We start from the raw sequence: 288,358 nt of genomic DNA on the forward strand, positions 1-288,358 counted from the left end.
TGCCCCCAGCGCCCCCGCCGCGCACCCCGTTACGTCACGGGGGGCGGTGCTCCGGGGAGACACTTCCGCCTCGGTAGGGCCCGGCCGGCGCGAGCCCCTTGCGGGCACTTCCGCCTCGGTAGGTGTCATGGCGGCGGGGGCGGGCGCCCCACGTGACGCCGCCGGGCCCGGCGCGGTCTCGCGGCAGCTCTCGCGGTGCCTCGCGCCCCCCCCCCCCCCCCCCCCCGCGCGCTCCCCCGCTCGCCGGCCGTTCGCGCAGCGCTCGGCTCGCGCTATATAAAGGGGCGAGGCGGCAGCGCGGCGGCTGCAGCCCCGGGGCCGCGAGCGAGCCCGGCACAGGCCGCGGGGCCGCCCCTCAGCCGGGGCGGGACGCGCGGGCGTTGGGGGGACGCAGCCGGGCAGGTTTATTGTTTTAGGGGCGACTCCCCCCCCGCGGTTGGGGGCGTCCCGGGGGGCTCGGGACATGGCGAGCTCGACTAACACAAACCCCGTGGTAAGGACCGGGTCGGGGGGCGAGGGGGGCCCCGGGGGCAGCGCGGGCGGAGGGGGCCTGCGGGGCCCGCCACCCCCCTCCCCTGCGCTCCCTTCCCCTCCCGCCGCCCGCCTCGGGCGGTCCCGGCCCCCGGCGGGCAGGGGTGGCGGGGGGCGCGGGGCAGCCTCGCCCCCGCGGCGGAGCCAACTTGTGGCGCCCGGCGGCGGGCAGAGAGCGGCGGCGGGAGCGGGGCGGTGGGAGCGGGGGCGCGGGGCGGAGGCCCGGGGACGGCCCCGCGGGGAGGCCGGGGGTCTGGCGGGCAGGGGAAGGGAAGGAAGGGAAGGGCCGGCGGGCGGGGGGCGCCGCCGGCGGGAGCCGCCCGGCGAAGGGACGAGAGCCGGAGGAGCGCGGGCGCTGCCGCCCGCCCCAAGGCGAGGGGAAGGGGCGCCCGAGCCAGGTTTCGGTTTTGTGGTGTCGGTGGCGGGGAAGCCCGCCCGGGCTCCGCTGGAGCCATTTTATGTTGCTTTGTACGAAGGAGACGATGGTTGAAAAGCACTTATCCCAGCCCGGCCGGATCGGCTAAGCCGGGCGAAAAGCCCTCAACTCCCCTTTGGCGAGCAAGGCAGTATTTATTTTAAAAAGAGAAAAAAAAAAAAAGCCCCAGACCTGTCCCCCCCCGTTCCCTTCTCGTGCTTTCTGCACCTTGGCGGGTGGCTCGCTGCTGCACTTGTACTCACAGAGGTTTTGCAACAAGCAGTCCCACAGCCCTGCGCTGCCACCGACCCCCCCGGCCGCCGCTCCGCTCCCCGGCGCGCCCCCGGCCGCGACCCCCGCCCCGAAGCGCTGGAGGAGACAAACCCGGCGTCCCGGCGGCGGGCTCGGCCCCCTTGTTTGTGGCTCTCAGATCCATCATGGCTTCCCCCTGCCTTTCTGCCTCCCTGCTCCTTGTGTTCCTCCTCCCTGTGGCTGCCCTGTTTATATAGAGCTATTGCCGCTCTCTAATATAGACTCTGCTAGGATGGGAAGGTGCTTTCCAGCCCCACGTCACCGCCTCTCCATTTAAACACCACATCAGCCTTTAAATAGGGAGCGAGCCGCGGAGCGCGGGCTGGGAGGTGCATGCGTCCGCGGCGGAGGCTGTGAGACGGGCGGCTTGTCCCTCGCATCCCAGACGGCCTTTTCCACCGCTTTCTTTTCCCTCCGCGCCGCTCCAGCCCGTCGTTACCGGCCTGCGGGGCGGTGGTGCTTTCTGCCGGCTCCGGCGCGGGCGGGGGTGTATCCCAGCCGGTGTAAATGGGCTTTCCTTTGCTTTTACGCATTGTACAAAGACAGTTTTCATCCCCTCCTGCATTTGAATATGTTTACTTTTTTTTTTTTCATTTTCTTCTTTGTTCGTTTTTGAGTTTTAGTGGGTTTTTTGATTTTTTTTTTGTGATTATTTTTTTTGTCAGTAGCTTGCACACGTTCCTGTGCTCCTGTAAGGTCTTCGAAGTAGCTTTTCTGCTGCGTGGGGAAAGTAGTGTTTAAACGGTTCTTACCCAGTATATCAAGGAGAGATGTAGTATTTACTTTATGGCACTTTGCCAAGGTCTGACTACAGCTGTCATCCTAAAAGTGATGTTAATATTAGTTTTGTGTTTGGATCATGGGCTCCTGTTACTCAATGATTTATGTGCGTTTCTGGTGACTAAGATGTACGAATATTTTATTGCAGTCCAGGCAGAGTAGAGGTTTTAGAATTTTCACTAACACTTTGTTTCATTACAATATTTGGTATACTGCAGAATATTATACAAAAGAAAATGCAAAGCATCCTAATTTTCTTTTCCAAATCTGAAATTTTACAGACTTGCCTGTGAGTTAGGGTCATGCAACTGCAAAGAAACATCTTTGCTTTGATATTTTGTCAGCTTTTGTATTAGAAAATTTTAGGAAAGTAGTCAGCTGTTACACAGATGATGTGTAAGATGCATACTGAATGTGTGTGATCTGAATCTGTTATTTGTCCTTCTGTTTATAAGCTTCTGGCTTCATTTTTTTATTGCAAGAAAGGGATCTATTTCTGTGTAGTCAATGAGAGGGTTTGCTTCTCTTTCTTGCTCAAGTTAGTACTCAATAGCAAAAAATATATATGTTGCATCATCTCCAGAGTACTTGTAAATATCTTGTAAAGACTTACTTTCTCTCGGCTGTGTTTCTGTACCGTCCTAAGTTCTGTAAAGTTCTCTTGAAAGGTGTCAGTGTTTGAACATTGTGTTTGGATTAGCAAAAGCCAAGCTTAAAATGAGCCTGCTTCAATTAGGTATGCTTTAGGCTAATTTTCAGTTAAGTACTAAAACCTTGCAATGGTGCTTGGTCAACTTTGTCAAATTCAGGTCTCGTTCAATAGCAAAGATCACACTGCTTACCCAAGGGTTGCCAAAGATGAATGGGAACATTTTGAAATGCTGCAGCCAGGTGGCTTTAGGAAGCTGGACTTGGAGCCTAATATGTCAGTAGCATTGCGTAAGCATCCAGTCAAATTTGAATTGCTAGAAATCTGTTCTCCCTAACAAAGGACAAGTATAAATGTAAACAGTTATATGCAGTATCAGATTTTGCAGGTGACAAAAGAAATTTTTTTGTCAAAGTCCACGACAACGTAAAAAAAGCTCAGATTGTAGTGCTTGCATTGTAGATATATACGTTACTTCTTTCTGTGCACATCTTTGATGTAATTGTGACAAGTTACCTTTACAGTGTGCTCTTCTAGCTGCATATGGCCAGCTTACAGCAGTAACTACACGGCTGGTAGGAGGATTAGCAGTGTTTCAGAGAGAGCTGCAGAAGCAACCAGGAGCAAACTGCTGTCAAATGCACAAAGCATGCTGTGGCATATCTCTCCATAACATGTTGGTGATTGGAAACCAAACTGCTGAAATCCCAAGTGTTGTGATAATAATTACAAAGAATTGCAGTTTTTGTACCCTTGAAATGGAAGGAATGTAGGAAGTGTAAGCCCCCGAAGGCATGTGGTGTTTCTTAAAATAGCTTGCTCCTCAGTTTGGAGTGTGTGTGCATGTGTAGCAGTCTCACCATACTCAGAGTTCTCTTTACAAGATGCATAAGGAAAGTGAAATATAATAATTTCCTTATGTTCCCAGAGGGGGAAATACTAGATTTCAAATCTCTTCTATGTGTTTGTGGTTGTATCTAATAAATCAGGAATTTTAATTGTTGTCTTTTATCTGTAGTAAGTGTTTGGAATAGTGTTTATTGAAGAGTGATTTGAGTATTTTGCTCTTAAAAGAGCTTGAAGTTTACAGCGATGTACTCTTTACGAGGGAGGCACTTTAATATAAACCAGATGAAAACATGATTAATTTAATAGCAATCTTTAAAGTCTCCATTTGTTCTCATTGCTTTCTCTGACTGAATGCAGAAATTTATTGGAAAACTCACCTGCTATCCCATCTTTAGACTTATTCAGGAATTGTATTACCATGTTTATTTTTTGAGTAAGCAGTGTATGAAAATAATTTTGTCATCCAACTCCAGAGTCTTAGATGGCTTATATAAACAGCTTGAGCATGATATAAATAATGCTTAAAGCCAACACTTAGTGTATATCTAAAACAGTACAGTGTGCTTCCGTTTAAAGACTGGAGCTTAAGGCTGTTTTGTAATTTTACTGGGTATGCCTATTGAGGTAGGAAAAGAGCGTTCTGTGATACTCTTCAAAATTCCACTGTGGATGTCTCTTTAAGGCATTACTGCTCCCACTGTGGAAGGTGTTGCATCCACCTGGACTGGATGCTCAGTTGGAGTGTACAAAAGAGAATGTTTTCAACCAGACAGGATTTTTCTGGGTATTATGTGAATGTGTAAAGATGAAATCAGACACTGTTTCATTATAAGTGTGCAGATACTTTCTTCTCCCTTCCTTTCCTTCTGATCATGTAGCCATGAGTGTATCATGTGATCAGAGCAGCATCTGAAAATTCTGAACCACGTTTAGATCAGTGCACTGTGTGGCTAATGCAGAGAAGTACATGCCTGTACAAACTGCTTGCGGGCTTGTTAACATGCATGGCTCTTGACTCACTGCACCCCTGCAGGACTGTCCTGTTTTGTTTATCTGCTTGCTTTGGCTGCTGGAAGTAGTGGAGAAGGATGCTGTGTCAACAATGGCAGAGTGAACACTTGTACTCTTAACCTGCCTCTCTGCTGTCTTGCTAAGCTGACACCGAACACTAGAAACCCCTGTCTGCTTGAATTTGTTTTTTCTCTTATTACACAGGGAATAAAAGAAATTCCCAAGCAGATTGTTGGGCTGTAGAGTCAATTTGTTGTATCTGAATGTTGATATCTTTCTTATGAGGCTTTACAGACTCAGGAGGCTTTGTGACTAAACCTTACAAAAATGCCTGACTGTGGAGAATAGGAGGAGGTATCTACTGGTGGTAATTATTAGGGCCTGTTTGCGTAAAATCTGTTTTGTTAGAAAAGTGGACCTAATAGGTGATTTAAGGAGAGAAGGATTAAAGGAGAAAATGTGGTCTGCATCCTGCAGGAATTTTTATTGTGATTTCAGGCATACAGGTATTTCTCTTGACTTAAGTAAAGTAACTCATGTGCCCGAGGTTAAGCATGTTTATTTGCAGAGTGTGGTTTTGGCATTAAGAAACAGATGCTTTTAATATAATAAGGAGCAATATATGGAATAGGTTAAGTAGTATTTCTGTGCTAGTTGAATCGCATAAGCTTTATGCAATTTGTTTAATTATAGAAATAATAGGACTTAATGTTATTAAGTAGAACATCTTTTTGCATCTGTTATGAATTAAATCTAAGTGGAAAAATAATCCTGTTAATGGTGCTTGGTATTTCTAAGTTACTCACTACACAGATTTAAAACATTAGCACTCAAGAGTAGTCTGGCTTTGGAAGTCTGTTTCAATGTCTATAAGCACATTTAATGCAGTATTTGAAGCCTGGATAAGAAAGCATACAGGATGGCATGTTTTGTCTCTTTTGGAGCAATTAAGTTTTGGACATAGGTGCTATAAATGTACAAAAGTAATTGTAAAGGATGGCAAACTTACACTGTTATTTGAAACCTGAATTTATTTTTTTTTTGAGTGACAAGTAACAGAAGGATGAATTCTAGCATTTCAGTTACTTGATTTGCAGCAGCATGTTTTAAAGCTTCAAAGTGATCAGTAGCATAGAGTGGTATGTTGAGTTTTGTTGCGTTTTTTTCTTTTTCTGTGGTGTTTTTTGGGGGGGAGGGGGTGATGGTTTGTAAGAAAAATCACTTGAGCGTGCCCCTATGAAGAGTTTGTTTTAAACAGTAAGGACATAATGCACTAAGCAGCCATCACACTGCTTAGTTCCAGATTTCAAATATGTTTTTTTATCCCCTTGTAATCTCAGTGCATTTCTTTAAAGTTTTTTCATTTTGTTTTTGATTTCTTTCACACATTTTAAAGCAAAGATATTCAACTTCTTTTTTGTGCTTATTGACCATTCAGCTTTTTTGTGGACTAGTAAATCATGTGCTGCTATTCTCCTTGCATTATTGTGTAATTTAGGCAGTATAATCTTGGGCGTGTCTGCAACAAATTCAACACTTCTGGGATGCATTAAGCAGCTATACATGCATCAAATAAATGTTTCAAGTGCACGCAGTAAATTTGTGTAGTTCCAGCACCTCTGCACTAACTGCTTGATGCAGATTTCCCATGTGTGCATTGGAGGCACAGCTTTCTTGGGGTACCAAACCCACTGCACCAGTACAGGATGATTGTTTTGCATGTATACAACGTATCTGATGTGTGCGGCATCATTAGGGATTTAAGGAAGCATCATTAAGGAAGTAAGTTAGGGAATGGGGTTGAGGGGGTGAGGGATGAGGAGAAAGTTGTAGCTACTTTCAGATCATTTTAAAATTGGTGTATGCCCAGCCCAAGAAGCAGCCTTTATCAGTGACATATATATGGTTCAGAGGCTACAGATTGATCAACCCTAATTTAGAGCTCATAGTGCTACCTTGCAATTATGTAGCACAGATATTTAAACCCAGCCAAAATCCCGTTGAGGTTCTTACATAGGAAGAGACATCTAGCTGTACTGTTTAAAAGGTACAGCACATGCACAATACAATTTTTGTATGGTCCTATGAATTAAATTTTGAGCTTTAAATGGTACCTTCATTTTAAAATTCACAAAATGGCTGAAGTTGGAAGGGACCTTTGGAGGCCTTCTTGCAACCTTCCTGCACAAGCAGGGCCTCCTAGAGCCAGTTGCCCAGAACAATGTCCAGGTGGCTTTTGAGTATATCCAGGAATGGAGGCACCAGAACTTCTTTTGGCAACTTACAGTGAACTGATAATTCACTTTATCTTTGATAGTTTAGGCATGAAATCAGTGTAATAGAATAATAACGTATTTGTAGTGCTTTCCCATGAAAACCTTGTAATATAAAAGCATAACTACTGATTGAAAACAGAAATCTGTCTAGCCTAATATCCTGTCTGCAAGAGTTTTTGTAAACAGATGTGTAAGGAAGAACAGAATATGCACGTGAATGCTTCCAGTTTTTTGGGCCTTCAGTGGTTTTCAGCTCAAAATCATTCTGAGCCATATTTGATACCTGTTAAACTAGCAAGCACTAACAAGTTTTTTGTCTGTATTTGTCTTAATATGTTTTTGAACTCTTAATGTTCTTTGATGTATTTTGCACACATGCAAGTATTTTTGCATATTCAGTATCTACATTTTCAAGCAGAAAACAAATTGACTGAATGTAAAACAATCTTCTCTGTTTTGAATTATATTCCTCATGGCTTGATAACACTTGTGCTGTAGTTATATCACAAGAGGTCATGAGTAGTCCCTTCCATTTTCACCTTGTTTGAGCTGTTCTTGTTTATTTATACCTCTTTGGATATTTTAGTCACTTGAAAAGATGCAGTATATTCTGTAATGCAGTTTTCAGAATTTTTTTATGTGAGGAAATCTTATTTCAAAGTCATAAATTTCTTTCAAAACAGTGCTGACTAGTTATTGTTTTTTTTAAAGCCTAAATTGTACAGGTCTGTTATTGAAGATGTCATCAATGATGTCAGAGAAGTTTTTCTGGATGAAGGAGTGGATGAACAGGTTCTTATGGAACTCAAAACTGTAAGTTGCAACTTTAAAGTTCTTTTAAATAGACTAATACAGCAGTTAGTTTCCAAATCTGGTTACTGTTGTACACAGTAGAAATACTAGTTTTTAGTTAGTTAAGCATTGTATTAATCTGCATATCTGTAGTCCCTTATCATTTGAATTACACTGCCATATAGAGAGGTATGATCACCTTGTTTACTTTCCCTAATCTGACAACAGCAGGCATCTGAATTCAGTATTATTTTGGTCCCCAAAACATTGTATCTTTAAAAAAGGGGAAGATGTTTATTTTAGAGACAGACAGCTCTTAATGTTTCTCTGCAGTAAAAAAAAAAAAGGTCTGCTCTGCTTGATGTTTTTGTCTTTCTGAAGAAGAAGAGTTGCATTGTTGGATGCGTTGTCAGATTTTTGCATGTATGGTTTGTGGTTTGCAGAAATCTTGTCTTTTGGCAGGTGGTACATAATAAATCACATTGTATTCATCACACTTTTGTCAAGCTCTTGGATTCAGAATTTTTACACAGAGTGAGGTTGAGCTGTTTTTAAGAGTCCAAAATAAAGGCAGGATATTAAACCTGAGCTAATGGGTCTTCTGTGACTTTCTCCAAATTCCTTCTGAGTTAAAGAAGCCATTCGAAGGGGAAGAGAAAAGACAGGGGGAAAGCCAAAACAAAACCAACCAACCAAAAGAAATAAAGCAAAAGGAAACTGGGAAAGTAGGTCCTGTTTATCTCAGCTTCTTCAGAGAGTGTAGTGTCCCACACTCACAATATTTTTGAAATATTAAAAAATGGATGGAAAAGGAAACAAATTTTGAATTTGACTAGACAGAAACAGGTAAAGACTTCTTTCCCATGAGACCATGACCTGTCTTGGTGGAAGTGCAGTGAGCACTATAAAGAAAGCACTTTGGTTTTTGTGACACAGCTGTGTTCAGCAAATGATGTCAGAAAAGACTGAGGAAAGAGACAAGAAGGCAAATGAAGTATTGAAGGGGAAGGGAGCCCTCAGCAGACTTAAGTCATGAGTCCTAGGTACCTGTAGTCTTTTTGACTCTGATGTATTAGAAATACTTGCATTGCTGTCTTTTTGCAAGAACTGCTTTTTTGCATCTGTGACTGTCCTTTGGAGACACATCAGCTGACATAAAGAACTGTAGGGCTGGAGAAGCCGAATTTGATACTGTGGTAGAAACTGTGTAAATGCTTGTAGAGAGGCAGTATCTTAGGTATGCTGGTAGTTTCTGTTGAAATGTGTTACAAGGCAGTAGTTTTTAAACAGCTTTTATTGAGGAGTTCCAAGAAGAAATGTCTTGAGGAAAGCTGTAATAAAGGAATTATTTTTGTGATTATAGAGGTAAGAAAGAATGTAGGGAAGTGGAAAACTTGAAGGCTTATTTAAAGTTACCAGTTTATCTCTATTCGTGCTTCTATTAGAGTTGTTATGAATCTTCCACACATGGAAAAAATAAAGAATATAAAAGCTTGAGGTTGGACTGACAGGAGATATTTAACTCCTTTTCTTAAAACATTACCTCTGTGGAGTTACCTCTCCAGTCTATATTTGCCTAAAGGCTTTTTGAACTAAGTAGACTGCACAAAATAAACAGTGAAAACAAAATCAATTTTGGATTACTGTCATTATGTTGTTACAAATCCCATTGAGTAAAAATTGTACACAGATAGTTCTCTTTCCTTTTCCAAACTAGCTGTGGGAGAACAAGCTGATGCAGTCCAAGGCTGTAGATGGCTTCCATTCAGAAGAGCAGCAGCTTTTATTGCAGGTGCAACAGCAGCAACAGCAGCAGCAGCAACAGCAGCATCATCACCACCACCATCACACACAACCTCAGCCACAGCAAACTGTGCAGCAGCAATCTCAGCCACAACAGGTCCTTATTCCAGCATCTCAGCAAGGTCAGACTTAATCTCTAAACTCTCTGGCAAAAGACTCTGAAGTTAGTCCAACTCCTTAACATATTCTAAATCTAGGACAGGATGGAAACCTTTTAGTCTTTCTATTTGCCTCTATTTAATGGGTCAAGAGAACTGTCTTGGTAAAAAGTATTTTGGTATTTGTTTTAAGTAATATTCTTTAAAAGATTTTGGAAAAGCTGAATTTTCTTGGTCTCCTACAACATAACATATTTTGAGAACACATGACTTTGAAAATTCCATTATCAGCTCTAAGTTCAAGCCAATATACTTGTGCAGTTGGCAGTTTAGTCATGAGGTAAAAAAGTCATTAGGAGCAAATTATTTCAAAAAAACCATTGTCAAGCATAACTCAATACTAGGACATGAAAAATGCTTGTATAATAGTCTTGAGTGTATATATATATATATATATATATATAGGTATTTTTGTGGTCTTAGAAGATTGCATGTTGTGTAGATGTGGGTGTTCAAGGTGTATTTTAGGTAGCCATAACAATAAATATTGTTTCTTGTAATTACTGGCCTGTGTATTCCTCATTAATAATTTAAGGAAATTTTTTTCAGCAATCATAATTTTATTTGAAATATAAGAAATATTACTGGATTTAACTGTATATATGCTGAGTAAACAAATCTGCCACCTATGAAAGGCTCGATTGAGTTTTTCAGTGCATTAAGTTTATGGCATAAAATATTTATCTGTGGTAGTCAGACTTCAGTCTTTTTGTCAGATTTCATGGATCGGAGAACCTATGTTGTCATAGCACAAAAGATAGATATGGGTTTATTTTCCACCCTGCCCCTCCAAAATCCAGCCAAAACCCAACCACCATATATTCAGCACAGAATACAACTAATGTGACTAGAACTGGTTTTTGTGGCATTTTTTTACCGTGGTGTGGGGTTTTTTTGTGGTTGGTTTTGGGCACTTCTTTGGTTTTTTGGGGGAAAAGGGGTTGATATCTTGTTTTCTTCTTATAGTACTTTGTGTTTTGGCTACACATGAATCAGTTTTTAATGTTGGGATAAAATTAATTTTGAGATTAAGGCCCCTAAATAAATACCTGCGGTTCCAAGGGCTCCGGGAGTCTCTGCCGAGGGAGGACAGTGGCAGAGCCTGAGGCAGCTCCTCACCGCTCCCTCTGGTGGCCCCTTCGCGGAGGAGCTGCGACTTTGCCAACCTAGGTTCCCTCCACTGACCAGGAGTCCCCCGTGCTCTTGGGGTTTTTCTAAGGCTACAGTAAGATCCTACCTATAGTAACACACTTAAAGCCAATTTATTGTTGCCAAACGTTGTGGCTTACAAAGAAGTGACAGTGTGGAGGCTAAATGAAATTAAATTAGGATATCAGAGCACTTTAATCACAGACATGCAGTTTTATGAATTACTTGACTTCCCTGTTCCATGGTGGAAATGGTAGTTCCTCTCATGACCTGGTGCAGTCACAGGGAGAGATCAGAATGATCAATATGGTGATTCCTGCTGTCCTTTGTGTGGTCCTGGCACAGATTCATGAGATTTCATTAAGCTCTTTTGCCCTCCTTGGGTTCCCTGAAACTTGGAGAGATGCCCTCAGATCTTGGTGTAGGGTTGCAGGGCTTTCCACCCCAGAATCTTTTCCAGAAACTCTGTTACCCCTAGTATTCTTAAGTGTCCTTTGTTAGGGGTTTGGATGGAGAAGAGCTTGTCAAATTACGGTGCTGTTTTTTACTTTACTGTCACAGCTAATAGCAGCAGCTGCCTGCTTGTTCCATAGGCTTAGGCACTTGTTTTTCTGGATGATCAACAGATTGTTTATATAGTTTAGCTGTCTGTTTCCCTTAGCACACTAAAACTGCTTTGTTGTGTGGGACAGGTAGTTGATTGCATTTCATCTGCTTCTGCTACACGAAGACAGTGAAAATCATGAGCTAACAGCTATGCTAACTGCTTGTAACTCAAGCTAGCTGCAGCATCCTGATACTCTTCATCTTACAACAGTCCTCGCTTAAGTCTGTTTTAAGAGTTAACTATTTTGAGTTGATGTTTTTGAAGAACTGTGCTATTGGACATCATCAAGTTTATCAACATTTCACTAATACCTTTAATTTCAGGAATACATTTTAAATCTTACTTTACTTAGATTCAGAGTAGGTAACTGAAGCCCTTGAAATAAGATCTGTAAAGGCAAACTAGTCATATCACTTCTCAGACCTGCTGTTGTATATTGTCTCGAGAGTAAAAATAAGATCAGAGGTTGCTTAGTAGTTGTTTTTGTGATGGATGTTTGGGTGATGTTCTTTATAAGTTACTCTGGCTTGGATGTTATTTTGGGCATACACTGTATTTTTCATTAAACACTGTTTTTTGTTTCCAGCACCTCAGCAGCAGGTTATTGTGCCAGATTCCAAGCTGATACCACACATGAATGCATCAGGCATGGTAAGAAAAGCAGAAGTTTATACAGGCATACACTGTCATTTTGTAAGTTTTTTTGAGTAAATAATAAACATGAATCTGGTATTGGTCATCAGATGCTTAAAAGTAATTTAAGACACACTGCCAAAGCTATCTGCCATCTTTGAGTTTTGTGGCTGCACTTACAGTCTGGGATCAGTAGTAGTCCATGATGTCAGTTCTGATAACAAATCTAGGACTTACCTTGATCCTGTGCTTTAACCAAAACTTTTTTTTTTAAATCAGAAATTGGAGTATGTTGGTATACGTGATGATATGCTCTTATAACAACACACCATCACTAACTGATGCAAGCATACTGTATGTGCTAGATGCAGGGAAAACCATTGACTACTCTGAAACTTAAATTTATCTCAAGTGAGATATGATTTAGCATTTCACATAGATCTTTGCTGGTCATATTAATTTGATTCACTAATTTTGTGACAGTATATAAAGCTGAGTCTGGTCATTTACCCTTTTCTTGCAGTTTATGTCTCTAGAGGTTAATTTTAATTATCTTCTCTTGCTTTAAATTCCCTGGCTTAATTAAAAGAAAAATAAATTGTTTGCAAAACCATAAGAAGAACAGCTAATATAAGTTAAATATGTGTGTTAAGATTAGAATTCATTCCATTCTTACCAGTTCTGTACTGGAAGCCCATGAAACAAAATTTCATGATGCAATAAATTTTCAAGTGCAACGGCTTGCTTAGCATTCACTTCTTCGTTATCTGCTGATCTTGCTACAGAAAAGAACCTGAACTTTGTTACTTGAATAGCCTGATGTACCTAGAGGCTGAGAGCACATAAACATTCATGTTTTTCTTTTCTGTTTTACAGCCATTACAATGGGATTTGTAACTTTTTAAGTCCAACAGTAAAATACTTTTTTTTGGATCTTGTTGAGGGGTATTGCAAAAATAAGTATGCCAAACTTTTTAAACTCTGCTGCTGTCAAAATGTGGATGAATTGTAGACCACAGGGGACTCCTGTTCAGCAAATGGTCACAATAAATTTGGAAATATTATTTGTGTTTATTAGAAACACTTAAGTTGATATAAAAGAGTGGATCTGACAGACTGTGAGTATCTTGGAAGGCAGAGAATAATGAGAGTTTATTTATCCATCTTTGTCTGGGATGGAGGATGCATAGAAGCACACTTCAGTTTTGCTTGGTAATCTCTAATTTTGGCAGTTGTAACTACTATATTGACCAGCCAGTATGGGAAGATCCTGTTTCTCATAAACAGGAAGTATGCACTCTGCCTAGTAATACAGTTTAAATCCTTTCAGTAGCAAAGAGTAATCAGCCATGGTTCTCTTATAGAAGGAGGCTTTTCCACAGGCAGCTGAAGTTAGACCCTTGAAATGGAGAGGCCTCTGGAGAAGTCCATTGCCCTCTGCGAGTTAAGGACTTAAAGCAGATTGTTGTATTTGGAGCTCCCATAATTGTGTTGGAATTCAGTATCCTTGCAGGTTCAAATCATGACCCATTGAAAGTCTTTCACTTTCTCTTCGAATCAGCTGTCTTGAGAGAAAAATTAGTCATTCTGTGAACAGTCAATACACAGCATGCGTGTATTCACTCAAAGGAGCTGTGTTATGTGGACTTGAAGTGCAAATCACTTACAGAATGAAGAAAAGTAACCTGATTACTACTCCCTGTGAAAATGTGACAGGCGAACGTAATCATTGCTTCAGTATCTTACGTTTCTCCAGATTTTTAGGCCCATACCCTTGGCTGCGCTGAAAAAGTGTAACTAAAATTGCCACATGAGCCATGCAGTGTTGTAGTGTATTAGTAGATTAGCAGAGAAGGCAGAGGAGAAGAAAAAAATCTGCTGGGCTCGCAGATAAAACAAGAAACCACATGGAGTTAGGGTTAGTGATTTTTTTTTTTTAACCTTCCTCCTATTAACAAAGAAGGAAAATAATTTTTATAATTAGTATAATGTATGCCAGAAACTGGCAGGCAAAGATTGTAAACAGCAATAAAAAGGTACAGGCAGTAGGTTGTGAGATGAAACATTGGCAATAATGTTTGTGGTTAAAAAGCTTTTCTGGTATTTCAGAGTGCTGCAGCTACTGCAGCTACGTTGGCTCTCCCTGCTGGTGTTACTCCAGTTCAGCAGATACTTACAAATTCAGGTAAGATTGAGAACAGACAATAGTTTAGAGAGTGCTTGGGAGGGAGAAAATCTGGGATTTACTTTCTGTTATTTACTGTTTAAAAAGCAGAATCGAGGAATCCGCCCTTATAGTAGTGGTAGTCCCATCTTTCAGATATACTTAACTATTTCAGTAAATGGGGTTTGACATTTTGCTCTGGAGGGAGAACAGGAAATCTGTCTCTGAGGAAAATGTATAATGTTCAAGATTATGTAATTTAATTTCCTTTCTTATTCCACCTTTCTCATTAGAAATGTGAAAAACTAATGTTGGAATGTATCTTAGCTTTTGCTTTTCAGAATTGCAGGCTATTCTCAAAGGTGTGTATGTCTTGGACGTATTTTGTGAAGTGATGAAGGGTAATAAAGCTAAAGGATAATGAAAGGAAATCAAGTACAGGTATTATGGGAACAGAAAGGAGAAGTGGACAAGAAATGTAAGGATAGATTATTTTTTTTTTTCCAAAAAACAACTGCACATTAATACTGCAAAGAAAGTTATACACAGAGTAATTTTTTGAAATGTAATTGGAAGGAAAAAATTCTGAGGAAAGGACATCATCTTACAGGACCCTGGAAATATCTTGGTGTTAGCAGTGGATAGAATTTTTACATTGTGAATACCTGTGTATTCCTATTTTTGTTTGATTTGTCTTTCTAGCTGTAAAATCTGTCTTTTGAAACATGAGGTATGTATACAGGTGGGAGCTTTAAAAATGCTATGTTAAAGGATTAGGCTGTGCCTTGCAAAAGTAAATGCATTTTTGGATTGCATACCTCATGATCATATTTAGATGGTAAACAACCCTATTCTTTGTTTCCGGCAGTTACTATAGCATAGTATCTTTTCACTGATGAAAACAAAGCATTTTAATGTTTCTCTCTTTTAATTGTCATTGGTATTCTTCCAGGAAACAAGCTTCTAGACAAAGATCATTTAAAAAGTGAACTTGTACATTTGATTAATTTGATATTTTTCTACAGGTCAGATCCTCCAAGTAGTTAGAACTGCAAATGGAGCTCAGTATATAATTCAACCACAGCAGCCAGTTGTTCTACAGCAGCAGGTCATACCACAAATGCAACCTGGGGGAGTACAAGCACCTGTTATTCAGCAGGTAAAGGAAAATTTTTGAATAGGTACAGTTGAAAGAAAAAAACCATAGTAGTAATTACTAAAAAGGCTTGCATTTTTATGACCAAATTGAAATAGAACACAGTCAGAAATGGTATATCTAAAAAAAATAAAAGTGTGGTGTGGAGTTGTGTTTGGTTGTTTTTAACTAACTCATTTTGAAATGTTGTTTTCAATGTCACTTTTATTCTTGCCTGACTGGCTGCAGTTTAAAATTTCTCTTGGGCATCTTCTGATGACAATAATATATTGTGTGCATAATCCTAGTCTACGTACTATATGTTAAAATGTGATTATTGGTTAAAATTATTTCAAGTCCCATAGCACACAGAAGAAAATACCTAAATTCACACCTTCATGCCCCTTGGTTATTTTAGTAGTGAATACAGTGTGTTTTACAAGGGCTTTTGTTCAATTACAAGGACAACTGTGTGTCCAGACTGTAAAAGTATTGAATTTAGCATAGTGTCACAGTTCTGCAGTTTCAGCATGAATAACAATTTGTAGGGAATTTAAAGTTAAATTTTTTTTTTATAAAGAATGTTTTTTAAAATGATATTTCACCTGAATAAAGATGTTTCTCTGCTGTGCTTGGAAATCTGTGGTAGTAGTGCTAGTGTTTTACAATGGATAGACAGTAGGTTTTCTCAAATTTATCAGTGCAAAATTTAGGAAATGAACACCTACTAGTGAAGAAGGGTATGTGATTATAATTTAAACTATGTATCTGATATAGGTGGAATATTTGTAACTTTTTTCTAATTAGTGCAAGTCAAATTGATATGCCTTGATTGTTTGAGTAAGTGATGTGGTTGTCTGTCATGTTAGCAGCCACAGTACTTGCTATGATATTCCATCAGGTTTTGGCTCCTCTCCCTGGAGGGATTTCCCAGCAGACAGGAGTGATTATTCAGCCTCAGCAGATCCTGTTTACAGGAAATAAAACACAAGTCATACCTACAACAGTGGCTGCTCCTACACCAGCTCAAGCACAGATACCTGCAGCTGGTCAGCAGCAACCACAGCAACAACAGGCACAACCACAAGCACCACTTGTTCTCCAAGTTGATGGAGCAGGGGACACATCATCTGAAGAAGAAGAAGATGAGGAAGAAGACTATGATGATGATGAAGAGGAAGACAAAGAAAAAGATGGAGGTGAAGATGGCCAAGTTGAAGAGGTAAACTGTTATTTCAGAAGACTGGAACACAGTTGTTTCATTTAAATTTTTTTGTCAACATTTTAAAGAAAAATGTTTCAAATAATACTATATTTCAATACTTTTGAGAATATAACTTTTATCCTTGTACTTAAGGTTCATTATTTCCTATGTTGAAGTTGGGGCAGTGGTGTGTATTAGTAAAGCACCTTGAAATGCAGCTGAGGAAGGCAGAGGGGACTGTGAACCGTCATGGATGGCATTTTAAAAACTTTATCAGTAATATTTTTTCATTTCATGGAGAGGTCAGTCATGGAAGTATGAAACCTGCATGAGCAAACAGAAATAGTCAACTCCACTTGAGACTGAGTGCATAAAAAAGCAAGGTGTTAAGAAGATTAACAAAAAAGAGAGCATGTATTTAGTTCACTGAGGGGACCAACAAATATGGTCTGACCTGCATCTCACTGGCTATTCCATTGCATTCTGTTACACTAGAACAAGCTTGACAACTCAAATTTGATTATAAAGCACCTACTAGAAACACATCTGACCTTGATTTAATAAAATCAGTAGATAGGAAAAGGAATGAATTGTTGCATTCTTAATATATGCTTAATTTGCTTCGAATTTGCTTGGTTATGGACTTCAGCCAGTTGTTGTTCTTAAAAAGTGTGTTGCACCAAAAAGCTCCACAAGAATAAGAAATCTTAAAAAAAGGGGTAGGGGGCAGGTAGGTACTAGTAAGTTAAAAGTACTGATATTTAATCTCTGATGGGAAGCTTGGCACTCCCTACATCTGTCTCTAAAATGCATTTTGAACTGTCAGATTTCTTCCAGAGTTTTCTACAACTTTTCCAATGATTTTTAGATTCCATTTAAAATGCCAATATGAGCAGTATTTCACAATAACCCATGCAGGATACTCAGGTCAAACTTGTAAATTTATCGAGGAGTTAAATCAGGTTTTCTGTAGTATATTTACAGTGGTGTCTTAACACTGTTGGGTTCACATCGCTTTTCCATTATATTGATCAGCATTGATGTCAGTTTGAATGTTTTAAAAGTTGCCTTAGAGGTCATCATGCTTAAATAATAGGTGTTCTTTAACACTTAATGCTAGCATTCTTGAGGAAGTTTTTTTTATATGCCAAGACTTCATTATCAGCGTACCAGAGATCTGTTATTTTTGCTTCCTTTGCTCATCAGCAGCTACTTTGTGTGGACTGGTTACTTAAAGCTTTTGAAGTCAGTTAAGCATAGCATTACTTTGAAAGGAATTAGGACCTCTGGTACACTTTCTCTCACTAGCATCTGCTCTGTTTAGCTTATGTACTTGGGAGTAGGTGGGGAAGATGAGGATTGTACAGCAGACTTATTGCTCTGCATTTAGTAGAGGTTGTTTTAGCTTTTGAAGCATTTGTTATTGACATGGGATGAAAAAATCTTTTTAAATTTCTGCTGGAACAGTGTGTTAGCAGAAAGAAAAAAATAAAATTAATTTTTAAGGACATGAAAATACATTCTAGAAGGTATGGAGAAGTTATTTTTCTGTGTGTCTATGCAAGATCATATTAAAGCATTCCCCCCCTTGTAAAAATTTCCTGTGTATGTTGAAGTCTGTTTTCATTTGTGGTACATCAATTTCATTTGTGGTACACAAATGTGAATAAGCCATGGAGTTTTTATTTTTAAGGGCATGTAGGGAGTGATGTGACTAACATCACCTTTCCACTGCTTAGATGCTTTAGGAAAATAAAAATCTGCATACTTTTGTGAAGAAATTTTGCAAACATCAGGAGCAAGAATTATTGTGACAGAAGGCTGCAGTGCTCAGACTAAAACTGGTAATCTTCTTAGGAATAAGGGTAGGAAGGAAATGTATGTACCTCAGCACTCTACTAGAAAGCCTAATATTCCCAACCTCAGATGCATATTGGGTCCTGTAGTTCATAGACATGACTGTAGCCTCATGTAAGTAATCATCTAATAGCTCTGTAATCAAAGTAGGAGCTCTAATCTTGCTGAACATCCTAACTTTTTGCATGTGTTTGTTTCAGGAGCCTCTGAACAGTGAAGATGATGTGAGTGATGAGGACGGACAAGAACTGTTTGATACAGAAAATGTTGTTGTGTGCCAGTATGATAAGGTAATCTTTACAAAACAGAATCCAAGAGTTCTACTTTCTCTGTTCTTCCTATCAAGTAATAATTTTTTAAGTAGTATCTTTGTGACTGTTAAGTACAGGTAGATCTGTAAAGATTATAATATGATTGGAAAGAATTACTGTTTTTAAAACAAGTTTATGTGGCATGTTTGTACTAAACTTGGTAATGAGTAAAGCTTGGAAAAATTTGGCTGCATTTTATTTTTCTTCATCATGTCTTTTTGTGCCCTTTAATGAAAAGGAAAGGCCTCTGGGCTCAGGAGAGAGATGAACTGTTATAACTTTGTCCATTTATTGTGGCTACGAATAGAAAAAGTAGCATTAGGATTTAGACTTCTGGAAAACTGTTCCTTGATTACCAAAAATGCCTCTTCTGGATGATAGAGTAGTTACCAGAGGAGAATGTTCTTTCTGTGTTATGCATTGTGCTATACAAAATGGCAATACAGAATGTTTGTGCTTGTTTTGCTTTGAATTCTGCCGAACTGTCTTGCCTCCTCTGGAATTAGTAAATTCTTGCATGTTTTCCCTGGAATATACAAGGATTCATCTCTGCCTGGAATTTTTTAAAGTGTGTCTAGAGGATATCAGACACCTTTTGACTGAGGTAATATGCAGAAAGATTATTCAGTGTGGATTTTCTTTCTTTTCCTATGCTAGATTAATGGGACTATGATAAATAAGGATCCTTTTTAAAGCAGAAAAAAACCCGTAAGCTTGTTGAATAAAAACTCCTATGTTTTAAAGAATGACTGTGTTAGAAAATCTTCAGTTATGCCCAAATTCTGCTTAGATTTACCATCAGATTCAACTGAGAATTGAAGACACAGAAAAGTGGTATCAGTATCTACATCCCAGCCATCTGTCTCCTCCAGACCGTAATCCAAAACTGTTTGGTTTGAGGCAGTTCGTAAGGATAGTGAGGGATCTCAGAATAGCAGTCAGGAAAGCTTGTTGGGAGCTGCTGAAGCTGAGTGACAGGAACTACTCTGAAATCCTCACCCTCTTAAAAGAATGGGAAACTCAGTAGGGGATAGTGTCCATCATTAACCTCCAGTGCTACATGCTCTGAAAGGACTTCATCTCTTATCAAGCAATCATTGATTTGTTTGTCTCTAAACTACACAGGATCAACTCAGATCTGAGCAGAGATCCCTCCTGCCCAGCATCCTGAATCAGCTGATAGTGGATGCCTCTGGAGCTATGAGATAAGGGCAGAGAGGTAGCAATGCTCATGTAGAGAGCATTTTACCATCCTTCTGTAAACTGTCTCTTGAGAAAGAGATAGTGGCTTCTTATCAATGACCAGCGGAGAATTTTTTCCTTTATTTGTCAGAAATTATTTTGATTATGTTTGAATCCTTGAAAACTTTCTTATGACAAGAAGTTTCATACATGCATTGTGTGATGTGTGGAGAATCACGTAGTTTTTAAACCCGTTAGTTTCATATAATACCTCTTAGTTCTAAACAGTGTTGCCTTTTTGTTTTCTTGGTGTTGTTTATGGTATTGCAGACCATCATAACCCTCCTCAGTCATCTCTTTGAAATCAGAGCTACACTTTGCTTTGTTATTTGTACAGGTGTTCAAACATTTAATTGTTCTTACTTTCATTCTCCAGATGTGTTTTATTTTTCTGTATCTTATTTGGTAAGGGTAGATAAGGTTGAGGGACGATCAGAGCTGTTAATAACACAGGTGAACCTTCCATTTATCAAGTGGTGTCTCAATGTTCTGCAATAATTCATGTATGCTTTTGGCCCTGCTGAACACAGAGCTGATATTCTCGTGGAAAAGTCTTAGAACATTGGGATCTCATATCTGACTTAATTGTTAACTCAAACCCATCATTTTTATTGTCCATGTAAATTGAAATAGTTTTTTCCCTTGTTACTGCCTTCATGTACATTGAATACCACCACTGTTTTATTACACCAGTAAGGACAGTAACATTGTTCTGCAGCTCTTCAGTAACTGTTCTTTTGTATCATCAATGACGTTTTGTCATTTTCCAGATGCTTAGTGAATTCTTAAACTGCAGACTCCAGCCAGCACAAACTTTTGCTGAAATGATCTCATTTCACTGTAAAAACAGTGTTCTTACCCTCGTTTTCTCATTTTTATTCAGTTATTTATCCATCTGAGGATCTTCCTTCTTACCTCATGGCATCTAAAATGCTTCTGATGAGGGTTTTTTGTTGAATGCCATTCGGTAGAGCAAATAGCATATATAAGCCAGACCTTTCCTTGTTCATTTATTTGCTGACTTTTGCCACTGACTTCTTTTTTTACTTTTTTTAGCTTAAAGTGAGAACAGACCAAGCAGTATTACTAATAATTAATTGAGTGATATGGTCATATCTGTGCTGGTACTACTTTACTGTTCCTACAATGCTAAGAGTAGATGGGGAGACTTCTTATGCTTAATGAAAATTGCAGAAGGATTTTCTGGTTTTATACCTTTTGTAAAATTTTCTTAACTTTTTCTAGACAGGCTTTATTACGTTTTTGTTTTGTCTGTGAAAGTTTATTGTAATCTTTCCTCTTTTGGACAGCATTTCAGCTTTGTTAAAGTTCTTTGAGTATCTTGTACTGCTACTTAATTGTACTGGTGATCTTTTGCTCTTTCTGATGACATTTTTGGTAGATGACAAGTATTTGTCTGTTCTACTCTTACAGTATGTGATGGTTTTTTTGTTTTGTTGGGGTTTTTTAATTTTTTTTTTCCCAAAAGTTTACTCCTTGAACTTTAGACTGAATTTTGTTCAACTTCCTTTAGTTTTAAATTAAACCTATAGGTTGGACATCAGGAGGAATTTCTTCACAGGAGGGGTTGGTAAACATTGGAATGAGGTTTTTTAATTTTTTTTTCTGTCCTAGTATTTCTTGGGCTGTTGCAATTAGTTGAAGTAATCTCCCAGCTTAATCTTACAAACTTGTTTTAAACAAAGCCTTAAAGGGGCCAATATTTTAACTGGAAAGACTATAGCTTAAAGCTGAAGCTTCAGGCCTCATTCCCAATACTGGAGATACTACTTTTCTCATTGATTCTTTACAATGAGAATTGGAATGTAAATCATGGAACAGACTCGCTGTTAAAGAGTGATTTTACAATATAACACTACTATGTATAGAATCATAGAATTGCTTAGGTTGGAAAAGACCTCTAAGGTCATAAAGTCCAACTGTTAACCCAGCACTGCCGAGTCCACCACTGAAGCATGTAAGTGCCATATTTACATGTCTTTTAAATCCCTCCAGGAATGGTGACTTAACCATTTCCTGGGGCAATGTTCCATGTTCCAATGTTTGACAATGGTTTTTGTGGAGTTTTTCCTAATATCCAATCTAGACCTTCCCTGAAGCAACTTGAGGCCATTTTCTCTTGGCCTATCATTTGTTACGTGGGGGAAGGGACCCTCACCTTGTTTTGTACCATAGAGATTTTCAGACTAAAAGCCTTGTAAATGATCCACTTACCTTTTAACCAAAACTTAACTTTCAGAAATCCAGAGTCAAACGCTTCAGATTAGAAGTGGAATGTTTAAGTAGGCCTGCTATCTATATATACATAACCTAAACTAGTTTTCATGCAGAACAGAAGTTAGATAAGAGGTACAAATAATGAAACTTAGTGTTTTAGCCTTTCAGGGCTGTTTTAAAACATTGGTCTTTTTGTTACAGTGGTTGAAATAAGGATTTCTAGCTTTCAAGTAGAGTTTCATGGCTGTTGTAATCAAAGATAATCAAATTAAAGCATCAGAGGTGGATATATCTTCATTCTTCTTTTCCAGCAACCTGTAAAAATGTGCTTTATGCTTTGGATTTTGAAGTGTCTCTGTGCTTGCATGGTTTTGTGACAGTTACTGCCACTGATTAAAAAAACAAAACCAGAAAACACTGATGTATGCATAATTAGGTTTTGTTTTTCATGCCTAATTGCACAATTGATTTTCAACATATTTACAGTAACTAGTAATGTATGTATAATAGTTATTCCATCTTTTCTCGCCCTTATAATTATACATTATTACCCATTTCTGATGCAGAGTAATAGTTCAACTTTTTCCATCTGTTTTTAGATTCACAGAAGTAAAAACAAATGGAAATTTCATCTCAAAGATGGCATCATGAATCTTAATGGAAGAGATTATGTATTTTCCAAAGCCATTGGGGATGCAGAATGGTGAAGTTTTAAAAGACAAAACAAAACAAACGAACTCCCTTGTAAAAGGAAAAAAATCAAAAGCAGGAAAGGCTGAGACTTGGATGTGTACTCCAATCAAAATGTGTATCTGCACATCAGAAATAAACAAAAGTATTGGAACAAAGGTAAAATGTGGCAACAAAGACACTACTTCAGATGAGCAAGCCATGGACTGTAGCAGCTATAGCATTGTCTGGGAGCTGGTTTTGTGTGTTAGGAATACCTTAATTATCAATTCTACATACAGGTACCTACAGCTGGTATTTAGCATGTAAGGCTTTGTCCCCCTCCCCCTTGATTTCAGATTTTAAAATACTTCTTCCACTGATTGAAGGAACTATTCCCTTTAATAGATTATTAATCTGAAAATGCTTATTGTGTGTACAAATCTTTGCTTTGAACACTTCCTTTTGGTAGTGAGGATGGTCAGAATGTTACTTAAACTGCGTGCAAGCTTTGTACAGAAGGGTAAGACTTAAGGTGTTAAATTTTAAATAACTTGTATAAGGAAAATATTTTTAATTCTGATATGCTCATTAATTATTATATCTATTTGTTGTTTTCAATGCAGTTCCCCATAAACAGGCTGTTGTTCCTAGCAGTTACAAAATGGTAAAATGATCACTTATATTTCAAAATTATTTTAATTTCATGCGATAGATTTTTAGGGCTTCATTTTTCAATTTCTAGGCACCTGTAGGTCCTCCCTGATGAAAGATTGCTTAACTTGTTAATGATGTTCTTGCTGTTTGGTGGTGGTTCAGCATCACTGAACTGAAACAAATAACACAATTTCCATTGATTCTTTTTTTTAATTATTTTTTTCTTAGAAAGGGTTTGGAGACCTTTTGAATCAAGTGTAGGTAATGCCATAATAGATCCATTCCTTTATCTTCTTACTATGTGTGTAGTCCACACATCCACAAATAATTCAACAGATCACAGGAATGACTAAATTTTTGATATAGAAAATTGTATAAAAATTCTAACTTCCTGGCTGCAACTCTTAATCAAGGATCTGCTTTACTAAAAAGTATAGCCAAAAGTTACCTGCCGCAGTTAATCTCTCTAAAGTTTCCAGATGGCATGTAATTTCATGAAGAGAGCTGCACAGCTTTGAGAACACAAATTTTGTTAGAGTATCTCTAGACTGTCTTGGTAACAGAAAATCAAGCACTAAACCTTGTGTAGTCACTTTTTCACTTGCCTTTTTTATTATTGTTTGTTTGGTTGTTTTGGTTTCGTTGGTTTTTTGGTTGTTTGGTTTTTTTTTAATTTGTGAAAAGCAATGAAGTTGTTCCTCCCCTCCTTCCCTTCCTCTCCTCAGAAGGTGAACAACTTGTCTTTGTGCATAGGTCATTCTTGCAAACCCTGCTTTTGCAAATGCAGTTACTTTTGAAAAAGGAGAGGGAATGGGCATTATACTTCAGAAACTCACCATTTCAAAAACAGTTTTGTGTTTCATTGGGTGCTTGGAAAGATTATGAAAAAAGAACATAGCAAAGATAATTTTCAGTAAATTAGGGAAGACTTTGAGAAGCAGACATGAATTCTGATTTTTGCTTGAGAATGAAACTTCTGAATCATTTAATGAAGTCACAAGCATATTTTAGCAGTATGTAACTTTTATTCACTCTTATTTATTTGCCTCCAAGTGCATTTGTAGTCTCAATAGTACATAGAAAAATCACAACAAATTGTAAAGAGGTTCTTTTGCTGTGATTTTGTACACCTGTGTTCTCATTGATACAGACTGAAACTGCCTGTAGGCTATGTCTAGAGCCATGTGGTTGTTAGAAAGTCATCTACGTTCATAAGCTTTATGACAAGTTAATTGATGATTCTTCTAATTAATTCTTTATTAGTGGAATCATCATTTAGAGTGCATTTTTAGCTTGAGGCTTCAAGGTATCTCAAACTGATCAGTGTTTGCTTCCTTCTGAACAAAGCAGATATTTTATTTTTTTTACCACTGTTGACACTTCTATGTACAACTGCAAGGAAATCAATAATATACCAACTAATTCCTTCTCTCACCTTTTCCATGTCTGTTACCAGTAAGTCTTAAGTAGCGGACTTCAGAAAAATTCCCATAATGCTGCACAGCCAAATCAATCAAAGGAAAAAATATCCTTTTAGTTATAGATTCCTTTTTGTACTACTGGAACCCAGATCAATTGTACAACACTTTGTTTTCATAAGTTTTAATTATATTTTTTACCCACATACATATGCTAGAAACTGCATCGCCTTTCTATTTATTTTTAAGGGGTAGCTGAACTTTAAAGGTAATTAAGCTTAGTCTGTTCTGAAGGATGTTAGAAGCTTTCTGAACTTGCACAGTCTCTTGCAAGCTAATTGTATGGTATGCTTTTCAGATAAGTTTTGTCTTCAAATACAAATATCTGTGAAGTTTTGGGAAAGCCAGTCAGACCATGCACATACCAATCTGTGCTCTTATCGCTACATCAAGTGTTCCTTTTTTAAATCAAAAAGCATGTTTAATTTCATTTTATTGTAGCAGCTTGCTGTAAGAATGTAGTTTGCTTAATTTTATTATTGTACTTGAACTTTTAATCATGGTTTTAACAATATAACTGAACAGACCATTTCATTAGGTTCAAAAGAGACCATTCCTTTCAGAGGGCAAGGGATTCTCATGTTCATAGTTATTAAATGAATTTTTCCCCCTTTTAGAAATAGCTTTTTTTGTTGTTGTTGTTGGGTTTTTTTCAATTTAAATAGTTCAGTATTAATGGAAACAATTAATGGTTTCAAGAGGGCTTATGTTAAAATTTGCACAGATAATGGAGCACCTTTTTATGATAGAAAAAAATGGGGAAAGATAATTTCATAATTATAACCATGATGGCTGGTGGAAACTTGTAGAGCAACTGGGCAAAATTGAGTCTTGTGCCTTTTCAGTTTGCAGAATACCTGTTTTGCCAGTATGACAATACTTTTTTTGATTCCTGAGAGTAAATTTCCTGCAGTGCTTCAATCAAAAAAGCAACTCTTTTGCTCTAGTTCTGTTGGGTTTTAGTGTGTGCAATTATTTAAAAACATCTAAGTGGAAGACAAATTGAAATATGTTTTCTTTTAAGAAGATAATAGAGAATTTAGTCACATAAGGAACTTTATATTGGACTATTTAAATAAAATATGTTTTTATTCCCCCTCAGTTGCTGGATAGCGACAAGATTTCTTTGAGGCTTCATACTCCTTGTTTCCTGCATTGTACTCACAAGTTGCATTTGAACATTATTAAGTTTCCAAAACACTGTTTAAAGTGATAATTGTGGTCCGAATTTATTTCCAAGAATGATATGTGATTCTGAAGCACATTTTCTAGAAGAGAGCAAAAAACATGTTGTGTCACGTAACAGATTTTTTTATAAATGTTTTCTTATCTCTCTGCTGCACAATTAGGAGTGTTAAAGTAAACTTCATTGAGTCTGTGAAAATAATTCCACCACTTGACAGTTAGCAGTAATTATGTCACCACATAACACTACCAGAGTAAAGTTTCTTAATTTCAGTGAAGGAGTCAGAGACCTTGTTAACTAAAGTTCATATTGATTCAGTCTCTTCAATTTGTAAAAGCTCCTTTAAAAACAATAAAGCCCCTCAAAATTTCCCCCAATGCAAAAGCTTCCTACTAGAATGCAATAAGATGTCCAGGAAGTGAACAATGGTTTTACGGTAACACACACTGGATTGATACTGGGCTGCCTTACACAGCATTGTGGAGTTTACTGTGTGCCATCCCACCCCACCCACACCCCCCCGACTGAGATTAGAGTTCTTCTCAGACTTTGAGATCAGTGACTATACAAGATGAAGAAACTTGCATATTGTTCTGTATTGGTGTCTGGCATTTAAAGTCTCGTTTTTCCCATTGCTGTGATTGGTTGGGAAATATGTAAAAACCAGTACATTGGTTTCCATGTTGTCTACTTTTTTCAGGCAGTTCATGCAGTGTGTTTTTTAATTATTATTTGGTGGATTAGACGTTGTGAAACAAAAGGAGCTTTTTTAAACAGGAAGAACTACCTTGGGTTAGCTGTATGTACAGTCATCCAATGAGACATGTTCCAGAGTGCATAGGGTACCGGTAGATTATGGAGAGGGGGACTATCCTTTTTTGCTGTTCTGAGCTACTATTGTCAACTGCTGTTGTACATATACTGTTATGTGTAAGGGGGTAAATATATTTATTATGTTTGTAAAATTCATTCTGTACAATTGCAGATCAAGGTTGCTCCTCTGTGATATACAGGATATTATGTTTCAAAGGCCATGCTTGGAATACGATTAGAGAACTTAGTATTTTGATGTACTAAGACCTATTTTAAGTTTAATATTTTGCCTTTGCAAAAACTTTAATTAAAGATGTTATTTAAAAATGTTTGCCACTTCATTTACTATCTTCCATATGCATTTGTTTCGTATGTAAGGCTTATGACTACTGCATAATAACACTGAAGGTTCTGAATTGATTTTCATCTCATGCAGGTAATTTCACTGTCACCTACTTCTTGAATTTACCTTGCAGGCTTTCCATTTAACGTCATCACAATGTTTTAGAAAAAAATCACAGTTTAATCTTGAGGCCAGACTTGTGTATTTGTTTCAGTATTTTCTCCCTGTGGTAACTTGAGTGTTAGGTGTTGAGGTGAGACTGATTGAACAACATGGTGTTAGGGCCAATGGTATCCTGGGGTGCATCAGGAAGAGTGTGGTCAGCAGGTCCAGGGATGTGATCCTCCCTTTCTGCGTGGCCCTAGTGAGGCCACATCTGCAGTATTGTGTTCAATTCTGGTCTCCACAGTTCAAGAAAGACAAAGAGCTACTGGAGGGGATCCAGTGGAGGCCACAAAGATGATTCGGAGTCTGGATCATCTCTCTCTTGAGAAGAGACTGAGGGAGTGGGACCTGTTCAGTCCAGAGAGGAGAAAATGGAGAAAGGTGTCACATTAATGCATACAAATATCTGAAAAGCTGGTGCCAGGAGGATGGTGCCAGACTCTTCTAGGTGGTGCCCAGTGACAGGAACAAGGAGTAATGACCATAAACTAAACCACAAGAAGTTCCACCTCAACATGAGGAGGAGCTTCTTTACCCTGAGTGTCAGAGGACTGGAAGAGGCTGCCCAGGGAGGTTATGGAATCTCTCTCTCTGGGGACATTCAAAGCCCACCTGTGACATTCTGTGTGACTTCTCAGTGCCAGTCCTGTAAGTGGAAGTGCAAGACAATATCAAGAAGTAAAATGCAGAGTTCTTGAATGATAGCTGGCTGATCAAAAAGGTTTCATCTTCATCAGTTAATCTAATCTGACAGAATTGCTTTCTAGCATAAGCAGCTGACATATTTTTAGTTCTTGTCTAAAAGCAGTACCTTGAGACATGACTTGTGATTTATTTTTAAACCTAAGTTTTGAACTTGAAATTCTAATATAATTAGAAAGAAAGTAAGCTATAAGCTAAACTGCCTCTATGGTGATTGTATTTTGTAATGTGGGATTTTGACATAATCTTTTAGCTGTAGTGGTGTCAAGGTATAGCAAACGATTCGTAAGGAGTGATGTGTCTTGGTTTGGGTTTTTTCCCTGGTACTCAAGGGTTCTTTCCTTCCCTCCCCCATTTTAATACTCCTCTTTGCTTTCCAACACTTGGACAAGTCTGAAGAAACACAGTACTGCTTTTTCCATAATGTTTGCCTTACTTGAAAAGGATTTGGAGTTGATTCTGGATAAATGTCAGAAATTATGATGTTTTATCAGAAGAGATCATCAGTCTCTGAGCTTGCATACTACGTAAGAAAAACAGGTCAGAAGAATGGCTTGTTATATTGGCCAAAATGTTTTCAAAAGGACCCTAAAAAGAGGAGGCAAAACAGAATGATGACAAATTAGTAGCATACTCAAGTTAAAACACAAAAAAGCTGGATTTAATTCCTGTGAGGAAAGATGAGAATGTTATAACTAAATGTTAATTGCACTCTCCCAACTGTATTGGAGCAAAGTATTTCAAGGATTTTTTTTTTCAAAATCAAGTATATTTAAAAATACATGATTTTTTTTTTCTGTCTAATTTTTTTTTTTTTTTTATAGCTTGTTTTTGCCATTGCAGAGGTATGAAAGGATAAGAATCTTGGGATATTAGCGTAGCTTTCAGTATATCCCCATTTAGTTTCAACTACACATCATTCCTTATTATTCGTCTTCAACTGTATCAGCTTTTGAGTTTGTGGTTTGTTTTTTTTTCTCAGACTTTTGTTTGTGAAATACTCTGCTAAAGACTTGCCCCTTGTTTTCAGAGCAGATCCCAGCAGTCTTTTTTCAAACTGTTTTTACCACTAATGGGATTATGCTAAACTCTAATCCTTTTAGATGTAATGACATCTGTAGTACAGTCAGATGAACTGCAGTTGAACCACATTTGACCTTCAGTATGGATATATAACATTCAGAAAATTGTTTTTTATACATGTTTTGCTTTGGAGTGAAATCTTTCCTAATTATTTTTGTGTGAAGTGCCTGTGCACTTGCATCCTTTGAGATAGTATAAATATGGATGCCCTTATGTGACCTGAAAGAAGGTTATCTGAAATAAAGAATATGGAGAGAAAATAAATTAAATAGTGCTTTACATTACAAATGATACTGAGTTGCCCATTTACCCCATCGGTCAAAAACTGCTCTCTGAAGATGGATGTTGGTGAACTGCTATTTTAAAATGCTTTTTAATGGTAACTATGTATCTAGCTTTGTTTCCATTTTTAATTCAGTTTTGGAAATAAAAAGTTACTGAACTGAAAACATGGTGTTTAATTTGGATAAGTATATTTCAGTAGCAAATCCAAAACAAAGACTACCATTGAACTGTAAAAATAATTTTACAAAAATCTTGTAACAGCAAAAAATGTTATGTGTGGACATGTGATTCTGTCAAGGTAGAAATGCTTTTCCTTCGCTAGAGGAATCAAATGAAGGAGATCTGCGCTGCGGAAAAATTCCTCTAAGTGTCTGAACAGAGGACAACATTTGAATCCCAAGAGAGCTGGGATGCTGCTTTACAGGTGCCGGAGCTGTCAGGATTTAGTGCCAAGGTTAAGAAAAACCCTTTCTTGCTGGTGATGGAGAAAACCATTTTGACTAGCAAAATAAGGAAGGTAGTCTTGCCTGCCAAGGCTCCTAGCTGCCTGATTTTTCCAATTTCTCCTAGGAATCCTGCTGTACCTTTTCCCTCAGGAAGAACTGGCTGACTGGAGGTGGGCTGTCTGGTTCCAACAGGTAATGGATTCTGGAAAACGTAGCATTCTGGGAAGTGCAGCATTTTTAAAAAGGGTTTATTGCAGAATTCACCTTGTGGAAATACTGCTTGTAGGTTTTGTTTTGGCACAGGGTTGCCTTTTGTTTCAGAAAATTCAAATTGCTGCAGAATGGAAGCTCTTTCCTCCTGAGCTCACCTTGTTCAAGCTTTTAACAAAGAAAAGGCATTGGTGCTGGGAATAATATTTTTGACATACTGGTTTTTGTAGGCTGGATTTGTCTGTTTGATTTTCATAAGTAGCTTCAGTCTTAAAACAATAAAGCAGCATCTAATGAAATTTCATGTATGTTTAGAGAGTTGACAAATGGCTTGATAAGTGTGATGATGGTACTGGTGTTAAAAATGAGTTAGGTAAAGGAGAAGTACATTCACATCACAGACACTTTTGCATGTATCACTTAAGCTGTTTTTGGGAAGGGACAGAGGAAAAGGGGAGCAGTTCTTAATTTTAGCAGATCAAATTGCTGTTAACCTTTATTTAGAGTGTCTTTTAGCGCTCATTTTCTGTCCTGAATGATTTTCATATCCTGAAACAACTTTCTCCCTGAGGTTGCTGTGTTGCCATTTCGCCTAAATCACTTTAGTTAGTAGGTGGAAAATGTAATTCTTCAATCAGAGTATAGGGTTTCTTCCATGGTAGCAAAAGGAGCTGTAAAGAGAAACTGGAAAGAGGAAATGAAGAGTACAGCGGAAAAAGTAAAATAATGCAGCCAACCTTTGAAAAAAAAAATCAAGGAGAGACTGCAAATGTTCTTTCTTGTCAAAAAAGAAGTGTATGTATGAAATACAAAAAAAAACCCACAAACTTTTTTTTTCCCCCCCGAACCTTCATGAGAAAGTGCATGTGCCAGGGTATCAGCAATCCTCCTAATTAGTTTTAAATGAAAATATATTTCTTGCTGCTTTATACTGACATGTCATTGCAGGGTTTAATTGGAAATTTGTAGCTGGCTAAAAAAGAATTGATCTGTTGTTTCCACAGCTGCCTCTAGGCAGCAGCAGTAATCCACACATGATTTAGGGAATTCTTACTACAGTCAAACTGAAAGCAGCATTGTACATGCAGCACAAATACAGCCTTGGTGCTTCTTTGTATTTCAGTGCTGTTGAGTGTGTGTCAGCAGCAAGCCAGGGAGAAAAGAAACATCCAGATAACACCTTAGAATTTGCAGTGAGAAGTTTTTTGTCAAAACTCATATTACTTCTTAGGTTTGATTTGTTGCGGCTTTGATTTCACAGAAGACATGGAGTACTGTAACTTTTCTTCACTTTTCAAAGAAAAGCCACTGTAATTTCATCTGAAACCAGCATGGGTTTGGCAGTCCAGCCAGTTATCAGTCCGAATGTTTGAAGCAGGGAGTCTCTTCTTGGCAGCAAAGCAGGTCTTATAAAAATATCACAGTATATATGCAAGTAACAATCCAACAATTTCAGTCACTTTGTAATGACTGTTTAGAGAGCTCTTAGATATGGGTTGTTAATGAAGTTGGTGTTCACAACAGATTTCATTCCTTAAAAGAGAGAAGAAAAATAGAGAACCCAAAGGAGACTCCTCATCACAGCTGCATTTTGAATAGCTGAGAACCAAAAATGAATGTGCTCCTTCTCCTCGAATTCATTAACAAAGCTTCACAAGCTTCAGTGGAACTGTGGAAGGTGTGCAGCAGTAAGGATATGATGTCAGATGGCCACGCAGACAAGCCCTGTCATTGCATATAATCTGGATGGCACAGAGAAGTCCTCCTCAAAAAGGTAGGATAAGATTCAAGTTGATTATATTAATCCTACGAAAGTTAAGCTCTTGAAAGGAGTAAGTTCAGAATGGCCTCAATGAGGTCCAAGTGCTGTGCTACAGTTGATAAGACTTTTCCATGTTTTGGAATAGTTATCCAATATTTTCAGGGTGGAAAATAAGGATAGGCAGTTAGAAAACTCCACAGGATTGGTGTCCTTTCTAAACTGAGAACCTGGTGTTTTGAGGTATTGTGGAAATCCATACCAATGTGTGTATGTGGGGGGAGAGGGGAGGCAGGTGTGGGATGGGATAGGAAGTTAAAACTGATGGTTCTGCTGATGAAATACTGTGTATTGACCTCATAGAGCCTTCATTTGTTCACTTTCATGTGGTGATTTCCAGTCACACAAAAATAAGTCAGGTCAGATGGAAGGGCCTAAACAGATGAACAGTGTTTCAGCTTTATGCAGATGTGTTATTGAATCAGTGTGAATTCTAGGTTGACGCTGCTCTCAGAATCTCTTAGTGTGCATCACTAAGACCTCTTAACTATCTTCTGTTCCGGGGCATGATGATGGGCCCTTCAACATTTTGTGCCTTAGCCCACAAAGCCTACATCTAAATGCACTATAATATCATATATTTTCAGAATCCCTGCCAAGGAGGAGGCGAGGGCATAATGGAAAGGCATGATATCCAACTAATTTTGTGCCTCACTTTGTCCAATTTTAACAGCAACCCAGAAACCGTTTGGTTACTGAGTGGTTTTAGACTGCAGCACCTGGCATCTGTTAGAAAAACAATACAGATTATATTGCTATCACTCATTGGCCTGCCCAAAAACCTGGAAGGGAGGTTTTGATTTATTTTAATACACAAGCATAGGGCTTCTACTCAAATCAAGCTTCACTTTTGAAGGATATTTTTTTGGTACAGGTTTTCCAAAGACTATGCTATGAGCATTAATACTTTAATTATTCCACAAGAAAAGAAACAAAAGTGCATCTCATTTATGTTAATAAACCAAAATGTTATGGTAGTCATGTGAAACTTGTCTTTAATTACCTGTGCTGTTTTCAAAATCCAAATACCATAGCAGGGTGTGCTGTACTTTGATTACAGCTGACCTGTTGCAGATGATGTCATCTAGGACCGATACCTACTCAATAAAAAACCCCACATCTGGCTAGCAAAGGTCAGAGAATGTTCCAAGTCTTTATAACTAGGGCTCCAACTCAACTTTGCAGCTTTTTTCTATAGTGTCTGTGAACGAAGAAATCTTCAGTAGCATATTACCACCACGTAAAGTAAATAGAATCATAGAACTTTATGTAGAGAAAATAATGGCATTCTCTGCCACCCTGAAAGAGGATTTTCTGTCCTCCAGTCTGAAATCTCAGAGCTATCTGAAGGCCCAAAGAATGGTGTTATTGTCTCTTCCTATTTCTATGCAGAGTTCTGAAAGAAGCCTCTGCCCTCATGTGAAAGCACTTAAGCTATGAGGTCAAATCCATTGAGGCAGCACTGTGAATAGGGAGTATGCTGTTTTTCACTCAGCTGGATTTTTTTATTTACGTGGACTCTGAAGTTGGGCCTGCTGAAGGAAGATGAAATTGAAGCTACTTTTTCAGTCTGAATAGGGGAACTGGTTGAACATAAGAAAAGTGGCTGCTGCGGAGCAGACCAAAGGTCCTTCTGTGCCAGAATCCTGACTCTGATAGCTGCTAATGGTGTGTGGTTGGCCAAAAATAAAAGAATAAGCAAGCACACATGATGCGGTCCCCAAGTACTGCCTCCCATTTGCCAAATATTTGCAGTTCAGGAGCATCCCCAGTCTTACAGTTTTTGGAGGTTTAGTATGTTTCCTCAGCTTTCTCTTCCATGCATTTTCAGTTTCTTTGTAAACCCATGTAAACGTTATGACCCACAGCAACCTTTGAGAGGAAGTTCAGCAACTCAGCTGCTACTCCTGACTTCACTGAGCTTTGTCATTTCCCATCTAGTCTGAGGGCTCCTACTTTACTTAGTGATTCCTTAGCTGTAATTCCAAGCCTTTCATTTTTCTTGCTACCCTAATCTAAAGCTTTTCTAATTCCATTATATTAGTTTTCTATTGTTCTACTCTTTTCCCAATAGTATAATGTGATTTTCTTTTTTAATCTTCAGGAAGCATAAGATGGTATTTTCATGAACTTGTCTACTGATCCTGTCCCTGAATTGGGGTTGTCAACTCAGAGCATGTAATTTAAGATATCAATTTGTGGTTTTTTAATCAAGTGTGTCACTTTATCTACATTGAATTCCTCTTCGTTCAGTCTTAAGAAGTCTTCCTGCAGTTCTTCATAGCCATCTGTTTTTCTTATTCCTCTGAATATCTTGATATTATAGCAATCTTTGTTATCTTACTGTTCAGTCCTTTTTCCAGGTCCCTTATGCACATACTGAACGGAGGGAGACGGGGGTCTGTGTGCAGGCATCTGGGGAGAGGGACTGGGGATCTGGTTTTTGGCTTCTCATCCTGGTCAGCTCGGACTGCTGGCTTCGACTTGCCTGGCTGTTTCTTTGGAGAGTTACGTGCCCACGGGAGAGAAGGAGTTTTGAGACGCCATCACCTGGGACAGGGGTGACTCCCATGGGAGTGGACTGCTTCCCTTCCCTTTTTCCTCCCACTGAGGGAAGGGTCCCCCATTTCCTTCTCCGCTTCTCCCACGATCCGAGACCCCCCCGGACCCCCCTCCCCGTGTGGTGACTGCCAGAGCCCAACAGCGCCCCCTGCTGGCCACGGTTAGGGCTGCGCTAAAGGACAGAGAAGTGTTCAGTCAGACCTTTTGTTTTCTTCTAGGACTACTGTCTAGTTTTTTTGTGTTCTGTTACTGTTTTTTGCCAACATACATGTATCTTTTAATAAAGGGTTGTTATTTCTTCTGTTTTTTCCACACTTCCTCGATTAAAAACCCTTAATTTTGAATTTACAATTGCTGAGAGAGAGGAGTTCGGTCTGCCTTGTAACTCATCCTCTTTAGCAAACATTCCAGTCTCCTCAGACTGAGACACAGGTGTAATTGGTGCACAGATAGTGAAAGTCAGGTGTTTTTTTTGGGACAGAGAGGGTACGTGAAGATAGCCAATATTTGATCACATTGACAGTTTTCAGCAGTGGAAGTTGTCCCTCACATGTTTGGGAGTTTTGGTGGTTTGTTTTTTTTTTTTTTCAAGTAATGCAAGGATCCATATAGCAAAGATAGTAATCTTTTTTTTTTTCTCTCTACTGATAAGAATTATGGAACATAAAATTTGGCAGCATAAATTTTGACAAATATGAGGCTAGGGATATTTGCTCTGAGGGAAGACCTAGTGGGAGGGAGAGATCTTATTTCATGTTGCATATGGCCAGATTCGGTTAGTTATTCTGAGGGTTCCTGCAGTAGAGTCCACCACACAATCTTTATTGTATTTTCTCAATCTTTATAGTGTTTTCTCATGAAGTATTCAATCCTTAGTCCCTGTGGCAGACCATAGACATTAAGTTTAAAGGAAAATGAAAAGATTAGATTCCAGATTTAGTTTTTTGAAGAGGACCTCATGGCAGTTAGGTGATTATTCCGACTGTCCTGGATGTAATTAATTATGGTTTTGGAGCTCAGCAGTACTACTACCCTTCCTTTCTATCCCTGCTGAACTGTCTGAGATGACCATTTAGGACATCCCTCTCACAGCTAAAGATGGAGGGGAAAAAACCCAAACCTATGTCAGACGGTGTGTTGTGCAGTCAATCTTTTTAGCTGTAGGTCAACCAAGGAGAACAACAAAGTTGAGTGCAAAAGAAATAGTATTAACTTCTTCCATAGAAAAAATACTATAAAACCTTCAGAAAAAACTTGCTGAGCCACTTTTGAACAAAACATTTTATTCCAATGCTCTGCATTATTTCTAAAGTATTCTAGAGAAAATACTTACCAAATGCCAGAAATAATACATCTTACTCAGACAGATTTAAAATAGCAAGTATTACATAAAGGTGTGCGCAAAACCAAAATTGGCTGAAAGGATTGATGAGGGCAGAAATGGAAGAGAATACCTGTAGGATACAAACATTTACAAGAAAAAGTCTGACAAATGAATTATTTAAAGTCTATTGCCTGGACCTTTCCAGTAGCTTTTAAAATATTAAAGTTAAACACAAGGAAGAATAAGCAAGACAAACTGGAAATATCAAACTTCATTGATAAAAGCAACATTGCGTAATTCTTTTAATAGGCAATAATATATATGCAATCATGAGAGATAGAAAAGCTCAATAATGTGTAAATATATCTGTCCTCCATTAGTAACAGCAAAAAGCTGTATTAATTCAAAAGCAACCTGCATCAGTCCAACATACCACATCATTCCACTGTCCTACTTATTTCCATGGAACAAATATTCTGGTTTAATGTAAAGAGATGTTTGAAATAAATGATCCATGTTACTTTTAAAAGCATTTTTAATGTAAATGTTGATTAGTCTTTCCTCTCTTTCTGAAAAAGAATATGATTCAAGCTTGGATGTTCTTTTCTGCTGGTACACTGGTATCTGTGAAGTCTGTAGCATAAATGTCCATTAGAACTTGATTGTCTGAGCTGCTGCTGAGACACTAAAGGTGCTCAGGAAACTTTTTCTCCCTTTAATGGTTGTTCCAGTATCGGAGGGTGGCAGAACCTGGGGGTGGGGTTGTACTTCAACATAGTACTGCTGTGGGACTCTCCAACACAGCCAGAGCATCACAGATGCAGCTATTTCAAAAATAGGGAACTTTGCTGATCTGCACCTTTAAGAAGCTATGTTTCTGTTTCAATACTGGGTGAGTCCAGATTACAGAAAGGGAGGTCATAAATCATTATCGATTTCAAAGTTTGCTGAAAACAAAAAAATGGAAGTGTGCTCCTCCCCCAGAACCAGCAGCTAAATTCATCTAAAATGCAATACTGTAGATTTTTTTTTTTTTATGGCATTAACAGTGATGGATTAATTATTTTCTATAAGACCATCTCATGTAATTCGTGAATCTAGGCCCTTGTTTCTGCTCACTGAGGCAGCTTTCGTTTATAACCAGAAGTAAGGAATCAAACTGAGTTTGAATTAGAGCATGTGCATGGCATTTGCAATCATTCCGTTTCCAGCTGTAGGAGCTAGCAGTTTGAAGGGCTAGACCATTGTGTTTTTTTGGATACTACTAGCTCACATTATAAAAGATATGACAATTGTCTATTCACTTTAATTATAGTTCCTCAAAGACTATAATTCCATTAAAACCAGTATAGATGTTAAAAAATGAATTTTACAATACCTACCTGAAGGCAAATATTCATGCAGTGTTCTCCGTTCTTATGGCAAGGCTTTCAGATAGCTGAGTGAAATGACCAATGGTAATCTTGGTAGCAATCTACAGAGCTAGTCTGTGCAGTTGGCTGTGAACAGATCTGATCCTGCTGGCACTCAAGACACACAAGTGTTAACAAGCCAGCTGGGCAGAGCAGCTCCTACCCTGAGTCCTGATGTCTGCAGGAAGTGTAGAGAGGCAGGCCCCAGTTCATTTGTTTGTGGTGTATGAATGAACTGAGCACAGCAAGCTTTATCTTGGTCTGGCCCCATTTAGCAGCAGGTATGGCAGAAGGATGCTTTAGTGCTTCACTGGACCAAAAGACCAGAGCAAATGAGTTGTTCCTTGTATCTGAGCTTGGATTTCCTTAAGCACAGTGTGGAAAGTATGTGCCCAAGCTACAGACAGGCTGTGGCCAACCAGAAGCAAACCATGTGATTTGTAGTTGTACTTCAGACATTACACAAGTCAGATAAGAGATCTCACTACAAGATAGATGTTCTTAAAACATGTTGGAGGAGCTGGAGGTCAGCCTTCAATTCAGCAACTGTATGGAGTGAAGTAACCCAAAGGGGTGATCCACTCCTGTGGTCTAAGTGCAGATTTGAGGCAGTTCAATATAGTAAGTGCTAAAGGGAAAGTCATTCTAGCCCTGTAAGAGAGAGGTAAGCAGGGATAGCAGTAGTGGTGAGAAAGCTGGAGTTACAGGGTTTTCAGAGCAATAAACATGCTGAGATTAAACAGCACTGGAGTATGGTAAAAACTGGATCAGTCATCAAAAAATAAAAATACAAACATTATGAACTTGACTGGGTAGCGTGATCTTCAAAACAAATATACCACTATATAGCCATATGAAGAAGCTTCTTTTTCCACCTCACCCAGCTAAACCAAGAATGGCAAACAAAAGGCTAGATTTGTTTTAGGTCAGGATGACAGAAGCAGAAGAAATCTGTTCCATTTTAGGCCTAGTGAAAGTTTTAGAAATTTGCTATTAGAAAACAAATTGAACCTTTTGATACATAGGCGTTTGAGAACTTCAACTTTTTTTTTTTTTAATCTCATTTTAATTATAAAACTTTGTTCTTTTTTTAGTCATGTAAGTACCCCCAAGTCGTATTGTTAGTTTCCTGCTACCTTAATTTTTTTTAGATTAGGGTATACTTTATATTTGTGTAGTTTTTATATATAAATTTTCCTAGTTAGAAAAAGTATTCACATCTACTTCGAGAATTATCATCAGAACAGCAGCTTTTGACCTGCACTGATAGAAGTGTGAGACAAGAGGTTCAAATGAGTGGCTTGTCCAGAAGAAGGCCACTCTGAAGGTACTTTCAGACATAGCAAGGGATATCCTATGGAAAAAGGATATGGAGCATGTTATCTTCTCACTTGATTCACTGTATGCACAATCACCTCTTGACCAGATTTTGGCTGTGATACTTTAAGATGTTAGAGCTCAGTTTGTTTGCATTCTTCCATGAGAATTTGGTTCTGCACTGTTACAGCAGGAGGGTAATCATTGACTGGGTCTTGAATGCTTGTGAGAATCTGACCTATCCCTCGGCTGATCCTCTGCCCGTATGACCCACTGCTGTTTTTGGCTGAGATAGTCTGACCTCTGTAGATTTGAGCCTGATGCTCACATATACCAAACTTGCTTAGCAGGATAAACACATCTCTACGAAAAGCTTTGGTGAAAATTGCATAAAGAAAGGGGTTGGCACAAGAATTGAGGGGGTAGAAAAGTACGAGCAAAATCTTGGAATTGGTGACAGTTATCAACGGTTTGTTCATAATGGCAGATAAAGCATGGAAAGAGATGGGAGCCATGCACAGAAAGTCTGTGAAAATCAACACAGCCATTCGCTTGGCAATTTTGGTGTCTTTGTCCCCTGACTTGTACTGAGGGTTTCGCACAGTTACATAGATTTTTATGTAGCAGGCACAAATGATGACAAAAGCAATAATGTTACATATTAAAACAAAGACAACATAGGCTTCAGCCACTGGTGTTTCAGTGTCCATAGGCAAGCAGATGCTGACTTTGCTGTAACTGCTGACCCCAAGCAGTGGTAATAAGGCAAGCAGAATGCATGAGAGCCACCCTCCTAGCATGATCACCAAGGCGTGCCGGAGGCGAATCTTCCGATCTGGGCGCATGGCAAATGTGATGGCGTACCAGCGCTCCAGGGTGATCACAGTCAGTGTGTACACAGAAAGTTCACTAGCAAAGACTGTGAAAAAGCCAGCTGTGTTGCAACCGGGCCCAGTCTGCCACTCTATGGCATGGTTATAGTACTCTGACCTGGTGTAGAGATCAACTGAGGCGATCAGGAGGAGATATAACCCCATGCAAAAGTCAGCAAAAGCCAAGTTACACATCAAAAAGCGTGGTACAGTCAGTTTATAATGGCTGGTGAGAAGGATAAAAAGGACAAAAATGTTACCTAGGATGGCAAACAGGTTCACAAACCACACCACAATCCTCAGAAATGGATATCCCATTATATCCTCACAGGGATTAAACTCATCAGGCTCTGGTGTGCATATTACATCTTCATTGCCTCCACAGACAGGATAGTCATAATGACTGTCAAAGGTCTGGACATCTTCCGTTTGAGGGTTTTTGAGCTCTTTGCCAAAGCCAAGATTTCCTTCTCCATGTTCTTCCGAGAAAATGTAATAATGGGGATTTTCGTGAAAATTCGTGAACTTGGTGTTTGTGTCATACACAGGATCGACGTGATCTGTGTATTCTTCTGCGTAATCTCTGTAAAATGGACCTCTGAGAGCTTTGACTGATCTCTTATGAAAGCTGTGGCTGCCGCTCTGGTTACAAGTCAGGTACTCCAGGATCCTGAAAGAGTAGCAGGAAAAATAATTTCTCATGTTTATAGTCAGACTGGAGCACAGTAATCAAAGGGAACACTTCAAACCATCACAAATGAAAACATAGCTATAAACATGTGATTGGATATATTTCTGTTAACAGAACATATAGTGTACAATAAGCTTGAGCACTTCTGGGCTTTTTTCTTTTTAACTATATTTTTACTTTCTGTGTTGCTATCAGCTGTCTCTGGTAGTAATTTGACTTGTTTAGTATCCATAATTCCTCTTCCTTTTTGGGATCTACGTTCTCAGTATGTAACAAGACATTAATCTACTGTTTATAACTTCTTAGATAATACAGCATTTCTGTTTTCACTGTTGCTCACAAATCAATTTCTCTCAAAACTTCCATCAGTTTAATCTCTGTTCTGTAGGTTGTTTACAGCTAACTAGCAGTGTGGTGATTTGGATCACTGTACTTTACCGTGTGATGCAGCTGTATTTCTAGTGAAAACTTTTTCAGTAGTCAAAAGCTTTTCAGTTTAAAAAAGTATGAGACTTGAGGCTGTAATCCCTCCCACACTTTTCTCTAGGTCTTGCTACAGCACTGTATCCTTTTCTTTTTTCTTTCTCTTTAATTCTGAACTCAACAAGAGGAGGAACTTCTGGAAAAGGTCCTACAAAACATTCCTTTTCCCGCCAGTTTGCAATTGTAATCTCTGTTTCAAAGAGCATCATCTATACCTCAAAAAAATTGTAACAAAAGTGGCAATAGATGTAATTTTATATTAATAATAAAACATTGTCTTTACTTTCAAACTTAAAAAAAGAATGACAGTGAAACTCACCCACTTTTTTTTTTCCAGCTCTTGAAAGCACAACAGTGACTTGGGTATGATAGGTCAGCTCGCATTATCTGAAGAAATATCTTTACAGCTGGTAATTTCTTTAAAGTCCATGTATTTTTGGCCATTAGTTCTTTTAGGCTTTCCATTCCTTTGGCTGGAAGGTTAGAGATAGCTGTTCTGGAGACATCCCTAGGTAAAGGAAGAAAAAGACAAATGTCAGAATATTCACTGAATTTTTTCAGATTCTTACAGTACTTCAGGAGTTTCACAGAATTCTACAGCAGAAATCAAATCCAGAGTAGGTGGAGGTTGCATATTGCCTTGCTAAGTTCAGATACCATTCAAATTCAAGTAAGTTATGATTTCTCTGTGATTTTTTTATCTTTTAAAGCTCTTGTCTTTAATGTTTCATAGAGCAGAATATGAATTATAAAGAAATATCATGACTTTTAAAATTATACATTTAAAGCCAGCCAGAGACAGGTGCATATGCAAACACAAAGCTTTAAAAATTCTTTAAAGAAGTCACATCTTCCACTGGAAGAGCTATATGCCCTTAGACTTCTTTAGACTCATTTTAATCTCTTAGCACACTTCAATAGAAAGTACTGCAATTACTAAAAGAATATTCTTTATATACGGAAATTAAAATCTTCTTAGTCCATCCTGAATATCTCAGAAAATTGAGTATTATGTTTGTTGCTTTCTACTTGACTGCTGAGGTGGACTCAGTACCACATCAGCAGACAATTGATGGGGAAGGTGGCTTTCCTTTAGAACAGCCAGGTGAATGTTATCTAGTCCTGATAGTGTTTTCTACTCAGTTTTTTTTTGTCCCAAAACCTCTTCTACTGACTCTTGAAGTCAAGATGTTCTCAAGAGTTACACTCTGTGAAGAAATAAACCCTGTGAAAAGGGTTCTAGTGTAGAAACTTTAGCACTTTTATCATGAACACCCTAATAATAAATAATAAATTCAGCTTTTTTCTGTGCATTGGTTTTTAAGAGTGCTGTTCTTATCCCTCTAGAAGTCTTACCCACTGGCTAGTTTCTTGCACCTAAGAGAAAACTAGTACTAATTTTATGCTTTAAACAACTTCTAAATACCTAAAACACTTGGGTTTGTTTTGGTTTTTTTCCTCCTTTTGATTTGCTTGTATTTGTTTTTAAATTGAGTTAGTAATTGCTTCTCCTTTTTGTAGGAGGGCTTTTTTACTTCTAAAAGCTTCTTTGCTATCATATGTATTTGACTATGTCACAACTAGTTGATTTCAACTGCATAAAATTCTTTTTTTCTTTTTCTGGAGTCCTTTTTGATATGTTTCTAACAAGTTCCTGAAGTGGCTCTTATAAGACTCTGAATGCTGCCTGCTATCATTTTAGCTTCTAAAGAATCACTGAGTAGTTGAGTTTCCAGATCATCCAGTTTGACCTCCTTGCTCAAAACAGGGTCAAGTTGAGCTCAGAGGACTGTCTCCAGGACTGGAGACTCCACGGCCTCTCTAGCAGTGTATTACATCATTTGACCACTCTCACAGTAAAGAAATTATTTTTTTATGTTGAAATGGACTTTTTTCTATTTCAGTTTGCACTTATTGCGTCTTGTCCCATCACTGAACACCACTGAGACCCTGACTCTGTCTTCCCAGTACCTCATCCACCCTCCAAGTATTTATACACATTGATAAGGTTTCCTTGACTCCTCTCCAGACTAAGCATTTCCAACTCTCTCAGCCTATCCTGCTATGACAGATGCTCCAGTCCCTTACTCAACTTAGTGGTCTTTTCATTTTTCAGTAATGTCCTCATTTCCACAGAATTACCGAATGGGCAAGGTTAGAAGAGACCACAGTGGGTCATCTGGTCCAACCTCCCCACTCAAGCAGCATCATCCTGAAGCACATTGCACAAGATTGCATCTTCAGTGGGAGACTCCACAACCTCTCTGGGCAATTTGGTCCAGTCGCTTGCACAGTGAAGAAGTTCTTCCTTGTTTTCAGGTGGAATTTTCTGTCCACTAGTTTCTGCCCATTGCCTGTTGTCCTATTGCTTGGCACCACCAAGAAAAGCCTGGCTCCATCCTCTTGATGCCTTCCCTTCAGATGCTTAAAGACATTGATGAGCTCCCCTCTTAGTTGCCTCTTCTTGAGGCTGAACAGGCCCAGCTCCCTCAGCCTTTCTGTGTATGAGAGATGTTCCAGTCCCTTAATCGTCTTTGTAGCCCTTCATCAGACCTGTTCCAGGAGCACCATATCTCCTTTGTAGTAAGGAGCACAGAACTGGACACTGCACTCCAGATGCAGTCTCGCTAAGGCTGAGTAGAGGGGCAAGATCACCTCCCATGACCTGCTGCCAATGCTATTCCTAGTGCACCCTAGGATACTATTGGCCTTCTTGGCCACAAAGGCACACTGCTGGCTCACAGACAGCTTGTTGTCCACCAGGACCCCCAGGTCCTTCTCTGCAGAGTTGTTTTCCAGCAGGTTGGCCCCCAGCCTGTGTTGGTGCCTGGGGTTATTCTTCCCCAGGTGAGGACCCTGCATTTGCCTTTGAATTTCAGGCAGTTCTTCTCTGCCCATCTCTCCAACCTGTCAAGGTCCTTCTGAAGGGCTGCACAGCCCTCTGGGACACGGCCACTCCTCCCAGCTTGGTGTTGTCAGCAAACTTGCTGAGGAGGTGTCTTCCCCTCCATCCAAGTTAGTGATGAATAGGTTAAACAATACTGTGCCCAGTATTGAACCTTGGGGGACATCACTAGTGACAGGCCTCCAACTGGACCCTCTGCCACTGACTACAACCCTCCAAACTTTGCTGTTCAGCCAGATCTCAATCCACCTCACTGTCCACTCATCCAGTCCACACTTCCTCAGTTTGTGTATGAGAGTATTGTGACAGTGTCAAAAGCCTTGCTGAAATTGAGGTAGACAGTATCCACTGCTTTCCCCTCATTCAGCCAGGTTAGTTGTTTCATTGTAGAAGGCAATCAGGTTGGTAAAGCATGAATTACCTTTAGTGAATCTCTGCTAACTAGTCTGATCATCTTGTCATCCATGTGGATAGAGATGGCCTGCAGAATGAGGCACTCCAGCACCTTTCTAGGTACTGAGGTGAGGCTGACTGGCTGGTAGTTCCCTGGGCCCTCATTCTTTCCCTTTCTGAAGACAGGGGTGATGTTTGCTTTCTTCCAGTCCTCAGGCACCTCTCCTGATCTCCATGACCTTTCAAAGATGATCATGAGCTGCCTTGCTATGCTGTCTTCCAACTCTCTCCCAACTCATGGATGCACCCTGTAAAGGCCCATGGAGTTGTGGATGTCAAGTCTGCCTAAGTGTTTTCTGATCCAACATTGCTTTATCCTGGTCTCCTGGGTCAAAGATTCCTGAGGGCTGTTCTTGTCAGTGAAGACTGATGCAAAGAAGGCATTCATTAACTCTGCCTTCTCTACGTCCTCTGTTACCAGGGCCCCCCTCCCTATTTAGTAACAGGCCCACGCTACCCTTAGTTTTCCTTTTGTTATTGATGTATTTGAAGAAGCCCTTCTTGTCCTTGACATCCCAGGCCAGATTTAATTCCAGATGGGCCTTGGCCTTCCTTATCTCATTTCTACTTACTCTGATAACCTCTCTATGTTCATCCAAGTGGTCTGATCCAGCTTATGCTTGAGTAATGGCAGGAGTTCATCCACAGAGGTCTCTTGCCCACTTTGCCCAGTTTCTTGCTGATTGTGATACATCATTCTTGAGCCTAGAGAAGGTTATCCTTGAATATTAACCAACTCTCTTGGACCCCTATTCCCCACAGAACCTGCTCCCATGGGATTCTTCTTCCCAGGGCTCTCCTGAAGTCCATGGTTGTAATCTTACTTGCTGCCATGTTCCCTCCTCACCTGATACTGAATTCCACGATCACATGGTCACTGCAGCCAAGCCAGCACCCAACCTTCACATCTCCAACAAGGCCTTCCCTGTTTTTTAGTATAAGATTGAGCAGCACACCATTCCTTGTGAGATCCTCCACTACCTGACAGGAAGTTCACATCAACACTTTCCAGGAACCTCCTGGACTATTTGTGCTTTGCTGTATTACTTCTCCAGCAGATGTCAGGGTAGTTAAAGTTCCCCACAAGAACCAGCGCCTGTGACCCTGAGGCTGCTTCTTCTGCTGCCTGTAGAAGGCCTCATCCACTTCCACCTCCTGATCAGGTGGCCTGTAGCAAACACCCACAACAGTGTTAGCCTTATTATGTCACCCTTTTATCCTAACCTATAAGCTCTCAACTTCCCCATCATCTGTCCAAGACAGAGCTTGATATGTTCCAAGTGTTGCCTCACATAGAGGGCAACTCCACCACCATGCCTTCCCGATCTGTCTCTCCTAAATAGCATGTAGCCCTTCATGACAGCATTCCAGTCATGCGAGCTGTCCCACCATGTCTCTAATCAGGAGATCAAAGCCCTGTGACAACACACAGACCTCTGGTTCCTCCTGTTTGTTCCACTGCGTGTGTTGATATACAGGCACTTTAAAGAAGTATTTGATTGTGTCAATATCCCGGGAGGGGTGCAAAGGGATGCCCCGTAGTCCTGTCTTGAGATTATATCTTTGGATGCTTATATTCCCTCTTAAGTCTCCCTTTGCTCCTTGGGTGGTTGCTATAGCTGTCCCCATATCTTATCTCTGTTGAGCTTGGCTATGCCCCTGTTCCCTTTCAAATGTAATTTAAAGCTCCCACGATGACCCCTGCTAACTTGTGAGCTAAGATCCTTTTTCTCTTTTGAAACATTTTATAGAACTCTCCTTCTAGAGCAAAATATCTTGGTAAACTAGATCTTGGAATAGATCTTACCAAGACAAGACTGGCCTTTCAGCAACTCTCACAGGTGTCCATCAAGTCCTCATGGTGGTGGCAGCTATCTGCAAGTAGGTAACGTGGTTAAATGCTGTGTGATGGGAGATGTTGAGACTCTTTGGAAGCAAAGTGATACCTCACAAACTCTTGGGAGTTCTTTGAAGATGTACTGGCACAAGCTATGGAGAAAGGTGATTCCGTTTGTGCATTGAATTGAGATTTCTGAAAAGCCTTTACAAAATCAGATATCAAGGGCTGTTGAGGTAACTAATCTGTTATGTGTCAAAGGGAATGGCTCTCCTGAATTAATTAAAAGATAAAAGAGTAGGGGAAAAGCCTGAGAACAGGTGACAATTTTTCATACTAGAGGAAGAATGGAAAATTAATTGGTATCTGAATGTACAGGTCATTGCAGCAGGGTCTACAGAGTCTAGGCTAGCACCGGTACTACTGAAATACTCATGAACTGTCTGGAAAGAAAATGAGAATAGCTGCAACAAAGCTTGTTTCTGACACAAAGTCATACAAGGTAGTGAAAACTAAAGGTGATTGTCTAAAGAAGTAGAAGGCTCCTGCAATACTGTGTGACTGAGCAGTAAAATAATTGATATGATTCAATATTGATGAATGTAAAGTGCATTTAGGATCAAGAAATTTTAACTGTACAAGGATGACAGTGGGGTTAAATTTGGCTAGCACTCTGGAAAGATCTTTGAGTCCTCTACAAATGTCAGGTCAGTGCTTTCAGTAATGTTAAAGAGAATGAATGCTAAGAAGTTTCAGGAAAGAACTAGAAAATAGAACAGAAAAATTTCACTTTGAAAATCTAATATGACTAACAAATATTATATGCAGTTCTAAAAATACTATATGCACTTACAATTAGAGTATGAAAAGCTACAGCTAGGATGATAGAAATAGCAAGTTGTTTATATATGAAGTAATAAGGAGCAAATAAGGACTTTTCTCTTGGAAAGAGCTATGACTGGGAGCAGTAGTAGACTACAGTGCCATGCATATTGGTAATGATTATTCAGTCTTGTGAGATGAGTTTTGGGAGACCTAAGAATATAAGACTTAAAAAAAGGTGTAATCTTTTCACAAAACTGCATCATTCCATTGTGAAAGTCATTGCCATGGTTCATTGTGCAGGTCAAAAAACCAAAGTAATGAGAAGAACAATATATATACATTTTTGTTTTGTTGTGTAATGTTCCCATCAGAAATGGCTGGGTCAGGAGGAACACCCTAGGGGACAAGGGCTCTTGCCTTGGAAATAGCTGCTGAGAGGAGCTTCTCCGGGGCCCTGAATGCGCAGGGAAGGGAACTGCAGCTTCTAGAGAGCTGCGAGCAGAAGGGAGCAGCCAGCCCAGGGCTGAGAGGGAGGCAATTTCCCAGGGAGCAGAGGTGAACATACAAAGCCTGTGGCAACTCAGAGTGTTATCAAGAAAGATCTGTTCAGTGAGAAGAAAGGGTTTGGAAGAATTAGTAATAAGATTATGTAATTTCTGTTCTATCTTACTGAATCCTTTGAAGTCTTTTGTGTATGTGCATAGGGTTTGTATTTAAGCAGTTAGGTATTGCAGGTGGTGTTTTCAAGCACTCTGCTTGTTTTACACTGGGGAGCTTGGGTAAAAGGTACAGGCATAGCTGCGCTGAAGTTCTTGTTGATTTAGGATTAATCCTATTGCAGAGCTAACAACAGATAGTTGGTCCCATCCATGGACCTTATTAAGCACAATGGCTCAGAAGTTTGGAAGTTTCCAAAATTCCTAGTTTAGGAAGTCTCTAAACTGCTGGTATGGTGGCTGCCACCAAAAAGTCTTGTGACCTCTCTGTACCACTCTATTGCAAATCGAAAAGCCTCCTGGGAGTCTGGTGATAATTTGTCTCCCAGTGGAAGATAACTTCTTATAATGTTACTCTACCTAAGCCCACACTCAGTTAGTGATGAAGTGTATGTCAGCTGGCCAAGAGGAAAATGTGGGATTGTCAGGAATTTTTTTACCTTACAAATCTAGTCTTGATGATTTTCTATTGAGATTCACAATCTACTTCAAGCAGCACAGCAGATGTCTTCAAACTGGAAAGCATGGGATTGATAAGGTTTATAAATTAACCATCTTCAGAGCTATGTGAATCCGAGTAGCTGGAGTTTGCCAGTACTATAGTATCTGTGTCTGCATTGTTATAGAAAACACATTTTCCTAGAAGATTTCTTTGTAGTGTGCCATTGTATAGAGTCATAGAATCATTAAGGTTCCAGAAGACCTTTAAGATGATCAAGTCCAACCATCAATCTAGCACCACCACCATGTTCACCATTAAACCATGCCATCAACTGCCATATGCACATGTTTTTTGAACACTTCCAACTCTTTCTGTGATTTTTTTTTTCCTAATATCCAATCTAAACCTCCCCTGGAGCAACTTGAGGCCATTTCCTCTCATCCTTTCACTGGTTACCAAGTCCTGATCAGTCAAGTATGGTCAGTCCCAGTCAGTCAAAGATGATCAATACAGATTTTGGTCTGCTCAGGAAAATGGGAACTGACTGCAGTTAGGTCAGTCTCATTAATATCTAATAATATTGATAACTAAGATGTTGTTTAAACACAGCAAAGCTTACATTGCACAGAAGAGTTATATTGTGAAGAGGTTGGACTTGATGATCTCCAGACATCCCTTCCAACCCTAACAATTCTGTGATCCTGTAATTCAACTACTTCCTCCTTCAGCTGCTTCAGAACTTTTCTGGTGAAAACCATCCAGTCCTTGTGACTCATTATCATTCATTATCACAATTTCCTGCCTAGCCTCTTTTATAGTCACTTCAGTTTGAGACAAATCCTCTTGACAAGTCCATCAGACCTCTTGCCCATTCTCTTGTGCAACCTCCGACTTAGCTCCCCTGCAGAAAGGCAGCAAATGAGCCACCAGCTAATATCACATACCTGGGAAAAGTCAGCATGTAAAGGGCTTTTGTAAAAATAAGTCCTGCCTTGCAAACTGCTTTGCCTGTTGTGCCTAAGATCTGCTCAGAGTCTCCTGGGACTTCTACAGGGCCTTTGACAAATGCCCACAAGGCTGATTACTGAAACTGGGCAACCACACTCCTTGTGGAAGGTGTCAAATGTTCAGGATTATGGTGGAGGCAAGCAACATTCACTTCTAGCCTAGATCCAGACCAGACTTTAGCTTTTAAATAGCCATGGTCTAGAGCTCACTCAGGTGCTGGAAGTGGTCTGTCTGCAGCAGCTGGAGCTCTACACTGTGGGGAGTAACAGTAACCAAAGTGCTCTCAACCACTTTTGACATTGGCTTGATAGCTGGTTTGTTTTGTCCTCACATGTTTTCTTATAAATCTCATGTGACACTTCTAGGCTGTTCCTTATCTTGTATGAAATTTACACATTAGATTAAATGTTAAAGAGACTGTAGAGAGCTTCAGATAAACATGGGAATAAAATACAGCTTCTGATTTCAGAGATGTTGTTTTCTGAACCAACTGTATATTATAGAAGTGTTAAACAGATATTTAGATATTCAAATTTTATTTCTTTTTTCCTGAGTTATTATTTTTTGGTCTAATTCTTTGTTGACTTTATGAAGTCAGAGGAGATATAAGAGATAATAGCTTTTGCCAACAATCCTTTTCATTGCTGTAAGCTGCAGTTGTAGTATGAAATCAAGTAGTACTGATTATTTAAAAGACAGATAATTAAGAAAAAGAGACTGATTGCATCACAGTACAATTGAGAATTTTTGCCTAATCATATACCAATTTCTGAGTATTACAATAGTTAAAAAAGCATAAAATATATAATAAATATATAATAGATGGGCTTAGACTATAGATATTATTTTATTCTCTACTGAAAGATTTTTTTAAATCTACAAATTTGCATTGTTTAATTAGCAGAATGCAGAGTGCTCCTGTTGCTTGAAGACTTGCTTGTGCCCAGTGGCAGGAACAACAGAATCTCCTGAGGTAGGACCCATTCTTAGATTGGGAGAATTGCAGAGAATTAACTAATCATATATATCTTGTGTGACTGTAATGTTTTGAGTTTGGACTGTGTGTTTTGTAAAAGCTATTTGACTAATGAGCCTGATTGTATTTTTGTTGTACTCTGTTGAACTTTTGCTCTGGGCAAAAGCTCTCATGCAGCTCTCATTGCATTTAGTAAATCAGGTCTGCTGAATTGCTGCATCCTTGCCAAGATTTCATTTTCAGATGAAGAACAATGTACTGTTATTATCCTGTTAAAATAGTTTTCTAAAGGGAGCAATCTGTGTATACATCTATGAAGATGCTGTATACATCTGGGTATACATCAGTGACAAAGGAACCAGAATTACTGACTCTCTGCTTCCTTTGCAGGGAAAAACTGAAAATTTGAAAAAAAAAATTACCTAACTTTTCAATATCTACTTAAATAAAACATCTAATTAGGGGGTCTGAAAGCATGGCCAAACTAACACAACAAAGATATAGACAGGCATAATTCTTTGTAGTTAAATCTTTCTCATTGGTTTTCTTTAAGGTCAAATGGAATATTACTCCATTAGGGTGGATCCATGGTCTGTATTTCAGCCTTTAAGTTTGCTGTTGCTGCTGAAATTCTAATCAGAAAAAAGCACCATCTGTGGGGCAGATGTTCCATCAACCATAAATTCTTATCTCAGTTCAAGAGTGCATAAAGGGAACTCCAGACAATTAGTTCTTCCAGCTTGCTAGGGGAGGCAAGACAGAGTTTCTCTTTTGAGATCTGTAAATGTTCCTTTTTTTCTTTTTTTTTTTAGTTTTTTTCTGCAGGCTGCTCCCATTATAAGCAGTGCCATTCATTGCTCCAATAAAAAAGCAATATTCTCACAATAATTTTCCATAGAGTTAAATTTCAAGGCAAAACAGTTTTGAAAGTAGAACTTTCTTTTTGAGGAGTATCCGATGGCCAGCTAACAACAGCTAAGTGCCTGAAGCAAAAATGACTTAACAAATTATTTCTTATAATAAGCCAAGCTGTTTATGCTGCCCAAGGAGTATGGACAGGCTGTATTGGTCAGACTTCTCAGACTGTTATGCAAGTTAACAAATCTCTGGTCTCTCTGTAAATGACTCGTTAATATTGATCATGATGGTATAGTGCAGGGTGTACACTAAGGCACTAATTCCAAGAACATTTCTGTTTCCTGTGGGAGATATTAGTGGCCATTGATGTGACACAACAATAAATATTAGATTTCCACTCTGTTTTGGGTTTGGCTGGCATAGAGTTAAATTTCTTCACAGCAGCTAGTATGAGGCTATGTTTTTGATTTGTGAGTGCAAATTGTGTTGATAATACAGGGATGTTTCAGGTACCACTGGGCAGTGCTTGCACTGAACCAAGGCATTTTCTACTCCTCACACCATCTGACCAGCGAAGAGGCTGAGGGTGCACAAGAATTTGGGAGGGGACACAGCCAGGACAGCTGACCCCAACTGATGAAGGGATATTCCAGACCTTATCACATCATGCTCAGCAATAAAAACTGGGTGGAAGTTTGCCAGGACTGCTATTGCTTGGGGGCTGGCTGGGCATCAATAGGCTGGTGGTGAGCAATTGGTTTTGTTGCATCACTTGTTGTTCTTGGGTTTGGTTTGCTTTCTTCCCCCTCTGGTTTGTGTTTTGGTTTTTTTGTGTGTGTATGTGGGTTCAATGTGGTTTTTTTTTAATTATTAAACTGTAATTATCTCAACTCATGAGTTTTCTCACTTTTACCCTTCCAGTTCTCTCCCCAGTCCAGCTGGGTGCAGGGGTGAGTCAGCAGCTGTGTGGATGTGAGATTCAGACCAGGGTTAAACTGTGACACCGTATTAAAATCTTTAGCTTAGGACTAGTATATCAAAATACCATGATGTGAAATACTCTGGCTTTTTAAATCACTTTTGATTTCCTATGCTTATGTGCCGTTTTTTGCTTTCTGCCTTTGAAAAGCAATACTTCTCTCTGTAATGACACTATTTCTCTTTAGTTGTAAGTGCTACTAGAACTCTTATTAGCCATGGAGATATATCATTCAAATAGGAGATGGATAGCTGGCTGTTATAAAACATCCTGAGATTGAGGATCAGTGGTAGTTAGGATAGCACAATAATTGTAGAAGATTAGAAAAAATTCAAGTCATTTGAGAGATCTAACTTGAAAACACAGAATAAGAGGGAAGTTCTTTACAGTTAAATATGTATATCCTAGGAAGTCATCTCTAGCCCCTAAACCAAGAGGTATCATGTAGCTCACACATCTCACAGTTAGCCCTTGCAGAGGGAGCTTACCTGGCAGTGTTATTATTGCATATGATTAACCCACAACTCTTAGCAGCATCTTAACTTGTTCATGTGTCTAGCATAACAATAACAACACTGGTGCTTTAAATACCCACAGTAACCAAAGTTGGAGTCAAAAGAGTCAAAGATCTGTGCTGCTGCAAGCTCTCAGCTCCCTTTGACTTAAGATCCTCAATATTTTGTATTCTCCCATCCCTAGGAAGCAGCTTTTCAACCCATTGTGCACCTGTAGCCTCAGAGGGAAGATGTGCAGTGCTATGTTTGGGAGCTGTACGACACCCCAAATATAACAGAAGAGTGCACCTTGCTTGGAGACTGTATTTATTGTGACCATGTAATATCATAATGGAAATATGTAATGGAAATCCAGGTAAAGTTCTATCAACTGAAAAATGTCTTTCTGGTCAGGAACAAAATGAGAAAGGTGCCATCTGCAATATTCAGAAAAATGCCTTATTATCCAAATACTAATAAAGAGAAGGCTGCCATGTCACCAACCCAGCCTCTATCACAGTTCTCTGACCATGGCCATTCTAGTTCAGGGGTAGGTAGCCTGACCCCTTCTGAAAGCAGAAGCAGTGGAAATGAAGGTGATGCAACCAACAGGGAGGAAGAGGAGCAACAGCCACCACAGACAGGCAGTTGAACAGCCCCTTTGTGAGCTTTCTCAGCTTTCTCTCTTGATTTGTTGCCTTCTGCTTCCTGAACACACTACTTTGCTCTGCCTAGATGGCCAGTTCTTCTCCTGATGTTGAACTAGGGCTTTGACTGTGCTTTTCATATACAAAATGTCTAACTTTTAAGACATGGCCAGAAAATACTACCATCTCTCTGCTGTCTCAGGATCTGACCACTCATGACACAACTGAGGTTTATCTCTCAGGTGAGTCAGTGATAGGAAAAAACAAAAAGGCATGTTTATGTTGGACAGTATCCTGAGGGACACAGTGCTGTGTGTTACTGCCTTTACCTATTCTTCTCATACACATCTGCATCCCAAGGATTTTGCAGCTCCAAATGAAGAGGTCTGGACTAGTTCCCTCCCTCCCTCTGGACCCCCTTCCCTAGTGGTTTGGGGGTTACAGTGGTAGTGCTGGGTTGATGGTTGGACTAGATGATCTTAAAGGTCTCATTTAACCTTGAAGATTCTATGATTCTATGATTATTATGGACTGCCCTTCTAATGTCCAATTATTTAAGGTATCTGCTTCAGACATATGACTCTCTCTCCCCTCACACCAGTGAAAGGAAAACCTGGTATTTCCCAGAACTGGTCTCATGTTTCCGAGGACTCTGCTAATAACTTTGGTGGACCTTGTGGTAAAGGTATTGAGGAAGGATGTGGTCCTGAAAGGTGGGCTTGCAGCCAGATCTTCCTCTTCACCCCAGAAGACAATGTAATTTAGGTGACTGAAGCAGAAGACAGGCTACCATTCGCACACAGACCTTGGAATCCATCTAACTTGAGATATGGGGAGCAGAGAGAACCAGAGGTGTGATGATGACCTTGCCATCAAAGATCTGTTGCAATTTTGCACAGCATAGACACAATTCTTCTTAGCATAAATTGATTATGATCAGTAAAACTTCTGCTTTAGTTTCCTATGTTGTTGGTAGCCAGCCTGATTTTCTAGAGTTGGAAAGATTCTGGAAGAAAAATAATATCTTCTGCACCTTTTGTTATTGTAACTAGCTACTAGGATCCTTCTGTGAACAATGCACTGTTATTCTGCCATGAATATGCTATTTTCCTGAAGAGCAGAAAGTAAAAGTTATTCTTATATGGACTGAGCACTGCCAGCACCATCTGGTTTTGCAGTGGAGGAGGATGTCCCTCTTTCAGTATTTCAGTTCTCCTTGTGATCAGTCGTGTGCTCTACATTACATACTACATGATTTGAGCCAGGGAACATGATTCTTCAAGAAGTTCTTCTTTAAAGCTTTTATTTTCATTCTGAATTATGATTACTAATTTTAGTGAAAAGTTCTTTAGAGAACTATAAAATCAGACTGGAAGCAAATTACATGAGAAAGAAGAAAAGACAGCAGCAGAAGTAAGTATTTTTCTGTCTAAAATTATTTTTTCATCTCTTTCAGTTTCCTTTACATGTGTGCTACTAGGGTCCTTATTTTATATTACAGTTGTACAGTTGTAAAACAGATTGTAGTACAGAATCTTTCAAAAGAAAAATTGGTAGGAACGGTGTATGTACTGTAAGATACAAGCATTTTATAAATCAGTTCCCTAAAGCACAGCTTCTATTGCTGGTATTATTTTTGTAAACATGCTATTCCCATCCCTGCTGCTCTGCTCCTAATGGTTGGAAAGAAAGTGCAACCTAAAATAGTATTATTTTTAAAGATTTCTCTACTTCATTTTCTTCTACTTACAATAGAGTTGGTCCACTGTGCACTCCCAGAAATGCATCATCATTGATAACTTCCAGGTATTTGTTCTTGTGCAGATAGCTGCAGAAACAAACAAAACACAGTGATGTGGAAATAGTTATCCATAGGTTACAGGAGATCTCCAGTTTACTTGCCTGAACAGATTTACAAAAACAGTATGTATAAGGGTCATCCTACCCCAATAGCATATTTAAGCATAATCAGTTAGTTCATTTTCTATGTACCCAAGAAACAAAAACAGGTTTTCCATTTTTAAAAGAAATTAAATTCCTCAATTAATAAAGTTCCTAATTTATTTAATATATTTTTTATCATTGTCATACACATAATAAGGACACATGCATGCACACTGTATCTTCAGGTACATATGTGTGATGCTGAGGTGAAATAGTTTTGATTTCTTTTATCAGAATGAGGTATGGGGAATTACATTGTTACAGAACAGCAGAATATTCTGAGTTGGAAGAGACCCACAAGCATCATCGAGTCCAGCTCTTAAGTGAAAGGCCCATACGGGGATTGAACCCACAACCTTGGCATTATTAGTATCATGCTTTAACCAACCAAGCTAGCAAATCATGAACAAACAGGAAAATAATTTCCTCTGTGTTTTGAGTTTGATAAAAGTTTTAAATGCTTTAAAATCCCCATAGTGAAGTGTAGGTTTCCTTATACAGGTCAAAAGTTAAGACTGAAGTTGTGTTATAAGAAGAGCAACAGTGGAGGAACAAGGAGAGGAACTTCAAAGTAAAAAAAATAATTCTAAAGTCTTGGGAAAACCATGAACAATTTCCTGAGTATCCAGTCCACACTTTCCTGACATATGTAAAACTGCAAATTTCTCTATCATTACATGATTGAGGTAAGCAAAGACCAACATTAATTCCCATCACTCTGTAAACTGATGTATAGAAAAGTATGGATTCAGGAGTAGGGAATTCAGACTTGAATTAAAGGTGCATGATTAAAGATAGGTAATGCAAGGCTACTGAACACTCAAAAAATTAACAAAACCCAAATGGCACAGTCAATGTTAAATTAATTTATGGGGTTTTAGATTTAAAAGTGACTGATCTAGAATGAATCTTGATTTTATTTTTTTTTAAGCTGGATTCTTGTTTACCATGGTCTGAAAATGTCATTTGAAAAACTTATAGATACATGGATTATTATTGCAGATAATTCAGTAAAGTTCCAAATTGCTTCCGAGAGGCTATGCATTTCTGTCTGAGACTTTTGTTCTCAGCAGCCTAGTAGAATTTATAGCTTTTGTGAAAAGACTTGGGAGAAATAATTGACTTCACTAGCTCCACAGTTGTAGGTGTACGAAAACCCCTGCTGCAGGAGCAGCAGAAGCACAGTGTTGTGTTTTAACCCCAGCTGGCAACTAAGAACCACTCAGCTGCTCGCACACCCCCCACCTCCCACTGAATGGGGAGTAGAGTTGGAAAGAAGGAAAAACCCCTGTGTTGAGATAAGATCAATTTAATAATTGGGAAAAAAATTGTACTGGAAAGGGAGACAGCAAAAAGAGAGACAGAAATAAAACCCTAAAAGCCTCAAGTGTTTCACAATACCATTGCTCGCCACCCACTGACTGATGCCCAGTCAGGCCCCCAGCAGTGCTTGGGCCCTCCCAGCCAAGTGCTCCCAGTTGATATGCTGGGCATGATGTTCTGCTGTGTGGAATATCCCTTTGCCCAGTTCAGATCAGCCGTCCTGGATGTGCACCTGCTCACTGGCAGAGACCAGGAAACTGAAAAGTCCTTGACTTAGGGTGAGCACTGCACAGCAACAACTGAAACCACCAGTGTGTTATCAACATGAGAACAATCCCCTACTATGTCCAAAACACAGCACTGTACCAGCTACTAGGAAGAAAATTAATTCTATTCCAGCTGAAATGAGGATAAATATACAAATATGTATTAGTTGGGTATATTTGACACATTAAAAATGTGGGTTTGGAACAACTGTCCAGCTGAAATGTACTTTGCAAAACACAACAGGAATGTTAATTTCCTTGATGAGGTGATTCCTCCTGGTTATCTAGGAGTGAGAAGGATTGCAGTTACGTGCAGCTAGATCTCCTAAACACATAGACAGGAATATGCTGAATTAGCGGAGCAAAGAAAAGAGACCGAAGCTTAGGTTGCAATGTATACATAATACATACATATCTGTCTGTTTATACATGTACACATGGATACTACTGTGATAATTCTTTCCCTAAGACAGCAATTAAACTCTGGGTGATGTTTTTACTTAATTCAATCAACTTCTGTCACAATGTTTACAAGAGAAACAACTTGCAGACATCAAACCTAGTCATGCCTTTTAACTTAATTTAGATGGAACTGGAAATCTTATGATGAGATTAAGAATGATTTGCCATATATAGTAGTCCCTGGAGGAGGATGGAGGAGCATCTAGCTCCTTTGGCTGACGGGAATGAAGACAAGAAGCAAGAAGACAAAACAGTCCAAGTGTTTTGTTTCTGTACTATGATGAGAAAGGACCTCTGAGAGAAGGTTGAAAAAAGGCAGCAAAAGGGGTGGTACAGTTGCAGGACCACACTTTGGGGCAGAAATGCACTCAACCCATTAAGGAGGAGAACACAGAAAGTTGTCAAGGAAGGCTTTAGAGGAACATGTCTGTTTCCCTTGATGAAGTAACAGCAAAATGATCAATCCTGTAAAGGCTCTAAAGGACCAAGGTGCATAGGCAGGAGAAACTTGTAGCACTTTTGACTATTCCATTTATAAATTTTATCAATTTTCTGCATAGGGGAAAGGGTGAAGTGTAATTGCCCCAGTAGCAAACCACAGATGAAAGCATGAGGCTGAAGTTTGAGAGAGCAGCAAGGCCCACAGACTGCAATATTACAGGTAGCTCAGGTCCAAGAGAAGCAGGAGGAGAAACTCATAGAGACAAAAGTATGGCAAAAATGGACGACCTAGACCCAATAACCACAAGCTTCAGGATTACTTGACATTTTACCAGCAAGGGCACAGGACTGGTGGAGGCTTTGTAAGGCAAGAATGAATAAAAAGATGACTGCAGATGATGACCATAAAATATTGCTCAAGAGAAAACAATGGGGTCATCAGTCTGACTGAAGGACAGAAACTTTACAAGAATTGCAGACAGGCTGCATTATGGAGGTAATGTTTCACAGGATAGAGTAATTTCATAAAATTTCAGAGTGCAGTTGGTGCAGAAATGATAAGATGACCAAACCTATTAAAGAAATTAAGTAAAATAAAAGGAGAAAGAATTAGATTCTATCTGTGCAGGTAGTAATGCCTCAAGCAGGGAGGGATGTTTGGTATTCTATTATAAGCATTTACAAATGAGCTTGCGATGTAACTAAGAAGGCAAAAAGTGCAATAGAAACATGGTCGCAACAAATTTCAGAGGGTGTCCATAAAGTTCACAGAGTTACAGAATATTCTGAGTTGGAAGGGACCCACAAGGATCATCAAAGTCCAACTCGTGGCCATGCACAGGACAGCCCCAGGAGTCACACCATGTGCCTGAGAGTATTCTCCAAACACTTCTTGAACTATGTCAGGTTTGGTGCCATGACTGCTTCCCTGGGGAGCCTGTTCCAGTGTCCAACCACTTTCTGGATGAAGAATCTCTTTCTAATATCCAACCTAAACCTCCCCTGACACAACTTCAGGCCATTCCCTTGGGTCCTGTCACTGGTCACCACAGAGAAGAGATCAGTGCCTGCCCCTCCTCCCCTCACAAGGAAGCTGTAACTGCAATGAGGTCTCCCCTCAGTCTTCTCCAGGCTAAACAGACCAAGTGACCTCAGGTGCTCCTCTAGAGGCTTCCCCTCTAGACCCTTCACCATCTTTATAGCCCTCTGTGGCTCTCTAATAGCTTTATATCTTTCTTCTGTTTTGTTGCCCAAAATTGCACACGGTACTCAGGATGAGGCCACAGCAGAGCAGAGCAGGACAGTCTCCTGCCTTGACCAGCTGGCAAGCCAAGGTGTGGAAAAAATCAAGTAAAGATTCTAATCTGTCCTGGTTGAAGTCATTGGCAAATTTTTCATAACATTCACTGAATATAAGCTTATATTGATCACCATAGTGAGAAATGAGAAGTAAATGCACTTCATCTGCGTTACACAATAGAAAGTCTGAGGGAGCCAAACCAGAATAATGCTTCTGGCATGTTATTCACTGGACTTTGCCCATGACTTAAGCCTTGTTTCTTACAGAGGAAAATAGCTTATGTCACCTTCTGCTATTGTTTGAAAGAAGCTTCTATTCTTTAGAAATGTATGGCACTCTAGTATCACTTGGTGTTTGTGTTTTCTGAAACTGACTTTTGTATTCTGTAAATGGCACACTATTGTTGTGAACATTTCCTTCAGTGTACAAATTTCCTAATGATTTTAGCTGCAAAACAAATACAAAAATTAAAACCAGAGCAAGAGTTAAGAATTAATCCAAGATTTCAACATCTAGGTTGTAGTTTTGAAGGACACAAAAACCTGCTTGACCTAACAAAACCTATCTGCTTTAGTAACTAGACACTATTATACAACCAGATAATTGGTTGTCCAATTTTGAAATATTTTTCCCTGATATTTGAGCACCACAGTAAGTAATAAACCTTCAAACTTACAAATAGAAACAGCTAGAGACGTTGGGAAGTTCATAACCATGTGTTACTAAGGAGGGGCTGCAATGTTAGCTGCCAGTTTTCACATCAATGAGTCAGGCCCATCAGAATGTACAATTTCCTGATGCTAATTGATTTCAGTTGTTTAAGCTCTTTTATTTTGATAGGTACCGCTTTTAAATGGAAAGAATAGGACTTTGGTAGATATTAGTTTGAGAAAGAAAGCTTACGTAGAGCCAGTATAGTTCCTTCTGAGACTGCCTTTAATCCTGCCATTAGTGATAGCTAAATGATATAGAATGTCACTTAAATACACTGCAGAAGAGAAAACCACAACAGTGGTATCCACATGTCTAAACAAATGTTTGAAGTCTTAGAAATCACATAGTTGATGTGTAATATCTAGCCTCAGTGGGGACACTAGAATAATAGTCGTTTTGGAGCGTTCGTAGATGGCAGTCAGATAGACATGAATACCACAGAGCAAAGTATGTCAGAAATCTGTAGTAGTGCCTACTGAATCTGGAGTAGGAAATGCTGATGGTTTCATGGTGCTGTAAGTAAATGAAGACTTTTTCCCCCTTTTTTAAATCCAGTCAGATCAGTAAGGTTACCATACCAGTGATTAATACAGAGTTGTTTTCTCCCACCAGAAAACAACATGACTGCAGTGTGCTGAGCAGGACATTCTGAGGGCATGAAACACTAACAGGACATTTCAAGTGCTTTGTAAAAGCAGACAATGTCATGTCAGGGCATGACAGAGATACTGAGTATTCAGACATTACCAGTGCATGCTTCATAAAGCAACAGGTTAGAGTCCACATGAGGAAAAGCAGCCTTTGATTTCATCTTGAGTGGCATGCACACTGTTTCAAAATGTTAGTGCCTCAAGTCTCTTTTAGAAGAGCAACCACCAGGTATTGATAGTCAGCAACTCCCTACGACCAAAAAAGCTGAAGAGGCAAACACAGCTATAGTCTCCAAAAGGTAGAAATAAATATATATGAGAAAACTTCCTTTAAAAAAAGCAAAAGTACGAAAATTACATCATTGAGAGCATTCTGGGAGATCTTTAAGGATACTATTTTGGATATGCAGAGCAAACGTGAAAAGCAAGAGGTGCCAAAAGAAAAACAAGATCCTGAATATTCAAAATATTCAAAAGCTTCAACTGAGATGAAAAAGTGAAAAATAATGAAAAATCTGAAGATAATTTTACAAAGTATTTTATTTTTACCAAAAGTGTACTTTATTCTGGGGTTAAAAGATATGAATGAAAAATTCTGACCAGCTACCTTCAACTAAAGAGCATATAGTGAGTGCCACGTACCTTTCTTTAAGTGTGCAAGATTTCTTTTTCTCTTGTTTTATAGTCCAAGGTCATTCATGCCCTGTGTTGCAGCTGGACTCACCTTCTTTAGTGGTTTTTTTTTAAAGCTGGATTATTTCACCAATAAGATTTTACTGCAGTCCCACAACCAATTTTATCTTCACAGGGTATGATGGAATAAGAATGAACAGACAGATTAGGGAAAAGGGGAGATTTTGCAAAAAAAGAAGTAAATTTACCAAAGTTCCTACTTGGAACACCTCACTGGCTGATGGAATTATTATTGTCTGCTTGCCTGCTTTCAGCTTCTAGTTTTAAAATAAGGCAGCAGAGCTTAAGAAACAAGGAGAAGATAAATATGTTGGCCACATATTTAAGTATCACCACTACAGCATTAAATGGGCTCTGAACATGTAACATGTTAATGTATTTATGCATCCAGTTGGATTATGAAATTAAGGTTAAAGAAAGGGAGAACAGGCAAAAGAAATGCACTGGTAAGTAAGGAGTGCTAAAGATTCATCGTATAATTTTTCCACACAATTGTTTATCTTGACTCTGAGCTGAGCCAAGCATTATAAGTGAACCCTGAAAGTGTATACTGAAGTAAATATATTCTTTTAGAGTTTATTTTTATAATTAGATTTTGAGATTGCACACTTTCCATTTCAGTAATTTAGACAGCTCTGTAAAAGCTCATCACAAATATATTTTGCCATTCACTGGAAATATGTTTTAAAATCTCTTTTTTCCCCACCAATTTCCTTACAGAAATAAACACTGGTGGAACAGCACCACTTGCAGAAGTCTGCAGGAGTGATGCAGTTTATGGACCTTAATGATGGGTTAGAATGATGGATTCAAGTTTCAGATTAATGCTTTTCAGTAAAAGTGTCTCTCTGCCCTTCATTCCTGGTTTCTTACTTCTCCACCTCTACAAATCTTGTCCACTAGTACTGTGGTTTGTTATCAAACACACATCCTTGTTGGATGAGATAATCAATTAGGTAGTGCCATTACTCAGGATGATAATGGAAACCATTTATGCATGCTTTCATGCCTATATCTGCATTGATTTTTTTGACCTTGAATTTCATAGGCATCTTAATATTGCAAGAGTGGTAGAAAGGCATAGTGCATAGGAGAAGATAGCCTCAGAGATTCCCAAAATCTTCTGATTTATGGATGGAACATGGAGTCTTTGAATAATTTGTTAAAAATTTATTATTATTTTTGATTGTTTTCCTTTTTTACTTATTTTTCTCCTTGAGATCATCATTCCAAACCCATTCAAATTTCTGTCACCCTTTTTCTGTTAGTTTCTTTTTGTTCCTATTTCTGTTGAATTCAAAGGCCCTTGAATCAGACACAGAGAAAAACAGGTACTTCCTTAACTGTACAGTGGTAGGTAAAGAGAAGTTCAAATTAGAAATATCAGAATAGAGAAAATGAAATATTTGCCTTTTGCATTAGCTTTATGCTGCTGCTAGAAACAACAAATCTCCAAGCTTGCACTTAGCAAAATTATACCTTACCTTGTTGTATGGTAACCAAACTACTTCAGAAAATTAATTTAGAAATTTCAGTGTAGTTTATCAAACAGATAAAATCTTTACCACTGATGTTCAGCTCCCTAGCTTGCCTTGCAAATCTGGAGTAGTGCTTTGCTCCAAGTAAATGTCAAATGATTTAATTAGAAAAGTGTTTATCGTAATAAACCATTTTTACTGCTGGTAGATAAAGCCATGAACATAAGTCTAGTTCTAGTTATTTTGTTGTTTTGTTGGTAGTTTTCCTTTTTTTTTTTCTTTTTTTAAATTTGATTAACTAGGGCATCATAGCCAGTCTCTGGAAAGATTCACTTAGGATCATAGAATCATAGAGCATATCCATATAACCAGTTAGAAGGCCCCCACAAGTATCATGGAGTCCAACTCCCTGTTCCTTGCAGAATGACCAAAAACAAAATCATATGACTATGACCATCATCCAGATGCTCTTTGAACTTTGACAGTCTTGGTGCTGTGACCACTCTCCATGAGAGTGATCTGACCACCCTCTCAGTGAAGAACCTTCTCCTTATGTCAAATCTGAACTTCTCCTGATGCAGGTTCATTCTATTTTCCTGGGTCCTATTGCTGGTCACTAGAGAAAGATCAGCACCTCCCCCTCCACTGCCTCTCTCGAGGAAGTTGTTGGCTTCTCTCTACCAGGCTGAACAAGCAAAGACCTCAAGTTCTTGCCCTTAAGGCCTTTCACCATCCTGATTGTTCTCCTGTGAACACACACTAATGTTGTCCCACTCATATTGTGGTGCCCAAAACTGCAGACAACACTAGAGGTGAGGCTGCACCAGTGCAGAGCAGAGCAGGACAATCCCCTCCCTCAACCAGCTGGTGATGCTTTGCCTGATGCCCCCAGGACACGGTTGGCCCTCCTGGCTGCCAGGGCACTGCAACTCCCAGATCTCCCTCTGCAAGGCTGCTCTCCAGCCTCTTGTTCCACACTTTGTATGTATAACCAGGATTACACTGTGCCAGATGGAGAATCTGCAGAGCAACTGCTCTTGTTAAACTAATTGTAGTTGGTGGTTGCCCAGCTCTCAAGTCTGTCCAGATCTCTCTGCCTCCTACTCTCAAAGCCTTAAAGAATACTTAAATTACAATACTAATTACAAACTTTTTTTCCACAAGAAAGCAAGCAAGCAGTATCTACAGAAGATAGTATGTGTTGTCTGCTTCTCTAGTTCTCAGTCCAATAACAGATGTTTAGGACCCCAGATCTTCTAAAACTACATTTTCACTTGATTCTTTAATAATAATGAGAATTCCAAAGAGGCCAGAAACAGTGGCACTTGCACACTATCAGAGAAGCATAAAGAAAAATTGCTACAAAATAGTTTCCAACCTGTGTTTCATCAAAATGTAAGAAATGGAAGAGCCAACGCAGTTCATATATTGGCTTAGAAAGGTTTTAAGTATTGCTATGTACAGCTTAGAGGGATTCAGTCAAGACACTGGATTCATTTTGCCATATTTTATATCTTGTGATTTCTGCAGGCACTAGTACAAACACTATGTCGTCATGAGAAACTTCCTTTCTCATGTGAAAGTTCAAAGTAACTGAACTAATGTGAGTAAAATAAGGTCTGTTTCAGATCTTTAGTTTAACTCAAACCTTTCAAACTTTAAGTCTAGCTAGCTGTTAAGGTAAAAAAGGAAGTTTGGAAAAATTAAGACCACATGAAGGATACTCTGTTGATATTCTTACAGAATTTAAGCCCAATTTGAAAAAAAGTACTGAAAATAAGCATATCTATCACCATGTCTCTCTGGTTAATTTAAGAGCTCACGATGAAGAAATCTCTTTACTCATGAGATTGACAGCCAGACTCTTCAGGAAAGCCCCTGTAGGACCAGAGTAAGCTCTGCCAAAATGAATGGAGCCTCTGGAATTGAGATTTATTCTGTGTTAATGATTGAGGCAGATGATTTGGGGTATGGTGTAAAAAGGATATTCACTCACTAAGAATTAATTTTCCAGAAAATACAATAAGAAGGTGAAGGGAAATATGAAATGGTTGATTCACGCTTTTGAGATGTGCATCTCTCATTTCTGATACAAGTGACTGGTTCCTCTGAATTGCTCCCAGCAGCTTACACCATTCTCTTTTATGCAGGTAAGAGATTTCTGTGAAAGAGCTGCTACAATTATCACTGCTACAATTACTAAAATAAACAGTCATGTAAGAACAACAGTATAATTATCTTCCAAATTGTCTTAGAAAAGTTACTGATCAAATGAAATTTTATTGTAGCTTCAAGCCAGCACAAAACTCACACTGAATTACCTACCATGATTTTATTTCTGAGCTATAAATATACATACCAAATGAAAACACACTGGAAAAGACATTAAGCGACAATATTTTTGTTGCTGGCTGAAATTAACATCCTCTTTTTACTCCTTAAAAGTAATTAGAGTAAGATATGTGTTTCAGAACCTTGAATAAGCATCAAAGGGGGTTTTTTTGTCTTCTGAAAGAAGAGAATGGTCTGCTACTTACATAGCATCCAGATTTGTCCCATTAAAAGCATGGCCTTGAATGCTGGTAAAACCGTTATTGTAGAGTTTGCTGCAAGGAAAAAAAATAATAAATTAGTCTATTTTGGGTTGCTTCAATACCTGAATACCTAACATCTTACGTATCATTTTTTTTGACAACAGCTCATTTATGGATGGGTTAATTTTAATCTCTTGAAGAAGAAGTAGTTATAGTGCAAGGTCAAACCAAATGCCCAGAAGCATTCTTGAATATACCTGATTCAAGGATACCATGTGGCAGGTGTGCCATGTTTTACCTCTTTTTACAGCAATGACAGAATGAGACTAAACCACTGTGCTATAACTTTTCCACCATCAAACTAAAAGCAAGGAAACAAAATCCTTGGACGATTGATTAAGGAAGGCTAAAGGAACTAACAACTAGCAAAACAGGTCTGATTTTGCTATCGGGCGTGCCTGAATTCTTAGAGTTCATTCTTTTTCTCCCTTAGAGCAAAATGGGTTTTTTTTAGAATTTCTTTAGAAGTCATTAATTTGCATTCTAGTGCTCTTCCCCCCCAGTTCAGGTCATAACTCATTACAGTAATTTTCACTCCCTTTCACATTGACTATGACTTGCATAATTGAACTTTATTTAACAATTTTCTTTCAAATATGACTCTTCTAATGTTTGCCATCCATTAGTTTTCATGGTATGAGTTATTTAGGTTGCAAAAAGAGTTAGACACAGTTCTAACCATGCTGTAGCTTTACAGGGGGAAAACTTTGCAAACTTTTTCATTTGATTTTCTCCAATATAATCATTCACTGGCATTAGGGTCATACAAAACCCAAAGCACTTTAATCAAGACAGTTTAAAGAAAAGCAGCAGGACTGGTTCAAATAGCTGTCAAAGTACAGGATTTATGCAAACTAAATTATGGATACTGCCTGTCTATGGTGTTTCTCTGTTACAAACTACTGAAGAGTAGGACAGGGATAATTTCTTTTAAACATTTTACCATATGCATTACCAGAGAGGTCATTGCTTTGTGACTTAAACTGGAAGAACTTACAGGGTTAGAGATTCGTTACAAAGCCCATGGAAAGCATTTGCAGGCACTGAAGTCATATAAGGATTATCTGCAATTTCACTGAAAAAGGAGACAAAATATCACAATGAAACATCTGCCCAACAGAGCTTCTCCAGAACATCTTTGTTATTAATTTTTCTCTGCCTTGATAATAAATGAAAGTTTAAAATAAAACTTCATTTATTTAAATAAATAAATTTATTCTATATATATATTATTATGTAATTAATAATGTTAAAATTAATAAAAATAATGAGTATTATATATTATAAATTTAAATTTATTTAAATAAACATTTATTTATTTAAAAATAAATAAAATTTTAAAAGGATAACCTGTTTAGTTATATCTAAGGCCAGAATATACATGTGGAATGAAGAATTGAGCATGTTCCAGCATCCAGGAAGAGAGTTTGTGAGGTAGATAGGTTTTGTAGTCCTGGTGAGTTGTACCAGCCTGTGTGATTATAGTGGCTAATGTCACAGACAGGTCCTTGGTCTCATAAGCCAGAGAATTAGCAGACTGAATAATGCTGCAGTGTGACTTGAACAACCCAAATGGCTTTAGAGCTGAAATCCTGCTCTCTAAGGTCAGATGAGACATCAGATAATACATTATTCAGGACAGAGGCATTGCACTTTACGGAACTGCATCTAGCACAAGTGAAATAACTTACTGTGGGATCTAATCTAATGATTCTTCTCTTGTCCAAATGACTATTTCATTATCTGTCATTTCTTAAATACTTTTTTACTCCTACTCTGTGGTCTTAACAAATACTATGTATTTTCAGACCAAAACTCTGTTGATAATGAAAGATAGAAAGAAGAACTGAAGAGATTTACTACAACTAAACTGGAAAAAGGAGAGAGGAAAAAACTGGTAGAAACAAAGGGCAGAGCAAAGTGTCTTATTGTCCTTCTTCTGATTTTTCCTGAATCATATTGTAGTCTGGAAACCAAAATATTTTGCAAATTTTTCTTTTCTTCAGCTTGTGGATTAGATGTGATCTAATAAGGCCAATCCCTAAAGTCCATAGGCTGAGAAGTCCTAACAATTGCCCATGTGCCAGGAACAATTTTATTTCTTTTCTGTGCTATATATCTGCATACATATATGCTAACACTGAGCAGTACTAGAGCCATTTTAATTCCAAGTAATTTTCACTGATAGGTGGTTTTCACCAGAAGTTATATTGGTTTGATATTTTTCAGATTGGTTCACTTTTCCAAATAAATGTTTACTTGTAAGTTGCTTGACCTCAAAGACAAACAGTAATATAATGAATGCTTTTTCCCTCACTATACCTTATTCATCATTTAGAGACCTACTGTTTTTCAAGAGCATTTTTTTCTTGATTAAAGAAACAAAAAGGCTACCTTTCTTTGAATAGCAATGTTTAGAAATATACAACATAGAAATATCTCCCTTGAAAAAGTACAGGTCTACTCTTTAAAAAGTCTGTAGCATATAGGACCTATATTTATCTTTTATTAGTGATCTCTATCAAAAAAAACTCAATGTAGAAGTAAAATAATGTTTTGCTTTCTGCCACTTAGAAAGGTGCTGAGTTGGTTGGAAGTAAGAACACAGATGGTTGTATAAATTGCTTCTGTTTCATCTAGCCTACTAAATTCTTGATTCTCTCTACTTAGTAAGTGTAGTATCTAATTTACAATCTAGTAGAGTTTAATCTAAGCTAAAGCCCTTTTGGTCTTTGAGAAACTCCCTAATAGTTCTTAAGATAAAGGTGTATCTCAGAGTTCTGAATCTTGGGGGCCTACAGCCAAGGTGAGCATAACAGCTGCAGGTTAAGGAGTGTGAGTTAGAACAAGGCCTGCCTCTAGTTTTGGAAGATCCTTTGGAGGGAAGATCTCATTGCTTACTAGAGGTCTAGACTTTTTAGCTGAACAAGCAGCATTTCTACATTGCTCTCAGCTTCATCTTGCCAATGGCAGACCGTGAATGCAGTAGGAACTGACCATTCTTGACCAAGAACGCCCCTTAGGAGCACTGAGACAATGCCTGGGATAGATCATCAATTATGTCTTTGCAAGTCACCTTCTCGCATAATACTACTTATTTTTAATAGCCTTTTGACTAGCACAGACAGCATTCAAGCCTCTTCCATCTGAAAACTGCTACAATACAAGATTTCTAACTCTCCTCTAGGACCAAGAAGTGACCAAGACACTTTTATCTTGTGTCAGCCTGCAAGTCTTCATCTGAGCTGCTCTTCTTCCTTGTCTTGATTATGTCCCAGAATTTGAACTTAAATTGCAGGTTAGTGCACAAAGATGGATGTTGTCTTTGCTTTTTGAATACCAAGAAACACCTGTTGGTTTTTTTTAGAGTTCAAAGCAGAACTCTGTGTTTCTGAAACACCTTTAAGTATAACAGTGGGAGACCTCCTTTTCCCCATTGGTATTCCCATTCTCTTTCTTAAAGAAATTGTTCTGCAATTTACTTCACCATGCCGGCACAAATTTGTTGGAAGAATGTTGATAGCATGACAACTTCACGTTAGCAGGATGTATGCTAGCTCGGGTCCTGTGTGTCACATTGTTCTGACTTCACATTAATTCAGGAATTGCACAGCCATTACAAAATCAAAACCAAAATAAAAGCAAAAGGCCTGTAGAAGTTGTGTATCATGAATGCTCTTGTGTGTCCATGTCTCGAATCCAGATCAAATGTATTGTGCTAGGTGACCTGGCATTTCCCGCATTTGGTACTAATGATCATTTAAATAAAGCTTGAGGAAAACTTCTTTATCAGACTTGATATTTTTCTTAAAATCAGAATCCTTCATTGCAGGTTTCTTGGGATCTGAGGATGGCAGTTATTTTAACCAGCTGTGAGGATGGATACTTACAGTAAAAAATTCACATCAAATGAGTAGATTTTTTTGAGGTCTGGAAATACTTTGAGTCCAGTATTGAAAATACCACTAAAAGAAAGGAGAAACAGAAAAAATTACATGTACTGGATCACTGAACAACAACAAAAAATGTATTTAAAGTGTTTGACAATGTGGGATGGTTATTTCATCCTCTCTGTTGTCAATCGATTCATTTATAATCAACTGTCCAAAATAAAAGAATGCAAGAACGATTGAAAAAATTCAAAATAACAGATTTATGATAAATTATAGCATCTAAAAAATGGGAGTACAGACTAATAAGACAGCTAAGCAGATCTGCAGAGGGAAGTAGCTTGTGAGGTTTCACTTGAGAGTTTAAGGCTGCTTCTGCTAATAGTCTGGACCCCCAAATCCACTATCTTTCATTGTGGTTAAGAGCTGATCATATAGCCCTAAAAAGGGAAACTTTCTTAAAATATGGATATGCTTAGTGCTCCTTCTTTCTCAACTCCTGTGTAGTGGAAATAACTTAAGAAAGTATAGTTCTCTATCTTTAAAACTATTTTCCTGAAATGAAATTTCTTGACTACTTTCTTTTTTTATTACTTTCACATCTATAGGAGAAACCTGAAAAAATCTTTCCTCCTTGGCCCAGCCCCCCCTCCACACAGAAAGAATCCTTCCTAGTGTCTTCCAAACATTACTCAAAATCAGAGAAGTTTCTTTAGAAATTCATGGGAATTTTTCACAATTTCTTTCTGCCATAGATGATGTATGAAATCAGGTGTATATAGGTGGGCTTTTCACATTTGACTGACAAGTTTGCTTTAAAATCCTGTGTAAATATCTAGCAAAAAGATAAGTATATATCTGTTGTGTCCCTTCTTCCCACTATTCCCTACAAAAATAGAGTATGACAGCACTTATCATAAGAAGAAAGTAGCTGTGGAGTTTTGCCAAGGAAGCTTAGTGTGTTCTAGATATTTAATCAATAAGACAAATGGAAAAATTACTGATGAATTTGTGAATGTTTTCCTTTCTTACAAAAGTAGTAAAAATTCCAACCCATACCCTATCTAGCTTTCTGTCATTAAAATAAAGCAACAGGGAAAAACATGGTGATCAGTTCCAAAATGAAACATAAAGAAACAAAACTGCTATAATGTAAGGAGTCATCTGTGAGATTTAAGTGCCAACTTGTTACAGGTTGGAATACTTACAGGTATTTCAAAACTGGGAGGTTCTTAAACGCGTCTGGATCTATGTAATCCAAGTTTCTAAGATTTCGAATTTCACTGTAAAAAAGAGAGGAACATTAATAATTAATATTTAATTACTTATCCCAACAGAAATCAGAAATGTTAAAATGAATTTTCAGGGACTTAACTCCTGCAACAAGCTTTTTGTACTAGCCAATGCTAGCCCAAGACCACTATGCATTCCGAGCAATCTTACAGTGATGCATTATCATCTGGATAGATGCCATCTTGGAGACTGGCTACTTGAAGCAAGGGGGTAAGAAGCACCTGAGATTTGATTATGGATCCTTTGTCTGCGTGGTCCTAAAATCAAAACAATACCCTGTGTTAATGGCTATTACTTTGAACACAGTGAGTGTTTTGTGACTGCAAAGTTGAATAAAAAGAAAAGTTAGGTAAAACTTTCAGTATTTATGTATAATAATCCTATCAAATTACAATGACCTGTATAGCTTATAATTTTATGTTCTATTTTTCTGGTTACTTTCTCCATGTGTCTAACAGTATTTTGTATTATATTTCCTTTTTGTTTTTCAGAACTCATCAAAAGATGGCTCAGGTCACTTAAATTAACTTTGTTCTGAGACTTGAAATGCACACACTATTCGCTGTATAGCCATGTCCAGCAGTTTAGAAGATAGTGTACCTCTGCTATATAATGACACAAAACATAACATGGGCTTCATTCCTTACATCTTCTGCCCATGGTTATGTCTTTAAATACTTCTACCCAGGCAACAGCTTGGTGTACAAGTAGCTTTTTAGTCTGCACATGTTGAAAAACCAGTCTGACACTAGTCACAGCTATGGCCATGATGGGTGCTTTCCATAGGTGTTTTGATGGGGCTGCTGCCCCTCCAGCCATCAGGATCATTGCCTGGAGTCATGACTCTTCCCCATTTCTCTGAAATGCTTGTCTCTTCCCTTAATGTAATTTCCCTCAATCATTCTAATTCCTCTATTTTCTAGCAGATTTCTTTCTTTTCTATCCACAATGACAGTTAGCAGTCTGCCTGCACCAATCAGACTGTGCCAAAATTCCCTGTCTAGACTCAGTAGAGCTACTGAATTTTCATCTTTTATTAAAAAAGTCACACATACCCTCCCCCATCGCATGCAGACTTTTAATTTCCTGGCCTCTTTACTGTCTCCAGAAGAATATGTACATTTATGCATATTTTTTTCTATTTCTTTACCTTAAGCCAGCTCTGGACACTGGTCTCATAACACTGCTGGAACAACACTCAGTCTTTCTAATTATAGAAACCATATAGAAAGAATGGTGCCAGTCTTCTTCCTGATGCTAGCAGTGAAGCAATAGGCTGAAGAAAGCACTTCTGCCTACATATATAGAGAAATTTGATGAAGATGACAGGTAAAGATGGCATAGTGGTGCAGGTTATATGGATGATGTTCTGATCTTAAGTCAGTCCAAGAAGTGCTACCACTGGACAGAAACTCAGTGGGCAGAAACCAGTAGTATTTAATTTGCCATGGCCTAACAGTGCCAAGTAATCTACACAATATAAGAATCAGAAAAATGGAGTTAAAGGCTAACTCTGCCACTGGAATTATTTTTACAGGATAAAATCAACCCAGACAAGTTGTCTAAGAAATAAAAGTGGGAAAAGAGACAGAAGACAGTAGATAAAACAGTATGTAGATGCTGGTACAAAGACTTCAACCTCTCTATATACTGTTGTACTGCCAAAACAGTCCTGCTCCACCTTCAAGTCTTCAGTTTGTATTCTGTTTACTACAACACTGCAGGGAAATGAGGATTTACTTTTTACTTGCATGTTAAATTGATATCATTAATAGCTATAGTACTGCTACCATAGTGCTGCATTCAAATATTCTTCATGTCTGTTAGCTACCTTGAACTGTAGATGTGTTTCTGTATTTAAAATAAACCCTCTCAGTGTCAGTTTCTTGCCTCTTTCAAATTATTTTATTAGTTATGTAGCTATCACACTACCAACAGTGGAACTTGCTCAATAAACTTTAACTGACATGTTTTTTCCATCACTGACTGCTTTCAAAATGTTGGATTCATGAGCTTCCTGGCCTGATACTGCTCTGTTGTGGACCAAACATTTTCCAGGGAAAGACAGTCTTTAGATCAGCCTTCAGCCTGGAAATGGATAATGCATTGGAGTATCACAGAGTCATGAGGTTTTGGTTTGTTGCTATTCATAGTATTCTGCATAAATTATTCAGATGAGAGTACTGGAAGTAAGAATTCGAAATCTGCAGATGGTACTAAAATTGAAAGAGCAAAATAATGTAGTGAGATACAATTTTGGTTTATTAAATTACTGGGCCATGAGAGGACATGTGCTGTTTAAAAAAGGCAAATGAAAACCTAATTAATCTGGGAATAAAATATTTTAAACTGCCAGATGAGACAGCACAATAATGAGAGAAAAGCTTAAACCACGTGAGCAAGGGAATCAATATGATTCAACTGAACACTGGGGAAAGGTTTATGTCCCTGCTGTTCAATTTACTTGAATTGGTAATGCTAGGATTAGAAAAGAAGTATGCTTTAATATATACTCTTTTTATACTTGCATTTCATCCTACACTTTGTAAAGCCCAAAAGGAAGAAAAGGGCAGATAGACAGTTGCATAGAAGTCTCCAGTCAAAATAAATGAGAGAGAGGATAACAGAGGTATAAAAAGGTAAAAGGTGATTTGACAAAAGTGAATGTTATGCTTAAGATAAAAAATGAGGAGGAAAATCCAATTATCCCTACTTCTAGTCCAGTCAAATGTGCCTCCTGCATTTAACTGGCCTGAATATGTGGCCTCTCATCTCATCTGCATGAAAAAGAGAAAGATCTTCAGTTCCATTAATGAACTGTACTTCTGTCCTTGTATTAAACATTTAAACATCGTTACTCTTAGAGTACTGGAAGGAATTCCCCCATAAAATCACAGATTTAAAGGATATCTAGTGCTCCACTGATAAAGGAGCCTATGAAGTTAAGCTGATAAGGAGGAAAGATATTTTAATAGTTCTGAGCTCATCAGTTAACAGGATACTGATAAACAAACTGAATTTCACAATTTCTTTTACAGTAATCCATCATGTGTAATATACTCAAAGGTGCATAAATGTTATGTGATACTAATTTTCAAATTGTAATCAAAAGACTCCTGTGGTGTAAAGATTAATCCCAAAGGATCCATAAAGCTAAGAAGAGCAAGTTGATTATCAGTAAATTCATTAAGCAGGGTTTGCACTTTATCATTTAGCTTTTATGGATTGGTGAGTTGGAAAGATTTAAACTCACTAAATTAAAAAGTTAAGGTTCTTTGAAAAGCAGCTCTAGGAAAACTATTAGTAGACTTAGCTGCCTAAAATGTACATAAAGCCAAAGAGTATACTTAAAAATGTCTAGTAAGCTAGTTCCCAGATATCTAAGTGTGTATGAGAACTGATTTTAAATGACTTTTGAAATGCAACTTTGACACACTCTACAAACACACCTTAATCATAGCATACAGCAATGTAACAATTCTGAGTCCTTCTGGGAATTAAGTGCTTTTAAGATATAAAAAAAATCTGAGATTTTAAGATATGAAAAAAATCTGAGATAGGCATCTTTGTTCACCATTGATGCAAGAAGGCAAAAGGTGCCCTGAACAAACATTGCACTTTGCAGTCCTAACCAAAATTACTTAGAGATGCTCATAAGAAAGAAAGAGGCTGCTACCTCCCCACAAGATAATAGAATTATTGTAGAATATTTACAAAATTGTTCAAAGTTACTTTACAAACTATTCAACTTCTGCTCTATTTTTAGAAGTGCATAAACCATTTAAAACTGGCCTATTTGTCCTTTAAAGACAATTGATGTTTTCCAGTTGATGTTCTGGCATTCAGACTAGGAATTAAAAATGTACTAAGTTCACAATCAAACCACCACGTGACTGTCCATGAACAGCAACTCAGTTTTGCTTTTTAAAGAAAATACACAAAAACCTTTATCATGTCAAGAACAGATATGCAGAGAAAGTCACTTAATGATATAAAGACATATGTCAAGACTTACAAATAATTATGAACTGATGTTCAGTTACAGAGATATAACTGTTTAGTTCTAAATCCAGAAGAATCTAAAAATGAAACTAATAATAACTATTCAAATATTAGTCTAATTAATTAATTGAGACATATGTTTGCCGTGTAACCTCTAGAAAGATTAATATGCTACTTAACATTCTCTACTAAAAAAAGCACAAATATTTATATATTTAAGTGGATTCCAAATTTCATTTACCAGATCTGTTTTTCATTTCTGCCTCGCAATATTGACTCATCCTTGAGTTTGTTTAAGCCCAGTATTCAGAAATTACAAATCTGGCCATCATGGCTGGGCTTCGTGAACGAAGATTTGGGAAGGACTCTACCCACATTTGTTACAAGCGCGCTGGTGGCCGAAGAGGCCAATGCAAGATAGACAAGACCAGTTGCAAAAGGCACGGCAGAAAGACTCCTTGGATGGTAAAATCTGGTAAAATAGAGTAGCAATATAATCATGTTATGCTGAGATACTTAGAAAGACTAAGGATATCCAGGTCAGAAATTCTGAAGTGTTTTAAATAAGCTCTTTTTTTCTCTCTTGTAATAACTTGGGGCCCTTCTCTACCATCTTAGACTTATTTTGCCTATAGCTTCCTTGGCTTCTCTCACTTCTACATCTACTTCCATGTTTTATTCTCCCCCTACAGACAAAGTATTTATGTTATTTCATCTGCATGCACTTGTCCAGCCTTTGCACCACTGGCACCAGAAAACGGGCTTAGGCTATTCCAACAGTCTATTCCCTGACTCCAGACTGCAGATTTTAACAAGATTTTTCTGCACAACACTTATCCCTGTGCCCTGAAATTCACTGCAGGTATACAGCAGTCCCCCACAAATCTCTTCAGTTTTCCTCTCCAGTTGCTTGTTATATATTTATTGTCTCTCTTTCTTTCTGCAGAGCTGTATCCCACGGCCTGGCATCACAAGCTGTCCAAGGGAAGTGCAACCCTGGCCTGGAGGATGGTGGGGCTGCCCTGCCCTTGGCTCCATCTCACTGCAGCTCACTGCAGAGCTGGAGAGTGGTCCCCCACCAGCTCTCCAAATGACGTCATATACGTGAGGGCAAACCACTTGAACCATAACCTTTGTGCCTCTTCCCAAATGCTGAGAGAGCTTTTTATGTGGTTGTATAAGAGGAGAATACTTTTCAAGTGAGGAGAAGAGAGCAGGGAGAGATCAGAGAAGAGTGAGCAGAGATACAGAGAAGAGAGGAAAAGAAAGAGTGAATTTTTCTGGGGTTCCTTTCACAGGAATGTTTCCCTGAGAAATACAGACCTAATTACAAAACGTTTTTATTTAGTGTGATGCTACCAAGCTGCAGCTCTACTAGTAAAACAGCCACACAGAAATATTGACTCCTAATCAGACACTTTCACAATTACATCTAGAAAAAATAAATACTTATGTAATTGTGTGGGAAAGACAGTTCTGAATTTGTAAGCAGGTTAAGTTTGACTTACAGACATACTTAAGAAATCAGAAACCATTGTGAGACCAATTTAACACAATTGGGGAAAAAACCCAAAACATCGAAATCTTGTGCCTTATTTACATCTTCATAGTGTGGGACTTTTGCCATTACTTACAACTGAAATAAGATCTGGCTCATTAAAATACAGCATGTGATCAGTATCCTTAGTTTGCAGAAGTTGCTCAGTACTTGAAAGGCATAGATTCATAAAAATATGACCTATACTTAAAGAGAGCTGAAGTCTGGAAGGAAAAGAAAATCAGGACAGAGGCCCATGAACTAAATAAGGACCAAGAAAATGAATTGCTGAAGATCAAGGCAGAAGCACACTACTAAACTTGGCAGACAGGGATCATGACGAACACAGGTTGCCTATTCACATAACACTTGACTCAAGCCAAAGCAATTAGTTCCTCCCTTCCACAAACACTAAATTTTCTCCTAAGAAGTTCTTATATTTAAAAACAAATGTTTTTAAAATGAAACCCTATGTATAAGTTTAAATTAGGGTTAAAAGATTATTTTTATTTACGTAAAATTGCACTTTAGGAAAGTTCAATGAAAAACAAGCTGTAAAAATGGAACTTTGTGAAATGACTTTTCAAAACTGTCAGGGTAACCTCAATCTCCTTTAAAACACCTTGATAACCCAGTATTATTTCAACAATAATACTTTGAAAATACTATGTAAATGGAGAACATTAATCAAATGCATAGCACAACATATAAATTTAGCCCCATATAGTTCTGTTGTTTGGAAAATAAATCCAACAGTGATAAGTGTTAACAAATCAGGAGTTATGGAAGCAATTCATAAAAATGATCATATTTATAAATTGTTTTCTATCACATTTATATACAACCATCTAAGTTACCAGATGCCTGAATATTCCCTGATTAAATGATAAATGTTTTCCAAAACATATTTTAAAAACCTGGTAAGCACTTTTGAGTGGTAGAGCCCTTCTTTGTGGGCTATCTGCAAATCCTGGGGGTTTGCCTATGACTTTTGTGAATTCTGATGTAGTTCTGGGTAGTATTTTTGACTCTTGTGCAGAAGAAAAAATAAAATGTATATCTTGTATGTCTGTGCACAGTTGCTTTTTCGGTAGTGCCTTGTGAGATATATAAGGGGTCCACATTACTATACCCCTTGTTATAGCAGATCAGGAAGCATTCTCACCGTGTCCTTCCCACAGCTGTGCTATAGGTGATGTGAGTGTAGGTGCCCCTGAACTCTGCTGACTCCTGCCCAGGCCTGCAGCTTCCCGGTCATGGACAACACATCCAGGCCTGGGGTCTGGCAGGGTGTGGTAATGCAGTGATTTTGGAACCTTCTGGTGTGCCCTCCCTTCATGGGAGCCATGGCAGAGGCCTGCTTATGGCAAGGGGCACTGGCTGTCCGCCCAAGCAGGCATCTAAACATGCTTTGGAGGCAGTTAGAGAATGGAAGAGGATGAGAGAAAAGGCTTCTAGTCATGTTCCTCATCACCCTTTAGATAGCAGAAATTAGTGCAAATTAGGCAGTGTTATAGAGTATATCACAAGAATGAGTGCCTTGGGAGGCACTGGCAACACCAGAGCTCCATCCACCACTCTGTCAAACTGGTGACACATTAAAAAGTGTGCATTTTGTGGAAGAGTTCTTTATACTCAAAGGCTTACATTATATTACTCTTTGAAGGAAATTAATTTTGCGTTATGAATTCGGTCTCCACTTGGACTCTAATACAGAAACAATAGAAAACAGCTATCTAGCCAGCTGTCTCCTTTTTCCCTAATCTGTCCTCAAGAAGTCTTTGCATCCAGATAAGATAAAAACAACAAGCTACTACACTGCATATTGCATGGAAGAATCCTACAATGAAATGCAATGGCCCAAGAGCATTTTATCTTTAACTTCTAATAAAGTGAACTACAAAAGAAGTACCACAAGAGGAATTTGTAGCACATAGTGGCAAATGCTTTATTTATTGCTGATAAAATGTGCTGCCAGTAAATGTTTCATTAAATGTTCATTTGTATTAGACAAGAAATTCTAAAGACACAACAACTGTGAAAGAGAACATGAACACAACAGATCTGGAAAAAAGAGCTACAGAAGAAGGAATGGTATTACAACCAAAGAAAAGTAGTGATATTACACCAAGATCTTCCTGTGAAACTCTTTCAGGAATACTACTGGAGCATGTTATTGGACTGAACTAGGTCTCAGAATCCTGCACTGTGCTTCTAGCTATGTCTGTCAGGTTCTCTTAGAGGAGTCACTTACACTTTCCAGCATTAGTTTCTCTCTATCTTCAGTAACAGTAATGATATTTTCTCCTGTAACTTTATTAGTCTTTCTTTTTCACACTGTGTGAAGTAAAAGGAAAAAAAATCATAGAAAACAGAGCAGTGTTAAGTTGATAATTTAATTTAATTTCTTTCTCTGAGTGAAGATTAAATAGATTTATGAAGTTTCTGATCACACAGCCTTGAAGGCCTGCAGTGATAGGGAAAACAATTCTAGTGTTTACTTATGCCAGCCATACTAAAACACTTCCTACGGTCTAACATGAATTTCATATAATCTAATTTAACCTTATTATTACTTTTTCTTTGTCAAACATCAGTGTGGAAAATGGGTGGTAGGTTTCACCCCTTGCAACAACCTTAAAGGATATATCTATCTGCCTCTGGCATGTTTTCTTTCTGGACACAGAAGCCTTTCCTCTCTGACAATGTTTTTGGGATCCATGATGACCAACAGTGCTCTCCCATGGAACCTCTGCAAACAAAAATCTTCTCTGAAGTATGACAAACTGTAACTCATCCTGATGAGTTTTACAACAGTGGCATACTTTCCATTCCCTCCTCTGGATCAATGATGGAAACATGGAAGAGTACCAGATACAGGATGGATCCTATGAAGCTCTCTATTCAGTACATTGCGTTCTCATTTTATCAGGGTCCTGATGAATGACAGGAACTCTCTGGATGCAGGTATCCTACCATTTCTGTAACTATCCTAGTGCATCATTTGGTGAGGACCATCAGAACAAAAAGGTATAAAAACACTTCCCAGAAGCCTTTTTCCATATTATTCCCGTTCCATATAATAACCATTTAAACACTCTTCATTATACTAGTGCATTTTCAGAATGATTACTTCTTATTCTTCATGTCTCCAGCTAGTGCCATTTTGCTCTGTGTTTTGGCCCTTCTGATTTTATTTCTGGTGCTTATATTACCATTTTACACTTACCTGCAGTAATTTGACAGAAGTGATTCTTAACTGCCATTTTATTTCAACTTGCCATCAATCTTGTGATGTATCCCCACCTATTTTTCACTATATTTACCTGCATTTCTATGGGAGGATACAGAAGAGCAAGGAAACAAAAAAGATGTATGGAAAGAAAGTATAATAAAATTAGCTCAAAAAAGACTGACTCATTCCACATTATGGAGAAAGGAAATGAGAAAAGGAATATTTAGCTATAAAGGAGACAGGAATGACAACTCGAACATCATCATGTATGTTATTTCCACGCATCTCAAATTTATCTCATTGCTGTATTCATTTATTTAATTACAGTACTTACATGTGAGTGACTTTACTTAAACTGTTGAAGGAATGGGCCTCCAGACTCTGAAGTGTTTCATCTATAGAGATGTAGCTAAACACCAACAAACAGAAAAATAAACAGGTCTCAGACATTGGGAAGCCACTGTTAGCGTCCATCATACCACTTCATTTTTCCTCTCATTATTTTTCTCATCCACCTACCATGACACTGCCAGACACATGGACAGTATCTGAAGGACACACTTTTAAAATCCTTTTAAGGATTTTTATTTTGACTGATGCTGTAGATGCACATTATACTGCAGAATACAGTGAAACCAAAACAACACAACAGTGCAAAGTAACAGCAAAAGCAGACACCAGTATTTTACAGTTCGGCATCATATTTCTTTTCTTTTTCCCCATTTAAGATCACCTTGGATATCTCCAAGGGGAATCTAGGCCTCAGGTAAATTGGTATATTTTTCTATATCAAAGAACTATAAAAAGGAAGGAAAGAAACGGAAATGACCCTTGGGCCACCACTGCAACAACTGCTGTAATTTCTGTAGAGGGAGAGACAGGTCATCAGGGCAATGGGCGCTTTGATCGCTGAGTAAAAAAGTGTGCTAAAGCATGAGTTTAGAGAGAAACTCCAACCATATAGTGAGTGTCATAGAGGATGTAAAGAGTAATGTGGCTCAGAAAGCAAGCCAGACAGCAAGCTTAAGAAATATTTATTTGCACACAGTTCAGACTGTGTTACATTTGTACTAATGGTGATCTATGGAATCTGATGAGAAAATAGCTCTACAGAGTCTCTTCACTCTCATTAGGAGAATGATAACATTGTAACTGCTGTTACATGCTTTCCCAACCAGCAGATGGCTAATAGAACTAACTGGATGGGAATTTATGTCTTTTCCAGCCTGGAGCTAAAAGCATATTACCTGAATTAATTTTAACTCTTTAACTACGAGATTTATTTTGTATTGATCACTTTGACAATGTATTCAACTGTCTTTGAAAAGATACCAGAAAAGTAACAGGTAGAGGTTGCATAACTATCAGATTCTCTTTCTAGAGTAATATTGTTTTTCCAAAGCTATTTGCCTCTTCGAAAAGGTGGGAAAATAATAAAAGAGGAATACAATAAAAAAGTATTCCAGTCTGTACCTCTGTGATTGAGTGTTCCAGAGTTAGGTGTTTATGTGAGATGTTTTAATTGTGTTCTCCTGTAAGAGAGAAGTCTGTTGCCTGGGAAATTGGGGGTTCAGTCTTGAAAGAAAATGAATTATTCAGTTCCAACAGACCCTACATTTTAACATACCAAAAGATAGGTTATGTTAATGACATATGATAAAACATAAAGTTCCTATATGTAACAAACAGAGATATATAAATCAGTTTGACAGAAAATGAAATTAAAACCAGATAATGAACAGAGATTGCAGCCTCATGCCAGGGCTAGAAAGTAGGAGAGTACTTTTTTTGTGCTCTGTAGTCAAAATGAGTCACCTCACGTCAGGCAGGCAGGTGCTTTTCTCTCACATATGAGAAGAGGCAGAGAAGAGGATTCCATCTCCCCTCCCTCACCCCTACAGCCATCATGTGCCTTCCCAGTATGGTTCATGTTGCATTTTTACTATATACTGCCTGACTTGGGCCTGACTGAAGTATAGTTTTGTATTTTCAGCTGTGGGATGCAGTGAGAAGGAAATAGCTTATTTTCTTCATGTGTTGACCTCTGCTCTTCTGCTTCATAAACATATATAGTTGTGTAAATTAATTAAACTACACCATCACTGATGGCAGGGAAACGAGTAGTTTTATTTGCTTTAGGGTCATGTAGATAGACACCCAAACCCCACGCAAACACACTCAAAATCTCCTCTGAGATGGGGATCTCAAACAGAAACTTGTGTTAATGGCATATAAACATTTACTTCTAAGTGTTCAGAGTGCCTCCAAATATCTGTGGGCTCTGCCTATTGAACACATAATATCACATATTAAATGTAAGCAATAAAAATCATAGTAATCAGAACTGGAAGGAGTTGCATCAGAAGAACAGGGAAAGCATGTTTAAATTCCCATTTTGAATGCATGTTCCTATTCAGCACCTCCTCTGCCTACCAGCTGTGTTTAAATTGCAGGATTTCAAAATGCCTTCAACACCCATCATGACTGCATTGATAGCTCAAACACCAAATGCACAGTTTCAGAGGACATCTATTTCCAGACAACACTTTAATCACCATTGCCCATTCAGAAAGAGCCTGAGAGCACAGGATTTGTCAGACTGAGCAGCCACAAGGACCCCTCCCAGCCCTTATTTTCTTCCTTCTCCCTCTCTCCACCTTTTTTTCTTTTTTCCAGCCTCCCCTGTGTTGCAGGAAAATGGTGCATGGGGGAAAGTGTGCTTTGCATGGGGCTGCTGGCAGAGAGCACTGTGGGATGCAACTTTGTGTGGAGAGGCTGTGGAAAAAACACTTTGGGGAGCTACAGGTCAGGTGTCTGTGAGGTACTCATGAATGTGACCCCAAAGCACCACCCTAAGCCCAGGAAAAATGTTCCTTACCCCTGCCTTTAAAAATACTGAATGTTCAATGTGTCCTTAAGGAAACACCGGGTGAAGCCCTTCTACCAAGATTTAATGTATATGCATCTTTAAGAATGTAAACCAGAAATGTCTCTTGCATGTGAATATCCTATAAAACCATTTTGTATTCAGTGATGCCTTTTTGACAGGAGTTAGCTTTGCAGTTGAGCATGTAATTAAAATGCTTTTTCTTTCATTCCTGTGGAAAAGCAGCACAGGAAAACAGTCTCTACTTCTAGTTATCAAAAGTACATATATATGCATTCATTTATGAGAAACTGTAGCTCTAAAATTTCTGTTTGAACAAGGTTCATAAAGAGGACAAATACATTTTCTATTCAGTACAGAGGAAAAAAGTGTTTATTTGTGGAAATCATATAGTAGAAACCATATAGTAAAATGAAGTGCTGTAATTGGAACAGTAAACACAATCTATATCACCCTATTGAAACTTCAGAACATTTTCTAGATGTATTTACAAAACCAGGAGTGGTCTGGTAATCTTCATTGCTGATGGAAATTATGGGCTAGGAGAAGCAAATGAGACATGGTACCTTAGATGCCAAGACATACACGTAAGAGTTGTAGTTAAAATACAAGTACTGGTTCCTTAACCTGAAGTTTATATCAAGAAGGTGGGAGATAATGTTTTATGGTAGTAGTAATGCCATAAGAAGTATCCAGACAGGCATTGACAATATTCAGATGTAAACTGCTGGGTTTGGAGGTTTTGGAGGCATCTTTAGAGAAAGGTTCCCTAAATTTTTCAGATGAACACCTGTTCTTTTACAGATTCAAAATATTACAATTTTAAAGATTTAAAATCTGAAAAGCCTCTAGGCAATGTATTAGATGTCACTGAAAGATGAAGAAGAATTGACATCCTTTTACATTGAATCAAAATCTGTTCTAAACAAAGTTTATCATGTTTATATATGATATTATACATTATATGAGGGATATTCCCTTCCTCCCTCCCCCACCCCAAAAACCCCCAACAAAACAATACACCATTTACCATCTGATTAGAGTGAGACAGTAAATGAGGCTGTAGATATTCAAGAACAATTACTTGGGGTCCCTCCTTGGAGTCACCCAATTCAAGCTGTTATTTTGTTATTAAGTTATTGACAAGATTAAACTATTTGAAAGGTCTGGACCTCTGACACACTGTTATGGGAAATCTGGGGTCCTGTCGGTAAGGAAACCCGGTCTGACTGCATGAGTGCAGGGTGTGTAGCTCCCAAGGGATCTCAAGCCCAGCTCCAGCTAGTGTGTGAGTGACTACCAGAGTGGCTCTTGGATGGTTGGACAGGGAAGTTTTTTTAACATAGCCACCTTCAATGAGACAGATGTTGATATGAGCCAAATAGGTAGAGGCTGCTGGTTCTGCTTTTGTGGACTGTATCCATGCATATGTTTGCACACAAAGGCAGTGACACAATGGAGGTCCCTCTCACATCACACAAATACTAATATTTTGGTGAAAGTTCACCTCTAGTCTAGAAATGCTCATGGTCTCCAATGAGATGAGTTACAAATCATGCTGGCAGCTGGAAACAAATTTTTAGCCAGGACCAGGAACTGAGTATGTTAATTTTTTTATGAGCAAAAAAAATCCCCATAATTTGCAGACTGAAAAAAAAGTTTTATAGCCTTATTTATCACATTGACTTCAATAAAGTTGTGGTCTTATCCATAAATGCCTAGAATGCCTTCCTATAGCTGGTTCAGGTTATTAAAAGGATTATTACCCGCAGTTCTAAAATGTAAGTGGTGAGGTAACAAAGGTGTAAGAATATTTTCATTTCACAAGTTTTTGTAAGACAGAATCTTGGAGAAGGAGACTGATTTTTAATAAAATAGCTAAAAAATAATATCAGAAACAGAACTTACATCCTAGAGATGTTGGGGAGATTGGAAAAAGCGTCACTTGGAATTGTTCTTAGGTGAGTCTCCATAAACCTCCTAGAAGAATAAAAGTTTGTCAGTTAATATCCTTTGGGAAGTACAATTTAACATTAAAAAGTCCTACACAACTTCAGGTCTGCTACAATACTTTTATTCTTATCTTTCCTTTTCCCAGTGTTGCCTTCTTTGCCTCATTTCTATTCCTATTCCATTATGTGGCTTGCTTTCTTTGGTGCGCTCCCTCAATCTGAATTACAACCTCCTGCATCATCTCTCCTAGGAACTCAGCAGTCAGTGGTGATCCACTCAAATGGACCTCCCAAACCTCCAGAGTATGACCAGCAAACATATTTGCACATTGAAGGCAATGAGACAAGAAACATTTTTTTGATCATTTCAGGCTCCACAAAGATATCCCATCCCTCATTCTGAGCAAGAAATTCAGGTATACCACCCAAAACTGAATTGGAGCAATTGCATACTACCTCCACAGAATTCTCCATTTTCTTTGTCATAAATGCGACATTCTTCCTCCCTAAACCGCTGATGTGGGAGTGGCATGTACCTTACCCATCTGCAGGAGATTTCAGAAAAGCAGGCAATATTTAAGGGAGATTCTTATCAACAGCCAAGTTCTTAACAGAATGAATCTCCAGCAGACTGACTACTCTAAAAAAACAAGGACAAAATGCTTTAGAAAATCAGCCTATGATATCTACTGAATTTACAGTTACTACCTGTCATGATTGGATTAGGTAATCTTTGGTTTTCCAGTAGTTTGGGAATACACTTTCATAATTTCTAGTCAATGAATAGTCTGAAGAACAATCAAGAACAAATTATAAACTTTTCCCTGTTTAACAGCAGGTCAAGAGAAAGGAAATAAACAAATCAGAATTTTTCCCTAATTCTGTTTCCTGTTTCGTAATGTGAAGTATCTGATTACTATAACTATATTTGATTTAAAGAGACAAAAATATTATCATCTTAAGATTTATCAAGCTTCTGGAATTTTCATATAAGAAATAAAATTATCTGTAGAAATTCTTAAAAGTTTCATCTTGAATAAAAATATAAATTAAGAGAATGTACCTTCCTATAATCCCAAGGGAAGTCTCTACTTCCCAAGTATACCTTCCCTACTTCATATACTCATTACAAGAATGAGTAAGGAGAATGTACAGACTTCTACTTTTCTAACAGTAGGTTGATGTTTCTCCTGACCTCAATACACCTGGCTCAAACCAAGCCCCTGATCAGGGGAATGTCAATTGTCAGTTGCTTATTTCCCTGCACTCATAGCACTGTGACACCCATACCAGTGCTCTCCCATCCTTCTCCATCCTCCATTTCATACTATTGTTTCCTTCTATTATCACAGTCCTAGACAAAAAAATTGTAGAAAACAGCTGCTTAGTCCAGCCTACTGATCTTACTGTTCTGTTTCAAAATCTGTCTGTATTTCCAGGCCTTTGAGGAAGCTGACAGTGATGACTGTGGAAGTTCTGGTTTTAGGCATATTTTAACAAGTCTTAAAGTAGAACAGTGACAATGAAGACCTTGACAGGTTGGAGAAATGGGCCAATCGAAACCTTACACAGTTCAGTAAGCAGAAAGTGTGAAGTCCTCAACCTGGGGAGGATCAACCCCAGGGCCCAGTACGTGCTGGAGGCCAACCATCTGGAAAGCAGCTTTGATGAAAAGAACCTGGGGTCCTGGTGGACACCAAGTTAAACATCAGCCAGCAACGTGCCCTTGCTGCAAATAAGTCTAATGGTATACTGGGTGCATTAGGAGGAGAAGGCAGTTCTAAGGCTTCCACCTGAGACTGTTCGAACTGAAAACCTAAGAAAAATATAGTTTAAGTCATTTCTGACTATCCAAGCTCACTTTTAACCTCTCTTATCCCTTCTGGTCTTCTGTTCACCTACAAAATGCTGACTCACACATAATTAATCCCCATTCGCAACTATTACAGATGCTAGTTCTTAACCTATCACTTACAAATCATTCAATTTTCTAGAAAAGGAAGAATTTAAACACCCTCCTAAGTCTCTTCTTGACCTCCTGCTCTTATGTCAGACATTCATACCACTCCATGAATGAATGGAGTCAGGCCCATCATTCATGAACTACATTAAATGAGCTCACATTAGCCTTTTATTAACATACTTGAAATTTATACTTCCTATCAGGAAAGCCTGGAAATTCTGGATAATATTTATTAATCAATTATATCAAATTATTTGTATTATGAAATGATAAAGAAACATACCCTTCAAGGTTTTTATGTTTTAATTGAATGGCTGGTAAATTTAATATATGAGCTGAAAGTGGGAGTATCGTATTTCTTCCTATCTACCTGCTATGGTTGAAAGATATTTTCTGCATTCTGCAAATATAACAAAAAAATATGGGTTACAGGATGTGTTTATGAACACACTTAAAAAGAATAAAGAGGGACAATAAAGTAGAGGCAGGAGAAGAGAAGAAATAGCCGGTTATATGACAAAAACTTAGTTGTGGGGGGAAGCAGTATCAGAGATTGTCAGCAAACTCAAAAGGCTCCAAGTTCATGTAACACACCTACTACATAAACAACCATTAAACAGTAGCATGTAGCACATATTGACATATTGGTGTTTATTAGAGCTGTCATTCCCCCACTACGTACTGTCTTAACAGATCGCTGAATTCAAAGTGTCAGTGATTAAGCAGGCCATAAAAGAAATTCTACATGCTAATTTCATTTTTTTCTGAGAAAATTATAGCAAACAATGACCTTCCAGATTTTATAGAGGAGAAATAACCATGACAGCTAAGCTAATGGCTAGGCAAACAGATATTGACACATTAGTTTCTAGGTTTTTATATTCAAATATATCCAACACTACTAAACAAACAAAAATATTTTTTTAAAATTATTCCCAAATAAATGTGTTTTCATCTTTCGGTGATGCAAAAATAGCTATGAAAAGGCATTTTACAAAGTGAAATGCATCCTGAGCTTACCAGAAGATGATTACCATCTAGTGTCCAATGCTAGTATTACCAATGTGGTAGGAATGAAAGACTTACATAGCAAAGTAACTGAAAGTAAGGAATCACTTCTGAATATGCTAGAATACTAAATGGCTTCTTTCCTACAATTAACCAGCAGTCCAACAGAATAACATAAAATATACATCAAAACTGGCCCAGCTCTAAGAAATTAAAGAAATGCTAGATCTTTACAAAATGAAAGTGTGCGGGTCAGTGTTTGGTATAATTCTGTACTGAAAGTGAGTTCTTAGTGCTTATGTATCCTCTTCCTGCAAACTGAGGTATATATGGACACTGTCAGACTGTCAGGGCTAATTTATAGCAAAACAAAAGTTTCTAATTTATAGCAAACAGAAAATACCAAACAAGAATTTTGGAGCTTATCCTTGCTCAGTTTGTGATCACTCACTGCTTCTGATTGGATTTGAGATAAAAAAAAAAGACTTTACAGGAAGCAATGACCATACTGAATGTTACTTTCCATTTACCAGCAAAACAGTAGGCTGCTAATGTTGTGGCCTGCCCAGTGGATGAGGGAAAGGCTGTGGATATAGTTTATCTGGACTTAGGTAAAGCCTTCCACACTGTCTCTTATAGCATTATCCTGGAAAAGCTGGCAGCCCATGGCTTTAACAGGTACATTCTTCACTGGGTTAAAACCTGACTGGATGGCTAGGCCCAGGGAGTGGTGGTGAGTTCCCAGGGAGGGAATGGAGTTACCTCCACTTGGTAGCTGGTCACTAGTGGGGTTCCCCAATGGTCAGTATTGGGGCTTGTCCTCTTTAGCATCTTTAGTGATGATGTAGACCAGGGGATGGCATACACCATCAATCAGCTTGCAGATGACACTAAGTTGAGTGGGAGTGCTGATCTGCTGGAGAGTCAGAAGGCTCTGTAGAGGGATCTGGACAGGCTGGATTGATAGACCAAGGCCAGTTGTCCAAGGTTCAACAAGATGAAGTGCTGAGTCCTGCACTTGGGACACAACAACCCCAGGCAGTGCTACAGGCTTGGAGCAGAGTGTCTGGAAAGTGGCCCAGTGGAAAAGGACCTGGGGCTGCTGGTCAACAGCAGCTGAACATGAGCCAGCAGCGTGCCCAGGTAGTAAAGGCGACCAATGACAGCCTGGCTTGTATCAGAAATAGTGTGGCCTTGTATCAGAAACAGCAGGACTAGGGAAAGGGATCATCCCTCTGTACTCAGCACTGGTAAGGCTGCACCTCAAATCCTGTGTCAAGCTCTGGGCCCCTCACTACAAGAAACACATCTGAGGTGCTCGAGCATGTCCAGACTGGGCCAATGAACCTGGTGAAGGGTCTGGAGCACAAGTCTTATGAGGAGCAGCTGAGGGAGCTGGGGTTGTTATCCTCGAGAAAAGGAGGCTCAGGGGAGACCTTATTGCTCTCTACAACTACCCAAAAGGAGCTTGTTGAAAGGTTTTCCCAGGTAAAAAGCGAGAGGACAAGTAAGTAGCCTAATGATAGGTACAAGTTGCGCCAGGACAGATTTAGACTGGATATTAGGAAAAATGTCTTCAGGGAAAGAGAAGTGGTCAGGCTTTGGAAGAGACTGCTCAGAGAAGTGGTTGAGTCATCAGCTCTGGAGGGATTTAACAGATGTGCAGATGTAGCATTTAAGGACATGGCTTAGCGGTGGACTTGGCAATGTTAGGTTTACAGTTGGACTTGATAATCGTAAAGATATTTGCCATCCTAAATGATACTATGATTCTATGATTTTATCATTTACAGTGCCTGAAACTGATAGTGTGTCTCCACTGTAGGCATTATGTCCTAAAAGGTCTCTTCATTGAACATAATACCTTGGAGATAAGTAAAAGACCTGTAGACGTGGTGATTAAGGGACATAATTTAGTAGACTTGGCAGTACAAGGTTTAGGGTTGTACTCAAACTTAAAGGTCTTTTCCAATCTAAATGATTCTATGATTCCATAATGCTATGGTTCTCAATAAGACACAGCTAGCCTCACATATACGCAAGTTCTTTGAAGGAATCAGAAACAAGTGATGATTGATTTTTGAACTCATATTTTCAAAACAAATCAGAAAGGACCTCAGGAAAGGTTTGAGACAAATTGGCTGTTAGACATAAAAAAAAAAACTGGTTTATGAATTGACAGCAGGTTCAAGCAAGGACAAAAAAAAAAAAGGAGGTAGTGAACTCTGAATTTTCAGCATATAGGGAATTAATTAATGGATATTTACTTAGAACTACGATACTGAACAGTGTTGGCTCGCTGTTCAGGCTCTTCCTATTTTCGTTTAGTATGGGTGTTGTACTAAGCTGCACATAGATATGTTGTGATCTTGATGAGTCAGCTGCCATCAATACATGCCATTTTTGTATCCTGCTATTTTTCCTCAATAGACTCTCACCAGCTATTATCGAGTTAGCTGAAAAGACAAAAATATTTCTGTTCCCTTTGAGTGAGTCTAATTGCCCTTAGAGAGAGCAGGAACTATGCAGATTCACTGTAGGGAGACTAAAACCTATTGTTTACTGGTTTAGTTTCATAAAGAATGATAATTCAACTTTTTGCCCACATCTTTTAGAAACTGGCCTCATAAGATTTCAGTAAGATATAAACTTAATTACATTGTAAAAAAATATTTGGGTGGGGAATGGCTTCTGATCTACTGCCATTTAATTGTAGCAAAAAGAGCATGCTTGCTTTCTGACAACTGTTTAAGTAAAACTGTCTGTAAACAGTCACATGATAAATATGTTATAAAAAATGCTAAGTGCTCATTTACGAATTTCATTTGTTTTGCCTTCTTAATAAGTTGTAGAGGCATAGATTTTAAGGCTAAGGGGGCTCATGGGAACATCTAGTCTGACATTCTGGATAATGAAAAGCATAACATTTCCCAATAGGTACAGTACTGCTTCTCCTTTTTGATGTTTTTGGGGGTAGGAAGGTCATATATTGTTGGTTTAAAAAGAATATTAAAAAGAATCCCATACAACAATTAATCATTTGTTCAAGTGCTCAATCATTCTTGCTTTTTGTCTGTGTTTGTCGCTACTGGTGTGCAGTACGAAGTTGGGAAGTGTATTTAGGCATTGATTTTATGCTCTTTGAATTGGCACTCTGGAGTGAATTGTCGTTCTCTGCATTGACTCCAAGAAATTCAGGCTTCAGATTTTGATCCTCTGAACTGCATTAAAGAAAAGTGCCAGAATTATCCTTGAGTAAATGGCTGGGATAAATCCTTTCTCTCCCAAGATGAAATCTGTTCAACTGTAGCTTTATGCCACTAGATTTTGTGCAGTCTTTACCTATGAAATGAAAGAGCCTCACATTCTCATAGTCGACATGATCGAATTGCTCCTTTTTTGTTTTGATAAGTTGAACAGCTATGATCACAGAATCTCAGAATGGGTAAGGTTGGAAAGGACCGTAGTGGGTCATCTGGTTCAACCCCCCTGCTCAAGCAGGGTTGTCCAAGAGCACATTGCACAGAACTGCATCCTGTAAGGTATATTTTTTCAATACTTTATTTAAACCTGTGATTCCTTTTGAACTAACTCCAGCATTTCTACTTCTTAAACTGTGAGCAGTAGAATTAAACCACCTATATTCTTTATTAAACATTTTTTGGCATAGAGCTCCAGGCAGTTATCCACTGAGCACAACCAATACGTCATTTTCAAAGTCTTTCGTTTTGAGAATAGTGTCTGCCTAACCTGTAGGAAAAAAATTGTAGTTTACTGTTCTTACAAACACTGTTTTCCCTGCCTGTTTATTTCAATGCACATTGTGTGCTTTACTTGGTTTACTAAATGTTCCGGCTCTGTCTATCAGTGACTTGTCCTCTTCATTATTTACAATTTTCACAGAATTTATTCTCTGGGATGTAATTCAGCACCTTTTGTCAGTCTCCTCATCAGAAAGTCTGCTTTCCTTCTTTTGTTGAATCTTGCAATATTTCTTGTTCATGTAGGGATCAGAGGCAATTTATACCCCTCACCTTTCTTCTCTCTCAGACTGTTGCAGTGCAAATAATTCCTCAGCTGAAAGATTTTTCTTATCAACTTGATAAAAATAAGATGATGTAAATATTTAAGAACCAACTCTGGACTTAACATCAGAGTCTAAATCTGAATGTTTCTTTTAAAGCAGAACCTTTTAGCAAAAAGTTCTAATAATCACTGAAGAACAAAGTTTGCTGAAACTTTCAAATCTTCCTATCTTTGGAGTACTTTTTTTGTCTCTCAAAGGTAATTATTGCCTTCACTGCAAAACCAGAAGATTGGTATAATGACATTGTCAATGAAAGGCATGTAAGAGTTGATCACAGTACAGCATTTTCCTTTTTTTTTTTTCCTCCACAGATTTTCTCATTTCTTGGTCTACCTTCTTCTTGTAATGGAATTATTTTAGAAGTAGCCTATGACATCTTGAAGCCAGGGACAAATACTATCAAAAAATACCTCAAAAGGAAATCCTTTTAAGAGCGGAGGAATGGCTGTACTTGATGAGACAAAGGTGCACCTAGTCCACTGTCTTGTTTCTGGTAGTCCATTGGCAGATGCTGAGAGAAGAGTATAAGAAAAGGAGAAGCAAATATTATACTTCCCACTAATATTCTCCTAACCTTTCACAGTAAGGGTGTTAAGGAGCTAGATGTTCTTGTTCCTACGCAGAAAAAACTACTTTCATGTTGTTTCTTAGAACTGTCTTGTTTATGAAAGCTTTCAGCAATGGTGTCTTCTCAAGTAGTCTTTTCTGCTTCACTCTCTTCCTGATGCTTTTCTTTGGATTGTTTCCAATTAATCCACAATTTTCCTGAGAAGTGCTGTTTCAAAATGCACCAATATCAGTGCTGATTAGGTACTACAAGTAGATTTGGTGTTCCTAGATATAAACTGACATATGTGGGGAGGTCAGGAAGAGATTTTTTTTTTCCTAAAAAACACAAACCATTTCTATCTGTTGTAGAATGGAATTAGCAAAAATTCCACCACTCAGTTTAACAGATTTAATTGAGGTATAGAAGTGAAGTGAGTTTTCATCTATATAAGAAACAATTATTACATTAGGGTACAGCAGTGACATTAAAAACATGCAAATAGCTGTGTTGATTGACATGAAGGACCCATTTTGTCAAGTCTTCTTCTTCTTTTTTTTTTTAGCATTAACAAAGACAGGCCAAATTTTTACCTACAGATAGACTGAAAGGGTAAATATAGGTCAGGCACATGTAATACTCCCTTAATACTTTCCCAGCTTCACATCTTTTTCTGTTGAAGGAATTTTCTGAGTCTGTTCATTAATGTATTTTTTGCCTATTTCTAATTCTCAGTGGATCTCTCTTTCAGTTGCACACCCAATTTTGCCTTGAGATTTTATCAGCTTCTTGCATGTCTTTTTACAAGGAATTCCAAAGACCTGCTTCCTGTTGCATGAAGAAACACTTTCCTTTCAGTTTTGGTGAGTTGTTTGGGGTTTTCTGTTTGGTTTTTGGGTTGGTTGTTTGGTTGCTTTGGTTTGATGATTTTTTTTGGTTTTTTTGTTAACTTTCCAAACTTGTCTACCTCTAGCTTCATATATATGACATTTTGTTCTTGAAGTAGGAGGAAAAAGTCAATCCCATTTTCTCCCCACCCTTCCTGATGTGTAGACCTCTATTATACCTCCATTCAGCAATTCTTCAGCCAGAGTGAAAGGTCACAGGCTACCCAGTATCTTCTGTGGAAACCATTCCACACTTTTGGTCATCCTTCCTGCTTTCTCTGTATTTCTTCAATTTCTAAATAAATATCCTACTCCAAGTGATAATATCAGTGCTCTACAAGGTATTCAAGGTATAGGCAAACCCTTATTTGTACAGTGGCAAAAGTATGTTATCTGTTCCTTTCCCAGTATTTTCTAATATTTGATTAAGTTGTTTTGAGGGGTTTTTTGATGTTGTTTTTTGGGGTTCGGTTTGGGGTTTTTTTGGTTGGTTAGTTGATTTGGAGGGTTTTTTTGGCTTTTGGTTAGTTAGTTGGCTTTTTTTTTTTTTTTTTTTGGTTTGGTCTTGGTTTGGTATGGTTTGGTTTGGGTTTTTTTTTAGATTCTTTTTTACTCTTCCTGAGCACTGAATCCATGTTTTACAGAACTAATGCCAAGATCTAACATAATGCCAAGATCTCCTCCTGATGAAATTATGAGCTCAGAACTTGTCATTTTTAATATATGTATCTTTGTATGGTTTTCCCACTGGGTATCATTTCCTCTATTATCATCAAATTTCGTTTACCGTTTCATTTGCCACCCACTCAGTCCTGTAAGAGCCCTTTGAAATTCTTCGCAGTCAGCTCTTAGCACTACTGCCTTAATAACTTAGAACGAGTGAACTTCGTTACCTTAGGCTACCACTGGATTTTTGGCATTGGCCTGGAACCTTTTAAAAGAAGTTACGTGTTGAATGTCCATTTGAATATCAGATGCACTTCAAAGCATTACAACTTGCTTTGTCATAACCACAAGTCAACTCTAGATCATTCCTTACATTCCTCAAATAGGAAAAAATCAAGCCAATTCATTATTGGCTTCATTATTTCATTCATTCGTTCATTATTTCATTCATTGTCTCTATTTCTATCATTTGTGAACCAAAACCCTGTAACTGTAGGCACTGTGTGAGGACAGGACACAGACAGTTCTTGCCTCCAAACGTAATGTAGGACTGCATATATAGACAAACATGAGCATCTGTAAGGCAGTAGAAAGCTGTATATTTACGTGTATAATATACACACATTTCTGGAATAGGGTTGTTTTCTTTTCCCTAAGGCAGAGGTCTGCTCTAATTCATCAGTGAAAGTTATTTAAGCAAAGTGAATGTGAAACCAGATTTACTGTTTCTGTGTTTTCTCAGTATAAATTCAAGCAGGTTTGAAGTAACTTCCTGTGTTCCTTCTTTATGTACTTTTAATGTACAAAAAATTAGGTCTTAGAGGTCTTTCTGCATTTTATAGTATCTCTAACTGTTCATAAAGGCATCTTTGGTTTTTAAAGCCTATTTCTTTGTCACGTATGATCTCAGACTTTCTTTGTCTCACAAAACCAGTTGTTGCTTTTTTTGTTCAAGTGGAATAGTAGGAAATTTCTTAATTTACATTTGAAATGTAAAGAAAATTGTTAACTAAAGCATACTGTTCTATAATCCCTACTCAGCTAGTCAGGTTCCAAGCAAATTCCCTCCTTATTCTCAATTAAACATAAAATTTTTTTTTTAAAGAGGTATGGTTCAAAGCGGTCTGTAGTGTAAATAGGATCTACTGAAACATTTCCACAGTCTGGGAGAGTGGTTTCTGTACTGCAACATCTGTTTAATCCATATGCCTGACTCATTCAAAAATTAAGAAAATTAACAAAAAAATTGGAAAAAAAAGTAATAATATGGAAATGGCAAGAAAGAAAGGTTAAGTAGAAAAAGAAGATATCATTTTGGTGGAAAGAGTGAAGATTCTTCTCTTGTGGATCTATGGTAACAATTTTTCTTCCTGACAGCCAGAAAAAAAGATAATGCTGTTGCTCAGAGTTGGGATTTTGCAATCAGGATAGATACACATTTTCAGAATTGTATCATAAGGAAACCTTTTATTCTGGGCTACACAAATTTCAAAACTGACATCAGGACTGTCTCAGGCTCAGCTGAATGCGTGTGGGTCATGGTCAGGCATGACAGAACATTGTAGTGGAGATAGCTTCTGAAGAAGTCAGCTAATTTTTTCCTTTGTAACCGAATTTACCCACCAAAAGGAGCAGAATTATTTTTCTCATAGCTATGTTAATATATAGGCTTTTAACATTTGCTCACTCTCTTGTGACAGAGATTTCCCCTTTTCCCAACTTGCATCAGTCCTTGTGGACTCTCTTATAGGAGAGGAATTTTACCTCTCAGAGAGATTCTGCAGGAAAATGATATTTCATAAATTCCTTGTTCATACTACCATTTGTGGAAACTCTCTAATTTATTGGGTAAGGAGAAAACTGCATTGTTTTACCATGGAGTCTTTTAAACTGTTTTGGTGGGCATTTCCTTTCTGACTAATTCATCTGAGTTCAAAGCACCTTACTTTGTTAGTTATTGGGAGACAAGTGTGTGTACTAAATTTAGGGAGTGTCCTGGAGCACAGAAACTCAAAAATTATCTTACTGGCTCACAAAGCAAGCTCCAAATCCTCCAAGATCATGTCCTGAACATTGACCAAAAAAAGTTACCCAGGGCGCAGGTATAAATAATCTTATATGAACAGATCACATTAGGAGAGCAAAAGGTCTGCTGGAGCTGAAACTAGCAATGTATGTGTAGGGTAACAAGAGGGACTTCTGTAAGTGTGCATGGTCAGCAAAAGGAAAACAGGGAAACTGGGGGCCCGCTGCTCAAGGGCACAAGGGACTTACTGACAAAGGACACGGAAAAGGCCTCAATGCCTTCTTGGTGTAGTTTAACCCCAGCTGGCAACTAAGACTCACACAGCTGCTCACTCACTCCCTCCGCAGTGGGATCGGGGAGAGAAACAGAAGAGTAACAGTGAAAAAACTTGTGGGTTGAAATAAAGATGGTTTAATAGGTAAAGCAGAAACCATACATTAGCAAAGCAAAATCAGGAATTAATTCAATGCTTTCCATTAGCAGGCACGTGTTCAGCCATACCCAGGAAAGTAGGGCTCCATCAACTGTGACTCGGGAAGACAAATGCTTTCATTCTGAAAGTACCCCCTTCCTCCTTCTTCCCCCAGCTTAATATGCTGAGTATGACATCATATGGTATGGGATATCCCTCTGGACAGTTGGGGTCAGCTGTGCTGGCTGTGTCCCTTCCCAGCTCCTCATGCACTCTCAGCCTGGTGGGGTGGTGTGAGAAGCAGAAAATGTCTTTGCTCTCTAAGCACTGCCCAGCAATAACTAATACATCCCCCCCCCCCCAATTACCAACTGTTTCCAGCACAAATCCAAAACATACTGCCATACTAGGTACTATGAAGAAAATTATCTCAGTCAAAACCAGCACACTTTTGCACCTTTTTTTTTAATCTGCTCCCAGGCCTCCCAAATCCCTCACTGGCAGCACAGCCTGAGGAAACAGAGCATTACCTGAAGCAGAAGACAGACTAAAGAAGCAGTGAAGTGTAGTAGGCATACAGCAATCTGTGGGACCTGATAGGTTGCACCTGAGGGCAATGAGGAGCTAGTTTGATGCCATTTTGAGGCCACTCTATCATCTTTGAAGGACCATCGTGTTCAAGGGAGATTATGTCTGAAGAACACAAGCATCATGCATGTCTTCCAGTGAGGTAGAATGGGAGGATGTGGGGAAACACATGCTAGTGGCCGCTATGTAGTTGGTTTTTGTATGTAATTAATTGTGTACCTTTGAATGTTCTTTTGCAGGTACTATGTACACAATCAGTGGAAAGATAAATTTCTTTATTTTCATCTATATTTCTATTTTAATAGTTACTAACATTCAGTTTTATTTTTGACCTCTGCTGAGCAGCTGGCAGCAATTACAGGCACTTAGTGGTTCTCTGATTAGACACAATAGTAGCAAGCAATTACAGCCTGTTCTTGCTCTCTTTCCCTGTAGGAAGTGAACCTCTTCAGACTGCTCTTTTCTAAAATTTAATGGTCCCCTTTGAACTCTCTTTGCAGCCATTTATAGATTCTTAGCTCAATATTTCAGAAACATGGGTCTTCTCTATTGTATTTTATTGTAGGCCATCATAAAAGTTTAAAGTTCAGGTTAAAATTGTAACAATATCAGTTTTAGGTCAAAATCTTAGTTCAAAAGTCATTAAATAGGTATGTCTGTGATCACAATAGAAGGAAATATATGAAGCTGTAATGTTTGAATATGGCAATTAAGTGAAGTCCCAGGCAACTGGAAAAAGGGAAATATTGTATGTATTGTTTAAAAGGGTATAAAGGAGGACCCTGGGAATTACTGACCTGTCAGCCTCACCTCTGTGCCTGGGGAGATCCTCCCAGAAGCTCTGCTAAGGTACATACATGGAGGACAGGGAGGTGATCTGAGACAGCCAGCATGGCCTCACCAAGGTCTTGCCTGACCAATCCAGTGGTGGAGTGACTATGTCAGTGCACAAGGGAAGGGTTACAGATGTCATTTATCTGGTCTTCTGTAAAGCCTTGGACACGGTCCCTCACAGCATCCTTCTCTCTAAATTGGACAGAGATTGATTCCATGGGTGGATAAGGATTTGGTTGGATGGTTGCATACAGAGACTAGTGGTCAATGGCTCAGAGTCCCGATGGACATCAGTGACTAGTGGTGTCCCTCAGGGGTCCATATTATATCCAGTACTAATATCTTCATCAATGAGATGAACTTGAGTTGGATCAAGTGCACCTTCAGCAAGTTTGCAGATGACACCAAGCTTGACACACCTGAAGGACAGGATGCCATACAGAGAGACCTGGATAAGCTCAAAAAGTGGGCCCATGGGAATCTCATGAGGTTTGACAAGACCAAGTGCAAGGTGCTGCACCTGGGTCAGGGCAACTCCCAGTATTAATCCAGGCTGTAGGAGCAACCTACAGATCAGGAGCAGCCCTGCTGAGAAGTGCTCATGGATGAAAAACTGGACCATGAAGGAGGGACACAAAGATAATCAGAGGACTGGAGCACTTCTCTGTGGGAAAAGGTTGAGAAAGCTGGACTTGTTCAGCCTGCAGAAGAGAAGGCTCCAGGTAGACCTTATTGCAGCCTTTCAGTACTTAAAGAGGATTTATAAAAAAGATGGGGACAAACCTTTTAGCAGGGCCTGTTGCAATAGGATGAGGAGCTAGGATTTTAAACTAAAACGTGGTAGATTCACACTTGATATAAGGAAAACATTTTTACAATGAGCATGGTGAAACATGGGCACAGGTTGTCCATAGAGGTAGTAAGTATCCTATTCCTGGAAACATTCAAAGTCAGACTGCATGCTATGCTGACCAACCTGATCTAGTTAAAGATGTCCCTGCTCATTGCAGAGGTGGTTGGACCAGATGACCTTTAAAGGTTCCTTCCAACCCAAACTATTCTATGATTCTATGCTAAGTTACAGTATTAGATTTCATTTCAATTACCTTTACTGGCTCTTCAACCTCTATATTTAAGTATCTCCTCATTTGTGAGAAAAAAATAGGTCAAACTTTTTGTGTTATGTGACTCAATCTGTCTTCGTAAAGACTGCCATTTAAAATGCTGGTTTCTTTACATCCAGGCAGATCACACTCACAGACTTGAGATCAAAAGAGAACTAGTCTTACTTTGGCAAGTGTCAGCAGCTCATTGTCTGTGTTGAAGTTTAAATTGCAACAAATCTACTATAGGTGCTATGATTGCTTCTACTTGAGCCCATAGCATCGTATTTTGCAAAATCCTGAGTATCATTGTTTCACATTGAATTGGGTAAGGTATCAGGGCACTGGCTGGATTGAACAATTTTGAACAGAATAAAAGCTGTTGACATAAAATGGCCTTCTTGCAGATGGGTCACTTCTCACTGAAGTGAGTAAAGCAAGCTACATTTTCTACTCTCTAAATTTTGGCTACCACTTAGAAGACACCTAAGGGTGGTTAACAAGCTGCTAGGCTATTAGTAGCTTCACAACATAAATTGTTAGGTTTTTTGAGACTCTTTAATGTCTATCCTGTGAACATAAGGATATGTAAGGATATGTCCAGCAGAACACAAAAGCATGTTTGAAACTGATTTTTTTAAAAACTGAGACTGCACCTCATTTTTCTCATTCCTGTTTTAGCAGATCAGCATCTAAACTGCATGTGAGAAGGTTCAAGCACAGTTTGTGATGAAGGCAGATCATTTAGACTTTTTAAAAACACTTCCTGAGATGGTCCAGTTTTCAAAATACAATCGCCTTTTTTTAGACTGTTTTGAGGTTCTGTAAACTCAAGTTATGGAAAATATCAATTGATTTTGCAAATATATAAACAGTCTGTATGAGTCATATTCGTATAAGGTTGCCCTCTTAACTGATACTAACAGAAAACATAGTATTATTAGCTTTTTGTAATACACTTTGTAAACTATTGCTTAGTCGTTACAGAGGTTTTTTTGTAAAATTTAAGCTTTTTCTTTTGTTTTACAAGTATATCAATATGCTCTGTTTCTCAATTCAAGAGAAGGCTGTTGTGTGCTTCTGAAGTGTAACAGGTTGGAAATTCAATGTCTAAAGAAAACAATGTAATGAAAACTGACTGCTGTAGCAGTTCAAGATTCAGTGGAGTATAACACTTACAGAATCAGTCTGTTAAACTACTGTTGAAATCATCTCCAAAAACAGAGTTTAACCCTTGTGTAAAACATTTTTTGCTATCAAGTTGATCAAAACTCATCATCTTCACAGACAAGTAAAAAATGAAAATGAGTTTCTATTGCCATATCACCAGTGTCTCTTGTAAAAATGTGGATATTCTTATTGAGATTAACCTCTTCATAGCATCTACAAAAAAACTATTTGCAGTACTTCTGCTTTTCTGTTGAGCAAGCTATACGTGTAGTTAAAGCATGCTGAAGAAATGCTCATTCTACTAGGAATGGGAATGGCTTTTTCGTATGTGCTTGTACAGTTCCCAGCGTTTGATGGGTTTCTGCCTCATGACACAGGAAATTTCAGTGTTCCAAATGCTACTGATACAATGTTACTGATACAATGACTGATAAGGAATGAAAAAAATACTCTATTAGTTTGATTTTCAGTAGTTTCTCTGGTCCCCTACTACCCCTCATTCCTGTTCTTCATCTGCTCACTTTGAGTTGGGGTGTGTGTACAGTAAAGCAGTGCACAGTTTGTAAGTAAATTCAAGAACCCTTAGAACAGTTTTTTTCAACTTACCATTGTGATTATGAACAAATTCTTTCACTTTAACATTTCACTTTAACTGAGAGGATAGTATATACTAATTTTTTAGACAGTGTATTGGACCTACTGTATGTCAACAGGTAGGACTTTTGTATGTCAACAGCAGGATTATAGAAGTAATATTATGTTTTTCCAAGTGAAATGTGTAGGTAAATATAATAACACATATTGGATTTGGCAAGAAAGCGTAGGTTTTTGTAAAATGCAGTATTTAGGAAACATTTTATGTTGCAGCATATACATAGAATTATTTAAATCCCTACCTGAAAGACAACTGATAAAATGATTTCATGGATTTGGTAACTATAATGGTGTTTGGAAAACAAAAAAAAAATAATAATTTTAAGAAAGCTCAAACCTGATTTTTTCTTTAGAAACTGTTAAATACTTCTATAAATGAAAACAACTCAATATTGTTTGAAAAATGAACTAATTGCAACTAAAACATTATTTCATAAAATGTAGCCATTTTATAATACTTCCAGAATATATAGAATATATGATCCTTTCCATCCAGGCAGCTTTCCAGCCACTCTTCCTCTGGCCTGTAGCTCTGCATGGGCTTGTCATCAGCTGTGTTGAGATCCTTCTACAGAGCCTACATACCCTTTAGCAGATCAACACTCCCATCCAGCTTGCTGTCATCTGTGAACTTGCTGAGAGCGCATTCAATCCCCTCATCCAGATCATCAATAAAGACATTAAACAGGATGGGCCCCAACACTGAGTCCTGGGGAACATTACTTGTGACCAGCTGCCAGCTGGATGTAACTGCATTCACCATCAGTCTCTGGGCCCAGCCACCCAATCATTTGAGCATCACTGATGCAGCAAACAGTACACCTCATGCAATCAGATGGATTCCTTCCTATTTTTCAGAGTCTTCCAAAGAAGAGAGACCTACAAGCATTTAGTTCCCAAGGTATTTTCTAAAGCACTTTTAAAAAAGAATTATACTATACTTGTGACCTTCCATTCTTTTGTCACCATGGCTGATTTAAATGGTAAGTGACATACTACAGTAGGCAATGCAGCAATTTTTTGCCTTTGGAACTCTTATACAAGTATTATCTGGCTCAGGCTACTTGAACCTATTCAATTTTTCAGTGTTGTTTCAAACAAACTTCATACTGATGCTTTAATTTGGTCAAAGTTTTTCAGGCTTACCATTTGATGTGTTTTAAAGGTTATACTGAGTTTTCATGATATTACAAGTTTCTCTTCAAAATATTTTTTTACTGTATTACTTCAAGTTTCCCAAAATTTCCATTTCTGGGTATGACTTCCATCTTCTGAAGGATGCTCTATTAGCTTCCTTCAGTTTTCTAACCATGTCAGTGTTTTTCCTGTTCTTTTAGACTCTCAGTACTTCATCATTAAAATAGGGATAATAATTATATGCTTATGTTGCAAGGTTGTTTATGAAGATGTATTTATGAGGGTCTACACTTAACTCTGAGGTAATGAAGTCTAAAAAAAGATAATAATTAGAATTACCTGAAGTCAGAATATATCTATTGCTACTTCTAAATATCACATTGTAAATATGTAAAAGATATTACAAAGTTTCCATATGTCCTTTATCAAAAGCTGACAACAACAGGTGGAACTAAACAGGCCAGCTGTTTCACTACATCTTGTTATGCTGGTATCCACATGCTCACCCCTACCAGCATAGGAAACATGACATATGTCAGCCTGAAGGCTGAGCTCAAAAATCAGTATCCTATCTATGAAAAATATCCTGGAGCAGATGCAGAACTGTAAATTATACCTAATGTAAAGAGCATATTCTTAAAGACTGTACTGGTTTTGTATCTATTTATATGCCAGTTCCACTGTCCCCTCCAAATTCCCTCTTTTTCAATTTTAATCAAATTTGATTAAGTTGATGTGAAAAGAGCACCTGGGTACAGGATAGAAACCTTACTAGCATCCCTTCTGAAAAGCAAAGGGACAGGGAAAGGGAAAGGGAAAAGAGCAGAAGTTATTTTAGTAAGTGAATGCAGGAGATGTAGTGTACAAATGAACAAGAAGCAAAATTTCATTAGTTTTATTGCCAAAAGAAAAGTAATTAAAAACGACTAATAATAGGCTCATAAAATGAAAAGCATTGGGAACTGCATTGAGATGAATTTGGGATAGTGATACCATCTGAATATGTCATCATAATGATGCCAAAAAGGGTATTACAATAATTCAAGCATTATGATGATTGTAGCTTTGGACAGATGTTCAGTGAGGTTTTGGTGATCCGTAAGTGTAAGTAATTTTTCACAGTCATTAACCCTCCCCTCCTAGTGGATCTGCTTGAACTGAAAGACCAGGATCTCCCCTGGCATATTCCACCAAACACAGAAGAGGTTAGAGCACCAATTGCTGCCCCGCTCCAGCACTTTGCTGCTGAAAGAGAAAAGCACTGTCAGCCAAGGGGTTGGGACAGAGATCTCAGTACCATTGCATGTAGTGCCCCTGCCACAGCATGAAGGAGTGCTGGAGTCAAGGATAGGCAAAGGCAGAAGCAAAGGAGGACCTTGCAGGGGTAAAACAGCAACAGACGAAGTCAAGGTGTCAGCTGTGCAGAGAGAGGTATAAAATATACTATAGATGAAACAAAATTATTGATATATAATTTCATAATTTTTTAGTACTGTATTTCAATACCACTTAGAACTGCTTTCCTGCCATAGTATAGTATCAGTATATTATATAGGGATTATATAACCCTTAACTTCAGGCAACAAGATAAGAATTACCTATGATACACAAAACCTTTTTCTTTCTACTTATTTTGTTTATTCCCCAAGAAAGGAACTAAAAAAAAAAACAAACTTGTACTGAAAAATCCAAGATCAATATCTGTGCATTCAGGCATTCTGGATAATCACCTGCATTAACTATATTTGGATAAATACATCACAAACAGTTTAAAACAAGCACACTTTCCTCGCTTAAGTTCATGTCACTTTTCCACTAAAAGAGTTGGAAATAAACATTTATTGGAATTTCTTATAAGCATGGCTTGTTAAAATAAAGGCTTAGCCCATTCTCTTAAAGTAGGGTAAAGAAATGAGAACAGTCCCAACAGTTCATCAGAATGAAATTTTAATTGGAGTTTCAAGATCCTGTGGACTGAAAAGAGCTCATCATCTCCAAAAGCTGGCACAGCATTCTCAGTCTCACTAGCCTCTTAGTTCTACAACCCTACAAAACTGAATAGCCACATAAGAAAGTTTTAAAATTGGCAATCTTGAGGTTCACACATTACCACCACCAAGCAAAATTACTTTGCCTAATGTAACAAAGTTGCTGGATTTGGGGAAAATTGCAGAGTTTCAACATACAATGTGCAGACATGTATAGCTACATACTTCACCTCAAAGAAGCGTTCATTTGTTCTAAGGTTAGCAGAAACTTACTTCTGAATCTTTTGTCTTTAATTCAGAACTGTTGCCGCTTGTAAGGCAGAAGGATGCAAAGCATGACAGAATCAGGGGCACATGCTTTACAATCTCTTAGGAAAACTCTGTGTGTTATCTGCCACGTGCAAGTAATCCTGTCTGAAGCACCTGAAAGCACTCTCAATAACAGACACATATAAGTAACTGTTATGACTCCCATTTAACATATGGAGTGAAAGAAAGATTAGGTCATTTGCTGAGGGACTACAGAATCAGATATAGTCCCCTGGACTTGAGCAATTCAAGTAATAATACAGAAGGAAAATATACACATTTTATCCAGAGAGAAAACTGCAAACTGAAGTAAAAAAAATGTTGTGGAATATTTTTGTTTGTTTTTTTGTTTGGTTTGTTTTTGTTGCTGTTTGTTTGTTTGGGTTGTGGTTGGTTGGTTGGTTGTTCATTCAGGGGGGCGGGGGGGGTTGTGTGTGCAAAGAGCTCTGTTTTCCTTATTTCCTCAAATAATTTTCCCATTTATTTTCAAATAAAAGACTATACAGCACATGTTCTACCTTTTCAACCATATGCTATAAAATCACAGTTGTCTTTACCTGGAATATTTTCTTGTCTACGGGAGGGAGTACCTGTGTTGAGAAGTTTGCAATGGTCACTGTAGTTGGTACAGATGATTAAATTCCACCCAATATAAACAGAAAAATATTTCTCAGTTGTTTTTCTTAATTATTTTCCCATGGAAATAAGATCATCATTGTCTGTTTTTATCTTTTAAAAACAGTGGTTTATGATCTTAAAGCTCTCATTACTACAGGTGTTTAAAACACTAGAACTCCAGTGGCCGAAGTGCTTATTTGTGAAGCTGTATGCAGAGAGGTACTTCTCAGCCATCATACCAGCATTTTTTCAAGGAAAGTATCCAATTTCGTTATGTGATCTCATTGTTTCTATTAACTATTTTAAATGCCTGTACAAAGGCATATTTCTCCTATAAACTGAAACTGCTTTATTTTCTAACTTGTCACGGTAGATTTCAAAGAACATACTACTTGGTACATATGGTAATGTTACAGCAATTTCACCTTAAATAAGGTGTGTATATAAAAGTATAATAACCAAATGAAAACCTGTATAGTTTAAAACCTTATTAACTGAAATACTGCAGTCTAATCATCCAAAAAATTAAAGGCATATAAAAATAATGGAAATAACATAAATAATTTTTTCTGTCTTTTCAGGTTAGTGATCAATTTGCTAAACCTTTACTTTCAGGTGTTAAAGAATCTTGAGAAATTCAAATTACTTAATGGTTCACATTTTCAAATAAAGTCCTGAGAATCATTATCAAGACATAAACCAATCAACCCGTTATTGTTTTATCTTGCAACTAAATCAACTGAGTTTGAGTTTGAAAGTAATCTATATATACAGTTGAACCTTCCCTTGGAGACTAGAAACAGTTTGTACTTCATGAGGCAAAGTAAAATCCAGGAGTGATTCATCTTAGTTTTAGCTGACTGGTGCCATTTCAGTTTCCCTACAGTATTTATCTGATAGATACAAAACAAGCTGCCCATCTGGACTGGCAGCAGGAACCTAGACATATTTTTTTAATGTGCCTGTAATGGTACCACTTAGGCTTAGGTACTTGAATTATTTTATGACTTTGGCAAGCTCCAAATTTTCTGCTTCATCCCACACTCCACACTTTTGTTTATCTGAAGTACTTCATTTCCCAGATGGTGTATTACGATTCTCAATTCCCATGGATTCTTTTTTTTTTTTCTGGCTTTGACAAAGAAGCTGAAAATACATAGAAGAATTTGTGGAACTCTTTGTGAGGTGGCATATCCAATTCCTCTTATTTTTTTAATTACAAAACTGTGCTTGATCTACCCTTCCTTCACCTCACCCTCTAGGTACTTCCCACACAGAATCCAGCCTTCCACTCAGTTTGTCTATAAAAAGCCCAGTTACTAATTTTCCCACATTTTACACAGAACTCTTAAGACCCAGTGGACAGTCATCTCTTCACAGCTCTATAAGGTTGAGTTTCCTACCTCCTCCTGTCACACACAGAGTCCGCATACTGCCGCTCCCGCTATGCTGTAGTGCTCAAGTAAATTGCGGCACTTTCCCGCTCACAAGTTCCTCATCTCGCAGGGCATTAGCTCAGAGCTTCTCCTGCCGGCAAAGTAAGAATACTCAAAACTGGGTAGTGCCTCCCCTAAACCATCCCAAGGTACTCACAGGGTCTGGGTGTCCTCCGGAAGGCTGGGAATAAAGTGGATGTCCCTGCAAGTGATTTTGTAGTCCTCCCAGTCAGAACACTCGCAGAAGGCTGAAGGGCACCTCTCTGTGCCCTGGCTGCACAGCACCAGCACCAGCAGCAACTGGAAGGCTATCGGGAGGCACAGCATCTTCCGCCGCCCGCTCCCGCTCTGCCCCTCGCTTCTCCGAGGGGACGAGGAGACCCCAGAGCTGCAGGGGCAGACAACGCTGCCCCGCCGCGAAAAGCTGCTGGTGAAAGGCGGCACCTTCGCAGGACAACGCCGCCTCCTCCCTAAGCGGGTCAGGAGAGGTTTCAGGGAACTCTTCGCGCCCTCGCCATGGGGCAGGCTCCCTTTCCTCCCCCCGGCCCCGCGCCCACTCCGCCGGCCATCCGTCCCTGCCGCTGCTGCCCCACACCGGCCGGAGCCCCCCCTTCCTCTGCACCCCTCCCTCTGGTCCGTGCCCCGGCAGCGCCCGTGCCCCGCTCTCACCGGGGCCGCGCCGCCCGGACCCGCCGCTCCCCGCGCTCCGCCCGCCGCCGGCGAGTCCAGCCCAGACCCGAAACGCCGGGGCCACCTGCTGCGAGCGGCCGGGACTGCGGGGGGCCAGCGGGCGCCCTGCCCTGCCCTGCCCTGCCCAGCACAGCCCTGCCGAGGCGACACGGGCCCCGGCTCCACGCCGGCAGAAGGACGAGCCCGCAGAGCCATTCTCAAAGGCAGCGGAGCGACGCCTGGCCCCGAACGTCTCTCCCGGCATCTTTGCAGAAGGGAGGTGGGAAGGGGCTGAGTAAGAGCCATGCTAAGTCACCTATGAAAGCAGTGAAGTTACGACAGATCTTTACACCGAGCAAAAATTCACTGTCTGCAAGTTAGACACGCAGTAAATGTAAAGCAGTAAAAAAAGCACTGAAAATTCGGAAGAGTGGTTTTGAAATTCACACGACAGATCAAAATGAAAAGGAGAGACTAGCATTTTCCACAAGATCAGAAAAGATAAAATCCATTCCCCAAAGGAAAAAAAGAAAAACAAATAAATCTAACCCTGAGAGAAGGTGGAATTATTGTCATCTGAAGTAGGTGCACAACAAGAAAAATGTCAGCATAAATGTTTGCAGCCTTTGGAGAAGGAAACTTGAAAATGTAACCTATGCATAGTAAAAAATTAGACCACAATCTTCTTGGATAAATACTTCTCCTCCAGCTAGATTAGAGTTACTCAAACGTTTTGAGTACAACAGATCAGATATTATTTTGATATGTCTTTAATTTCAGTTCATCAGAATGTGTTTCCTAGATGTAATTAATCCCCTCAACACACCTTTTTAGGGTGAGAAACTGATATTATGCCCACAAAGAAATACAATATAAATCCTGATCATATGGGCATATGTTAGCACTTAGATCTTGCGTAAGTGAGGAATCCATCAGATACATTTATCCTGTTTCGGATCGGGTATCCAATGAGGGGACAAGCTGAAGCACCCACAACAGAGTGCAGACAACTTCAATCTGCACTGCATGGAATTCCTTTGGGAATGCTGGCTGTCTCATGCCCTGCTCAGTCATGTTGTTCTGGCACACTGCTCATATCTGTAACTCACCTGCAGCCTTAAGAGCCACCACCCACCACCATTTTTTGGTGTCCCTATCAACTTGACTAAATAACAGTGAAGCCATAGGCAGATCACTGAATTTCAAGGCAAATGAACAAGAGAGCTACACACTCCACTGAGGCATAGATGAGAGAAAAGATGTGACTGTCTTGCCAAGTCAGATATGGAGCTCTGTAACTGCTCCCTACTTTGGTCAGTGCTAAGGGAGACTCTGGTACAGTGTAAGACAGACCAAGCTGCTGGATTATAAAATGAGAGAAGCAAGGGACTCCTCTCGTTCAAGGCCCAATAGCCTTGAAGGAAACAGGTCAGAACTTCAGCCTGGGAAGAGCTCCAGGTCTGGATGCACCTCCTCCTGGGTTCCATGACTTGACTTGCACATTCTGAGCCAGGAATATGAATGGAGTTTGAGGACAAAAAAGGACTGTTGCTAACCACGTGGTGTTTCCATGGGCAATGGCTTTGCTCTGAAAAGTTATAAGCAAGATGATGTTTACATTGTAGATTCTAGCATGTTTAAGCAATTTTCTGGCTAGAAGTCTGCAATCACACTTCAGTTGTTTCCCTCTATCAGGGCTCTGCCCTGGCCAACCTGCCCACCGCAGCAGTATGCACCCTCTGTGACAGCTCTGGGGCTTTGGGTCAGCTCAGGCCTGGGCACCCAAACCTGACCTGAGCTATTTAAAAGCTGAACCCATTCCCAGCCTCTTTCCTGCAGCCCTGTCTTGCTGCCTGGTCTTCCTGTGAATACTGTGGATCTGTGTGGAAGGCAGCATTGTCTCTGGTCTTCTCTCCAATCCTGTCTTATTGATAGACCTTAGACCTGCATTGGAGTCTTGTCTTCAGGTGTCTCTTGCTCTTCCTGTCTGGACCCTGGACCTGTTTTCATTCCTTGCCTTGCTGTGATTGTCAATATCACTGGCCCAGTTCTGTTAAGATGCTGCAGGACTGTGTCCTGTTGCCAAGGTCACTCTCTGTGCTGTGGCCATGCTTGGTTCCCAGCCTGCAGTCCCCTCCTAGAGCAGCCTGTCAGGGATAAGGACACTGATGGATCTGATTGCCCCTGCCTGGCCTCCTCTAGGACCGTCCCTCACCTTGCCCAAAGCCCAGGACCACATCAGCCTCCAGGGCCATCAGTCCCTGTCCCCGTGCCACCACACTGGGGCTGGTTTCCAGCTGTCCTGCCTGGCCATGGGCCCCGCTATGCCAGTCCTGACACCCAGGCTGACACTGTGGCCCAGCCTTGGCCAGTCCCCATGCCCAAGGAGGTTACCAGTGCCTGGGGTTGTGGCTACCCCAGAAGCCATCAGCTACCTGGCCCATGGCTGGGCTGGTGGGCTGGAATGGAATGGGCTGCCAGGCCCTGCCTGCTGCTCCAGGGGGATTCCCTGTGGTTCCTGGTGCCTGGCCCTGAGGGACCACTAGCTTTGCAGTGCCATGCTCTGGCTTCTCCTAGACAACTTTTGGCCCTTCTGTTCACCTTTTTCAAGAACGGGCCTGCAGATGGGGGAGCTAAGAGTATATTTATAAACCTACAGATAGCCCCAGGCTAGGGAGGTCTGTGAACTCTAGATCAGAATTTAAATTCAGAAGAGAAAAACACAGGTAGCTACATGCAATAAGACACACCTTGTATGGCAGAAAAATGGGAATACTGTGCAATTATTCCACTTTACTTTGCATTTATAGAGTTGTCTGGAATATTTTATCTGTCAAGAAAGAAGTAGACAAACACAATTATTCACAGGATAGTAAGGAAAATGCAAGGTTTAGAAACATGACTTGTGTTGAAAGAATGATGGTACACAGTTGCTTATCTTAGTTAAAACCACAAGTGGTTTAAGATGTAAAAAAGAACAACAATCAATAGTTCTGACCACATCAGTATTGAAAAGTGATGGCATCTAGCAGCTTAGAGCAACTGGCAACTTTTCACCCCCTGGAGATAATTAATGAATGTTGCTTTTTCACATACTAAAACTGCTTAATGTATTAAAAGTATCACCGACGTGTACATCTACAATTATAAACATAAACCTAAGAACAGACATTCAAAATCCTGTATGCCCTGAGGCTAGAGAAATTGAGCAGTTTTAATCCATTAAAATGCCTTATGCTCTGATTCTAATAAACAAATAGGAAACAAAAATGACTCTTACATATGCCGTACATTGCAGATTTATTTTTCCTAGTGCTTTTTCAAAGACCCCTGCAGGTTACTAGTAATTTAAACACGGCGAAAATCGACAAGCATCTTTTTCCACTGTTACAGACACTCCCTCTAGTGACAGCCATGGTTGCTCATTTAATACCTATCATCTTAAGCACTGCAAGGTTCAAAATTCCATTGTTTTTCTGGTGCTTTCTGAAAAAGTAACTTTATTATCATCTGCCAGATTTGATAAGGTATCTTGGTTATCTTTGCACCGTTTATATGGTTTATACACAAATCAGATAAAACACAACAGGTTCTAACAAAGAAGCAATTAGCTCTAATTGGTGTTCCACATAGATTACCAGATATCAACAGCTACATCTTGTAATATCTGCATGAAAAAATGTTCAAAGTGGAAAAATTAATCAGTAAAGAGTAGAATAAAATACTTTTTTTTTTTTTTTTTTCTGATTAATCAACATGTTTTGCCATTCTAGACACTTGCAAGATATGCCCGCGCCTACCTCTTTCTATTTCAGTATCTCAAATAATTTCTGGCCTGTCAGAAAAAAATACATTAGACACATTGCTTTGACACAGCATCATTCATCAGATCAAGTGTTTGAATAGCTATAGGAAAGAATTTTATTCTAGGTTCTTGAAGATTCATGTCTTCAAGAATATAAAAAAATTGTCTTCAATGTGAAAAACAGGTAGTTACGGAGTTTTATGGTTGTGGGATATTGAGGAATTCTTGTGCTTTTCCTTTTGCTTTATTTCATGAAAAACCCATGAAAAACTGCAAAAATTGGAATACTCAGTTGGCTGAAGGCTAAATAGGATGTACTGCTGTGTAAAGCCTTATAAAGCCTGAGGTTGTCAATTGTAAGAGTGCCCAGAGAGAAGAGCAAGATGAAACTCTCTTAAGCAATTAGTTAAGGTAAGAACTATGACAGCTGTTTTCAGGAAGGTATATTTGTCTACAGAATCACAAAGTCACAGAGTCACAGAATCACTGAGTTTGGAAGGGCCCCTGAAGGTCAGCTGGCCCAAGCCCCTGCTCTAGCAGAGTCATCTAGAGCTGGTGGCCCAGAACTGTGTCCAGACAACTTTTCACTATTTCCAAGGATGTAGATTTGACAACCTCTTTGTGCAACCTGTGCCATTGTTTGGTCACCCTCACAATTGAAAAGTGTTTCCTGACATTCAGATGGAAATTACTGTTCAATTTGTGCTCGCTGCCACTTGCTTTGTCACTGGACATCATTTTATTTAAACCCTCCCTTCAGGTATTTATAGACATTGATGAGATCCTTCAAGCCTTCTCTTCTCCAGGCTAGATGGCCCCAGCAGTCTCAGCTTTTTCTCATGGGAGATAAAGCTCTTAATTATCTTAGTGGCCCTCACCATATTAGTAGCTACCTCACCATCCGTGGGTGCAAACGCACCAGAGCCTATGGACTTATATCTCTATTTTTTTTTCCTTCAGGCTTACATTGCCTGTGCTTCTTCATCTAAAGTCAGGTTTCTAGTCATCTTTGACTTCATTCTGCTCTGCCTGCATCTCTTCCATAGGCATCCATGCTTAGAAATTACTTCCATCAAAAATTTATTTGCCTTTATAATTCAGACTTCAGACTAATCTTGCACTTTTTTTGACTTGGGTCATGGCATATACCTGCTTTGATATGGAGAACAGCATGTTTAATAGAAGAGTTTGACCGTTTATTACAACGATCATAAATCAAAACTGGATTTTAAGCTCACTGACTTAGGTGACAATTCATCTATTACAGAGTGCTTCTCCTTTTGTGTGTCTATGATACCTGTTCATAAAAGAACTCATTTTCTGAGTCCACTAAATGATGAATCTGTAAGTCTTGTGAAAGAAATAGCTAAACAATCTCCTGAAAGCTACATGAATAATGACTTGTCATGGATAAAACGTAGCATAGCATGAAAAGATGCCACTAGTAACAAATAAAAGAATTAAAACATTTAAATTTAAGCCTAGAACAATGAAATTGTTTTAGAAAAAGTTATAGTACTTTTAGATTTTCCACCTTTAAGGCTTGTATTCTCAGACTCACTACACATTTATTTAAATATATGCAGTAACGTAATGGCTCATAATGAGCTTTCCTTTTTTTTTTTTAAGAAAAGGTCTTAGTCAAGATCTAGACTTGTATTAGTCAAGGGGCACAACAGCATTAATCAAGCAGTACTAACCTTAAGTAGTAAACCCATGCTGGTCTCTCTAAATGCAAGCACTGCCAAGTTACTGTCTCAACACAGCACTTCAGATAACAGAATGCTGGCATTTACATGTTTTTGAATTCATATAATAAAAAGAGAATTTTCTGTTCTTCTTTATAAATCTGTCTAGTATAGTAGTTTGTTATGCGCAGTTAAATAATTTCTCAGACATACTCATTCTAAACTGAAGAGATGTTCTGTAGCAATTTTATGCACTTATATTTAACATCCTTATGACAAAAGTAAACAAACAAAAAATAATTGTGGTACTGTTCATCCTCAAAAAAGAGAATTAGAGAAATATGAAGATACTTGTTAAAATGCTAAAGGGGGCAGACAAGGGATCTACTTTATATGTCCCATGGTGAATCTTTAAGGTCACCAAACTGCAAGTGCATATCTAATAAATAACGCTCCAGGAAGGGCATAAGAAAGCCAATGTTGTTAACACTGGGATAAGGTCAGTTAGCAAAATCAAAGAATCATACTTCAAAAAGTTAATGTCATGTTTTAGACAAGAACACGAAGTTTTCTTTCAAAAGCTAGCAGGCTAAATGTAAAATACTGCAAAACAAGCTCAGAAGCAGCAGAGGAACAACTTGCGAAAACCAGAAACTAACAATCCCATTTCAAATGCAAGAAAACAAGGAATGCTGCCAGAGTCTATAAGACTAGTAGATAAATCAGAATATACAAGGAGCATGTAGAGAAGATAAAGCCATAACCCCAGACTGAATGATGTTCTGTTTCTATGCTCTGTTGTAGAAGAGCTTGAAGAGGTTCTCAGGTTTATATTCTTCATGGACAGATAAATTCAACTTTAGAAAAATAACCAGTCAAAATCTTACTTACTTATTGATTGCTATAGCAGAACTGGTGACTGTTGTGCACTTCTCAATTAACACCCTTTTGTACCAGATGAATTAATATTATGCTAATATTTAACAGAGATTCTAGGGAAAAAAATAAGGAATTTCAGATACTACAGATTACAGAATCCAAAATAAAAGACTGCAGTTTTGGCTCTGATAACTGTAGCAGGTACATTAATAGAAACTACTATAAAGAATAAAATTAATGAATGTATTCTCTTTGGAGGAAGAATCAAAACTGCTTTTTTGAAAGACAGATATTCCTCATATGTTTTTGAAGTCTTCTGAAGTTGTCAACAGAATTTTAGATATAGTTTACTTGGATTTTCAAACCAGCCTTTAGCACAGCCTTATTATGCAAAAACATAGAGAAGAAAGAAAGCAGTTTTTCACACATCCAGAAGGAAACTTCCAAAAATCATTGCCAGGAGGTTGGGGAGGCACACAGGACTATACAAATTTAGGGGCTAAATGCCTGTAAACATATATCAAAGGAAACAGTCCTCTTACAGATGTCCTCTGACATGACAAAAGTGAGTAGCAGAGGAAACTACAGAGAGGGTTAGACCATAGAAGGTAGCGAGGTTCATGTGCTCTCTCTAAATATTATCTTCTGTTCTCACTGATGAACACAGTATGTTGGGCCAAATGGACCATCAGGGTGTTTTTTTATGTTCCTATTTGAACATCCTGACAAATATGTGCACACAAATCTTAGGGTTCTCCCTACTCTAAAGCGAGTTGTAGCAAAAAAACCCCAAAACCTAATGCACCCATCTAGTCTGGAAATCAAAATGCACAGGGAATAGACTTTACTGAGCTGACAGTTCATTGCACTGGTAAATTAGTAACCTTCTCTGTTGGGAGTGGTGGGATTTTGATGGTTTGGATCTTTTTCAGCAAAGACATACACAATACAGGAATCTTGGCATACGTGCCTGCTTACATGCTTTCTGTAACAGTCTTTAGTACCTCACTTTTTGTACCAAGCACGTCTCAGCTTGATGAGGATGAGAAAGCTGCATATTAATCATCGGCATAAGCTTTTTTTCATATGCTTATGTGAAAGAGTTACAATATTTGTGTAATGCTACAGCTGATAATATAGCTGTGTGCATACAGCTGTCTGAAGCACTGGAAGCATCTGCTTCCTTCTGTTACAACATTAAACCAATATAGACATAGATAGCATGTGCTGTTTGCTGCCTATCTACTTTCTCAGTTGGTATATGCATGGTTAGCATGGTCTTTAGAACCAGTGGATGTGCTCAGTATGTCTGCCTCAGGTGTTGGCATCAGTTTCCACTGGAACACTGTGTTTGTAGCAAGCCAGATGTGCTCACACTCAGCATAGATGCAAATACACTTCTTGTATATGTACCAGTCACATCCAGGACCTATTCCTTATCCCCTCATCTGCTCTGTGATGACCTTAGAGAGGTTACTAGGGTAGGAAAAGAAATTTGCTCATGGATGAATTCTGTTGAGTCTGTGGAGCACCAAGCCCACTGCCAGGTGCAAAACTGAGAGAAAATCCCCCAGAGAGCTCAGGAAAATTCAAGGCCTGTCTCCCAGAGACCACCATAAGCAGGAGACTTAAGCATAAGACTGAATAGAAGCCCTGACCCTCACCCTGCAGTTAGACCTGTCAACACAAACTGATCATGCTGCAGTTTGCAGAGGAAAGGCCGGGACAATGGCCAGGCACTGGAAGCCAGAGAAGACTTAATTCTTTGCTAATTATTCACTAATGGTTCAGTTCACATTGAAGTAAAGTTTATCATGAAATTCCTGTTCTGTGTCTCACTTCTCTTCAGCTAAGATGAGGATAATGCCTCTTAAGCATGACCAGAACGACACAAAGGCCAGCAGTGATTGCCTGGGCTGCTGGTGGATGCTGCCAGTGCAGAGGGCCTGGCTTACTCCTGAAGTGTGTTGTAATCATATGCCATTCAAGCATGCCTGATTTATTGTGAGCAAATGAAACAGTCCTGCAAGACAGGACTGAAGGTGGATAGTATGGATTGTCATCCATGCCTTATAACTGTACTCAAAGGCCAGTGGTCACTGCCTGAGATGGATCCCAGAGGCAATACACACACACCAAAACCCAATGCATTGCGTTTACTCTGGGCTTGAGTGCTCATCTACAGGTGAATTGCATTCAAACATCCCAGTGATTCTGAGACTACTGCAAGTTCTGCCCAGGTTTCAGAGGCCTGGGTGACATTACCAGTGATCACTCAGAACTCTTTATCCCTTTTCTCTCTTCAAGGCCAGCACTCCAATATTTGGCCGTTTTTACTGCACAGAAGGGTAATGGATACAACATCTGGGAACAGGGAGAAGCGTGGCCTAAAGAAACAAGAAAAAGTCAAGAGGCAGGAACGGAGATGCCTCCCGAGTAAGAACCATCTGCTCTCAGTAGCTCGCACGCCTTTTCCCAGCTGATCGGCCAGGTGCCGTCTCCTCGGAACTGGAACAGCCTCGCCTGCTTTGCCAGGGCAACAACTTTTGTTTCTGCTCTCCGCGATCGTTTATCTGACGTGTTTGTAAACACCAGAGCGTATTTGGTAAAGGTTTCGAGTTTAACAACTTTAATAAACGCCACGACAGTTCCTCCACCACCGCCACTCATCCCCCTTGCAGGCCCTCCGGTCTCCCCGCAGGGCGAGGTCCGCCCTTCCCTCTCCGCGCTGCCGCCGCCGCCGCAAAGCCTCTCGGGCGCTGGAGTCCTGCACCCCGCCTGTCTCACGGCGGGGATGCGCCTTCTGGACTCCCTGTCCCACGGAGCCTTGCGAGGAACCCTGCGCCCGGACGGCGGCTGCGGCAGCGGGCAGCAGGGCGGCTAGTTCAAGTTGCCATAGCGGCGAGGTGAGACGGGCGGGAGGTGCCCGGCAAGCGGGGCGGCCTCGCCTCGGGGTGCCGTGCGGTGAGAGCCGGGGGCGCGGGACGGACAGAGTCGGGACTGCGGCCAGGGCGGATGTGCGGGACGGGGCTGTGCGGGACGGGGCTGTGCGGGACAGGGCTGTGCGGGACGGGGCTGTGCGGGACGGGGCTGTGCGGGTGCGGAGCGCCGCGGGAGGGCGGGCGCGTGTTGGAGCGGCGCCGGGCGGGAGCGGCGGCGGGAGGCGCGGGGAGCGGGGCCGCGGGGGTTCCTCGGGACAGCCCGGGACAGCCCGCGGGCCTGGCGGGGTCCCGGCTGCCGGCGTGCCCGGAGCCGTGCTGGAGTGCCCCGCGGCCCCAAGGCCGTGGTGCTGAGGAGTGGAGCGCGGTGTCACAAACTGATAATAAAATGTGGTACAGATGCCTGATGGCGAACTGTCACCGTGTGGGATCGTCTTCCTGGCTTTTTGAAAACTCCTCCTGGCTCAAATTGAAGGAAAGGGCCTTTCAGGTGTTAGCTATAAGTCTTAGCTATAAGGCTTCAAACCTACCTTTAACAGTAAGTCAGTTACCTAGTGATATATCGGTCTGTGTAGAGCTGGACAAATAAAAACACTTGAGGAGTAATCAGGTGACTTTATCTGTGGTTTACCTGAGCTGGAGAACTTGCTGTTGAGACCGTCAGGTCTGCTTCGTGTTTGTTTTACCCTGAGAGTCCTCAGTGAAAATGAAATGCCCTATTTTCTACAGGAAAGGAAAGTATCGAGTATCGATGCTTTTCATCAGTTCAAGAAAAGTTATGATCTGTTTGGGTAGAACTAAAACCCAATAAGTTGTATGATTATGTGCTAAAATTAGTCAAGGTTTTTGGAAAAAGTGATAAGCTTTTTTTTTTTTGTTTAAATTAATAGGCAATGTGCATATGGAACATTTGTACAAATTTCTATTCCTTTATGATTTTTTTTTAAATCTAAAATGAAACTTCTGTATTTCCTTTTAAAATGAGGATGTTGCTTTATATGAAACAGAACTTCATCGACTTAAAAGTACTTGTGGTTCCTTTTAGGTTGCTCATGAGAATAAAAAGGAATGCTACTTAATCACAAATAGTAAGTTTTCTTGAGACAAAATGTCCTCCTTGTTCAGTGCTTTCTTTTATGTTTACCTTGCTTACTGGCCTTTCTTCAGTGCTTTACTTAGTAAGTATCTTAATGAACCTATTTTTGGTCAGCTGAAAATGAACCAGTTAATCTTTCCTGTTGTAAATCTTCATTTCCCTTTTTTTTTTTCTCTAGTGTCTTTACTTTTCAGTAGTTGGGGCTCTTATGGTTGAGTCAACTTGTTTGTTGGTTTTTGTAATTTTTTTTTAAACCAAATTATGGTAAAAAATCAGTATTATTCCATGTTGTTATTTCTACCAGTGTTTTATTTGAAAATATCCCATATTTCCTGTTTCCCAGTGTTTAGTATTTATGCTTACTCAGCATCATTAAGACTTCATTGCAGCTGACTAGAGTGAGAGGCACTGGAATAGTGAATTCTGATACTGTCAGAAAAATGTGCTTTAGTGACATAAGAAGATGGAAGATGAGATAAATTCACCACTTCAGAAAATGTAAGGAATACTGGTGTACTTGAGCATAGACTGAGCATGTTGATTTACTCTTCCTTCATGTTTGAAAGGTTTCTATCCAAGTCCAGGGGGACAGAAATATACAACCTTTTAAAAACTAAATATAAGGATCTGGAGAAAGTTGCCTCCATATAAAATACAATATAAACTTTGGATCCATCCATGGTTTCTTTTGGAAATTTCAACTCTAATGGCTAGAAGAATGACACCTTTATTTTCTTTTTGGTGGTGGTGTTGACTACAGGACTAAAGGGGTTTCAAGAGTATGGCAGTCTGTTTCCTCTTCCCTTAAGTAGCCTCAGACTGTCTTCCAACACAGGATATTAACACAGATTTTGTGAATGTGATTCCATGACCTTTAGGCAAACTGCTACAGTGTGTAGTAGTCTAAGAAAATATTTCTATCTAACCTACTTTTTGAGGGTTGTTATTTTAATCAGTTACTATGTGACTTTACTATACTAGGCATAACTGTTTGCATTTCCCTCCTCTATCTTGCCATACTTGAGACTTATCAATCTTCATTCTGTCCTTACAAGCTGTATTTCTACTGCATCAAGTAATTTTTGAAGTCAAGTGAAGTGCCTCAGCATCAGTATAGTAATCTGGGTTATGTCAAATTAACATTGGAGAATAGAAAGAATATTTTACAATTCACAACATTACCCTTATTTTTACAGCTTGTGTGGTGTTAGCTTTTTCTTTCTAGAAGATGACGCTGTTGATGCGTATTCAACTAGAAGCTTTCCCCTCCGTACCTCTTTCTTCTACCAACTTCAGTTTTTTTAGCTGTATTTTTCCAGTGCAGCTGTATTTGTGTCAGCTGCAGACTTAATCAACTTATTATATTACATTATCAGGTCACTTAATGAAAAGATACAGTGGATTCACTCTAGGTTCTTGCTTGATACCTCTGCGATTTGACAATTTCTGTTAACTGCTCTATGAGTTCTGATACTTATCCAGTTTTAGGAAAGCTTGCTTAGTTCGTTTTACTTCAGCTTACTTTTGTGATTGTCATGCGTGTTCAAGACTTAAAGAAAAAAAAAATGACCTCTACTGCTTCTTCCCTGTTTAACAAATTTACTCATTACCAGATTGATTTATTTGATATCAACACATACACTGTTATTGTAAGATTTTGAGAACAGATCTTTTGTTGGAAACTTAAAATAGTCCATTTTAATTTTTTCCACATATTTAAATTGATTAATCTATATCTTCCTGGCCGCAGTTTTCTTTCCTTTCCCTTCTATTTAAAACACTCCCTTCTCCTGTAATATTTCTGGTTCTCCTTGAGTCATTAAGATACTGATTCCTAGACTTGTTTAAGACAGTTACTTGGGGTTATTTGTCTTAGCTGGCCCTGGGCAACCTGAATAGAGCTTAGCAATAGTATGAGGTAAAGGGGAATGGCTCTGCAGACTCGAACAATTGATAAAGCATTGATATCTCCACTGTATGTTCTGGGGGGAGAATTCGCTTGGGGCCATGATCTTGCCATGGGTACTGAACACTTGGAAGTATTGAGAGTGCATCTTTTGATTTAATTTGCTCCTAAGAGGCTCTGCCTTTTGCTTTGTGATATGAATGAAGGTAATAACTAAGGAGCAGTTGGAAGATCTGCTTCAAAAATACATCCTGCTGACCCAGGCTAATGGAAATGTAGTCTGAGTCTATGAAGTTGCTTTGGAATTATTGTGCAAGACTGTTCAGTTACAATGAGGATTTAACATACATTACTTTTTCTGGTCTTCCTACCTAGATTGCAAGATACTAATGGCAAATTCATCCAGTGATTCAGACAACTTTCTTACGGGTCGAACAGGAAGACGGCTGCCTTTGAGAGCATCCTACAACAGAGCTCAGAACTATGGTGCTGAAGCAGTTACAGAGAAGATCCATACTTTAGCAAGCACTTTACAGGTTGTTTACAAAACACAGTTTTAAAGTATTTACAGAGTCTGCATTTCTGTAACGTAGGACCAAATTTTCATTTCTAAAGTTGTGGAGTATACTGTATAGATGAGAAATATTGCTTTCCGTGCAAACCAAAAAGGCTTTGGAACATTGATTGTACTGCTTTTGAGCTGAAAGCGTGTAGCTTGTTACACTTTTATACAGCTGTTATTTCAGACAGTAATAGAATGTTGTTAGAAACAATTACATTTTGGGTAATACCTTTGTAACGTTAGCAAAGTGAATAAGGCCAAATAAGATTTTTCAGATTCTCACAAAAGGCAATAAATTTTTAGCAGAAATTTCCAGCCCTGTCTTGGTTGCCTTGTACTGTGTAAAATTTCCAAATTTCTGATAAAGTAAATATGTAGGCAGTCAATTCCTTCATCATAGAGCTTACATTTCAAATATCTTCTAGATGTGGAACAGTACAGTAAGAAGCATTATTTCTAAACTTGTAAGAGATACATACCTGAGCAAGAAAGAGTGTTCATCTAATTCCTGCTGCTTCAGTGGACGCAGTGGAGGGAATATCTGAATCTGTTTTGCAAGTGGGAGGAGACACTTAGCTATCCTGACAGCATTATTGCTTGAGAAGTCATTCCCATTCTTCTCTAGCTGACAGTTCTGAATACCCAAAGTGGGTGGGCATATATTTTATCCCTTATTGCTTGGCCAGGAATATTTTTTCCCTTTAATATGCAGGAAGAGAAAAATCAATAAACCTCAAAACTTCTTAGGTGGAAAATAAACATCAATCTAGAAAAAGAAATGAGTTAATAAGAATGTAATCTGAATATTTTTAAATATTTGGTATTCTTTGGTATTCTGATTCTGTCTAACCTCTTTCTAGGTGCTCTTCTGAAATTCTGATTTTAAGCTAATTGCTTTTTGTTGGCTGCTTTTCAGCAGATCTGCAATCTGATCCAGCTGTTCATCTGATCAGAAAGTGCTCATGCAGGCACCTTACCTAGTGTGTTCATCTTAAAAAACTTGTTATTGCTTAGTTAACTAATTTTGTTCTATAGGCAGGTAAAATTAAGATCTTTGGGTTAAAAAGGTTTTTCTACAGAGTTGCTGAAACTTGAAAAAGTTTTTATTTGAAGCTGAGGCCTTACTGTTGTACTGAAATTATAGTGTGTGTGTTTTTTTTTTCTTCTTCCCTTTAGCCATGCTGTACCACTTCAGATTGTGGTTACTTGAATAGGATTTTGAATGCATAGACCATTTAAAAAGCACTTGTCTTATCAATTTAATCTGAGAAACCAAGAATAATAAAGGCAACAATAAAGTTTGATTAGAGGAGGTTTCTGTTTTGACTTTTTTCTAAAACTTTTTTTATTTAAGGATACCAACAGAAATCTGAGACATGTTGACCATTTGTTAGGACAGTACAGAGAATATAACAAGGAACAAACCGAAGCAATAACAACGGTGAGCAACTTTCAATTTATCTTAACTTCTTCAGTCTTTTCCATTAATAAAATTCATAGCTGAAAACTTAGTAGTAATGGACAGAATATATAAGGAGTTAAGTAGCTGTAAACAGAACCTTTTCATATTTATTTGAGCAATCTAAATCAAAATATAGTAATGTGTTATCTAATGGAACTTGCTGACAGGTTTTGTAGCTTCAGTATTTTTCTAGTTTATGAGCACCCAACAGATTGTTATGTTATGGTACTATGCCAAGCACAAGATGGATAGTAAAATAAAGTATTGGTGGAGCAAGAGAGGTTTAAAACTTGATTACAAGAACACTGTAGCTGGTGCTTCCTTGAAACAGACACATATGAAATGTAGGAATATTTTACATATGAAGGTAGAGAGAAAGAGTGAAGAAGGCTTGCTTTCCTCAGAGAAAGAGATCCAACATGGTGTGTATAATTCTACAAGAGTAAAGCATCAATTTAACCATTGTGTATAAGCTTCTCTTAGAAAGAGAACCTTCAGAAACTGATGTTTTATGGATTGTCAAATAAAGGTGTGACAAAGCAAGTGGCTAAGAACCAAAGTCAGCAAATACAATTGTAGAAAATGAGATGCAAGTTTGAAAAATGAAGAACTTATTTACAACTATAGTTACTTCTGTATTCTTAAGTTGGCAATGGCTGCCTTTTCCTGGAAGTAAAACTACTAAAAGTAGGGATTACTGTAAAGCTGTTAAGGAAATTTGGTAGCCATATGTAAAATTGATTCCAGGTGTAGGGCTGGTAGAACAATTCCAGTAAAAAATAATTTGAAGTTGTTTTCTGGATTTTGCAGGGCTCTTATTGAGCATTGCTGGCAAATAGGTCTTATTTTGGTTGCAGGAGACAAACTTTTCTTTTGGGTTTTCATTATGGTGCACCATGTGCACCATCGGGTTTAAGAAACTTGATATTTGAAGCTACCGATGTTGGAAACATGTTTTGCTATAATTATGATACAGGAATATGACATATGAGATGTTGAAGAAAAGTTATTATTAATTCATAGCTGTACTTGGCTTAAAAATAATTTCGATTCTCTTAATGACTTTTAAAATAAATACTATTTTCCAGTTTTTGTAAGAAATGAGTCTGTGTTCATATTTCAATAAATTATAACTTTTCTACAGTTAAAAGAAACACTGGAACAATCTATAGGTCAATTAAGGAGCCAGCGACTAACACGAAACTCTGGAATGAGAAGTGCATCTCTCTCAAGCTTATATCCTAGTGATCTGGATGGAGAAGGACCATCAGGTAAAATACTTAAACTGCTGGAATATACTTAAATTATGTCATATAGCTGTGATATAGAAAGAAGAAATTAAGAAAAGAAATGTGTAAGAGATAGGGCCATGAAAAGTCATCATTGATTACTTTAAAGAAATTCAGTTTAGAAATTCGGGAGACCTGCATTAATTTACACAGTTGTTTATTTGGTAAATTCTTCTAGCTTTCTGTTACATGGTATTTTCTGCTGATATCCCGAGATATCTAAATGAAACGTTGATTCTTTCAGCTGAGAAGATTCTATGTCCAGTGCATGAGTTTTAGGTACATACAAGTTAAAGCTAAAGCCAAAAGATATGGCAGCTTCTGAAGCTTGCTTCACAGCAAAAATGGGAATTTAAATTCTAAATACATGAGTTTATGGATGTATAGATGAAATTATGTAAGGCTCAGTGAAAAAGGAAAAAACAGAACCAATTTATCAACTACAGAAAAGTAGGTTTTTTTCTTGTTTGCCTCTGAAAATTCATTGTATTTTAAGAAAAGGTATGTCTGTGAGGAGTATTCCTCCCAGAACTAGTGTTTAATGTATTTTAGTAGAAAACTCTATAGCTTTCATTCCTATGTAAAAGCTGTGAAGTACAGCAGTTTGAAGCTCTAATAGATTCACGTGAAGGAAAAGTTGTTGCTAATGCAAATAAAATTTGAGGAAACAACTTCTTACTCCTTGGAGAAACAAAGGAAACCTCTTTCTGGAATACATGTGTGTCATAGGTAAGAAATGTTTAAATGAAGAAGAATCCTGAGAAGAGCTAAGAGGCGTATGCTTGTGCATATTATTTAATTTAATAGTTTTTTTTCTGTAATGTGGCCTATAAAGATATTGGCAAGAGGAAACACGCATTTTTCTTGAAGAAAAATGAAAAATTTCCAGTACAAAGTTTTGTCTTCCTACTTATTTTTTTTTATCTCTTATCTCACAAAGGGAACCGCCACTTCCTGCCTACTTCTCCTCTCAGGGATTACGGAGACTCACAGGGCAATAAACATCGAAGGTCTAGATCGGCAAGTGTGCGATTTGTCAGTGAGACAGATAATTGGGACCAGGTACAGAGCACTAGTGGGAATTGTTTCCCCAAATAGGCAATCTGTCCCCTTTTATTCCCATTCTGATTCCTTCTAGCTAAGGTAATTTTGAAAATGTGCTGTGTTTTTTCAAAGTCTCCTAGGTCAGGTTGAAATTTCTGATTAATCACACAGGGGACGTGGTAGGGCCCATGTCTGAATGTTCAGGGTAGGCAGCTGGGTTGTGGAAGATCCAGGTTTAAATCTTAGGCACAAAACAAATGGATATTATAAATCAGGGTTTTGCATAACAATGGTTCTGACCATGGAACTGTTGACAGCAATAGGTTGGTTTATGATGGATTAATTGTCACTTTTTATCCCATGAAGAATGGATGACCTGTTACTTTTTTTATTTGTTCCCTTAAAACTTTGACTATAAATTGGGAGCCTGCTGAATGAGGGAAATGGGAGGTTTTACAGAGGAAAATAGGCATGTGTTTTTGTTTTTGGTTTTTTCAAGCTCTGAAAGAAAGAGTATGTAAAGTCTTGGGCAAGGTAAAATACATATTCTTGGTGTTTCGGTAGTTCCTGAAGACATCACAGTGTTCTGCTCGTTCACTTTCAATTTCATATGTCATCTATTTATAGTAACATATATAGCTGGGCAGAACTTTGTTTCACCTATACTAGCATTTGTTAGCACGAAGGGTGTCTCTCCTGACTTCACCTGTTCAGATCTTTCTATTTGCTTTGCATTAGGTTTAAAAGTAGGTGCAATGTCCAAGCTCTGAACCACAGAGAAAAAACATAGTTGGGAAACTTGGTTTAGCAAATAAGTTACTGAAAGTTAAACTTCAATGAAAATGTGTCGTGAAGGGTTGAATAAAAGTGTGCAAACCTCATCCAGGCTCAGCTATAATTAATGGAATTTTATTATTTTGTATTTTATTTTTATCTGCTTTATTTTAGAAAGCGTGTATATATATATTATATATGTATATATACGTAGATATTTTGGAATATCATAGCAAAAAAGGGTTTCTAAGCCTTGGATTAACTTGTGTATTTTAATTTACAGCTGCATTCTTTCCATCAGTCTCTTCGAGATCTCAGCAGTGAACAAGTTCGCCTAGGAGATGACATCAGTCGGGAGCTTTCAAGGAGAAATCGGTATAAACAGAATATAACTCCGTGTGAAGGATAGTGTGGAAAATAATTCTTAAACCCTTCTTTATTTCAAAAAATAACTTTGGGGAGAGTGAGGAATTGCACTACGTGTAGATGAAAGCAGTATTATCAACTGCTTAATTTATGTCATTTTTTGAAGTATTTTTAAGTGTAAATATCACCCATCAATTCCAGTTTGTATAGTATATGTTGCTTTCCTCACGTTTTTTAATATATGGAGAAATCAACTAGGACTTGGGAATTTCTTTTATTACAACTTTGCTCCTTATTTGTTCTTGGTACTGGAGTCCCTTGAGGGCAAGCTCTCATGCAGCCCATAAGGTACATACTTTCTCAACATATGGTGCTTTATTGAATAGGAATAACAGGAATTAGACTGTTAATTCCTAGGAGGAAACTACTGTTCAGAAGGACTGTGTCCATAATTTTTTACTTGTTGACCTGATACCTAGCTGATGCTAGATGCTCTGTTGCTTAACTTGAGGAATGGAAATGCTTTTTATCATGAATTTTCCACTTGAGGCTTGTCTCTAATTTTGCTAGGAATTTAGAGGCTGTAGAAAAAACTGAAGTAGCATAAAATTCCAGGAGGTTGTTGCTGCTTAAAATTATTATGGTTATTTAGTTTTTGCACTGTAGAATATTACTTTACTTGTATTTTTCTATGAAGGACTGATGCTGAATTAAGAAAGACTCTAGAAGAATTGTCTGAAAAGCTCACTGAGTCCCAAAGACAAGAAACGGTGAGTGTGACTAATATGAAAAGATTATTTCTATTTAGTATTCTAAGCAGGATGTGGGCTTCTAGTTTAATGTGTGTGTTGGTAATTGGTATCACATATTGGTATGTATATCTGAACATGATGTTATTAAGGCTACTATAGGTTGTTGTGATATTACCTTTCCATAGTGAAATCAGCAAGACAAGTTTTATATTTCAGGTACTCGTTTCAAGTAAAAGTGGGTATATTTTATGGATTTTTCTGTTTCAATATTCACAGCCTTGGAGAGAGCTGCCTTTTAACTTTGAACATCGATTTGAATGCTGTTATACTTGTTGAAGCTACCTTTGGAAAGATAAAAGTTTTCCCATGTTATGTTGATAAATACTATTGTTTCTTCTTCCTCCCTGCCTCCCTCCCCGTCCTTTTCAATCCTTACCATCTGTGTTGCAAAATGGAAGGAGTCTGTTTGGGCCGCACTCTTTCTGTTCTGCTGCTTTACCAGTGCTCTCCGATACAAGGTGCAAATCCTTTGCCCTTGTTCAAAGCCTATGGATCTATTACCCGATGAGGCTGGCAGAATGAATGAGATGAAGTAAATGCAAAAGAGGAGAACTTAGTATGGACATTAGGAATAAAAATAACTCTAATAGTGTGCATAGCAAAGCATGAGATTAGATGCATGTAGAAACCATGGGCTGTTATTGTAGGTGTTTGAGATCCTTTAGTATTTGTGTTTAAGAATTCTTCTAATGAGATTACTTAATTCAGAATTGATATGTCCTTGGTGAAAATGGGTTGGGTAAGAGTAAACACTGTTTTCCTCAAAATTTCCTTATGCAAAGTTGTTCAGGAACTTTTGTCTTTAGTGCCTTTATAACTGCGCTTTGGAGTGTTTATCACCTCCAGCATTGCCATTCTTGTATTTATATTCTACTGTATGATTCTTGGCAATAAATTGTCAACTTGAAATCTTGATAATTTCACAGGATAAGCTCATGGTAGAAACATTCAGTTTAGTGTCCTTAAATCTTTGCTTTTGTAGAGACATATATCTAAATTCTTACAACTGTACTGGCTGGTATATTTGGTGCGGTTTGAAAATTGCCTGTGTGTAGTTAGATGGGTGATGATAAAGGTCTAGTCACTACAGTTCTTCTGAGTCACTAGATCAGAATTTATTTTTGTTAGAGTTTATGATTCTTAGAGCCTTTTTGATGCTGAATTTGAATACTTTAAGACCCACACAACACAATGAATGCACATTAACTTTACCTGTAAAGAGAGCTTTTCCACCCAATATAAAAACCAGACGGCGTCTAGGGTGGTGACACAGGCATGGTTTCATGTCAAGCACTCTCCATGGCCTTGTACTTGAGAATCTATGTGCAGTTTTGGTATAAAGACTTACAGGTCCTATAGCTCTCTCTATATTAAAATCTCTTTCTTAACAAGACATTTTCTGAGATTTCTTTTTTCTTGAAAAGCGTTTGGAAGTTTGCTAGAGGAATGTCCATAAGCAATGAGACAAATACTTACTTAATTTATGGTTATATAAGATAGCCCTCTTGGATATTTTGTTGCAATCTCTTGGATAGAAGTACATCCCAAATAACACAAGATGCTGATTTTTATACATAAAATTAAGTAGATGCTTACTTGAGATGGTGCCATTAGAAAGTTGTTGTAGGCTGTGTCTCTGGAAAAAGACAGCAATGTCAAGTGAAATGGGACTTACCTGGAGTTACTGTGGTTACAATATCTCAGAGAGCAAGGCTTATTGTCAGATAAGGAACTGCCCTTCAGAAGATCTGATATAAGGATTTTTGGTACTGCATAGGTGACTTGTAAAAGGTGTAACACAGGTTAGCATTTACCATGAGGGGAAATTTTAACAATATTTAAAGTGACATCAATGAAAAAAATTTGCTGTTTTTGTGATTTTAATACTCCTGTTTTAAGTATGCATTGGTGATAAACTGGGTCATACAAGAAAGGCAGCAAATATCTGTTGAAATAGATTTCAATTAGCAGGACTTGTGCACTAGAAATAACAGTACAAAGCTGAGAAACAGGAGAGAAATTCAAGAAGTAGGATGCTCCTTGTTGAATAGTAAACATCCAGCATCTTCCACAAGATTATATTTAGCTGCATGACTTAAATGTCACCCTTGTTTTAAAAAGGACACACTGTTCTTTGTGTTTATATGCAGAGGTGGGGGGAAATTTTTGATAACCTAATCCATTTTCATAGATTTGGCTGCTACCTGAAAACTTTGTGTGGAGACATAGCTCTAGTGTCATCATCATCATTCACATGGTCTCTATTGCTAAAAATGCATGCTTGAAATCACATTCTAATATGTTCTGAATGCAGTAATTTAGTGCTAGTATTTTATGTTGTTCTTTGTACTGTTCTTCAGCGAATCACTTGCCTACACTAAGATTTTTTTATTAGATTCAGAGGTCAAGATACATGCTTTCATAGTACAAATCTTGTCCTAAGTCAAGGTCATTTGGGACAAAGGAAGACAAGCGAGTTTTTGAGTTTGTTCTGCATGTACTAATTAATGAGTTAACACTTATTGTTTCTAATTTTTCTCTTTTTAATCCCCGTTGTTGTATGTTACAGGCTCTGTGACAAACTGAGGAAGGTCAGAGAGGCTACAAAAGCAGGGAACATAATTCTTGTGGGAGATAACACCTTGCTAAAGTGCCAATATACCCATGCATGGTGTGGGAAACAAATAGGAAGATGTAGGAATTTATGTGCAGTTGCAAGTCTTGAATGTCTTCAAAGTTACAGAGCTACATGATTGGAATGTTGTCATGAATAGCTAAGTGCTTTCTAGGAAAGATGGACCAGAAAGGCAAGATGGTGGAGTAGCCCATTATGCAAGAGAACAGATGGAATTTGTGGAGCTCTGCCTCAGGGAGGATGATGAGCGAGTTGAGGGTGTATGGGTTATTACAAAAGGGCAAACTAGCAAGGAATGATACTGTTGTGGGTGTTTGTTACAGACTGCCTCATCAGGAGGAGATAGTAGATTGGGCCTCAGAATCAGCTGGAAGTAGCCTCAGAATCACAGGCCCTGGTTCTTATCGGAGACTTCAACCATGCTGACATATGCTAGAGAAACAGCACAGCAAGGCACAAACAATCCAGGATGTTCTTGGAAAACATTGATGATAACTTTCTGATGCAGGTGATGGAAGAACCAGCGTGGAAAGGTGTGCTGTTGGACATTATGCTAACTAACAAAGAAGGTCTGGTTGGAGATGTGAAGGTTGGGGGCAGCCTTGGCTACTATGAGATTGTGAAGTTCAGTCCTCACTGCCAAGGCCAGCCCTTGGGAATCCTTGACCCAGGAGATGAGGGAGAACGTCCAGAGAAAGGAAGACTTTCCCTTGGTCAGTGAGAATCAGTCAAACTTGACCTCTGCAAATCTGTGGGCCCTGATGGGATGCATGTCCACACGCTCCCATGTACACTCTGCACTGCTGTGAGTGCAGAGGGAACTGGCTGACATCATTGCTGGGCCACTCTCAGTCATCTTTGGAAGATCATGGCAATCAGGAGTTGGTGCCTGAGGACTGGGTGAAAGTCACTGACACTTCAGTCTTCACAAAGGGCAAAAAGGAGGACCCCGGGAACTACAGCTTCACCTCAATCTCTGGAAAGGTCATGGAACAGCTCATCCTGGAGGCCGACTCTAAGCATGTGGAAGACGAGAAGGGGTTCAGTGTAGTCAACGTGGATTCACCAAAAGGAAATCATGCTTAACAAACATGTTTGCCTTCTACAATGGGACAACCCAATGGGACAATCCCCAGTGGATGAGGGGAGAGCAGTGGATATTGTCTACCCTGGACTTCAGCAAGGCTTTTGACACTGTCTCCCATGATACTTCTCAGGAAGACCAAAGCAATTGGTCTGATCCCTGCAGAAGAGGGAAAAACTACTGACACAGTGTGCCAAGAAAGTAGGTTCTTGTTTAACACCTTTTTAACAATGATATTTGCCAGCAAGTTAAACTGCAAGTTAATGACCAGCAGTGGGGGTGTAAGACTTTTGTTATACTTGCAGATGAACTTCAGGTGTGTTGGGAAACAGAACTTAAATCCAGAATCCAGTCTTGGATGTGGCTTACAGGATAAAGCTTAGTAGCTGTAAAATTCAACAAGGAAGACTAAAATTGTGCTTTAAGAAAAACAGGTAATTTTAGAGGCAAGGTAATCAAAGCTGTTAAGTTTTCTGTGAATGTTTTTGAGCAGGTAAATAGACTTCTAGAAAAATGATATAGATATAAAAAGTCATGTGTTTAATCAGGCAGCAAGTTTGCTAGCCTTTGAAGTCCCTCCCAGCCTCTTCTTTCTGTGCTTTCTGCACAGAGAATATAAGCTAGCAATATGCTAGGTATACTAACTATAGTTTCTTGATAGAAGGGGTTTTTTCCCAGTAAGTGGCATCAAGATGTTTGATGGTTTGTTTTGGTTGTGGGGTTTGTTTTTGTTTTTCTTTTTGTTAGAGAGCATTATAGCTGTAATGCTGAAACTTCCCTGCACGTGACAAATATAATATATAATGCATCTTTTTCAGTATCTTGTTAGAAATAATACAACAATTTTATTCTGGAATAAATTGAAGGAAGTCAAAGGCAAGACAAATGACTTGACAAAGTTGCTTTCTTACTTGCTCCGAGTTAGTGAGAATTTGCAATGAAATCTGAAGTTTGCAGGAATTCAAAGCTTGTCTAGTGCTGCCTTGTGTCATGTTATCTGTGCATGCTGTGAGCTAGACCCATGACAGTGAGGAAGGCACTGAACTCTCCTTTTAAGTGTCATCTTTGGGGGTGATGTTACTTCTGAATTTTTTGTCAAGTCAGAATCATACGTTTTCTTTCTTGATATCTTTAGTGTTTGCTTGTTTAACTTCACTTGAAAAAGATGCATGAGAGAACTGAGAAAGCTCCTGCCTTCAAAAACACGTAGTCAAAATTTAAAAAAATATGTAGAAACATTACAATTTCATTTTTTTATTTTAGGTGTACACAGGGAAAAGGATGACAGCTTATTTCCTGGTTTTCAGCAAGGGTACAAGTTTATGGACAGTGTTGTTTTCTGTTCCTGATACATAGTATCATTTTTTCTGCCAACTGGAGTATTTTGTGACTTATTAAAAGTAACCCTAAGTAGTACTTGTCAAAACAAACATCATGTGGTCTTTATTTTTTATACCTTAGTTTTTATTCTGGATTATGACTGCAGGGCTTTCATAACGTACACGAAGGAACGTGGTTTGACACAGTACATTTCTAATGCATCTCCTGATGGTTTTAGGAAAAATACCACATTCCAAACTGTAAGCTTACTATTTACCTGACTGTGCAAACTAGAAATGTTTTCCAAAGGATGTATTCTGTTGTAAAGAAAAAGGCTGTTTCATTCTTTAAACCTCGTGAAGCCCAAAATATGTGTAACCTTAATTATGTTTCTGTTGCTGCACATGTGTGTTGCTCATGTTAAAATTTTCTATGTGTGCATATGCCTAGAGCTAGTAGAAGTGTCCTTAATAGAGCAGGATGAGAACTTGTTCCCCACCATGTACATTAGAAACTAGTAGTTGAATGGTGTTTTATGTCTTTCTCTTTTTATCTAAATACCATTTGATAATAGATACATTGCTTTCTAGTGGTGGTTTAAAACAGTTAGTTTTAAGGTAGGGAGGAAATGATACTTAAATATTTTTCTTGCTAATCTTTAACAAAATAAATTTAATTTGCTGCCTCAAGAGGGTGCTGTCTGCTAGCAGCTTGAATTGCAAAAGTGAAGTAATTCTGGTATTGTAGTTTAAGATTGAGCTATTGTGTTCATAATCCCAATTGCTTTAATAAATAACTACTATTATTTGTACTGGTTTGTGCATGGATTCACAAAATATTGGGAAAAAGGCTTAAAGTGATGTAATTATTTTGTATTGTTACCGTCATTCTCTTATACTTGGCTCTTGTTTACTACTTTTCACTCACAGATTTCAGAGCATAAAAGAGGCAAACATTGGTCTATTTTGCAGACTGGATATGTGAAAGAAATATCCCTTGAGAGGTTAATCAGGCTTGTGACAGAGAAGTTAAGATTTTTATATTGCAGCTTCATGTAAGGCTGCACTAAACTTGATACTGAGATATTTTACACTGGAATAGAACCACCACTGTAGAGGAAAATATGCATATACCTAAAGGAGGATATTGCTGGCAAGATAATTATTTGGTTCCCTGCTTCTGGAGTACTCACTGCTGTAACGAGTTATTTTCTCTATCATTCTAAATCTTTTTGAATAAAATACAAATTCTGTTCTTTTTTCTTTGTGCCCCATACTCTATTTACCTTTTTGCCGTTGTTGCTTTCAGATGTAGTAAAAGGCACACTAATTTCCTACAGCATGTTTTTTTTCCATTTGAAGGTATCAGAACGTGTAGAGAGAAGACTTCAGGAGATAGAACAAGAGATGCGTGCTGAAAGACAGCTTGTAGAAAGGCGCCAGGACCAACTGGGACATATGTCTCTTCAAGTACAAGAGGTATGCAAATGAAAACTTCCCCTGTATTTAGGATTTAATTAGGAATGTGTTGCATTTGTGAGCCTGTACCTGTCAAACTGGCAAAAGTGCTCATATCTGTGGCACATTTTTTAACTCTATCAGTCCAACTCAGCTTGTTTTTATGACTAGATGATACCAAGTACAGTTTCAGTTCTTCATTATACTGTCCTGACTATCTTTAGACCTTTTCGGTAACTTCCACAAATGTTCTAAGAACCTGCCCCTATGCCCTTCCTGAAACCCCAAGCAAACAAAAGCAAGTCATTAACTGGATTTTCTCAATTAAAAACATTTTGTTTTCTAAAATGTTTGCTTGCAGTGAATCAATTGCTTGCAGTGAATCAATCACTGCTTGCAGTGAATAGTTTATTTTAAATTTATTTCAACAAACAATCAAATGCACTGTAGTGGCCAGACAGCTTTTCATTGCTTTTCAGTTTCATTCAACAGTATCTGATGAAATATAAAATATCATTTAGGAGACAAATAGAAATGTTTATAAAATAAATTAAAATTTGAGACAGCTGCTAGCTTTTTTTTCTACTTGTTTTAGGAAATGTATGAAAAATACTTCTGATTTTACTCCTATTTTGAAAAATCTGTCTTAACATGGTGTAACGTTTTATTTCACTTTGCTTAAGATATTATTTGTGATGTTATCTCTAATTATGCAATAGAATATTACAGTTGAGAATAAATGTGCAATTTCTTGTTTTTCACTTTTAGTATTAGCAACAGTATACATGCTTTTTGGAAGGCATTATACTGTACAGTGATACTAAGGAACTTTAATGTAGAATGATGCTATGTATTTCATGTAAAGCTAGACACTGTTCAAAGAGTTAAGATGCTTTGTTGATGTAGATAAAAAGTAATCAAAAAGTTATCAAAAGGATTGTAGTTCTTCTGCTAGTATTTCAGAAAGACTTACTGTTTCATTTTTCCCCCAATTGGTGTCCTAATGGGTGAAAAGAACTAGAGTGCTTAATTTCAATTTTCATTGTTCTTTAATATGCCCATGTCCATTTCTAGATTCTTCGGTTGTGCCTTCAATGTGGAAAAGGAATGCTTAGTGAAATGAATTGGTGTGATTTGTTAGTGTTATCTACAGATTGGAACAACCTTTTTTTATCCTTTTAAAGGGATGATGACTTGTATCTCTAAAGATTCATTGACACTGCCATGGTTTCCTTAGAAGGAAAATTTGACTTCAAGTGAATGAGTTCAAATGTAGTTCAAAGAATTTTCGTATGGTCTTTCATAGATCATATGAATGATCATGGTCTATGTGATCATGAACCTTCAGGCTAGGTACCTTTTTTTTTAGTTGCTCATCTTTTGAATTTTATGCCAAATGAATATGAAATACTAAGTACATCCCAGACGTTCCATTCCCCTAAGATGTCCAGCTGGGAATTAAGATGGCTTAATCTTTTCTGCTGCAAATTTTATTTTATTCTGTACATATTTTGGGAGTTATTTTTCCTGAGGAACCCTGTTTTAAAATACAGCTTAAGTTGCTGTATTTTAGAAAGAATGTACTTGAGTTGCTTTGTGTACTTTTGCATAGCCTAGTTACAATAAAATAAATGTTTTGCTACAATTGTTGTTTGAATGAAATGTGTTTCTGCATAATTTTAAGAGTTTATTACTTTGTTATTCTGTTTCTTGTCCTTTGTAGTTTGAATTGTGAGTTAGATGGACTCAGCTCTGTCAGTGGCCTCAGTCTTGTGGTGATCATTGCGTGGGTGTGATGTTCTATTGAAGTCTATTTCTGTTTAATTTCTTCAAGATGCTTCCCAAGTAATATTAATGGAAAGGAGGGTAGTGTTTGGACTGAGTTTTGAAATCCTGTCATGTAATATAGCCCGGATGATTTACAGATAAATGCTATTTAAAGCATTTGTGGCTATTTAATAATACAATTTTTTCATTAGTTTGCCTGTTACACATTTCAAACCAAACAAAATAAAATTTAACTTTTGGATGTGACCAGTAGTTGCTTTAATTAAGAAATCTTGTGAAGTTTATGTGAGGTTTAAGTGTTATTATTTTTAAGGAAAGTGCAGTGCCTGTAACTGACCACTACTTGTCAGTGTTTTACCATCTTAAGAGAATCATCTTCCTAAACTGCAGTTATTAAATTATATATTTTCAGGGTCTAACTGAATATAACAATACATTTGTTTTGGTCTTTCCCTTGTCTGTCTTTTCCTTCTATCAGACTTTTGTATAATGTGCAAACTTCTTATTTGTATTGTAGTATTATTATAATTATAGACTAATTATTAACCAAGATGATATCTAGTGATATCATCTATACTGATGATATCTCTATACTGACCATAAAGACAGCTTTGTGTATAACATTTTATATGTTTCATTTTTAAATATGCATTTTTATTTTGAGTTTGTTGTCTATCTATGCTGTGTGTAGGCAGATAAAAATTTTCTCTACATTTTCATGTATCTTTTAACTTAATGTGTACTGATGCATTCAAACAGCAATTACTGCAAATTAGAAAATAGCAATTAGCAAAAAAATCCATGCAAATCTTATATCTTTGATTATTTCTAAATTCATGATACAAACATGTTTCTGATTAGAAAGGAGAACAAATATGCACATCTTGCCACTGCTGTAACATGTGTACATGGATTGCTTTAACAATCTTATTAGTTGTGTAAACTAAAACTATTTTGAGATTCCTCAGTGCTTTTTTTTTTTTTTAACATAAAGATACCATCACCTCTTCCTGTTTGTTTGCATTTATGCATCTATGTTCTAAAAAAAGATCAAGTATCATTCTGAAAAATGGGCTTTAAAGAGCTTTTATATACATTGGGTATCCTGGATAGCTTTACAAAATCTTGTGCTTGGCTTCCTGGATTTTGGTGAAATGTGTCCATGTGTTCATGCTTTGCAAGCTTCAGGCAAACAGAATCATCTTTATAGAATAGTTTGAACCCACTGACTGTGGTAAGGCAATGACTATAGTTAGTCTTAAGGTAGCAACTGGATAGGCCAGGAAGCATTTTTTATTTTTCCTTTGTGCATCTATATGCTTAGATTCTGTTTTCCCCCCACTGCAAATACCGTGAAGTGCAAGAAGCTGGTGGGCAGAGTGGGGTAAACTGATGGTCAAAAGTGATATTGAAAATTCTTTTTTACATATCTTTATCTCTGATCTTTTTAGACAAACATAAACTTGATCTGTGCTCTGAGCCATCTGGATATTTTAGGGCATCACTGATACTTGCACTTTGGCTCTGTGCTATGCCACCCGTGGATAATGGTTTCTGTTTTGATTGAATCTGACTATTTCTTGGAACATGAGCAAGTCTCATCCCTATCTGTCACTGAAATAGCTAGGTAGTCTGTCTTTAGATGCCTGGCTGATACATCTAGGTAGCACAGTTGGACCCATGCTAGTCACTAATATAGCAGGTTAGGGAAAGGATTTTCATTCAAATTAGGATGTGGTACATTTTTGCCTTATTTTAAATTATAGTGTGAGGCTGGTCTGCTTGTGTATTTCTGATAGTGTGAATAACTCACTGATCTGTTGCACTTTGAAAGAGCAAATTGCAGTTTGTGGTCTGTGCATTGCTTTCAAATAATCTGGTTTTATTAAAAAAAAAAAAAAGGCAACACAGCAAAACCAAACTAAGACCAAACCCCAAACCCTTAGAAAAGTCAGCAGACTTAAGTTGCGGTGAAAGTTATGATATACTCTTGAAAGATTTTCATAAGTTGGAAAGATTGAGAATTTTTGTTACAGAATCCTCCACATAGTTTTCCTCAAGCATAGGAAAAATTCATCTGTCCAGCAGGGAGTAAATTATTTTATCTTTTTGAAGTTTTGGGGTTTGATATATTCTGTATTCATATGGATGAGGTATACTGAGTTGAGGTATACCAGTTAGGTTTATATTCTAATACTGTCTTATGCTAGTGAGCTCTTTATAAAGACCTGTAAGAAATTTTCTCTTTGGTCAAATCAAAAGTTCATCTAACTTGACCACCTAGGCAGGCAGTGGAATATCTAGCTGGTTCATCCCAAAACCAAGCTATGAAGACCTCTTTACATGGAAGTTCTCTGTTTTCTTGTTTTCTCCTCTATACCTGCCCCCTCCAAGGCCTCATCAACCTCCCTGTCAGCCTCCTCCTGACCAACCTGGATACTAATGCTTTCAAAAGAAGGATCTTGGTGGGTGAATCCTGTTGACTGTAGGCCTGTAACCATTCCTTGGTGCTTCAGCTCTTCTGTGCAATGTCTGCCTGCTGCTTGGGAGCCATCAAGGAGGAGTGTGTGCTGGGACTGTTATCCTTAGCATCCCCTTCCTAGTTCCCATATTTGGCATTTGACTCCCCCAAACTCTTCTTTGGAGACAACAAATGAAATCAAAGAATGAGTGGGGTCTTCACATGTTTTGTTTGTTTCTTTCTTTTTCCCCAAGAGAAAGCTTGCATAGAGATATCTTTAGTGGATGAAAACAAGAATGGCGCAAACCAGGAAGAGAGAATTATTTAAAAAAGAGTACAGGAAAGAGGCAAAACATAGAATTAACTATTACCTGTGCAATTTCTGAATTGTCAGTAACAGCTGATGTTCGTCGGGCTGTGATGACCAGATGTTTCCATTTCTTAATGACATTTTGACTGATTAATTGATTTCCTACCTAACACCTACTGGAATGATGCATGTTTCTCAGTTGAAGCAGTGCATATGTAGTATGTTTAACTTCCTATAACATCACATTCTTTTTGTAGTATTTTAACTCTGGTATATATATATGAGCTGTTTCCTTCCTTAAAATGAAATAGGTATGGGCTATTTTTACAATATGCAGAAAACAAAACCGAATGTTATATTTGTAGTATCAGTTACAGGAAATACTGCCTTTTTATTTGAAATTATTGCTATTTAATAGCCTAAATATCAGTCAGTGATCCCGATAAGTTGAAATGGCATATTTATTTCTGTGGTTTCTTCTTGGAATTGGGATGTACTACAGATGCAGAGATATACTTTTTGCCTTCAGCAGGAAAATCTTGGACAATTTTACTAGTATTTCTAATTTCAGCCCAGCTTTAGTATTTTTCTTATGATACTCACATCTCTAGGCAAATCTGCACATGAAAACATGAATTTTTGATACTATGTTAATTCTTAATTTAGTCCCAAAATGTGGTTGGCATAAAGTTGACTGTATATAACAGAACTTCCAACTTTGCTAGTAAGAATGAAGCTCAGCTGGAGGTAGTACACATCATATATTCAAAGTAGACTGTTCTGATCTGGTACTTCTAGTCATTAAAATAAACAAAACGAAACAAACCACTCAAAGAAACAGAAAGAAACCTAAAGAAAAATCCCAACCCAAAACCCAGCCAACTTGTGCAATAATGGCATTAGTTGAAGTGATGCTCTTTGACTTTTGTTTACATAGCCTTTTGGGACTTCTGCCGAGAGTCTTTTTGAGTAAAATATGTGCCGTGTTGAGTTTTATAGTTGACTGGAATGATTGATTTAAATCTCTACTGAATACTTAGGGAAATATCTTAAATAAGTTACAGTCTTCTAGTATCTGATTAGGGATCAGTATGACTAAAAGTGTAACTTTATGTAGCATAATATTTTCAGTGACATAGGTATGATTAATATCTTCCACAGTTTCAGTTTTTAATGTAAGCTGTTCAAGCAGGAGAGTAGCCCAAACTATACTGAAACCCTTATGTTTCCTGAGGTGAGGATGTAAGAGTGAGATAAATATATAAATCCATTTATTTTCTCTAAAAAGCTACTTATGAAAGCAAAACTTCTAAAGCTGAGAGCCTAGCTTCATTGAAGTTGATTAATATCTTGCATTCTGTTTTCATACTATGAAATTGTTCTCCACTATACAGTGGAGAGAAAATGTTCAAAAACTGAATGATATTGCACTATTAATAGAGGCAAATTTCAGGGATATTTGTTAAAAGAGATATTCCTTTAAAATGTAAAATGAAAATGCTGCTTGGGAAGAACAGACTGGGAAAAAGACATTTCATTCTCTACAGGCTATGGTTTTTGTTGTTCTGTTGTAGTTTTAGCAAGGAATTGTGAAAGGAATAGGTGTACTTATGCTTTATTATGAGATGAAAGTAAAAGATTTGTGCTAAGTTCTCTAATTAATTGATTTGTGACTAGTGTGAAAGACAGGTGGTCATGTTGTGCGGATAAAGAACATGATTTATTAACAGTTGATCAAATTCATGGTGAACTATCAGTATATGGCTACTGATCTCTCTCAGCTGATGCCAATGACATTGTTGTGGCTTAAGATATCCAAACTTGGGTTATGTATGTTGCAAATTGTACATGTCATTAATGTCTGTCATGCCTAATGCTTCCTTTGCCAGTGATTGTCTGTGTTCTGCAAATAATGTTGGTTTGCAGAGGGAAAGGATTTTGAAATTGGTATTCAAGGCAATATTATTTTTGTGAGATACTTTACAAGATGTACATATGTGGTTTTAGATACCTCAGTCTGAGAGGGAACAGGAAAAGTCCTCGTGGATTTGTTTTGTTTGCTTTTTGTTGTTGTTGTTGTCAAAGTAGGGCACATCAACGTCAATAACTTTTGATTAGCAATGTTTCAGTTGATTCAGTTGTAATACTGCATTTTAAGCATCTGCCCAGATTCAGATAAAAATAACCTTTTCCTTTTTTTTTTTTTTTGAGTTCCAACACAACTTGTGGTAATGTTTTCTTTACTACAGTGCACTGTATCATTGTTTTTCATAACATGCACACCTTATATTAGAAAATATATCCATCTTCTCTGATATGTGCACAACTAATCTGTAGAGGATCTGCCTTTTAGACCTTCATCTCAAGGTGTTTGGGGTCAACCTTAAGCGTCTGGAGCTCTATACGTCGGAAGGATGTTAGTGCTAGTTTAGACTTTTTATTTGTCCCTGTTCTCTGCATGGGTGTGTTTATGTATGCATGGACTTATATTTATTTTTTCATAACAATATACATTGGCTCTACATGGAAATACTAGAAGCAGAGAGACAGCATTTGTCTAGATCTTCTTTCTTAAATGTGTCAGCAGATTTTTTAATTTTAACAGCCTTAGAAAGACAGCTAATGTAACCTTTGTAATGAAGTTTACAATGTATGTTTCTCCTCTAAAGGCTTTAAGGAAACAAGATGCTAAAGCAGCTGAAACAGAAGAACTCATGAAAAACAAACTTGTGAAATACGAAAGCGAAAAAAAACAAGTAAGACTTAATTTTTTCCTTTTTGGTTGGTTTTAAATGTTTGTAGTGTCATCTGTTACAGTACATACTTCCTTTTTCAGAAAAACCAGCAGGATAAAACTTACTTTACTCTTTAAGAATACAAGGTTTGGGTTTTTCTCTGTGTCAGAGGCACTGTGAATATAGCTATGCTGAACTTGTGTCTCTTTCAAAGCTCTTTAGTTATAGTGTGTTACTTCTAATGACTCTTCCATCCTGCTAGGCAGACAGATTTATAACTTGGGGATTATCCTTGATTTCTTTCTCTGATTTGCCTCTAAATTTATACATAGTCTGCTGTTGCTTATTTGCAGCAGCTCAGAGGTGCGTCTTTTCTTCATCTCTGCAACTAACTTATGCTGGTTATTTTGCACCATAGTTATTATTAATTGCTCTTACTGAATATGTTGCCATATTGCTCTCTTCCTGTTCATAGAAAACAAGATTTCTTGTATTTCTAGCAAGATGCTAGGGCTGTAGTTATACCCCTTTATGCTAAACCTTTATGGAGTATTTTTTGTTATGTTGCTCTCTTCATGCCCTTAATGCTGGTCTTGTTTACTTTGCCGATTTGCCAACCTCTCAACATCCTCTTTGAGATTGCTATCTCAACAATAACAATTTCTGCTGTCAAAATCTATATTTATTTCCATGTGGATCTTTGAACTATTTATGGTAGAAATCAGAAAATATTTTGTAGATTTTGCTTTCTGTTTTTTTTCCAAATGGTCCTAAGTTTGACTATATCTGATTATCACAGTTTTAATATTATGTTTTTAGGAAAACTGTTAATTTTATGAAATTCAGGGCACTTCAATTTTTAAGTCATCTTGTTTCCAGAATAATTCAAATATATCATCTTGTACAACACAGAAAACACACAGATTTTAGTAATTACCAGTTCTACCAATGCATGTCATCTTTAACACTTCTATGAATAAACTATGTAACAAAGGTGTCTTCGAATACTAAATGTTCATTTTGAGTTTGAAAGTATGTTTCAAGTCCAGAGAAAATGTTTTTGAAACTTGATCTTCCGTTATTTTACTTTTAACCCAGTAAAAATTTGCTTTTGTGCTTTTTTTGTTCTGGATAATACAAGTGTCTTTGTATCTTCATGTGATAGAGAATATTGTGCAAAAATTATAGACTACTAGTTAAATTCTCTTCATGTAATTTAAATAAATGTAGCAGGGATTTTGTAAAAATGAAAGTTTACTTTAAGATTTTGGACAAATAAAAATATTGTGTATATTATACTTTGTTTTAAATAGATGCTTATATAGATTAATTTATGTCAGAATTAAATATTTAAAATACCTTTTTATGCTATGATACATACATTGCTTTTCTATCTTTATCCCCCTCTGAAATGAAAGCTTGAGCAGGAATTGGAGCAGTCTCGGAAAAAGTTGAGTGAATCTGAAGGCAGTAGAGAAGTTCTTTTGCATCAGGTAACTGCTTTGGCGTGGTAAAAATCTTAAAGTTTTCATATTAGGTTATGTTTGAGTCTTTTTGCTTAATCTTCCTATTTCATACTCTGCTAACATTGTTTTGTGAGGGGAAAAAAGAAGATACAGGTTTAAGTGTCTAAAAATGTGTGGACTGAGCTCTTGTTATACTTTTTCTGCTTTCCAAACTTTTATGTATGTATGTTCATATATAGTAATTATAGTAGTGGTAGCATAGTAGTTCAGTACATAAACACATTATTTGTAACTTCTTTTCATAGTGTGCTTTAGAAAAACTTCTATATTAGTAATTATTGTTATGCAAAGTGCATGCTATAATTGGTGAATTCAGATAAATGAATGACCTAGAAGTATTTGCTGTATTGCTGTATTAAAACGTGATAAAAATATATAAGCAAATATCTGAAAAACTAAAGTGTCCTCTAAACAGTAGCTATTGATGCACATATGATTAAACTTAGAATAGGAAGGGGGCAATTGGTATACTTATCTTTTAGCATTAGTTGTTTGACTTGTGTATCTAGCAGAAGTTTGAGTTGGCTGTATTACTGCTTTGAATTTAACTCACTGTGCATGGAATATAGAGTAGTAAGAATTAGAGGTATTTTTCTCCAATTCAATTTTAGCGAGTCTTATTTTCTTTATTTTCCTGTATCATGACGCCTTCTTTGTATATCTGTATATGATAGAAAGAAAAATGTTAAAAGGCTCAGTGCATGTTAAGAATAAATACATTGTATTTTTAAGGAGCACAATTTAAATAAAATACATTGTTTATTAACAACAACAAATATTGTGATATTTTCACTAGCTATGTAAAAAGACAGTTGTAACATATACTATGGTAGCATTTTGTTTGGTTTAGAGAAATTAATGTGCAACTGTGGTAAACATTAACAAATTAAAATGTTTCCTTTCATTTTGAAAAATCACTTTGTGGCCTGTAATTAGGAAGTAATTTGTCTTTTTGTTTACGATCTGCAGTACTCTCAAGATTCACTTATAAATATTATTTGTGTGTAGTATTATTTCTTTCAGTGCTTGATAAAAGTATGCTGTTTGCTCCTTCATTCTTGTTTTTTATTAAACGTTTGATACTTGTACATACATTTTAGATTGAGGATCTTCGTTCCCAACTTCTGAGAGCAGAAGAAGACCGTGTAGAATTGCAACATCAAATTTCACAAGCTGCTATGCATCGCCAAAGCTACCAGGATGTACAAGATGATGACAGGAGAGTTAGAGCAGGTACAACTTATATTTTGCACTTGAAGCCTACAAATTAGTAAGACCGGACATTAACTGTCTTAGAATTGCAGTCTAATTCTTCTACTGTTTCAGCAAAAGCAGCCACTTAATTCCTCAGATTTAAATTAATAAGTATTGGCACCTGAATATTAACAGACAAATAGCAATGATAGTTAATTTAGGATTAAATATCTTAATTTGCATGGTTAAAACAGATGAGACAATTTCAGCAAACTGGATAGTGTTTTTACAGAAGAAAAACATTTGTATTATTTTTAACTAATAATTTTTCAGAAACCTTGCATTTCAGTCCTTCATTCTGCCATCTTGAAAATCATAGCACGAGTCATTTATTAGGTAGTTAATAAGGCTGAGGACTTTCTGGTAGAATTTCTAAGGAACAATATTTTCCTGAGTGGTTAAGGAAATTTTCCTGTATGGTGCAGGCAGGGCTTCTGTTTGTAGTATGTTAGAGTTTTAGAGATGGAATAATTTTGTTTGGAAGAAAAATACTTTAAACAATTTCAAGATATAATTGCATCTTAAATTACCAGTTTAGCAAGGTCTTAACTTAATTGTTAGTTATCTATCTGTATTTAAACTTTTCAAACATAATCAGAAAGGCATTAGAGAAAGTCTTTATCTTTCTCCTTATTAGCATGGAAATGTATTACTCAAGATAATACAGGAATAGTGTCCAAGTCCAGTGTTTATGTGAATGTTTAATTGGTTTGGCTAATGACTTATTTTTGTATTTTAATACTTCAGCTACAGCATTATCTTGATTTTTAAAATAGCACTCTGACTCCCTGTTTTACAACTCTTATACAGAGCACTGCAAATTGACTAGATCATGTACATGGCTGAGCTTCAGAAATGTAACACAAAATAATAATTTCAATTGTTTTTCTCCAATCGAGTTAATGTTCTACTGAAAAGTCAATTTACTTGAAACAATATACCTTTCATGTTAATGAGAACATGTTTTAATTTTCCCATTAATTATATAATAATAAATCAAGGTGGTTGTAAAAATATGAAGAAAAAAAATGTACTGGAGCTATTAAGATGTCTGCATATATTTATATAATTTTTACAATTATGTTTTACCTTACTGTGTTATTTTTGTTTTTTCAAAGATACAAGGGAAGAAGACAAATGGAGATTTATTTTTTTTATGCCTCTAGTAGTTGTCTATGAATAAAGACCTTTGAATTTCTGGTTGAAGGAATTTATAGCTTAGTCTTAGACTTTTAGGATTCAGACATAAAATTCACAGATAATGTGACTTCCAAATCAGGAGGTGTTACTCTGATGGGATAAAATCTTGGCCTTGAAGCTTATGGCCAAATTTCATTTACATCAGAACTTCTCCATTGTTTTTTCCGTCCTATTTTATTTTATTAAATTTTGTTGGGGTTTTGGGTGGTTTTGTTTTTTGCGGGAGCTGGGGTAAGGGGTGTGTGTGTGGGGGGGTGTGTGTGTGTGTAAGAGTGGAATACCCCTATAAAATGACTGAAAAATACTGTCTGATTCAGTAAAAGGTTATGAGGTTATGACACAGGTATAGCTGTTTTTATGTATTTTGGTCAAAATCAATAGTTATAGAATAGTCTCAAGTAGAGAAGAAAATTGCCAAAAGAGAAATGAGATAAAATTAATTTACCACAAGTCAGTGTTTCTACTGAGTCTGTTGCTCTGTTCTTGCTGTTTTACAGTAGCTGAAAGATACGAGAGAGAGAAGCAAGATCTGGAGAAACATATTTTGGAACTTAAAGCAAAACTGAATCATAATGCTGTAATGTCAGAGGTAGAAGAACTAAAGAGATGCATAGAGCGTAAGGACAAGGAGAAAGCACAGCTTGTAATGCACATACAGGTAAGTTTGGTTTTGTTGCTTTTTGTTTGACGGTGTTTTTTTTTTATAATTTTTCATCTGTTTAACATTAGATGATAGATTAGGGATTAATCTTTCAAACTAGGAGTTACTGTCGTGGTCTTCTTTATTGTGTAAATAACTTTGAAAAGTCATTTGAGTTTGCAGAGTTTTATTCTCTTCCATCTTAATACCAAAAAAGGTATTTGCTATTGCCCATGATTTCATGGTTTGGATTACTTCTTTCCCATGTGCAAAGAAAAGGTGATCTGATTTTTATCAGCAGTTATCGTTAATAATGGGTTTTGGAATTACTTTTATAAGGCAGTACTTATTTCCTTATTCTCCATACCATCATGCTTCAGAACTAAAGTTTAACTTCAAAAACTCAGATGCCTTGGTCTACAAGACAGTGCAGTAGAGTAACAAAAGCAGATTACAGTTTCTCTTTTTTAATCAATTAAATGCAATACAGTAATGTAATTATTATTATATGTATTAGTGTTCTTATGTTTGATAAGCAATACTATTTAAAGTGATTCTCTGTGAAAAGAATAAAAGCAGTCTTTGGTACTGGAATTTTAGTTAGAAGACTTTTACCGCAAAATTAAATCTAAGTAGGTAGTAGCCTTTTTTTTAAGATGGGAGATTTCTGTATTTTTTGATCTCGTCTAGATTTGTCATTAGTAGTAAGATGCCTGAACAGTAACTATTTTCTTCTCTCTCATGACTGTCAGAGAAATGAGGTTGTTTTCAAAAGTGTGTGTATTATTTCAGTATTCAAGGACTTAACATTTTATTGTGCTCGTATTGGGGCATTCTGTAAGCAAGGGGTTTGTAATTTGTATTTATTTTTCTGGTGAGGATACTTTGAAATGATGTCATATCACTTTGGAAATTCAAATGTCGGAATTTATTTTTTGGTGTTTTCATAGATTTACAGGACTGTACTGTTCAGTTTACTTCTACTGCTTTTTTACCTTGTCAACTCCTGTGCTGATTTGAATGAAAGTAGTACATCAAATTACATTTGGAAAAAGTTGCAATCTCGAAATAAGTTCCTACATGCTTTATGAAATTTGTTCATTGAATAGGTTTAAAAAGGCCTCAAGTGCTTCTATAGAGGGTAAAACAAGCAGAACTCGTTTCCTGGTGCCCATCAGCATTGGTATTATAGCTGGCCTATAAACTCCAGACTAACCCAAACCATTCTGTATTTTTGGTTTGTGGGGCCTGAGAAATTCCAATTACTTTGGAGGCAGGAATTGTGGAATAAAAACCCACAGAAAACCAATTACTTTAAAATTCTGCTTGTAGAACATGCTTTCTTAAGAGTCAGAATGATTTTCTAATACTAATTTCCTGCTCTGAAAATACTCATGTGAGAGTGCTCAGTCGGGGTCATTGTCATTGCTCTGAGTTAGAAATCTTTGACTTCCCTCATTTTCTCAACAGAAAATACTTTGTTCTTCTTATCTGCTTCCCACTGCCTTTCTCCTACAGAGGCAGTAACAGGAAAATAGCTAGTGTGTTTTTCTTTTAATGAGACATCAAGGAGTGCAAGGATGTGAATTTCTAAACTCGTGTTCTAACAAAGCATTTTGTCAAGCTCTTCTAACAGCTGCTCCTCTCAGATAGTCTGATTCCCAGTTGGAAGTGACCAGTCATGTTTGACTTTGGTGTAATTTATCTTTGTTTAATGGGAGGATCTAACTGCACTTGCCTCTGATGTAGATGTGATACTAGAAATTTCTTTTGATTTATTTAAATGTCATTGTTTTCAACAATTTGAGTTATGTGTTGTTCATTTAGTCCCCAACAGTTGCCATAAAATCACAATGTGATGTAAAATAGAGAGGATGAAAAGGTTAAAATGTATTCTTAAACTCATGTTTAGAAGTGAGTTCAATCTTAAATTAATTTTTAAATTTAATAGAGAAACATTTTATTTCAGTTATTGTTGTTTATGTGAGCATACAGCTGTGAGATCTTGCAAATGTATACAACTATCTTAAATACACTTTTCTGCATGAAACTGTATAGATATTGGGCTGTTATGGTTGACTATTATGATCTAATTATTATGACTAAGAAATAAATGAAGTGCACGAATTATAAGGATGCAATACCCTACTTTCTGCATAAGTGGTTTTAGACTCTTATGCCTGTGAAATTGTTTGATTTTCTACCTCTTCATTCTAATAAGGTCTTAGTACAGTCAGTTTGTTAAAATATTTCAGATTTTCTGAGGGAAAATTATTGATGTGTTTATATAATATTAGAATTCTTCAGTAATATGTCTTTCAGTCTTATGAATATTGATTTGTATTCTCATTAAAATTCATTTTATGACTTTTCTTTTCTTCTACAGATGAAACTGTTAGCCAGTTATTGTCATTATACAAGCCAATTAAGGTTTCTGAAAATCAATAAGTAACTATTTTCTAAATTTAAAGATATCTTACAAAATATAAGAAATCAGTACTTCTGCAGACCAGCCTGTATTGCCATGTCAATGTTCAAATACTGCAATAGTGCTCCAGATAGATCTAAAATGAACAGATGCTATTTGCTTTGATGAACTTTCTCTCTAAAATCACATATCAACCTGGGGGGGGGAAAGATGGTTTTGGTGTATCTTGTATGATGTTATCTTTCAGGAAGATTAGCAGTTCAAGCTTTGGAAAAATATAGAGAAGCCATCACTTAAAGAAATTGATTTTGTGCAGCATACTTTTTACTGAATGAATGTACCTTTTGACTGATTGGATGTATCTGTCTTTGATTATTCAATTCACAGAAGTTATACTTGCATGAAAAATCTAAATCTTCTGGATTAGTGGTTCCTAGTGGTTAGATACATTGTTTTGCAAGAGATGCAGATCAGATTGTGATAATAAATTAGTATCTGGGGGTCTGTATTTGGAAAAATTAGTTAGAGAATAATTAGGTTCAATAATTAATTGTTGAAAGCATTCCCAATGACAGTAGTATGATTGCATAGCATTACAATCTGGTGGCTGTACTGCTGAGGTACAGGGCACCAAAAAGAAATGAGGGAGAAAAAGACATATAGATCCACTTTAGGTGACTGATCCAATTAGTATGGTGGGGTGAAATGTGACTTTCTGTATTCCTACCGGTGTAGAATGTTTGCACATAGCTGTGATATAAGGCACTTGTTCTGTAAACTGTAGCAAATGAGTGGTCCTCACTTGCATTTTAATTGTTCACGTGAGTTTTAAGAAATTGTATACTGAATACTCTCTATGTAGTGTTTTCTATACCTAGGATGAATTTTGTTTTGTAGTTTGTGGTGATTTTAGTTTTAAATTGGGTGTCAAAAACAGGGCAAGAGTATGATATGAGTAGTCAAACTAGGGACTAGAAGTCCAAACTGCAGGAGTTTCTAGAATGGTAGTAATCACATGTTTTGTGCCTGTAGTGATTAGTTTACACTTCAGGTAAATAACTAGTCTATAACTGGAAAATGTTGTTCTCTTTCTCTGCCTCCAGTTTCTTATGAAAGTTGAAAGCTAGATTACATGCTGGGATATTGGATCTGTAGAAAACTAGATGCACAACTGTTTTACCTGGGGCAAATGTTGCATCTGAGTTTGTTCATCATTTCTGTTCTGTGTCAACTCTAGCCAGAGCCTCTCAACTGAAATGTCTGTGGCAGTGTTGTAGTCTGAGGGCTCATACAAACTTTGTAATTGGTACTTGCATTTAGATCTCTGGAGCATTAATATGCTGTACTCCCAGGATTTAGTAGCTAATCTTAATGACATTTTTTAACTGTTCCACAAAAATAATTATCTCTTATAAAGATCTTCAGATATTAAAGCCAGGAGGAGAGTATTTGATGTTATATTGGGGGTGAATTAGTTGACATGAATATTCTAATACCTTCCCTTGGTTCTGTTAGCAGTGAAACTATGAAAATAATCAGATTAGAAAAACTGAGACCCAGAATCATCTTGTGTAAAGATTGAGAAGAGATAATATACCACAATCAGTTTTTCTTCTGAAGTAATCACAATGCAAAGTATGCTAACAATTGCTGTATATATACGCAATATATTTTACCAACAAAATGTCCTGAATATCCTGGGTTGCTTCTGTCAGGAGAACCTTCATCCATACTGTTATAATGTATGTCACATAATATTATCATACTTCTGTTGCATCTAGAGAAGCTCACTGAGTTCTCTGTGTGACTGACCTTGAGCCACAGAAGACACTGGATACTCCTTGGAATCTGAAGTGTTTAATCTGTAAGGTCAGCATTTGTCATCTGTATAGAATTTTTTTGGAATCACAGGTGCTTAGTAATTTGCCACTTGGAAGGGAAACTCAAGTGTCCAAGGAATGTAGTTTTTTCTCTTTTTTCCTAATGAGTGCAATCTCCTGAAATTGCTTGTCCTTTCTCTTAGATTATTTCAGTCTTGTTAACTACGATAACAATTGAGAAAAAGAAAATTGGATTAATATTAGAACAAACAAAAAAACCCTCCAGCAAACAACTCCAAAACACCCCACATCTCTGTATTCTTGTCATGGAGAAATCCTTAAAATATTTACATTCTGAATTGCCTAGAAGGGTAATTCCAAGATAGAAGTGTGAAAATTAGGGTATTCTGCAGGGTCTAAAGTAAGCATCACTCTGCCAAATTCTCCTGCCATAGTAAAAGGGCAGCCTGCAAGGCTCAGGGCACAACTGTATCGTGGGGAACCACCATCAATATGTGCATAGACATGGTTGTGACACTGAGCTCATTGTCCAAACTTCAGAACTGAAGACGATATCTTCAGACTCATTCCACTGGACATAGACCTGCTTACAACTTTCAGCACAAAGTTTAAAAATGTTCTCAAAACAAAGATGGAGACTGAGATCTTTGATAATTCCAATTTCTTTAGCACTAACACAACTCTAGGCACTGTAAATCTGAAGAGACCTGGAAGCTGGGTTAAGGTGTAGTCTGTGATCAGGACTGGTGTTTCTCTTTGACCAGTTCCCTCAAATCCCACAACTCTGGAGGCTGAGAGCAAACTTATGTTTGTTGTGTTAGGTATTTAATTTATTTGTCATTTAGTGCTATGTACTTTCTCTTCTCCCTGCTATGTCATCCTAATGAAGGGCAACTCCTTTCTGACAAGTAACACAGTATTTCACCCTTAATGCAACCTCCCAAACAAACCAGCAAAAAAAATAATGAGAACCCTGTGGTGCAACATTTGATTATAATACCAGAGTGGGTTCCTCCCAGTCCCTGACCCAGCATCTGTCTGAGTTTCAGCCTGTGCTGAACTTGTATTCAGTACTGCCCTGGCCACGGCTGCAGTGGAATGTACATACAAACAGCTTGGCAAAGGAAGCCGTCAAACTATGTGTCTTACATTAATGATATGCAAGAGAAGTGTAGGGAACAGAATAAGGGTCTCTATGTAACCTTTGTTGATCTCACCAAGGCTTTTGATACTGTGAGCAGAAAAGGTCTGTGGCAGATTTTGGAATGTTTAGGTTGTCCCCCCAAGTTCCTTAAAATGATCATCTCACTTCATGTGGATCAGCGCGGCCAAGTCAGATATGGCAATGCACTTTCTGAGCCCTTTCTAATAACCAATGGTGTGAAATAAGGCTGCATTCTTGCACCAACTCTATTCACCTCAGAAAGTCTTTCATCATCCCCATATCACCATTGGCCAATCAGAGCTCGAATCAGTCCAGCAGTTTAATTACCTAGGTAGCCTCATCTCCTCAGATGGTAAGATTGACGGGGAGATAGACAACAGGTTAGCAAAGGCATACAGTGCTTTTGGAAAGCTTCATAAGAGAGTATGGTGAAAGAAACATTTGAAGAAAAGTACAAGATCAGTGTTTACAGAGCCATAGTGTTGTCTACTCTCTTATATGGATCTGAATCATGGGTCATCTATTGCCACCACCTGCGTCTCCTAGAATGCTTCCATCAACGCTGCCTCCGTACAATCCTAAATATCCACTGGTCAGATTATGTGACCAATACATCTGTTCTAGAACAAGCAGCAGTCACAAGTATTGAGGCCATGTTGATGAGAACACAGCTGCGATGGGCAGGGCACGTCTCCAGGATGAAGGACCACCGCCTCCCTGAGATCTTGCTTTATGGTGAACTTGCCACCGGCTGCCACATGAGAGGAGCCCTGAAGAAAAGATACAAGGACTCCCTGAAACAACATCTCAGCCTTGGCCATATTGATCAACATAACTACTCTGGCCTCCAGTCAGGAGGTCTGGAGACACACCATTTATAATGCTGCTGCTTCCTTTGAGAAAGCACGCAGGATCACTCTTGAGGAGAAGAGACAACACAGAAAGAACCGTATCTTGCAGAATATACCACCTAAGGAGTCTTTCTGCAGTGCCTTTTGCAATCGAACATGTCTATCTTGTATTGGCCTTTTTAGCCACCAGTGTGTTTGTAACAAATGTGGATAGAGCCTGTCCCAAATCTTTGTTCGCAAAGCCTAGCCGTGATGACATTAATGACAAAATTTTATGATGTATTGTCTGCATGCATTTTTAATTCACTTTACAACTGAGAGTCTGAGTTTCTGAAAGGAAAATGAGGACTAAAAGGTTGAAGGGAAACAGAATTGGAACTCTGGCAGATGTCTGTATACAAATGATATAATATGTGATAGGGAAACAGTTACCTCCTTACTCCAGGTGTTATTCCAATATTCAAGAATGACCATATGTGCATCCATAGTAGGATGCAGATATAAATGTTTTGTGCAAGATACTTTGTTATTTTAAGAGAAAATGGGTACCTTTCAAGACTGAAGGTCTTGGCAAACTTAAGAGAGTAGGCACATAGCATTTACTTCATTAAAATTTTATATATTATTTTTTGAAAGTATGCTAAAATTGAAAAATGTGATGCTATGCATTAGCTTAATTAACAGGTTTTTTTAGTTGTAAAGATTGTTTAGAAAGAAATTAAAAGCTGAAGTTTATAAGATCATCATTGTGAAATGAAATTGCAAGGTCATACTTTCACAACACACCACTGCCAAGTATGATGTTGTCCCAATGACAACAGCAATTTGCTTAACTACTTCTTGCTAACAAATCAGTCTTAATTCTCATAAGGTCAAAATTAGGGACTAAAAATATGTAGTATGCTTAATGGAGTTTTATGTGTTGTATTAACTACTTACTCTTTGCTGATAATAAAATTCCACAAGAACCAGTGATCAGTCATTTTCTGAGTAGTGTTTGTCTGAAAGGGATATCATATTTAGCAAGGTAGGCTCTACTGACCCAGTCATTAAATGAAAACAACATGCTTTAAAATGGTTCTAATGGCTTTCATTGTTGTAAAGGGTTGCTTCAAATCAACCACAAGGTTGATATGTGTAGGCAGGTAATGACAAATAGTGAGGTGATCGCTTGTCTATAAATGTTCTGTTAGAAATGTTACTTTGAAAATTGTAAATAGTCATCCTGCTTTTTTATTTTTTTTTCACAACATACCTAGAAATTGGGATTGTGTGTTGAGATTTTTTCAGGAACCAAAAGGCACGATCATAATCTTTGGGTTTTGTAGACAGCTAAACTCTGTACATAGACAGTGAGGTTTGAAGTATGCTCTTAAAGATAAGAATGTGGAGGCCCTCTGTTTCTCTATCCTCTTGCTTTGCAGAGAAGGCTGCAGGAAATTTTGACTTGCTTTGCTGCTGATTTCAACTATTGGGTCTGTGCTGGCTTAACTTTTCTAAGGAAAGTGCAAACTATTTGCTAAGATCTATCATATTTACACATATTGTAAAAATAAAACATTAAAATTCACATTTATATTGGTACATCTGTGTCAAAATTAATTTTTCCTCCTCATGCAAGTAGCTCATATTGATAAATTAGTTGCGCTTCAAAGTAAGTAACTAAAACAAATGTTCCACTTTTTTTATTATACTATAAATCAATAAATTGGAGATTGATTTGCTTCTACACAATTACATGAATGTTTATAGTTAATTGAACATTGTTTTTTGTGTTTAAGCTTAGACTCATTTCAGTAAAAAGCCTCTGGGGGCTGTACTTCTACTAATGAACTGTATTCTCTGGGGGAATTGTATATAAATAAGTATTTTTTAATGATGCAGAGCTGAGCAGTACATCAGTTTAGGCTGATATCCTCTATGGTGCCTCCAGAAAGACACAAAATGGGAAGTGATAATGTTATTTATAATCACGATTGAAGAAATGATGCCCCATTTTAGAAAATCTGTTGAAGGGTAAATCTGACTGTATTTTATCAGGCTGTTTCGAACTTCTGCTATACTCAGTTTATATCTTTATCTTTAAAGAAGTATTATAATCTATATTTTCATTGGAAATTAAGCTTGTTTTGATTAAAATTGTAGCTTGTGAGCTTTTTTTTGGTTGGTTGTTTTGTCTTATGAATCAAGACTTTTTACAAGGTTAGACCTGGTAATTTTGCCTGATGAGCTCAAAAATGCAGTTTAAAATAACAGTGAAGAAGAATACACGTGGAGTTTTTTCTAATGTATAGAACCATAAATCTAAAAAGACTCCTGTTTTATTTTGCCACCTGCGTAACATTTTCTCCCAACTATTCCATAAACTTTACCTATTGTTTTGTTATCTGTATCTAAGTTGTGTCTTAGAGCAGGAATGTTCATCCTACAGATAAGCAAGTGACTGTCCAGTGGATAATCCTACTCCTGCTTTGCAGCATGGGTACACGTAGCCAGATGGATGAATTGTTCTTGGTTTATAGCATCAGTCCCTTCCTGTCTGTATTTTTTGACCACGATCTGTCACATGCAAGAGTGCACGTGCAGTTGTCTTTTCAGCACAGCAAATACCATCCTGAAAAGATTGGTACAATTTACTGCCTCCCAGGAGGTGATGGCCTGGTTTTCAATAAATAAAACAAATCCAACAAACCAACTAAGAAGGAGCCCCAACCAACAAACCCAAGTCTCCCTCCCTCCCCCAACCTCGTGGAAGGATCTTTATCTAAATAGTTATTCTCCATGCATCTGTAAAGTTGCTTATTCTTTTCTAGGCAAAGTACTTTTCCCTTGTCTCTTCTGAATTACAACCTGTTTATTTTAGTCTATATGTGCAATTTTATTCAGTCATTCTGAAATCTAATCCTGTTCTCAAGTATTCAGTCCCTTGAAGCTTGATAATATTTTTCACTATAGATCAGGTCCATCAAATTCATCTATATAATTAATGAAAATATTGAATGGTATGAAAACAGTCTAAATAGAACCAAAATACAGAACACTTATATGAATTTCTACATGATGATCTTAGTAAAATACAGTTTTGCTAGTGTAGCTTCAATAGCTGATTTCTGAAAATGTCCTTGCAGAAGGTTTATGAAGAATATTTTTCCTGAGTTGATTGAGTCCTGAAAAATGTAATTTGAGAAAGGCAGCACTTGTTATTTTTAAAATTAATGGTTCAAACATCTTTGCACTTTGTTCTAGAAACATCTACCAAGCAGCTGGATTCTCTTTGTATTCAGTGCTTTCAAATATACCCTTATTCAGCATGTTGCTTTCATAAAGGCAACCAGCATAAAACTGAGTAACAACTAGCTCATATACTGTAGATTACTTTGGGTGTGATGAATACTATTGTTTCCTTGCCAGTTTTCTTTTTTCCTCTCGTCTGCTTACATTCGTCTTCTTCCATTTTAATCTTTGGTTTATTTCTTATTTGTGTAGTGTGTAACATATGGTCAATGACTCCATCTAAAACCTATAATACAGAAAAATAACAAGAACAACCAGAAGAAGAACAAATGAAGGAAGGATAGAGTAACTATATATTTTACTTCATCTTGAAATTAATTCTTCACCGTTGCAGAGGTGGAGATTCTCTGGGCTAACAGGGCTTTCCTTCATAGTCAAGCAGATCTTTTATGCTATTCATATTTTAGATAGAAATGTAATTTAACATTGCTGTATGTTGTTTGATAAGGTTTCATACTGCATATCTTTGGAGTCAGAATGTTTGTATTTTTTTATGCTGATTCCAGGTGTTAACGTCTGACCTGGAAAACAAGGAGAAGCAGCAGGAAAAAATGCTGGACCAGCTAAAGGAGATACAGAATTGCTACAAGGCTTGTGAGAATAGGTGTAGACAAACTGAACTCCAGTCTTCTGAGTTAGCTCAACAGGTCGAAGAAAGTACCAAAGAAGCAGAACGGTGTCTCTCTGAATTCAAGCACTCAGAGGCACTCAGGCTTGAGACTGAGAAAAAAAGAGAAGATTTGAAGGCGAGAGCACAGGAAGCCATCCGCCAGTGGAAGTTGAAATGTAAGAAACTGAGTCGTGAGACGGAAAAACAAAATGAAACTATCAATGACCTGATGGAAAAGAATAGTCAGGTAAGGTTGGTTGATTTTTTTTTTTTTGTACCCTTTCCATTTGCTTTAGAAATGAAGATAAGGAATTTATTTATGCAAACCGTGACTTAAACTGCCTTCTGCCTTAAGTTCTGGACCAAATTTTCTGGTAAACTGTAAGACAACTAATAGGTGGCAATATTTTTTAGCTATTATGCAGTTCCACATTCTCTTCTTTTTCTGGTATTTATTCCAGTTTCTTCACTTAATCAAAGCTTTCCTCTTGTAAAGAAGAAAATTTCTCTATGAATGCTGCTCTTACTTTTCAGGTGTTGATTAATGTAGTTTAGCTTATTTTTTAGTTAATTTTTGAGGAAATAATGTGATATTATTTTTTTTAAAAACTTGAAATCCTACTACATAATAACCCTCATTCAGCTTATGCTTTATCTCATGTAATGGACAGTGGTAAGATCTTTAAAAGAAGGTGTTTACTTTCACCCTGTGTGTCAGATTGATAACAGACCTTAATGCTATGTGACCTTTGGCACAACTAGAGTACTTTTAGTTCTTTTCTGTATTTAAGCTCTTCTCAGACTCTAGGCTTAGTAATGACATCTTCTGTTGCCAGTAAAGACTATAAGTTCCGAAATATTATAAGGACTGCAACTCAGTTTGAATTTGATATGTGGAGGCAGAAAAATAGATTTTTTTTTTTTGTTTGAGAATGTGCAGAGAATTTTTAGCAAAATGGAGATTTTAGCCAAAAAAGACACCTAACCTGCATTTGGGATGAGCATGCTGCTAACATCTACTGTGCAGTTCCAAGGTTTTTCCATTGATCTAGTTAGAGAGTCTGTGTTCCTTATATTTTTGTAACTTTTCTTTTTTTTTATTGCTCTTCATGTGTATTCAGTTTCAGCCTCTGTATTTTTCAGAACTTGTTATTTGAAAATTCAGTTTGTTAAAATTGATCCTGTCACATTTCTGGGCCTTTAATTTACCTCTGTTCAGTATGGTAAACCACTTATTCATCTCTTTTTCCTCCTATAAAGTTTCTCAGGCAAAAAATAAGGGTTTTTTTTTGTTTTTGACTTAAAAGAATTTCTTGATTTGTTCAGCTGCTGACACTGCTTTAAAGACAAACACTCACATCAATGCTAGTGCTGATCATTCTGTCTTGGAATAGTAGCAGAAACCATCATTCTGTTGGCAATGAGTCTGCGGGTCTGTATTTTCCAGTGGCTGGGTCAAAAGTTGCTTGCTGCTATAGTGGCTAGTACAGTGCTAAGCTCCATAATGTGAGCTTTAATCTTAACTCACATGCTCTGCTGGTGCAGTCTATTATATTGTATGGCTTTTGTTTTTATAACACTTCCCTCACCTCTTTTCGTGTATTTTCTCATAGAATTCATACAATTTAGATTACTAAATCTGATGGGCTTGAGATGTCTTCATCCTCTGCTTTGTCCTGCTCCAAGACTGATGTTTTCAAGGAGTATATGGGGTGCAGTATTGGATTTCTGTATTAATCCTCTGTTGTTTCTGATCCAGTAACCTGTTTGGAGGCTTGTACATGAATGTATGAGCATGGTCAATGCACAGGAGAAGCCACAATGGGGCTAATACTGGGTTGAAATTAATAAACTCTAGCAGAGCTAAACTGTGATTGCTGGGGTTGCTGTTTCTCTCCTGAATTGCCATTCATATTCCTTACTTTTTATTATTGTTTACTCTATCCATGCTCCAACAATTCATTCCATAGTAATCTTGTTGTATTGGTTAGCCTGAGCGCTTGTCTGGGGAAATAAGGTTTGCAAACATTTAAGAAGCTGGTCATCTGTTGCCTAGGAAAATGGAGTTTTTAAGGAGAGGAGGAAAACCTGAATCATTTAGAAATCATATATGTCTATCAAATGGACAAATAAGAAGCAAAAAGTAGAGGCAAGTTATTAATAAGTAACAGTAGATCTCCAAAAGGTTCTGAAATCATTGTTCATGTAAATGCATGGACAGGTCTTTGTAGTGGCACTTGATAGTCCTGTCCACATTGAAATTTTCTTTGTTACATAAGACTCCTTGATGTGGATTTTACCACTTCTTTCTTATATAACAAATACATTCAAATGCTAAATGCAGTCACTTTGTTTTAAACCTCTTTAAAGAAATACTGTCTGTATTAGTTCTTATTTTTAAAGTTGTCACCATCTTGCCAACAAATTTGAGGTGTCCCCAGTTAAGAAGGTTTCTTCATTTGAGGATATGTAATATCAAATGAACTGTGTACCATTGTGGAGGTTACAAACAATATTTCATGTTCTCAATACAAAGTTGTAAACAGTTTCTGTATGAGGATATAATCAGTCAAGATGCAGCATTTATTATAAGATTCGGGGAACTAGATGAACATAATTTAGAGAGCTTTGAAATATGTAGACAACTAGCAACCGAGACAAAATTCTGTAAAAATAAGTAGTAAAGAAAAAGAAGTGGCATTCTGTTGTCTTTGATTATTGTAAGAGGACTCCAAAGGGTTGATGGCAAATTTTCAAAATTGGGTTGCAATCATGGCTTGCAATTTTATGAAATATTCCAAATATTTGCAGACAATGGGTGGGCTGTAGAAAAATAGGTTAGGTTTCATTCTTTTGGAGATACGGGGATAATTTCGATAAAGTTTTGTTCATGTTGTTGTCCTTGATATTGGTTGACACTGGAATTTCTAACATCTTGTGTCTTTTGGAATGAATTTTTCTTTTAAGTATGGAATGTAGAAAACATACTTACACTCAGAGCAAGTTACTTACAGGTTTTATTTTGAGATGTTACTGGGTTTTGTTTTTGTTTGGTTTTGTTGTGGTTTTTTTTAGCCAAATCTTTCAATTAGAATTACAGTTTTAGGAAAGTCTTTTTGTTTGATTGGGTTTTTTTCAGGAAAAAAGCATGATGGTCATGACCCCATGTCCTCAATTTATTAGTTTTGCATTTTGCTTTGCATTTCTTATTTTTGATGTAATTGCAAATTGTCTTATTATTTTTAACCTGCACACTTTTTAACTCGATTTGCCTTTTTATTCTGGATAATTTCAAGTAATTTTGCTATATCCATAAGAAGTAGGCGGTGTTTGTAGATTTAGTAGAAATACTTAGTAAAAGTCAGTATAAAATTTATTAAACCTGTTTGAAGAATCCAGTAGTTTGTGATACATCAGAACAGATTGCCCAAACAGGTTGCAGAGTTTCCCTCACGGGAGATATTCAACAACTGTCTGGACTCAATCCTGTACAGTGTGCTCTAGGATGACCCTACTTGAGCAGGGAGGTTGGACCTAATGACCCACTGAGGTCCCTTCCAACCTTACCCATTCTGTGATTCTGTTGGTATTTGTAATATAAAATATATCAGTATTGGAAAGAATACCCAAATTCTTAAGCTCCTTAGGAAAACAGTAGGATTTTTGTTACATTTGACTGATTTTTATTTTGAAGATGACGTCTTCATTTCTTTGCTTTGATGCATGAGTGAACCAAGCTTTTAACTGCTATTAATTCATCTACTGATTAATTCATCAACTGTAATTTTAAAAAAAAGTTAAAGTGGGTATACTTCATATGTAATATTTTAGAAAGTAAACAAAATAAATCAGCATATGGTATGGACCTATAGGTAAGATGTGTGTGACCAATAGTCCTCCCTGTATTCTGCTGTAATACCTCATTTCCTCTGTCTTGCTAATTAGAGGAACCAGTAAAGAAACTCTTCTCAGTCTGCAAAGAGAGAATGTGAGAAGCAGGGAATTAACCAAAACTATCCCTACTTGTGAGGCTAGATAATTTAAGGACAAGTACAAATTTGAGATCACAAATGTTATGTGTCTAAATTTAAAGAAACACTGAATACATTTGAACCGAGTTCATGACAAGCAAAATTTTTGTATTTTCACAGAACAAAGTATGTTAATTTTTCCTTAGACATTCCTAATGTCTAAGGACATCTGTCCAACAATTATCTTTAAGAACTTTAGGTCACAATGGATTTCTTTTTCTTATTTCCTAGGCCCTCAAAGAAAAGGATGATCTCAGAAGTCAGCTTCTCTCAGCTATCCACCAAATAGAAAACCTCCGGAAAGAGCTGAATGATGTGCTTACAAAGAGAGCCCAGCAGGAAGAACTCCTCCACTGTAAAGAGGTAAAACTGAATGAAATGAAGTCACACGAGGTATCTCTTGAAGAAGAGATCAAAGAAGTTCAAGGTACTGTAAAAACATTGGAGAATGAGTTGAAAAAGCAAGTCTTTCTACAAAATCAAATGCAAACTGAGAAGGAACACTTGAAGACAGAACTTGCAACTATTAACTTGATCCATAAAAAAGACCAAGAACGACTCTTAGAAATGCAAGCAGATGTAAAAAATTTAAGCTCTGTACGTGTGGAACTAACAAACAAAATAGCAGAAGAGGAGAAAGTCAAAAAGGAATTACTTAAGAGCCTCTCAGATCTCCAGAAACAGCAGGAATCTAAACGTGAAGAGATGACTTCAGCTAACAGGCAGCTGAAGATGGAAAGAGAAGTTCACCTACAGGAGTTGGCAGATCTTAGATCAGAGTTACAAAATGTCAAAATCAAACATGAACAAAAGGTTCAAGAACTCATGAAACTCCTTAAACAGGAAAAGGAGGATGCAGAGGCTCAAATTAGAATGCTAAAGGTACTTATTGTGAAGAATTCCAATGTCAGACTCCCCCCCCCTTCATACACCCCCCCACATGCCCCCTACCAATGAATGACGAAGATAATAGAGTATGGGCTTTAATGCACTTAACACACGTTTTATTCCAGGCCATCATAAAAGCTTAAAGTTCAGGATAAAAAATGTAACAGTATCAGTTTTTGGTCAAACTCTTAGTTCAACAGTAGTGAAATAGGTATGTCTGTGGTCACAACAGAAGGAAATATATGGGGCTGTAGTGTTTTTATACGGCGATTGAGTGAAGTCGCAGGTGACTGAAAAAAAAGTGAAACATTGTACCCATCTTTAGAAAGGGTAGAAAGGGGGACCCTGGGAACTACTGACTTGTCACTCTCACCTCTGTATCTGGGAAAATCATGGAACAGGTCCTTCTAGAAGCTATGCTAAGACACATGGAAGATAGGGTGATGATTTGGGACAGTCAGCATGATTTCATCAGGGGCAAGTCCTGCCAGACCAACCCAGTGGCCTTCTGTGATGGAGTGACTTCATCAGTGCACAAGGGAAGGGCTGCAGATGCCATTTATCTGGACTTCAGTAAAGCCTTTGATATGGCCCCCCACTGTAAGGCTTGATATGCATGCAGGTAACCCCAGGCACCTGTTTTAAAGAAAATTTATTTTTACAGTCAAGAACACTGCAATACAACTGGCCTAGAAGGCAAAGGTGGAAACCCATTTTGGTGCTTTTATAACAACAGCTTTTGTATGTGCAATAAAAGCCCAGGCTGAATTCTTCCGCTGGGCTTTATGGCCTGCCTGGCAATCCTGCAGGGGCCTCCAAGGGTGTCTGTGAGAATTTTATCACTTGTGGCAAGGGAGTTACCTCTCAGCAGACAGATAATGAGAACATCATAGCACCCTGCATGAGAATTAATTCCTTCCCATGTAAAAGCTTTTCCCTGGGAGCAAAGGTTTCCTTGAATGGGTGCTAAGCTCTCCCTCCTTGATATTTCTTCCGAAGGTCTTCTGCTTCTACAGCCACATCCTTCTCTTTAAATTGGAGAGAGATGGATTTGGTGGGTGGATTGTCAGGTGGGTAAGGTATTGGTTGAATCCAGAGAGCAGCGATCAGTGGCTCAGAGTCCCAATGGACATCAGTGACAAGTGGTATCTTTTCTGTATTTGGACCAGTGCTGTTAAATATCTTCATTAATGACATATGTGAAGGGACCAAATGCATCCTAAACAAATTTGCAGATGTCACCAAGCTGAGTGGTGCAGTTGATACACCTGAAGGATGGGATGCCATCTAGAGGGACCTGGACAAGCTCAAGATGTGGGCCCATGGGAACCTCATGAGGTTTAACAAGACTGAGTGCAAGGTGCTGCACCTGGGTCAGGGCAGCCCTGATATCAATACAGGCTGGGGGAGGAACAGATTGAGAGTGGCCCTGCTGAGAAGGACTTGGGGGTGCTGGTGGATGAGAGGCTGAACATGACACAGCAATGTGCACTTGCAGCCCAGAAAACCAATTGTGTCCTGGGCTGCATCAAAAGAAATGTGGCCAGCAGGTCGAGGAAGGTGATTCTGCTCCTCTACTCTGCTCTTGTGAGACCCAACTTGGAGTGCTGCATACAGCTGTGGGTCCCCGGCACAGGAAGGACAAGGACCTGTTGGCACAAGTCCAGAGGAGGGTCACCAAGGTGATAGAGGGATGGAGCACCTCTCTTGTAGTGAAGGCTGAGAGAATTTGGCCTAGGAAAGAGAAGGCTTTGGGGTGCCCTCCTTCCAGTATCTGAAAGGAACCTACAAGAAAGATGGAGAGAGACTTTTTACAAGGGCATATAGTGAAAGGACAAGGGGAAATGGCTTCAAACTGAAAAGCAGTAGGTTTAGATTAGATATTAGGAAAAAATTCTTTACTGTGAGTGGGGTGAGGCACTGGAACAGGTAGCCCAGAGAAGTTGTGGATGCCCTATCTCTGGAAGTGTTCAAGGCCAGGTTTGATGGGGCTCTGAGCAACATGGTCTGGTGGAAGATGTCCCTGCCCATGGCAGGGGAGTTGGAAGGAGATGATTGTTAATGTCCCTTCCAACCCAAACCATTCTATGATTCTATGATGTTTAAATTGCATAGTGCAGAAGTACTGTCATTGTATCTGGAAATACTTTCAGAATGTGAATAGTAATGATGTCTAACTCTGGTTAAGTTTAATTTTGAGAGTTGTTTCTATTTCAAAAAGTTTTAGAATTACCCATATCTGTAGAATTTCTCAGAGAAGTGTTTATATAGTAAATGATGAAATATAGCATTTTATTAATGAAGAAGCAAATTAACGTCTTTAGTTTGTATCATTTGCTTCTGATATAAAGCTATTGCTTTGGGAAGAAAACAAGCATTTTAGTGGCTTTAAGTGCTCTGAATAAAATTGAAAAGTTAAGTTGAAGTGCTCTAAACTGCAGTTAATTGTCAACAGCTGTATAAGTTTACATTGCACTTCTATTGAAACAATTTTGATTACATGGTTAAATATATATGTAGATGTTTATAATAATAATATTAAATTTTATAGTTATTTTAATGGAGATGTTGGTTTTCCACGTAAGTTGTAAATTACCAACATGTTATGAGTGACTTCTGAAGCACTGTATATATATAGTTTTCACCTTAGTCCCATTAAATTACAAATTTACTCATCAAAATTCTATCAATTTAACCATAAAAAAGCTATGAAATTCTTAATCAAAGCTTAAGTAATTCATGATCTACTTCATCATAAGTAATGCAAGCATATTTTTCCTTTATATTATCACAAATATACTTGTTAAAAATGCATATTTCCTACATATTTTGCAGTTATGAATTGACATAACTTAGAAAGGATATTTAGTTATTTATTATACCATTAAAGATATAAGATATAATGTACCATATATGGATATAAGAATTGACAGTAATTCTTAAGCATCTGGTACCACAGAAACCATTTACTGAAGATAGCAATAAAAAGAAAACTAGATGATTGTTAGTGGAAGGATCATTAAAACCAAATATTTTGACAGCACTGTTTAACACAGAGGACTTAATTTTTCATGTGTATAGCATTATTTAAATGATCTGTTGAAATATGTGTTTTGTCTTTGATAATGACTCTGAAATTAAGGGTGTACATTTGACAGGGGAGAGAAGGAAAGTGTATTTTGGGTGCTAGAAAAAAAATTGGTTGATTGTGACTGTGTTCTTCTATGAAATGGCAAATCTTATGGTAAGGACCTTGATATTTTACTGATTGTTGAACCTAAACAGAATATGAAAAAAATTAACTTCCTTATTTCATTTACAGTGCCATGACTTTCCCAGCATCCTAAATCTACATACATTTTTTTAAGAGCAGAGGGTTTGAGGGAGATGAATTTTCTAAGATATTAGAGTAGGCAACTTTTTTTGAAGTATACAAAATGATAATGCACAAGATTCTCTTGATTGAGAGAATCAAGATTGTAAGTAAAACAAAAAAGAACATTATATCCGTCTGTAGGAAGATCTGATGAGAACATATCATCCTGCAGGTGATTTTGTTACTTTTTGTCTGAACTCATCATTACATGGCAATTGGATTCCAATTTTATGGACATACTTTTCTTCCAAATTAAGGTAAACTTAAATGCATTTTATCTTTTTTTCTTTGTATTTAAATATTGTGGGGTTATGGTAGAGTTTAGGGAAATCCAGCAGAAAAGGCTGGGGTTTTTTTAACCTATTATCCTGGTGTTTTTTTGAGGCTGGTGTAAGTTTTTGTACACAGCAACCAATTGTCTTTTACAGTAATAATCTTGCCCTTATGCCTCAGCCTCATCCAACCTTTGTAACTGTTTTTGAAAAGGAACATACATTAACCTATCCAAAGATAGTTAAAGCTTTAAAAAAAAGGTCATTTGGGAGACACTTGAGGAGTACATGGAAATTTAAAATATTTGTAGGACCCAAAGCCTTTAACTTAAAAGAGGATGCATTTATGAATTACTTTCAGGAAATCAAAGTATAGAGCCCTGTGTTTAGAGGACTAACTGCTGCATAGGTTGTAAAAAGAGGTGACTTTTGATTCTTGCAGTTCTTACCTCCTCTGTATGGTAGTTTCTGCCTCACTTTTGCTTGGTTCTCTGTAGTACTGCACTGGATTGAAAAAATATTAGGTGGTTAAGTAGTTTTGGGGTAGTAGGGAAGGTACCATAAGAATAATGTATGATGCAATAGAACTGGAGAAGAAAATAAAATTTTGTATGAGATGTCAGTGTTAAGAAGGATCTTACTGTTTCATTACGAAGGTTCTGGTGCTTTAGCTTTTAATTCAGTTTCTGCTAGAACATCCTAAATGATTCGCAACCAATGCCCCTATGATGTCTTATTTATTATTTAAAATGATAGGTATACTAGGCATAGGAAAGTTGTTTGCTTAGTGGTCCCCGTTTGGCTATGTGCTCAGAAGCTCTGAATCTATCCCCTAATTTTACAACATATGCTTTAAAAATACCCTTGTTTTCTTAGAATGATGACATGCAAAATGTCCTTATGCCTGACAGTGTTGAAGTATCTGAAGTATTAATCTTTAAGGTTATATAGAGTTATGTTATCTATACGTATAAAATTCTGTACATGTATTTCTTTTTCAATTGTTTTCTATACATTTTCTAAGTGTGTAGTTCTTATTTTCCTGAAGATTGTCAGGTGTGGAAATTGGATTCAATAAAGATCAATTAAATTATGGTCACATCTGCTTTGTCCATACTGAAAATTAATAAAATTTAACTTTCTCCATTGTGTCTCAAAGGTAATACAAGTGAGGAATTTTGTTCTTGCATTGTCTCCATCTGCATAGACATCATAATGCAATTACCTTTGGTAGGAATTGAAAAGTTGATTTTGTAAGCATATTCACAGAAAATGTTTTGGGCACTGCAGGCTTGTCTTTGTGGTCATAAGTCTTTGTAGACCTTGGATGCCAAAGTTCTTTCTCAAATTTTCCTTTGGAAGAGTTTTTGTATGTACTCTGTTAGCTTCAGCATCTAAATTAATTTATAAAACCTCTCTCCTTACCCTTCTTCCTCAGAGGAGTTATACTTATAGTGCAATTGGGAAATAGAATTTTTGCTTTTCCTCAGAAAGGAATTTACTTTGCAGGTTTATTTGTGTGTAACTGCATCCCACAACTTATCTAATATGAAACTGGTTTGAGTAATATGCATGTTAATTTGCTTCTTTGTTTTGTGGTTTGGGGTTTTTGTGTTTGTTTTTTTTTTTAATTTATTTTCTAGATATTCTAGAGAATTTCTCAAGCCTGTCATTTTCAGTCAGTTATCTTTTGCACTGGAAACAAATATACTTTATTCACTCACTCTTAGGGCTTTCAAGGCCCTTTTAAATGTTTTCTTCATTTTTCTCTGCAGTGTTTTTATGAACAGTGTTAACCCTGCACTATAATAGCATTAAACCGACACAATTTTAGAAATTAAAAATACTAAATCTTTGCAGTTGTTTCCTTGCAGATATAAATTCAGTATTAGTTCCTGAAATAAAATGATAGTTTTAGACTTTCTGATTCCAAATTATTTCAGTAATGGAAAAGTTGCATAAATACTAGGCTTCTCAAAGTGATGTAAGCTGATGAGTGTAGCAGAGTTGAAATGCAGAATCTGAGACTTCTGTTTACTGCTTTTAAGACACTATATGGTTCTACAGCTCTATGATACATATTTTCCATGTTCAGATAAGTGATTGCACTTAATATAACTTAAATGTAAAAAATTAAATTGAGTTATCATTCAGTAATAATCTTCCACTGATTTAAAACTTCAGAGTCTGGATGTGTTTTAAAATAACCCATAGAGTGACTTTGTAATCTGTTTTCCCTTTACCATCAGGTGGAACTTTTAGAAGAGAAAAACATAGTCAAGACTCAGTGTCGACAACTGGAAAAGATAAAAGTTGAGTGTGATAAATTGACAGAAGAATTAACCCAAAATGAAGAAGAAAATATAAAACTAAAACGGAAATGTGAGTTTGTAGAACAAGAACTGGAGAAAAAGGTAAAGTTAACTGGTTTAACCTTTGGTCTCTCTGCTGATAAATACCTAAAATAAGTGATGGATTATAGAAATAGATGGTAAATTTAAATTTAAAAAAATACATGTATGTATTAAAGAATATACCCAATCATACTGTAGTACACAATTTCAGTATAAGTGAAAGAAGACAAAACTGCTTTGGCTGGGTTATGAATTGTATCCTCCAAAGATTCATTAATACTATTTCAGACTTGAAATATAAATCCTGTTCCTCCCTGATATCTAATATAGGTAACTAACAACTGTTTAACCAACCACTTCTTGTTTTCTTCACATTTTTCTTAAAGATGCAGTGCAGTTATGAATATTTTAGAGCTAATTTGAAGTAGGTACAATGTAAGCACAGTAAAAGAAATTCTGACTAATGTTGGGGTGGAGGATTTTTGTTTTTTGAAGTATGGAGATAGAAAAATCTTAAGCCTGGCATTTCTTTAGCTTAAACTAATAGGAAGTGTTTTAAAAGCTCAACTTGTCAGACTAATAAAAAGTGCCTCAAATGAAAATTCAAAATATGTTTTTTCTAGGTTGGCATTTTAGTGCTAGAATATCTATTATTCAGGAAATATGTTTGTAGGAGTGTACATAGGCTTCTTTAGTTGGTTGTGAACTAGCTCCAACCTTACCTAATGTTGGGAAGATACAGTTTTTAGACCAAGTTTTTGTCTCTGAACTGAAAAAGGATGTAGAAGCTTTTGAGAACACAATCCTATTATCTCAGCCTTTGAAGGTAAATGCAGAAGGAGAGTTCTACTTGATTACATTAATTGATTAACTTAAGAAAATATTTACTGTTGTGGTTTTGTTGTGGATTGTCAGAAGAAGTGTTAGGATGGAGTAAATAATATTACCTCTTGAGAAATCTCAAACTAGCATAGTGGCATTGACATGTGATGGACTCTGTTCAGTGAATAATGAGATAACAGAATACTGACACTGGAAACATATCTAATATGATCCTATAACTTTCATAGTACTGATGTAGGTCAGAACTGCTATTTCAACTGTCATTTTCATAGTACAGAAATACTGAAATCTGTGCATCTTAAAAATCTTCCTTCAGTTTGAAAAAACTACTGATTCAAGTATTTTTGTGTTAATTAAATGAAAAAATCAGACTGTTTATCAGGTATGTGTTTTCACATTTGTAGGTCACCTACATTAAAAACACCTATTTTGCTAGTAGAAGTAACACCTATGCATAAATATGTATACAACCTCATGAAAGGAGGTAGCAAGGAGGGTGTTGGTCTCTTCTCCCAAGTAGCAAGTGATAGGACAAGAGGAAATAGCCTCAAGATATGCCAGGGGAGGTTTAGATTGGGTATTAGGAAAAATTTATTCACACATTGGAAGAGGATTCCCAGGGAAGTGGTTGAGTCACCATCCCCTATTTAAAAGATGTAGATGTGGTACTCAGGTGTGGTTGACTTGGCAGGGCAGGATTTGCAGTGGATTCAATGATCTTAGAGTTCTTTTCCAACCTAAATGATTCCATGATCCCATATGTATCCCATTCACAGAACCTGTATGTTAGACCTAGCTCCATATTGGTGTCTCATAAGAGCAGTGTGTGAAGATTTCCAACAAATACATTTTAAACAGTTTTACCTTGTCATTGTGAAGGTCCACAATTAATAAAGTTTCATAATTATTCTTACTCTTCTCACCATTCTCAGTGCACTTGCATACACTAAAATATTCCTGTTAAAGTGTTTGCCCTTCACTGCACTGCATCCTCCTGATCTCTGCAGCAGACAGATGTGTTTCAATATCACTTTTTCTCACAAGATGAGGGTTTTTTTAATATTAATTACAATGCATAATTCAATGTTTTGTATAATCTGCCAGAAGTTTTCTTCAGTTTTACATGGTGGCGCTATCACAGATATAAAAGAAGTGAATCTGAATTTTAAAAACACAGGTAACATATTTAATGAACTTTCTGACATTAGATAACTTAAAATGCTTTCCTTAGTGCTACTCACTGTCCTATGAGATATTTTTTGAGTAGTTTTCCTTTGAGAGCACACTGACCGCCAATAAAATTTACCTTTAGGGATCTCTTTTCTGATGATAGAGATTAGATGCTTGTAACTGGTTCATGGCAAAAGATAATAAGTATTTGTTATGGGCTCTCTTTCTACTTGTGGGAAGGAGATTTGTAATAGAATGTTTATTTTTGACTTTGAAAATAAGCTTTTTGATTGTTGAGTTTGGATTTGGTAGCAGTTTATTCGTAACTGATTTACAAGAGAATGGGGAGAATCAAGAGAAGAACTTATGAGTGCTACTAGAAGGTATTGTTTTCCCGTGGCAAGGAATTGAGCTTTGCACGAATGAGTATATTGTGATTATAAGATTGAAAGATATATTGCTAATGATGTATGTTATATTACTAATGCAGTAATTTCTCTTTGTTTTGTTTTTCCTCTTTCACTCCAGGAAAAGCAGATCAGCAATGAGGAAGATCATTTGAGAAAGATGAGCGAGGCCAGACTGCAGTTTAAGGATCAGCTGCGTCACTTAGAAATGGAACAGCAATCCATTCTCTCCATGATAGGAAGTGAAATTGATTCTGCTTGTGAAATTTTTTCTCGTGACTCTGTGGAAAAATTCAAAGTAATTCTAAGTTTTAACTTAGTAATTCTAAGTTTAAGCTGCAGGCTTTGTTATTTTCTTAATGAAATTTGTAGTAGAACTTGTATTCATTGTTGTCACCTATCACTTAACTGTATAGATAATTTATGGACAATAGAATTATGGATATTTAGGTGGTTCGGAGTGACATTGCTAGGTCATATATTACCAGTACTGCTTTCTTTTGCAATTTCTTTTTTTAATAGTTCTGCTTTTGCTTTAGTGAGAGGACCTTACATCAGCCAGACTTTTGAGGCAGGTTTTCCTAGGCCATGTTCCTAGAGTTGGGAAGTCCCCCAAGGAAGACCTAAAATGCATTTAAAGTTGGGGGAAAATGAAAGAAAACTGTTGTTAAAATTCATTTAGATGCTTTGTTTTTTAAGTAGAGAAGTAAATGCTGGAAATGAAAAGAATTTATGATCTCCTCTTCTGGGGAGCAGGTCCTTGTATCCAGAAAACTCTGACTTAGATTTTCAGGAAACTGGTAGCTTGCTGTAATTTTTTCTTCGCTATTTTATTACTTCTTCTGCAACCCCTGTCTCCCTCTAGCTTTTCTCCTGACCATTCTGGTTTGCTCCCCAGGTACAGAAACCACTCTTCCTCCCTGCACATGATTCTACAAGACTAATCCTCTTAAATCAACATTGTACATTGCTGAGAATAAAGAAAACAGAGTCTGACTCAGCTTGTCGCCACACTCAGTAGCATTTTGGACATTCACAAATGCTTGACCTGATGGCTTTTTCCAGAGTACACTCAGATTACATTTTTTTCTATTTTGCTGTTTAAACAGAGGATACTTTGTAGTTGCTGGTCACTTGACTGGGCTGGGCTGCTTTTCAAACAGGAATTTTTCACCATTGACACCATTTCTCCACTTACCTATGGAGCTGGGATGTTGCACCACAAAACCAGATGAAAATTATAAGAAAAAGTATTTGATAAACAAGCTTTCTGCTCTGTATCCTTACATATAAGGGTTTTTTTTTATTAAATCTTTATCTGGTATAGTTGCCACATTCTTGATCATTGAACCATGCCTTCTTGGACTTGCTTCCCACCTCCTGCTGAGTCTTTGGCTTCTGGATAAAGTTTTGCAGATCTCTGATACAATTCTTCTTATTTATCCCCTCTAAGTTTTGACCACTGACAAAGTTAAACCAGTTTTGAATCTGAATTTTTGACTAGACAGCAAATATGAAAACAAATGTTAAACAGTTTTGTGGTGCCTGGTATAATTTTTTTTTTTTTAAAGAAGGTAAGAAGGTTTCTTTACTGTATTTTCCTCTGCCCAATACTTTAGATATTGGCAAGGTTTCTAAAAGGTTTCATACAAGTTCTTTGCTTCAAGAAGTTGGCACTGCAACTGAGGTGAGCAATGAGGAATTTGATAGATAAATACTTGTATTAAGAGAAGTTAAATACTAGGCTTAATCTTCCCTGACAAAAAATGATTTATTTGATTAATTTCCAGTAAGCAGAAAACACTTTCTCCTTTCTGTGTCTCATTCCCATTTTTATGTCTTTCTTTCATTCTTTTCCATAGGCAATATCACTTACACCAACAGTTCTGAATGATCCTCATCGCTGGTTAGCAGAAACAAAGGTAATAGTCAAACCTCCTGAAATTTTACTGAATAAGCTAATATCCAACAGTTGTGCACCCTGAAATAGTGGGAGGTGTCCCTGCACATGTCAGGGAGTTGGAACTAGATGATCTTTAGGGTTCTTTTCAACCCTAACAATTGAGTGGATGAGTCTGTGAATAGATGGGTCTGAATCAGTTGAAAGTGTGTTTGAAAAGGCACTTTTGGCAATAATTCTGATATTCCCAGACTGTTATTTCAACTGACGGAATGATTTTCCAAATTTTTCAACAAGAAATAGCTGTCTCTATAACAAAATAAATAACAATGTTCTTTTCACAAAAAAATGCATTGAAGTAACTGCAGTGATAGCCTTTAGATCTGTTTCAATTATTTTCAGACAATGAAAACATGAGAATGTAGTTGTCAGGTTAAGTTTCTCTTGCAGCATTATTACAAGGCAAGAAATTATTTAAAATAAGGCTGTTATTAATTAAATCTAAAAGATATTGGATTGGATTCTTGGGAAATGAACTATTTTCCTTTCCTCTTTGTTTGAATCTTTTGAATCCTGTAATGTGTGTGCAAACATCCTTGAAAACATCTTCAAGGTGATGACTGGTAACTCATAAATCTTGCCTTTCATTTTGCAGCTTTTCTCCAGCTCCCCGAACTCACACACATAAACACATTTCTTATCCAATATCTTTTAAAAGAAATAAGTTTCTCATGATCAAAGGAGAGCACAAGAAACTGTGGAAGACAACTTCAACTTTTTTTTTTTTTTTGCTTCATATGAAAAGGTCAAAGCCACAGGAGAATTGACCTAAGGAAAAAAAATTGTAAATGTTTGCATGTAAGAGAATTTAAGGTTATTGTGTCAGATTTGTAGACCAAGAAAGACTACCACTAGATAGAAGAGATAAAATTAGATTTGAAGGAGAAAGGTTATGCAAGAAGTATTTTCTTTTTTTTAATAATATGTCTGTCACTTTTTCAAATGAACTTCAAAGAGCACCTAAAATCATTTGCGTATGTTTCTCACTTAAGTTTCTTTAGCTGCTAGAGGGAAGTCTAGAATGAATGACTACTTAAAATTTCACTTTTATTTTCTTTTGGTTTTAAATAGGCAGTGTAAAAGTATTCCATTTGATCACTTCTAGATTTACTATATTGATCATGACTTTATCGATGAGCTCTTATTTTTCTCCTCTATGTGAACCTTAAATATTAACTTCTGCTGACCAGAAAGGATTGAATGTCACTTTTTTAGAATGGATAAATGCTTTAAATTCTGTCAACATGAAATAGAGAGAGAAAAGTATTCTGAAAGGAAGAAGTATCTCTTGGTGTCTATGTGTGCACTAGTTCAACCGGAATTTCCATACATAAACTAGGAAATTCATGCTTCTGATTTAAAAAGAAATAAAATCATATAAAAGAAAATCAGTGTATTGGTTTTTCACATACAATTATCAACCAAAATATGTCATTTGAGACTATTGAAGGTCAACGTATGTTCTCTTAATATCTCTGAATGTCCCCTTCTATTGTTATTATTATTCAGTAATAGGTACAAATTACTAATCTTTGACTCCAAAGATAATTTGGTCAGTGAACAGTTGTGTCCTCTTATTTTCATTAGAATTCTTTACTTTTTATTGTCCCATTTTTTTAATGTAGACTAAGCTTCAGTGGCTGTGTGAGGAGGTAAAGGAGAGAGAAAGTAAGGAAAAAAAGCTGCGATGCTACTTACTGCAAAGCCGAGAACAGCTCCAGCACTTTACACAGATGAAGGAGACTGAACATCAGTCTCTCTTTAAGCAGATAAAAAACCAAGAAAAACTTCTGGAAGAAGTTCACAGAGAAAAAAGAGGTATGTTGCTAGTTCCATTTTTCATTTTTGTTAATAAAAGGGAGAAAGAATTTAAAAATTGTAATTCCTGTGGCACATTTGAATATATTTAATCAATCAGTTATTGAAAACTGTAATTTGATAAATTGCTAGTGGTAACCAAGAAAAAAGTTAGGGGTTTTTGTTTTCCCTTACTGACAAAAAAAGGCAAATATAATCAACTATGTTTCAACCCAGTACAATGGCTGAATAACACAAGAGTTCGCATCATGCGCAGTGGATATAAAAATTATTTTTCAACTGTACCATCTGAGACATTCCATGACCTGGGCAAAGAGGAATATACAAGAGTCTGAGGCAGTGTGAATTAGATTGCTGTTTACATAGCTCCTTGTGTCATGGTACAATCTTTGATTGTATTCTATTACCTCAGTTTCCAAAGGAAGGTGTTACCTCTCAGGTTTTCTTGTGTTTTCTTTAAAAGGCTTTTTTCTGGCCTTTATTCAGGGCTCCATACTGATATGATGGGACAGAATAAGTACTGTCTTTAATAATTTTGGTAGTTGTCATTTTATGTTGACTCTCAGATGAGAGTAAACTTTTAGTAAGCGTAGCTATAGCTTCCAGTAGCTGATTTATTATTGAAAATGTTTTATGAAATGTAACGAAAATAAAACAGCTGCCTGGTTTGGACTGGAACAGAGTTAAGGAGCATGCAGTGTTTTGGATTTAGTACGAGAATAATGTTGTTAGCACACTGATGGTTTAGTTGTTACACCCTAAGTCAAGGACTTTTGAGTTTCCCATGCTCTGCCACCGAGCAGGTTCACAAGCACCTGGGAGGGAGCATGGCCAGGGCAGCTGACCCAAACTTACCATACTACAGACTACATACTCCCATACTTCCATACTACAGAACATCATTCCCAGTATATAAACTCAGGAGAGCTGTCCAGGAGGAGCCAATCACTGCTGACGATTGGGCTGGGCATCACTCAGCAGTGAGCAATGGTATAGCGCATGACTTGGGGGGTTTCTGTTTTTATTTCTAGCTTTTGTTGTCTCCCTTTTCATTACAATTGTATTATTTTTATTTTATTTTGTTTTATTATTTTATTTTTATTAAGTTTTTATTTATTATTTTATTTCAATTCTTAAACTGTTCTTATCTCATCCTGGGGGTTTTAGCTTCTTTCTTATCCTCTTCCGTATCCCACCAAGTGTATGTGTGTGTGAGCAGTTGGCTGCATGGTACTTAGTTACCATCTGGGGTTAAACCACCACTACAACAGCAGTAACAAATAAAAACATTCTTGTAAATATTTTATAGAACAATGCAGGTTATTTGTTTTAAAAGAATAAAAAAATTCTGTCAAGATTTTCTTCCTCTGATTACAAAAAAATTAGAAAGAGAACGTTTTGATCTTTCAAGCTTGAATGTTTCTACTATTATCCTTCATTTTTTTAAAAAGATGACACCCAAATCCTTATATGACATTAATAGTGCTTTAGTGTTCTTATATTGGAATAATTATCTGCTAAGATGATATCCCTGAGGCCTTATTTGCCTTTTTTAATAAATAAAACAAACCTTATTTAGTTCTGTTGAACCTTATTTGGTTTAGGTTTTGTGGAACAATTCACAGCCTGCATTTAAATTTCAACCTATAGGTGAAGTTATCATAGGAAATTATAAACTGAAAAGAGTGTTAAGAAGTAATACTATTCACTCAGCACAATATGTAGTCTCATACCTTCTATTTATAAGGGCCATGCCTTTTTCCCCTACAAGTGTGCTCAGTTCCGTTTGTTACTTCACACACTACAACTTTTGCAATTTTAAGTTCTGCTCTGTCTATTTCTAGAGGTGGATGCTGGTTAAAAGTAGATAATAAAAAGAAATAAGTTACATAGTTGTTAAAGTTTTCTATGTAACAGAAACCAGTAAACATTCTTTAAAATTCAACCCAATACAGGGTGAGAAATAGGACTTTAAAAAGGAGGACAGGTTGCCAACAATGCAGGCCAGTGTTAGGTTTAAAGCCTGGGGTCAGGGTACACACACATGCTAAGGATCCAGAACCACATGGGTACAAAGATAGCAACAGAGGAAGATAGGTAACTTTGACTGCTGCTGGTGGATTTTCCCAAAATATCCTTCTTGCTGTCTTCACTTAAAAATATTCATAAAAGATTAATTTTTGTTTTGAATTTTATTTCTAATTTAAATAATGGTAATGCAATTTACTCTTTTATAGGAAAATAGTCTGAAAATACTCAATTAAAGTTTACATAAATCAAAACTTATGAAAATAAGACAGAGAAATTGTATTCTTAAGAAATTAATTTGTTAATTTTCTTTCAATTATAGTTCTGATTTTATAGTTTATTCATGCTTTTTAGGGAGAAAGAATAAAAATAGAGATTTTTGGTGGACATACCCAAAGTAAGTAGGATGAATTATTTCAATTGCTTTGTTGATGAACACATTTAAGGAATTTTTGTAAGCTCAAATAGATCTACTAAAACTTTTGGCTGTGTAGGTTTTTGTCTTTCCCCTTCACCAAAGCGTTTGTAAACATCTAGGATACTGTAGGCTTTTGCATCCTCCTTATGAGTTTCTGTAGAAGTGTTAACATTATCACAGTCCTACCTTTGATGGTATAAACTGGCTGTCCATGTGGTATAATCCTGATAAATACAAGTAAGATAACATAAAGATTCATGAGTTAATGAATAGAGAATGAAGAAAAATGAAGTCCTGTAGCATAGAATTTCAGAATTGTTTACAGAGTAGCAGAAGTTTCGTAGTTATCTGATGATGCTACAAGGTCAGCTGCAGTTTTCTTCCCTTGATAAGCATACCAAGCTGGAGAGTATAGAAATTCAGAAGTCTAACCATATTTGTAAATTAAGTAGAACTGAAGAAGATGTGAGTTCTGATTTCTGGTTTGCAGATTTGTACTTTGGATACAGTTCACTATTTAACAAGGTACTTGTCTAGCATGCTACACAATGGGATATTTCATTAAGTAACAACTTGGATAAAAATAAAAATTTATTAGATTTTTCCTCCTAAAGCGATTTTGTTCTTAACAATCAAATTTATTTCAATAGCATTCATTGCTCTAGATATTCAGTATTTTAACAAAATGAACAGAAGTCTGAAACAAAAAGTATAAATTCCAGTTTCTTAACTAAGTTTCATTTGCATTCTGGGATCATTGAGCATTCCAGTGTTCTTACAGATCTGTTTAAAAATTAATTTAGGTAAGAAGAATTTTATTTTTCTTATCTTTTTAATACCATACTCACAAATTGCACCCAAGACCTGACCCAAATTTCTTTCATTTATTGCCTTTTATATGGTCTAGGCACTCTGGGTAGTCTGAAAAGCTTATCATTCAAATCAGTGAAAGTCTGTATTTGATATTTAGATTTACTTTAGTTGCCTTTCCAAGAAAATCTTCTTGTTATATATTGGCATGTATAGAAGGTAGACAGAATGTGGTATGTAGTGGTGAGACATGGAGTCTGCACAGTTGTTTTGTTTCAGGATAATATACTGCTACTATCAACAAAGAAATGTTTTGCAAAATAAGATGTGATGTATTTGGCAAGCCTGTATCTGTTCTTTTTTTTATAAAGCAATGTAAGGCTGTAGTGATGTAAGAAGAACAGGTGCATTTCTCTCATATACTGACCTTACACTGATTTAATTTAATTTGGAGATATAATATTCTGCAAATACTGTTTTACATAAAGTCCCAGGTGATGCAAGACATATTCTGTACCAATTATCGGTGTCTACTGAGGTAATACTCTGTAATCACACTTAAATTGTTACACATTTAGAATTTCTCTGATGTAGATTATACTAAGCTAAGTAAGGCTTAAGAAGGTAACAATACTAGTCCTCAGATATGACAGACTAATGTTACATGTTTTTGTTACAAGCACAAATCTATACAGGGCAAGTCAGTTGTGTTTTGTTTATGCATTAACATTATCATTCATGCATTTGTCATTGTGTATTGTCTTAGATTTGAGGATACAAAAATCAAATATTGGAAGACTTACATTTTAACTGGTTTTACTGATGGTGTCATCTCCGTGAATCATATGGGTACCTGCTAGTTTTATCACTTTTGATGAAAATAAGTACAAAGATTTTGATAAGTGATCTCTGAAGCAAGATATCAATTTATTTTAATTTTCTTTTTCTGCTAGACTCCGTAAGGATTATTTGTTACATAACTGCTGGGGAAAATGTAGACTCTAAAGAGCCTGTTATATTAAAGTTGATTCAAAATGTAGGTAGAACATTACTTTGACAAAACCTAATCTATCAAATTATATTCCCTTTTTTTCTATTTTATAGTCAGTAAGTACAGTTTTTGTTTGAGCCAGGAATACTAAAGCAGAAAGTGTAAAAATTTAAAATACAGAAACAATGTAGTATATTGAGTGCAAATATACTGACAATGAAGAGTTTCTGTTGCTTACACTGAGGCAAAGTATGAAATGGGAAACCAGTGAAAATCAAAACATTATAAAATCTTTCTATTATGATGTATTATGTTTAATTTAGTAGTAAAGTACATGTGCTGTTCTGAAGATACCTTTAAGACTGCTTCTGCCCTTTCAGCTTTGTTTGTTTCTTTCCCATTCATTTTCTTTTTCCCATATTTTGCATCATTTTGCCCCTGACAACACAGTCCTTTCTGTGGCAACAAGAAACATCACAAGGTATTTTCAGGTCATCTCTTATTGAACAGTGAATGGGAACATCAAGTAGAAAAAACTCTTAAGCATGCATACATACAGGAAGGAATCTGAAGGAATTCAGAGAAACTCTCCATAATACTTGGTTTTCATGGTGAACTTCAAAATGCATGAAGTTGAAATATTATTACTATTAAAATAATTGATTTCTTCTTAATAGTGCTCTTGCCCTTTAAGTAATGTTTGGTTTTTTTAATGTGATGGGGGAAGGAGGAGGGAGGACTTCTAAGTTATTTTAAACTTTGCCAAAATGAACCTGCGTTCAGAGTCTTAGAAGAATGGAAATAAGCCCAAATAATTTGGAAATCTTACCCTGTGGATTTTTTTTTTGTAGTAGAAAACTGGAAAGATCAGTCTGGACATGGATTGCTGTAATTATCTAGTATTTTTCTGCAACTGTTTTCTTTTGCCATTATCTTTTTATGCACTCATAAAAATATGGCTGCCATTGTGAAAAAGAGAAGGTAAGAGATGGGATCAAACTGTAGCTAAGATGTTTTTAAGACTTCCTTTGATTTCTTTTTTCTTTCTGAACCACATGCTCTAGATGTCTATCTGAAACTTATGTATGATTTATAGTTTGGAAAGCATGATGTGTCCTTTAAAGATTAAGTTGCTGAGTTTGTGGTGTTCACTAACAGTAAGAGACTAAATTTATTAGTTTTACCTCTTGGTTTACCTGTACATAGTGGAAACTAAATCAATATTAACAAAAGTAACCTGGGAGATGGGGATTTAGTGTATATTAAATAGTTAGAATTTATTATTTAATCTTTTCTTCCTTTTGTGAATTAATGACTTTCTTCTTTAAACCAAACCAAAAGAGCTGATGTTCTATGAACTACTGGGGTTTTAGGTTTTTTACAGGTGTTGAAACGATGGCATAGGACTGTTTATAATCACAGTTATAACTTAACAATGGTTTAACACTACATAATAAAGAGAATCTTGTAATCAACTGTACAACTTTATCAGGACTGCTTGAAATTAGTATGAAAAGTGTTGTCATGATTTCAGGTTATGTAGTGTTTCTATACCAAATTGATATCACTGATTTACAGGTATTAAAGAAAAAAACTCAACCAAAACAAAAACCATCCCAACACAGGCACTTTCATTTGTCTTGAATTTAATACTTTCCTGAGAAATATATAACAGAAACATACTCTTTGTCACTCAGTCTTCTTTAGGTAGAAATAACATCCCCAAGGAACTCTTTAGTATCTTATAAGATGTCTGTTTAATTAAATAAGATGCTGTTTTATATGAAATGAAACTGAACCAAGGGCTCTGTGGTCCTCTCATCTATTGCCATAGTCAAAGTCATATTAGTCAAAAATACAGATGAATCAAGTTGGAAATTTGAACAGAAATAAAAAAAAATTACTGCCCAAGATTTTAATATACCAAAGCTCTTGAAATTAAAAAAGTATTTGAAATCTTGTATATTGCTTTATTATAGATTCAATATCTTTCTAAATTAGAGCTTGTGTAATGGTTTTGTCAGGCTCTATTAGAATATGTTTTTCAGTGTAGTTTATTACTGTGTTAACAGCTTTTATATCCTTTATATTCAGCTGATATGCTATTTAAAACCCTTTTTTCCCTAAAGTGAATGCTAATGACACTGCCCATTTGAAGAATAGAAGTTTAAGTCCTATATCACTACTAAAAAAATTCTCATTTTAAGAAGATCTTCGGTCATCACTAATACCAATTCTTAATGTTGGCTGTACACAAGAAAATAATTTTGATTACAGATTATACTTTATAAGTGAATCCTTGTAAAAAGAAAAACTGGCTGGTTTTGGTTTTACTATATAAAGATTAAATTAAATGTGATATTTAATCTCCTAGCATATTTTTCCTTCTACTGGTTTAAATATGACAAATTTCTAGGTTGAATATTTACTCTGATCAGCATGTTCAAGGTAACAACTGTCTGTAACTGAAATTATCTTTTGTTTCCTTCTTGGTTTTGGTTTAACAAAATGGGAACTGTGATTGATACTTTTAAATGCTTTACATATTTTGTAATTAAGAGGCAAAATCCTTAAAAATGTTTTAAAGTCACATAAGACAATCAAATTAACTGTATAGTTCATACAGTACCAGTGATTAGAACAATAAGCTACAAAGTGTTTTTATGAATTTAACAAATTCTTCTCTGTAATTTATTAAAAATGCACTTGTAATAATGGGCACATATATTCGAATCTTCTTTATTGTGGGCAGAGAGAGTCACAGTATTTTTCTTGTCTGCCTCTATTATGTCTTTAGGATAAGGTCATGCAAGATTTGCATTCTTCTGCCTACTTTGAAGGACTCCAGTTGCAGGTTATCAGGTTATTAGGCACTGTAACTAAACATTGTTGCTGTAAAGAATTATTTTCTTGCTGAAACAGATACAGTATCTGAGTCATAGAGACAACATGCTAGCTCCTGGTTATGTAAAAAAAAATAAAAAGAACTAAGGATAAAGCTTGGTCCCCTATTCTTCAGTCTAATTTCTTGATTCTACACCACCTTTCTACTCTGAAAATTATTTTTTAAGATACAGATGTTCATATTGCAGTACTTATTTTCCAGTATTTGATCAGCACCTTTGTGCAATATTATATACTGTCAGTATGTAAATCTCTGTTTAATGGAAAATATTTAAACATAAAATTTATCACCTTAATTCTTGTTTCAAAATTCCAACATTTTAAGCAAGATTTTGTTTTAGTATATCTGGTAAATTGAGATACCTACCACTAGAGAAAGAAACAAATTGCAAAACCAAGAAAACATTCATTGAAATATAAATGTATTTCATGCATATGTACATACTACATCAATAAATGTTGTACATACTTCAACTGCCAGGACAGACATTTTGTCTTCTTGATTTTAATTACAGTTGATGACTTGGCCATGAAACATTACTTTCTTGATTAGTTTGAAGCTCTAGGAGCAGGATTTTCTGCAAAGAATGTTTGAATGTTAGCTGTATGGAAAAATGCTTCCATTTGCAAGGTCAAATGACCAGACAGCATGCCATTTCTTGCAAGTACAATAACAAGATTTTCCCACCAAGGAATAACTCAAAACCTAACTACAGCTGAGAAAATTAGAAATAAACATTGCTATTATGGCTTTCTTCATAATTGACAGCTTAGTTTCTTGCATCTTCCTCTAAAGCGGGTGTGGTAGATGGGGTATTTTATAACTGCATTATGTTTGGTTTCAATGAGCCATACTAACCTCTGTGTGTATGTGCTTTGTTGAAGTAAATGTTTTCTTAGAAGCTGTTTGGGTCTTAGTGATACATAGGGCCATGTAGTAGAATTAAGCTTTCTTAAAGCATTTATCAAGGAGAGAATCTGTGGAGCTATAACTCTCTTGTGTGCTTTACTCCTCTGATTTATTAAAATGTCCAAGCTGCTAAAAGATCCCCTTTTTTTCTGAGATTGGAAGGGAAACTTAATTTCAAGACCAGTATCTTTGAGCTTCCTATGTTATCTGCTCTCCTATTCTGCGAACGTTGAAAATGGATTGTTTAGCTCTGATCTTCAAACAGCCCAATTAAGAAATGCACTTATAAGTTCCAAAGAATTACTCATCTCAAGTAACAAGTGACCTTGGCTAGAAAAGCTTTCTGTTTTGCCTCCTTCGGTTTGCCCAGTTACTTCAATTCAAATGAGTTGTACTAGCTGCTGCAAAAACCTTGATACCCTTAGACTGTTCCTTAGCTAATAGGTCCAAGATCAGTTCTCTGTATATTTCCATTAAGATATGCAGCTGCCTTTCAGATGTAGCCAAAAGGAAATGTGCTGCTATGCATAAATATGGTTGGGATGATAAACATCAAAAAAAGAAATGCCTCGGATATTAAGAGAGAGAACTCGCTGAAGAAAGTGGCATTCAATTTCCTGTTTTGTCATTTATATATGCCATAACATAATTTTTATGTAGCTGCTATGCCCATAAACATATCGACACAATTTTCTAAAACAAGAAATGACAAATTATCTTTTCAAGCTTGCACTTGGTAAATGAAAACAAATTAAGTTTCAATTTCTTTCTGTGTACTCCTGGAAAATTTTATTCATTATCAGAAAGGAAATGTTTCTCCATTCAGGAGAGAATTGTAACAATTATATATTATATGCAGTGACAAAACAGAATGTTCAACTGTATTTTCTTTTTAAAATGTCAGCTATTTTAAGGCCTCACTTTGAGAACATTTCTCACTATATTTTTCTTTATATAGTGATGATTTTTTTGTTGTTGTTGTTTATCTTTCCAGGTTATTCAGTAGGGTTTCTAATCAAAACTGTCGGAGAAAAAGCCATTGCTCAGTTATCTTGCATAGGTTTGTTATAAACAGAGGTGTGATGACAGGTTACACATACAAATTCAAAATAATCATGAGTTAGTGGGGCAAATTGCAGTTTCCCATTCACAGAGGCATTTAATATCACTGAATTCATTCTTCTGTTTCTCTCACTACCCTCTCTTGTACTTTCTCCTTCCCTTGTTCCATGTCTGCCCTTCTTTGGACCCCTCTAATCATATTTGACTCAATATTAGCCACATAGGACTGTCTGGTTTCTGCCATTATGCTCTGATCTTGTTGTAATGAACTAAGATCCTCATGGAGGTCCAGGTTTGTCCATTTTGTCAAACCAGGACAAAGTAAGCAAGAGCAATGCACAACTGGAGTCAGGGAGCAAAGAGACCTCTGTGCTTTTTGGAAAATGCAATCTGCAAATGCCATCTCTGATGTGATCTGACCACATCTGGTGGAACTGGAACATTTAGTGCTGGCACCATGTCAGTTGGGGTTGCCCTGGCTTCTGTGGGACACGAAGTAGGAGTAATTACATAGTCAGTACCCAAATTAGCTTATTTGAAGCTGTCTCCTTTAAGTAAAGAACTTTTTGACTGTTAGGCTTAAAGTTTGCTGCCTCCTCAGCAAATTTGTAAAGTAAAATTTGAAGTGTTTATTCATAGCACCATTCATTAGATTTTCTAAAAAAAGTCTGTTCTCAAGATTTATTCCTAATAGGAACATTTTTGCCTCCTTTCCAGCACTGGTTGGCAATGTTACTGCTGCATGAGTAATCAACACCTATATACTGGATAACTGTTTCATCTTGAAGTAGAATCAAGTAATTTTTGGAACATCATCATTTAAGGCCTTCTAAGCATTAATAATCATCACACAATGCTTAGTGGCAGAAATTCAGCATGTCACTGTGACTTGTGTTTTGTTTGAGTTTCTAGAGTATCAAAATAGTTTCTAAATTCAGTAAATCTCAATTATTTCCTCAATTATCTTTATTTTTAGGGTTTTAAATCTTATTTTTTTCCTTGTAAGAAACTGCATAGTTATAACTGAAAAGAGACTTCTGTGATTGTAGTCAAGTCATGCCAGGCTTATGATAGTCTGAAAGAAGAGTTGGAGTCTTTTTATAGATATTTCAGTAAATGGTAGCCAAAAGAAAAGCATTACAGCTTACTCCAAATCAAGTGTTTCTGTTCAAATACCGTGTGTATGTGTGTTAATGAATTCTCTTTGCCACATGTATCTTTGATAATAAGCAAGATGAACTTTGAAACTGCTTTCCCTGGTACTGAAATTAAAATAATATTTTATTGCTACATTTAATGGTACTAAAAATGAGGAAAGTTCGTATTGCACTTAAAAAAATTTCTGGTTTTTTGCCTGCAAGTAGAAGGCATAACCCAGAAGCTACAATAACTAGAAGGATTTCACTGTTTTGATTGTTTGAGGTTTGGATTTTGTGTTGAACATGTTAATGTTTATTTACAGGGTATTGTTCGCTAGCTCATGTAAGAGGAGGGCATAGACAGTAAAAATGGTGGGTTTTCCTGCTGTATTCTATCAGGTTTTTTATCCCTAACTTGAACATGTTAAATGAAAAAAAAAAATATTGCCATTTGAACCTTCGGGTTTGTTTGATCACTGGCATCTTTATTAAGGTGGCCGTGATGATTGTTAATGCAACTTTACACAGAACACAAAGAATGTTACAAGGGAGATTGTTTCAAGGCTCTAAATATTGAGCACTAGTCTCCAAACTTTATTGATTACATGCCCCATCAGTAAAAAATTTTTGAGCACACCCCCTTAATATATGTATATTTATTTATTGAAAATATACACACACAAATATAAAACTTGATAATACATAAATATAGACACCTTTGTAAGTGCAGCCCTACTGAGCTAGAAAACCATTATTCTGTGCCTTGATCACATTTTCATAATGGAGCCATCTTTGATTCAGAATGAGATGTTTTTGTTTTATCACTTCAAGGTTAGTCTTCTGATTTGTCCATGTCACTAACTGTTTCTTAATGAAACGTACTAAAGCATCTAGAAAGTGATGCTTGCTTGGGAAGCTGTTCTTCAGTGATTTTTTTTTTTTTGACTAGACACCTTAAGGTCCCTCAAGAGTTTTTGGAATCCTCTACAGCATGTCTGCTAGTATGTAAAAGTCATTCAAAGGAAAACAACAGAATGCTTATAGCCGTTCTTCAAGATATGTTAAATACATATATACTCACAACTCTCCCTCTTACTCCTCCTACAGTAACTTCCAATTGAGAATCAATATGGTCCAAAATAGATATGGTAGACATAGTTTAGTGTCTCTCTCCCAGGTAATAAGTTAGGCAGTTGCTAAGACATAATGAAATTTTGTGCTATTGTTACCTTTTGTATTCATAAGAATGTTCATAGGAATATTTTGCATGGATTTCAGTGCACTTCACTTAAGCATCACGTCAGCTCTGTGAAGATAGGGAAATATTTTCTTAAACCGTGTTTAAATGAAGCTCAGAAAATTCCCCAGGAAGAGTGAGGAGCCAGAAATAGAACTCAAAAGTTTCATGTAAGAATCAGGAAAAAAAATTCTCATTCTTTTGACAAAGGCCTCTTAAAAATATATAAGCAGCACATTAGAACCTATAATTTTTTTGTTTGGTAACCTTGTAGTATAGTTTTTTGAATAAATTTAATCTCATATTCAGACAAACTGTTCCAATGCAGTCATATTTGGACTGTAGAAGAGGTTACAGCAACTCAGCCTACTATCTTGTGTACTTAAACTGCATACGTGAATATATCAATGCTTGAACTTTTGAATTCACTATAAGGCAGACACTGATATTTATGTAGAACTGATGAGGAGAATTTAGGACATAGAACTGATAGAGAGTTATAGAACTGGGTTATAGAACTAATGAGGAGAATTTAGGACAGTTTCTTGGGACAAGAGAAGAAATGTTGGGAGTCATTTTCTAAATGAAGTGTCGGAGGTGGCTCACTTATCAATATTTATATCAAATACAAATCAAAGTGAAAAGAAAATAATAAGGAGAAATAGCAGAATGAAACATAAGGAAGAATTATCAAATGAAGTAAATTAGAAGCAAGATTTATACATGTAAAGAAGTTTTTGACAGTCCAGACATCGTGTCAGAAACAAAAAGAAACATTTTTTTTTCCACATTGTCCCAAAATTTCTAGCATCCAAAACAACAAATAAGTTAAATGAATCGTAGAATATCATGGGTTGTAAGGGACCCACAAGGATCATCAAAGTCCTTTCATGCACAGTACAGCCCTGAGAATCGCAGCATGTACCTGAGAGTATTCTCCAAATGCTTCTTGAACTCTGTCAGGCTTCGTGCTGCAACCACTTCCCTGGGGAACCTATTCCAATGCCCAACCACCTTCTGGGTGAAGAACCTTTTCCTAACATCCAACCTAAACCTGCCCTGACACAGCTTCAGGCCATTCCCTTGTGTTCTGTCACTGGTCACCACAGAGAAGAGATCAGTGCCTACCCCTCCTCTTCCCTTCATGAGGAAGTTGTAGATTGCAATGAGGTCTCCCCTCAGTCTCCTCCAGGCTAAACAGATGAAGTGATCTTAGCTGCTCCTTGTATTACTTCTCCTCAAGGCCCTTGACCACCTTTGTAGCCCTCCTTCAGACACTCTCTAATAGCTTTATATCTTTTTCATTTTGTGGTGTCCAAAACTGCACACAATATTCAAGGTGAGGCTGCACTAGTGCGGAGCAGAGCAGGACAATCCCCTCCCTCGACCGGCTGGCGATGCTTTGCCTGATGCCCTCCAGGACACAGTTGGCCCTCCTGGCTGCCAGGGCACTGCTGACTCATATTCAACTTGCCGTCGACCAGGACCCATATGTCCCTTTCCATTGTGCCATGGTCATCCTTGCCCTTCTTGAAATCTGGGACAATGTTAGCCAGTTTTCACTCATCTGGGACCTCTTCAGATTCCCAAGACCATTTAAAAATGGTATTCTTTTGAGTTTGGAGCTCTTTGTATATGTGGAAGAGAAAACTATTAATTTAGATACATATAAGCAGCTGTTTCAGTCTTGGTGGTCATGAGTACTGCATTGATTGCAGTGATGGAAACTGAATTAAAATCTTTAAAGATAGTGGAATATGCTCAATGTGAATATAAGTATAATAATTTGCTAATGGACTAGAAAGCTCTAATCAGTATTAAAATCCCTTGAGATATATAGGTTTGGGTTCTTTTTTTAAATCTTGCTTGGGGCTACATAAATGCATTCTGAAATGCTCATAATTTATTGACCTTGTTTTACTCTAACAAAAATTAGGTTCTAAGAAATACCTATTTCTCTAGAGCTCTTTAAAATAATAATATGGATATGTAGAAATTCTCTTAATGGTTTGCATGCATGGCAAGTACTGTTTCAATTAAAATAGTTTGAAGCACATACCAGTACTGTTTTACATCTCCGTTATTTTAGTCCCAGGGTGATTTCTGGTGTCTAGCCTGATAGTACGAGGGTCCAGCCTCACTGAAACATCTTTTAGTATTGAATGTTTTTGAACTGTGACAGTTGCCATTCATCACAACCTAACACAGGTACAGGGCAAAATTTCAGTTGTTCTGCCTCTACTAGCCATGAATATATCCATTCTGAAACACTTTGTTTAAACTGGTTGAATTAGAAACATCTTGATTCACCCCTCAAAACAGGGCCTTCGTGTCAGATTCATTGTGTGAAGGGACAAACTTGTAAGTGGTATAATATGTGATTAAACTTGGTTGTGTACATGTGTGCGAGATAAGTAATTTCTAGCTGAGAGAAACTGGTTTATTCAGCTGCTTGAAAATTCCTTCATACTGGATTGAAACCTGCCTGGCTGCCTTGTGCATCTCCCGGAATGCTGCAGTATCTGTTCAGTAGCATTGTGGGAAACATCCAAATGATGACTGACACCCATGGGATGTGTATTGGAAGTGAAAATGATAGGAAATACTTGACATTAAAAAAAATTATGATTTTGAATCAAAGCAAATTTAAAGATAATATGATCAGAGTGTCTAACAAAATTATTTCTGAGGGATTTACTATACACTTATGTAACTTAAAACATCAATACCTAGAGTTACAAAGTTTGGGAAATCCATAATAGTTTTAATGTATAACTGAAAACCCTGACTTGTGTTTTGGAGAAGAGCTGTTCTTAGCTTGATGATGCAAAAAGTGTGTTGACAATTTTCTCCAAACTGCCATTTTTTTCCTAAAAATAACCTTGCTTTAAAACCGCATAGTAGCAATATTTTCTGTGCTATATGAATTGTTTTATATTTTCCTGCATGATCTGCAACTGCTTCAGGAGGTGAGAGTCTTGAATCAGATCTACATGCAGCCTGCAGATATTGGGGTAGTTTACAGCATATTATCTATGTAAGCAAAACTGAATTTAAGTACGAATGTCAACTTCAGAGTACTCTGAATCATGTTGTAGCATTTTTCACGATATGAGTAGATATTTGTGACTATAAGAACTGATTCTGTGTACAGTTCTGTATTTGTGCATTCCCCTTTGCCAGAACAATGTGAACATAAAAATGTGTTATTGATCCAATTTGTAGACTTTTCTCTGGCACATCAGTGTTCTCTGAGAATGTGAAGCAGAATGTTGTCTATCATTATCTTCAGTTGCTTAAAATGGGAGGTCATGCAGTGTTTGAAATCAAGAAGTTACTACTCCAGGTAGAATAAAGTCCATGTCCTGTTTCCCACTCTTGTTACACCCAGCACAGATGTAAAGAAGTCGAACATTCCAGTTCATGAGGGAGTTTAACCATTCTAGTTAGTTATTGGCACGTTAATGGATCAGCTAGAATAAATAAGATAGTACTATTGTATTTTACTGATTCCAATCAACAAATATCTGCTCCTAAATCTATTTTTTGATACTTTTCACCAGCAGTAAAAATTACAACTGGGGTACGTGTGTGTCTGTCTGAATAGCTGCATACCCTTTTTTTCCTCACTTATCTGAATGTTATGATGGAATATAAAATCTTCATCTCCAGGTTAATATTTGCAGTATTTTGCCACATACTGTGTTGGTCCAGTGTCAGGCAAACTGCAAAAGATAATGATTCTTTCAGAATGTTTTAAATCTGTATTTTTCCTGGAAGTTTGATCCGTTAAATATAAGCCACTGTAGTATAACTTGAAAGACACTTAGTTGGTGTTCACTGATACACAGCTTAATGAGATATAATCTTTACATCTGGATCTGGAATGTAACCACTGTAAATAAATTGTTTTTGTAAAACTGCACAAAAGTATGATCCCTAATTTTGCAGGCAATATCCTGAATTTGCTGGTGATTTTGAGTAGTATTAAACATGTAAAACATTTGATTTTTTTAATAGTTTTAGCTTATAGTTCATATTTAGTTAGCTTCATATTTAGTTAGAAAAGGGAATATCTTTATTTCTACATCTCATTTCTCTTGTTGTCTTTTTCCATGTATTATTCGTCTTTTGGGAAGAGCCATCAATGCCTTTATAATGCTTTTTCATTAATGCTCATTCTTCTAGACAATTTATAAATTTATGTGTTCTATCTCCCATGAGAATAAGGATATATTGCTTAGAAAAAAACCAACAAGAATCCTATGGCTACATTAGGCCTTGAAAGATGGCGATAGCAGGATTGTTTTAGTGACCCATGCCACTGTGCAATCTCCTTTAGGAAAAAAGTTATAATTACAGAAACTCAGAGGCTGTTCATAGCCTCCACTAGGGCTAGTGACCATCTTTAGTTGCAGACACAATGCATTCTCTGTCTCAAATTTATTGCAACATTATTTTCTGGCACTGATGACATAAAACATGCTTGCACAAGAAATTAAATATGGGAAGTGTTTTTATAATTTTAAAACAAATCAACAGAGCTTTTCAGATCAAGTAAGCAAAGTTGTTCTGTCATTATAAATAACAGTGTCCAAAAGAATGATGTAATATGCTGTATTTTTATGGGACTTTTTGTATAACTGTTTAATATATATTGCTTTAATATTTATTTTTTTGCTTTAGGTTTGGAGAAATCATGCTATTATATTAGGTGGAGTACTAAATGGAAGCATCAGTTTAAATGCAGAACTTGATTATATTTAAATGGTGACTGTACAGTAGGTGTATGTTTTGTTGGTTAAATAACACTACTTCAATACCTACCTGCCCTTCTGGGGACAGAGTTTTTTGAAGCATCCTGCAGAACAACCAATTTAGGCAGTGCTATAATTAAGTAAATGGATTCTAGATAACCCTGATGTCAGACGCAAAACTTTCAGATCTAGAGACTGTTTTCAGCCCAAAATTGTCACATTAACTAATGTTGATGATGGCACATTTGGCTATGGTAATTTATATGGCAGTTGAATGACCGGACTGAAAAGCATACCAAAGAATAGTCCAGAAAAACTTAAGTTTACCAAAACAAAGTGAAAATGAACAATTTTATTAATTTTAAGAAAGGATTTGAAAAAAAAAGCGTGGAATCTAGGAAAAAAGAACAGCAAGTCAATCTCTTCTTGTGAAAGAATTAACTAAATTTTTTTACATGTTATCTATGTTGCTTTTAAAGGACTAGTGTCTGGAAAAAGTATCAAATAATCTGCATGCAGTCAGAAATGAATAATGAACTATGAGAAAAGAGCTAACAGATTGGGGTGCTCACAGTGAGGCGTCATAATAAGAGAAAGAGAAAAAGTAGATTAATTTGTCTCCTTTCCTTTATATCTCTAATGTCAGTGGAATATTTTGTATTGTAAATCATTGAAGCTTCTTTATGATTGAACTATGCAAGTATTGGTAATCTTTATTTCTTAAGGAAGTAAACACAGGTACTTTCAGTTAGCTGTTCTGTACTTGGATCCTGAGAGACTTGACAGTCAGAATTCAGTACTGTGAGGTTGTCCAGGTAGTTTCATAATCTCATAACTCTCCTAATTGCTAACAAACTGGAACTGATCTGAATTCAGAGTCAGTCTCTGGGTTAGATAAAGCAATGCTCTTCACGTACAAAGCTTATGAGCAAACTTCTGATAGTTGAAAGATTAATAAGCCTGCAGCATGTTTTTTTGTTTTTCCTGCTCTTCATAAAGTTATAACTTCAAGGTTTCCCAGAATTCTAAACATGTTGCAATTTATCAAAAACATGATTTTAATCATAAAAATATGTGCATAAAATAAAGTAAAAAAGCAACTCGTGACATATCCTGCAGAACTCAAACAAAATTAATTTATAATGTGAAGTGTATGTGTGCACGTATGTGCCAATGTCTGTAATTGTCACACTAGTGGCAATACAAGGTATTAGGATTTTATGGTGTAAAAACTATAAAAAGCTTTTCTACTATTTTGTCACAGTGAACTGTTTCCCTTATCAAAACTATTCCATTTTAGTAAGAAAAGGTAATTATTGTCATAACAGTCAAAATTGTCTGCAGTAACATACAGTAACTTTTCATATATAATTGCATAGCTTTGATGATCTGCTTTAATTAATTTTCAGAGTGAATCTCTGATTTTTTTCATTCAATTCTAAAAATACACCAGAAGATTGATTTAAGCATAGAAAAGTTTCTTTGTGAATTTAAATGGTGTGTTTTTCCCCAGTCAGGCTGTCTTCTTTGTGTCCTTGTGGCTATTTTCAGCCACCTCAACAGCCCATGCCTGGAAACAGTCATATCACTGATATGTTTAATCTAATAGTTTATTCCGCTGAAAAGGAGTGTTGTGAAGGGTGTAAAATAAAAACCTCAATGACTATTTTACACAGTACTTTTTCTATCAGATCATGAGACAGGAAGTTGAATTTACAACTTTTTTTCATTTTGCAGAGTTACTAGAGAAGACACACAGAAGAGAGGAAGAAATGGGAGCTCTCCAGGTATATTTTCTGCTCAATTAAGTAGCTACTTCTTTGTTCACCCTTAAAATTACCAAATTGTATTACAGCATTACGATTTTCTGAACTCCCTTGTAGCTTAAATTCAGATTTGGAAATATATGCAGACAAATAGAGATACAATAGCTAGTTATACTCACTGCTGAGGTTTTGCCCGCCAATTAAGTTGCACGTTAGCGAAGAGTGAAGTAGTCAGCATTCTCTTATGAGTCTGTCAATCTAGTATACCAGCGAATGTAACGTTGCTTTTAAATCACACTATATACTTAAGTTGTTATGTTATTCTGCTGGCTTCACTGAAACTGTATCTGAATGAGGGCAGGCAGTGCTAATCTGCATTAGGAACTGCAAAAATGCTGCGTAGTCTACTTCACTACTTGAGTTAAGTTCTCTCCGCTATGTTACTTTCTTTTGTATCTCTGAATAAAACTGAAAGTAAAATGCTTTAAGTAAGTATTTAAAGTCTCTAAAACAGTGTATGTCCATAATCACCTTCCTGAGGAAGAAGGGACCAGTAAATTTATGCTAGGACTTGATACAGTATAATAAAGTCTCATTGTATGTCATCTAGCAGTGAAGCTGTTTGTGCTAAGCACTTTAAATTTGCACTTAGAAAGTCAGATCTTCCCTAAGCTGAGCTTTGGAATAGTATTTAAGCATTACAGTCAAAGAAAACATACTCCTTTCAAATTGAAGTGGCTAAGAAAGCAAAACTGGGCTGGAATGTCTGAGCTGTGAGGCTCAGGAGACTATTAGGGAGGGTAGTGTATATATCCTTCATAATGCAGAAGGAAAAAAAGAAATTTTTAACAACAAATTACTGCAAACAATACCCAACACGGATATAAAAATAAGTTTATATACAATATGAAGAGTGTATCCATGAGGCAGCATTCTGCAAGTGTACTGAAAGCAGGACATTTGCAAGGGAATTGATAAGACTCACAAGGAAAATGAAGTTATGTATTGACTGAGTTTTGATCATAGGAATTTGTTTGAAGGTAACCCTTCTCATATAATAAATAGAAGGCATTTTGAGGGCTAGAGGTATCAAAGAGTGAACAAATAGTTTGATCCAGTAAGAAGAGACAAATTGCAAGGCCCAAAAGTTACACAACACACCAATCCAGCTGTTTCCTGTTCAAACAAAAATCTTGGCCTGGCTTTCTGGCAGCTCAAGTTCAACAAGGCTGAAAGCTTGTCTGCGCAAGCAGTTTACACAGGTGCATATCTAGTTACATCAATGTAAAAAGATCTCCTTTCATGTGAAGCAATGCTGCATCTGCTTTCATGTGAACCTTTATGGTTGACAAATTGTTCTAATGATATGAGTTCTGATTGAATGAGGAGTAATTTTATACTGCAGGAAGTTGCATCATAATCGTGTCTTGTATGGATATATGTGCCTGCCTGTATTTCTGATGGTATGTAAAACTAGATTACCTTATGCCCTTCCCTAACTGGCAGTTCTGGTTAAGTGTGTGAATTGTAGTGCTCTGGCTGCTATTTTTGTATTCAAATGCTTGATAGCAGTTTTTTCTTCCTTCAGTTATCCATGCATTCACAAAGTACTCAGCAAAAACATTTATTATTTTTCTACATAGTATAGGATCCAGCTTAGTCAATGTGTGTCAAAATATTCCCCTCTGTTCTTGTAATGTTGTATTCTAAACTTGCAGTGATCAAATATGTACAACTTTACTAGCAAATGGTTGTTAAAACCAACTTGTGTCATCAAGACTGAATCTCCCCAAACTGTTGCATCTTCATAGGAATGAAGAGGAAAGTGAGAGTTTTTTTTTAAACATGACATTTCCAGGAGCTGAAACTTCTTATCCTCTTGTTAATCCAGATGACATGGAATATTTTTATTCTCTGAGCCCCACTTAAGCAAAGCATGTGTATAGTTGGTTAATGTATGAATGCTTTCATTGAAGTAGATTGCTAGAAGGTACTTGTTTGTCAAATTAAGGGCTACTAGCAAATAAAATCTTACTCCTTCCCCCAAAGCCCCCAGTGTATTGATAGAATTCCCTTAATATGAGGTCCTACTCAGTTAGAGTCCTTGGTTCAGTAGACAATTGGTCATGTTGATTGTTGCTGGGTTTTTTTCATCTACAATTCCAGGGATTCTGGTTTGATAATTACCTTATAAATACAGAGAAGTATATGAAGAAAGTCAATCCTTGCTCTGTTCTGTTTGCAGTCCAAATAGATCATATGTGTAAAGCATGTTTGGGAAACAGGCGGATAGAAAGATTGTACGTTTTAGACATTATGGACAGACAATTCAAAACATTCAAAGCAGGCTGTCGTTACTTAGGAAGTTTTTTCTTGTTACTTGAGCCATGAACGTTGACCACAGTCTTAGAAAACCTAGAGACATGAGGAAATCTGTCAGAAATCAGTGTGTTGATGTGGGAAAATTATGACTGGGGATACCATGGGGTTCTCTGCCATGTCTCTGCATCATATTCCCTAGAACTAAGGTTACGTGTTTTATTATTCTTTCAGTTTGCTTATTTTTTGAGGGGGGACAAAAAGCACCTTTTGTTAAAAATAGTTGGAATTAAGTACAGTTAGTGCTACAATGCCATCAGCTGAAATCTGCAAAGGACTGAAAGAAAAAAGCAGTTCTGTGAGGCTTGTTCCTGGAAATATTGGGCTAGTAGTTTTTTCTTGTGTTCCTCTAGTCAGGGAATATGTTGGGCTACAACTAGCATGACAAGACAAAATAATACCTCATTAAGTAGACAGTGAGAATTTTTATAACTACATATTTCTAAATGAACCTGACTTGCCTTATGTGTCAAGATGGACACTGCAGTTCTTTGGTACAGGGTATTTGGGAGGTAGGAGGCTGACTCTTTGTGTGACTTTACTGTATTCTTGGATTTTCATTTTGAACTTATTGCATACTTTTGACTAGAGTTTCACCACTCCAAGAATATAACCTCTCTTATTTTCTTACTTTGGTGGAAGAAAAAACACTTAAGGTTTTCACTTTTCTTTTTGTCAAAGCTGTTCCATGGTACAAAAGGTTGGATTAATGAAAATAATATGCTATGCATGACATGGTAATTGCAATATTCAACTGAATTATACTCTCTGCAAAAACATTTGCAAGCCGTTTTCTTTTGCTTTCGAATTAGTGACATGCTAATAGGAATTTGAAAAATAGAGTCTTAATTGGAAAATATATTGATAGTGTATAAATGATCCGTGGTAAATTTACTAATACATTAGATTAGTTTGGTCTTCATAAAATTGTCTACTGAGGTTGTAAGAATTTATTATATTTTTAGAGTTTGGCAAGTAGATCAGACACTTTATTTAATGCATGAGTCATTTTGAAAACACTTTATTTTACCATTTAAATCATCCTACTGATACACTCACTCTAAGACTTTATTTTCAAAGTAGTCCTCTTTAGCTGAAGAAAACTATATCTGAATCGCTGTTCATTATCGCCACAAATTTATGAGATCTGTAATTAACATCTTTTTATAGTAATGAGTTTGAGTTTTGTTTCAGAATCTTTAAATAAATACGAGTGTCTGTAACAGCCACTGCAATTTTGTGGAAGAACAAACATCTCAAAATAAATATTTTTGAGTTTTTCACGTAACATTTTTTGTCAGAAGTTTGTTCTGATGTACAGAAATACTCAGTCTGTTTCTCAGATCTCCTTCTATGAAAGAATAAAGACTCTAGCATTTCATACACTACCTTTCATGAGAAAAATTTGAGTAATATTTGAACAAGGTAAGAGTTCCTGTAATGGTTATGCACTCTAAATGTGGGGTCACCTAAACACTTGAATGTGTGTTTTGTCAGGTTGCTTAAAATACCATACCTAGTCAGTATATAGTGCCAGAGTACACCATCTTGATTTTGCTAGCTTAATATTTTTCTTAAAGATACTTTTAAATGGAAAAATAATATTAAAATATATACAGTAAATTTGCAGATTCTGGTTTCTCTGTATCCTGTGCTGGATTAGAATTGACACAAGCTTATTTTATTTGTAGTTTATTTTTGTCTGACATGAGACTATGACTAACGTCATCCTGTTATTAATAAAACATTATTCAGAGCTATTTCTGGATAAAAGAATAACGATATGGAATTTACTTTTTAGTTTTCTAAGGAAATACCTAAAAGAAAACTAAACCAGATGCTAACATGACATGAACTCCAAAACATGCTAGATTTAAAATCAGAGATGATCAAAAAAAGAAATAATTCTTTTGTATACATGAGAGTAAAATCAACAATATTGAAAATCTAATATACTAGTTGAAAAAAATATATTTTGGAGTAATTTTTTTCAAATCCTTTCCTTGTTTCTAGGGAGTTTCTTTTTTTTTTGGAACAAATTTCTGAGTAAGTATGATAAATAGATTAGACATCCAGTTAAGTACAACAGTTCCTATTCAGTGAGATTATTACAAAAAAACTATACATATGACCACCAAAAAAACAAAATTAATCATCTTCATCATTGTTTGACTTACATTGTGTTTACATTCTTTGTTTTCTAATGGCATCTTCTACTTTATTTTTAGGAACGTATTATGGCCTTGGAAATGGTAAGTTTCTTAAATTAATTTCCAAACCTATCACAATGACATTGCTGATAATTTGTCTAAATGATGAAAAATATTGTTTTTATATATTTTTTTAAAAAAAGGTTGCAGTTCTGGGCTTTCAGCTGTCATTTTACTTTTAAGAGAAGATGCGATGATTTTACACTGCAGCTTTCTGTGTAGGTTTTTACTACAGTATTTTTGCATTCATTATATGAAATACACTGTATTTCAGTGTTGTAATTTTTCTGTGCAGTTCAGTCCTCATCCCATCCCTGGGGAGAGAAATGTTGTAGATTTGATTCATACAAAAGATGTTATTTTTCTAACACTTCTAATGGTTGAGGTCCATATATATTAGATAGATCTAATTATTTCAGTAACCGTTACATGTACTTACTTTTTTGGACTGGGAGGTGCAAACAGAATCAGTTAATCTGCCCATATCAACATTGCAACTAAAACCATAAAGGAATATAATTTTAATAATGAATTAATATAATTTAATAAGATCCTAAGTTTGAAGGACAAAACTTCATGCTTATACATGCCATGAATGGAGCTGGATTGTCCAGATGTCCCAAACTAGTAAGTCTGTCAGGTGGAATAGCTGGAATGGTGCTCAGCTTGTCCTATAATTTCTGAACAAGGCTTTCTTCTTATATAGGAATGCCCAGTAATACATCACGAATTATATGTATCAGGCCCATAGTTTCTTTTCATGAGCAATCCAAAAAATTTCATCTAAAGAAACGACTACTGAGACAATATCAATGCTGCAAATATAATTTATCAGTGCAAATTATAATTTTATTCTCTCTGATGGTTTGGTTTTGATTTCAAAAATATATTTACAATATATTCAACATCTTAAAATGCATGCATTCACTCATAAAAGGCCCTTTGGAATTCAAAGTGTCATGCTGGAAATCTTGCCTTATGGAAGTAGGAAGCTGATGCTTGCATTCAATGTCCTGGCACTTCACATAGTGCTATGTGAGTGTCAAGAGTGTCAACAGGACATTAATTCTGTTCAGGGTCATCTCTTATTCATGGTTTGCTTACATGACAACCAGTCAGGCATGTATCCACTGTCAGCCATTTCTCACAAACCATGAGTTAAACTGCCTGCAAATTCCTTGTCCTTTCTACTCCCACAGCCATTTTGACACAGGCAGAGGATAGTTGCTTGCAAATAGCACAGTATCATGCAAATTCAGTCCATATTTTGTGACAGTGTTTGTTTCTATTTTTTATGGAGCTTTTTTCATTTTTATACTTCCAATCTCTCCAAATTTTAAAAGGAAGATTTGTAAGTTACTGCTCAAATAGAAGAAAAGGATTATTATCAGTAAAATATAATTTTCTTTCTTAATCCAAGTTGGTAGGTGACACGTGAATACAAATTTGTGATGCTAAATCCTAGAGCTTTTGTTATTGCTGATTTAAGAAGATATGTAGTGTTAAGCCCTGAGATTGCTAACATGACAAGTATGGTCATCACTGAGGTTTTTGAATACTCTCAAGGCATTCATTTTACTTTTGCCATAAACTTCCTCTGTGATGTCAGGCAAATAACTTAAACTGAATTTTTCAAATATGTTTAATTACTTTGTGTTTCTCATTTTCTGGGTGCCTGATTTTGTGATTTTTGAGGCCTGATTTACAGTAATAGCTAAATTCAGTGGGAGCTTTGGCTATCTGTAGTTGCTAAGTATATTCAAAAGTCAGATGTTAGATTGCTGATGTGAATGCTTTGAAATAATAAGTGGGTTTAACCTTTATATCTCTGTTTTAGTTCTGAGGATGGCAGCATTCTCTCTCTCCTCTCCCCCTTTCACTGATCTAGAAAAGAGGAGTAATGCTCACACAGTCTGAATGTGTCAGGATGAGCTATGATAGAAAAACCCTTGAGTAAAAGAATAAATAAGGCTTGCTGTTTAAGGGATCCTTAAGAATCTTTAAATTTCTAGTGTGTATGTCTGCATAGCTGTATATCTGTGTAGCATTTATGAGTACATAGTAGTTACGGTACTTATATATTTGTATAATTTTCATATCAGCTGTTATTTGAATGCTCAGAGCATGACATCAAAAAAAGTACCAGTTAACTATTTTGTGATGATTCAGGTTATAGAAAATAGAAATGGAATAGAGATGTAAGGTATTAAATTCAAACAGAATCCTTAGTGAAAAAAATGTTTAAATTGTGTACAAAAAGCATTTTCTTAGAATTTTGACAGTGATGCTTCATGAGATTCACAAGATGCAAGATACAAGAAGGTGAAAAAGAAGGGAAGAGATGCGCACGCGCGCCCATTCACTGTACAAAATGCATAGGAAAACATCAGCTCTCCAGAACTACTCTCCTACTCTCCTCCCTTTCTCTACAATCTTCTCACTTCTAAGTCCTGCACTTGCCAGTAAAATTGTTGTAGTGGCCATGTGATGAACTTGGCAACTTAGCTAATAAAAAAAATTGGGAAGGAAATGTAACCCGAACCTTTCAGATTCATTTTAGAGCTCTGGGTGAATAAGCCTTCCAGGCCTAGCTTAATCTAATTCAGTGATTTTGTGAGTTGCTGCAAACTACGGGGTCAATTGCCTCATCTCTGAGCCCTGTCAGCTCCTTCTCCTCTCAGCAGTCTGTTTGAGCTGGAAGCTCCATCTCCTGTCTACTGTGCCAGACAGTTTCTTGGGTCTTCTATTTCCTTAACCAACTCCTGGTTCCCAAAAAAAGTGCTGTATTGCCACCCTCTTTCAAGATATGACACATGATCTGATCACTCCCTTAAGGAACCTGAGAACAAATACTACCCATCAAAGAAGCTTTTGGATTTTTTGGCTCTTTTTCTTCGATCAAATCAATTTTGCAATATGATTCAGTAGGTAGGTACACAGCTTCTTGCTTCAGCAGGTAGTGGAGGACAAGAGCAGAAGCTGGAAGGTAAGAAGGAAGAACAGGGTTAATTAGACAGACTCACTCCTCTAAAAGGAGCTGAAGAATCAAGGTGTTCTGTGGAATAATCCTTCAACTCTTGAGAAGTGCCAGGGTAACAAGTACAGGCAAAACTGAGGTTTTGGATACCTAGAGGTTATGTGTTTGGCTCTTTTTTTTTGTTTAATGCTGTTTAATAAAGTGAATTTAATTATTTCATAGCTGTTAACAAGTAATTTTCTTTATTACTTTAGTAATCAATTTTGTAGTCTGACATTTTATGAGAATGAGTATGATTTTATCTTTAAATAAGGTGATTTACTTTATTCTTGAGTGTAGCTTAGTTCTGACATACAGGATTTGGATCTATGTTATTTACAGAAAAAGGTGTATGACTTTTTTGGGGGAAAATCTGTTGTATTCTGAGATGTGGCTACAACGGGAAGTGTATGTATTTCTCATAAAGAGGTCAGGATGCATTTTGTAGGTGTACACTGTTACTATGCTGTGCTTGTGACTTCAGTGGGCTTCTATAAACTACACACTGTTCTTTGTGAGCATACTCTGCAAGTCATATTCCTCTGCCTTAGCAGTACTAGTCTGACTTAAATGACTGCAAAATTTAATTTGAAATCAACCACATCCTGAAGTTATTCCAGTGAACATATGCGTTCTATATCCTTTGATCAATAAAACAGTTTACTGCTTTCTGTAGAGAACCCAGAAGTGAGGTTACAACTTTCTTAGAATACTTGGATCTGACTTTTCTGGACACAATTCAAATTTTTGTTACAATGTCCATAAATCTAGGTTAACTCCAGTAATGCTGTAAGTATCTGGCAAAATTGTTATTAAATATGAGTTTCCTTTTCAGAATGAACATTTCTGTGTCTTGTAACTCATTTTTATGTTGAAGAAAGTAAGGTTTTGAATAACAGTAAAACAAATTTCTGTCTGCATGCACTCAGCTATTAGATTATTCTCTGTAGTAGCAGGCTCAAATTTGCATCAGTTTTCTGGTTTATCATCCAATTTAAAAGAAGAATTGGAAGGATGACAATACCCAATACATTTCACAGAGAGATTATGCAAGTGCCTGACACCATCCATTTTAACATGCTCACTCTATCTCTCAATGTACCTTCCATCAATAAGTAAATCTTGCTGTTAGCTCTTGAGATTAATTCATTATTTTCATACTTTGTATGTATGAATGTTTAGGAAATCTTGAATCTAAGGGTTAATACTTTCTTTTCCCCTTGTTTTGCTTCTGTAGTGTCTTGCCAAAACTACCATTACATCAAAGGTCTTCTGGTCCTCCCAGAATGCACCCATTCTTTGATCTTATAAAAATGACCAGGAGAGGAGCAGCAGTTTGAGATCATCTGTCCTGCCTGCCTCGCCTTTTCCTTTCCTTTCATCCGCGAGCCAGTGTGCCACTTCCCTTCGCGGGGCTTCACTGAGTCCTTCCTCTGCTCACTCCCACCAAGTAACTTCTGCCTCCTGATGGTGCTTGCAACCAGCTATTTCTTTTCTCGTGATGCTCACCTTTCTCTTTCCTTCTTCCTAGATGTTGTCTTCTTACCCTACAAATCTATTGCTCTTATTTAATACCCAAATACTTGTTCATCCTCTGCCCTCTACTACTTGGTGCTTTGCTTGTTCTTTCAGTTTTTTGCTAATACAGCACCTCTAGTTTTGTTCTGCCAACATTTTGACTTTTTTTACTGTAAAAGAATTTCTTTTGCTGCTAAGGGTATGCGCTTTTCAACAATTGCCTTTCTCTCCCATTCATACTTCTCACTTTCTGCTTAGTTCAGGGATTCAGATTGGAAACCAAAAATGCGGAATAAATAGATTTATAAGATTTTCTGATTTATGGATTTCATTTAAGGCTGTGTACTTGCACAAAGTCCACAAGCTAAACATATGTGTATATTTCTAGTATTGCCTTCCTAATCCTCCTTTCCTCAAAAAACTGATATATAACATGATTTTTAAATTATGCTGTATTAGAAATGTTTTTCACTATTTTACAAAAAATAATTACTAAATAATGCAAGAAATAAAATGATGTATTTTTGAAAATATTTATATAATTGCATTGAGACTTTGACTACTAAATTTCATCATGACTAGGCTTCACAAACAAAGATTTGGGAAGGGCTCTACCCACGTTTGTTACAAACACGCTGGTGGCTAAAAAGGCCAATATGAGATAGACACGTCCGGTTGCAGAAGGTACAGCAGGACTCCTTAGGTGGTATATTCTGCAAGGCACGGTTCTTTCTGTGTTGTCTCTTCTCCTCAAGAGTGATCCTGCGTGCTTTCTCAAAAGCATCAGCAGCGTTATAGATGGTGTGTCTCCAGGCCTCCCGACTGGAGGCCAGAGTAGACCAGTTATGGTGATCAATATGGCCAAGGCTGAGATGTTGTTTCAGGGAGTCCTTGTATTTTCTCTTTGGGGCTCCTCTCTTGTGGCAACCGGTGGCAAGTTCACCATAAATCAAGATCTTAGGGAGGTGGTGGTCCTTCATCCTGGAGACGTGTCCTACCCATCGCAGCTGTGTTCTCATCAACATGACCTCAATACTTGTGACTGCTGCTTGTTCTAGAACAGATGTATTGGTCACAAAATCTGACCAGTGGATGTTTAGGATTGTACAGAGGCAGCATTGATGGAAGCGTTCTAGGAGTCGCAGGTGGTGGCGGTAGATGACCCATGATTCAGATCTGTATAAGAGAGTAGACAGCACAATGGCTCTGTAAACACTGATCTTGTACTTTTCTTCAAATGTTTATTTCACCATACTCTCTTATGAAGCTTTCCAAAGGGACTATATGCCTTTGCTAACCTGTTGTCTATCTATCCGTCAATCTTACCATCCAAGGAGATGAGGCTGCCTAGGTAATTAAACTGTTGGACTGATTTGAGCTCTGATTGGCCAATGGTGATGTGGGGATGATGAAAGACTTCCTGAGGTGCTGGTTGATAGAGAACTTCAGTCTTCTTTAAGCTGACTTCCAGCCCAAAGAGCTCAGCAGCGTCTGCAAAGCAGGATGTTAAACACTGCAGAGCTACTTCTGTGTGAGCAACAAGGGCGGCGTCATCAGCATAAAGCAGCTCCCGGACAAGATGGTTTAAGGTCTTAGTGTGGGCCTTCAGTTGCCTTAGGTTGAATAGGCTTCCATCAGTACAATATCAATTTACAGATAAGCATAATCAAGAATATCTGTTTGTGTATTTTTTAAATATTTAAATTTTTGACCTAGGAATTAAGTGCTAAATTGCTTGTAAGAGGCAGGTTCCAGAATGTAGGTAACTGTGAATTTTATTAAGCTACTCTTTGTTTGATGGTCAGGATGACAGTTTTGTATTTGTTTATTGACAGAAAATCACCATGCATGTCTACCAACTTGGTCTAATAACTTCATAGTTTCTCTAACAGTCATATCAGAAATTTAATATATTACAGAATCACAAAATTATTGAGGTTGGAAGAGACTTTTACCAGACATCTGGTCCAGTCCCCCTGCTCAAACAGGGTCACCCTGAACCAGTTGCCCAGGACTGCGTCCAGCTGACTTTTGAGTATCTCCATATAAAGATGGAGATTCCACAACCTCCCTGGACAACCTGTGCCAGTGCTGCGTTGCCCTCACAGTGAAAAAGTGTTTCCTGTGTTCATAAAGAACCTCATGTGTTTCAGTTTGTGCCCACTGCCTGTCACGGGGCAACACTGAAAAGAGCCTGACTCCCTCTTCTTTACACCCTCCCTTCAGGTACTTGTACTCATTGATGAGATTTCCCAGAGCCTTCTCTCCACACTAAACAATCCCAGCTCTCTCAGCCTTTCCTCACAGGAGAGATGCCCAGTCCCTCAAAAAATTTGCCCTTTGCTGGACTGTCTCCAGTATGTCTCTCTTGTACTGGAGAACTCAGAACTGGACCCAGCACTCCAAATGTGTCTCACCAGGGCTGACTAGAGGAGGATCACTTCCCTTGACCTGCTGGCAACACTTCTGCTAATGCAACCCCTGCATTCTCTATCTATGCTCCTCTCAAAATTATGAAAATGTGTTCCACATGTTGCAAATATTGAACATTTTTTCCAGGGTTTAGCGAACCAAAATCCTTCCGTTTTTTATTAGGGAAAGTCAAAATCTCAGGATAAAGACTTACATTATCTAAAGTTACTTATGTTAGTTGAACTAGGTGTAGTAGTATACAGTGTTCTTCACTTTTTTTTTTTTTAACAGAGTAGATATGTATTTGTAAATGTAATTTTAAAGAGAGATCCTATGAGTTCCATCCACAGGATTCTCTTTAGAAATCATAGAATCACTAAGGTTGGAAAAGACCTCCAAGATCGAGTCCAACCTTTGACCAAACCGCCACCATGTCAACTAAACCATAGCACTAAATGCCACATCCCATAGTTTCTTGAACACTTCCAGGGATGGTGACTCTACCAACCTCCCTGGGCAGTCCGTTCCAACGCCTGATACCCCTTTCAGTGAAGAAGTTCTTCTTAATGACCAACTGAACCTTCACTGGAGCAGAGTGAGGCCATTTCCCCTTGTCCTGTCTCTAGTTGCCTGGGGAAGAGGCGGATCCCAACCTCACTACAGTCTTCTTTCAGGTAGCTGTAGTGAGCAATAACATCTCCCCTGAACCTCTTTTTCTTCAGACTAAACAACCTCAACTCCTTCAGCTGCTCCTCATATGAATTATGTTGCCCTTTCATCTGGGGAATATGCATCTATGAGTTCTTCCACAGAATAGGAGGTTTATAACTTCTGAAGGCATAGATATATGTGGTATAGCGTGCTTGCTTTATTTTTATTGGTTTGGTTTATATATCACAAAATAAGTTGAATTTTGTTTGACAGCAGACTACTGACTAAATGTTTCTAGTGTGCTGCTATGTCCTTAATTTTAGATTTAAATGTTTTATATTTGATCTAATTATAACCTTAGGAACATAGCCGTCAGAATTCTCTTTGTATTCCAATTTTTCTGACCTGAAAAATCGAACAATATTTCTTCTTTCCCCTGAAGGCTGTGTTAATTGAATTTTTGTAGTGCTTTCTGGAAGGTTTGATGAAATACTGTTAGCAGACAAAACTTTAACATAAATTACATGTAAAGATTTTTATCCTGCAATGCTCCATAATGTTGAAGATGGCATTCAAGAATAAGCAACAGGGAAGTCATGCCTTTTAAGAATGTGTTCCCCCTAATATTGCTTTACTTTACACACTCTTTTCTTGTGTTATATTTCTTTTAATTTCCAGGAATTATGTCTGGATATCTCTGATCAAAATCTTAATAAGCGATAAAGAATAGATTCTCAAAAACTAGTCTTACAGATGCACAGTAGTACTTGGAGCACTAGCTGATGATTCACAGAAACCTGTCTTGCCAAAAGACTACACTGTTTCCTCCATGTTTTCAGCTGCTAGTATGCATCAAACAACTGAAAATTCATAAACCCCTTTCCTAATATTTTCCCATGTAAGCAGTTCCTCTAGTTAGCACAGGGAATTCATGTGCTCATGAATGAGAAAAGAGACAGTCCATGCCATTGCAAACAGGAAAGGAAGCATCCATGAAGCTCCCTTAATTAAAATGTGGTCCAACCCATTCAAAAACATCTGGAGTCTTAAATTAAATGTTCAATTAGTTTGACATTTGCAATGCTTTTGTTAGCGAAGATCATTTGTTTTTCATTAGTTTAAGTGTAGTTTTTGCTTAAAAAAATCTTACTTGTTAAAACTTTCATGAAACGATGTGTAGCATAGAAAAAAAACTAATTGAACATGCCTGTTTTGTAACTTGATAAAGTTATATGTGTTACCTTTGTATAGAAAAATTGATTCTTGATGTGCTGAAATCATAAAAACAGTGGTACAATTGGAGTAATGGTATACATGGAATATAAAGATACAAAACACATTTTTTTGTTTTCTATGTTCCCTCTCAATATATGATGTACTATGCACAGAATGTCCCAGCTATCATGGAGTTTGCCTGGCATATGAAAGTCAGCAGGGCACCTCAGGCTTCCTAAGCAGACCCACACTGTGTAGAAGAAGAGCATATGATGTCTCAGTCTAGAGCTGGAGAGCAAAGTCGACAGTTTTACAGATCTTAACAGGGAAAGCAAAGGATACCTTTATACATGCTGAGTGCATCCTGTTCTTGCTGTTTAAGTATCCAATATGCTATGGTCATTTAAAAATAAGTCATTGTAGGTCACCTCTAACATATCTTTCATCTGATTTGTGAGTAAGTGCCTGCTGACATGCATTGCAGTCAGTTAAAATTATATCGCATTTAATCTTTTAATGGCTAATCTTTGGGGATTAGGTAACTGGTACTTTAGTCAACTCTAATTTTAAAAAAATATCTGTACAATACAGATAGCCATTTGTTTTTACCTACCTCATAAAAGAAAGGAGCACTGTACTTGAAAGTAAATGAAGTTAGGTTTATATTTATATGTTTTCAATATATCGACTATAAAGGCAAACTTCAAGAGTACTATATACAAACCTGCTTTGATTTATTTGCATTTAGCATTGCAGCTTTGAGACTAAAAATAAAATGTGTCTGATTTTTATTTGGATCTATCCCTTGAGACAGTGTGAAACTATCACCAAGAACACATCAATATAGGAGGATTAACTGTTCACATGCAGTTTAAACATCAAAGTGTTTGTATGAAGTCATGGAAAATAAGTAATTTGTTTTATCATTCTCTGTGAAAACATAGAACGCCCCTTTTTAAAGTAAATAGTCTTTATTTTAAAACCAGAAAGATTAATAGTACTCAGTCTATGGAAGAGACTGCTGTTAAGTAAAATACCATTTATACTTCCTCAGTCAGTACAACCGGTGCTTTTTCCTCTTATCAGTACCATCGGTGCAATGAGTCAGTCAGTGCCTGCTGTTGCCTGTTAAACATAAGCAGACAGATGTGACCGCTGTCTTTAGGATTATTTGTATGCATTATGACATAGGGCTTTCCAATTTCTGGGAAAAAAATTAACAGTACTTAATTGCCCCCTATGTCAGGTGCTTCTAACATCCTTTTTCACATTTTATCTTTGTGGCTAAATCCATCTCTTTTAATAGAATAGAGTGCAGTCATTAATGATACAAGTATGGCATTTGAACCATGTTGAGGAGGTTGCTGTGCATTTCATTAATTACCAGAATTGCCCTTAATTCTGTAGGCCAGCTAGAAGCTCTTTCATCACTTTTCCCTCCCATTCAACAGTATGTTTTATTCTCACCTTCTTTATTGCATTTCCCCTAACAAACTTGGCTTTTTTTCATTTTCTGTTTTTATTTGCACATCACTACCTTTCTTTTCATCAGTTTTACGGGAGAGGCACACATTTCTGTCCCTGAAAATGTTTGCATATGAGTAATTCAAGTCACTCCACAAACTGCTCAGAAGTCTGTGAGAATTTTAGAATATAAAAGGAACCATTCTGGTTTAGAGCCAAGGTCACTCTAACCCAGCTATAGACATCACAACAATAGTCAAAATAAAATGCTTAGGGAAGACTGCATGATCAAGACTGACATATATTTTGTTTCCCACTCATTCCTTCTGATTCCGGCTGTTCAAAGCTCAAAGACATGCATACTGAAATGAAATTTCTATGAATTTGGAACTGCTCCATGGTCTTCCTCATTCATTAAATTGCACAGTTTTCTGCTTAAAGCCATATAAAATTTTCTATCTTTATGTGACTTCTTTATGTGATTTTTTGCAAATTGGTTATTATTCCCCTCATGCATCTCGCTTCCTGGCTGAAGAGTCTTGTTCTTTAGACTAAGTGTATTTAATAATTTCTCACTTGGAAATAGTACTCCATGGCTTTGATCATTCTTATTGTACTTCTCTGACCTTTCCGTGTTTCTCTTCTGAGATAAAAGTCCATCTCTGCACTCAATAGTTAAGGTGCAAGTGGATTCATACTCATTAATAGTTTCTCTAGCTTTTTTTTCCTTTCCTGATTAAATTGAGTGTTGATTTTGCTTTTCTGATTGATACTGAGCACTGAGTTAGCAGGTCTTGGTAATATGTATCATTTCCCCATGGTGTACTTCCTGAGTAGTAACGGTTAGCTTAGAGCCCATCATTTTGAGTGTGAAGTTAGGTTTAAATTTTAGGAATCTAAAACACCTTTCAGAAATCCAAGTAGCCTATGTCATCCTTTATCCACATGATTCTCAACAAAACCAAAAAACCAAGGGCTGAGTATGCATATAATGCAAAGGCTGATCTTCTGCTTCCAAGATTACATTTAATAATGTAGCTAATGAGGACTAGTGGAAATTTAGCTAATTTATTTTTTCTTCTACAACAGTGCATGAAATAAAGGGGATATATTTAAGAGAGACTTTGGAAGAACAGATGATTAACATCTTCCTTAAATTTGTTTACAGACATGAGGTCTTGGCATTGGAATTTAGAGAAAGAATTGAAAAATAGGATGGCTTAAGGCATGGGCTTATACCTAGGGCCTAAGTTCCTTTTTTACTCAGAATAGATCACAGGTCATCTTTATTAAAATGGGGCATAGTGGGGGGAAATGAAAAAATCTTTGTAGTTGAAAAAAAATGCTATAAATTGAATGTACAGTATATCATGATGAGGAGCCACTCCGTTAAGTCTGTCCTGTGTCCCAGAAAACTTTATTTCAACTATGTGACATCTCAAACTTACATTTTTCTGCAGTTCATAAGTAAAAGACTTTAGCAAAATGTGTTAGGTAATACATACCATAAGTTTAAAATATTTGTAGTTTAATTTGGTGCTGGACCAAAAAGAGAGATTGCAGGGTATTACAATTTTGGGGTTATTTCCTGTGAGGAAGCATTGTATTTCGGACAGGGTAGAGGAGTTCCTGGTGTTCAAAGTAAAAAAACTTTGTGGACATGTCTCCATCAGATCAGTGTGATACTAGGATCATGGCTGAACATTAGGATTCAGTATTTCGTTTCACATATAGTTAAGTTTGTATTCCTTAGGGTCTGTTGTCTCAGCTTAGAAAGCCACATACAGACCAGTACCAGGGGCTACTCTGGGAAGAAGCAGCAAACATTGCATCTCATCATAAGTTAATGGTGTGTAAAATCTCTGCTTTGATGAACATATGGCCACTGTAAAAGAAGCACAAAATACGAATGAATACTACTTTACTGTGGTAAAAGTGAAATGGTTGATTCTTATAAGAGGAAAACATTAGCAATTGATAGATACCGCTAGGCAATTTTACTTTCGAGCGGAGATGTTTAGAGGCATTTGAAAAATTAAAAGAAGAAAGAAGCTATTTTATAGCTATAAAAACATTTCTACACTATAATCTGTGAAAACCACTTCAAATGTAATGTGTAGGCCTCCTGCTTGATTGCGTCCAGAAATATGAAGAAGAATCTGTTTTATATTCATTATTAATATATAACTGCAGATTCTGTAATTATTTTTTGGTGAAGAACCATACATGTTACAGAAAAAGTAATTTTTTTCTCTTTTTTATTTATAAAATCTTAGGTGAATTTTTCAAGTAAAAAAATCTTATTACAAGTTAAGTTACACATTAAAATATAAGACTTCTCATGAAGATAATAAATGGTAGTTTTGGTCCAAACCACAGCTAGCTAAGTGTGAAATTCACTGAACTTCATTTCTCATGCAGCAGATGTTTTCTTGCTGGAAGAAGTAACCTTTACTAATTCTAACTCTGAGTTTTGCAAAATTGATTTACTCTACTTTATTTGCTGCAAGTCGACACAAGTAGGCACCTTTCTGTCCTTTCAGGCATTTTACAACATTTGCCATGGGCAGTATTCAGTGTTGCTATTAGGGACTTCTTCATACTGTGCGTCCTCAATGCTGCCCATTTAAGGAAGCATATTATGTTATTTATTATAACTTACCTATCTTTCAGGCATTACTTCATATAGGTATTCTTGTATAATTCTGTAAATTTTTAAAAATCTAACTGAATGAATGTGTTAGTATAAAAGAAAAGCAAAACGACTCATTCTGGTTTTGTGTTCTTACCTAAACAATCTTCACCTTATTTTCCCTGTCTCATTTCTGTTTGCCTGTTCTCACTAAATGACTAAAATCTTTCTTTTACTCTGTTTCACTTTTGACAGTTCTTCCTGTACTTCTTAAAATCTAAAAATATCCTTGCTTGCGGGTCAGTCCTTTTACCCCATTCTGTAGGTGGTTTATTCTTCCTATTGTTCTTGAAGCAACAATTCATCCAACCCTCTTGTAAAATTCTTTCCCTTTACCTGTGATAATGTTATTGTTCTAGCACATTTAACTGTAATGTATTCTTTTTCTCTTCTGCACTGCATCATCTACTCTACTGTGAAGTGTAGAAATTATCCGGAGATAAAAGGGTCAGATTTGGGAATTCCCAAATATTTCTCTCCTGCATTTTGCATTCCTAGTGCAGAATGTAACAGTGGGATAAGAGAGTCTTTTTTATCTAAGCATACAATCTAAGGGTCAAAATTTATTCCTAGAAAATGGGAGATATTATTTGAAACTTAATAGTCTCAGAGGAAAAGATCCCCCAAATATCTGGAAAACTGATTTAACCATATGGTTGTTTCATAGAAATATGCCCTAATATTGTCAGCATATTATCTGTCAGTACAAATTTTTCCTAATTACAGAAAATAGAGAAATACTTCTGTGTATATAATATTTTTGCATACATGTAATTACAGAAGAACGAGTCTCACATTCTCTACCCTAGTTGAGTTTATTGGGACTGAATATCAGTTACAATTTCAGTCCTGTGAACTGCAAATCATAGAATCAATGGGGTTGGAAAAGACCTCTGAGAGAATTGAGTCCAACCCTTGATCCAACACTGCCGTGGTTACTAGACCATGGCACTAAGTGCCACATCCAGTCTCATCTTAAAGACCTTCAGGGACAGTGAATCCACCACCTCCCTGGGCAGCCCATTCCAGTATCTGATTACTCTCTCCGTAAAAAATGAACCCCATTGTTTATGAAATTTGACCTTTGTTTGTTATGGGAAAAATATTTTTTACAGTCTTAAAAACTGAATGTTTGGAAGTGACAACAAAGCAGACATCATTGCTTCTAAGTTGATGGTGTGTCTGCATTTATGTTACTCTGTTCCATTTTAGTTCTCCACTCATTATCTCCATCTTTTTGTGTAGATTGCACTTGGGCTGAGAGGTTCCCATTGATTTTTCTTATCCTGTTGTGACTGAAATATTTAGTCTCTTCAGATCTTAAATATGGGATCTAAATGGAATGTTTTTCATGTTGGTCAGATTGAGGCTTTCCAAGACTAGTAACAGAGCTTTTGTAATTAAGGGCAAATTAACTCAGTTTGCATAGACTTTACACCATAATGATATTTGACTTCAGGATTGATGAATTTTATTTGTTTTATAGATTTTTCCATTAAAGTACCAAGGCAGTAATATGGTTAATGAAGCCCATTATTGGTAGATTGAATACCAGGTTAGCAGAACCTTATCCAAAGAGGTATGATTTATAGAATTCTGGAGGAAATACCAATTGTTCAGAAAGTGCAAACAGTACTGGTTTTACTGGCTCTTCAGCAAATAATAGAAGGACAACCTTTGAGAAGCTGCAGAGGCATCTGGCCTATGGAGCATGACTACTCTTTATGCATGACCAACCAACTTCGTCTGTGTCCAAAACCAAAACCATGATACTTACTTTCTTCAGTTCTTTGCAGCTTGCAGTAGACTAGATTTTTGTGTTTTGGGTGTGGATGTGAAATCTTGAGTCCAACCCTAACTTTCCCTAGAGGGATAATTCATTTTTCAGCAGTACCTACCATATACCTAAACCAAAAATAGGAAATTTGATTGTTCTGTATCTAGCTAAGTGCTCATTGCATATATTTGTATTTGAAAAAAACTAGAAGGATGTTTTTACTATTTTAAATGTACTTTACTCCCTGAAGTGCAATAAAAGAAAATTTCATTCTGAAGGCTACATAAACTCCACAATTGTAGATAAGTATTGTTCTACTCAATAAACTGGTAACCGATCATGGAGATTCAAATTAAGGAAGCTGTGCTATGTGTTTTAATGTGACTATTTTCCTTAACAGCCTGTTTACTGTTGACCTGTTCAATTTACAGACACATACGTACCTATAAACCTGTTTCCATAGCTGCAATAGGGCTTTAATGTTTTATATGGAGGAAAGAATTATTTTTTTATGTTTTAACTTGTGTTCTGTTCTCTAGAGCACTCGAGCAGCTTTAGACCATCTGGAGTCTGTTCCTGAGAAACTGAGCCTGTTAGAAGATTTGAAAGATACTAGAGTGAGAAGGACTTTATTTGACTCTTTCAGTAGTTGTAAAATATTTTGGTTAATTAATTTTCTCTCTAAATGTGCAGATAAATTGTTTAATAAGATATTTACAATTGTATATGCACATGTTATATAGACAAAAACATACAGAAATTAATTTTCATGATTATACAGATTTATTTGAGGCTATAAATTTAGTTCTAAATAGTAACATCAGTGAGGTTCTCCAAAATGTAGGCAAACGTTGATAACAGGGCATAATGGGTCATGTGCTAGTTACTGGTTCAGAATATTTGTGTTGAGTGGTAAATTCTGATATTACATGTTAAAAAATGAAATTTTTGTAATTAGATAAATTATTTCAATATTTAACATAATGAGCGAAGATAGATGACCTTTACAGCTTTTTGTTTGTTTTGACATAATGACAATAATTATAATTTATTTTCTCAGTTCCACTATCATATCAGGGTGTGTTTGGACACATTGAAACATATTGACAGTAGTGGTGACATTCTGTCAAGAATGATAAGCCTCAGATTAGATCTTTAGTAGCTAAGTGGCTAAACCCCTATGCCATAATTACTTTCCATATATGAAGTTGGTTTGGAACCTCCTTGCAAAATATAAATTTTAAATCAGTGGTAAACCACAGATCAACAAATGCATAATGATTTGCATTTGATTTGCTATATTGAATTTTTCATCCTGAGGTAGTAATAAAAATTTCAAAAGATAATTGCTTGGAGCACTCTTTATTCTAAATGTTCTTGCCTGAGGTCATCAGCTAATAATTTTATTGCTGTCATCATTAACAGAGTTAGGAATGGAAATGCTGGTTAAAATGCTTGGGTTTTTTTACAAAAAGTATCATTGAGATATATAGTTTTAATTTCATGTGCAGATATCTCCAGAAGAGCTTTTTTGCTCTGACAGAGGTTGGTGTTTGTCTTTGGTTTCTGCTAAAGGAAAAATTCTGCTCTCAGCAGGCAAAGCAAAGGCTTGAATGTAGGGTATCTACAGCCTTCTTCACACTTGCCCTTTCTTGCTTAACATTGCTGTGAGAAGGATGTCAGATTAGAGTTTCATTAATGTTTCTATTCAAAAATAACACTGGATTTTTTTGTACAATAGCATGTTTCACTCTCAAATGGTATGCATGAATGAAGTATTTCAAAGCCAGTCATTGTCTTCCACTTCTAGCCAGTTCTTCCCTTAATGTTTTCGTAGGAAGACAGAAGGATAGAGAAAGTAAATCTTTGATAAACCTCACAGGTTATCTTGGAGTTCTCTTAATTCAACTAAATCATTAGCTTGTTCAGTCAGAACCATTATGGTTTCTTATTGAAAATACTGTTTAGTCCATATCCTTAGAACCTTTTTTTCTTCAAGTGCTTGTTTCTACAGTACTATAATTAATTTTGCACCATTATAGAATTTCTTTGTTAAAAGGTATGATATTACTGAGTTTTGGAAAGAATTACAAGTAGTCATTCATCAGTTAAGGATGAGACCATTTCCATTTTAACTTATTTTTATTTTACCATTATTTTTCTGTACAGAACATTATGCTTTCATATGGCCCCTGTATTTCAGCCTCTGAAAGTTAATATTTAACTCATTCTTGCTGTATGGAAAATCCTTGACAATACCTGTGTTTACAACAGTCAGACAACATTCACTAACTAATTTTCACATTATGAAATCATCTAGATTTTTCAATAATTTCTAGGAGTCCCATTGCCGAAGGGAGATGATTGAGGAAAGGTATATGAAGTATAAAGAGATAGTGAGTTCTTTACAGCAACAACTGGAAGATTCAAAGCAAAGAGACCAGCAAGTCAAGGTATGTGTGTGTACTCCACTTTTGTGTCCCAATCACTTTCAACCAGCAACATAACCTTATTTGATGTATATTAACTCCTAGTACAAACACGGAGTAAAATCACACATAAATGTTTTATTTAATATAGCTGCTACGGCTGACGGAATGGCAGCTATATTGGCATGGCATGAAATTTGATGACAGAAACGTTGCCTTCATTGTAAAGTACCATGGATACTTCGCAAAAATCTTTCAAATTTCACAGAAAAGTGTCTTACTATGTCTTAATACTCTGAAGTGTTTACCTACTTCATCAAATTTCTGTCTATAGCAATTTTTTAAATTGTTTTGTTCAATTTTCTCTTGTCCTTTCAAGTAAAAAATAGATATAGAAGCCTGTTTCCTCCATGAAAAGGATGATTAATTTGTAGGTCACATATAGTAATTTTTCAGTAGTTGATCTTTACGTTCTTTACAATATAAAGATATGATGCCTCTTCATATACAAATGAAATCCAGGCAAACGGTAGGGAAGTGATTTGCTAAAGGTCACTTAGTGGACTGATAGCAGAGCTAAACATGAATAACTACCTCCCTGCAATGTAAATCCAGTGCTCTTGTTTAGAAACATTGCCTGTAATGAGTTCACCTTTCCATTTTTTAACACGCTTTCTTTCTCATCTTATTAGCTTGTTCATTGTCATATCACTCTTTGCTGCATGTCATTGTGACAGCAGGTTGCTTCAGCAGAACTACAATTTCTTATGGATGTGATTGAAATAAGTAATCAGAACTAGAGAATCTTACTAGTATTTCTGCTACTTATTTCAGTCAAATCAGATTCTTTGGCAATGACTCATACCTCTATCTCTAAACAGTTGAGCTCAAATCTAGGATCACACACACTCTGTCAAAACTTTAATATGTTTATGTTCTCCACCTCATCCGTAGCCATCTTCCTTCTGTAAAATGAGGACATACTTACCAGTATGTCTTTGTAAAAGTGGAAAATGTAAGATAAATACAGAATATTTTAGCTTAGTAAGTTGCTGTTGTAAGAAGCTATTAAGCTACTTGAAAAAACCATCTTGCTCTTCTCTAAGAAAGAATTGAAGACACAGGGCACATTCACTTTCAGTCTGTTGCTGATGATAATCTTCAGTTTCTTGAACTTCTCTTGCTTCCACAAAAGAGTTACTAAATCAATAGCCATTGAAATTCAGAAAACATTGAAAAGCGAAGTGGAATGCCATCGGCTGATAGTAGAACATACTGTTGCACTAAACTGACTGAACTTGCTGAGCTTGTGTGCTTTGAACTCTATATTCAGAATCCAGTATAAAGCTGATTCCAAAACAATATTTCCTCTTTCTTTAGACAACGAAAAGCATTTAATGGCTTCCATTTAGTCAGGCCTAATTGGGTTTTTACATGACATAGAGTACTCTTTGCTGTCACGGCTGTTACAAATAGAACAGAATGTTCAAAACCAAGTAACAGACGGGTGCTAATCTGATTTCAGTGATCAGGCTAGCTTAGACTAAAAAGCTCTTTAATGCTTGCCTTTCTTACCCTCCTTTGGAACTAACTCAAATGCATTGTTGTTTAATTTTTTTTATTTTACTATTTGTCAATTGGGAGTCTCTAAAACTGATTGCTGGAAGAATGTAGGTTTGAAGGCATCAAAGTTCATTCTTTCTGATATTTTTGATTCATGCTCTGTACACAACATAGTGTCTCTGCGCAACAAAGTAGGCAGATATTTGGTATGGGATAAGATAGTGCATGTTTCTTGTTAAATTTTTACGCTGACCATTTTAGATAAAATTACTTGTGGAATTAATCTTTTTCCTGTGTTATGGTCTTCTTTCTAGCCTTTCTTATAATGCACTTCTTTCAGCTTGCTTGCCAACATTAATCTTAGACAGGCATGATCTAATCCTGTGTCCCAGCCTTTTTTCATTTTAAGGAGGAAAAATTAAACCACAGTTGAATGTTTCCCTAAAGGCAGTTATTTTTCTTCCTTTCCTATGATTTCATTTGTCCACACTCAATCTTCCTGCTCTTCTGTAGTCTTGTCAGATGGCTATAAAATACCTGTTGCTTAGAAGCCCAGAAAAATCACAATTGCTATTTGTATGTGTTGAAGTGTAAGATTTCCAGTAATAAAAGGAGGCCAGAGGCTGGCAGAATACCATCAGGTATAACAATCTTGATTTTTCAACTAAGAAAAGGCCAAGTGATAGCAGATAAAGAAGAAATTGGGAAAAAGAAAAAGGTAAAAATAACATATTAAAGTAAAATAACTACAAACAAATACCAATAGAAGCTAAATCAAAACAGAAAGCTAGAGGAAAACTAAAGATAAATGTTATTATGGAGAGATACAAATATTTTAGGACAGTTTCCCAGCTAGTTGACCATCTAGTCAAACACAGCATAGAGATGTAATTGCCCATGAAGCACATGAGAAAAGACACATTCTCTAAGTTAAAATTTCTATAAAGATAAAGCCATTTTGTGCACAGATACTGGTAGAAGCACCTTGCTTGTTTAAAAGCTCTGTTCTAAGATAGCATTTCTGGAAGCAGAATGGAACAACAAAAACTTTTTTGTATCCTTTAAAAGTTGTTATTGTGCTATGAACACCTTAGGTATTAAGTCTCTCATCAGCACATAAGGGGATTAATATGTATAATTCCCATTAGTGTTAACAGGACTAAATCCTTCTTCAGTAATGGAACAAAAGTTCATTGTATCTCTAAATTAATGTTGAATTTTATTTTGTTTTCTATTTATTTTACAAAACTTAGTATCAGCATGAGTGACAAATTGCAAATGTTTTAACAAAATTCACTGAGCCTGTTTATGATAATAACTCAGTAGCAAAATTGAATGTTTTATGAACTGATGCATTTGTGCATTATTACCTCTTCTCATTTCAAGGAACTGAGTAATTTGGATACCATGCCAAACTTTTAATCTTATTTTGGATGGTATTGTAACGGGAGACTACTTGCTGCTGAGCTAATAGAGATTTTTCAGGGATTTTGTTTAAATGACCTTTTTAAAATTATCTTTTCTTCTTAGCTTATAGACCAAGTGACTTTCCTTTTCCTTTCCTATGCTGTGTAGGTTTAGTCATAAACAGTAGCATTGTACTTTAGACTTTATTTAATGGTTTAACAAAAAAATTAAAAAGCACCCTCAGGTATTTTTATATGAGAAATCAATGAAATTTGAGTTTCCTCAGTGGCAGGGAAAATGCATTTAATATGTATTACTACTTACTTGTGGAACTTCAGTGAACCGATTAGGTATTCATCATTCACTGATGTCTGCCCTGCCACTATGGTTTGCCCTGAACTGTGGATGTGATGTGAACTGAAAAGAGAGCATTTTTACAACTTACTGTAGTGGCAAAGACTTGCAATGCCACTAATGCTTTTCTCAAGGCAAAGCAGTTTTTTGCAGACATTTTATAGTGATGAAATGGGAATGAAATTCATATGCAAATTTGTTTGAACCTAACTACACTACTGAGAATTCTGAGAATTCAAATCAGTATTTTTCCGCATGTGGGAAATCACAGCATATGCCTGTATGTGTGTTACTCTATGTTTTTTGTTAAAGTTTACAACTACTTGATAGTAACAGATAAAATTATTTTTATTTGGCTCCCATAGGATGTGAAAATGGATGCTGAGATTTCTGATATAGAAGTGGCTCCTCACTCTTCTGGTTGGCAAACTCAAAACAACTTTTTGTCCAGCTCGCTGCTCTCAGATTCAGGCTGTAAGTATTATATCACAGAAAAAATCTACAAGTAACGTATTCTTCTCTTGTAACACCTTTTTTACTTGAAAAAGTAAGGCACTTTACTTTTCAAAAAAGAAGTGCTAGAACCATCTTAAGCATCCTTCTGTGTTTTACCTTTAGATACTGAATAGATGCCTTCGTCTAGGAAGTACTTCATTACGTCCTGCTGATAGTTGTTTGGGGTTTTCTAACTAGGACCTACAATATATTCTGTCCATCACTTAAACTTATGCCAAAGAATAGGGCTGCACTTGGATTCTGAATCTCTGCGTGATGAATCATACCTCTGTAAGCTGTGTATCTTTTCAGGCACCAGAGACATCCTAAACTATGTTCTTTCCCAGATCTTTCATAGATACCAGTTAGGCTCATGCTTGTGTAGCATTTTCACAGTAAAAGCTAAATTCACTGTTTCCACTTCAATAGTGTTTGTTAACTGTTCTTTCTATCCCCTCATGCATATACAAGTTGTGGTCATGTAAAGTCACAGGATCTCTGATACAGCAGGAACTTGCTCAATAAAAGATAGGACATGGTAGGTCTTGATCTGGTACAGGCACATCTTTGCATAAGTGTCAAAAATAACTTACAAAAAAAAGGTTTTAAGGTTTTTGGGTTTTTTTTGAGCATATCAGTACATGAGTATCAGAATACTTTTCTTCGGAAGGGTATCACCTTCCATTTCTTTTCAATATAGCCAGTTTGTGTACTGGCAACCTATTCAGTAAGTAGCATTCTATGTAGTAAGTCGTATTTCAGGCTTCACTGTACTTGGAAACTGCTGCATCTTAGAATGAGTGCTGCAGTACATTACTGCTCACTACTAAGTCCTGAGTTGATCTGATGAGGTTAAAGGTAATTGGTTTCTTTTCCTTTCACAATCTGTGGGTTGTGGTTAGTATCTTTTTGCAGAGCATACTGAATAACAATAATGGGCATAAAGCATAAGAGCAAATGCCTCCATCCCATCTGTATTTCAGGAACACTTTACCCTGACTCAGAGTTGATTTTTCCTTTTTCTCAAACTTCATCCCCGTCAAAGTCTTGCAAATCAAAGTACAGTTCAGCCTCTTTTTGGTATAGAAAAGAAGTAACCCATGCCTTGCAGGCATGATGGACTAGATGACCTCCAGCAGTCACTTCCAATCTCAACAATTCCAGGAGTGATTCCACTGCAAAAACTTACTGAAATTTAAAAATACAGCATAAATGTTCCTAAAATATTACAATGTCTTTATATTGCTTAACGTGAATGGAACTTTGTTCCTTTAAAACTTTTTAATAAATTTTAGGCAGTTGTAAGAGAAATAGGATCCATGTGATCTGAATACCAATCTGATTAAACAGTTCTGTGTATTTATTCTCTTATTCAACTGTTTTTATCAGCACTAAGCACTAAGTTTTCTGGATCTGAAAAAATAAGTGATGAATGAAAGACAGTAGTGATTCAATTCACTGCTTAGTGGTTATGGCAGTAAGGTATGTGGATTACTCCATAGACTTTGGTTAGTGACCTGTTATCACTTTATGCTGAACCTGATCTTCACCAGTCAAATGTGTATTTTGAAGTTGTTGCTATAGTTCCTGAGAACAGTGAAAATTCTGCAGTGGTATTAACACTAAGGGGATTTTCCAGTGAGTGGCAAATGATAAAGTCAGCTACTTCAGTCATGATAGTGAACCATGAACTTTTAATTTCAGTAATGATATTAATTAGTTATAATTTGAGGCTTTGACAGTGAAGTATAATTTGAGATCTTTGCTCCCAAATCTCCTGTAGCTTTTAATAAATCTACCTACAGATGTCATCATCTATTTTCTGTGATTAATTATCTCCTATCTTCTTAGGAGAGAATGGACTGGGGTTTTTTTTCATTTACCTTTTGGAACTGTTTGCAAGCCTTTGGGATTTATGTTTCCTCATTCCATCTTTTTTAAATTCATGAAACCCTACAAACTATAGAGTCAATAAATAGTACTAGAAACTTTCTTCCCAATATGGGTCTCTTTGTAGAGAGCACCAGGAAGGAGAGAAGACACGTTTGATATAATTTAATTATCTGTGAGGGGGATCCTGAGATTGAATCTTAGAAGTGATTGAAGAAAGGACAAATAATATGAGAAAACAAATAAGGGAACAACAATCTCCTTCCATATATATCTTTCCTAAAAACTTGCCAATGCAGCAAACAGTTAAAAGGAAAAGTAATTAACATTAACATTCTGTTTTGTTTCTGGTATAATTTCTGCAACTATAACAGCTTTTCCATTACAAACTATTTCAAAAGATGCTGTGGGAATGTGCTTTTATTTCTATACCCATTTTCTTAGAAAGGAAGAAGTTTAACTGAGAAAATAATTTATTCAGGGAAGCATTCATTAGACATGGTTTGCAGTCTGTATTATTATCAGCCCAAAATGGTTGCTTCAAAAAGTCACTACTAGTTGTTATCTAAAGAATAACCCTCAGAAACTCTTTTTAATAGCCACTGTATTTTCCTGAAATTTTTATTACAGGAGTCCCTAGAGTTACACATGCTTTGCATTAGCTTCGTGAATTGAGTCCTGCCTTTCTCATTGTACGTTTCATCACTTCGAGTTTTTAACCTGGATGGTTTCCCAGAAACTGTATATGTCTTTCAGGCTTTCTGTTGTTGTTGGGAATTTATGTTCCAGGGCATCATAAGCTGTGACTTTACAGAGAAGAAAATAGCCACCAGTTTTCCCAACTTCTGTAGCTGAGGTCGCAGTCTTCTCTGACCTTTAGGCTCTGGTGATAGACAACACTCTTGTGTCAACATGATACATACTGTGAATGATATCATGGTTGAATGAAAATAAGTTGTCCTGAATGCAGATTTTATTGTCATAACTCCTGCAGTGTATTGCAGATGCCTCTCTTTATCCCTCTTTGTATACTTTTTCATAAGTTCTTAAGACTATTTGTTTTGCATTTATAAATAAGTAACGTAATTAAAAGTAAAAAGACCCTACAACATCATTATGCCACGGCACACCGTTCTAGAACAAAACCTTCTAAGGCTGCTTAAGGATAAGAATCTGGAATGATTGGAAACCTGACATCATCACTTAGAAAAACGCAAATTGATTTAGTTTAGCAATGAACTTTATTGTTTTTCACCTTACTTTGAATACTGTCTGCAGGAGGTACCACTGAAATAGCATACAGTAGCACAGTTTTGGACCAATACTGAAAACTTTATGCTGCAAACTTATAACTCACTGTTATACTAATGTCCCAAACAGAGTGATTTCATTCTCCTTCTGAAGGTGAAAGCATATCACTCCTTCTAATCAAACTGTGAAGTCTTGCTCCCTTTTAAATAACTTCTGGTTATATACTGCTACAATTTGCTGGATCATTAAAAATTGCACTCTACAATTTATTACAAACAATCAGGAGTACCACTTTTCTTACATGCTTATGATGTAAGGAAGGCCATTAGAAAAAGGGTATGTTGTTGTATAAGCTGATATCTGCTTTCCTTTGCTTAATTTCTGCCTTTTGCCACATCTGGATTTTTTTTGTTAGCATAAGATGTTTTGTCAATTTATATTGTCTAGATTTTGATGCAACATAATGTATTTAGAAATAAGCATTATATATGCAACCTACTGTGAAGGTATATACACAGTATGGCAGCATATGAACACCTATTCAGTGTCACTTGTTGACTTTAGTCCATGCTTTTGGTAAAGATAGTCCTTCAGAAATTTTTTGAGTGGTTTGTTTTGTCTTATTTAAACAAAAATTCTGGAAAACTAAATGGAAAATATCTTACTGAAATTAGAAAATATTTTTAAAATGCAGTCTACGTTTCTTCTGTATAAGAAAGCTTTTGACCGTGCCTGTATTATAAAGTATTAAAATCTGTTTCTCTAGAAAAATAAGTCAGTTTCTCAATTCATAGCCTTGTGAATATCGAATATTTATTAATACTGTATTACTTGCTGCATAAATTATCATATTGAAAAATGAAATTGATATTTTAAATAGACATCAATGGTCAGTCAGCAAATTTGGAGAATCATAGGTTCAAAAAGGCCTCTAAGGGCATTGACTGCATGTGTTTCTTTGAAGATGCTTAATTACATTTTGTGTGACTTATTTCTAGCACTTACAAAAAGAATGGCTCCTTTTGATACAAGTGCCACCAAGGAAGATTCTACCAATGTTGCTGTCAGTGAAATGAAGCTGCAAGCAGAAAGAGGAAAGCAGTAGAACATTTATGAAACCACACCAGTTTTCTCTGTGGTAAATTCCATTCCACTCTTTTATTGGTTTTGAAAAGTAATAATTCCATCTGCTATAGGAGTGATGCACTCTTAATGATTCATCAATTGCCAAACACTGAAATGAAAGAGCACCAAGAGTGATCCTGATGAAGTCTTGTGAAAATGTACGTGACTTGTACACCAAAGGCTTTCTGGGATTTTGCTATTCTCTTGTATTTATTTCTCCAATACTCCTAGACTAAATTTATTGTATTCCTGAAATATTATGAAGTGAAATACCTGTGACATTAATCTTAGCTATGAGCTTATTTATCCCTATACAGGAATTGTTCTGACAGTTGGCTTTTTATTACATTTAATAACATTATTAATAATGAAAAAATATCCAGAAAATACCTATTATTATGAGAGTCATTACACTGTGTTGTACAGACACATTTGTGATCGTAGGTTCTTCGGTTTGCAAAAATCATTTAAGAAAGGAGTGATAACGCAAAATTTTCTCAAATTATTGAAAATTCATATCTTGGTTTCAGGTTCAGCATATATCTGTTATAAGCTGTCTAGAATTATTCTTCTGGCCAGAGCAGTTTTATCAGATGACCTCTGGCAAGGCACTTTAAAGCATCTGAATCTCACCCTTCTGTATTAAAGATTGTGGAATGACACTGCTATGTGGTTGTGAAAATTTTAATATTAGGGTTTAATGATCGTTTATTTATTCTGTTTTATTCTCTATTAGAGAAGATGTGGCATATTGATTGTAAAATGATATGGAAATATGATATTGCACATTTTTATTTGTTCAGATATCTATATTCTAAACAAATTGGATATAATTTTGCATTACAGGAGTCTCAAATAGCATATCACAGAAGAATTTTCTGCTGTCAAAAGAAATGCAAGTGTTTCTGATGGTCCTTGTTTTATTCTCCTCTCAAGTGCTTCTGGGTCAATCACTACTAATGTGCTTTAAAAGATTTGCCAAATCTGTCAGAGTACTGTAGCAACATTAATGCCATTGAAACCAGGTTTTTTGTAGACTTCTGTCTGTTTAGGAAGCCTATTTCTTCTCTGAAACAGTCATTTATTAGCACTGTAGGTGTCTCAGGCATAATTCACAGGTCACCATGTACCACCTCGAGACAGGGCCTTATTTTTTCTTTTTTTTTTTTTTTTTTTTAATTTTCTAAGAAATGTTTTGCAGTCACAGTGGGTTCTCTGGACAGTGCACTTACTTAACAATCACATTGTATTTGTCCTGTTTCAAACAGAACGTGCTGACAACATCAAAATGAAAATTCCAGACATGGAAATGCGAAAAAAATTGAGTTCATTCTCTTTTCATTTCCTATGCATTTAAGTTGCATAAAATTAAAAAAAAATCTGATTTGGTTAAAAAAGTTTTTCTTACCTTTTGTATGTGTATAATGCTGTGCACAGCAGCACTGCCATTGGCTTTTTTCAGACTTCTGGCACATCTGTTTATTCAGAAGGTCAAGAAAACAAAACAGGCACATCCATCTCTTCTGATCTCAACAAAAATGACAGGGACAAGAAAAAAACAACAAATAAACTTCTATTCTCTACAAAGGCCGTGGATGTTATGAAGCAGTGTTTAGCTCAAGCCACAGTTACCTTAAACTAAACTTACTTTTAGTGGATCCAACATTTGTAATTTATTTTTTAATTAGATAAGAGCGGAACTGGAAATACAGTATTCAAAATATTTTATCTAGCTTTTCTGCTGAAACATTAAAAATTGCAAAATGAAATGTCACCAGCTTGCAGACTTTATGGTACTTACAAATTATCACCAAAATATAGAAAGGTCACTTTAAAATATATTATGAAACAGTAAATCATGCTCTCAAAACACATTATGTTGTAATGGGGTCTGGTACGTGGATTGCTGATGGATAGATGTATGCTCAACCCATTTTACTGAAGTTCAAATGATTTTTGAGGTATAAGTGCCTTTTGGTAAATGAATTGGCCTTTAAGAATGGACCTTCTCAGCTGAGAAGTAATACACAGAAAAATATTGTCCTCTCTTTTTCCTAGGAAATTTGTAAAAATCTTCCACTTTTATGTGGAATTTTTACTGACTATACTTATGGACTCCAAAGCCAGGAAATTCTTTCTTAAATTTACCCTCTTGGCATGGCAGTCTAGATAGCATGTAATATTTGTCTATCTTCCACCTTTGATAGAGGTTCATATTACAAAGTGAATTTTGTTTCCTCTTTACTGAAGGCTAAAGTTCTATTCATGACATTATGTGAAACTGTCCTTTTGTGGTTTAAGAAATAATATTTTTTCCATATTGGCCCGAAATAGTACTCTACTGACCAGTTTCAGTTTTTAAAGTAAAAAACCAGATAATTTTTAAATAAAACGTTTTGTATATTTCAGATCAAAAAATTGCTGTCCCTTCTGGTACTCAGATATTTTCTACACTTTAGTTACCTGTTCCTCAATTCTTGCCCAAAGTAGTGGTTGTCAATAATCATACAAAAAAAATGGTGGTTTGTTTCTCGGTTCTGTTTAGCATTTGGTAAATCAGGAACCTTTTTATATAGGTACTAAGTACATACAAATCTGACAAGCTAATATCAGGCATTCTTTTTTTTTTCAATGCTGTCCTGAAATACAGTTGTTCATTATTGTGCTTTTAGAAATGCACTGGCCCTCTATTTCAGCATAAAATAATTGACACTTGAATAAGCTATAAATTTTATACCATTCAGTTCCTTAATGTTTTACAGCAGACTTGAGAGTACTTCATTACTTTTGAGATTGTATTTAGTTGATAGCCAAAATAATTTATTTTTTATTATGTAATTATGTCATCCTAAGAAGAAATGTCAAAATAAAAATAAAACTTAGTCCAGGATAAAAAATAAATTTTTACAGTGTTTTCTTACATTTACTTCTCAAATTTTTGATGGAAGCCAGTCTTCAGTGATGGTGAAGGTACTCCTTGGATATTCAAAGCTCAGCCCTGTTTTTATTAGCTTCTCCAACAAAGTAAATAAAGAAGATACATGAAAATCCCATACAACAAAGAAACTGCTGTTCTAAAATCAGCTTTTGAGTTAAGAAATCTGCATATCAGATAATGTTTTTTCTTGAATGGAAATACCAGTATTACCCTGGTATAATTTTTGTTGCTAAAAATGAGTATTATGCAACCTGAATACATTATCATATCAACAACACTCAGAAAAATTTATTCATTAGTTTATGTGGGACTGCTTGTTAGTCAAATTTTGCTATGACTATGTTAAAGCCATCATGTTTGTAGAATGTTAGTACCATATTCATCTCTCTCTAAGCCCTGTCTTCACCCCACAGAAGCAATTGACACTGAAGTTAATGTGAGCTGCAGGCCAATATCTAGGGATACAGCCTTGTCAAAAATGGATGTGCAGAAGGACATCACACAAATTCCTATGGTTTTGATCTAATTGTAGAATTTAGAAGCAGATGTAGAGGAAAAGTAGTAGCAGAAGGAGTGGAAAGCAGTTTGTGATTAAATTAAAATTTCAGAACACTTTTATTCTTAATGTGCCTTAATTTAAAAACTGCTTTAGAGCTAGTATTTACACCTGAATGAAAGTGATCCCTGAATAAGATTCCATCTTGGATATTTTTTTACATGCTAAAATACTTTCTACTCTAGCACAACTCAACTCTTTACTGTAAGTATGTCTAGGCTGTTGGGAGTATGAACTTATTTGCTTTTCTATGTAAAGACCTAAATTGGAATTTAAATCTGAAGAAAATTTTAGTGCTGTATACAAGAGTACAGCAGAGCTGAATCCGATAAGCTAAGTCTTTCAAAAATCTCTAAACTAATGCCTCTGGGAATGTTGACAGCAAACTTGAAAGAGATTGCTGTGGTTAAAATCCAGCAACATCCAACATTCATCATTTATGCTAACAGCAAAATCTCTCGTTTCTAAAGCTGAAATTGCACATCTGTCATTTCTGAAATAATGAGATTTCTGCACATCTGAAATAATGAGATTTTGTTTTCTCTTGCCTTAATAATGTCAAAATCTATAATGTGAAAATACGCAATGATGATATTTTTAAATTTCTAGTAATTTTATTTAGGAATCTAATAGCTGCTGTTTGGATCTAAATATTTTTGGAACAGGGTTGTTAACATTTTTGTTAAAGTATTACATTTAAATACAAGAACTGCATAAAGATATCTCTTTTAGATTAGTTTTGCTATCTTTTTTTAGGGACATAGCTCCTTAATAGGTGTTTTGTTTGAAAAAATACAACAGTTGTTCTAGAGTTGTCTGTTATTTTCATCTGTCTTCAGACCAGAGCTGTTTTGATCTTAGACTGATTTTCTCATCTGCCACCTACAGTGCACTACTATGACAGAAGACATTCCACATTGACTTACAGAATTATTGTCAATAGTTTTGGTAGTTGATATTCCTATGGAATTACATCAGTTTTGAAGGCAGTTGTTTCTTATAATATAATCTCTTTTCATATGAATTCTCCCACTCTTACTTCTTTACTAAAATAAAAGCTACTTAGTAGATGGACTAACATCAGGTCACATGCTGTCTAATGTTAAAGATTATCCCACAGGCCAAAGTAAATGTGTGCTACTACATTTGTCTAGATTTTCTGAATGGTACCATTTGATTCTACTATGATTTTGTAGAAGGAAATGGTGAAGGATAGGCTTTGCTGCAATAACCCTGAAATATTATTGATTCCAGGCAAAAAGTGAGACTAATTTAGGATGTCTGCCCAAGTGCTTGTATTACGAAGTATATTTCTTCAGTGCGTAAATATCAAATTGCCTTAATTGTAAACAGTTGCTGACATCTAAACTATTTCTGAAAAGTGATACTGAAATTTGCTAAAAATGATCACAAAGTATCATTCTGCAAACATGGATCTCTGTGTCACTCACATTGTTAAACAAGTATGGAACTGGGAAGGCAGCCTGATCTATGTTCTGGCATTAGGCTCTTCACAACAACCACCAGTGACACACTAAGTTTTGTACTTAGTGCAGAAAATGATGAAGATGAGCTGTATTTTACTGCTGGCCGAGAGAACCTAGAGAACAGTTTGCATCTGTGGCATGAGCTATTTTCTGTATGGAGCTCATCGAGTGCACCATTTTTATTGAGGCTTTCACTGCCAGGTACAGCACTAACAGCAGTTTCATTCAAACAGCTGCAACCATGAAGACATCATGTAGCTGGCAGAACTTTTGTTGCATATTTTGATTAACAGAATGTCAACAAGTCCATCAGAAACCTTGGAGTTGTTTGTTTTGTCTTCACTGGAGCAGTCTCCAGCACAGTCACAAAGCTATAAAATGCAGAAACCTTCATCAGTGTGGGCTACATCAGCAGGGAGGCTCACTAGCTATTGAAGGTGAATCCATTAGAACGTTGTCCATTGATTGATTAGAGATCTATAAATTAACAAAAAACTAATCCACAAAGTTTTTAAAAAGTGAGACAAATTATTCTTATTTAATAGACAAAAAAATCTCAGTGAAAATGGAAAAATGAAGTATCAAAGTCAAGAAACATTACTCCCATTCTGTTTTTTCCAGAACGGGAGTAATTTCTTAAACTTGAGTGGCAACCTTTTATAGACTGAAGTGAAGCTCCTGAATATTTTAATCAACAGACATCATTCACACTTCATGTCATCTCTTAATGTGTGAGACTTGCTCGCTTTGATTTAGACTTAACTATGTTCCATACTTAGGGAAATTCTGTTAAGTGTGCTGTGCACTGAAATAGTGCTGTGCACTGAAATAATTCCACTGGAGACAACTGATGTGCTACAGAAGGATTGCTGGCTGGTACAGTGTATTTTAACATATAGACCAAATGTTCGAATTTCAGCTGTGGTATTACATTACCAGAAGAAAGTGACAAATAGAAAAATATTTAGACTGTAGGTAGGAGTATCAATTGAGTGTATTACTGTGGTTTTGAAGGCTGAAATTTCTATTTGTGCTTATTAGCAAATGCTGATGTTCTTTTTTTTTTTTTTACCTCGGAGAGTGCATGAAGGAAACATGTTATTCACTTTTGAGTTCTGGAACATGTTTTACCATTTTATGCTGCCAGTTTCTATTTAATTTGGGGTTAGCTAGAAAACCAACTGATTCTGATACTTCATTACAGTCACTCCTGATTAAGTTAGTTGATACATGAGTCATTTTCCTCCAGATCTTTTGTTTTCACTTCATTTGAATGAAATACAGTGGGTTTTGCATTTAGTATTCTAGAACTGGAGCAAAATTAGTCTTGTGAACTAGCATTTAGGTTGGGAAATTCTAAAACTGAGATTACCCGAGTGTCTCATACATGTGACACTGAACATATTACATTATATTTCCCAGTCAAGTATTGCTACTGCAGTACAGTATAAAGTGACCATAAGGAATCTGCAGAATTTCAACAAATTGTATGGATGCAAAATGTCTGTGTGCTGGTCTGAAGTCAGAAAGATTGGTTTAATACTTCTAAACCTTATTGTATTGGTTAATGTAATAGATATAGGCATAGTGGAATAAAATTCCTCAAAATTGAATTTTTTCTTGACATAAAGTCCTTGAAAGTTAAGCAAGGAGTCCAGCTCCTCATACATGTTGAAGCTGACATTGCTGTAGTAACCAAGACTATTGCATTTTCCTTCAAACTTGATTTCTGAAATGTAAAGGTGTGTTCAGACTTTTAATAGCTATGTAGGCATCATGTACAGTCCTGTTTGCATAATTATGTCTCTTTCTTATAGACATAGACACGTATAAACATGTTCATACACTGGAAAATTTTACTGGTCAAAAAGAAAATTAATCCTTTTGTGCTTGGAAATCCTGACTGCAGTAAAGCTAGCAAAAGCTCTGTCAAATATCAGTGGAGTTACAATTTCATGCTGAGTTTTAGAAAAGGGGAGAGAAATATTTTCTCAGACTACTTTTCATTGCATTTTGAAGGTCTGCAAGTCTACAATATGTATTGGTCTCATGAGCAGCAAATACTTGCTGAAAAATCCATTGTCTTATAAAAATAATTTGATAGCAAACTGTAAACATTTGAAATAATTTGCCAGTATCTCATTTTTCTATTTTAGATTTTTTCCAAAGTCTGAGAAATGGGATTTTGAGTTCATTTGCATTCTTTTATAAGTACTTCTAAATTACATCAATACAAGCTTATGAAATTTGTAAAATTCTGAAATATTACAGCTATTTGTTCTACTCTAGTGTGGGCTACTACAACTTTTTCAAAATAATGAAACTGTCTCCAAGGAAAGTTAAGGTGTATCAAGTGTATTTCATACTCATGAATAAATGTTTTGTTTCATATCAGTTTTTCAACTGATCTAGTAATTCATTGAGTACCCAAAATGGGAATTTTTATGTGAGTAGGGAGAAGCTAATTATATCTTACATCTAAATGCCAATGCTATTGATAGACTTTTTTGTAACAAAAGACTCACAAAATAAAACCACTTTTGACTTTTTTGTCCTAAGATATTTTTGTTCCAAGATAGAATCACAAGGTGTTTTCAGTCCATTTTTTCCCAAACTTGGGAAAACTTGGCTGCCTTGAGAACAATGTAGTGAATCAAAAAAATGTAGAATCATAGAATTATTTAGGTTGGAAAAGACCCTTGAGATCAAGTCCAACTGCTCAAACTACTGCTTGATTATTACTTCCTGTAAATCACATGGATGCATGTAAAACTAAGTCTGCAATTTGTATTTTCAGAACACTTCTTGCAGGTTTAGGAACAATGCATTGTAGAAGTGTGAAAGGAGGAGCATGCTGCCATGTTGTTGTGACACACAAGTCCTTACCAACCTGTGAAGTTTGTGGTTACACACAAAGTGTGACTCATGTAGTATCAGAACACCAATTTTATTGTTGAATTACTACATTGACTTCAGAATGCCTGTGCCTGCTTGATTTATACCAATATGAAGTCAGAATCAAATCTCGTGTATAAAGCCTAAGTACCAATGAGACTACTAAGTGCTGAGATCTTGTCAAGTGGTTACAGTATAAAGTATATGAAAGCTGTCTTTTGTGCTGTGAGTATGTTGCTGCAAACAGAGAGGTTGGCACAGAGTCTGCAGGTATGTTAAAGTTTAGTTAAGGCTCTACCAGGAAAATTCATGTTAATTTAATGTCAACATTTGTACCTACTTTCTGCAGTCAGACTGTAAAATGTTAGCCAATGAGGCAGTAACAAAAATATTAAACTACATTACTGTTTTGCTGGCTTGGGACTTACTCCAAACTATTCCTGAAGGCAGGGTCACAAGTCTTTAATGCATCTCAGGAGATACTTAGTACCTTTGCAGGATCAAAGTTGCTAGCTGTACTTCTAATTTAAATAATAACATGAAAACTTGCAATTTTTGTAAGCTAACAAAATAAATTATTTTTCCAAGCAATGCATAGCATCTCTATTCATTTATGAAAGACTGCCAAACTTTTGTAAAGATCTGTTTTATGTAATTGATCTTTTTTGTTCTTGTGAAATACAGATGTGTGATGTGGATTTGTGTTGCCCAATTTTCTTTTTAACTTGCCTCTAGGAGCAGTAATATGATCTTGGATTTTTTCTTTAGTTTTCTTTCTCTCTTCTACTATAATATTTGTTTAAAAACTAACATGTTAGTTTTATTACAAGAATCAGTAGTTTTCTTCAAAAGTACGTGTTTAAAACACTTATTTAGGTTAAAGATTTGTTTACCATTAAGGACCAAAAAATCTGGCAGCAGTATTATAGTGTTACAATAGCAGTGGGTCTTTACATTGGCCATGAATGACAGAGTGTTTCCAGAGGTGTCCTTAATTAGGGCAAGCTGTTGTGCCTATAGCCTCTTACAGAGTGTGAACAAGATTCATCTGGCTGAATGTGAGTTTGGACAGAGCACATGCCTCCATATAAATGAACCTGCCTTTTTAGTCAACAGGATCTGTGGCATCCTTCATCTCATCCCAAAGTAAATAGCCAGGGTTTGATCAAATTGCAATAGCAGAGTTATTTCTTTCACATATGCTCTGTCCTCTCTTTCAGCTGTGTTGCACAACACTTTTCCCCCCTTCTTAAATCTGCTATTCCAGAGGCTCTACCACCATTGCTGATGGTCTCAGCCTTGGCCAGCAGCGTGTCTGTCATGGAGCCAGCTGGTGATAGCCCCATTGGACATGGGGAAAGCTTCTCTCAGCTTCTCACAGAAGCCACACCTGTAGCCCCCCACTACAAAAACCTTGCCATGCAAACCTAGTATAAGTCAGTATATTGGTTCTAGTTTTTACCTGGAAAACTAAGGTCAGTAAGGGTGAAAATACAGCTGATACTGGACAGTGTCCTGTAGCTCTGTCAACAGAAACTGCAACGCACAAGCAGTACATGACTAGGAGGAGTCACTGATGCCACAGAAATGGCCTCAGGACAAGTTTTACTGTGAATATTTTATATTTTATTGGAGCAGATATTTTACAGAAATGTATTTTGAAAGCATTCTTGCCTTTAGCATAATGTTGTGGTCTAGTGCACTGTCACAAAGTAATGAAACAAGTCTTCAGTGCTTCTGAAGGAAGTACCAGCCTACAGCTGCTGATGGAGACTTTATTTGAGATGCATCCCCTGACAACAGAGCTGTTGTCATGGCAGACAAATAGACAGGGTCCTTTACAAGGGAAAACAAGTAGTTTATGCCAGTCTCCTTTTGAGTACCTTAAGAATGTCATCCTTAGGTGGAATTTAAAAAGCAGCACATACTACTGTTTGTAAAAGGCTGCCTGAAAACTACTGCTAGAAGCATCAATGATTCTACTGGGACACAGGATGACTATGAGGACAGTCAATCAACATCTCTGATGTGCTTGGCTGTGTACCCCACTACAGCTCAAACAGCTTTTCTCAATGGGTAAGGAAAGTAGGTTGATATAAAGAATGGGCAAATTGGTTTCATGGGAAGTTTAGTTGTAGTCTCAGGAAAATGCATTTGTTGTTTCCTCAGATAGAAGGCCCAGCTGGCCCAAGGTCTGTAGTGTGGACCTTACCTTATGCTTGTTTTATAAGCCAGGAACCCATTGAACTATAAAGTGATAGTTCTTCCTGGCCTGACCCTGTGTACCTCCTGGTGCCTCAAATTCAGAAAGGAACTAAACCAAGAGTATAAGGTTGGGCCTACAGAAGATTCCTGAAATCTGTGGAATAAGAACAATAGATAATGTTGAAAATTACAATTTAGATTTTATCTCAGGAGCTGAGAATTCTGAAACAGTCTGTTTACAGCAATGTGCAAGGCATAACCAATTTTGTTAGTTTTATATAGTAATTTTCAGTAGTCAGTGTTGTGATAACTTCCAATCAGGCAATTGTATATCTAATACTGAATCTAGCATAGACCTGCAACCAAAACCAGTGATAGAGTGCTGCTTATGATTTCCTTACAGTTCCTTGGAACAAACTGTACTATGAGATGATTCCAAAAATTCTCCCCACATATGCCCTGCCTAGACAAGTAGTGCTATTTCTCTTAGTTTATTGTAAACTCCATTTTGTGGTAGAAATAGAATAAACTCAACCTTTAAGACATCCCTGTAATACACGCATAACAAAATTTACCAGCATAAACCAAGTTAGAATAATATGTTTCTAGATTTTATAGCCAGGTTTTTGGTAATTTTTTCAGAGTTCCTGAGAGTTGGTCTCTTGGCATCCCTTCTTTTGATCTTACCCTCAGGGTACATGCAATTTCCCATTTCCCAAATCCTTTTGTCTTGTAATCCCCATGCAACTGGGTCACATTTGCTTTATTTGTTTGAGACCGACAGGGACCTTTGGAAAAAGACAGGAAGATGACTTCTCCCCAAGGAGGAACTGAATGTGCTTAGGCAGAGAAGCTTTCAATGTGAGGGGTGGAGTGCTTGGAGAGGGAGAGCTCAGCTTTAGGTGAAAATAGGACATTGCAGAGAGAAGGAAAGAACAGATATACAGCCACGCCTGAGAGGTGATGGAAGTAATAATTCCTGGGGACCTGGGGGCACTGTGCATTGTTTGCTGCATCTCAGAAGACTGTCATGTTGTTGGGCTGAAACCAAGCCTGAAAGAAAAGACTCATTTATGAGCAGGAAGAAATTTGTTTTGAGATGCTCTAAATCTTCCTGTTTTACTTAAATATTTGTTATGACTTGTTCCTGAGGCAGGGTAACTAAGGTTCTTGTTAATAGATCCCTTGGTGCACATTAGAACAAAACAACACAGGATGACCAGTGTCTATGTATACATACAGCAGGTTTATTTTGGAACAATTTGGTTGCAATGGAAAGGAGATACGTAGCCATTTTTGTTATTATCTATAGTCATAAACAATATAAAAGTATAAATATATCACTTGAGAAAAAATAAAAGGAAATAAAGAAAGGATAAGAGTAGATGGTGGAGAGGAAAGATATCACCACCTGTGAATCCACCAGCTAGAATTGATTGTTGCAATTTAGATGTCCATTGGTTGAAGTGATAGTCACAGTCTTGATCTGTCAAGGGCTGGGGGAGCCTGTGAAACAAAAAGTTCAATGGGTTCAAAGGTTCAATACATTCAGGTTCAAGTGGGAATGCCCAGGTACCTCTCCTGGTGGGAGATTTTTACACTGTCTGATGAAACACTGAGTCATGTGCAGTCCTCTGGTGGAAGGCCCCAGAAATGAGTCCGGGGGTGCTTCAGGGGGTCTTTGATGGTTTGTGACCCCTTCTAAAACGACCATGATTTCTCAGGCCTGTGTAGCTGAGCCAGTTGTACCTTATCAGGAGGGATTAATAGCTACAGATTAAGGCCTACATGTGAATGCCCCAATATCTCCCCTGGGGAAGGGGGGGGAAGATTTACACCTGAGTCTTATTGTAAGGGAGGACATTGGCGTGATAAAAAACATTATCCCACCTCGAAGGATCTGCTTCTCATTAGCCTTTTCCCTTATCTGGCTCAAAACCCAGCTTGTTGCTAAACAAAGCTGGGATTGTCATCTTCTGGTGGTGGGTGTGTACTCCCTCTGCACCTGGGCTGTTCTTATGCACATCAGAGGTTTTGCCACCACATGTCCAAAAACTCTCCTCTTCCCCTCCTCTGTGAAGGTGCAAACCTAACCTCAGCAAAGCATTTGCTGCTTCTGCAAATGGCTAATTGAGTCATTAACTTTGAACATTTCAGTCTCTCGCAACATTTTAAGATTTCCCTTTTTTTTTTGTAAGGAAAGGATAATTATTGTAACCTGTGTTCTGACGGAGCCTCTTTTTTCCTGCTTAAAATCTTTGTAGCCTCGGAGAGGGAATTTGCTGTATATTGATTGTTTACAGTGATCCACCTTCCATCCCTGGTTGACTCAAGGCCCCTTCATTGTGTGTCTTCAAGCTTTTTCTTTTCAAGAATTCTCTCTCTTTTCAAAGCAGATCAAATCCTGGAGCTGTGCTACTCATTACCCTTTACCTCCGGGTCTCCATAGAGCAGCCTGCTGCTCAGCGGGATTATTTACTTGCACCTGTCTTTCATTTGCTTGTTCCTGTTCATTCTCTGCCAGCTATTCTAGTCTGTCCCCTAATTCTCCTTCCTGCTTCCTGTTTCATGGAATTCCTGAATCTGTGGTGATAGTCTTGTACTTAATAATAGGCTTGAGGTTTCTTTTTGCTTCCATGAATTTGTGCTGATACTTTTTGAACTTGTATGAACTTCTAGAATCCGCAAGATTCTTTAGCAGAGTTCTGTGACTTAACCATGGAGTGTGGGTATAGTCAGCCTTTTAAATATGCCTCCTGCAAGTTTCTAACTCAAGTGACCTAATCCTTACTACAGTAAAAGATAATTCTGTCTCCTGAAGACCTTACTTTTATAATAGAAATGTACTCTTCTAAAAATAATGTAGAAAATCAAGATCCAAATTGTTTCTTTCCTGTTAAGTTTCTGCTGTGGCTACCTGATATGTTGCAAGTGCTTCAGCAGCAAGGATCCCACCTGGATGGGATTCTTTTTAATAAGCAAGAAAGATGTGTTGGAGTTGTTAGCTACTGGAAGAAGTTGGAGCTTTCTGTCTTTATTCTGTGGCACTTTGAAGACAACATGTAAAACAGATCATGTGACCTCCGATGGAGGGTCTGTCCCTTAGACACAGCCTCCTCTCAAGGGAACATCTTTTTTTCTGAGGAACCAGGGCTGTTCTGCTGAACAGATAAGATCAGCTAATCAGGTAAATGAGACTAGCTTATTTGGATGCTCAAAGGGAATGAATGGACAGAAGACACCTGGGGCCAAGCAAAACTGCTTTCTTCAAAGTGGAGTTTCTGAATGAAGTTGAAAAGATGTTCCCTGTTCCCTCAGTTAGCCTTGACAACTGCAACTGTCTTTTTATCTCACAGTAGAAGATTGCTGTTTCATATTGGGTTGTTGTTTTATACTAGAATTCAAAACTCATGTACTCTTTTGTTGGATCTCAACAGACTACTCTAACATAGGATCATTAGGAATCATAGAATCATTAAAGTTGGAAAAGATCTCCAAGATCTTCAAGTCCAACCTTGTTAAATCCTGTTAAGGATGTACCATGTTCCAAGATGTTTCTGCAGCCTCCTAGATAGTAAACATCATTTTTACTGTAATTTAAGACACTTTTTATTTCCCTGCTGCTTTCAAAGCTGGGAACAGGTGCGTATTTACTGTATTGTCCAATAGCAAAGGCTCATCTAGCTGAGTACCCTGTCTCCAACATGGGTAAGGAATAAATTGCTAGACAAGAGTTAGGACAAGCATTTGGCCCTGCCTTCACAAACTATTCTCCCAGCTTCTGGTAAACTCTGTCTCAGAAATCTCCTAAACCAGAACTTGTATTTTTGTGTTCTGTTTCTCTGGTTAGACATATATGGGGAATGAGTTGTTTTTTGCAGCTAGGGAAGAGACTTTTTCCCTATCAGATGCATGAAAGGAATTACCCTTTGTGAGATACTACAGAGTGCAGGCAAACCTAAAATATATCCAGATTTTTTTTCAAGTATACACAAAATTTAATCTGCAAAATAGCAGCCACTGCTGCACAAAACGTGGCTCCCATCTCTGCCTATCTGGAAGTGTTTTCATCCTTGTCTAATCCTGAAGGATCGATGTTTTTTCAAACTTAGCATTTCTGGGGAAGTCCATTGTTTTGTGGAATATAGGAGTGTTTTTCCCTAACAATTCCTCTGACCACTGGAGTCTTGACCTACTGCTAGCCGTGTCTGTGCTACAGGCAGTAAAGAGATTATTGCAGGGAGGGGCTGTTCTTCACTGAAGTCAGTGCTGACAGCGGTATCCTCCGTGGTGCCAGAAGGACTGATGTGGGTAGCTCAACAGGGGTTGCTCTTCCATTTGTTTCAGTACCAAAACAATGTAACAGCAGGATGCTGGAAGCTGTATGGGGGATGAGATGTAAAAGCCCTCTTTTCAATGCTCCATTACTCTGCTTAGTGTTTGCTTGCCTTCTCTATTGTGTATTTGATGAAGTTTTAATTATTATTTATTATGTTAATGCTACATGCCGAATACTGTGGATGCAAGGAAGATGGTTGATTAATAAAATAATCATCATTATGCATGAGAATAATGGCCCCTTGCACAGTGAATGGCATCAGTGAGCTGGTACTTCTGCAAAATGTTTTACTATTCATACTGTTGCTGTACCTTTTCTTCCTGTGTGCCAAGTCTGTAATTAAATCTGCCCTCTAGTTTCTCGTGATAGATAAAGAGTAATATCTACTTTGAATTTTCATCTAAATTTCCAGGTGTGTAAAGTACCTTGGCCAAAGTAAAGCTGCAAACTTGTGGCTAAACCGGAAAGAATCCTTGTCCCAAGTCTCCTTGCTTTATCTGAAAGACTCTGCAGTAATAGATTTAAGGTATTTATCGATAAAGATCTTTATCTGCACTAAAAATGACATTAAAGAATCTAACAAATTGCCTTTGGTAGTAGGCTAAGCAGAAAACAAAAGAGTGCAGTGGCACTTTTTTTCATCAGAAAATGTAAGATACCATTCAACTCTCCAATTTTGAATTTTTTTAAGGGAATTGACAAGAGCCTTGGATTAAGTCTGTGTAATTAAGCAGCTGAGCGATGCACAGAAGAGAATTAGATATCAGTTAGGGGAATTGGGAGTAAATCAACTCAGGAAGACCTTGAAAGAAAAAGCACAAATCACAGAAGGAAAAAAAAACACTTCAAAAGGCAGGAGTGTGTGACTGGTTACAGCTGTCAGGAAACATCAGTCCTGCTCCCAATCTTCTTTGCTGTTTAAGGAAAGGAAAGAAATCTGAAGAATTTAATTTTAATTATATAAAATAACATGCTAGGGAAGTTGACCATGCCAGGGCCTACTGTGTATCTATTATTCCACCTAATTTGCCTGCTGCCCTGGCTGAGAGCTCCTATACATGCCTGTCATGTGATCTGCAGTTCTCCAAGGCTTTGGGATTATTTGGGTTTGTGCCATAACACTCTGTTATTGTTGATTAATGTTGATTACTCTGTTACCTGATTAATGAATTGGAAGTTGAGTTGATTTAGTACTTCAGGTACTAGGATAAAATTAATGGTTGCAGTAACTTTTTCAGATTTTTTTATCAGTAAAGATTACCTTATTCTCCCTGTTGTCCTTGAAGAAAGGCAGAGAAGAACAGTAGGTTAATTTCAATATAACTATGTTTCATTAAGCTCTGGAAACTCAGATGCAAGTCGGGGGGACAGAAATTGGGTGTAAGTTATCCCTCCCAAGAAGTCTTCAGGCAGTGTTAGAACAGGTACGTTAGCTGCAAAGACATGCAAAATTGCTTCTGAGTTTTATTCACCTTCCAGCTAGGAAAATGTTCTTTCCCCCCTTAACAACAGAAGCAAAAAAAAAACCCCACAAACAAACAAACAAAAAAATCAAGGGAGCGATCAAGGTCTGCCCAAGTAAGAGCAAATACCTTTCTTATCCTCCTTGGTGCTGCCTGGCAGTAGTGAGACAGTAATGAGTGTCCCACTGCCCTGGAGGGAGTTCAGAGCATAATCCGCAGTACAGCCTGGGAACAGGAAGGGGACCTGGGGAAGCAGCTTGCCCCTGCTGCTATGCCAAAGTGCCACAGAGCACTACTGTGTTTGCTGTGCCCCCAGCTCAGAGAGGAAGTTTTGTTTCATCTGTTCTGGCAGCTTCACAATTTCCCTTCTAAGCCCCTGAAACTGAGCCGTGGTTGTGTCACATGAGATGCAAAGGGCAGGAAAAACTGGGTTGGGATCAACAGCACAAAAATCACAAGTGAAGCTAAAGCACTACTGAGCTTTTAAATTACAAAATCATAAAGTTGGGAAAAAAGCTGCCCTTTGCGTATATGGAGCAGATAAAAGTCAGAAATCAGGAAAGAAAAGCTTCTCTGAGAGCACTAAAACTGTGCCATTGGGATAGATTACCAAGAAACCCATCTGCATCTTCTTGGGCTAAATCTAGTCTATGATGAGGGATGCAAGAACAAGAAGGTACCAAGCTACTGCCTCTGGAAAACAAACACCCTTTTCTAACCCTTTCCATCCTTTCCTCTCTCTGTTGATGAAAGGAAAAGACAACAGAGTGTAAAGTTCATTGTGATGGAAACCAATAAACTGGCTACATATATAGAGATAGATAGATACATATATATATTTATTAATGAGTCAGACTCTATTTTGAGTTTTCAAGGATATGGATTGTAGAGACTTGGGTTACTGACAGCACAATATTAATATGTTCTAAATCCTAGGTTTGTCATACAGATTTAGGACATCTAGTGAATGGAAATCACACTAACTAAACAAACCCAAATAATCCCAGGAGTTCATGTAGGAGGATGTCTCATCTTCAGATATTTTGAACTTTGGGTGATCGTTTCCTTTTATGCTAGTCTCCAAAGGTCTGCAGTTCAAAGGCAAAAAAAAACACTGAGCATATGTGCTTCAATAACACTGTGTACTGTTTATTCTATTAGTCACGGTGATCCAGGCACTTGTATCATTCTTTGTATCTGACTTCGACACTTGGATGTCTATTGTTGGATTGGATGATAGTTACAAAAGGCTATTGCTTCAGTCATTGCTTGAAACACTGGAATGAAGCCTGAGCCTCTTGGACATTTTAAGTAGCTGGTTTATTTGTCTTTCCAAAGCAATTTATCTAAATAGGCCAACACAATCAAATTACATGGAATTCTAAATACATTCCACTGCCCAGTCTGACATCTTAATTAGAACTTTTAAAAAATAGTGATTACTGCTTGGCTCCCAAAATTTCACTAACCTTTCTTAAGAATTGGCCAGTGAATATCACTCACAACCACACAAAGCTATTTGTTTTTTAAAGTTGATCAGACTTTCCATTGGCACATTATCCTGGGAAAAAAAAAAAAAAAGAAAGAAGAAGCTGAGAGGAGAAATACAATTTCTGCTGGTTCAAAAACACAAAAGCAGAGAATGACTGGTAGTTCAAGCTGAGATCTTTATCTTACATAAAAGCTTTTTTATCCACCTTTGTCTAAAATACTGCCTTATAAAAACATTGATTTTCTAACGTAGTGTAACGTAGTTGTGTTGCACAATATTGTGAATTATTTAAAATACCACAATGATTGCATTGGCTTTTCTGTGCTGCTTCCAAAATTTTTTGCTGCAGGGACTGTGTAAGCAGAGCTATTGCTGTTAAGTGTCACTTTGACTTTTTCTGTATTCATTTATAAATTGCCTCATGTGCCTCAAAGTGGACTATCATCTGTGAATGAAGGATAAATACCTAATCAGATAGAGAAGACTTTGAGGTGCAAGAAAGACAAACAGCATCAGAGCTCAATGAGGATTTAATAAGATGTTAACTAGCATTACTACCTCCCTTAGTTGTCTATGGATTGTTAAAGTGAAATAAGTTTTAGGCAGTTTACAAACCTCTCAGATGCACAGACAACTCATTTACGCTGATCTTTTAAAACAAAAACAAACAAACCAGAATTCGGTTTTCAGAACTGCAAATGGTTCTTTTAGTATTTTGCTCCAAATGTGTTTCTTTCAGTTTAGATACTGAGCTTAAAGATTGACAGTTTCTCTTTAGATTGTTATACCTGACTACAACTTATATCAAAACTCCACTACTCAAAGTGAGTATAATTTTCTAGAGATTAAAATTTGCTAAATATTAGTTCAGTGGTCAGCTTTGATACATAAGAACAAGGCTTCATTCAGTGGAAATTAAATTAGAAGTTTCACTCCAGCATGCCAAATGCACAGCAGTCCCTCAGAGACACCAGCAGCAAGAACTGGGCCTTGAGACAGCTTCAAACCATATCCATGACCGCTTTCATTCTAGGTGACCAAAGTGAAAGTCTGACATCAAATCTTCTAAAAAGCAGACAGGTGAGATATGGGAGTTTCAGAACCAACTGTTTTGATCTTCTGATCCTCTTGTATTGTTTGCTAATATAGACATAACCTTTGTGACTTTGGGAAGTTCAGCTGCTTCTTCATTTACAGTAGTTGGCAATGCTTACTGTTTTCTTGAATATCACTTTAACCTTCACAGATACGTGGTACTGTTTGATTGCAAACTACCTGAATGAAAATAGCTGGACAAACACATCATGCAGTGAGTAAGCAACTGGCTCATGGGTCGAGCACAGAGAGTAATAGTCAATGGGATAATGTCAGACTGGCACCCTGTCAATAGTGGGGTTCTGCAGGGCACCATCTTAGGCCCTGTGCCCTTCAACATCTTCATAAATGACTTGGACGCAGGACTTATAAGGATACTAAGCAACTTTGCAGATGATACAAAATTGCAATGACCTGTCAACTCCCTGGAAGGCAGAGAGGCCCTGAAGAGAGACCTCAACAAATTAGAGGGCTGGGCAGTCACCACCTATATGAAGTTTAACAAGGGAAAGTGCGGGATTCTGCACCTGGGATGGGGCAACCCTGGATGTTCCTACAGACTGAAGAATGAGATGCTGGAAAGCAGTGCCACAGAAAAAGACCTGGGGATCCTGGTTGGTGGCAAGTTGAATATGAGTCAGCAGTGCCCTGGCAGCCAGGAGGGCCAACCGTGTCCTGGGGGGCATCAGGCAAAGCATTGCCAGCCGATCAAGAGAGGGGATTGTCCTGCTCTGCTCTGCATCAGGGCAGCCTCACCTTGAATATTGTGGCAGTTTTGAACACCACAATATAAGAAAGATATAAAGCTACTGGAGAGTGTCCAAAGGAGGGCAATGAAATGGTGAAGGGCCTTGAGGGGAAGCTGTATGAGGAGTGGCTGAGGTCACTTGGTCTGTTCAGCTGGAGAAGGGGAGACTGAGGGGAGACCTTATTGCACTCTATAACTTCCTTGTGAGGAGAAGAGGAGGGGCAGGCACTGATCTCTTTGGTGAGCTGGGAGTGGACCTGAGAAAATGGCCTGAAATTGTGTCAGGGGCAGTTTAGGCTGGATTTCAGGAAAAGGTTCTTCACCCAGAGGGTGGTTGGGCACAGGCTCTCCAGGGAAGTGGTCACAGCACCAAGTCTGGCAGAGTTCAAGAAGCATTGAACAATGTTCTCGGACACATGATGTAACTCTTGAGGATGTCCTGTGCAAGGCCAAGAGCTGGACTTGGTGATCCTTGTGCATCCCTTCCAACTCAGAATATTCTGTGATTCTTTTATTCTGTGAAAATAATGAGCATCATAAGTCTGATGCTGTGTGTATAGAGACCATAATACAAATCAGTTACTGTAGTCCTTATCTCCTCGTTGTAATTCTGTGATCATGCTTCTTTTATTGCACTGAAGACTCATATTGTGTTTCTATTATCACAGCTAGAGTTATATTCAGTATTTTCCACTACATTTTCAGATTATAGTACAGCCTCACTGGTTTGGGCTGGAACAGGTTCTTATCCTGCTGTATTCAATACAGTCAGTCTTATCTCCTTTTCTGTGTCTGTATGGATAGAGTTGAGGACTGGGGTCAAACCCAAGGGAATCTGCCATCCTGAAAACACTGCTATTCAAGCATGAGCAAATATTGGCAATTGGAAGGATGGATGGATGGATGGATGGATGGATGGATGGATGGATGGATGGATGGATGGATGGATGGAAGTCCAACAAACACAATACAGCCATCAAACAGTGAGGAATGCATATAGGAACCTTCATGAAACAGAACAGAAAGAATTAGAAGAATCAGAGACTTGTGAGCTGCAGAAATATTGAAGAGATGGCTGCAAAACGCTGGTTGAGGAGACAATGAAATAAAAATTCATTATATGCAGAGTGAGAAAATGATGCTAAATGATTCAAGACAGAGAATGTGTGAGGACAGAAATTCAGCTTGATCACCTAAGAATGTCTGCTCTGCATACATGCATCAACTTGTATTTGTGCAGTAGATCCAGTAGCTGTGCTGCTTGCTAAGGAAATTGTAGCCGGTTGGCAGGTCCAGGAGATAGAGAAGAAAAAATTATATCAAAGTGAGAAGTCTTTGCTAATGGCAAGAAAAATATGTGAGACAACAGGTAAAAAAAGCTTCACATTATCAGTGATGGAAGAAGGGAGTAACAGAGCTAAAAAAAACACCAGGGAAAATTGAAGTTGGATAAAATGCAGAGAAAAAGGAGAGGTTTAAGATCTAATGTAGTATATGAACCAATATCACATTATCTCAGTCAAAAAACAAACAGAGCATGCTGAAATCACTGAGATGACTTAAGGAAAAAATACTGATTTTATTAGGAAGAGGAAAAAGAAAAATTAGATTCTTATTTCTCTTCCTAAAAGGGTGAAAGGACAACTATGCTGAGTATAAAGAAACACTGCAAACATGATTTTGTTTATTGGCAAACAGGTAAGTGATAATGCAAGATTATGACTAATAGGTCAAAACAGTTTGCAAGCTGTTTATGGAAAGCTTTGTGAGAAACAACAACTAGAGTTGTCCTGGAAATGAAAACTTAACTATTGTGCACACTAAAATACCTTCCTTCATGCTCCTGAAACAAACCAACATTCTTCAGGTATACTATAAATAAAAGAAAAAGACAGTGCTTTGCTAGCCTGCATGACATGATTTTCAGTTTATCCAGGATATATAACCTGTCGGGATCTGTACTTCTACAACAGGACTGCCTCCAAAGCAGGGTAACTCAAAGTTTCTCTTAGTTTCCTTTATGAGTAAATTAGCCTTGTCCACAGCTATTGAGTTGCAGGTAAAAGAAGAGTAACTTTTATTATTTGAATTTTTCATCTTCAGTGGCACATGTTAAAGAAGAAATGAAACTGTCAAAACCTTACTAACAATAGAAGTGTACCAATTTCAACAGCAGAGAATGTGAAAGAGAAGAGAACTGCATCTTTCCAGGCATTAAAGATTTTTTTTTTTTAAAAACATTTTCTTTGAGAATTCCAAATACCTTTGGAATTTTGTTAGCTTAATCTAACCAAGTAATGGATGCTTGCACAGGTACTGAACAAACACCATGCTGGAGATAACTGTACATTTCTTTACAACAGTAAACACAAATAGTTACCAAGCTGAGCAAATGTTTGTTTTCCAGTTGAATGAACAAAACCTGATGTGCTTAATCCAAACTGACTAGGCAGTGCTTGAACTTATAGTTTCATATAACTTCTTTATTAAGGTGTTTCTATTGGCAAATATTTTAAATATCCACTAGTTTGTTTCTGAGATGCTGGATGATAATTGACCTTTGAAAAGAATGGAGAGAAGTCTAAGAAATCTAGGTAGGAAGCAGAACTTCCACTCTTTAACACAATTAGTTAGAAATGAGACATCACCTAACTTAATCCTCTGCAATCAAAAGGTAGGCAATACAGCAAGGCATCGAAGTTGAGTTTCTGGATGTCATATATAGACCATGGGTGAAATCTTATCCTAGTAAAGTACATTCCAAAATTAAGATCAGTTTCAGGAAGGACAATTAGCTAGTATCCTCTTTATCTTGACTATACCCCCTTTTCATATGCCTTGGAGGAGTCTTTCAATTTCTATTCTTTTGATTCTTGTAAGTCAGTGATAATGGAACCCTGACAGTTCTCACAAGCAGGATCTAGTGCACAGGGTTCCATCTTTGATCATACAGGCTGGATTTTGGAACTCCCACCATAATAACATGAAATTAAATATTTCATGCTGCAACCTAGAAGCTATTGTCAAATTACAAGATTTTCTGCTCTGGAAATTTTGGCTATCTTAAAAACATCAGAATTCTTGACTGTGAAATATTCTTCGGTTTAGACATATCACAGTTCCAATTCTTGCAAATCACTCTATAATATTAATATACATATTGGGTTTATGTTTTTATAATTAAAGCCTATGAAAGAATTCACAGCTCCAAGCAACTAATATCTATAGTGGAGTGGATAATTCATTAGGCTGACTCAGTTTGCAGAATTGACATAGTTGACTCTAGATGCCTTCACATAGAAGTAACAAAACTTTGTTATTTATAACTTGAGATATTCTGATTATTGTTATTAGTTCTGCTTTACATTTGTACTATAGTATAAATAAATAGCAGGGGTTTTTTGCATGATGGAGTAGTTTTGAGAAGGACCCTGAAGGTGATTGAAAAAATTGCTACATATGGTTTAAATCAGAAGCAGCCATCTGAAGGGAGAAGTAATAAGCAAATCAGCCAGCCAGCTAAACAACAGAATACAATTCCTGCTAAGTCTTTGGCATGGAAGTGCCCTCCCAGTGCCCCAAAGCATCTGGGAAATGAGTATGACATTCAAAGCCTGACAGATGGTGACAGCATCCTGCATGTACTCGGACCACACCAACTGAGGATACCTGGTCTTTAATGGTCAGAATTGCACTTGAATGCAAAAAACTTTTCAATCATCTTAAAATTGAGACCATCTAGATGAATGCAATGTCTGGTAAATCTAGTTTTGCTGGCTTTGATGAGAAACAGAACAACGGGTTTGATATTGGAACAGAAGACTAGAAGCTTCAGAGTGAAAATTGAAAGTCTCTCTGTGAAGCTGAATTGTTTCCTGATCCATACTCTTCCTTAAATGATCTCAGGTTAGAAACCATGTGTTACTGAGATATTAACTCTTTCCCAGATAGATTTTTAATGAAGTTTTCTGCCAGTCCTATTCCTTGTGGAGAGCTTCCTTGGAGCAGGAAACAAATTTAAGTGGTGTTCTTAGAAGTTTGGCTCCCCAGAACACAGTCAAATAAAATAAACAATACATGCCTGCACTGAGCAGCCAAATAGCCTTTCAGATGGCTGGCACTTCCACAAGGTGGGTAGTCTAAGAGGCTTGTATCATCCCAGGGCTTGATCTGTGACAGGCAGGATACCCAAAACTGTAAATTCAGCTTAGGTCCACCCTTTGCTAGAAGTTGGAGGAAAAATGAAGTAAATAGGTTTCTAAAATATGCCTGTCAAAGTGAGTTTTTATTTTGTAGGAGTGTTTTTTGAATTACGCAGAGGACTCATATGGCTCTTCACCTGCTTCTACAAATAAAATACATTGTATCTTCAAATGCTTGCTAAGAGGGGAAAAGATTAGAAAGCTGACGAATTGAGGTGGATGGGGTTATGACTACTGGCTAGAGGATGGACAAACTGAAATGATTTTCAGTACTGGAAGCTTGGCAAGAGAATATGCTCATCTGACCTTCTCTCTTTTGTAAGCAACAGGAACTGTGAAGTCCTACCTCTCTGAGCAGTACATTTGATATGCTTTATTGTCATTCTATGTGTCATCTGAGAGGGAGGAATCCTGGGACTTCTAAATTTATCTGTGCCTTAGCATGTGATTCAGGAATGGAAGTTTTGCATTTATTGTCATGGAAATATATTAGATGTTCTGTTTATCTTTGTGAGCCAAGATTTGGCAAAGAGAACGGAACCTAACCCCAAACTTAATGTCTATAAATGATAAAATACAGGCCTAAAGTATGGCAACTGGGAAACTGTCTCAAGGAATTTCTTCTAATAGAGGCTGTAGAATGCTCTGCATGGCCCAGGGAAAGCAGCAACAGCAGCAAGATGTGGCGAGATCGTCCAGGCTGAACATGTCAAACAAAGTTCACCTACTCCATCTTGATGATTCAGGGCTTGGTCCAGTGTAAAGCCTCAATGGAGAAATCCCATTGTTTGCATCTATGTGTACCTAGAATTTCAATAAACAATCAGTCTCTCTACAAACTGTCTCTAATGCCAGTGATTTGAAAAATTTTTCATATCCTCCTTCCTCTACCATCCCAATCGTAATTTTCCAAACTCAAGAGTCAAAAAGACCCTACTGGTATTGATGCTTTGTGGATCAGTACTGTTGTCCTCTGAAAACATTGCTAGTATATCTTTTAGTGATAGGGAAACCACAACCAAATCATCAATTCATATACACTTTCTGTTTTGTTCTTTATTTTTTTTCTAATGATTTCTAATAAATATCAAGTGATCTTTAGCCATTACTGAATTTTAAGAAGACATTCTCTCAGAAGTATTGGCAGATTACAAGATCTTTTCTGGATGTCAATAGCTAGGTCAGGTCGTATTATTTTAAAAGTGAAGTTGTAATCAATCTTTTTTTCCACCTGTGACACTTTCCACTTACATAGATGACATATCATTTTTTTGTTTCTCCAAGACATGAAATTTTTGCAGTCCTTATGCAAGTACTTGACTTATATTAATCAACTGTGTAATTATTTTATTCTTCTGGGCAAATTATTAATATATTGACCAGCACAGCTCTCTGTGTTTCTTGGCAAGTGGTCTTTATTTGTAATGAAAACTTTGAATTTATTCATAACTCTACTTCTTACTATGCAAACCTGTTATTTCTCAAAAAAGCTTCTTCTTGAGTGATGACTACTTATTTTCCTTAAGAGTCTTTGGTGTAGAACATTACTGTAAGTCTTTTGGAAATCCGAATAGACTCCAGTCAGATCTCTTGCACACACATGCTTACTGATTTCCTCAAAGAACTCTAGTATGGTTGTAAGCCATGGCTTTCTTCACCAGTAATCCTAATGTTTCCCCACATTTATCCATGTATTTATCAGTTCTAATCTCCATTGCAGTCACCTCTAGTTTGCCACTTCTCCACTTGAATACTAGTTAAGAATTGGTACAAAAGATGTTATCTTCCCATTCTTAGGTACTAAGATTGTATCAAGCAAGAACTGTGCTACAGTATATAACTATTTTGCTCCAAGTGTTTTTAGTTTTTTAAAAGTTGTTTCCAAAGTTGATGTCTTCAGCATGGTGGTTTTAACAGTATTTTTTAACTTTTAACTCATATGAGTCAATGATTTTCCTTGTTTGGTTGAGTTTTTTTAGAAACATTTCATTTTTCCGAATTTACTAATTATGTGTATCAGCTTCCTACCTGACCTTGTTGATATAATTTTACTTCCTCATAAGACTTCGTAATAGTCAGTATGCATTCACCGTGTGCCTCTCTAGACACCTTTAGATAGACACCATAAAGCTTGAAAGGTGTTAACTCTCCTGGATGCTCCTTTTGGTTGTTTCTAAAAGAAACATTCTTGGTCTGTTTCTCATTTTTGAAAGTGAATGCAACTGTGTAAATTTTTTTATTTGGCTTTGAGGTTTTTTTCTATTTCATGGATACTGAATCTAAGCATGTTAAGGGTGATGCTACAATTCTTTAATTGTAAAGATTTTAAATGTGGTTCTGAGCACTACTCAGCAACAACTGGAGGGCAGCTTCTGTTTTTGGATCCCTAATCACCTACCCCATTAACCATTTGTCGATTTTCTGTCAAAACATAGGACCAGACTCAGAAGCCAGTGTGATATCCATTCTCCATACATGGAGAATATTGAAGTCTACGTTTGGCCCTTGCAAACATGATCACTTGTTAGTGTTGAGGCAGCGGCTGATACTTCTTTCAAAGAGCTGAACTGTCATTTGCAGTTCATAAGAATGATGCAACTTCATGTTTATAGAAAACAAAGAGCTTTACTTTGTGCTATAGATACAGAAAAGAAAGACTTCAAATATTTCATTAACCTTGAACAAGTCTTTGGTGAACACTTTTATTTTCTATTCCCTGCCCACCTCTGGAAGCTTGAGTACTCTACCAGCTTTGCCATCAAAATCATTGCTATGGATTGCTGTTGAAATCAAGCCTCCTTCTGAACATTATGAAGTCAACATTGAATATGAAAAAGTTGTAAGTTAAGAAGCAAGACTCCGTTTTCCATGATTATAATTTTTTATTGGTTATAATATGAAAATAAGGTACATTTCCCTTCTAGTATATCTTTTTTCTTAATTGCATTTTCTTTTTTTACCAGGCAGTTTATAGAACTGTTACAGCTTCTAACTAGCTCTAATTAAAGGCGCATTTCCTCTGTACCCATGTACTTTTCAGCACAAATTTGGGAACTAGATCTGTCATCATGGCTAACAGCCATGCCTGAGCAAGTTATACTCGAAGACACCAGGTTCACATCAATACAGCTATTAACAAATTTCGCTGACTATATCACGATCAAGACTGTAGGCTAAATAGAACAATGAAATAGAATGAAAAATCATAGCTAACACCTCTCAATTAAGATGGAGAGGTATTGGTAGGGTACAAAGATATTTGTTGTTTTATATCCCATGCGGAACATGTCCTAAATACTTTAGGTAGAACTACAACACCACAATCTACTTTAAGATAAGAAAATAATTACTTCAGTACCTTTGTAACAGCAAAGGTAAACAATCAGAGTTAAGGAGACTAATACCAGGATGGCAAAATCTGAATATATTTGTTTGCATTCTCCAGAAGAAATTGATATTACAGCTTTTGGTCTGCAGGTATATTATTTCTTATCAACAAGCATCTGGAGACCAGTCTTTCCTCTTCATTTTCTTTGTATGGAGAAGCTTTAAATGAAATTACAACCTGGCTCCTGTCACTTGTAGGCCAACCTCCACTACCTTATATACTACCTAAGCTCAAGGCTGAAATAATAATTGAAATGAAACTCTGAAGCTGAAAATAACTTTTACTGTGTAGCTGGTAGAACACATCCTGCTTATGAGCATTGTGCTTAATTTGCGTTGTTTCATGCCCTGTAATGGAAAGGAGTCCATAAGATTCTGGAATCTGGACCACAGTGTCTGCTTCCATTGTTGTAGAATTCAGTCCTGCTGAGACAAATGCAGTTGTCATCTTTGCTTTAGTATTAACCAGTGCTCCAAAAAGACATTTTAGAGCTACAGGCACCGTTTTGAGCTGTGACTGCAAATTGGTACTTGGCTGGTAAGAATCACTAGGGAGGTGTTAGAGCCATTGTCTGAAGTTTATTTTTGCATGCCTTTCCATCTAAAAGGCAAGGCACCAATCTCCTTTGGGTTCTTTTTTTCTGGGTTTCTTTTGGTTTCCCTAATGGACATTCCCTAAATGTCTTCTGGTGCTGACAAAAATCTTCAGCACGTCTCTGTTTTGAAGTTTTCACTCTCATTTAAGACATAGAGTAGTGTCTCCAGTGATACACAAGTTTCACATATACAATTATGTATTTTGTGGGGAGGGATCTTATTGTGCTCACTGATTAATTCCTGTTGAGAGAAGAAGAATCTATGCTCCGTGTCCCAGATTCAGCACATGCCTTTAATATCACATACCTTAAGGCGCTATTGATGTTTATCCAGACCTTGACATGACTGATCACGGTCCATTCTTGAATATCACTATTCATTTCTTCCTGAATATTCACAGGGAGCAATAGTGCACAGCTGCCGCTGTGGGAGTAATGGACTGTTTAAATATGAGGTTCACAAAAATATTTTGTCTGGCTGCTTCTCTGTCTTCTCTTCTTCTGTACAGTACGTGCCTTCCTAGGCTGAAACCTTTGTAGTGCAATACTGCACTAGCAGAGATCTGTGTCACGTTGTGAATGCAGTCAGTCCTGGTACTGGCAGAGACCTCAGGAGGATATTACAGTCCATATGCTAAATATTCATATAACAGCATGTTAATAGCTAGGAAATATTTCCCTTAATATTTAGCCAAAGGAACAAAACGCTTAGTGTATTTTTTCAACATTAGGATAAAAAAGTATAGATAATATGCTAATATATGGAACCTTTATATCTTTTAACTATGAAACCCCTTTTCTTACTAATCCCATCAGATTAGTTGTTAAAGTGATCTTAACTTCCTTGCTTCACCTTTGCTTTCACTTTCACCTTGCAAATATTGTTACGTTCAATATGAATCTGGCAGCACAAATACTCTCTGTGCTAGCAATGCCCAGTCCAAAAAAACATTAATGACTGACATTTACAATGTCATTCAAGAATTTCAAACTATCTTCTGCCAAAGGTTACTTTACTAGTCAATCCATCCTTCATCTCCTTTCCCCACTGACAAGGAGTTTAAGACATCAATCAATTACAGAAATGCTAGTGTAAGAATATATGAACAGCCATTCCTTGTCTGACCAGTGACCCATGTAGCTTACCAGCCTGTCTGTGACACTGTCCAGGAGAAAAGGCTTAAAGAAGAACGTATCAAGTGAACTCTGTATTTAGTTTCCCTTAAACGGTGGCTTAGAAACTGAGAGCACTTTCAGTGATGATAATACTTTCCATTATTTCAATTCCTGAATCCTTTGTATTTATTTATTTAGTGCTCAATTCATGTGGAAATGAATTGATTTTATATATTAAATATATATTGTACATTTTAATATTTATATATTAAATATATAAATATTGTGTTTTAATATAGAATATTATTTTTATATTTAATATATAATATAAATATATTTTAATAATTTGTTGAATGAAAAGTTCTTCCTTGGTTTTTTTGCCTTAACCCTGCTGCCAGATCACCCATTTCACTTCTGCAGCCTGGAAAGCTATGAAGAGTAGCAGAACAGGATCTGAAGGATCCTACCCAGATCCCATTAGTGGAAGGACAGAAGGTCAAGGTATCAAGAATGGCCATGACTATCAGACGTCATGTATTGCAACAGCACTTGCAAGTGTCAAGGCTCCTTTATCCTAGCAGTGGTACAGATTTCTGAGAGAGAGTATGATGCAAGGAATTGATAGTCTAAACAGAAGAAGATGTCAAAGTGGAATAATCAAAAACCAGGAGTCTCACTCTGTCTGTTTGGAACGAGATAGAAAGTCACAATTACTGCTGCTGCTTCTCAGACAGTAAGCTGGGAAATGTCTGAAATGTCCTTGTGCACCATCCTCCCACTTTTACTCAACTTTCTTCAGCTAGTTTAGGCCATTCCTGCTTGCAGAGGCACTGGAAATTAGAGTGTAGCAATTACGGCAGCAGCTCTAGGAAGCAGTGAGAAGTAGAGCATAGGAGAAGAAGGTGAGCAGGAGAGACCGGAGTTAGGGGGGTAGATAGTGATGGTTGTAAGAAAAGTCACACCAGGTCAGACCAGAGATGCATCTAACCTAGTGTTGTAATTCTAGCAGGACTTGTATCAGGAAAAGAAGCAGAAGTTATGTACTGGAGTCATAAGGTCAGCAGAACAGTGGTTCCCTCACTGGTCCAAACCTTATTGCACCAGGATCTCTGAGACAGGGATGTTCATGAAACCAGCTATTGCTCCCAGCATAGGACTACAATGGTGAAGAACATAGACTCCAAGGTGACAAGTATTGATTGCCCTCATGGAAGCAAGCAGCTGCAATGGGCAGGAGAAGGTAGAGAAAGTTTCAGATCAAGTGTTCTATTAAGTATAACTATAACTACCTTATGCCCAACACCATTCTGTTGATGCTCCCTTGTGTAAAACTGCTGTCAATAAGGGTACCTTCAGAAACCAAGTGCGAAGCCAAGTATGAAGCTGAGATAAAATCTGAGGAAAGATTCAAGACTGTAAGACTAAGCAGTTCTTCCAAAATCTGAAGTTCTAAATTTGTAGCACAACTGCATCAGTGAATGTCTCAGAAACAAATCAGAAATAGTAGCCTGTAGAAGTTGACAAGAGAAGGTGAGTATGGGAAAGTGCACACTGATATTTCCCCAAATATTCCCGGTAACCAGGAATCTATGTATCCCTCTAAGATTTTGATGAATTTTTCTTCTGTGGGTTTTTCATTCCCTTTTTGAACCCTCATGACCTTTGGTGCCTACAACCTTCTATGACCATAGCTTAAACAACACAGTGATCAAGAATTATTTCCTTCTGTTAGTTTTGAATCTAGCCCTGATCATCTTGCTTCTTGTTCTTTATTATTATATTGAAAAATACACTGAACAATCTTTCACATTTTACTCCTTATCTTTTAAACCACTAGTATATTTCAGATTAAATGGTGTCAGTTCCAGATTAACTAACTAAAGAGGAACTTTAGTTAGCTAGCATTTTTCTGGTTTGGGCTCCCTACAGTAATACTACATGTCCTTTTTTCATATCTCTTCCAATTCTACCTTATTTCTTTTGGGAGAGAGGGGTCAGACCCACTCACAGTTTTCCCAACACCAATGAGTCACGGAATTATACAGTGGAATAATCCTGTCCTTGTGATTCCTGGTGTTTGACAGTCTTTTTTTTTTTTTTTTGGCTGTTACAAAATATTGAGATTATGTTTTCATCAAACTGTTTACTAAACCCTCAAGATTTTCATCCTGTCTTGTAATAGTCAGGATGGAACAACAGTTTTTATGTGAAGTTCAGGTTGTTTTACCCCATATGCATTTATCTAAGCTGAATTTCAACTGTCATTTGTTTGCAAAGTCACTCATTATCATGAGGCTTTTCTGAAACTGCCTCTCTTCTTTATTGCCTTGAATAGTTTACTGTCAGCACCATTCTTTGTCACCTGAATATTCTTCCCCCTTTAATTCATTTATGAATACACTAAGGGCCTCAGGTCCCAGCACAAAACCTTATGGGACTACATTGGGGTTTTGTTCTTAGGCTCTGTTTCTGATCTCTTAAACTGTTCTTTATTCATCCAAAGACATTCTCATGTTGTTTAGATTATTTGAGAGTGTTTGGGTGAGGAACATTGCTGAACACCATTTGAAAATACAAGTAGACCATATCAAAGGGGGACTCCTTGTCCCCATTTTTAATTGCTTCTTCAGAGAAATTAAATAAATTTGTGAGAACACAATTTTTTGTTAAAAGAACCCCACAAGAAACAAATCATGTTCACTCTTCGCTATTTATATTTCTTTATATGCCCATTCATTTTAATATGTAGGATAAATTCCAATAACATTTCAGAGGGTTGTGAGGCTCATTGGTTAGGTATTCCTTTGGGTCTCTCTGGAACTTCTGAAAAAAAATTGGCATCTTGTTAGTCTCTTTTTAGAACCAAAACAATTTTAGGCAAGATGCAATGTACCACAGTTAGTGCTTCCCTACTTCATCTTGAGTTCCTTTAGAACTTTAGGGTGAACAGAAGTTGCTGATGGTTTATAATTAATTTCTTATGTCTTTTTTAAGTTTCTTCCTACGCTTTCCCCCCCCCTCTTTTTGACTCACCTTACTGTGCTTTTTTTTTCCCCTTAATGTGCTAGTACTGGAATTTTCTGAAGGGGTGCTTTCTCACCTTAAGATCTGATTTTGTCCTGCTTTTTAGGCATGCAGGCTTTCTTCTGCTGCATAAAGTCTTTCTTTATGTGCAGTACTAATTTGTTCTGAGAATCCATTAAATGGTGGCCATTCTAAGCTGTGGGAGGAAGCTGCTGATAGGGAGAGTGTAGAACAGAACAAAGTAAAAAGAAAGAAGCAGTGAAGAGGAAGGGAGTGTATTTCTAGTGACCAAGCCTCTTGATGTGGCCCCATAGGAGAGCAGGAGAATGTTACCTATACTTCACCGATACAGTTTGGATGCACTCATGCTAAAAGGCATACAGGATGTTTACTGTGGAGCAGAAAATTAAATTCAAATCTTTAGAGTTCAGGACTGTCACACAGCCAAAGCACCAGATGGATCTCTCTTGCTCTTAAAATAAGTGCCATTGCTAGGATGATCTTAGTCCCATTAGCAATTCAGCATTTTCACTGGCAGAGTGGCTTAAATAATATTACAAATGAACTATAAAGAAAGGAAAATAAAAACAGAGAGATCAATGCCAATGACTTTCAAGGAGTGTGCTTCCTTCTTAAAGAGTTGGCTGGCTGCTTCAGAGGCAGTTATAGGAAAAGAGGATTAAACAGGGAAAATACGAGAGATGCAACTGGGATATGTACAGCTTCTCTTAAGAAAGAAACAGAAAAATGTGTGGAAGTATATGGGGAAGAAAAAGTACTTTATTCTGCTAGCTTACTATATCAAAGAAAAAAGACCAGTGTCAATATTTCCATTTATTCTGAGGATTTAACTTTGCTACATGCAAATAATAGAAAGACAGACATGGGATGAAGGGAAGAAAATCAATATGCTCACCTAAAGAATAGTTTTTATTTTTCTTATGGAATTGAAGAACACTACTTCTATATGTTAAATTATGGTGCATTATAAAAAGTCAGCCGATGAAAAATGTTTACCGAGAGATGTATTTGTACGGACCTGTTTCTTACCTGTGGTTTTGCTATCTACTGATTAAAAAGCAGGGTGCCAAATTGAATGCTTTTCTTCTGCTCTTAGCTCAGGCACTGATTAATTTGTAAGCTCTGGCATGTTACTTCGCATGTCCCAGCTGTAGAAATAATTGGACATTATAATACAACATGAAATATTTTTACAGTAAGTGCTTATAACAATCTAATCTTTAGATGATTAGTGTCATAAGTCCTTAGCATGTTCAGATTTCAGTATATGTTGTTTATTTTTAGTTTTCTCCTTTTCTGTAGTAATTCTTTGCATGAGGATAAGCTATCTGGACTCACTTTGACTTTCATGGTCTATTTTCCGAGGAACTGGAAACCACCAATTACTGTTTTGTATTCAAAGCAGTTTCTTATCTACATTTCTGTTCATTCTGGCTTAAATATTATGGGTTGTATGTTTCCTTCTAAAAGTATTTCATTAAAAATAAGTAAAGGACTTTATAATAGTATACTATTAAAAGTGTTCTGAAGTTAAATACATTAAACATTTAGTTTTAATATAAAAATTTTAAAGTGCCTCAGATCCGTTGTATAGTCTTGGATCCACCATGCCTTAAGCCCCACTGAAGTACAATGTAGGAATGAATACAAAGTGTAGATACAACCCTTTCATATACAGAATTATCTTTAAACCCTCTCTGCTTGAACAATTTATACCTCTGCACAAGACTCTTAAGAGGAGAAAGGAATATGGAAGAGAAAAAATATATTACTTCAGGTAATAAAATATAAGCACTTTTGCTCTACACTTCTGAATACCAATTTTTAATTGATACAGTAATTTGAAAATGATTATTCAGTTGTAAAATAACATTTATTTTGTAATGAAGACAGCTGAGCTAGATCTTCTGTTTGCAACTCAGATCTCAGAAGCACTTCCTTGTCTTTTTATGAGTTTATTTATGGTTTTGTAGGCTTATTGTGCCATCTTATGTGCTACCAGTTTTCATGTTGAGAATTTGCCCATCCTCAAGCCATCAGAAGCACAGAAAATAATTTTCCTGGCAACATAACATTACAGTTTAGCTTCCATAATTTTCTTGCCCTGAAACTTGCCAATGTCTTTCTTTCTTGCTTGTTCTATGATGATTTCATACCAGGTCCCACATTTGTTAAGTGTGGCCCTGGCCTCATGAAAGTGATAAGCGAATACTGTGAAATGTTGGGACCTTCCAGTTTTTCCCAGATAAAATATAAGACCTTCACCTCTTCCACTGTTCAGAATAGGAGTCTCTTGAATCTATTCCAGTAACGTAAAAATAAATAAAAAATCAATACTTCCGAGAATATAGTACAAAGTTTGGAAAAGCAGCAGAGATAAGATAAAGTTCCCATGTGTGAAATCCTTTCACTTTTGTAAAGGCTTTCCTGTGTCCTGAATTTCCAGTGAAAATATTCTCAGGAACTGATCTAATGTCCTGAATTAAATGGAGTAGATCCCTTTTCTTATCCAGCTTTCACATGCAACACTCATGGGCTGTGCTATTCCCCAGACTGAAACCATTGACAATGTGGACGTCGGAAGCAGAAGGACAGTTATGCAGCCTTAAAACTCTAGGAGGGTACCTACTGCTTCTGGCAGGCAGAACACACAAGGATGTTATTTTTTTTTCAAAACTTCTGACACAAGTCTCTTGAACTGGATAGACAGTGGACCTATTATAACATAGAAACTCTTAAATAGAATAAAAGTGGTGCTGTTGAGACAAATTAAGACATAGAATAAAACATCTAACATAATGGCCGTAAGTTGAAGGGTATTTTCCTGCTTGCTTTTGGAATGAGCTCCCAATAGAAAAGAAAAAAACAACCTAATATTTAGTCTTGATTATAGCTATCTAACAGGAAAATATATTGCATCATTTGTCTGCTGCTTCCAGGTGCTTAAAAAAGCTCAATGGTTGCTCTCTACTGAAACTTGAGTGCTGTCCAAATGTGAAAATCAGTTTCTAAAAAGCCTGGTTCATTCTAGAAGGCCATGCCCTATGGGACAAAACCCAAAAGACCCACTGCCCTACTTTGCTGCTATCATTGGCACTTCCCTCTCAGTTTTGTTGGCACAAATCTTTGTGAGATCATGTAGCAAACTAATCAAGGACTGAAAAAAACACTCTTCTTTTCTGCTGGCTTATTTTGAAGCAGGATCATTTCCCTTGTTCAGTTTCAAATGTAATACTACAAATAGTTGTCCTATCAGTGATGAAGGGATACTACACCTCTGTCTAACAATGAGTGGTGGAGATAGGAACATCTCAAACTTCGTTGTTCTGGATGGAAACCTTTATCTGATCTAGTCCACCTGATCACTAGTTAGATAAAGCTGTTATACTACCGAAAGACCGCAGAGGGCATATAGGCAACAATATCCCACATGCACTGAAGTTCATAGCCTAGAAAATTTCTACAGGGAAAAGACATGCTATGATGTCCTTAGAAAAGCTATTAATGTTTTTGAATAATTTGTGGCATTTTTACTCCATTCCTTTCCATTTTTATTCTTTTCCCTCACAAAAAAAAAAAAAAAAAAAAAAAAAAAAAAGACAATTTGATAAAATGCTGGAAAAATAAAATCATAAAAATATGTATTCTAAATATGAAAAACTAAAAAGACATGTAAATAGTGGTCCCTCCCCTAGAGACTTTAAGGCACCATTTGGAAGAAGGCAAAATGAATGCAATAATTAGAAAGAAGAGCATAAAGAAAATATAGCTTTGAGATCAGATTCTTGTAAATTGTATCACATTGTTGTATTAATAATCTATCCAGAGAAGACTGTCATGGTTTAGGAATGGTACTCTCCAATTTAGTGCTCCCACAAAGACTCTCCAAACTATGCTGCTGCTTGCTCATGCTGCTCCTCCTCCTCATCTCCTGCTGTGTGGCATGATGGAGAGGAGAATTGGAGGCACAAAAGGTGAAGATCACGGGTTGGGCTAAGAACAATTTGCTGGAAACAACGAGATAAGAAAATGAACAGTAACAGCAACAATACTAATAACAAAGTGTACAAGACAGGCAAACGATTCAGACATGACTGCTCAGAACCAGCATTACCCAACCACTCCCTCCAAGTCAGAACCAGCACTACCAGACCAGTCCCTCTGCCACACTTACACCACTGGAAGGAACCACTTCTCCCTGGAAGAGAGTCCCTTCCCCCAGCCTCTGGCAATGATGTGAAATCATGTAGAATAATGACCATGTCCTGGCTATGTCCCTCCTGGCTACTGCAAAAATTAACCCTGTCCTGGCTGGAACCAAGACAATTCATAATCCATCCAAATGAAAAAGTACCTTTGAGCTACACACCATGTGAGTGACTGGGAACTTGTTAATGAGTCATTCTTTTCTGTGGGTTGGTTTTGAGTGGCTGCAAGGTCAACCATCACCTGACACTGTTGGGAAATGAACTGGTGACTATCGTGGATTCATGGCTTGTAGTAATCCATCTTCCAAGATCATAGTACAGCTAGTGCTGGATCAGCAGACACAAAAGGGACTAGACTCCTAATCCACCCAATGCAGTGTCTTGCCTTAGAAAGAGTAAACAATACCAGTGTTCTGAAAAAAAGGTGTAAATACCAATCCAGGCTGTATATTGATGATTCTTGCTCAGCTTTGAGAGGTGAAGATGCAACCTAAAAGTCTGGACATGCCTCATATTTCTAATTGTGTACGTTCTTATGTCCCAAAATATCCAGCATTATTCCAGGGTGGGGAGTAGGCTCATTGACAAGAGGCTGTGGAGTGAGCTTTCAGTTCAGCTTCTTGCACTGTAACAAGTGCTGTGAATAAATAAATCTTCACTGCTTTAGGCTGGTAACTTTCAGTGAGTGAATTTACTTGAGACTGCTCCTAGTGTTTGGGTTTTGGGTTTTTTTTAAGATCTGTAGAGCAGATGATGTTGAAGGGAAGTCATATGAAACAGAGCCTAGACTCATCTTGTGAGACTTGGTCTTTCCCACCTGATCCTCAGTTCAATTACCACAGATAGGGTGTGGCACTAAGCAGATAAACCCCTCTCCAATAGTACAGCTGAGTGTGGTTAATCTTTCAAATTACCTTTAACACTCTCATTCTTCAGCTTTGCATATACTTCATTAGAAATGGAGTACATCAGTAGTGGAAATAAAAAATAGCTTTCTTTTCTCAGCTGAGAGAATTAATCCTGGAGAAAAATGGGAAGTTGTGATGACACTGATTCATGTACTACCTGAGGTATGAAATGCAAGAAACTTGTTGGAATTTTTTTTTCATCTTTACTAACTGTTTAAAAAGCATTAGTAGTTAATTCAAATGACTAGTAGCTTAAGAACACTGAATGTGGTAAATTTCTTATCTATCTAGGCCTCATTTATAGTTTGGCTATTGCTGCATGTGTAGCAGCAGGAGGGGCCAGTCTGGTGTACTCATGTGTACCAGAAAACTCCTTCTTGCTTGTAAGCACACGTGCATCTGTAAAATGGCTCTGAACAATTAATGTAGAGTAGCTGTAGTTAAGTACAAACTGCTTCACAGTGTTTGTTCCTTCTCATTCACCTTTGTCCTTTTCTTCTTTTCCTTTTTCATATACAGCGTAGTATTTGAGCCAAATTTCAAGTTCGGTATGTGCTCTGATGTATCTCAGTGTTGATAATATATTAAAAATTATGTCTGTAAAGGCATCCTGCTTGAATGTGTAAGCCAGTGGTCTTCAGTCCTGACAGGTTTCTGGATGTACTATAAGAACTAGTTATTTGAAGAACAGTTCATTACATTCTGATTTTCCTCTGGGTTTTTTGTTTGCTTGCTTTATTGTATTGAAGCTCCTCAATGCTGAGGCTGGCTCAAAGAGGCAGACTTGTACAGTGTTTAAAAACAGACTTTTAAGATTAAACGTTCTTACTCAGAAATTTCCCAGATCTGAGGTCTTTACTGCAGCTGTTCTGCAAAACCTGGGTCTGATTTCCTCGTACAATAAAGCATTTTTTTATTCCTTTAGCTTTTTTAATATACTATAAATATGAACAAACAAAATTCCTCTCCATGGTCTCTTACTTGCTTGAGTGGCATCATTAGTCTCAGACTCAAAGACAGCTTAAACCCTTTATTTATTTTATAGTTTCGACTAAGAGACTAGGAGTATATTAAAATTTTCACCAAAAATGGAAGCAAGAACAGAAAATAATACAGATGCAAATGTAGCTAACCTTTCCACTGGAATTTCCTGATTTTGAAAGTGGTTTACCAGACTTGGATCAGATTTTGAAAAATTTATGACTCTTTATAACTTTGTATATACATGGATAACATTTGTCATTAGATAAATGTCTGCAGGAACATAACAATGTATTCACTTTATCTTCTCATTTAATTTTCTAGATTTTTCTTAAGAAAAAAGAAATGCTTGAAACTTCTTATAAAAGTACTCCATGTAGTGTTGCCAAGACTAAGGGATGTCAGTAGATGGGAACTTTCCTGAGACCCATTATTCATTAGGAGCAAAAAAACTGTGGGCAGATGGCACCTGACTGTCCTACTGTTCCCTTGCCCCTCACTCAGTATTTATTGCCAAGCACTGAGTAGTGGGATATGAGAGACTAAGAGTTCATGGAAGGAATGCTACGGGAGGAGAAAAGAACTTGGGATATTGAGAGTGTTAAGTGAAAATGTGTTTGTCCACAGGTTGGTGGTTGAATAGAATGAGCAGATGGAAAGCTCATTTTAATGTAGTTGAGAGACCTGTATTGTTCTGGAAAAGGATAGTTGTTGCTCCTCTTGTGAGGAGAAAAATAAATTAAGTATCTTCTCTCAAATGGGCTTACCAATTTTCATCTATTTTGCTAAGAATAAATTTTGGGGAAAAGTCTCTCTCCTGTCTACACAAAGGACTCTCTCTGGCAAAAACTGCATCATTTGAAGAAGCTGACTGAAATGGAAAGGTTTTAAAATTATTTGCATTATGTGCAGAAAAATATATCATAGACATGACTTTCCCAGCACTGCAAAACATATTTTGTGACTTTCCCTTGTCTCAGGACCTCCTTTAACCAAGTTCTTCCATGTGTTGGAAGATCTCTCTGCTCTCACAGCAAGAATGGTGCAGTAAGGTTTAATGCTCTTTCCTTTATAGCTGCTGAGGCAAGAAAAGCAGCCTTGTTCTGAGCTCTGGAATCCTCAGATCTCGGAATGACCTTTTGGGACCAATAGTAGCAGGTGTTAATTGGAACAATCTTTTGGCTGCTTTGATGCACTCTAGGGACAAGCCAGGGTTTTAAAGCCATATGTGTGCACTCCAGGTCTGAATAATCAAGCAGAAATTTGGATGTTTCACATTTCAAGCTTTGTCATGCTTTCTCCTAGTACTGATTTTTAAATGTACAAATGGAATTTGTAGTACAGGGATCTTGTCCAGCAGCCACAGCGTTCATTTGCTTCAGCGTATTGCAGATAATGATTTTTCTCCTTTATTAAAGCTAATAATAAAAAAAGTCATCCATATGCATTTAGAATCTGTCTGCCTTTGTGTCTTTTCAGGATAGTTTGAATAAAATGGGATTCCCTTGGACACTTTCTTTTTCAAAGATATGACTTATTCTTCACTCATTTTGGTTGCATTGGTAGTTAGTACATAGCTTTTTGGAAAAAAAAATCAACCAAATTTCAGTATATTTCATCATACTATCAATACCTTCCTACTTGATTCCACTTTCTGTCCTCGAATAATGAGAACTTGGTACCTGAGTTTGACCATTCAGCATTTTTTTTTGCTTTCTCATAGACATACAAAGGGATGTGTCTTGTATTCCCTCCTATAAAGATTGGGGTTTGACTGATTTTTGGACTCTGGCCATAAGTCTTCCGATGGAATGAACAGTGTTTAAATATGAAAGTCTAGGCTTGCCTCTTCTACCTCTAAGCAGAACTTTTTAGACTAAATGTTACTGTGGAGCTTAGGCTTTGAGGGAAGCCATGAGATGACCAGTGCTGGAGACCTTTCCCCCTGTACAGCCAAGGTATCTGATAAAAATCTGTTATTACTCTAAGGAACAACTGTATTCAAAGAACAGTCGTAAATGTATTCCCTGTGTGACCAAACCCAGAAAATACCTTAAAATAGTTGCTCAGTGACAATGCATTACATTTCTAATCTTAAAAATTAAAGCCACGTCAAGAGTTTTAAAGTTGCCTGCAATTTTTTTTGAGTGTTTAAAGAAATCTGAGTAGTAGTTTTTCAGCTACTGTCTTGCATTTTATCTTAGGTGTAGTGGAACTTAAAGTGCTTCTGTGTAATTCGAAAGAATCTGGCAGAGAGTCTGCAGACATCATTCCAGGAATGCTGCTGCACCTTGTAGGCAAGGCACTGGGAAAAAAATATCACTGACAGGTATTTAGGTGAGGTTACGTTGCTGATCCTATAATAGCAAACCAAAATACTTCTTAATGCTGTATATCAAACACACTAAAAATGTGGCAATGCAAATGCTGGGGGATGCTGGGCAACCAATTGGCTGTTGTGTGCTCATGGTGCAGGGTTCTGACCCAGGAATGGGCACTGCATTGTTCCCCAATGTTTGTCAGTATGTTTTTTGATATCACCAAGCACACAAAGCCCATTGTGTGGGCTGTTCAGCTAGAAAAACAGTGGAAGAGCTTGTGAATATATTTTAAAACAGATTTTGCTCACATGCCACTTCTATTGCAGAGTAAGGATCACAGAATAAAAAAATTGAGCTAAAGAGGCTGGACTGAAAGATATTCATAAATACATGTAGTTGAGGTAAAGATTTGATATTTAAGTACCAAGTAGTCCCTTCCCCATGCACCACCCTAAGTGAGAAGAGATGATGCGGGAAACAATACTGGACATAGGACTTCCCATTCTAACGTTGCTGTAAATTTAACACGTGGCAATGCTGTACATTTTTAAATTTCCCTCTGTTTCCATTTCTCATTCTGTAAAGGAAGGGGTAATGGGGAGACTATTTGCACTTAAGGGAGTTTATAAATGGAGAAATTTCACAATAATTTTTAAAGATGTTATTTTTTTCATTTTCTGTAAACAAGGTTTTACAATCTAAATTAAATAAATTGCAAGAGTAAAGCTTGAATTTAAAAAACATTTTGTCAAGCTTGTAAGGGTTTGATAATTTTTCATCGGGAAGCTCCATGAAAATTTTTGTATTTGTATATTTTGGTGCTTTGGTTGCGATTTTTTTGTTTTGTTTTGTTTTTTAGTGAAATGCAGAAAATGCTGATACAAAAGTCTCCTTTTATGAAAATTTAAATTCAGTGGCAAAAATATTTTTTTTATGTTGCCATTTCTCTTCTAATCTGCATATACTGTAATAAATTCACTAGTTTGGATGGGTTTGTTTTGGTTTGGGTTTGTTGTGAGGTTTTTTTTCCCTCAGATATAAATGACCAAATAAGAGCAAAAACTGTTTTCTTCTAGCATATAGTGTTTGGGACTTTTCCACTTTTTGGAAAAACAGCATTCTCCTATTGCATAGTCCAGGATAGGATTATCAGGCTCTACTGGAGACCAACTGCACATCCAATACAGAAGCAGACAGCAAAAAAAGAAGTAAATCTGCACAGTTTTTAAATTACCTCGATCTTAACCCTCCCCACTTTTTTTATTTCTTTTCTGTCCATTTACCATGTAGACCAACTTTTCTGATGGAATTTATATGGTTGAATACTCTAAAGAAGATGTCACAATGAACCATAAGTCTTTTTCTCAGCCCTTTTAATGCCCACAATTTTTGATCACGTCTTAGAAGAAGCAGTTGTGACCATTTGATGATAAATCACTTACTGGCATGCAAGGGTCCACTGGGCTTTGCTCCCACTCACGTTGTCTTTCATCTTCAGAAACTTTTTGTGCAGAAATATTTCTTTCTGACTAAAAGTTCAGTAAGTTCAGTGCCTCTGGTGGCATTTTCCTCTCTTTCTTTCTTCCCTCCCTCCCTCCCCAACGCCCCCTCCCAACAAGTATGTTGCTCTGTTGATGTTGTACATTGCAGGGACGGGGAGATAAAAATGCTTAATGCTATGTGGATTTGCAGGCTCTGATTTGTAAGCAGGCAGCAGTGACTTTACTGTCACTGGACTTACAAAATCTCAGCACCAGAAAGACTTTGCCCATCCCTCCCTGTTTCCCACTTCCAATGTGAACTTTGTTTTGCATAATTGGAGTACCTCATAGTTGCAGTACAAAACCAGCTTTTCAACCATTCAACCATTTACATTTGTTAAGTTGTGCCAAGTTGGCACACAGACTTTAAAAATTTTAGTGCAAACTATGAATTCCTGATTCTTATAAACCCTGAGATGCTCAGCTAATAAAATCATCAGAAGATAGTGGTGGCCTAAGATTTATGACAACTTTTAATGGGACATATTTTTGTAAACCCTGAGGAGGTAATTTCTGCAGGCTTCTGAGCAAGATCAGTGTGAGCTGGGGCCATGGTAAGAATAAATAGATCTGATAGGCAGAGAAACTAGAGCCTGGTCTCACTTTTGTTCCCTTTTCACTGCTGCCATGTTAAGAGGTGTGTGGAAAGCAGTCAGGTTTCCTTGGCATAGTGATCCTTTCTGTGTACAGATCCCTGTTAGGTGTAATTTTCCTGCATACTCTGTACCAATCTTACACATGGAGATTATAGCAGGGGAGAACCTGACTGGGGTGTGTTGCACCAAATCCTGACCAACATGGGGCTTTGGTGATGCAGCTGGTATAGATTAGAATAGCTCTGGGATTGCTTTCATCTATGGAAGGGTTGGGCTGGTAAAAAACTGCCCCCAGGATAAGAGAAATGCATTGGCTTTTTATGCATCTCAGCCTCCTCCTTAGTTACATCTAATGAACAATGGCACAGCTGAGAATGTGGCCACACACAGTCTGGAGAGTTTCTTTTTGTAACTAGATCTTGGGAAAGATTTCCCTTCAATACAGAATTTCATGGATTTCTTTTGAGATTTGTGAAAATAAACAAATAAACCACGTCCTGCAGTTGGAATGTTTCTGACACGATGAAATGGATTTGATTTCCCTGTGTGATGGTACGCCACTGCTCCTTTTAGAGGGTCTTGAAACAGATACTCTAATGGCATCTGAGCACATTTAGATGTGGTTTTTCCAGTCAAGTGTCAGGTATCTGAAATGAATGTATACACTGAATATGAGATTTTATTTTTTTATATGTTTGTTAGATTAGTAGGAGTTTGGCCGTCAGAGCTAATGTAGTGCTTCACAGCATCTGTCTTTAGGAGATTAACAGCTGTGTACCATCTCTTGCCCACAATAACTGCAACTGCTCAGACCTCATCATGTTTCCCACAGCTTTCCTGAACTGGCTGAGCCAGTTCTGCAATAAGTGGCACTGACAAATGTTATTACTTGATTATTACACCTTGTTCAGGCATAGCAGGTTTTCATATTTATATTTCTTTTACAGTATTAGCAAGAATTTATTAATGATAATTTCACTTGGTGTTCTATATTTAGAATGACGTTGCCAGCTGGTCTGATAATACAAATGTAGTATTTTCTTTAGCATGTATAGTATGTTACGTGCCACCACTCTTATGTGTGTAAAATACTTATCTCCAGAGAAGAGTCACAAAAGAACAAATACGGTGTTTTGAATTTTTACTAAATGTGAATAGTGCCAAACCTAACTCAATCTTTTGTAGTGATGAAGGTTATTCTAGTCCAACAAAATGTCCTTAGTAAATAAGAGGGGAAAAAAAGACAGAGATTTGGGTATGTGTAGGGAGGTTAAGCATAACAATCCATGGGGTTAACTTTCAGCATTGTCCCAAGACCCTTCAGCTTTTTATGTTTCGTTTTTCCCTCTGTTGAATTGGCACCAAGGGGTTTTATGCAACCTGTCTATAACCAGTAGTATAGGGCTAGGGAACAGAAAGTGTTAAAGAAAATCACAGGGCGGATGTATTTGAAAAGAGGAAGGACAAAAAGTGGGTGAGGTTTCATAAGGAAGACCACAAGAAAAAGGGGGTACAGTGAACACACATGCTGATTTTTGAAGTCCACAGAACAGAACATCTCTGCAAAGAGAAGCTTCAGAGACAAGGGACTGGGTGGCACCATGCAGGTGACAGTAGGGAGGAAAATGTAGGATCACTTCTTTCAGCATCAGTGCTCCATTGGATCATCTTAAATTTCTAGTGTAATCTCAAGAGCATGTGAGTGCATCATAGATGACTGAATGCCAGTGCAGAGCTATGTTACCTTTTTCTGTCCATGTATACCCAGGTCTGGTCACATCTCTTTCCAGAGTGAAAAAAACAGCCAGAAACCACAATATTTAGTCATGTAATGCCATTGTAGGATGTCTGAAAGAATTTCCAGCTATGATAGTTATGATTTGACCTTCATCTGTTTTCTGTGGCTTGGTGTAAAACATGATTTTCCAATACTTTCTTATTTTTATTTGTGGTCAGGCCAGAAAAAAGATTGCACCTTCAATTTCCTGCTTTAAAATTATTATTTTTAAATGTTTGGAAGGCGATGTAATGTGAAGAATTGAAGTAAAGAACTTTTGTCAGGAACTTGTAAACCATACTGGATTCCAAGAACACAATGTGTAAATGAAATACTGGTTTCAGAGGCCACTAGGGAGTACCAGAAAATAAAAAAGGATTAGGTTGTTCATTTGCAAACATGTGTATATACACTAGCACAAAGCATGAACTTCAGTGAAACAAGTAATTTTAGACCCTAATTTACCTCCACTCCAGTTTGCTTTTATCTAGTCTTAGAGCTGTTGCTGGAAAAATTCAATAACCACTGTGGTTTAAAATTCTTATACACATGGTAAAAACTAATCCCATGTCTATACGTAACCACAAATAAATCATATGTGCTGTAATTCATTCTGTTGCTGACACACTAGTTTTCTGACTGATTTGGAATGGCTAAGGAGTCCCTTTCAAATGTTTTTATGTTACATGGCAGCCTCTCTCTGACAATTTCACTATTGTCTACGACTATGTTAGAGCTGTTTTAAAGCTGCTGGTCTGCAAAGACATGTACTGATGCCCAAACTGAGGCCTTAATAAAGACTAAGTGTGACTGCACTGCTATTTTAGTAGTTAATGTCACACCTAAATGAGAAAATGAAAGGGGAAAACCCTTGTGAAGGGTATCTTCTCTCGCTGTTCTTAATACTTGGCAGTACCATCCTTTGAGCACCATAAACGCATCATTGGTGTAAATAGATCCTTTCAACAGCTGTGTGAAGTACCCAGTACTGCTGCCTCCATGTTTCTGATGGAAACTGAAACACTTGCTCTTCTGTTTTCTCTGCCTGTGATTTAACCTTGTGGACTGCACTGGTTCTCCAGTGTGAGAATTGTTGAAGGTTTGAGGCAAATCCTATTAAAATCAGTGTGAGTCCTCCTTCTGGCTCTTATCAGGCTCTCTATTCTTTGGTGTTATGGTAACGGTATGACCCTCAGTTGACTTATAATTATACACTTGAGGAACAAAGAGAGTGATAGAATGAAGTTGATGTTCCATTCCAGTAATAAGCTGACTGAATATGGGAGGATTTACTGCAGCTGGTCAGGGCTATGGCTGTGAGTATTGTGGTGGCTGAGAGTTCCCTCTCTCTCATCTGAGGGGAAATTCTGAGGAAAAACTGACTCCACCAAGACCAAAACATACTTACTAGTGGGAATTAAAGGAACCACGTGATATGAGGATATCTGTCTCTGGGCTGGGAAGCTTTCCAGATAAGAGATGAGAAGTCAATTTATTGGAAGTTTGGGTGAGGACACACAAGCTGCTGCTGAAAGGGCCTGTCTACAATCATCTTCTGCACATCTGAACAGGGGACCTCCTCTAAGGGAGAGCAGGGTTTTATTTCCCCATTATATTTTCCCATTGCTGATCTTCCAATTCTTTGATTAAGTGAGCAAAATGTGGACCTGCTTACATGCAATGATCAGTCTAATCCTTTTTAGGTGGTGGGAATTCCTACTGAAAGCTCCCTACCATGCGGGTGCCATGTCTTTCCTTTTCTGGCACACTCTGATGCAGCCTGGCTTGCTGGCATGCATGCCATTTGCACGTAGCACAGGGAAAAAAGCACATTCAAAGAATTTTGACAGAAGTCCTGGTGTGGATGAATCCCCCTTTCCTCAGTGTAAAATATGCCCTTGCCTAAATGCTAGGTGAAGTTCCTTTTTTTGTATAGAAGGCTGGAATAACTTAAAAGCTACTGTAAAACTTAATAAAACAACATTAAATATATAAACCTGTGGTCTCCACCTTCATCCCCCCTACATCCTCTATAATCAATAGTGATTATACAGCAGTGTCTGAATTTCTAGCACTGTTTTTTCCCTACAGGTGAAAATGTTTACTGTGTAAACTTTCCTTGTAGATTTTGAGGTAAATTAGTGTGTTTAACATGTTGGTCCACATATATTTATGTTGCAGTATTCATCCAGTAGTGGCAAATCTTGTTCTCTGAGATAGAGTACCAACACAGAAGAGAAAGTCTGAGTGCTTACACATTTACAAGCCCCGTAATTATTTATGTGTTTATTGTAGCTTTGTTCCGTCTCAGCTCAAAAAATGGCATATTAAAGCAGAAGCATCACCCTATCAGTTTCTTTTGTGAGGTGTGGAGGAGTAAGAGACAAAAAAAGCACATGTGTGCACATAATAAGCATATAGGGATTAATATCCATGTACCTTGATAAACAAATACTCATTAACTATTCATCTTTCTTCTACTCAGGCCATGCTTCCTCATTTTTATATTTAATACTAATACTTTAATTGCCAATAGCTGAATGACAAATAGCTACTACAGTTTGAGTATTGCTATTGAGATTTCTCTTCTGTGCAGTAATCTATTAATTTTTAACCTGAAAGAAAGAAAACAAAATATTGTAGGGAAGTAGCACACTTCTTTCTTGGATTCCAGCAAGGTAATTCTTTTCTTTTCAGAGAAAATCTTCTGATTGATAGACCTACTAAAGGAGAAACAAATGCCTCTATCAAAGTCACCCTTAAGATGCCTTCCTTTACTCAGTTGTTACCATCTGTTGTGAGGAAAAGTAATTTAGACAGATATAGTTGACACTCATTTTATCAGGGCAAGATTTTTATTTTTTTTGTAATTTGGGACAAGGACCTTCTGTTGGATGAATAATTAGAGTAAATGTTTTGTCATCCCAGTGGACTGTCTTACGCATTGTCTGGTGGAATGGTGTTACTTCAGTTTTTCATAGAATATACTTGGAAATTCCAAGTATTCTGTTTCCTATTTTGCTGCTAATGTCTGCAGAATTCATAGGCACTGTACTGTCTCACAGAATTATTTACTTTTCTTTTGTCATTGACCTGATCTAAAAAAAAATATTTATTTTCGTGCTGAGAGTGAATGGAAAGTTTAACAGCTTAGAAAAAACAGCATCATGTTTTCTGTTTGATACTTCTTGTTTAGTCCATTCTGTGTAATTTCCATTCCTCACATTCTCAGAAAATAAACAGCACATCTTCCACTAGAGATTTTTCTTGAGACTTGTCTTGTACATATTTTTTGCTTCCTTTTGGTTTCGTAATACTCACTCCCCACTTAGCAGGAACATTTATGTCACAGAAGTACCTTGTATAGGAGGGCAAAGTCTGCCTCTTGAGATATCAGTCCCCTGGGAATAACATGGTCTAAGTATATATTTATGGCTTCAACCTTCCTCTAAAGATAGAACACTTTCTCTAATCAATTGGAAAGACTGAATAGCTGCATCTGCTCCTAATATGCAGGTGGTAATGGCCCTGCATAGTAGTTTCTCCTTTACTTTCCATTCATTTTTCAATTATGCTTGCCACTGCTTGAAACAAAAGATATTTAATGATGTGATGCAACTTGAGGTAGGCAATGGACAGCTATCTGTAGTTTGATGTCCTTGCAGTACTTCATAACAGATGTTATGGACAGTTCATTAAAAAATATAAATGAACAGTTTATCTGGAAATGTGCTAGGAGGATGTATGAAGCTGAACAAGGAATTAATAATCTTGAGGTAATACCATCCAAAATCTTCTGGCCTCTTCTTTGGACTCTTTTAATGCTACACGAGTGCCATTAATTGCAGATCATCAATTGAATTGCACTCAGTATATCAACACAAGCTCACAGGGGTGGAGAGCTCAGCCTGTTGATGTTTGTGGGCATGGAGGTGCTGTGTTACTGTGTCACTGAACTCAGTCTCCATTCTGGGCTTTGTTTGGTTTGGAATTGCTAGGTCAGAAATGTGCACCTACTTAGGGGATATATGTTCTTGAGCTAGATATACTGAGGGGAATAAAGAGAAAAGCATATCTCAATTTACATCTCCCTAGAATCAATTGGAAAGGCTTCTGGAACTCAGCTGTGGCACTAAATATGTGCACACAAATTCAGTTTTTCAGCACATACTCTATGCAACCACACTGAGTTAAGTAGGAAGATGGGTTGTTATAACTGAAGAATGTTCTGAGAGTGGATCTGTAATGTCACTTATCTACCATGCTCAAACAGTAGCAGTAAAGACTAAATTATTTTAATGCTGAAATATCGTAATTTTTTACATTATATTCTCTGAATCTGGCTCATTGTGTTGTCACCTAGTATGTTTTTACAATGTAATAGAGAAAATGAAACTTGTCCTAAAATGTTTCCAGAAGATCAAAAAGTGAAAATAAGCAACAGAGATGATAGTCTTATAGTTCTTTCTACTTAGTCTTTTTTCAGACTAGCATAAACATTGGAATTCACACTCAGTGACTGTTTAATGCAGTCTGATATCTTTAAATTCAGCATATGTCTAAGGTCACATTGCAGAATTGTTGCACAATTTCGCTTTTTCAAAATTAAACTAAGTTGATTCTGAAACCTTTTACCATCAGGTATAATTCTGCTGTTTGTCTTTCTCTTCCAAACACATGCAGAATGGTCCTCCCTTCCTGGCTTACATGCTAGAGAAGATGTGAGCGTCCGTGCTAAAAGGCATCCTATAGCAAATAGAGGATCCCCTATTATTTTTTTGAGCTACACCTAAAGAGGTGGATAAGTTTGGAACAGTGAGGGTTATGTGGCAGGAAGGTTTGCCTAAAACAATCTGTGAAAATCTCCAGAGTAAGTCAAAGCTGGGAAAAATCTTATTTAAAGCAGTGCCTCACTTGTTACAGCACTTAGTCTACCCTGGTTTTCTGTGTACCTTCAGGGAGCAAACAGGGGGAAAGGTTTAGCATGAAAACAAAACATCTGAAAGAGCTATTTTCTTCTTTTTAGTCTCCACAAAAAAAAGAAGACAAGAATTTGAGGAGGCCCCACCCTTAAATAAGATTGAGAGCCAGGCCTCATTTTAAAGATGTTTTGGCAAAAGATACACAGACAGGAAAGTTTCCTGCAGATAGTTTGTTTAAATGGTGACCTTTATCTTTCTCCAAATGAAAATGAAAACTCCTCCTATGCTGCATGACCTCCAAAGAGGTTGAGTCAATTGCATCATGGTGAGATGATGTTCTATCTCAACATCTGTTTCTACGGTGTCCCATGTGTGTTTTCTGTGTTACAAAATTTTCCTCTTTATCTTTCTCTCTCCTATTTTTGCTCCTTAATACATTTCTTTTTTTAATTGTACCTCATGTGTTCTTCTCTTGCCCGATAATGTGAAAGTAAGAAGGAAGTTATATGCATGAAAGATGGATGAAGGCATTTGCTTTTAGGGTTTTTTTCCCCAGTTTTATCATCTTTATCACCAGTTTAACTAGTTACCTCTGCTGGAATGAATCTCTGCAATGACTTTGCCAGACTGCAAGTGTTACCGTGGACTCCAAATTAAATGAATTTCAACATTGGCTCAGAAACCATAGCTTTATGTTTGTTCCTCCTAATAATGGGTCAGGGAAGGACTTTATAGATGCAGTTGGTAAGAATGTTGACTAGGAAAACATTAACTCTTCAATAAGAATGAATGCACTTTTAGTACAAAGTAGCATGCCAAATCCAAGTCTTAAATGTGATCTTTTTCCTGCATTCCCTCTTTTAATCTAGTTTTTTAGTTAATTCTGCTTTCCAGTAGCTGTTTCCCTTGGAAAACATGGTGCTTACAAAAGTCCTCTTTATGTGAAGAGCTCTGATTTTGGCTATTGTTTCTCTGATAGCTGACTAGGATATAAAATTCTCAAAGTTAAAAATACCATGCAGAATATGAGCACAGCATATATAATTTGAAACCAAGTCTGAAAAGATACAACTTATGGGAAACATTGAAACAGATACTTAATAGTAGTATCATGGCAATTAACCCTTTGTGATGTTCTTTGTAATCTCTGAGGGATCTTAAGAGTATAAAGGCTTACCGCACACTGGCTTTTCTTTATCTACAAAAGTTTTCTATGTAGATGATTTTTCTCTTCATTGTCATTTTGATACCTTTTTCTTGCAGATCAGGTCCTTTTTTACTTGTCATGTGGAGGCCTATACATCCCCTCTCTTTGCAACAGCAGCTGTTTTTCTGAAATTTGCCCTCTCGTCATGACAAATTTCTGAATTTGGTTCTGGGAAGACAGGGGAGAGAGATTTCTTATCTTAATCAACAATGCTTTTCACTAGTATTGACAGAAGAAAGACAAGGACAGTAGCTGAGAACACTGATTGTTGCTTTGTTACCCTTCCTGGACAAGGGCTGTCCATCTGCTTGCATAGTGCACAGCAAAATAAAGCCCTAATTCCAAGAGAGACTTTTTGGCACCAAGATGAGTGGTTAATAGTAAATCTGCAACGGAGCATGACTCAGCCTTGCTAGTAAGATAAACAAATGGAAAAAAATAGGTCTCTTCAGTCTCAGGTTTATATATGCTGCAGTTTTAAGCTGAATTTCAGCCCTGAAGCATGACATCTAAGAAAGAACATTTCACCAGATCAAAAGATTGGTGAGTCACAAGAAAGCCATGAAACTGAAATTAGCATACAGAAAAATGACTTCTTAGGGATCAGAAAGAATCCTGTGAAGCACTGAGGTATATGGACAGATGTAACTTACAGATAAGGTAGCAGTAAAAAAAAAAAAAAAAAAAAAGCTTTTATGATTCCTTGAGTTAAGAAAATTGTGTCTAAGGTCCCTTGATGTGTTGATGACAGACAAGAACATAGGTAGTACTGCACACCAAGATGAGATTTACAGGAAGCAAGCATATGGGAAATGGGATCCTAGTACTGCTGCCAGCTTGAAAAACCTAAAAAGCTCTGCAGAACTGCCACCACAAGTACCTTTTAAATTCAAGGTGAACTCATTAACTAGTGGCTTCTGGTAGCCTTTAGGTTGGCTTTTCCTCATGCTATAAGAATTGGTTATAATAATTTTAGAAAGGAAGGTGTGTAAAAGCAGCTTTGCCTGTGGAAATATTTGGTCACTTCCAAGGCTATGCTGTAGACACAAATGGGTGGAAAGGGTGAGCCCTCTCTTTTTAAAATAGTCTGTGAACAGAAAAGGAGAAATGTCACAGAGACTGGTTTCATCTTTTTCTATCTTTCTTGTCCCTCAGGGATAAGTTCATGTGTAGCGAGAAGAACTGAATGCAGAGCTCTAATAGGACACGTTAGTTTCAAGATATATAATCATCAGGAAGCCTAAATAAGGGGTACATTATGTCCTTTTTCATACCTATTTCCAAGATTGAATCTATCCAGATGAGCAGTGGTGTTAATGTTTCTTATGCTACTTTGTTGTTTTTCCAGGAGCTGCTCTTACCCATAGTGTGAGTACTTGTGGTTGAGCAGCTGCAAAGAGGTAGCAGACTCAGCGTGACACAGCTTTATTCCCACAAAGGCAGAAATGCTGAGTCTTTCTATTCATAAGGCTGTAAAATGAAAACTGCTTAATGTAGAAATTGCAGTGCAAGCAACCTTATCTGTGCTTTTATTAATATATGTGCACCTTATTTTGGTAGGGACTACACTGCATTTAAAAACTGTTTGCAGATGCTTTTGGGGGATCTAAACCTGTCCATGTGTGTGGTGGATTTTTTTTTAAACAGCAAAAGGAGATTTCAATCATACTGGAAATGTCACACTTGAAGGAATTCACAAAATGTCCCATCCTCACTGCTGAAAAGCTAGAAAAAGTTAGGTTTAACTGGTCTGGCATTGGGGAATATACAGAAGGATTTCCATCTAGCAAGCAAACAAAGGTACATCAGAATGAAAAGCAAATTCACACCTAAGGAAGAACTGGGAAAAAAAATTTAGTTTTCTTATCTTTAAATGAGCTCTTGGATGAGAGCCTGAAAATTGAGTTTCTAGAAGGATTAGGAGGTAAATGCCTTCACTTTTCAGTCTCTATATTACAAGAGGGTATTATCAGTGTTCATGATGAGTTGCTAGGGCGATGAAATACCAAAATTCAAGGCACCAAACTTCTGCTGTTGGCTGTATTTGGTAGCTGTTAATATAGTTTCTTATAGCAGATTTAGAAAAATTAATTGTTTTGGCTTAATCCTCTCTCCTTGGAATCAGCAGTGGTTCAGAGATTTATATGGTACATGTTTACCTTTCTCAAAAGCTCAGTATTGTCTTTCCATCTTTTTTCCCCATATGTCCACTTTTCTGTGACAAAGATATAAATAAAGAATTAATGCTGTCTCTCTTCTCCCACCCTACTCAGTACGGTTTTGCATCTTCCTCAGTACCAACAATAGTGAAATTTCAAGCAATGATCCATCAAGTTCATTCTGAATGCCTGAGGCTTCACATAAAGGGAGCAGCCATGTCACGTCTCTATGCCTTTAGTCCTCAGTTTAGTATTGTGGTTTCTTTGGAATGCAGAACTGGATTTCATCCCTGGTTATTGGAGATCTGCTGAAACAACAATGCATGAGATGTCGTTAACCCTCTCTTAATGTGTAGAATTATAGAAGCTGAATGCATGAATGTTTTCTTCACAGACTTCACAGTAATCCATCTCACATACTTTCTAATACATGCCTGAAAAAAACATATTGAACAATTAGGTGTTTTTATCTATTGAGAAAAGTTTCTCCTTTGCACCTTTGTGTATTTCATACACACTTTCCAGCAAGGAAGTTTATAAATTAACAGTTTCTCAGAGAGAAAGGACTAAGAGATGCAGCAAGGTGAGAGTCATTCTCAGATTTCTTAATAGACAACTCACAAAACTCACATTCCTCATGCAATACTACTGGTCCTGTCTAATTCACCTCCATGTGCCTCAGATTTTGGGTAGGAAGAGGCAAAGATGGGTTTTGTAAACACCAGTGGTTGCAGTGCCTGGGCAGAAGTGTGGGTGGGAGACAAAATGACCTTGAATTCTCTATCTGAACACTCACTTTGGAGACTTGTTCCATCAGGGACCAAATCTGAGCACCAACCTTGTGACCTGCTCAGACTACCTAAGGAGGACCAGTAGACCTCATGACCCTCTTTCACATGAGGGCTGTTCGAGTTTTATGCTCCTTCTATAAGATTTTTGTTTCTATTTTATGTAAATCAGGATGTCTTCCCTAGTCGTGGGTGCACTTCGTGTTGTTCTAAATCCTACAAATTTCATGATATGTTATAGTCCTGAGCTCCATTGATGCTATTTGAGAAAATTCATCACAAAATTCTTTTCCAGCTCTTGGTGAGACACAGAATTGCATGCTCAGGGACAAGCTGACAAGTCATAGAATCATAGCATATCTTAAGATGGAAGGGACCAAAAAGGATCATCAAAGTCCAACTCCTGTCCCTGCACAGGACAGCCCCAAGAATTCCACCATGTGCCTGAGACCATTGCCCAAATGCTTCTTGAACTCTGTCAGACTTGGTGCTGTGACCTGGTCACCAGAGAGAAATTAATGTCTTCCCCTCTGCTTCCCCTCATGAGGAAGTTGTAGACTGCTATGAGGTTTCCCTTCAGTCTCCTCTTCTCCAGGCTGAACAAGAAGATACAAGGGAGGTATCTCCTCATGGTATGAAATTTCTTGAATTCTATTCCCTTAATTCAACTTTTTAAAAATGCCAATCAGTGCAGGAATGCAAATAATATAATTTACCTTTATCCTTAGCGATCTTAATGGTACTAGAGTTACATTTTTGGAAGATTTCCTGGAAATGTCTGTCCCTCAGATATTTTCTCTCTCTGCCAGTTTGCCAAATCCAGCCACAACATAAAAAGAGTGATTGGAGACAACACAGGTTTCTGTTTGGCTTTTTATTTGGCATATGACTCAGCAACAGTTGTTAACTTGAACTCCAGATAAATGGTGTTAATACACACTTAAAAATGTGCAGGGGTAGCCCAAACTGAATCAGCATTTTTAGCACTTTCTGCGACTCTCCTTATTTTCTGTTGTTTACAGGAAAGCGCTATGGGAGAATGCAAGGCTGGTGGGGTGGTGGTAAAAAAGGACTGTGATACCTGTTTCACGGTAGAAGCAATGGCAATAACGTGTTTTATGAAACTGCTTCATCTTCGTCACCTTTTCCTTTGGTGCATTTATTCTTTTCTTCACGTTGTCCTATACCATAAGAAGACACTTCTTTTATAAGAAAGTTTGCCTTGTTTCTCTCTTCCAATTCTTTCTCTCTTCCAACTTTCTGATATGAAGTTGTTCATATCAGATATTCTCTGTTGGCTTCTCTGTTATATGTCCAGCCAGATGTTAGATAGGATTAGCCTTCACTGGTTGTGTTACGACCTGTCCCGGAGGGTGGGGTAACTGAGGTATTGTTAATAATAGATCTCTTGGGATGGATTGGAGTGAAATTACACTAAATGACTGGTATTTATAAATATATATATGGTAGGTTTATTTCAAAACAGTTTAGTTGCAATGGAAAGCAAAGAGAAAGAAAGGATAAGAGTAGGAAGATATTACCATGGATCCAACGATGAAACTTGATAGTTGCAATTTCGATGTCTGTTGGTTGAAGTGATGGTCTCAGTCTTGACCCATCGGTGGTGGGGGAAGCCCCTAAACACAAAGTTCAGTGGACTAATATATGCTGAGATTCAGGTGGGAACGCCCAGGTACCTCCCCTGGAGAGGGGGGTTTTACATTGTCTGATGCAACACTGTGAATCATGTACAGTCCTTTGATTAAAGCCCCAGAAATGAGTATGGGGGCACTCCGGGGGTCTTTGATGAATTATGACCCCTTCTAATACCTGACCACTACCTCTGCCTCAGAGTAGTTGAGCCAATTATTCCCATCAGAAGGAACGAATACCTTCAGGTCTATGTGTGAATGTCCTGGTACTTACCTGGGGGTGTGGGGAGTTTTCACACCTGAGCCAGTTGTGTAAGGGAAGACATTGGCACAGTAAAACCCACTATCCCACATTGCAGGATGTGCTTCTTATTGGCCTCTTCCCTTATGTGATTCAAAATCCAGCTTGTAGCCTCTGGTGGTGGGTGTGAACCCCCTCTGCACCTGGGCTGTTACTTTGCACATAGTCAGCAAAGCACCCTACTGCTTTTGCAAATGGCTGATTGTTTGAGTCATTAACCATTAACAGTTCAGTCTCTCACAGGTTGTAAAGCTGAAGCTGGGGCTGGGAATATGTGTGCTATTTATGCAAAGCAAACAAGCAATAGGAGTCAGCAAGGCAGAAAGGATGACTGGGAAGCTGGACATAGATGTCTAAACTGGCAGCCTAGGAGAGCATTTACCCGCTCCTAAATCCGGTGGCGTTTAGGGGAAGAGTGAAGTATGTAACAGCTACTGGTTGTCGCAAAGGAAGCTTGGATATACAGAGCTTATAGTCCCTGTGAGGGGTAAACTCGAAAACTACCTTGGATCTAGTTGGAGACAAAAACCTAGTATGAAAAGAAGTGTAGTTACATTGTCCTTAGAGTTTTATGATGAGGTCCGTTCTCTTATGTGAGGTCAATCTCTGTTAGATCAAGCCACCTGATCTACCTATACCTCAGGCTACTTTTCCAAGAAAGAGGTGGTGGTTTATATTCTTAACACTTTAAAAATGCTTTGAAATTAACAGTAGCGAGGCAAAAAGTGCTAGTGATATTTTCAGTAGAGATTTATTGAACTGTGGTAAAGATGAAAATATTTTCAAAATATCTGAAGAAATGGAGCATTATGTTCTCACATGGTGAGAACTGGAAAGGCTCCAACTGATGTCGGTGGATCTGTCCTAATCTATGCATCAGCTGAGAGTCAGGCCCATTCTTTATGAAGACCATTTCATAAATGGGTGGAAATACAGCGTGCAAGACCTCTGCCTCAGCATAAGCCCTTGCTGCTGGAAGAACACAGTGCTCCAAGTGTCAAATGGGATACTGAAATAATGAAAAAATGGCACAATCAGAACTCTGACATCTGAGAAGCTGTACTTTTGCAGTATTTTCAGTCAGTTTGTAATAGTGTTTCAGGACTGGCACACTAACAGGTTTAAATGTACTTTAATCCGCTTATGTAATTTAAGCACCACTGGGAGTGGTGAGCATTCATTAAAATATTTGTTATGGTGGAAGTTCTATCATACTGAGCCAGATGTTGCTTTCCATGAGATATGCTATTGTGTCTGGCCCAAACCAAGCTGAATAACTCCATCAAATTTGATTAGGTAATAAAATAGGTCTCTGCTATGTATTAAAGTGCATCAGAGCACATCCTTGTCTCTTCTAAGCACATGAAAAGGTTTCCTGAAGGTAACTTTATCAGCCATGCTACAGTTGACAGTTTTTCCCCTTCCTTTGATATTACTTTTGACTCTTTCTACATCATTACTCATCCTACAGATAAATGTTCATAATGGCTGATTTAGTTAAGAAGGAGAAATATAGTGGTGTGAAATGGCTCAGAGATCTTCTTTATTGCTGTTTATTGCAGAAAACTATCCAAATTAGAGCAAACTTGATTTTGAAGGGAACAAAGAAAAATTATTCAAGTCCATGTTCTGCATTATTTACTCTCTCTCCATTTGGTGAATTAATACACTTGAGAACAACATAGCCCTGTGTAATTTGCAAATATAGATCCAGTCCTGTGTTTATCCCATGCCCAGATTGCCCTTGATCTGGGCAGGAGTTTGGAATTTGCTTGGAATGTGAGAGCAAAACTTCATATATGGCATGTGCTCTCTTGACATGGGTTACAACTGAGATAAGACCAGACCAGAAACCTCATATATGCAAATAATAGACACAAATGCAGTATAATTTTTTTTGTTGTTCCTTTCTGAAACATTTTCTCTACAAGCTTTACTTATTTATTGTTAAAATTGTCAACATCTCCTGGATAGGCCTGAACTCTGTTTTCTGTCCTAATCTCTCTGCTGGCTCCCAAGGAAGAATAGTTGTGTCTATTTGCAGAGCACCAAGCACTGTTCTTTTGTGGCTTTGTGCTCTGTAATCTGTGCTTGAACCAGTTCAGTTTGATTCCCTTGAACTGACTGCTTAGATTGAGGCCGGTTTCCAAAACCTCTATTATAACCCATTCTCCAGTGTAGCCTTTTCTTTTACCTTTTCCTTTTCCATCTTCCAGGACCAGTTTGACATTCTGCTTCCTGCCATTCTGCCCAAGTTCTGTATCACCTCTTACAGTCTGTGGGCAGGTGGGACACCATCTGTCACACTGCCTACCCAGTCTGGGGCACTTATATATTTGTCCCCCAGTTCTTTAAGGATCTGGATCCTATTCACATCCCTAGTGCTGCTTCCCATACTCCCTACACTCTCACTAATTTAATCAGTAAAATATCCAAAAGATAGCATGCCAAGTCAAAAATCATAAAACAGAATCACTGCTAAATAATGTGCCCTACAAGATCTATGTGTAGGTTTCTGTAGGTGTCAGCAACTGCAAAAAGTGTTGGGTTTGACTCTTATAAATCTTTCCTTCAGAGAAACATTTGTTGTTTGAGCACAAGACAGAGGTGGGTTTTTTTTCTGAGTCAAATAAATAAAAGTATAAGTTCCTATGTCACATTTGGAAGATTATTCTTCTCAACTTGCAAACATTCAGGCATCTTTTGGAATAAATATAAAATATTTTATGGAGTGTGAAGGGAAACAAAAACCCACAAGAAACATGATAACTATGTATATCATCTGTGTGATAAACTGAAAACTAACAAGTAGTTTAACAGGAAATTTGGCCAGTTTCAGAGTCCCCAGCTTCAACTATCTGAAATGAAGCTGAAAACTGTCACAGAGCAACCCTGAGCCTCTTAAAATCCATATGTAAGTCCAAATAGGTTTAAAATTGAAGGCCACTGGGATGTGTTTGTGTTTGTCTGCACCACTCTTCCTGAGCCAGGCCTCATTTGATGAGGAACTCCACAGTCCAAAACTGACACAGGCACTGGTGGGTCTCACTGACCAAGAAGTTTAGCTCTGTGCTGTCATCCTCTGTTTGGGCTTGGTAAAATCAGCTCTAGCCACCGTGGTTCTGTTAGGTTCAATGTTTAATTAATTTGGCACTATCTGCTCAGCAGTGCTTTGCTAGTCTAGTCTGGGCCACTTCTGAGCAATCTCCAAATGGAGAACATTGTGGGGAACCCACCCCTGGAAGGAACCCAGGCTCCCTGGCACAGTGTCAGACAGACACAGAGAAAGAGAGAGAGGGAGGGAGGGAGGGAGGGATAGAAAGAGTAAATGTGAGCTCTGCTTTCCCTCTTGGACCTGTTTTCTAATCTCAGACTGCAGAATATAAAAACAGGAACATGTGCCTACTTCAGTGCCTGTCTTGTGCAGCTCCTGTGCCTTTTCCTTGACTGTAGGCACAGCAGCACTCTCTTGTTATTTATATTCCTGGAATACCAACAAATTAAGCAGTGCTCATCTAAGGTAACTACTGTGTTGAACACAATCTCCTGCAGCCAACCTTTAAAAAGTCACTGAAGTTAAATAAAAATGTTTATATGCACATGGAGTTTTATCACATGCATCTGGAGCCAATCAAACACTTCCCTAATGAAATGTATAATGGCAATTCAAGGACAAGTTTTAAAATTACACACCAATTTTAGGATATGTCTTTGATGGAAAGCCAGTTTTTCAACCAGTGAAAAACAACAAACATTACCTTTGAGGAAAGGTGACGCAAGTTTCAGTAAACAATTTTATATGGGGTTCATTAGCTCTGAAATAAATATTATCAACATTACTACCAAATATAACAAGGGTGAAAAGATGGGATGTTTCTGAAATGCCCAACTCATTTAGGACTAAGAACATTTAATGAGCTCCTGAAATAGGAGGTCTAGTTCCGATTAATTTCTCAGAATACCTGGAGTATATTATCCCTGGTATTTTCCCACTGGAGTAGAAGGAAATGCTACCACTACTCTGTGTGGGAGAAAGGCTGACCCATTATTTACTACCTTATAGTAGCCAAAGATAACATAGCATCTTGAGTTTCTTGTGCTAATTTTGAGATTCCAGATGGAAAGTTATGGTGTTTGTTTCTATTTTGCTGTTGTTTCTTATGTTTGTACTAAAATACAAACATGGGCAAAATGTAACAGTCAAGATTTTTTTTTCTTAAATCTAAAGGCAGATAACTCATCACAGATGCTTTTGGCTTACCTGACAGGAGAAAAAATGTTTTTGCTTTCCTTAACTGCTTTGATGCTGAAAACCATCCTGATTTATAGACAGTGTTTTACTATTAATAGATTAATCAAATAGAAGATATTCCATTGCAATGTCAGAAAAGTGGTTATATGTTACCGGCTGAAGTCTTTTTTTGGCCCCATGTATCAGGTTCCTTAGATAACCTTGAAGAAATGTGATTATATTGATATAAACGGAAGGAACAACAGGACTATGAAGAGAATTTAATAGATCTCAGGGTAAATCTTGTTTTCTTGAAAGGTGTTTTCTTCTATTAGTCCCTCTCACAGTGAATTTCATGGTAGTCACCATCCCCAATTTGATTTCTCCTGAACGGAAATTCTCTACAGCTAAAAAGCAATTGCATTGTAGCAGTAGAGGCAGATTTGTCTTTTTTTGCCAGAGCTTCCTTGTTCACCTCCGTGTGTTCAGATATTGAATGAAGCAGCAGTTTCCAAAATGATTTCACTATTTATCATGTCTCTGGAGTTCCTATCTTGAGACATCTTGAAAGGACACATTATTTGGGAAAAATTAAATTGCCACCACCTGATAATTTAAGACAATGTAAATACACCTTTTGAGAAACACCCAAATACTGTCACTTGCATCTGCAGATCAGTTCATCCCCAGAGGTTAGGTAGCTCACACTGATAGAACAGGTAATAGAAAAAATCAGAAGAAACTAATTATAAATTGGTCCCTCTGCTTCTCAGTAGGGAAAAAATTTCCCAAATATAGTTTTGTGAGTTTGTGTTGTTACAAAACTGCCTATATAAAACCTGAAATTATATGATTACATAAAATGATATAGAATAGAATTATAGCATAAGAGCCCTAATGCAAATTCTCGTGTGTGGCTGAGTAGCAGAACGGGTAACTGGATGCTGAGCAAACTGTATATGCCGTTACAGAGCCTGAAGGGAAAAATACTAATTCCTTGCTAAAGCATGCACCTGATAGGAAAATATTTTATGAAGAAAACATCAGAACTATTTGCAGAGTTTATAATTCAAGAAAGGCAGGGTTTTAATGACAGAGCAGAAGAGTACAAATTAACTGAGACAACACAGTTCTAGTGTAGAACACAAATGGTGTCATTTAGGAGTGATCTTAACCTCAAAACTACTCCCAGCATAGGAAGAATAGCTCAAACAGACCAAAACAGTCATGGATGATGAGGTCTGAATGGCAGACATGCCTGCTGACATTTTTCTATCTGCTAATTTTTTATAACTTTATAAACAATCAACAGGTGTGGCAAACACCACAATTTCTACTTTTAGCACCCACAGAAAAAAATTGCTCTGAGACTCAAGAATTTCTGAGATTCTGGTGAGCTTGGAATGAAATACAGAACTAGAGCCTTGTGGTTACTGATGCTTTTATGTCACTTCTTGTGTGAGCAGGAGTGTTGGTGCAGTGAGGGTCAACGCATTCTGCTGACCTGAAAAGACTCAGTAGTGTTTCACTTCTGTGCAGTATGCTCATGGATCACAAAACCCTTAGCTTGTGCTGTGTGCAAACCAAACAGCTGTGAAGTCCCACCTTCATATTGTGAGTAAAGAGAGGGCTGATGTGATTTAAATTTGTTAGGTGCATGTGCTTATCAAGGAGATACACATCAATGAGATATATAGAAAAAACACCAATGCGACTATGAAGAACCTCAGAACTAAATCATGCCTGCAATGTACACAAGTCTGCACAGCTCTCTGGATCCCTTTCAATATGAAAAGTCCATTAGACCTCTAGAAAGGTATTCTGATCTGAATGCTTATTTTAAGAGGATGGAAGAGGGAAAATGCAATGGAAAATTGGACTGGCATTCCAGCCTCAATCAAGCTAATGGCAAAGAGCCCTCTGATTTAAATAATTTAAGATATTGCCTTTAATTAGTTCTGGTTACAATCTTCTGTTAATGTCTTTCTTCCCACAGTTTCTCTGAAGGAATGTGCTCTAATGAGAAAATGTTCTGTCCATTTTATTAAGGATGGAGTGCTAGCCATAAGGAGAGTTCCCATAAAAATCACCACACAGAGGTGGAATAAATGACAAATACCAGGGCCAAGGGCCCCAGCGGCAGAAGTCATGTCATTATCAGAGAGTTTAAGCTTCTGTATTTTGCTGGGAAAAAAGAAAAAGACTTTAAAAACACAAAGACTGTGTAGCCACGGAAGAAGCATTTGAAAACAAAAACGTGCCTGAGATGTATGAACTGTTTGCTAATGCAACAACCCTTTTAATTTCAAAAAGTTCTTTAAAGTGCTTTGCAAACACTCCTTATCCCCCCAGAAAAGAAATCTCATAACTTAACTGAGGTACTTCAGCTCAGGCCACCTATTGGTATTGGCCCAGAGGTCAGGATCAAAGTCCTCAAATTCCATTCTGTTCTGTGGACACAAGAAGAAGCCAAAATTTTACTCCTGACCACGTGTGCTTCTTCGTCATGTTTTGTACACTTGAAAGTCAGGCAGGCACGTGTCATTGTTGCTGCTTGGTTCAGGCAATTTAGGCTGCCTGCAGAAATCACTTGCAGTGAGCTGTCCTTCCACACCCCAGTTTTAGAACGTTGGCTCTGCATGGGCTGTGAGTGAAAGTAATTGCAGCCAGCAGTTTTGCAGCAACTGAATTCAAGGGGCTTACTTTTTTTTTTTTGGACTTGCTACTTTAGGATATTTTGTCTTTAGTTAACCTTATTTTGTCTTTAGTTAACCTCTCCTTGCAAAGGGAAGTCTTGTCAGCAATTCACTATAGAGATGGGAGACTCAACTAGGCGGTTACACTGGGTTGTCACTGGTGGCCCATATGGGCTTAAGACAATAAAACAGAAGAATTAGCTAAAAGTGTCTGTTCTTCATGTCAGAACCTTGTTACATCACTTAAGGGCTCATCTATGGGAAGAGACTGACTGGTAAGAAAGGGGAAATGACAGTAAGTAATTTTGGGATGAGGGAAATGATAAGAACATCTCCATTGTCATTCTTGGGAGGATGGGGACTGGAAAACTGGCCTTTGTCTTTACACTTCTCTAGGAAAAGAAGACCACGATGGTCTGGGAGGGACTTTGCCAATATGATTGCAGAAGATGAGAACAGAGCCTTCTGTGGCTGTCTAGGACACAGGTTGTCCCTTCCAGCTGCACTGGGTATCCATGGTGAACAATTCTCTTTTCCTCCTGTCATGGCTTAGGAATCGCATTCTCTACTTTAGTCCTCCCACTGAAACCACACCAAGCCATGTACTGCTTGCTCCCCCCTCTGTCTCCCCCTCCCCTGCGGCAGGATGGACAGGAGAATCAGAGGCACAAAAGGTAAAGATCAGGGCTGAGATAAGAACAGCTTATTGGAAACATCAATGAGATAAGAAAAGTAACAGTAGCAATACTGACAGAGAGTACAAAAAAAGAAACAGTATTGCCCACCATGGAAACCCCTGACAATAGACAATACCTGGCCGCTCCCTCCTCCAGGCTACACCCACTGCTCTCTCCTGCTCAGAACCGGCATTACCCCATCACTCCCTCCACCACGCTTGCTCCACCAGGAGGAACCCCATCTCCTCTGAAGAATCTGCCTTCTCCCCACACCCAGCAATGACTGCGGTCATAGCCGTGCCCCATCCTGGCAACTGCAAAAATTGACCCTGTCCTAGACAGAACCAGGACACCTCCCCACAGCAGTAGGTTAGAACAGAAGCATTCTCATTTTCCCAATAAGAGAGCGAATCAGCTTACTTGATTTTTGGATGGGAAGTTTGTTTGTGGGCTTACGTTTGTGTACACGTGGTTTTGTGATTATATAGCCTGGTTGACATTCTACTGAGGAGCTTAAAGAGTTACATACCTGTAGAAAAATTCATGGCACCTATTTTTATCCAGGCACCTCTGCCTTTTCTGCAAACACTGCACATAGTAGATTACTGTTAGGTGAACTTTCAGCATGAATAATAATTTCAGCAGCTTTCATCAGCAAGCTGTAGACACTGAATCTGCTTAATGGCTTGTTTATTATAAGGATCTTCAAGATTTTTCTGCAACTTCTCCTTGGTGCATTTTGGGATATGTCCTTCATGATCCTTAATATTAGCCTATTGGCAAATATACTCTTGTCATGTTATATATGTAAACAGATATGCTTTTAAGTCACTCATCTGCATTTCTTCATGTGCGTATAACCCTGCCAAGGGCTATAAAGGCGCAGGTGACTTAGTGTTGTTTCATCTTCAGAACAGCAGGTTTATTCTTTTGAACATTTCATCATGTGAGCATTGTTCTCTAATACTATTTCCTGAAAATTGGATGTCAGATCAAACATCTAAATGCGAAACTTGGAAATCTTATCTGACATCCAGGTTCATGAAAACATGCCTTGCAATTTTGCTTTGCATGGCTTAAAACTTTGCATCCACTTATTTTCCAGTGAAGTGTGATCCTGATTTAAGTTTTGTAACTTTCTGCTATGTATTTCAGGAGGACTCTTAATTTTAGACATACCCTTATGAGTAGACAGAATAAATTCTGTTCCCCAGCATTACCTGTGGTTAGAGATCAGTGTGTCAGCAGCACTGCAGTGATTTTTATTTGGAATGGCTTTGTTGGAAGTGACCATGTAAAATGAGTTGTGGTGCTGCTCACACACCGAAGAGGTGCCACATAGAATCCTTTGCCAGGGATAAGCAAATGCTTTCCTCTCACTCAGACTTTCTGTGGTAGAATTTTTTGTGCAAATATAATGAAAGAATGAATGTTCAGTGGCACAGAATACAACCTCGATATTGATTGGTGTTACTGTTGCATAACATTTAGGTACTCTGTAAGAAGCAGGGTCAAATGTGTTTAAATACTCAGAAATAAAGCAGTGAAAAAATTTTGGGAAAAACCAATCGGGTCTTACCAAACATTATGTTTGTTAAGCACTGAGCCAGACAAAACTCTCCTTGTCTTCAACAAAGCCATGATTTTAACAGCTGTTTTAATTCTGAAGCAGTAACAACAGACAATGAGTATTGAAATTAGTGAGAAGTCAAGACACGGTACATATCAAAATACACTTTGCAGATTTTGATCCTTATTTAGCAAAAGGAATAATGGGGACCAGTAAAAAACTTCATGCTCATGGCTTTTTAATGTAAAAATAAGTGTAATCTCAGCATATATATTATATAAATGTGCAAGGTCTCAGATTTTTAGAAATAAATACATTTATATCATGTTGAATAAACACATGGAAATATGAGGCACAGAGACCATAAATGCTTTGCCTACATCACTTAGAAAATTAACAAGCAAAGTGAGCTACAATCAGCTTGTCTTTTTTCCCCATTCCAGGGAACAAAAACCAACCACTGTGGGCAGTAGGCAGATAGCATGACATGAGGCCCTCCTGCTTTGCCATTGTATAAGACTTCTATTGCTACATAACTGTCCCTTCCACTTTGAAAGCTGTGGCTTCTTTATTTTATCTAAAAATGCACTCTGTCACTTTGAAAGACAACCTTCTTGATACATACTTTGTCTTTAAAGCTGGTTTTGCATGTGAAAGTATAGATTCCCCCTGAGATTATTCTGGTGTGACAGCAACTAAAGCTTATATATGTGCTGGCAATATGTTATAGACAGCTAGGTTAATACATTAACTGGAGGGTAGGGACAATTTAAAATATTAATTTAGATTCACACTGGAAATAAGACCCCAACATAGGTTCTATTTCTGTATCTAAATGTCCTCAACGTTGAGCTAGTCTCAGATGTAACATTGTCCCCTCAGAGCTGTCACCACAAATTTTTGTACCTGATTCTTGTATATTTTCTTCATGGCTTTTTCAATTAGATGGTTTTTAATCATGCTTACTGGTGCATGAAAAAGTAAGTTTTCTGAGAGAAAGAATGTATTTCTTAAATAGCTGAAGTCATGTTCTTTTAAAATCAGCTTTGAGTCTGGAAAAAACTGTTTTGTGAGGTTTCCAGAGGTTCCTGCCAAAATACCATGAGACCATTACTTCACATTTACTTCCAGATTTATCTGGAATCCAGAAGTGCAGACACAACACACAAGAGCTGGAAGAAACAAGAGTTCATCAACTATTTCTGAACTTCCAAAATTAATTTTTTCTGGTTTAGTCTGAGAAAAACAGAAAACTTTGGGCAGGGAGGAGGTTGACTTTATTTCCCAGCACTTCTCCATTCTAAAGCAAATCCTCTCCAGATTAAAGATCACTTTGATTAATTAGAAGATAATTATTCATTTGCTGACTAGACAGTAGTTTCTTCTGTTGAAACTAAACAACAGTTTCTTCTTGCTCATCATCTTTTATATGTTGGCAGCAGATCTTATGTACATACCAAGAAAAAGGTTTGATCCCTGTGGGAATGCACGCACGTGGATGAAAAAAACATGCTTATTTAAGAAGGGTGATTATAATGCTGTACACATTACTTCAGGTATGTGCAAGCCAAATATCTACTGACCTGAAGCAGTCATGGTTCAGACAGCCCAGCATGGTTTCCTGCCTGCTGTGATCTGGCATAGCCTAGGACATCCCAGGATTTCTCGATGCATGGCTGGCAGCCACTGCTTCCCTAGGAGTGCAAACCTGAAGGCTGATGATAAAAGGAAAGAAAATTTGGTATTCAGAGTTAACTTTCTGAAATCATGAAACAGATAGGTTCATGATTTCAAGTTAGTGCTTTCAGGTAGTGGTCATCCTTCCGTCCCTTCCACAGGTGAGTGGGGAGCACTTTCCTAAGTTAAAATCCAGATTACAATGCTTTTCTAAATGCTGGGCAAAATCCACCCCCACTGAGATGCCAATGTAATGCAGATATCAGGGTGCCACAGAAGAGGTGTCTGTTTCTACCTGCCTCTCTTGAACCTTCCCTGAACTTCCCTGAACTTCGTTCAGGGAGACCTATTATAAGAAAATTGATTTGTGTAAGATAAAATACTTCCTAGTTTCTGGAAGGGAAGCCAGTTTAGACATACCTTTGGTTTTTTCCCCATGTAAATTAACTTTTTGTTTGTAGCATAGAAGTAGGCAAACCTCAAGGAAACTCAGGCTCATTTTTGGTGAAGCAGAACGCAATAGCTTGCCTGCTTTTCCAAATGGCCTTATGCTCCTAAAATTAAGTTTTTGGTGTGTGCCCAAATATACTACAAAGAAAACATTTCCTGAGTATTTTGGTGCTCCTGTTTGGCTCCAAATGGAACCAAGAAATGTAGAAGCCATTTCAGATATGAAGGACAATTCTAATAGTTTGAATTTGTAAAGTGATTCAGATACTAACAATAATGGGCTGTGGTTGAAGTGTGAGCGTGGTAAAATGGCTCTTTTACAAGCACAGTGCTTCAAACGAAGTGGTGAAAAGGAGATAAAGACATTAATTGTATTAGGCCTGGTATACTTTGACCAGAGGTGTAGCTGCCTATGAAACTGAAAAGGCTGTTAATTCAATCACTGAAGTAATTTCACATAAAATAATGAAAGTGTGGCAATTTTAAAATAAAGCTATTTTAATTGCCTAGAACTTAGATTTGCTTGAAACTGCAGAAAAGAGAGATGGGTAGTATGTCATGTCTTATCCTTTCACATTGTATTTTACACACTAAGATAGAGACAAAGAGAAATGGTTTAGACAGGTTCCTTGAAGTCATGTAGCGACTGCCACTTGACAGTTTAACTACTTGTATTATCCTTAGATATATTTCACCCTCAACTGTAAAATGGTCTAAATTTTCTTAAGTAAGAAAACGACCAGTTTTGTCACTTTACAAATAGAAAGGAAGCAGGGGAGGTTTAGAGATGGCTGGCATGATTTACTCTGTTTGGAAAATGAATTTAGGCTTAAATGCTAAGAACAGATGCTTTTGTTTTCATTGAGAATCCTTGAGAGCACTTAGAGTATCCTGGTCCACACATGTACTGGGCTATAAACTTAGTTGGTTACAATGTATATCAGTTTGCTGTGTTAAATTCCCAAACAGTGGTCACTACCTATTCAAAACACCTGGTAATAAGACAATTACTGGAGTTACCCACTGATAGTATCAAAAATAAACACATATTTCTATAAAAGCAAGTGGAAACTCTATTTTCAGTAAATTCTATTGCATAAGCACCTAATTAAGACAACCAGGATTGGGTGCTACTGTATTTGATGCTAAAGAATATACACAGATATTTGTGTTTCAAAAATTCTTGCAGGCTCATAAAGAAAAGTATAAGTTATTGTTGACATTTTAAATGGTAATATTAGCCTTGCATCCCAGGAAAATCAAATAACAAAACATATTCATGTAGAACTCATAAATCAGGAAAACACAAAGCTAAGCTGAACAACATTAACATGACATCAATCACAAACTGTAAAATACCCAATAAAATTTCACAACATACCTGTGGAACAAGTTTTGCAATGTGCAAATAACACAGATTCCCCATTACCAGGAAGATAAAAAAAAAGTCTTTCAACACACACAATACAAATTCTACAACGTACATGAAAAACAAGTTCCACCATATGTATGAGTGTTTGAAGAATAAATATAGTACCTTAATATTCACTAAACCTGAAGTGACCCATTGTCTCATGTTGAATCAGTATTTGGTTTTTGTGGTCTTTCGTTTCCTCAGGGTTTCATTATGAAGGTGAATTAATGCAAGAACTGGTCTCTTAAATGAATTGTTACATCTCTGTCCTGAAATGCCATGATCAATCTACTACTACCTGACTTTTATTGGCCCCATAAATTGTCCCCTAACAGATTCATGAAAGCTTCTGAAAAGCAGAAATGCAAACAGAAAGGAATGTAACCATTTGAAACATAGATACAAATACTCTGTGCTATGTATGTGAATTAGCTTCCAAGAAGAGGAGAGTCAAAATGCACCATAAATGTTTACAAAAAAATGATACAACGAATACCACATATGGGTTTATTCCGTGAAGTTTTAGGCACCCAAATGAGACTTGTCAGAGTATCTTTAACCTTTGTTCTTTACAGGCTGGATAGTGGATTATTGCACCATCTATGTGCATATAATAGTGCCAGGATGGTGCACCATGCGGATTAGTGCACCATCCTGGAATATCAAACAGAACTGGTAGCTATGATGCACAGAATGTAACATTTCCTTCCTTCAGGTAGCCCTTAACTTCTGTCTTCCATCTCTCTAGCTACCAGATTTTCAGAAAATACATGGATATCTCCTGCTTCAGAGAGCTGTAATGTGTGCTTGGTTTTGGCTGTAAAAAGTAAACAGATTACAGAAGTTACGGTGGGGGGGAGGGACAGACAGGCAAGCAGTAGCATAGTATTGGAAGGTGTTCCTTCAAGGAGACCACATAAAATTGCGCTAGGGCAATGGACAGGAGATAAAGTTAGGGGTAAACATGCCTAAATATAGAGATCTAGACAGAACTAAAAAAAAAAGTTTTAAACATACCTATAGATAATAGAAATATCCACAATTTTATAATACTGTCTAAAGAACAGAGGATACATAAAGGAATTGACACTGCTAGTGTTTATCGAATTGGAAGGATACATTTCCTCTTAATTAGTGTCCTGGTTCTGGCCAGGACAGGGTTAATTCTTGCAGTAGCCAGAAGGGACATGACTAGGATTCTGAGGTTATTCTACACCACCTCATGTCATGTGCAGGGGGCGGTGGTGGAAGGGTCCCTTCTGGTCAGGTAGTGGGCAGAGCAGTTGGGGTATTATCGGTTTCCATGTGGTAAGCACTCGTGTTAATTGTTCGCCTATCTTGTACACTCTGTTATTAATATTGTTGCTGTTACTGTTTGTTTTCTTATCTCATTGCTGTTCCCAGTAAGTTGTTCTTATCTCAACCTGTGATTTTACCTTTAGTGCCTCCAATTCTGTTCTCCAGCCTGCCACAGAGGGAGGGGGAAAGGGACGGGGGAAGTGGGTGAGCAACAAACACACGGTTTGAAGTGTTTCAGTGTGAACATTAAATCGGGGAATTCTATTCCTAAACCATAACAGCTAGTCATTCCTTTTCAAATTTTTTTGAAGTATTTGGCCTTGCAGCTGTGGAGGCACATGAAGGTTGCTGTAGCCATAGGAACCTCTAGTCACAAAGAAGTGTGTGAAAGCCCAACTTGAAGAAGGAAAACATGTATATTTCTTTGCTCTTAACTGGAGCAAAAAGGAGTGATAGAAGTGAAGAGCTGAAAGAAAAGGAAAGGCTGGCCATGGAGAGATAAACAGAAACGAAAATGATGGGAATAAAGATGTGGAGAAAGCAGAAACAAGTAAGACTTGTCACTCTTAGTCAGTCACTCAGGGAGTGTCACAACACGAAGAACTAGAGTTTTTTTCAGGAAGAAGGGTACAAGTGGAGAAATATCCAGTTTCTCTGTAGCTGTGAGAAGGGGCATCTAGATTTTTCCATCTCAAGCAGTTTCCCTGTGACAAAATACTTGGCCACATATTGCATAATACCGGAGTGCACAAGCCCATGTGGTATCCAGATGAGCAGTCCTCTACTTTAGGCTATAGCAGCTCTGTACCCCAGTAATATTGCAATTGAACTGATGTGCTGTGACAACAATACTCCTGTGCCTACTGGAAATCATCAAGATTAGGCCAGAGAAAATAAATCCCTATTATCTATACAACCTGCAACTTCTCTTTGGAAAATGGTGAGAATTTATTAAAGAATTACAGACTTTGTTCTTTTCAAATTTCTGTGAGATCTCATCTAACTACATCCAAGAGCCAATGGAAAGTTATTGTGTATATATTATCTTTTCAGTGCTGCTTATTGGTGAAGTAATTTGAGAACCTTGTAGTGAATGAATACTTCTAATATGCAATTAGGAATCAGAATCTTGTACCTTATTCCTGCCTCATTTTTCAGTTTTCCTTTGTGGCCTTCAAGTATACTCTCATATTTATTTCTTTTTTCCACTCAACAAAGGAGATTCATGTTTAAAGTAGGGCACCTACTTAAGTGTTTAGTTAGATTAGGGTTTTTCAGAGGATTTCCTAATCTCTGGAAAAAAACCTGATTAATTGTTGAAGCATTAGGCCTTCAAGGTCCAGTTTTCCAAGCAATTCAGCCCTGAATGCTGGGCTGGGCTGACTGAATCCTTTTATGTTGGCCAGACCTAGGACTGAGCAGGGTATTGGCTTTTGAGCGCGGATGAAAACAGTAGGAGGTGAGTGCTGAGTGAGTAAAATGAGATTTAGAAATGAAAAAGAAAACCGAAACAACAACAAAGAAATGGTTGAAGAGAAAGCATACTACAGTTACACTTTAAACCTTCTTGGGACATTCATGGAAGAGAAGATATTGTCTGCTTCTGTCTTCTTATTCAACTTTGTCAGACCAACTTTCAAGATAAGAAAAATCAAAGCTGTGTGATGACACTA

At 37.3% G+C, this 288,358-nt stretch overlaps 3 protein-coding genes and 1 long non-coding RNA gene across 5 annotated transcripts; 3 read left to right on the top strand and 1 right to left on the bottom strand.

Annotated features, from left to right (window-relative positions):
• Positions 1-226: 226 nt before the first annotated feature.
• On the top strand, positions 227-27,255 carry GTF2A1 (general transcription factor IIA subunit 1). The gene is made up of 9 exons (XM_051806728.1): positions 227-493; positions 7,535-7,636; positions 9,333-9,540; positions 11,919-11,983; positions 14,075-14,150; positions 15,155-15,288; positions 16,166-16,486; positions 18,526-18,615; positions 22,716-27,255. The coding sequence occupies exons 1-9, from the start codon at positions 464-466 to the stop codon at positions 22,821-22,823; spliced, it is 1,134 nt and encodes a 377-aa protein (XP_051662688.1). The 5' UTR covers positions 227-463; the 3' UTR covers positions 22,824-27,255.
• A 2,891-nt stretch (positions 27,256-30,146) lies between these two features.
• Positions 30,147-76,980, top strand: LOC127479575 (uncharacterized). The gene is made up of 5 exons (XR_007907604.1): positions 30,147-31,927; positions 49,721-49,792; positions 52,332-52,502; positions 55,219-71,150; positions 71,359-76,980. It is a non-coding gene; the product is annotated as an uncharacterized LOC127479575 (long non-coding RNA).
• On the bottom strand, positions 33,375-83,456 carry TSHR (thyroid stimulating hormone receptor). 2 transcript variants are annotated; one of them, XM_051806727.1, is made up of 9 exons: positions 83,391-83,456; positions 78,930-79,004; positions 69,737-69,811; positions 68,529-68,603; positions 65,636-65,713; positions 64,582-64,650; positions 54,524-54,601; positions 40,953-41,141; positions 33,375-40,129 (listed from the first exon to the last, which is right to left on the bottom strand). In XM_051806727.1, the coding sequence occupies exons 1-9, from the start codon at positions 83,453-83,455 to the stop codon at positions 38,722-38,724; spliced, it is 2,112 nt and encodes a 703-aa protein (XP_051662687.1). In that variant the 5' UTR covers position 83,456; the 3' UTR covers positions 33,375-38,721. The 2 variants fall into 2 exon arrangements, with proteins under 2 accessions (XP_051662687.1, XP_051662686.1); XM_051806726.1 differs by lacking the exon at positions 83,391-83,456 and having other exon boundaries at positions 78,930-79,666.
• A 31,171-nt stretch (positions 83,457-114,627) lies between these two features.
• CEP128 (centrosomal protein 128) lies at positions 114,628-226,383 on the top strand. The gene is made up of 25 exons (XM_051806346.1): positions 114,628-114,814; positions 115,893-115,935; positions 118,225-118,385; positions 119,766-119,852; positions 121,018-121,144; positions 122,103-122,224; positions 123,264-123,355; positions 124,044-124,116; positions 130,559-130,675; positions 137,883-137,969; positions 139,367-139,441; positions 140,575-140,707; positions 142,426-142,586; positions 152,654-153,004; positions 157,020-157,670; positions 163,574-163,738; positions 166,220-166,396; positions 167,961-168,020; positions 169,684-169,876; positions 187,870-187,919; positions 192,506-192,529; positions 207,772-207,849; positions 209,572-209,685; positions 213,351-213,459; positions 217,620-226,383. The coding sequence occupies exons 3-25, from the start codon at positions 118,239-118,241 to the stop codon at positions 217,724-217,726; spliced, it is 3,300 nt and encodes a 1,099-aa protein (XP_051662306.1). The 5' UTR covers positions 114,628-114,814; positions 115,893-115,935; positions 118,225-118,238; the 3' UTR covers positions 217,727-226,383.
• Positions 226,384-288,358: the final 61,975 nt, after the last annotated feature.

This window comes from Manacus candei, unplaced genomic scaffold (genome assembly GCF_025592945.1).
Source record: "Manacus candei isolate 608988 ecotype Guabito, Panama unplaced genomic scaffold, ASM2559294v1 h1tg000067l, whole genome shotgun sequence".
Lineage (NCBI taxonomy): Eukaryota > Metazoa > Chordata > Aves > Passeriformes > Pipridae > Manacus > Manacus candei.

What these genes read in the sequence shown, in the direction of transcription:
- GTF2A1 (XM_051806728.1), top strand. Translation starts at nt 464, where the DNA reads ATGGCGAGCTCGACTAACACAAACCCCGTG. An exon ending in CGACTAACACAAACCCCGTG is followed by an intron (nt 494 to 7,534) that starts GTAAGGACCGGG and finishes TTTTTTTTAAAG; the next exon opens with CCTAAATTGTACAGGTCTGT. An exon ending in TATTCCAGCATCTCAGCAAG is followed by an intron (nt 9,541 to 11,918) that starts GTCAGACTTAAT and finishes TTTTGTTTCCAG; the next exon opens with CACCTCAGCAGCAGGTTATT.
- TSHR (XM_051806726.1), bottom strand. Translation starts at nt 79,072, where the DNA reads ATGATGGACGCTAACAGTGGCTTCCCAATGTCTGAGACCTGTTTATTT. An exon ending in GGGACAAATCTGGATGCTAT is followed by an intron (nt 54,602 to 64,581) that starts GTAAGTAGCAGA and finishes TTGTTTCTGCAG; the next exon opens with CTATCTGCACAAGAACAAAT. An exon ending in CACAGTGGACCAACTCTATT is followed by an intron (nt 41,142 to 54,523) that starts GTAAGTAGAAGA and finishes TCCTTTACCTAG; the next exon opens with GGATGTCTCCAGAACAGCTA.
- CEP128 (XM_051806346.1), top strand. Translation starts at nt 118,239, where the DNA reads ATGGCAAATTCATCCAGTGATTCAGACAACTTTCTTACGGGTCGAACA. An exon ending in AGACAGATAATTGGGACCAG is followed by an intron (nt 122,225 to 123,263) that starts GTACAGAGCACT and finishes TTTAATTTACAG; the next exon opens with CTGCATTCTTTCCATCAGTC. An exon ending in AGTCCCAAAGACAAGAAACG is followed by an intron (nt 124,117 to 130,558) that starts GTGAGTGTGACT and finishes TTCCATTTGAAG; the next exon opens with GTATCAGAACGTGTAGAGAG.